Raw genomic sequence first — 288358 nt, 5'->3', positions numbered from 1 at the left:
GAAGAGGCTTTTTTGGGGTTTTTTGAGTCTTTTTTACAGTGAAAGAATATAAAGGTTAGGAAGAAAGAGGCCCTGGAGCAAAGAGAAATATGAGAATGAGTCAGAGCTTTCAGCAGGACCTGACTCTGGCTGGGGTTTTCATCTTTGTGCTCAAAATGAATACAGTGTACAGAACAATTAATGAAATCAAGCTTACATGCAAAGTAACTGAAGTGGGTGAATTTGATACACATGATGTCTTAATTTTTTGATCTGCAAAATGAAATGTGACAAACTTTTAAAGAAATGTAGTCATCCTTGTTTCAGTACTAAGTGCTCTGTGGGAGGTGGAGCACAGATTAAATCATAGTCTGTGGATGTCAAGGGTTCAATTTTGAGTGTGATAGAGGTGATAATGAGGTTAAATTCCAGATGGAAAATGGGTGATTCACAGGAGCTGAGCTCCAATGCTGTTTTCTGCACCATGGTCTGTGCCCTGCTCAAAGGTCAGCTGGAACAGCAGAGCCAGGAGAAAAGCAGCAAGTGAAAGCCAGTTTGTCTTTGCCCTGATACAGAGTAAGAAAGGAAACTTTGCCCTCTTCATCTCAGTTTTTCCATAGTTGCACTGCTTTGGCAAGGAAGATACAGGTATATAGAAATCTGGTGGTTTGGGGTTTTTTTATAACATGTAAAATTTTATTGACAGTTTTTGCTGATGTGGACTCCACGTGCAGTGAGCTCCACATCTTTGCTAAGCTGCAGTGAAGTCAGGAAACTCCACACTAATCTGGAGGTATCCTATGCAGAGATCTGTCACTATAGGGTTTTAAACACTGCATGACAAAGATTATTTGCTGAACAGGAAGCAGTTTTGTGTTTCAACAATAAGACAAAGATTGAAAAAAAATTCTCCCAACTTTAATTGAAGAACTAATTGCTATGCAGAAAAAAATGGAATTACTGCTTTCCTTGTGTTTTACCTTCTTAGTTGGCACATCTCCAAAATCTGCTGATACAAAGATAAATCTGCATTTTTTGAGAAAGCCATAAGTAAATCCAAATCATTTACTTGGCTATGCATTACCACTCCACTCAAATTCCTTTCTGAAGTGATGAATATACAAGGAACTTGAATTGAGTGCGGAGGAATAAATGCTGCAATAATTTAAAAGGGGGAGGAAAACCCACAAGGCATGCTGAGCTGCTATTTTCCAACTTATCAGTTAGTTGTTGGGTTTTTTTGTTTTTTCTGAAGCTGCTGGATTGGTTTCCTCTGTCATTCCTTTCTCTGCCTGCTGGAGGATGAAATGATCCCTGGTGAAAAAAGAAGTCTATGGCTTTAAATCCTATTCTATGGATTGAAGTGGATCTTCATTTGTGCTTAGACTTTGTGCCAACCATCTCCCAAGAGAATTTCATTCATTTAAAAAAATACAGCTTTATTTCTCTGCTTTATGCATATTGGGAAATGTTCAGTCCCAACTACTGTTTTAGCTCAATGAAGGAAAGTTTTGTTCTTCATTAACGCCCACAACTTAATCAGTGTTTGTGGATATAATATCTTTCATTTCCTCTTTAGCTCTATTTTAGCCCACCCATATTGTATGAATGATTTTGCCATTTTCCTTCTTAAGTTCTTAGTTTTCCACCAGGCACTGTGGTGTATGAGTGTGACAGAGCAGAATGGAGTTGCCAGGCACAGTCTCATGGGAAAAAAACCCAATTCCTTGCCTTTTTGTTTACCAGTATGATGTTTTTCAGACAGATCCCTAAGTATTTTTTCTGAATTTCTCCTTCAGTAATTTGTTCATACCAGGATTCATTCTGAGGAACAGAAAATTCCAGGTAGGTGTGGCTCATCTCCCATCAATGAGCCACCCTGCTCAAAAGTACATAACCACACACCAGTCTTCACATACTGTTCCACTTTCTTCCTAATTGTCTAGTCCAGAAAATACTTCCCAACAGCTCAAGGTCAAAAAGTGGAATGCAGTTGATAGCCAAGACCCAAACTGAGAGAAACCTATGGGTCTTTTGTGCAGGAAATGTGAAATGCTGTGTGGTTCCTTCCCTAACTAATTATGTCTGACTCCAGTTTTGTGATCCCTTGTAAGTTATATATTTATATATATATATCTTTTTTTAATATATACATACACACACACACACCCCCATATGTATTACTTTCCAACAGTGATGAGATGTGAACTTTTGGAGGAATGTAGGCAGGCAGTCCTCTAAGACCTACTTGAGTAGTGCAGACAAAAGCTGGCTCTCATAATTCATGTTATCAGCTTTTCCATCTGCAGAAGCTTGATCTTGTTCTGAGGTAGGTTTTGGAAAGTTGTTACATTAAATGTAGGCCTCTAACAGTGGTGCTGAGCTGATAATCACAGAAACCAAAGAATTCAGCTTATCCAAAAAACCTTGCACAGGGCAAACAGCAAAGGTGTATGCTCCCCCACGCCAGACCCCTCCTGGTAGGGGAGGCTGTAGCTGCCTCCCTATTCCCAGCGGGCACTTTGCCTGCAAAGCTGCTAGTAATAGAGTATTGACTCACTGCCACTTGAAATATCTGCATGCTGATGTTGCCCAGAACCCAAAGTGTATTACCTCTGCATTAATTGAAATGTAGCTTTCAGCAGCCCTTACAAACGTGATCAGCTGCAGTGTGAAAGCATTTGTTTCCAGCGGAGATCCTGATAACTGGTGAGATTCAGGAGCGCTGACTGACCTTTGATCATCGGCTTTCAGCTTGGCTTGCTGCCCTGCTGGGAGGAGGAAGGGAAAGTTCTTCCTTATAAAAGCCAACTTCATGTCAGTGTCTCCTGTTAACATTTAGCTTCTTTAGCTAAAAACACAGAGCTTTGAAATTCCTTTTGCACTGAATTGCCTGCCTCCTTTTCCTAGTGATACTCATAGTTCAGAAGTTATGTCTTCATTTTTAATCCATATGTGACTTAAATTTTGATGAATATTGCAGCTGCTGCATTTCCAAGTTTGCCTGTCTCCTAGTTTTCCCCTCATTTCCCCTCAAAAACTGCCTTGAGATTTTCCTCAAGGCTGCCAAAGTCAACTTTACCTCCTCCTTGGAACCTCCTTAGCCCCATGGTTTAGGACAAAACCTCTCGTTGGACGCTGCCCAAGGGCAACCCTGGCTGTGCTCCCCCAAGGACTGGCAGGGTAAGAGCCAGCAGTCTTGCAGGCTGCTGCATGCTTCTGCAGTCCTTGGACTTCTGAGAGAACCAGGGCTCTCATGCCTGCAGCTCCTCAGGATTCATTCCCGTTCATCCTCCCCTGGTGCTTTTTCTGATCGTTCTTCATGGCAGGAGGGTCAACTGACACCTGTTCAAATCTAGGTTTTAGATTGCTGTCTGCTATATGACCTCGTTCCTCCTCTGACTTTGGAGCAATTTGTGCAACCTGAGCTTGACTCCATGCATTTCTCTGAAATCACTCTGATTTATCCTGATTACACAAAACCCCTGTAGCCCATGTCACGGGTAATGTGGCTCAGTACTAGGAACAATAGCAGATAAGTATGTTTGGCTTCCACCACACCCAAAACCAATACAGAAATGAAAAATTGCTAACAATTACTAAGGCAAACTTAAAAAAATGAAATGCAGAAAGGGGAGCAGAGACGTCACAATATTGAAAGTAAATTCAAATTGAATACACAAAATTAACGCATCCCATGATCCCCAAAGGCAGCTGCCCACTTTGAACTTTCAGGGTGCGCTGCACTACTACACTGAAGGTAAATAACCACAACCTCAGGGCAATGGCCCATTCAGAAATATGCTAATTTTACACTAAGCCATTGTTAACAGGAAAGATTGAATGGCAGTGGATTTTGTTGGTATCTAGTCTCCTAAACAAATCTTAAAGCATTTTGATTTGCCTTGTTAGTGGATCTGTGCAGTGTTTCTGGCACATTTCTTGTTGGAAAGTACTTCTTAACTACTAAGAGGGATGCTTGCTGTTGTTGCTGTTGTTCTCCTTCCCTGCTTAAGTTTCATGTTTTCAGGTACTTGACAAGATCCATACCAGTAGATGTGCAGAAATGGGGGAAGGAATGACTGAGTTAGCCCTGGGATGAGTTTAGAAATGTAATAATTTCCCATTTTTGCAGATATTTTTGCCATCAACTTTAATGGTATATATTGAATCTGGTTTGTTGTAACACATCTAAAGACATTTGCATTTTTCCTGAGCCAGGGGTTCTTTGGAAACCTGTGTCTTCAATTAATCAATTATATCCCAATCATACATCGTTTCCTAGAGAGCACCACATTTTGATCTGGTATGAACTGATACAATTCTACTGACTTTATCACTGCTGCTTAATTTTTATAGTAGCACTCCTAATTTGTCATTGTACTTATGAGAAGAGGCCTGCAAAGATCACCTCCTCTGCCTTTGTGGCCCTTCCCTTGGATTTTGCCACCTGCCTTGGGTTATGGATCTGCTGAATGTGCATCAGGAACCATCAGGGCAAGCACCTCCACCACATGCCTGTTATCTCTGAGCACTTATGTGCTGCAGCAATAGTAACCAAACTGTGAAGCCAGAGAGCCTCACTCTGAAAAAAGGAAAATCCAAGGACATCCAAATTCTGGATTTGGAACCATAATAGGTCAGTGAACCTGTCAGAATCTGATATATTGCATATTTGTGTATTCTGGTGACTTCACATTTTAACTGTGGGTTCACAGCAGCTTTGCTCAGTAGCCCACCAGGTTCCTTCACTGGGCTGAAACATGTGCCATGCTTGCCTAAGTGGGGTTTCTGAGCAGAGGCTGGGGTCTGACCCAGATTTTAATGGCTTAAGCTATGGTAAGGCTCTGGACTAAGAACCACTGCTCTTTCAGTTGCCAAGAACATTTTGAAGGTCTGCAGCAAGAGAGCATTTAACAAGCCTCTGCTGAAATGAACACCAACAGATTGTAAATTGCAAAGTGCAGTGTAATTGAATCTGATCTCTGGCTTTTACAGACTCTAGTAATTGGAAATTGCCTTTCTTTTAAATATATGCTATTCCAAGGATGGCTCCTTCTTGAAACTGTGATCTGATCATTTTTAAAAGCATAATGATGTGAAAGTAACAGTAGTATGGAGTCCCCTTGGTACTGGTGGAGAAGGGTGAAGTAGGGACTTTGGGAGCTTCCTGCCATGTCACTGACATTAGAAACTAAGTCCTACACTGTAATTAACAGCTTAGCAAATATGGACTGGGTCCTTGAATAGCCACGGCCTGCAGCCCAAATATCAGTGCCCAGTTTGGGTGCAGGAAGGTGACCTGCAGCAGGGCAGGGTGGAAGCAATCCCAAATATCAGTGCCCAGTTTGGGTGCAGGCAGGTATCCTGCAGCAGGGTGGAAGCAATCCCAAATATCAGTGTCCAGTTTGGGGGCAGGCAGGTATCCTGCAGCAGGGCAGGGCAGAAGCAATCTCAAATATCAGTGTCCAGTTTGGGGGCAGGCAGGTATCCTGCAGCAGGGCAGGGCAGAAGCAATCCCAAATATCAGTGTCCAGTTTGGGGGCAGGCAGGTGTCCTGCAGCAGGGTGGAAGCAATCCCAAATATCAGTGTCCAGTTTGGGTGCAGGCAGGTGTCCTGCAGCAGGGCAGAAGCAATCCCAAATATCAGTGTCCAGTTTGGGGGCAGGCAGGTGACCTGCAGCAGGGTGGAAGCAATCCCAAATATCAGTGTCCAGTTTGGGGGCAGGCAGGTGTCCTGCAGCAGGGCAGAAGCAATCCCAAATATCAGTGCCCAGTTTGGGGGCAGGCAGGTGACCTGCAGCAGGGTGGAAGCAATCCCAAATATCAGTGTCCAGTTTGGGGGCAGGCAGGTGTTCTGCAGCAGGGCAGGGCAGAAGCAATCCCAAATATCAGTGTCCAGTTTGGGGGCAGGCAGGTGTCCTGCAGCAGGGCAGAAGCAATCCCAAATATCAGTGCCCAGTTTGGGGGCAGGCAGGTGACCTGCAGCAGGGTGGAAGCAATCCCAAATATCAGTGTCCAGTTTGGGGGCAGGCAGGTGACCTGCAGCAGGGTGGAAGCAATCCCAAATATCAGTGTCCAGTTTGGGGGCAGGCAGGTGTTCTGCAGCAGGGCAGGGCAGACGCAATCCCAAATATCAGTGTCCAGTTTGGGGGCAGGCAGGTGTCCTGCAGCAGGGCAGAAGCAATCCCAAATATCAGTGTCCAGTTTGGGGGCAGGCAGGTGTTCTGCAGCAGGGCAGGGCAGAAGCAATCCCAAATATCAGTGCCCAGTTTGGGGGCAGGCAGGTGACCTGCAGCAGGGTGGAAGCAGTGCTGGCCAGCCCTTGGCAGGGGGAGGCAGAGCAGCCTCCAGGCAGTGTGGCTGTCCTGGGTAGGCTCTGCACACCTCCTTAATCCCAGCCTCTGGCTGGACACTGCCCTGCACACTGCCTAAGCAGCTCTCTCTACAATGCAGGGGGATCTAACATTTGTCCTCAGACATGAAAATACAATGATTCCCCTAATATTTTGTTCCTGTATGGCTAGGAGATTTAAAGGTAAGGTTGGAACTTAACAAAACAGAGTAAAACAGATGAAGTCTAGATCTGAATGTTGTATTTTGTAATGCTGTAGACTTGCTGTTTGAAGTGAACACTCCTTCTCCTTGTATGCCCCTTTTCTGTCTCAATATCCTTTCTTTTGTGACAGATATTTTAGTTGCCTAGGTATTGATTAAAGATTTCACAGAAAGCCACAAACAGATTTGAGGCCTGGAGTCTTTATTAGGAGAGCCTCAATGGAGAGCTGGTTTAGCTTTATCAGGAAGAGGATTAAAAGCTGACTTGCTCAGTATAAAGTACCCTCACAGAAAGATGGTGCTACCAAAAAATGATTGAATGGCTCAAGAGAATGTGTGGAGACTGGTGAAGTATGTCTCAGACATCTGGAACCTGAAGGTAAGTAACCTCAAATTAGAAATTTGGCTTAATTTTGAAATAATTTTTGTTACTGAAAAAAAATCTCCTAAGGACTGATTGTTCATATACTCATCTTAGGAATCAATATATTTTCAGAAGACACGTTTTAGCCAGATATTTACTTAAATAGATGGTTATGTGGTTCTTTATGGGGTTACTGAATTGAAATTAAATACCTTGGAGATTAGAAAGGGTGGTTACAGTGGTCCATTCTTGCCTTTAACTCTCTCACTTTATAACAGACCAATTTCTCACCTGCAGGTGCCAGGTAAGTGAATACTCAAAACTGGCTTCAGCCAGTGGCCCTGAATTCTAGAAAATTCAGGGCAGAATGGAGGGTAAGAACTTCTGTGACCCTTTCTCCATATTTACCTACTTTTTCCAAGGGGGGAAGAACTACTCACAGTGCTCTTACATGGTGCTGCAGGTAGATGTTGGTTATCACCTTTTCCTTGTCCTTTTGTTGTCCTGCTTGTTGATGAGGCCATACCACTACTTCTGTTGTTGTGCACAGTGAGTAAAAGAAAACATCCTCATTATGAGATGCTTTGGAAGGTCACCATGGAAGAGTCTGACCAGAACATTCGTGTTCTAAGGGCTGAGTCTCTTTTGTAGTTTCCAAGTAGCTCAAAGCTGCCATCCACCAGCTCTGCCTGCCAGTCAGGGTGATTATGTTCTCAGCTTTCCATTTCATGGGCTGGGAAGTGCATGAGTTTGGACTGGAAAGACAATTATTACCTGCAACTGCACACTGTCAGGACACAGTTAACAAGTTGGGTTTCAGATTCCCATTTCTTCTTCGCTGTAACTATTTGGACTGGCTATGGCATTCTGTTCTGTGTTTTTCCTTCATGAAATCCATCTGCTGGTATCTCCTTACTTAAAAAACCATATTTTGCCTGCAAGTCCCCAAATAGCCAATGCTTCCCCAACTCCCACCTTTTTAAGGAAATACAGCTTGAGTAGCCATTTGTGCTGAGTAGTGGTGTTTGAAAAAGTGGGAATGTGTGACTGCAGTCATAGGGAAGGAGATGAGAGCAGGTATTGCCCATTGCTTCCATTATCTCAGATGGAGGTGTGCAAACATCTAGCAGCTGGGTGGTTTTAGTGAGGCACCTGAAATTAGAAACCACTTCTAATAAACACTGCATAAATAACATTAGTATGAGGGATTAAAGGAAGAGCACTGAAGGAATTTAAGGGCAAGGGGTTGATGGGCTCTCCTTACAACACTCCTCCAGACCTGTGACCAAATCCCACCATTTACCCTGCAGTGTCACTTAGTCTGCTGTGCCAAGGCAGTTGTCTCTTTTGGAAGTGGTAACAGTTTCACATATGTACCATATTTTAAGAATGAGTGACTGGCTTCAAGGAATCAGAGTTTTAGTTACACCTAGGTAATTCTGCTAGCTAATAAATATAGTTAGCACTAACTTCTTTATGGATATTCAGAAGTTACTGCACACACAGTCTGAAGGATTCTCCCTGCTTGAAACTATTTTTTTTTTCTGTGCTCACGTCACTGTTGGGATTCTCTGTTCTCTCAGAAAGGTAGAAATAGCATTTGTTCTTCTTTCTAGGACACAACATTCTGCCTGCATATTTCTACCTCTGAATTCACAGCTAGGCTTCACCCAGAAGGCACTGACATAAATAATTTAATTTTACGTTTTGAAGGTTCCCTGTGATCATATACAACATGTTCCATTTGAAAGTGGTTTTTGTAATTAAATTTGCTTTTAGCTTTTAAGGCCATAAAGCTCTGTTGAATGCACTTGGATAGAGCATGTCCTTTTGAGTAACTTTTTTGTTAAGAACCTTAAACCAGATGTGTTTAGCAAATGTTCAATGAACGTGCTCTCTGTGGTAGTGCAGTGTTGTGATATTCTATGGAAAGGCACACTGCAAGCAGTTTGGACCTGAGAGTGGTTAGCAATCTGTGGAACACAAGTCAGGGGCTCTGCTGTGAATTCCTCTACAAAGCTGTTATGTGATCCTGAGGAAGTTGCATTGCCTTTTCATTCCTGCCTCTTGCCCATGTCTCATCTGCTGACAGTACTCTACTTAACATGTTTCCTTTGGGAGGTAGTAAATATAGCATTTTAGGGTCCAAAACTTCAAATTTTGGAACTCATTTTATACCTGTACCTCACCAGTTGATTAGACAAGACTTATAAAGAAGAGTTTGGTCTTCACCTGTTGGTATCATACATTCTGAACCAGACTTACAAAGGAATTATCTTGTGCATAAACAAGCCATAGACATACAACCTTGTGACTGTGTTTGCTCAACAGTGTGGTTTTGAAAATCCAGCTCACTTTCTGCAGGCACTGTGTTATATATGTCTTGCTCAAAATTATCAAGCACATTCAAATGGACAACTACAAATTCCCATGAGAATATAAAATGTTACATCTTAAAAAAATCTCTGCCATAAAATTCCTTCATTTGATACTGATACTACAGACTGAAGGACTTTTTAGTTGTCCACTGACCGATTCTGCTCAGAAAATTAATTTTAAAGTACTGCTTATTTATACCCTCTGCTTGTGTGCATGATAGGAGGTAATTGTTTCATTGTGACTAACTATGCTGTACATCCTTGTGTTGCAAAGCAGTAATTGTGTTGATAGAGTTCCCTAGAAAAAAATCCACTATGTGCAACTTTAAAAATCACATTGAATGATTTTAGAAATGCAAAAGTTTGCTTTTCCTTCAAGTTTAATTACAGAAACCATCTAACTACTTAGACCTCCCCAAAATCAATCTTTCCTTAGTAATGTATAAAGATTCTGCTCAGTACCTATGTTATATATATATATGTGTGTGTGTGAATATTTGCTTACTTAAATTGATCATGGGAAACCTTATGCTCCTTGTGTAATGTGACATGAAATATGGTCACCAACACGTGCCAGTAGGCTGTGCAGTGGAGGCAAGGCATTAATGGCTGCCCTTTCTCTGAAATGAGGTGGTATGCACTGTGTCAGTCTATATCTGCACAACCTGCCACAGAGAACACAAAGAGCTTCATCTACAAAATGTATTTTACAGAGATTTCCGTGGGGAAGGAAGCATCTAAATACCTTAGCAGCTCTGGAATCAGACATATGGCAATTCTGAGATTTTTCAAACAGTGCTGTATTTACTTCCTTTTGAGAGTGTAGCTGGATGATGTCTGCCTGTCTTTCAGACAAACAGCCATTCTGCCGAGCCCTGCTGATCACCCGGGTGTGATCCAACAGCAGTGCTCCCCCTTGGCTCTGCTGTGCCATGCTGCAGCCAGTGATGGACTCTCCTGGCTGTGATATCTTCCCTCTTCCCATCAATGCCGCCCCTCCAAGCCAAGAGAAATACAATATTCATAGGAAGGGAGGGGGAATGCAAGGAGCTATGCCTCTCTTCCTCAATGATGCCTGCATGCAATCAGGAATGCAGACACCAGGATTTTGGTCCCCACTGTCTTTTTCTGTATGCTACACATGACCCAGCATCTAACAGAAAAAAGGAAATCTCTTTTCTGATATCAGATCCTATATTTAGAAATCAGCACCAAGTCCTGTTTCTGTGCCAGGCAGCTCCTGGCTGGCTGAAGAAGCTATCTTGCCACTCCCACCTGTGGATCTTCTGTTATGAAACTAGGTACAGATTTCTTTAATGGTCTCTTTAAATGAAAAAAAACAATTTTCTGGGTCTCCTAGAGAGACTTTGACAGCTCAAATGTCATTTCTGTGTAGGATTTAGCTGAGACACATAATTTACTGTCTGAAAAGTGGTGAAAGCCTTGGGGCCTTAAAATGACCATTAAGTAGTATCTACAAACCTCAATTTTTGTCTCAGATAAACATATCTGTGGATGCTGCAGCTCCTATAATTTAGCAGCATGGTGAAGCACTGTATCAGAAATTTTACTGTTGCATCACCTCAACTGAGCTGCAATTGCAGACTGAACAAGAAGGAAAGCAAAGCTTCCTCTATGTGTTTTGCAGCTCAGACACTATAAGCTTTGCAAGGATAAAATAAATGGTGGTGGTGGGGGGGATGTACGAGGGTGTCAGCAGTTAGTGTAGCTGTAAGCTTGCTTTCTCTGTGCATTTTAATAGAGATCTCCTGCTAACTGAAGCCTCTGTGTGGCTCGGTAATAGCTTCCTCTGTGCTGCCCTAGCCACAGCTCACCCTTTGCTGCACTTCTAGTTCTGAAGGCTGGACCCAGCTTTCTTACACAGAGCCTTAACCTTGCCTTGCCCTTCCAGCACACAACAGCCGCTTTGTTTCCTTTCACTAAGTCAGACATCACAAATTCCTTCCCTCCAAAGCCATTAAAACAGAACCGGCACCACCCCAAGTGGTTTCAGAACTAACTGATTTAGATGCTGGAGTCTGCTGCAAGGCCAAAAATAACTCCCCATTTCTTCCTCCTTCATTGGTGAAAGTAGGAGAGAAAGTGGCCAATGACAGAGACACAAATCCCCCACAGGCATCGGAGACAAATCTATTTTGTGGCAGGAAAAAAAAATAATGCTCCTGAAAAATGTTTCTTTGCTCAGGCCAGTAGATACAGACCTGCTGCATGCAATTTTGCTGAACCGATGGTATCACTTGAATGGCTCACGGACTGCATAAAATGCATTACATAATTATATTTTTAAACACTGTCCCCAGCTGTGCTGATGCACATAAAAGCTGTGTTTACAATGGACTCGGCACATGTAATTATTTTGTGGCACTAGCTCTGTGCATTTCCTTGATGGATGCTCCACGGTGCATAAAATTGTAGCTTTTATCATAGATTCTTGAATATATTCTTTGGCTGTTTCAGCTTTAAATACTCTGTTGTCCTCGCATGGGTGAACAGGACTGATGCCTGCAAGGGCTAAATTATAGCATCTGAGGGAACACCTTTAAGTCCTCTGGGAGCAGCAGAGAGGGAAGCATGATTAGTGTTGGAGTCGAGGCACCTGTGTCACTGCTGCTGCTCCGTGAGAGGGTTCCTGTGCTGCCCCTGGGGACACAGCCAGGGCCCTGCCCCTATTTGGCCTGCACAGATTCATCCCAGCCTGATTAATGCTGCACCAGCCCAGCCTCTGTGGGCAGGGAGGCTCAAGGATGCCTCATGCCTGGTGAATGTGGGAGCAAAGGGGCTCTCAGCCATCGATGCAGAGTCAAACAGAACACAGCCCAGGCTGCTGGGATCAAAGAACAGCTTTGATTTATCTTCCATCTTGGTTGTTTACAGCAAGTGAGCTCCTGGCATTTCACTGTGAGCTCTCCCTTCTCTGTTCTCCATCCAGTTGTGGAACACCAAGCATTGCTTTATCCTAGTGCAGTAGCTGATGCATAGGACCCAGTGAAGAGTACAGTGGGATATTTATTTTAGATCTGTTCCTGTGTTCTTGAGTATTAATAATGCTGTGAAAACCTAGATGCTGGAAGGATTGGTACATAACACGATCCAAAAGTTTTGCCTGCCAAGCAATAGCACTTGGAAATAAATAGAGACAAAAAGTAATACAATATCCTGAAGAACAGCTTCAAAATGATGGAAGAACAGCACCACATGTGCACCTTTCATTTTTTTAACTATTGCTGCAAAGAACTAGCAGACTTTTATTGTCGATAAGCAAAATCGTTTGGCGTCTTACCTCTAATCCCTGGCTAACATTAGATATGAGATTCCACAAAGGAAATGAGGAATTTGTGGGAAACTATTTCTTAATGGCAGGTGTTTGGTTGGAAATCAGGTTTTCCTTCTGGTAGTAGATAACTTGAATTCCTTTGTTATCATTCCTTGCCCTTTTCCTGTGTTTAGTCATGGAATCTGGAAGCCTGTGCCTCCCCAAGCACAGTTGCACCACGTAAACTATTAATTGGTCTAATGCCAACAGTGATCAAATCATTCCAAAGCAAATGGCCTGACTGTTGGTAAACCAAGTTTTACACCCTCACATGAATATAGGTTTCTCCTGTCATGGAAACTCTTCAGCTATGGATGTCCTTAGCATTCCCAATGTTTGGCATGTGAAGTTTACATACCAGTTCTAGCCTGTTGATGCATTTTGCACCAAAATGTCAGGTGATGGAAGAACAATCTTTGGAGCGGAAAAAAAATGTGGAACCACATAAGTTTATTGTATGTTCGTTTGCATAGCCTGCTTTTCAGATAAACCTTATCCCTGCAAGGGTACTGGTACTTGAAAAAGAGTCCTTGAATAACCTGCACAGAAGCTGAGCCACCAGAGAGATGATACTTTGGAAAAGCAAGTAGAGGAAGGTACCAGGGGCAATGCAGAGGAAACACTCCTGAAGTAAGCCCCCCTTGTATTGTTCATATGTGTGTCCATCCTGTTTCTGCAGCACCAGGTGTTGTTATTTCATTAGAGATAACATGGCTTGTGCATATGAAATAAGGGTATATTTCTCACTGGGTAGGACATACTTCTTTCTTTCTCACCTTACCGAAGCATGTGATTATTATCTTCTAAAAGGGCATATTTCCTTCTACTCCCTTACTCTAGTCTATCAACAGCTAGGCCAAAATATGTTTTACAAATATGTGATCATCTTACACAAATCAAGGTTATTCAGTGTGCTGTGATATAGAGCTATGACTTCAGCCAGTGGAGGGTCTAAGTCCTTGGTATTTTATGCAACATAGATGAACCCCAAAATTTGTCATCAAAGAAAAAATAATTCTAGGTATAACATGCTTGCATGGTTACCCTTCCACATTAATTACAGTCCTTTGCTGCAGCCACTTTTGCAAGACTTCTGTGTTTATCTTTATGTACATGGAGATAAGAGTTGCTCATCTTTTGCAAGACATTAGGTGTTGCATACAGATGAGAGCAGGAATCCACACTGAAGTTAGGGCAAGTTTGCAGTTCAACAAGAAAAAAAACAGTCCTCTTAAAAACAGTCCTTCCTGTTTGAACCCTGATCTTTGCCTTTTGTGTCTAAGTCACCAGAATCTTCTGTTTCCAAAAGCAAAATAATGGTTTGAGAAGTCACAGTTCAGTTTAAATGATGTCGTGGCTAGAGGAGTTGAGGGATCATCTGTGTTGCATTAAGTCCCTCTTGGAAATGTCTAATAAAGCCAGAAGGAAAATGGGACTTGTTTTACTGATTTTTGAGTACTTTAATTCCATTCTTGCTATATTATTCTCTGTGAGAAGCTTTTTCTTCTTTTTTTTTTTTTTTATTCTATAAACTTCTATCACTATATTATCTAAGCAGCTAAGTACTCAAATTATGTAAGTTGTACATAATAGGATGTCTGTAAAACTTTGCTCCTTCCAGCTTTGGAAATTTCTATATTGCTCTTCTCTGGTGACTCAGCTAAACATCTCCCATATGATCCAGGAGAATGTGTGGTAGGGTGGGATTTCCACCCTTTGAAGGAATGTATCCTAGTCCTCAGTATGACCACAGCTGCAGCCTTGCTCTCTTCCCACATCCCCTGGACTTTTCTGGGCATTCTTTAACCATTGATCAGTGGAGGCATGCTGTAGTCCCTGCCATGCATTTAAGATCTGTCTATCTAGAAATATTTACCTAATGTTTTCAAAGAAAAAAAAATCCAAATCTTTTGATTTGCACAGCAGGAGCATTTGCCTGTTGTACCAGATAGCAACCTCAATATGTACTTTCACAGTCTGATTCTTCTCGAGGGTATTTTTGGCCCATAAGTGGTGTTTGAAGGATATTTCTACCAGGACTATTTTTATGATATGTCTCTCGTCATGGTGCATTGCTAGCCATATGGCCAAGCACAGTTTATGCAGCTACATGGCAAGGTTTACTGCCCAGCAGGCATGAGAAGCATTAATTTTGAATAGATGTGTATTGAGGGAAAAAAACCATTCCACCTCAAAGGTACAGGGTTAGGACTTTTATTTCTTCTCTTGGTTCTCCCCTGGTTTTAAATGAGGTTCAGCATCTCTCCTTTGGAATCTCACTGCAATAATGTGGGCTCAGAGCAGCTGTTTTTACTTTGCCTTGCTGATGGCTGGCAGGAGATGAAATATGGAGGAGTAAATTCTGCCTGGCTGCCACAGGTTGCATCACAGAATCACTGACTGGTAGGTCTCTGAGAATTGTTACTGATAGCTAGATTTTATCTTGGTAGGGGTAAGAGCTCATGAAACAGGATGACTCAGGGAATGACTAATGAAGGCTTTATGATGAGACTTCTGTCTTAAGGTGTATCAGCTGTGACCAAAAATTAAAATCAGGGTGTTATTTGACAGTCTAGGGTGAGTGAGCAGATGCCCTGAGTCTAGCTTCTTGTAGAATATGTCTTCAATGTAAAATCCACTAGTTCAGCTTCTATCAGTTAATGTCAGTGGGGAAAGGCACAAATGGTGAACTATGTCATTACCCCTCAAGGGGCTTCTCCCCTTTAGGGCTGGGCCCTTTAATGAGCAGATGACATTGCCATTACTTTGTGTTTCTCTCTTTTGAAAATAAATCACTCCAGTCAGGTGTATACACACAGCTTTGTGTGTTCACAAAGAAAAGTAGGCTCCAGGTCTCTCAGAAACAGTTCCAGCTGCCCAACTGGTGCTACATTATCAATACAGGCATCATAATATTTAGGTGGGCCCCCTATGCAAATGTCATGGGGAGTCCCCCTGCCTGACTCTAATTTATGCCTCTACCAAAATATCTTTCTTCAGCTCCTTGATTCCAGGCCCTGGAATGTACAGTGTTTTACAAGTACCTTTGCTTTTCTAGTGACACCAGTAGCTCCTCTACAATCCCAAATCATTAGTCACACACCTAAGTCAATGTGGAGGTATCACCTACTGTTTTGACTTAGCAGTGCTTAGTAAAATTACCTTCTGCCTTCTTGTGCCAATGGTCACTTTTTCTGTACAGCAACATCCAATTTCCCCATTTCTGCCATCATTTTCCCTGGAGAAGAACAAACTCCCCCTTTTGGGCAGGGTAAAAATGAGGCAGGATTTGGTCAAGGTGTGGGGGCGTAGCAAGGGGACATTTGCAAGTTTTACTCCAGGCAGCCAGGAGATGAGATGGGAATCAGAGAAGTCAGGGGTTTAGCCTTGGCTCTGACAATGATTTTCTGTGTGGCCCTTTGTAAGCTCCTTTATGTTTCCACCTCATTTTTCCCAATCCAAAAATGGAGTTGAAAATCATCACTTCTCTAACACCTCCCCCTCCACACACACACACACACACACACACACACACACACACACACACAGAGAGTTGTGAGGAGGTTTAATGTTTATCTCAGAGGCTTTGAACAGTAGCATACATCCAGGCAGTATATACAGGCATTTAGACCCAAGAATGATCTTTAGAAAAACACCAATAAAGAAAACAGCATTTATATTTTAATCGTATTAATCATAAATTTGGGATTGGAATAAGTGATTAACAAACCTGCAAAACAAGGTTTATTTCATTGGCTTGAGCTGCTTTCTAGTTCTGTTTGTGTATGTCAAAGTGATGTTCAGTCTTTTTAAATGAGTCACAGGACTGGAAGAACAAAAATATTTGATGGTAACATATAGCAGCAAAACAATTACCCTTTTTATTCTGACAGGCATCATAACCAGAATAGCAAGTTAGAGCTAGAGGTCTAGGCTAGTAGTTTCTTTGCACATATCAGGGATTTTAGATCTGCTTTCAAGACAGTGAAACAGAACTGAAATGTCAGAAAAATTAAAAGATAACACTAGATTAAACAATAAAAGCAAGCATGCCAGTTAGGATACAACTATTTACATTTATAAAGGTGCTACTGATCACTGAGTCCATGCAGTATTCTCACACAGCACAGCCTTGTCTAGCAGCTTTCTGTACCTTTATCCAGAGGAGACTCCTTTCCACCCTGCTTGCTGCATTGCACCACTGATTTAGTGAAGACATCATCCTCATAAGGATGCTCTTCTAACTCACCTCTGAAATCCGCTTGCTTTTCTCCTCTGACAATTAGGTTTAAATGTGCTGCAGTAAAGTACTCATCCTTAGCAGTCGTATGGCTTTTTAAGTGATAAACTGCATTAGCAAATTTCTTATTAGATAATCTATCAAATGAGGTCATACATAATTTTAGCAGTCTCATCTTGATTTATAGCATGATCACAGCAAATTATGCATACATAAACCAGCATGCTGGCTGTCAAAGTCAGGTATTTTTACTCTGGTAAAGGACCTATTTCCAGGCCAGCCCAGTGGCCTACTGGTAGCACCCTGCATCACCACCTCACCCAGTTTGTGGGACAGCCCTCAGGCTCACCCCTCACCTCTTATTAGGACTGAGGAGAGTTGGAGGCAGTAGGCTAAATCCTTGCTTTGTACTTTACAACAATAATCCTTACTGGTGCTTATTCTGACAGGTTTTCCATACTGCCCTTAAGCAGGGACATAGGCTCACTGGGAAGGGGAAGCTTATGCATGGGGAAAGTGTCTGCAGGGTGCTGATCTGCTCCCTGGCTCCTTTCTGTGTTCCCAAGGGAATGAGAAGCGAGCTGGAGTGAATCATCAGGCAGCATTGCGCACGGCTGTGCACAGTCTGCTTCCAGCCCGGGCTGCTCGCGCCAGCAGAGGCTTGGTCACTGCACCCACTGGCACTGGGGGAGGCAGTGCTCCACTCCTGCCATCTGCACTGGGCAGCCACAGCACCAGCACACCCGAGGGGCAGAGGGAAAGAGGGGAAGAAGCTTCAGGAACAAATCTGAGCAGTATCTGAACAGCCCTTCACCAGTGCTCTTGCACTGTCCCTCCCTGTACCCGGGGTCCAGTCCCACACTGCAAGTAAACTGCTCCTGGGATCCAGAAGGGACATGATTCCTGTCCCCTGGCTTCAAACTTCTGCAGAAAACACTTCATCCATTGAGATCTATCTGTATCTACAATAGGGAGGAGCTGCAATAAATTATCTGATCTTGCCTTTCTCATCACCTCACATTTCTGTTTCTAGGGTTTAAGCTGTGTGAAGTGGCAAGAGTTAGGGTCATCTGCATGGCTCTGAACAACCTACGGCTTTCCCACTGGACTTGTGGCCAAAGCCTGCCTAGGAAGGATCAAGCATGTGTTCCTCAGCATTCCAGGTATCTGCCCCTAAACTGTAGAATATAAACTAAATGAAAATCTGAATAAAAATTTCCCCCGGGAATGTAACACCTTAAAAGGCCTAACTTTCCCTACATGAAAATTTCTTGAAACAATTAGTACATGGATCTCCATGTTGTCTCCACAATAATATTCCTGGAGTGAGAGACTGGAAGAAATTGAAATCATTTATCAAAATGAGCAAGCAAAGGGCATGCTTTCAGCAACTGGCACTGCGTTTTGCACATGCTCTGGTAATTTTGCCTAATCCTACTGAATGAGCTTTTCATGTATATATATGGGTGTGTATGCATATCTGCCATGAGTAAAATCTATTGTATCCTCAGTTGACAAGTTGTGTTTGGCATATTGCAGCACGGTTTGGGAAAAGAAATTCATGAGCCAGGCTTGGGTCATAGGACCTCCCTCTGGAGCTCAACATCCAGAACAGCAGCAGCACTCCCTCCCCGTGCTGGTACCAACACCAGTCCGGGGCCCCTCTTCCCTTCCCCTTTTTACCCCTGCCAGGGTGGCTGGAGATGCAGCAGAGAGGATGATGAGAAGGGGCTTGTTTCTTTGGGTCACAGTTTTACAGTGACAATCTGGCGAGTGATGGAGCTACCCAGGTTGTGCCAGCCCAGCAGCGAGGCTGTGCCACAGGACGGAGAGGGGTGAACGGGCAGGACTAGAGAGCTGGCTGCAGAATGGGTGAATGGAACCCCCCAGCACCTGAAGATAAGTGCTGAGGGAGGGCCAGGGGCTCTGCAGGCACCCGCAGGAGCACGTCCCGCCGAGCAGCGCTGGCTCAAACCAGAGCTGGAAGCGGGCACAGAGTCCCCTTGGGTGCAGCGGGCTCCGGCTGCCCGAGCAGGGACCCTGGGGCAGCCAGGGCAGGGGGCACAGCACCATCTCCCGCCTTTGCCTCTGGGGGAGCAGCTGGGGCACCCCCGGCTCCGTGGGGCGATGGGGCCCCCCCAGCAGCCCGGGATGGCCGCTCCTGCCGTGGCTCTGCCTCTGCAGAGGTGCTCGCAGCCATTGGCACGGCGCTGCAGCGCGGTTGCCTGGCAGCAGGAACGCGTCCTCTTCCCCGCCACCAACAGCATCTCCATCGAGCCAGACCTCCTCCCGCTCCCAATGCCTGCCCAAGCCGGAAAGCTCAGCGAGGGGAAATGCAGCTCGCCGAACCGAGCTGAGGGAGCCCCGTTTCTTTACTCGATAGTGCAGGGACCCTTGCACTGATCAGCTGCCCTACAGGTGAATTCATCCAGCACCACAAGCAAAATTCCGTGGGCTTGGCCATTCAGACCGGATTAGCACTAAGAGAACAAGCTCCCTTAAAGAAACACGTGCTGATTACATGAATATTTAGCTTTATACAAAACTGTCAGAGGAAAAGTAAGTGTAAAGCTAAGCCTTTTTGTGTCTGGGTTTATGGGTCCTGCTGAAAGCACACCAACGTGCTTGATGTGCTGAAAGAAGGCAAAGCGTTGTACCTGAACAGGAGCACAGCGCTGCTCTGGGTCTCAGTGCCTTCCAAAGCATGTGCAGTGTTTATCTGCCTGCTGCTGCATCCAGCTGCTGTGCTCCAGGAACTCTGCTGCTGATACCGCAGCAAGCACAGGATGAGGAATTTGAGAGACAGAAATCACCAACTTCAGAGATATCCATCTTCCTTAAAAGAAAGCAAGCCATTATGAGTCAGGCAGATTATCTGCCAGCAGCCCACTGAAGAGAGCTCTCTTCTGCAGAGGGGTGGAGGACGGGAGCGTTCCCAATGAGTGCAGCAAGGGTGAGGGCACAGGATGGCAATGGAAGGGGAGAACACAGCTGCTGCAACCTCCATGCCAGGGGGCCAGTGCTGTGCATGGAGCACGTGGGAGAGAAAGTTAGTGGACTCTTTGCCCAGGGGACTGTGATGTACTGCAAGGATGTGGATTTGGGCTGCTCAGGCTCTGGGAGAAGCTGGGTTTGATGGAAGTGCCAAGGTGCCCAGCAGTGCTGAGCTCCGCAGCACCACAGCTGACCACTGCATTGTGGGGTGGGGTGCATTCCTCTATACTGGGGTGCAGTTATTTTTATGGACGGAGTACAATGACACTCTCTTCCTGCCTGCAGGAAGTCTAAAATTACTGTGGCCTCAGTTATTTTCTCAGTCGACTTTGAAACAGAAGATTTGTCTTGAGGAGGCTCAAGCTACGTGAAAGCAGTCACACCAGGTGCAGAGGCAGCTCCCTTCTGACTTGACATGATCTGAGAATAAGTGTCCTGCCATAGAGGAGCTGCAGCTTCATCCTCAGGAACATCAGCATCATCCTACCCCACCCAGAGCTGAGGCTCAAGGCCAGGGCCAAATGAGAGGGGCAGAGACCAGTTGCAGGGACCTGGCACAGGAGCACAGCAGCTCATCCATTTTCAGGTGAAAAAGTCATCCTTGGTGGGTGATGCATGAGAGGAGCTGTGGCACAGGGGTAGAACTCTTGAGGTTGGAGGAGGGTAGGGAGGAAGGGCTGCTATTTAATTGCCAGCCCTGGTTCTGTCTGCAAATAGGAGGCCGAGCTGTCACTGGTGTGCAAAGTAGCAGATGGCCTAATTGTGAGATTTCTCCCTTGCAAGAGCAAAATGCTATGCTGTTTTTAACATCTTTGCCTAGAGCTAGCTTCAGATACAACCAAGATATATCGTGCTAGAAATGTGCTCTAGTGATAATCAGGAGAAAGCAGTGCTTGAAGTGAGATTTAAAAAATAATTATTATGGCCTATTGCTGTTAGTCACACATCCCAAAAGCTGATCTGGCTAAAAGAGCTTTCCAAAGCATCTTCTGCTCGACAGATCATCTGGAAATTATTCCATCATTGTGCCACCATGTCTTGCCTTATAACCCCCAGGACACTGTCTATGTATGCACACCAATTCTTCCCCCTTCCTGATGGAAAACAATTCTCTCCAGCTTGTGATTTTTCTCATGCAGCTTCAGCAGGTTGTGTGCAGTTTCTTGTCTTGGCCATTTTGCTGGAGAGCACAGGAGCTCCATGAAGCGTGGCCACTTTGTCTCTCCTTGGGTGCCTGTAAGAGCTCAGTGCTCTGCAGAGCTCCAGGCCAGCAGCAGAGACAGCAGAGCTCACCAGTGTCACACTAACACCAGGTGCTTGAAACTTTATATTGAAGGTGCAGGGCTGTTGCTGGTGAGTCGTTATGGCAGGTGCATTTTGTCAGCTTCAGCTCTCATCTGAAATCAGGGGAGAGGGCAGCACTTTTCCCAGCTGGCTCAGGTTTGCAGAGAAAACTCTGGTAGGGACTTGTGTGGAGAGAAAACTTTGACTAACCTGTAAATCTGCTTAATGTCACTATTCAGTGAGGGCAATACCTAGGGCAAGGATCATCTTGGAATGGAATCAAGCGAATGCTCTCTTTGAGGACAGAAGCCCTTGTTGATTTTTTTTGCAGGGCACTGACCATATTTTTAAGGACTTTTGCCTGCTATGTGCTGCCTCTTTCTGACAGGCCTTTAAACTTTGTGATGTCTGGTGGGGTTTTCTGGCAATAAAAGGGCTTTAATGGGTTATCTGTAAGCTTTGTCTCTTAAGTATGGGGATGTATTAAATCTTCTTTAAATCTACCTTTCCCTTACTGTCCATCTTCAAAAGACTCTTATCCATGCAAAAGATGCCTGTGCTGCAGCAGTCTGTCCTTCCCATCCTTTCCTCTGACTTTCTTCTCCTGTTTGCTCAGAAGTCTCCTGCTAAAAATTCCCCAGCTGTGACACAGCAGCCCATCTCCCAGATCCCACTGATTTCATGTTTCTCTCAGCCTCCATGTAAATCTCCCTATCTTTCCCTTCAAGGTCCTCTGTAAGTTACTTTGCCTTTAATCTCATTCCTCCCACTCCTCCTCCTATTCTCCCAGTCATCTCTCTTTCTGCTCATTTTATCTTGTTCTTGGATGGTTCAATCTTGCTTTTTTCCTTCATAGTCCTCAGACACCTTAATCCATCTCCCATTTTCTGTTAGCCAAACACTTTTCTTCCTCTTCTGTCAACTCTACCTAAATCCCTTTTTCTTTCTTGCTAGCACTAACACACCACATGCCCTCATGCAGTCATCTGAGCTGCTGTCCCAGTGGTTTTCCTGGAGTGCATGTTCTTCACACCAGGAATTTGTGCTTCTCCTACAGTGCACACCCCACAGATACAAACACACAAGGGTCTTTTGAAGAACAGCAGTTGCTGGTAAGTAACCATGCCTTATTAATCCCATTGCTTATATGACACACAGAAAACTTTCTCCAGCTGGCTAATGAGGAATCTTTTCTGTTGATGTGAAGGCACATTTTGAATGCTCCAGCTAGGTAAATGCATAAAAATGAGTGTTATTTAAACTTAGAGTGACTGAAACCTCCTATAGGTAGCAAAGACATAAGAAGCAGCCTATTAAAGAGGTTTAGGGTCTCACTTCTACATCATTTTGCAGGAGCACATCATCAGTGGCTGTATCCAAGTCACCTTTAACATCTTTACATTCCTGCACATGACAAATAATAGGGACTAACTCCCACAGAGCAGAGGAAATACAGCAGCAAATGTCTCACGTCCATTTCTCAACTGTCATCAAATAGCTTTTATTCATGGCATAGCACAAGTGTCAGCCAACTGGCAAAGGCTGCCTGTATTAAAAATGTTGGGGATTATTCATGTCAACAGACACAGGGGAGCTTTTCTCAGTCAGTGGAGCTGCACTAGCTGAGGTATGAAAATGCAGCAGGTTCTCTACAGTAATCTCAAATCTGAATAACTTCAGAAGGAGGCCAGGAGCAGACTGCCATTTCCAGGTACAATTAAAAGTAATCTAGCTCAGTTAGATGAGAGCTTGGATAGGTGAGAGGTTTAACTGGGTGGTTAGATAGAAAAGGCTATACCATAAGGATGTTATCTAGAAAGACTGAGGTGGTGCTTTTTAAAAAAAGCTCTGATTGAAGATGGTCTGGAGCTGATGGTGCCTCTGCAGGTTTGTTTCTGATTACCCAATTAGCTGTTAGGTCCTTAGCCTGTTTGATTGCAGCCATTTCCTGCACTGTTTCGAGCAGAATTTCTGTGGGCCACGTGATTTGTCTTTCATGGACAAGGAGCAATTTGGAAATGGATTAATTCTTTCTCTTTTTAAAAGATTAAAAATTAACAGCCCTGTTTAACTGAAAATAATGTTTATTAAATGTTTGAGACTTTTAATAGGCAAAAATATAGGATGGACACAAGCAGTAAAATTGCTTATCTTTAAAAACATCATGTAAAGCTGGAAAAGAATGGAGGTTTCAGATGTCTCAGGTTAACTATTAAGGACAAATCCCTGACTGGTATTTTGAGTCCCACTGTATTTGCAGAAGACTATTTTATTCTGTCATCTTGCATTTTGAAATGGTTGCTTTTAAAACATATGGCCTGCTTCTTTTCCCCCTCGATTATTTTTGACTGGTTTAATTCTCTGTACTCCATGATGTTATGTGGATATGAAACAGGAGCAGTTTAAGTGGAAAATAAAAAATTAAGGCCTATGCAAGTCATCATGAGTAAGGTGACCTGATCTGCTCTGACACAGATCTATGTTCCACTTATGCTTTGGAAAACTTTGGATACTGTATTTTTGTCAAAACCTAATTTCTGTACGAATGTGTGATGCAGAAGAAACCCAACCAGCAAAACCCTGAGATGAATCCCATGGCATCTCCATGACAACATATAGATGCACAGTCTGCTGTAGGCATCCTTACTGGCAGACTGACTGCTCCTAGCTTTTTCCCACGCTGAGCTGAAAGGCAGACTGACCAACAGGCTGCAGAGGATGTTGCTGGGATTTAAATGTGGAAACTGAAGATCATGTTTCATTCAGGGTAAACCAGAGACAAATGGAGCAGCCTTACAGAAGGAGTGAGCCTTGCACCACAGCTTCCCTTGCTGAGGCTGCTTGGTCAAGAAAAGGAATGGGCACTGGCAGGTTGTCACTGAGTCTGAAAATTCATGGGGAGGACCTTTGCAGGGCTCTGAAAGTCTTGCCAAAAGCTTGTCAGTGTGACTTACAAGCATAATGAGATAAGAATGGAAGGTAATTTGGGTTAATAAGTTATCCTGAGAGGGGTGTTTTTTCCTGCACACGTAGAAGGAGAGAGTGATCCAGTCCTCTCTCCCTGGTGAAGAACTCTGAACTCTGTGGCAAGAGGTCTTCTTTCCACACCCTGGCAATGTGTAGGAGACCAGGGGGCCATCCCAGTGGCATGATTCATGTTAAATCCAACAGTAAATGTGGCCATGTCAGTTACCTGCCTCCCAGCAGTCAGGAGCATGACCATGAGGTCAGGGGCTGCCCTGCAGGGCAGGGAGTGACCCCATGCAGCTGCAAAGCTGTTCTGCATCTGCCCTGGGCACTGCTGCTGCTGCTGCTGCAGGGCCCCAGCTCCAGGCACACGCAGTTCCAGCAGTGCAGGAAGGATGCGGTAGCTGGGATGGCAGAGCAGCATGGATTCAGCAAATCCCCCCTCCTGGCTTCCTTCCTAGCCTGTCCTTCCCCCTGCTCCATGCCCCCATGCCAGAGTGGGAGACAGGACTCGAGCACAGGGTGAGTGGCCTGGCCATGGCGGTGGGGCCGGGCAGGCGAGGCAGCTGCAGTGCTGTAATTTCACACTGCAGCTGACGGTGCAGGAGCTCCTGCCTGCCTGTCCCCTGGCCTAGGGGTGGCCCTGGCTGCCACAGGCACTCCCAGCACTGTTGGTGGAGCTGTATTAGTGTTGGCAGTGTTTGGGAAACATTCCTACTGCAAATGGGGTAGTGTGTGTGTAACCACCTAAGTAAAGCACAGTTGGCCCTTTCATACTTCTGACTTTTGGATGGAGAAGACTTTTGGACTCCTACAGCCTTCTAAGTAAGGCTCCTTAGGCACCTTTACCTCCACTCTGCTGCTCAGCTTTTTGAGGAACAGAGATAACAATATTGACCTTCTTAGCCGAGCGCTTTCCCATTTTTTTATGAGATATGCTACATAAAAACTGATTGTCAGGTTTTGTTCAGCTATAAAAAGTCCTTAACAGTGGGGCATGCTATGTTATCAGCCATAAAAACGCCCTTATGTTGATCTTTAGCATTTAGGGATAGACCTTTGTTCTGTTTAGTTACTTATAATCTTTGGAGTGGTTTGGCCTGGGTTTGGTTGTGGGGGTTTTTGTTGCTGCTTTCTGTGTGCATATATGTTGTGTACATATGGCTGACTTTTGCTTCTGCTAGGGCCAAAGATTGCTTGGTTTGGTTGAATGTACGGATGTCAGCTGGCATCAGTCGAGTGACTGGCCTGTGATCTGCCATTCACCACATTTCCTCTGAATATAAGGAAGTTAGTTTGCCAGCAGACAAGAAACTGGGTAAACACCCCACTGAATAAAGGACTATGATCCCCTAGAAATAATCTGCCTTGGCTTCAGCATCCACTCTATGAACATTTTATGCTGACTGATGGAGCTTGTCCATTCACTGCAAAGAGCCTTCTCCTTTACCATAATAACTCCTATCTCCCTCTGTGTAGCCTCTGAAGAAGAAAAGGAATTCCATTTTTTGTCCATAGGGTAGTTGAAAGCTTTGTCCCCAGCCTGCACAGCACGGTGCAAGGGTGGCAGTGTGGAGGAGTGCTGGACTTCACAAACAATGGCATCTGGGCACACTGGCACCCAGGAGCTTTGGGTAGGTTCCTATTAAACAGAATTTCCAGGGCAATATCTAGCTGAGAATAGCAAGAAGTGGCAGTCAGACAAAACGCCATCATAAATAACATTATTTCAAAGTTATAACCATAGAAGGAGCAGCCAAGCCAAGCCCTAAATAGTTACCAAGGCCTAATACTTCTTGTTCTGAGAAGCTGTGTCTGGAAATGCCAAAGGGGTACAATACAAAATGTGGAGAAGCCCTGGTTCTGGGCTGGGTGATACTGGAGCTCTCTGGCTACAGTCCTGGGAAGTGGCAGTAGTGATGGGGCGGCATTTACAACAGTGATGATTGAGTTTAGGGTGTTAACCATTCTTTGTCTTAACAGATCACTGAAAAAGCTGGAGCTGGGCAGGCTCCCTGGCAGGCTCTTCAGGAATGTGACCCCAGCAGCAGGGTGGTTTTGCTAGGGACTAACCTACCAATTCAGGCAGAGATCAGCTTGAAGGCAGCAATTTCCTTGGAGGGTACAAGAGAGGCAGGAACAGAAGAGCGCCCAGCAGGCTCAGGTGTTGCTGGGGGAGGCCTCAGCAGTGTGACCCCAAACAAAATCTGAGGGAGGGATTTTGGGCACGATGCTTTCAAGAAAGGTGCACAGAATTGCAAACAAAACCCCTTCTTTCTGCTTTGGCCTTGGTTTTAAAAGTTCAAGGACAAAGAACTTTGTGCATTCGGTGTTAATCAAGAGCATTGATATAAGGAATTACCAACTTCATCAGCATTCTTATCCCAATGGAACCAACCCAAAATAACTCTCACCCCAAAATGATCAGGGCTGCATAACTGATATGGGCTGAAAATAATAATGGTTTATATATTTCTTAAGAAAAAGTTCTTATTTTAAAGAGAGTTGAAGGCAGCGAGGAGTTGGATAGGCTATTATTCTCCAATCAATTGAATTTTTAAGTCTTACTTAAAGAATGCTAATTTTAAATGAGATATTCTTCTGATCATTTCTACAACTGAAGGGATGTAAATTCACATTCATAATGAATGCTTTTTTTTTTAATATTTGATTGCAGTAATCCAAATGATCCTATTTAATATCAAGGACAGAGCTGGTATCTATTTTTTGATAAGTACTTTGCATAGCATACTCCATACAGTTAAAATTTTTTGAGAACGGTTTTAGAAGACCCAGTTCTTTGGTAGGACAGTCCTAGTTGGTGGCATGAAGAGACTCCTGCGGAGCACCAGCCATGGTGCTAAAGGTCGCAAATTCCAGGTTCTTTGTCCTAATAATCTTCTACTGCCTTGTTCTAATCTCCAGCATCACCTCCTCAGACTTCAAAGAAAAAGATGTGATCATTAATAGCTGTCTTCTCTTTTTAGCTTTCATTTTACCTTGTTGTCAAGTCTTAGTTTGGTTGCCAAAATTTCTACCCAGTTGTACCCTCTCAAGTCTGAAAACAACTTCCTTCAGTCTTGCAGGGTTCATTTGATTGGCTTCCCATCCTCAGGGTGATGAATTTCAAACACCAGAATCTCTGGAAATGAAATTCCGTTCTCAGGACTGTATGTATAAAGTCTGGGGAAACAGTTTTGGAGGGATTTTAACCAATGCAAGTCAGTCTGATAAAATTCCTTAGAACAATGTAGGTTTTATATGGTAATTACACGCACTTAGAGTCAAGGAAAAAGCGTAAGAAATGCTATTTGTTTCTGTGTCTAATATAAATAATTGTCATTATTAACAGAATAGAGGAAAAGACAAAAAGCAGATGTCATAGATAAATTGGTGATAACAGGCTGTTCATAATAGGAACATTTTTGTGTGTTCTGTGAGGTAATATATAAATATTTTAGTTGAGCAGAGTTTTAGGTCATATATAGCTTTCTTAGGATTTATAAAAGATCAAGAATCAGATTTTCAGAAAAAGCAGCAGTTGAGTGTAGTGCAGATGACAAACAAATCTGTCCCTGTGACACCTTCAGGTTTCCTGAGCTGAAAGTTACAGCTAGACAAGGTCACATGGAGTTACAGGGCCGTGGTGCACCTGCTAGCCACTACGGTGCTTTATCATGAATTATTACTGTTCAGATACTATGTTGCCTGCAGTTTGTAGATACTGAAAGAATTTTAAGAGGGGCATAGTCAGAATTTCTCAGTATAATACCAGAAGCCAAGCAATTCACTTCTAACAGAGATTCATGGCTTCAGACAAAAATACCCACTCCCCCTTCATTCCCCCTTTAAATAAGGGCTAAGATCTGTGTCTCATGGGATGTTGTGAGATTAATTTTTTCTTGTATGCATAAACTGTTTCGAAGGTAGAAAGGTTCAAGTCTCACTTAATAACAGCCTTGCATTTACGGTACAAGTGGAGCAGACCCCCTCTCTCCTCAGAAAGGGACAAACAGCTTGGAACTCGGCAAGTATTCTCTCCAGCTAGAACAAATACAATTTTGCAGTCCATTGATTTCTATTTACAATGCCAGGTTTTATTTGATTTATTTTTTTTAATATCTTTATGCCACAACACCAACTTCCTTTCCCCCTCCACCCTTTTAAAATGAAGTGTGACTGGCACGTGGTCTTCATTAGCTGAGAGAGATTTTGGATAAGTTAAGGATCAGCAGACAGACAAAGCAGGGCCATTTTGGGAAAGCTCCTTGATGATGCAGCCCAAAATAGTTTTCTCCTTATGTGAGAGAGTTTAGGATTTCTGAGTATATTGGCCTACTATATAGTGTATTTCTGAGTATATTGTACTACTATGCAGCTGCATGAACTATGCAGGGGGGCCTCATACATACAGAGACAGGGCAGAGTTACACACCTGCATCCTAGGTGCTGTTTTTATGACTCTTAACAAATAATGGTAGCAAATGCATGGCTGTTACTTGCAGAAAATTCTGTCCTCCTGTGCGACCCTCCCTGCTCTCCACCATGTGCTGCCCAGCACAGCGCTGCAAGGCATCAAGCCAGAGTCCTCCTGGTGTCGAAAGGCACGTGCTGAGAGTGGATAGTGCCTTGGGATCCTCTCCACAGAACCTGCTTTGGGGCCCTTACACCACTGGGGCATGAACCCTCCCAGCTTCCCTTCAGCTGCTGTGTGGGTCACTGTCACTGGGACCGTGACCAAGCAGTGCCTGCCACCACAGAATGAGCAGAGGAGCCCGAGGCGGGAGGGTACAGGTGGTGGTGGTGGTGCCTCACCCAGAGAAAGCAGGCTACTGCTGCTGCCACAGGCACTGGAGAGGTGGGCATGGCTGGGAGGGAGGAGGGAGAGAGAGGGAGTAGCTGCTGTCAATGGGAACCATGCACTGATACTCCCTATACGGTTGGAAGAAGGAAAGTTCTGGCCGATAATAGAAAGTATGCACAATACTTGGGGGTTACAAAGAGAATTTGACCTATCAGTGAATTAAATATGAAGAAACTTGCATTGTCACTGCTCACTCTGACTGGTGCTTATGGGTGAATGGAAGATCAGACTGTCAGGCTGTCAGCTCCTATGAGTCCTAACTTTCCCCTGAAAGGGAGATGGCCATTTTCCCAACAATGGCCCCAGCTCTTTCAGTTACAGCCAGTCAAGTCCCATGACATCAAATGTTAATCTGGCACAGAACTTGGGCTGTCCGAGTACATTTTATAACCAACAGCGTATCAAACCCTTTGGACCTGATGACATTCGCTCCTTTGTTGTCACATCAGTCAGTCACTTTAACCCAGATTCTCAGTCAATTCAAAGGAAAGAGAACAGCACTTCAGAGAACTGACTACTGCAAATGGACTTTAAAAAAATGAACAGAAGCAAGGCAGGGCTGAACCTCGTCACAAAAGATCCCACCATAAAATGGGGAGAGCGCACAAGAAGCCTCAGATGACCTCGCAGCAAGAGGCTATGTTGCTGTTTTGAATCACATTTCTCTGCAGGGGCAGGACTTGGATCATCCCAAATCTCTCTGGGCTCTCAGCTACTTAAGAGTCTTGGTCCTGATCTTTTTGCATAACAGCATTTATATTCATTTTACAACAGAATTTCTGTCTGTATAACAGATATTTCTAATACTGTGAAAGCAAACAAAGCTCAGAAATCAGATTTCCCAGCTGGAGCATGGGAAGACAGGGCCAAGGCACTGGTCTCTTCCCATTTTCCTTGCCTGACCACACCACTGGTGTGGCAGAGAGGCAGCTTCTGCCTATGCTTTCTCTAGCATCCAGAATTGGCACGATGCTTTGATCCACTTCTAGTTTTGCAAGGAAAAAGCTGCTCTTTAAACAGTTATCAGAGGGCTGAGCATACAAGTATAGGACATTCACAAAACCATTCCAGTGAGCTGGGGGAGGGGGCAGGAAATGACAAAAATGAAAAGAATTTTGCTCTTCTCTAGACAAGCCTAGAGACAGTAAGAGAAAATTATAACTTGACCTTCACTTATTGAAAGGAAGCAAAGAAATAAAATTTAAGCTCAAGGAGATTCCTTCCTAATGACTTGAACCAAAAGCCAAAGCACATTAACATATGAGGACTGGAGGGTTCGGAGAAATCGCTGGAAATTGTATGCCTATAGTCTTGGAGGAAAATACAGGAACTCCCTTAATTCAGTAATATACCTGGCCTGCCTCAAGAAAGGGAAGGTATTGGTATTGGTTCTACTCCTGACCTTGTAATGTGCAGAATAGATGGCTCAGGAGACAGGTAAAGAATACAAGGCAGCTTTTTAAATAGTCAGAGGGATTCTGCCGTGGACTTTTTTTCAGAAGGTGTTTCTGACTGAGCTGGAGTGGGAGAAAGGATCAGAGGCCCAACATGATTGTTGTCAATTGCAGAGTCACCTGTTAAATGATGGCTAGAGGCATAAGCTACCCCTGCTATGCACAACAGTGTACTTGAGGGTGTTCTCTGAAAACTGGTAAGAACCTTTGGTATTTCCAAAGTTGGGTACAAGTACCTGAGCCTGAGCTGTTTATACTTAAGAACAAAAAGTTAGCAAATAAAGAAGAAGAGACCTAAACATGTTTTTTAAGGATGTCTGAGAGAACTCAAAGCGTCATGTGAAAAGCTACTTCCATGGCAATGGAGTACAAAATTAAAATTAATTGCTGAGGCTTAAAAATAATTACTGTCTGAAGGATTGATAATCTTGTGTCTGTTCTAGCAAGTGTTTGAACATGCATGTGAACACACACACACATCCACAGCCCATCTTAGTTGCTGGTTCCCTTTGAGGAAGATTCAGCTGCAAGGGCAAAGGCAAAATAAGCCCAGGGATGGGAAGACCTTCTCAGTCCTTGGTATTTCCATGACAGGAGTCGCAGCATAGTAGTCAATGCAGCAGTTATTCTGCAAATGGAGAGCTCTGGTCTAGTGCTGTCAGTCTCACACCCGCCGTTCGGGAACACCTACATTCCATTTAAAAATAGGATCGTAAGACCTGTGAATACAAATGGGCAGAAATTTTACTATTTAAAGGAAAGTTCTGGGGAAACTGTGTCATATATGTAGCTCTTTCTAAAATGCTAAAGGCACCCAGGATTACTTGTTCTGCAACCTCTGCTTTCTGTGTCCAGCCAGTAGATGGATGAAACTCACATCCTGCATGGGACTATCCCTTCCCCCAACTGCCTGCCTCCTGCCATGCTCCACTTCACTACTGCTGAGGCAAAAGCATTTGCCAAAGTTGGGAAAGGACTAGAAATCACATGGATTTGCAGCTGGCAGCCTTAATGGTTGCCTGAGTGATCAAAGTTGGTGGCTTGGGGAGGAGCAGCAAGAAGTGCAGGAGGTGTGCTCACTGCCTCCAAGGGATGCTCCAGCAAGGGAGAAGGAGCTGGAGGGAGAGCACTGAGGGCCAACACCACCCAGCCCAGCAGCACAGCCTTCTCAAGCTCTGGTAGCTTCAGAAAAGTGAGATGCAGAATGTCACATGTTGTGAGGAGTTGTGGGGGTGTGAGGGCAGCAGAGGAAGGGCGGGATGATGGAGGATGACAGTGGAGGCACTAGGCCAGATTTGTGGTGTCCCATTGGGAGGTTCAGGTGCTCCCTTGACCAACCCTTTGCTCAGTGTATCTTGGCCAGTTTTAGTGGGTGTTTGCACAGTTCTCAGCTTTCTGAAGAAGTGAGATGACTTCCACTTATGCATTCCTGTTATTTAAAGGGGAAAGCAGGGTGTTTGAACAGGAATGAAGGCATCAATACCTGATAGCCCTTTTGGCAGGTAAGCCAAGAGCATGAATGGGATGATCTGCCAATCTCAAGGCATTAAATATTTCTGCTTCGACTTACACCAGCTCCAAGCTGTTGTCAGAAAAACGATTAGCTGCTTACATCCAGACACTAAGCCAAATCCTGGCTCCAGTGAGGCCAGTCATAAAACTCAAATTGATTTCAGCAGCAATAGAAATTAGTCTCCTAGGCAATGGTCAAGACAGAGGAGTTGGATGGCAGTTTCCTATCACCTGACAATGTAAGTTTATGTTAAATTCACCCAAGGTTGTGCTATATTGAAAACTGGTGTGTGAGTGTGCATACAGCACCAGGGCATGGCAGTACAGCACTAGGAGACCAAGTCTTGGTAGCTACTGACAGTGATTTCCAAAGTTTCCTGCAAATTCAGATGATTATCTTAGTAATTGAGAGACATGGACATCCTGGCTCCCAGCTGTGCATGACTGACAGTCTATGTCATATCACTTAGTGCTGAAAATTTGTTCATTTAATTACTCAGCCAGACAGAAATATTAAATGCTGTTTCAGAATTCTTTATTACGGTATATGCTTTCCAGTAACTGCCTCACTTGTTCTTCACTAGCAATGGAAGAAAAACTCTCCCCCTGGGTTTTTACTGCCTGTAAGAGTAAATACCTCTTAGAAAGAGATTCTTTTCTTTAGCCATTTTCATTTCTGGCCGCATTTATATTGGTCTCAAGAAAATGTGCAAATTGCTGTCGATGTTCTTCAATGTCCATTTAGATTTTCCCCTTTCTTTTAAGGAAATGCTCATGGACCATATTCTTTTATTTCCTCTTTGCTTTTCATTTCTACATAATTTCCCATCGTGACTTATTTTCAGATTCCATTCTGCACACATATGAAATAAGTTACATTTTATTCTATTCTAGACCTAAATTCTACATTCACCATTAATCTCAACTGTTTCCTCTTAGACTGCATTAAAAAATCTGCAATTCAGAGTCCTGTCTGCTGTCTTGTGATAATTCAAGTCTTAGATTTATTATATTTGCGAACAGTAAATACTGTATCCATTTTTAGAGAATGATCCAATCTGCTTGTATTTCCTGATCTTTCTTCTCATTCCTTTGTTATGATATGCTTTTTGCCTCTTAATTGTTTCCATATGAAATGGCCTCAGTCACAGTGGCTGCGATGAATAACGTCCATTTCAAACTCTCGGGGTTTTGGTCACAGCAGATAACCATGACCTGGTTACTCCCTGCCTTCAGCAGCACTCCTTATGGACAAGTAATAAGTTCTGCAGCATTGGTAAGTGACAAACACCAAAGACCAAACATTGCAGGCAAAAGGCAGCTTGGTTAATGGGATTTCTGCCCTTTTAGCCAATAGTCTTCATCCCACTTTTAAGTTCTGAACAGACATGAAAGTTTTTTTTTCAGTATGGCTGAATAGCATTAGGAACCAACCTAGGTTCTCTACCATGAACTGTGTATAAAATGTCTTTTTTTCTAATAACTGGGGGGTCCCTTTTATGTTTTATATACTGAGGCTGCTTTATTAAAGTATAAATCTGAGCCCCTTCAATGAGGGAGAAAGCTCTGCTGGTTCTTCTGCATTTCATGGCTCAGTACAGGGCTGGATGCACTTAACTGGGAGGTGTGAAGGAGCATCCTGGAAGAGATGGAAGCTAAATATATTCTGCTACAAGATTTCTTCCATTCCACTCTCCACCCCCAGATCCCAGAGACTACAATGGCTTATGCAGGGTTTTACATATGCAGCTAATGGTGGAGGGAGGAGAATTCCCACAGATAAAGAGCTTTAGCCCAGTACCAGCACAGCACACAGCCTGAAGTGGTGCTGGGGTGGATTCTGAGGAAAAGCCTCCCATCGTTGCTTCCAAAGAGAGGTCCTACACAATTATTTATAGGAAAGGATTCCTGGCTAGAAGGACATCCTTTCCTACAGCTTTGATATAGGCCCCTGGACAAGGTGGAGAGGGGATGGGATTTCATCTAGACTCCCTGCACTTAGTGTTTTCTCTTACTTAGCTCCAAGGGGCCTCCTGGTCTGGGGAGTTTATTTTCTTTCAAGGCACCCTCTGACAGCCAGCTGTGTGTGTGCCTCACACAGCTTGCAAGGCTGAAGTGCTGTGGTCCTCCCAAGGCCAGGTGCCTGTTGACACACTTTCCATCTTTTCTGAGAGCATTGCCTTCTGTGTAGGAAGCCCAACTCCACAAAAACACAAAAGAGCAAATAAAAGTTTCCTCTCATTTGCCCCTGATTTTTTGCTTATATAATTCCACTAATTTCATTTGCATGAGAACAAAACCAGACCTCTAGTCTCTTGGTAGAAATTATTTTACAGGGCCGTTATCCAAACCAGAAGGCCAAGCTGGAGTCTACTTCTCATGCACAAACCACGACAGCAGGAGTGACATGCAAAGTGGTTATTTTATTCTCACTCTATGTTTTTTATGCATGTTTATGTATGTTGAGTACAGTGGGATGGGGGCAGAGAACAACAGCCAAGAAGCCTTCCCTCTTCTGCACATGATTGTCTAGCTCACTGGCTTTATCTCCAAGTACACAAAAGGAAACGAAACCATTAAAAAAGATACCTGCAAGCTGTAAACTCTGAGGGGAAGAAATTACTGTTGGTTTGTCAGGTCTGTAGGTGAATTACTTATTTATGTAGTTCAATAGATCTAATATTAATCACAGATGAAAGACACAAGTTAAACATGCTTTGCAAACACACACAGTGCCCTCTCTTTTACTTGAGAATGGGTCAACTTAAGATTGCTCCTGGACAGGCACAGATAATTGAGTGGGGGAGCAGAAATGAGGATCAAATGAAAGCAACTCAAATTGCTTTTAAAAGTTTCAAATGAGTATGCTGCTGGAAGTGCTATAAAAGATAACACAAAAGCTAAAAATCGTGGCTCAAGCTCAATTTTTTGCAAGCAATCATAAATCTTAACTTCAGCAGCTTTGTGTTCGTCTAGGGGCACTGGACAAGCAAAAAAAAGTTGACCTCATCATCATGTGAAGTTTCCTATTCCTGTCCTAAGTTGTCATTGGTAAAAGCCCGCAGCAAAAATTCCAGTTGTAAACAGTGATGTGCTGCCAATGTTTCAGCAAGGGTAGCCCACATTTTTTCCTCTCTGTAGCTGTAGCACGGCTTGTGCATAAGGGGCTCCATGGCTCTGGAGAAGAGGGATGCAGATCAGACCCCCCAGCCCTCCCTTCATCTGCTTCTCTGGTGAAACATAAATGCCCTTTCTCAGGTGTGACTAAAGAGGAAGATGCTGTAATTTGTAATTTGCTGCAAATGAGAGTCACAAGGTCTTGTTTCTGTGGAGCTGCTCACGGAAATAGGAGCAAGAAGCCCTTACCCTCTCTTGCACCCCTCCAATTCCACAGCACAAAGATGCACCTGCAGGTTTTGCACCCTCGCAACTCATTCTCAGAACTTGTGGTATTTTTCCATCCTTCTGGGAAAGAGACACTTGATTTTTAGGTGGCTGACCATATGAGTGATGGTGCAGCCCTTGCAGCAAGCAGATGTTCCTGAAATGTGGGGTGAAATTCAGCTCCCCCAGACAGCTGTGGGTTAGACTTTACTGCAGAGCTGAAGGACGTGATGCAGCAGAACAATGAGTTCCCTTCCAACACATCTGCCAAAGGCAGCAGGCACGTGCCTCAGCAGGCAGCTCCCACTCTCACTTGCAGGATGGCTCCCTCAAATCTAGTTTTAAAAACATGGGGATCAGTGACTATTTATTAGCTGTCTCACTACCTGCCTGGCAGTTTTCCTTGGTACAATTAAATATGTCTCCAGGATGTATAGTAAGAGTCAATTGAATTTTTAAAGCATCATGCAGATAATGTACATGATGTGGAAAAATACACTTGGGATCTGGTAGGCCATGACTGAAACAAACAAAAAGAAAAAAGCTCTGGGTAAAGAAAATCAGATAAAAAGAGCTTTGGAAAGAATTTCAGGGATAGTAACATCCCTTTGAAATGCACTGTCTGTGCAGTCGGCATCTTGGAGAACCTTGAAAATGTTTATTTTTTTTTCCTGCTTTATATCCTTAAAAATACCCCACTCGTGTTTTCTTCCCCTCAGGCCTAGTCAATATTGTCATTAAACAACTGAAGGACCTCTTCTAAACAATTGGAAAAAATGTGCTTGTAAAACTGTGCAAATACCTGTTTCCAAAAATAACTAAAACTGCTGTGGTTTCAGGGACACAAGTGATGCATTTTGAAATAGGACTAAATGTTTATTTACATGAGAGACCATGCTAGCTCTGGTCTACGGAGAAAATAATGGGCATTAAACCCTATACAGCACACAGTCCAGTGAATAAAAAGTAGATTACAGTGATTTAGTCATCTACCTTTTCTTTTTAAGACAAACAACTCACTTTGAGGCTGAGCAAAAGAATAACTATTTTGTTAACAACTCATCTGTTTTGATTTTAAAACTCTTAGGACTTCTTTTATGTAATGGAAGATAATGAGAGGCACAGCAAGAAGCAGGTTTATTGCACCATATAGAAAAGTTTCAATCCAAAGGCGGATTGTCAGCTCCTTAACGTGGTCTTCTCTGTGTCATGGAGTTGATGTGATGAGGCTTTGGGACGGTCCCAGCCAGCCAGTGGTGGATTTCCTTTGAGGCAGAGGATGTCCCCAGAGGTAAGAAAGCTGTCCCATGTCCCCACCTGCCTTCCCTGCCCAGCGAAGGAGATGGTGCGAGAGGCAAGAGGCAGAGAGATGCAGCCTGAGCAGCGGAGGGCTGTGATATTGCCTGCTTGAGCAGCTTGCACTAATTTGAGCAGCCCAAAGGTCAGGACTATTTATGCAGATAAAAGGTCAATGGCAAGCTGGCATGTGGCTGCAGGCTATCTTGGTACGCACTTCACCCGGGGCACTGGTGCAGGCCTCTGATTCACAGTTTGTCTTTCTGCATGAACTTTCAGGCCAAGCTTTGGCTGGGAAAAAAAAATCTCTGCCATGGGAGCTGACACAGTTAGGATCCAGATGCAATTTTTTTTTTTTTGTGGCTCAGGCTCATCTGTAGCTAAATCAAACCTGTGAATCATTATTTATAAAAGCAGACAAATTCTGAACTGTTTCCTCAGTATTTAATCAGCCCTTGTGTTGGATAAACCCCTCTGAAAGCATGCCTGAGTGGAAACAGAGGAAAAAGTGAGTAAGATGCTCAGGATGTGACCTGCTGAAAGAAAGCCAGTGAAAAGCCTACTGAATTTAACAGAGGTGGATTCTTCAGCTGTCAGTGTGTGTGGACATAAATCTCTTTAAACATGCAGGATCTTAGAGCACAAGACTTAATGACAGGGTTTGAATTTCCAGAGCAGTTTCAGCTTAAGTGAAACAATGTATGTTTGGGTGAAAAAGGGAAGTAGATATACTAAGTTAATCTAGTCAGATTCTACACTGTATTTCAAATTTTACAGTCAATAAGTGCTTCACCTTTGCTGTGGTGAAAATTAAGATATATTTTAACTTTCAGTTCCAGCAGTCTGTTTGCCTGCACTGGTTTTAAAGAAAATCCTTTTGACTTCTGCTGTAAATCAGTTCCATATGCCCTGGTCCCCAGTAGGAAGTATGGAAAATATTTTGTGACATTTAATTACTCCAAAAAAAAGGTAATGGGAAAGCATCATTACATCGATTTGTTTTTCATCACAGAGGTATTTGGCACCATGCCCTAATTAAGGCTGCAGCAATAACTCTATTATAAGCAGTGCTTTGCCTCCCCCGGGAATTTTTTAATAGTTACCTATGATTCTGTCCTTTTTGTTTGTTAATAAAGAAAAAATACGTTAGGATGAAAACCTTCCATGTAGAAAGCCACCAAAACTAAGAGTCTTCAGATCCAGAAAAGCCTATTTTTCCTCTTATTTCTTCCTGTCAAAATGGAGAATTACCAAGTACTTCCTTGACCACTGTCTTCCTAGATCTTCACATGAGGGGAAGTTTAAACAGTTGCTTGGATGCATCTTGTCAAGCTGTGATGATAATAACTGGGTGGTGCTTCTCACAGAGAAAGGCTTCTGCCCCATGGGTGGGAGAGCTGCTGACTCCGGATGGCGTCCTCTTACAGCTCATCAAAGGAAAGGAAAAGAAGCCTTTGCTGAATCTGAAAATATTGGAATACATTCTGCAATTTCCTGGACTTTATGCTGCCTCTTGTAAGTGTTACAGTATTATTTCCACTCCTGGGAAAACAGAACTGTACTAAAGATGATGACTGTGGGATTTCTGTTATCTCGGAGTAAATATGGGGTTTATGCTTTCCCTCCTATTAAGGTATTTTAGAAAGTGAAACACAGAAAAAGTAAGATCTTGCTCAGAGTTAGATAGTGAGGACCATCTATTCTTGTACTTCAAGAACACAGTTAAGAAATGGGATCTCTTACTGCCTCTGCCCAGGCAGCATTCTCATCTTCCAGAATGATACACTGGTGAGATGAAGACCTAGAGCTAGGTTATTCTCATAGGAGCACAGAAAATACTGCAGGTTTATGGACAATGTTCCATCAGAAATCCTCATAAAATAGAAGCAGTTGTTTATCTCTTTGAAACTAAGAAAAAAAAGAAAAAGATTGTGAGTCCCACTGGCTTTTTACTCTCAACACTAGTCTAGAGCCTATTATTAGATATTGTCTCTTCCTCCGACCTCCCAGTTTTATGTGAGCGAGTACACCTATCTGCCCTTTTGGACTCTCTTGTCTTGTTTTGTGTTGGTGAGTGGTCACAATATAGTGAAAGAGTCAGTTTTAGGTCACCTGAATCAGCTTTACAACACCTAGCCTCGATGAGGGGAGCAGTGCAATCCCAACAACAGATCTCTGTATCTGCTGGCTGCAAACCTGCCTGGCTTCTCCAGTGGGTCTGGTGCTCCATGGAGGGCACCACACTGCTAGAGCTGCCCTGGTATTCCTATCTGAATTACCTAAAAGTTGGTTGGGATATTCCTGGGCCATCTTCAGCATTGACACAGCCATAGGTATATTCTGAAAGCAGGTAATGCAGTCCCTTCTGCCAGGTACTGCTCTTGTCTGTGCACTTGCCACAGAAAATGAAGTGTGGAGGAATGACCTGTCCATACTCCCTGGGGGGAGAAATGCTATCCCCATGATTTTGGGCACTGTGCAGTGTGAGTGCTCTAGGGACCAGGCACAAAGGACAGGACAAGGCTTTCAACATGCAAGGAGAAAGTGCAGTTATTCCCACAACCATGTTTGTATTTGAGGAGGTGTCTTCCATCCAACACAGTCCATAAGCCTCTGGTTGTTTCTATCCACTGCTGCCATCCAGGTGAGGTGAGGGTAGCCAGTTCTCAGCATTCTGGGTTGTTTCATCAAGAGATGCTCTCAGAATACCAGAAGCTGAGATGTCTCATTTAGCACCTTAAAATTTTGTAGATAACTAAGCTTTTCCTTGCTGAGGGCTGAATGGGCCATCCAAATACATCTGGGTGGATAAATATTGATTTCCACCTTAGTTTTATGCCCATAAAGCTGGAATGGAGGATAAAGGCCTTTCTCAGGGGGGCAGGTTCTGTTACAGAAAAAGTTGGAAAAAATCAGACTCATTATGGGAAAACAGCCATGAGCAATTTTCCTTCTGTATGCAGCAGTGAAATGCTAAGTGTTAGTACTTATGATAAATAGAGAACTGTTTTCTTCTTATCTCAGAAATTCACTTATAAAATTTGCAGTTAATTTCTAATTAGGTTGTTCAAGCTATTACAATAATCTTGAGGAAGCAGCTATAGCATTTTTGTACCATGGCACAGCATTCTGTATACATCAGTCCAAATGATCCACTAAAGTATTATTAAAGCAATAGAATAAATTGCATTTACACAATATTAAATATACCTCAAAGAGTAACTGTGAAAATTGCTAGCATATACAGCTCATCTAACCTTGGAACTCAAATTGCTTTTCTAATTTGCTGCCCTAATCCTTAAACTGGACTTCTATAAAACTGTATTTCTGTGTTGAGGGGAAGAAAAAAAGCACAGATCACAAACATTGACAAATATATTAAATTACATAGCAGAGAGAGAAATTATCATGTTAAAAAGACCAAGCTGGTAGAACTATACCTGACCATTGCAACAGAGAAATCACCATCATTTCCCATTATTGCTCTGTCAGAGGTTCCAGAGTCACAGCCTGCAGCTGGGGCCAGTCATTTGATGTATTTCCCTGCCTCTCGTGGCACATGCAGGCTGCAGAGTGTCAGTTAGGCTGCTGAAAAGCAACTCTGTCTCTCTGGCTACCCCAACATACCTGAGGATTGCTGGTTTACCTACCTGAGGTTGCCAGCAACCCATTTGTGCAAGGGGCAAATTCCCCCCTCTGGCATTAATTTTGCCAGGGTGTTCTCTTTAATGCTTAGTAATGCCACTGGAAGTGTTGGTGTAATTTCACGGGTAGTGTAATTGCAACTTAACTTCGTGGCTGATCTCTTCAACAGATGGAAGCAGGGTGGGGGTGGTGATGAAACCCACAGGAAATGGGTGCTGCTGTAGGAAAATGCAGATGGAAAAAAGGAGACACATAAGAACAGAGAAATGGAAGAGAGGGAGAGAGAGAGAGATCAAGGAACCAGGGGGCCTGAGAAACACACAGCAGAGGGAGGATGCTCTGAATGACCACTTCTTCTGAATGACCACTTCTTTAGAGAAAACTAAATGTAAACTAAAAAGACTATGAATAATTTAATATAAATTACAGATACCAAATCCTTTAAGGGGGACATACACAAAAACATTTAGTATGGTGGTTGGGTTCTCTGGGACCCTTGCATTCAAGTGCCTGCTCCTCAGCAGACCTTTAGGCCATAATTAATGAGCCTTCAACTCATTCATGCTGTGGCCCTCATGTTTCCCAGAGCCTCCATGCTTGTAATGGCCAGTGATAAACTCCAGGAACAGGACTCAGTCAGAATTTGCTATCTCAATACAGGCCTTCCACATATTTCTCATCAAATTCATCAGGACCAGTTTCACAGAAATGCAGATTTACAACATCTCAACAGATTCCTTGAGCCTGGGCAACTGAGCAACCTAGGTATTGCAATGTTTTGCCTCTCTGAGGTAATGTGAGGATAAAAGACAGATGCCAAGGAGAGGTCTTGGCACATCAGGCCCAGCACCATGCACCTGTGGGCATTCTGTTGCCAGGACCCAAGCTAAGGTCTCTACAGGAAATGGTTTTGCTCCACAAATTGCACCAGCACTCTGCTCTGCTCTGCTCCAGATTTGAGGGTGTGACAGGAATGCACCCTGAGCTGCTATGCCACTTTTATCCCAAATCTAGAGCAGGTGATGAATTTTTTGGTCAAGAACTTTTCTGCACAGATTCTCGCCTCTAGAAGTGTAAAGAAGTTGGGAATGTCTGAGCAATCCTTAAAATTGAACCAAAGGGGGCATCAGGGAGGAGTAAAATTCAGCTGAAGCTCAGCTGTCTGCATCCAGCATAGCCAGACCACAGGCAGGGATTTGCTCCTTCTTCCTGTGGCAGCAGTTGGAGGAAGCATGGGTAACAATAACCTTGGCAGTCATTGCCTGCTCTTGGAAGTATTTTATTAATGTAGGTACACATTACACATTGCAAAAATGTTAGCAGAGTTGGAAAAGACAATAGTTCAGATATGCTTGATTTGTGGACTATAAATAAAGGTAAAGGGAAAGGAAGCCTAACAAACCAGTGCATCACAAAACAGTAACTGCAGATGGATTTCAAGGCTGAAGGCAAGCTTTTATGGTGGTGTTTTATGTATTGCCTATGAACACAAAGTGAGGATGAGAGGCACTGTACTTAATAAAGGGGTCCTTGATTATTTTAAGAAACTAGGCCTTCTTCTAGTTTTTTCCCCTCTACTTTGTTTCTGAATTCAGTGGATACAAGATCCTGAAAAGAAAGCAGTCCTGAGAATTTGAATTAATGTTCAGGGGGAAAATCTCACAGAATTTTTGTTTTGAGTTCATTCATGCCAGTCCCATCCCAAGCACATCCTATTTCTGTGGCCTATAAACAAAAGACCGCGAAGAACTGAGATGAGTAAAACCTCTTTCGTGAGAGCCATTGCTCTAGTTTGTGTACTGATAGGTATAAAAACTATTTGTTGACATACTGTGTAAATATCAACTAAATAATTATTTCAATAAATGTGGAAGTAGGTAATTTTTCATTGATTAGTAATTTTTCATGTGATTAGTATTGTGATTTTTGTTCAAACTTGGGTCAGAAAACTTTAACTCAGGCCCCCGAAGTTTAATAATATATTTATGGTCCCAAAAATGAGTGTTGTGGATTCTACAGAGGACAGGTAGATCTGCTGTCACTGGACTCAGCCAATATTGCAGCTCTCTGTTGAATTATCTTTGAAAATACATGTGCAAGTTTGAAAATTGCACTTGGAGCCATTTGTCCGAATGCATCTTACAGAAAACCTTTACAAGACTCCAGATTTTAGCTCAGAATTGCTGGCCACCTGTGCTTAGGCACGGGACCAGGGCATATGCGATTCCTAGCAGGGGAAATGGGGGAGGAAAAGGGAAAATGTCGAATTGGGGGGGTTTAGGTTGGACACGCGGAAGAGTTTCTTCGGAGAAAGGGAGATTAGACATTGGAATGGGCCGCCCAGGGAGGTGATGGTGGAGTCACCGTCCCTGGAGGTGTTTAAGGAAAGCCTGGATGTGGCACTCGGTGCACGGTCTAGTTACACGGCGGTGGTCGGTCACGGCTTGGACTCGATGAGCTCAGCGATCGTTCCCAACCTAATTGATTCTGTGAAATCTATTCTTTTCAATTCTTTTCAACGACGCTACCAAGAGCTGAAGCATCCCTAGCTTGCAGCGCGAGGTGGGAATTTTTCTGGACTGTGCTGGATACAGAGCGAGTCTCATTTGGTAACTCTGTGTGGGTGAGGCTTTCCGGAGCACAGCACGGAGACAGTGGCTCGAAACGCTGTAGCAAAGGCGCTCCGGGGGACCCGGCTGCCGCCCTGGGCCGGGGCCCGGGCACGGCGCGGCAGCAGCGGCGGCTCCGCGGGGCTGCGGGGCCGCTCCGGCCCTCACGCACTGCGGGCGGGGGGAGGGGTACCCGCCTTCCCAGCCCAGAGTGTGCATGTCCGAGTGACGCATTGCAGGTACGAACCCACCAATCAGCGCCCTCCTTACGGAGTCCCCACACTCCTCGGCATTTTTTCCTAAAATCCTCTTCCGCCCAGAGAAATAGTCCCTAGCCCCGGTCCCCGCCCCCCTTCTCTCGGTGCCCCCCTTCCCCGCGCCGTTTCACAAGCGCTGCTTCCCCCAGTTTCCCGCACCTCGCTCCTTCCTGCGCCGGGGCTGTGGGGCAGAAGGAGCGCCACTCGGGGTGCGGGGCGCCCTGCGAGGAGAGCGCGCAGAGCCGGGACTCGTTTCGCAATCCACTTCACTGTCGGGGGAAGGGGAGGGGGAGGGAGCGGCGCGGAGCGATCCGGGCGGTGAGGCGGTTTATGAGGCGCCGCCGGCGGGCGGGCAGGACTCAGTGTGAGGCGAGCCGTGCAACGGGAAGGTCGCGCAGCGTGCGCCCCGTGCAGCCCTCAGCTCCCACCGCACCCCGCAGCCAGGCCGGGCCACCATGGTGAGTCCCTGGGCACGGGGCAGCCGCGGGGTTCGGTGGGCGCTGCTGCGGTGCGGTGCGGAGGGATGGGGGCGGCTGAGTTCGGTGCGGATGGGGGGCGGGGGGGAGGGGGGGGTTGGCTGCTGTGGGGCGAGGTCGCGGGCAGAAGGGTGTGGGGAGGGATGAAGCTGACCCTCGCCGTGGCCGGCGGGCTCAGGCTGGGGCGGAGGGTCCCGCTCGGAGGCGCCGTTTGCGTGGGAGGAAGTGGTGGTGGCGGCGGGTCCCGCCCGGGTCCCTTTCCCGCCCTGGGGCGTTGGTGTGGATTCAAATCCAAACGGCCCCTGGGTCGGCGGGAGCGCCGTGAGGCGGCGCCGGGCGTTGCCGGGGGGAGCGGCGGATAGCGGTCCCTCCTGGGAGGGGACCCGCAGGCTTGGGAGGAGGGGGGAAAGGAGCTTGCCACGATGGCACCAGCTCTGCTTTCTTATCGCTTCCTCCCTCCCTGCTCTCGGCGTGTGCGGCTGAATGAGGCAGCCTAAGCTGTCCGGCTCGCTAGCGAGGTGTGCTGCGCCTGGTCATAATAATGCACTGCGGAGCCCAGCAGCTTCTGAGCAGCATGATGATGAGGGGCAGGCTGTGCCTCACTGCACCATCGCCCTCCTCGCTAGACCTGTTGTCAGTTCGCGTTGGAGCCCCTGTCGATTCCGTGGTAGCGCCATGCTGTTGGTGGCTCTGTTGGATAAGAAACTATTTGTGTTCTTTTTTTTTTTTTTTTTTTTTTTTTTTTTTAAGAAATTTTGCTTCCCGTTTTGGTCATTGCGGAGGACTGCGTTTTTAATATTACTAGCGAATTGTAATCCACTTCGAAATAGAACGCATTTTGTAAAATCGGAGAATAGTTTCAAATTCAGTCTAAAGGATGCGAGTTTAACGTTTGTTGGTTTTTTAAAATTAAAACAAGTGGATGCTGAGAAACGTACTAAAAGGAGCAATTCTGTTGCTAAAGCAGCACCACTGACCACTTAGTGCTATCTCTGCATTAAGAGAAGATGCAGTAGAGTGGAATTGTCTTTTCATTCATTATATTCTTCTGAGGAATCAAATGACTGTCAGCTCATCACGTTTAATGTGAACGATGGCTACTTAAAATTTGGGGGTTTTTGAAATGCTGTCTCCGGGCAAAGAAATTTGGTGAATAGAAGCCTGAATTTATTCTTTAGCTTGAATTGTGAACTTAAACAGCAAACCATGCATAAAGCAGGGGGGAAAAAGGGCAATGAATGTAGTAACAAAAGACTTACTGCATTTAGTCATCATCTGTGCAGAACCAAAAATGGAGTATCTTCAAGCAAGGTCTGTGTAAAAATGGGTGTGTCCAGGAGGCACAGTGACACTTTGAATGTGGTTATAGTTCATCCCGACAGACCAGACTGGCTCAACCTGTGACTGTCCAGCGTTGCCCATACGAGATAAGACAGAATGATTTGCTCCCAAAACAAGCTAACCTACCATAAACCCGATTTTAGTCTATATAGTCTAGTGCGGTTGTCGTTCTTTAGTTAGAACAGAACAGAATTGTCCCTTCAGATGTGATGCCTGCGAAGCACGCCGAGAGCCAGTCTCGGGGGGAAGCGGTGTCACCTGCGCTGCCCTTTGCTGTAGCTCTGCACTGGGCTGCCCTGTGCAGGAAGGAGCTCCCAGCCTGGTGACTGCACCGCAGCCATAGCGGCTCTAATGGAGCTCTACCTCTAGAGGCTGCGTGTGCCACAGAACCGGCCGCGCACACGGCAGGGCAGCTCCCCTGCTTTCCTGGGAGCTCTGGCTCCTTTGTCAGGCCCTCCGCAAGCCTGGGGCTGGGGGGATGGGAGCTATCGCAATGAAAATTCAAGTGCTGCAACGTGAATCGCAGAAAGCCGCGTCAAAGCTGCGATGGCATCAGATGAGGGTTTCGGGTGGCTCCCGGCCGCAGTAAGGGCATGTCAGACCTTCAGCACGGGCACCTGACAGCCGGCGTTTAACGGGCTGCCTTGCACGGGGCAGGCGTGCGCGCTGTCACGCGTGTGCTGCACCCTTGCCGAGAACTCCGGGAGGCCCCTCCAGGAAGGCACGGTGGCCTGTAAGCGGCAGGCATGGTGGTTCCAGGCTGCTAGCCCTCCACCTGGGTGGCACGGGAGGCTGGGAGCTGGCAGGCTCGCTGGCTCCGCCTTTTGCCGCTGTTGCGCAGCAGTGCCTGCAGAGCCCAGCACTGCAGAGTACAGATGGTGTTTGTTCAACCTTGCCCCACCTCCCCGCTTATCTTTCAACTGCTTCATACCTGTGCCTTCTAATAAGCTTTGTGCTCTTCTCAAACACTGCACCTCTTACAGGTATTGTCAGAGCTCATCCAAATTCGTGGTTAGATGTCTTAAATTGCTGGAAGAGTTTATATTTCTAAAGAAGGAAGAGTTTGGGAATGCATAACAAGTTACATACTGCTATGTCATGTCTCCATATAAAATTGTTTATATAAAACAGTATGTGACTCAACTTGGTAACCCGCAAGTATTGACCTAAATAAATAAACTAGGTTCTTACTGCTTAAATCTGATCTACAGTTTTCTGTGGATATAAATATCTTAGGGAAATGTATCACATTCTCTTCACTTAAACAATTAAAATGTAAATGGCATGCAAAGGTATGAGTCTATGTTAATGATAGTCTGCAGACAGGTAAAAATCTGTTAGGCTTCTGTGAAGGGACCAGCAGAGTACTTCCATCCCAAAGCTTAGTTTTGAATTGTTCTCAGCAGTACTGCTGCCATGCCAGTCTTTTTTAACAAAAAGTGGAATCTGCATGGGCATACTTCCTGCAGCAGAGACGAATCTGTGGCTGCCAATACCCATTGTCTGCTGCTCTAGGAGTTCCTCAGCAGCCTGGTCTTCATTCTTAAAGCAGATGAGCCCCAACCCATGTGTGGCCTTTATCTTGGGCTGTTGCTGTACTGTGTGCACAGAGGGTTTTGTAAAAAGTTCAGCGTTTGTACAACTGCTCAAGCAGCCACCTTCGCTTCTGTTACAGGAAGAATAACCAGCAGCTGGGAACGTAAATGTTCCCATGCAGAATAAAAATGTAATTGAAATTGGCAAAGTAAAAATTGACAGGTATTGTAAACACATTTTTCTAAGTCTTTCCCTGACAGATGCTAATGTGGAGTGAGACTTTGGTGGGCATAGTTATGACAGAAAATTTTTCAGTCAATATTGCAGTAATAAAAAAGTTGCTGCTTAAATGGTCACATCAGGAAAGAAGCTGAAAAAACAGTGGTGTACTTCAGCAGTGAATATGTCTTTTCTGTATTTTAGTGGTTTTTATGCTTCAGTAAAGGGTTCAGGAAGTTTCCTTTAGGAGGAGGTGTGTTACCTTGTTGCTGCAACTCCACTCAAGCTATCCAGAATTTGAAGAATCAGCTGATTTGAGCACCTAGGGAGAGTATTTCTACAATCCTCAAACTGGTGTTCTTTCAAGAGCAAAGTTCATTTTGGGTTTGGCCTGAAAGATTGATGCTTTCATTGCTATCAAATCTAATGAATTCAAAACTGGTGAGAGAGAAGAATGAGGTGTACACGGGAGCTTACCCAGCTGACGCAGAAATTGTCTTAGACTGCAGAACCTTTCTCTGTTGTCCATGTTACCTTATGCTGGCCGAGTCAATGGGCTGAAAAAAGCGTAGACAGGCTGTATGCCACTGAAATGATGCATTTGGACTGGAGCTGGTGTCTTGTCTTTCACAGCCAGGTCTTGGACACAAAGTTTCGTGTAAATCACGGGATGATTTAATTCTAGTGAAGAGTATGTTTTTCTGATTTAGCTAGTCTGCCTTAAATTTGGAGGTTACTGTTGCATTACTGAGACCTAAAGTGTTTTATGTTGAAGCTGAAGCTAGTAGTGTGCTGTGTAAATGAGTTTTTAAAACCAGTCTGTGGTTTTAAAGGGACCTGCGTGCCTTGAGCTTGCTAGCACTGCTCGGATTATTGATTGATTGATACACATGGTAATCTACTACTCGAGTGTATGGGATATTGCAGGGTCTGGAGAGGACAAAAGGCTGCCAGTTCTTTCTTAGCAAGCAATCCTGATGACTTTTGAGCTTTATTAGAACTATTCTAGGATGCTACAAATCAGTTCTGAAGAGCAACTACCATACTCAGAGGCCTCTACAAGTCTGTCTTATTTTGCCTTGAACTTTTGCTCCAGCTATAATCATATTCTCTTTTATTGCAGGCTGATCAACTGACAGAAGAGCAGATTGCAGGTGAGGTTTTTGTGTTGTGTTGCTACTCCTACTTGACCTGGCACATCTCCTAATCCAGTGGCAGTCTGTGTTACACAAGATATTTAGCTTTCTTAGATACTAAAGTATTATGGTGGAATGTTTTAATTTGTCACCTAATTTTTAAAAGCTTATCTATTGTAAAAGCACCGTGGATATAATGAATTCTAGTTGTGTAGTTAATATAGTTAAACAATCCTCACAGCTTTTCTGGCTTGTAGACTGGTAATTATTCTCTCATGACTACAAAATGTCCCAAGTGCAGACTGAAAGGGGGAGTGGGGCACAGGGGATGACAACAGATCTGGTGAAGGCTTGGAATCTGCAGTGCTTTTTTAACAGAAGGCAAAAATAATTTACTTTGCTGTCTCCTGTCAGCAGAGATGTTTGAGTGGCTCTTGTTGATGACAGCAGAGACTGGCTTCATGATGACAACTCTTGATATTCCATATTTGGAACTGTATTGTGTACTTGGACACAAGTGTTGTGTGTGTGCTGTTCTGATGGTCTGGCACTTACTCTGAAATGCTTAAATAAATATGCATCTGTTATATCTTGGTATTGGCCCCCTAGAAGCAGGTTATGTGCCCTGGCAGCCGTTTACTAATGGCAACAGCTTAGGTTATTATGTTATTAATTAGGTTATTAGGTCCTACCCATGCAGGCTGCACAAACTTACCTGTCTCATTGCTCTCAGTAGACTGATTGTCAGTAATAGATGGGACTCAAAGCTGGTAATACAGAATTCAGCTTTGCCACAGATGTTCAAGAATGTCATGATTTTGATCTGACAAGTGTATAGTGTTAATACTGGAGAGTCTTGTGTGCATAACTGTCACGTGAAATTGCTTTAGAGGATGTTAGGGTTCTGCTGAGCTAGTAGTGCCAGGTCAAGCATACAAAGAACAGCCTCTGAGATACTACTGTTTAGTTACGGTGTAGCTCTTGAAGACACTGTATTAAACAGAAGTGTTGTTATGAGCTGGTTTGTTTTTGCCATAATTGCCAAATCTGAAGTGTTAAGAACATTCTTCTGTAGCTTTTAGTCTTTAGAGGCTTGTTTTACTCAAAGGAGACTAATTATGGTTTTGTCGAAAGTCCTTAGTCTATTTACTTGTTGCCATGGTAGTGTCTTACAAGTAAGCACAAGCCAAATTTAGTTCAACTTCAGTTTGGTTTTTTTTTTTTTTTTTGGAAACTGGCCTACATAGCATAAGGGTTTTGTGATCAGTTTAGTTAGAGCAGGCTTTATCAGTTGTCACTGCTGTCTTTCCAATAATGGTTCATTGTTCCAGTTGTTAATTGTCAAAGCTTTATTAGTTGATGTAGCTAATTATGGAATATAATCAGGAAGTTTATTAACACTACCTTGGGATTAGTGTAAACTTTAGGTATTCAGTAATGATCATGTACTCCTCTGAGGCAAAAGTAAATATTGATGAGCCTGTCATACAGGAATAGAGGCTCTCAACTGCATGGAAGGATTACAAGTATATCTTAGTAGCCAGTGTAAAAAGGCCTGCCACTTGCTGGGCAGCTGTGATGTTTTGTTAAGCAAATGTATTTGCAAGTAAACCACGAACCTCAGTTGTGAAGATATAAGCCCACTGGTGGTGTGTGAAGGAATTATTCTCAGTACTGCCTAGGAAAGGTTGCATCTGCTTAGTTTTGCTGTTGGAGGCCAGTGGTTTTGCATGGGAAGACTCTTAGAGGTGCAGTTTAAATGTTTTACAGAGACTGGCTACAAGAACTTGAGGCACCACCACTCTGAGCTTCCCTGGGGATCCATAGTGTTTGGTTTGAAGGCAGACAGAGGAAATGGTAGGGCAAGGCAGAGGTGACGTTTACATTGCCATTCCTAAAACAGAAAACCAGAGTACTTAAAGCAGCCACTTCCCCAGGACTTAAATCCTTCCCCCTCTGCTGTGAAGCATCACAGTGCAGTTGTTAAAGGTTCCAGATGGCATGTCCTGTGGAACATGCTGATCGTATCAGACTGAAGCTTCTTGTCATTGTAGGTAGGGATGAAAACCTTTCCAGATTTTGTTTATGTGAGAGACTGATACTGAAAGCCAATTAGCTACAGAATGGTAATAGTGGCTGCAGTTTCATTCAGTAAGAATTGAAGTTGCTAAGTCAAGTGGCTCTCCCTTTGGGTAAGTGTTGTGTTACAAAGGTAATGGGGTCAGGACTACCTGGGTGGTCAGATGGCAGAGCAGCCTGAAGATGCTTTTGTCCCAAAGCCAACTGGTCAAGTGAGCTATCCTTCCCTGGACTCCAGAGTTCTAAATGGGCTCTGTGTGCAAGCAGGCCTGTGTATGGTGTTCACTGTCTTGTTTCTTTAGTGTGCTGTGGTTCTCTGTTGGGGATTTGGCCACAACAGAGATTGAAAATTTGTAGAAGTAGCCATGTTTAAACGTTAAGGTCCTGGTAGCTGTGAAGAGAACAATTGACATTCTCCTATGAAAGTTCCAGACATAGCTGGCTAAACTGTGGAGCAGTGGATATGGCAGTCCTGGTTCACTGAACATATTAGGTCACCAAAGGCTGCCACTTCATTTGGAAAGGTGATGTGGTGCACAGATGCCTCAGAACTTATGGTTGGTTAAAAGAACATTCTGAGCTAGGTTCTTAGAGTTCACATTGTTGGATCAGCATGTCTTTCATGGGGCCTGGAAGCAGTCTTTTTGTCGGGATGCAGGATGCTTTCAGAAGGATGGTGGAAAGGCTGAAACCTTGTAGCCTTAGCAGAGAGTTTTCATTTGCAGTTTGGTGTGGAATAAAGAGGATTTGCTTTACATGCTGTATGGAATCAAGGTGTTTAAGTGTGCATGGTATCTGTTTTATAACCTTATGTTGCAGGATGCCAGAATTGAGTTGCTCACTAAACTTCAGTATTTCATTATCCTTCACTAGCCATGGCTGCAAATCCTCCAAAGCTATGCCAGGTTGTTCTTGTTCTAGTCTAACTGCATCTGTGTATGTTGTCACTCCTTTGTTCTAATTACTGGAGGTGGTTCCTGGAAGTGGTTAGAGAGGTACTTTAATGGTATTCTTAACTTGATTCAGCATTTCAAGCAGGAATATGCTGCTAATCTTCAACTTGCTTTATTTTCTTGATGATTTATAGCCGGTTGCTTCTTAACCTATTGCAACTTTGAGTAAAAGAAGGATAGAGTTGTCCTTGGAATGGTTCCTTCCAAGTGTTGAGAATACACCACTAAAATGCCCATTTTACAGGAAGCAAGTCTTTGAGTTTTGTATATGAATGAAGTGTTGCCCTTTCTAAGCAGAGTCAGTGAAGTACTGTGAAGTGTGCTTTAGGTTAGTGATGGTTGGCTTTCACATGAAGGATGAAGTGGTTAACAGGTGAACGTTTTGAATAACTCTCAAGCACTTGACTCTTCATGAGGATGCAGCTTTCCCCTTTTGAGGTTCTTCCCTGATAGACTGTGAATGTCTCTACTAGGATTGAACCAAAAGCATTTCTTCCCTGGTATAGGAGCTTAGCCCTAAGAAATCTGTTTGTTGCCTCCAAGATAACTGAAACTAGCCCCCCAAGACCCTTTGGAAGGAATTGCAGGTATAGGTTGTATCTACTTGTTTCTGCTTTGTGACTTTTACATATTGTCTTGAAACTGTTTCTACTGGTCCTGTGGTAGCCTTGCTCTGATTCTCATGGGCTAAACGGGGGCGGGGGGGGGTTGGCTGTTGGGACACTGCAGACTTAATGTAGAAGAGTAGTGGGTTTTTTCCCCTCTGTGGGGTTTGACTGTGGAACTCTGGTATTGTAGCTGCATTCATGAACTATAAAAACCTATCTTTATAGTTGAATTTTTAATACTTGCTAGCTTGTACTCACCTCAAGAGTTTCAGAGTATGAAGTAAAGGCTTCATTGAGGTCATGTGAGAACACAACTTTTACTATGACTAATTCTGGTCTGGGAAACCCACCATCTGGAAAGCTGGCTGCATGGAAATATTGAAAAAAACAATGATTGGAAATACTTCTGATGCAGGAGTACCCTTGAGCTGACAGGTTGTCCAGAGCCATGATCTCTCAGGTGGCTCAAAAGCTGTGAAGGGGACTGAAGTCTGCAAGGGAATAGACAAGATGCTCATGCTTAACTGTCATGTGTGTGTGAGCTTCCACAGTCCAGTGAGCTAGTTTAAGGTCTGTGGCCAAAGACAGATGGCATGGATTAAAACCAACTCCATTTTTGGACTGGACAATTAAACATGTTATGCTTGTATTAGTGTTCCTGGCTACAGTACAGCCATTGTAGGGGGTTAAGAGGTAGTGTTGAAACACGGCAAAGGAGTCTTAGAATTAGTCAGAAACATTTCTGTGAAGGCTGTTTCAGGATACAGTAGGGCTGGAGCAGTTTTGTGAGCAGCTTTTCAGAATGAAGACTCCAGTGGCTTTCCTCCTGGAACAATTGTGGTAGCATACAATGTTCAGACATCTGTGTCCAGCGGAAGTGGCTTATATTGAGAAACTTGGGTGTAGTTTGGTCTGATAATACCTTTTTCCGTTGACTCATCTCCTCTATTAGTAATAAAAGTGCTGTTAAGCTGCAGCATATGTACCTTTAAAGTACCATTTTCAATTTTCTCATAGCAATTCCATATTGTTTTATTTTGAGATGCAATTCCTACCAGGGATGTGGATCATTGTAGTTGCATACAGCTATTTCAGCTCCATATTAGGAACCCTTATTCAAGATAGACAGTAACAAACATCTGAGGCTTTTGGAAATGGATGACCTTCCATCCTAATTTAGGTCAACATGTGGTTCATCAGTAGACTGATGGGTGTGTTTTCAGATGCTGATGTTGCCATATTGCCATTGCAATTATAGCAGGCTGAGCAGTATACCAAAATTTTCTTAAAGATTGAAATAAAATTTTGTAACTTGCAGCAATCAGTAGCAGTGAATTTTTTGATTGTTAACATTTCAAAGCTTAAGGGATTAACTTTTTTTTTGGTACAGAATTCAAAGAAGCTTTTTCACTATTTGACAAGGATGGTGATGGTACTATAACTACAAAGGAGTTGGGGACAGTGATGAGATCACTTGGTCAGAACCCTACAGAAGCAGAGCTACAGGATATGATCAATGAAGTAGATGCTGATGGTAAGAACTTTACTGATAAGTAATTTAATAAAGTGCCTAAACCATGTTTTTCTAACAAAGATTTTTCAATCTTTCAGGCAATGGCACAATTGACTTTCCAGAGTTTCTGACAATGATGGCAAGAAAAATGAAAGATACAGATAGTGAAGAAGAAATTAGAGAAGCGTTCCGTGTCTTTGACAAGGTACTGTAACGTCTACCTGGAATATTTCTGTTAAGAAAACTTGGTCTGCTTGTAATGTGCTTTCTCACAGGCCTGAGGGGTATCTGCAGTCCTGTCACAGAGCCTCTAGGCTGGCCAGTCACCCTAAAGCTCAGTCTACTCTGGTAGTATGGGAAAGTCAGATGAGTTGTCAGGATAGTAATAAGTGACACAATTTAAAGTACTGCTTGCTGTGATACTGAAATACTTCCAGATGACTGGCAGGAAATTGTTTCAAGTATTTAAAATGTTAATGTTGTAAGTCTTTTATTTAGCAAAGACTACATAAAATGCTAAAAGAATCTAAAGTTACTCAGCTTACTTAAGATGCACCTTGGAGCTGAAAACATGATGTGAAGTGCCTTGGGGTTTGGGGAGGAACACATCAGTTGAGTTAGTGTACACCAGCACTTCAATATTCAGTGTCCCAACTATACTGGGATATGTACAAGTCATCTCTCAAGTCCTTGTGGCTTTATGCTGGCCTCCCATGAAATAGGCAAATCAGATAAGTAGCTTCTGTTCTAAGAAATCACCACTTGAACCACAGTCACGTGATTTAATAGGCATCCATCACCTAAGAAGTTGCAAAAGGTGCTGATTGCATTGTTCATGGTTTAAAAATGTCAGAATAGGACAGTCAAAGGCTATAAGATAATATTACAATGCCCAAAGACATTGGACAACGCTGGAGATATGCTTACAGCTCTCATGTACCTTGTGCAAATGCTGGTGGTTAAGGCTGTGTTAACTACTTAATGCTCAATTTGCTCTGCAATGTTCTTAAGTTATAGTTAAGTCATTAGGCCTGAGGCGAGTCTATTCCAGTGTTGCTTTTTCTCCTCCCAGGATGGTAATGGTTACATTAGTGCTGCAGAACTCCGTCATGTGATGACAAATCTGGGGGAGAAGCTAACAGATGAAGAAGTTGATGAAATGATTAGGGAAGCAGACATTGATGGTGATGGTCAAGTAAACTATGAAGGTAAGGAGTTGTTAATTGATTCTTTTTGTGTAGCACTTGTCATGCTTGTTCTTGTGCGGGTGCTGTTAGCCACACCAAGTTTAAATAGGGCAGTGTTCAGACAAGTTCATCTGAACACACAGTGTTCCTTTAAGCTAATCTTCAATTAGTATGTACATTGTGTACCTCTCAATGAGTTTAAGTGTTATTGCTGCCTTTGTGCCAAAGGCAAAAAAGGGCTATTTGGTTGTACAGGGTAAGAATTGACTTTGTAAATCTAATGATGTCTAATGACCATTAGAATAAGCAAGTTATCAAGAGATGTTCATGTACTGTTCTGTTAACTAATGCATGTTGACCTGACTGTAGGATGTCACTCATTTGTCATCAATGCTTTTAAAATTACTTGCTGATCAAAAGGGGAAGCCTCTAAAACATGCAGAAATTCCAAGACCTTCAGAAGATACTTTAAATACATTTATTTCATGTAAATCAGCTACAACAGTAATTTCTTTCTATTTCTTCCTGACATTGAACTGTAAATGAAGTCATGAAAGCAGGAGTTCCTTTAGACAGTTGTTTGCAGCTGAGACACACTAAGCTTGTTTTTGACTTTTTGAATATGTTACAGAAAATATCTAGGGTACTTTCAGATAATACTGTACTGTTTCTGAGGTATAGGTATGCCTTCCCTTTGAGGCCTTTTTCATTGTGGCCTAAGGGTACACAGACATCTGTAAGTGAAAAGTAATTTTTATGTACAAGGCTGCTTCATCACTGTTTGAGTAGGCTGTTCAGAGACTGGCACTGGAGAGTGTCTGTGTCCCTGTTGTTTCCAGTTGCTCTTTCAAAACTTGAGCAACCAGTTAACTCCAAACTTTTAGGTTCTGGGTTTCCTGTCATTATTGTACCTGAAACTATGTGTCAGCAAGATGAATGTAGAATCCTATTTTGTGGGTTCTAACTTGAAATGGTTTATGACTAAGCATTGAATCAGTTGGTTAAAGCCAGCCAGGCAAAATAAAATAGTAAGGCTTAACTATTCCGCTCTGGAAAATAAAAGTTCAAACCAACACAAAGTTTGCCTGTACAGTTACTTAGTTGATTGTCACTTCAGTGTGATTTGTAGGGATTTTTTAGTCATTCTTGGGTCTCTTGTCCCCATCTGTAAGTCCAGTGGGTGTAGGACCCTGTAATGTTTTATCTTGGAAGTAAGGCTGTTCTCCAGTTCACTGAGGGACCAACTTTTATGGAAAAATAAAGGCCTTTTGCCATTAAAAATAGGAGGAGTTTAGGTGTGATTACTGGGAAAGAGGACTGTCTTGAAGATGCTTTTTTGAATGTAACTGAAAATGCAGTTTTGAAATAATGTTCAGCACTAGTAAGGCCACTTCTCAGATCTTGCAATTCAGATTTTTTTCCTTCAAATAACCTATGCAACTCTTTCCTTTTACAGAGTTTGTACAAATGATGACAGCGAAGTGAAGACGTTGTACAGAATGTGTTAAATTTCTTGTACAAAATTGTTTATTTGCCTTTTCTCTGTTTGTAACTTATCTGTAAAAGGTTTTTCCCTTACTGTCAAAAGATTATGCATGTATAGTAATTAGAAGGCCATTCCTCCATGTTTTTCTCCTTTATCTTACTGTCATTGTTCTGATTTTTGGAAAATTGATCTAAGTAACAAATGTTGCATGTGGCTTACTCTGGATATTTAAGCCCTTCTGCACATCTAAAGTTAGATGAAGTTGGTTAACTGAGGGAACATCTGGATTGTCTATTAAAAAGTAGCTTTCTCTAGGAAACTTAGGTATGACTAGTGTGACAAGTTACATAAAGTAAGCCAGGGTTTACCGTGCATTAGCTGATCCTTAGTTAAAGCAACATACTGGTTCTAGTTCTCGAGTACATAGGAGTTTTTCCTATAGGAGTTTTTACCCCTTTCTGTGATGGGAGGATAAGGACTCTTGCAGCTTAACTGCAGGATAAAATGATGTGAATAGCATATATCATATGGCTAATGCACTGTAAAAGTCATTCTCCTAGCTTACTTCACAGTAACTTGTTTGTGGCCATACCTGTAACATGTTGTTGAAATGTGGAGTCTTAACGTTGTAGACGATTGACAGTCAACAATATGAAACTTAAGTTGCACTAATGCAAAACGGGTGATTTATCCAGGTACTCGTACACAAGGTTTTTTTGTACTGCTGGTCCTGTGCCAGAAAACATTTTCTCCTCTTGTTACTATGCTTTTTAAACTTTGTTTAGCCACTTATTTTCAAAAAAATCTGCTTATGGCACGATTTGCCTCAAATCCATTCCAAGTTGTATATTTGTTTTCCAATAAAAAATTACAATTTACCCATACTGTTTCAATGTATCCTTGAATTATTTACAGGAATTGTTCAATGCAGTTGCTGCTCTGTGTTTCAGTATGTAGCAGTTTGGTTTGCTTATGCAATGGATTGGCTGTCTTAAAATAGCTTGGAAGGTGAAAACTTAGTCCTTAAACTCTGGCCCTTAATAGTATTGTTGACTTGAAGAAGCTTTCTTACTAGTAGTTTAAAATGTATTTTACAGTCTTGTGTGGAGCTTGGTGCTTCAATAAACTTACCGTAGTGACTGGCTATGCCCACTATCTGTAGACATTGTGAACTGGATGTTGACCTAGTTCAATAGTTGACCTAAAATTAAAATTCCTTGTTCGGACAACTAAACCTGTTTGCTTTCTTTTAATTATTTTGGAGTTTATTCCCTATCAGTTGCTACATTGGGGTAACTTAGTCTCACACTTGGGCTTTTCTGAAACTGCCATGTCTGAGTTGCCATTCAGAATGCAGTCAGCTCAAAGTACAGAAGGAAAACATTCTCTTCCTCATTTGTTATTGAGCATGACTGTGCTTCTAGCACTAGTTTTCTGTCAAGGTTTAATTTTTTTTAAAGTGGAAGACAAACCTGGTTTCTACCAAGGATGAATCCAAGAACTCAAAAGAATGCCAGAGGCTGCTCGTGCCCCTTGCTTCTCTACTCTCCTGGCAACAACTGCCTTGACTGTACATGTGCAGTATGGTTATCTTGTCTGGGGATTCTGCTGGCCTTTAAACAAAGCATTGGCCCCTGCCTCTGGGTACCACTCAGTGCTCCCAGCTGAGCAGTTACCTAATGTTTTAAAACTGTTCCAGTCATCTTTGATGTATTTATAAATGCAGTGAGCATCTAAAATTAGGACAGCTGTTCAATCCAAATTCAGGAGCACTTAATCAAGTGTTTATGGTCACTGATCTTAAAGCTCTGCTCTCTGAGGACTATGAACAGCTCTATTGGCTTTCAGAGAAGGCTTGTCAAAAGTGGTTTGATAGTCAGCATCGGAATTCCTTAGAACTGCTGTTTGTGTGCTGGCAGTCTGATTCAGGAAGCTTATGCAGTCTAAATTTCCTGGCAGTTAGGGTTTGCCTTCTAGAAAATAAGTGATCAAACTGACACTTCCTACCCAGTCTTCATCCTGTGCTTCTAAGAGCTTGGGGCAAGACATCCTTAGGATTGCACAGGTTGAGGGGAGTTTTCCAGAAGCATCAGAACAACCACTTGAGATTCTGAGTTACTGGAGTATTGGATGTCCCATTTTTATAGGTAAGTAATGCAAACGGGGATCTGACAAGAATTTTTGGTTTAGCCAGTCTGGTGCCTTGATTTTCAGTAGGTTGGGAATCACAATGCATTCAGTCTTCTGCTACAGCTCAGCATGCACGTGGAAACATCTAAGGTGAAAAGGGGAAGATCTCCAATGGAATATCACAATTAGAAGGGGGACCCACAAGGATGATGAAAGACTGCCTTAGCCAAGAGAATGGCCTTTGTCAAGATGAATGTGTGAGAAGGCCACTTTTATTTACAGTCATTTTAGCTGTTCCCTGCTTGGAGTATTCTAGTGTCAGGAATCAAAGCTTCTGGTTTTGTTTAGGGTGAGTGTCCATGTTGCTGTTATGTAAATGAAATGCCTGATTTCTAGGTCAGTAACTGAAGTCTTACTGCCCTGTTTACTTAATTCTTTAACTGCAGGATGGGAGTGGTAGATTTCAGTACTTTCTGCTAATGGAAGAATGTTTTCTGACAGTAAGTCAAGTGTGGTAGAAGCTAATGGCATGGGTCACGAACCTTTTGGCTGAGGTGTGCTTGCAGGTGCTTTTGCAATTGTGAAACAGGCCTTTGGTCACTAGGCAGTTTTCTGGATGTTTGTGTAGGAACACTCTGACATTTCAAGTTCAGCTTCTGATAGCTTTACAAGTGACAATCCATCATCCTGTCAAATAGTGTGGAGGTTCTCATGTTCTGTTCCAGCTAAAACAAAAGCATTTGTGGCACAACAGTGCAGTAAAACAGCTGGTGGTGTTTTGGTCCAAGCTGGACATCGAGGTGGGAGATCTTGGGCCCGAAGACTTCTCCCTGTGTAGGCCTAGGGGGATATTCTACTGATCCCTGAAAGGAGGGAATGAAGACAGCCAGATTAATCTTAGTTGCACCACCGGCAAGGGGAGATGGGCATAGATTTGAAAATACTCTCTGAACAGGACAAAACACTTATTTTACAGGAAGTGGTAAAACACAGATGTGGAATCTGTGCAGATTCAAAACCCAGCTGATGCCGTGCTGGGCAAATGTCTTCAGCAGCTCCTGCTTTGAGCAGGGAGTTGGGCTAGGTGATCTCAAGAGATTTGTGCCAAGCTAAATGATTCCCACAAGTGCTCCTGCTAGCTTCCTAGGCTTACTGTTGTGTCCAACCCTACCTTCATCTGGGGACCCTTCCAATGAAAAGAGGATCCACAGTTGCATGCCACAGCCTGGTAAGTTTTAGAGTCAGTCTCTAACACTCCCTAGTAGCGTTAGGAATCACCAGGCAGGAGTAAGACACTACCTCAGGGTTGTAGGTGAGCCATCCTGAAAAAGTTGCTCGTAATCACTTGTGACTGTGGAGTTTTGATGGGGGAAGTGCATGGCTGGATGAGTAATAGTAGTAGCTGGTCAATTTGCAGCCTGTCAGGATAACATTTAATAAATTATTGATAGCTAATGGCTAAAGGAGAAGGTTAGTGAGGATTAAGGGCCTGCTAATAAGATCAGTCTTATTATTTGGGTGATACTATAGCTTAGAAGGTAGACAAGCAGGTAATGCAGGAGTGCAGCTGCTGGCCCTGCTGCAGGCAATGCACCCTGGGTGTTCTGGCCTCTCAGGGCTAAGGCAGCTGTGTGCTGCTCTGGCAGAGTGGGCCGCTCTCAGAAATTGTTCACCAACAACCTGGGCACCACGAGTAATAAATTTACTGCTTTCCTGCATTTGTGTATGTCACTTCTGGGACTATATACTGTGTCTATTGGACTCAGTCCAGTTAAGAGAAAAACTGGTTTGCTAACTGTTGAGTAACTAAGGGGAGTTTCCATAAACTCCTTGCTGGCCATTTCCAGTGGTGGTGGGTGGGAAATACTAGAGACACTTGAAGATTTCTCCTTCAAATGCTGCTCTTAAAAATTGCTTTTCTATGGAAGTCTTCATGCTGTAATAGACAATTAAGGGAGTTTAACTCAGTTTTTTAAATCAGATTTCTCAGTTTAAAACATTCAGCTCTGCAAAACTCCTGTAAAATTGAGTCTTGAAAAGTAATCTTTTTTTACCAACGAGAATAGTAGGTATTTGAGATGGCAATGTATATTGATATTCTGGAGATGCAATGTGAGTATAAAGAAAAAAAATGTCATCTTAACCAAAAGGGACAATTCTGAAATTTGTGTACTACATTTTATACCTATGCTTCACAGAACCTTGGAAAGGAGGTGGAATTGTCTTTGGGACAGAGAAAGAGATGACAGAGAATTTGAGAGTTCTCTTTTCTATTTATAACTCCCTTTAGAATTTAGTACATATTTGTGATTGGAATGAGGAGAACTAGCTTATATCTGCTCCAGTTTCTGGCTTTGGAAAAAAAGTTCTCTCCTACAAGAATAGATGGCTTGTCAGGTTATCTATTTACTCTGTTTTTGAAGTTTTCAGTTGTTGATAGCTGTGTATACACTAAAAAAGAAGGGGTTTTAGGACTTACACTAAGTTTGTGAAGAAAATACAGAAATTACTAGAGTAGCCATGAGGACCTTAGTAGTCCAGTATCCTCTAAGGGCAAGTCTGATGTCCTAGTATCACCTTTGGATGATGTAAAATAGCATATTGAAATGGTTGATTCCCTTCTACCTGCTCCTTAGAAGAATAATTCCTATCTGTTTTCAAATATTAACCATGGAGAAGAGAGCATTTATTTCAGTGTCCTGAACTTGGGAGTCCTGAGATACAGTTCAAGAGATTGTGCAAAGATCAACTGGGACACCTTTCACACCGAAGATTCAGTAAAGATGACTTAAGCAGCAATAGCCTAAAGATGAGGTGTACTCCCTGCACAACTTGGGTGATGTGACACAATAGCTCCTGATGACATTATTGAGAGGTTCAGCTTCAAGCTGTTGAAGAATGGGTCTGCTTTTTACTGGGTGCTCTATGTCTGCAGAGTAGCAGATACTTCCTGCTCCAAGATCCTGCCATTCAAACAGAATATCATGCAGCGTTCTGCAGCGATTGCACACTGATGCTTGGCTTCAGGAGGAGCTGAACAGAAAATTATAGTGAAAAAAAAGTGATGGAAAAGAAAGGGGATGAAAGAATATAAAATTAGGAGAATAGCATGAGAGGAAGACAAAAGTTTGATGCAAATGTCTAATAATTGGTGCAAGATGAATCCACCACTATTTTCTGAATAATAGCAACACTCTAGGGCTGGAACCCCTGCCTTGTTCCTGCAGGGTCTTCTCAAATGGCAAGAGTGGTAGCTGGGTTTATACGTTTCTAATGGGCCCCAAAGTTGGAATTTAGATTGAAATAGAGACTTTAGATTGTTCCAATTGCATAATCTTCATCTTGCAGATCAGACCTTTGGGTAGGCATGTACTTGCTCAGGAGTTAAACTTCCCTATTAGTAAACCAGTACTTTTATCAGCAGTAATTGACACCCTGAGCAGCAAACAATACCAACACTCCATTCAGTACTTCTCCCTTAAGTCATTTAGGTATCACCATCTTGTGCTGGCTGGTTCCTTGTGACAAGGCAACCCCTCAGAGGTCAGACAGATATTTCCCTTCCTTCTAGCTCTGACAGGCTTGAAATTTGGATAGTTGCTGACTGTATCATCACTACAGCACATCCCTGGTCCTGTGGTAGCTTCTTAAAAGGCACATGCTTTTTTGGCAGCCAGAAAAGTGCTACTAATGGCTCTTGAGAAGGAATTTTTGCCAGCTTTTTATGTGTCTGGAATGGCAGAGAAGTCGTCTCTTTCTGGAGTGCCAGCTAATTTATTTTTTTTAACTAAATAGAGAGGTTTTTTCACCCTGCTAAGATACACAGCTCTTGAAATAAAATGGGAAAAAGAGGATCAGCTCTCTCCCATCTTCCCACTCTGTTGTGATTCCTGAACCATTAGACGATTTGCAACCCCAGGAAGGCTGTGGGGTTTCACAGTTTCCTCTATTTTTAAGGTCTTTAAGACTCTGACTACCATAATTTTTTCCTATTAAATAAGCACTGTTTTTCAAAGCCTAATTAAACCTGAGGCCTTTGAAAGACCTGTGAAGCTCCCTGTGAAGTGGAAATGCCGAGTCTTTTATTGCTGCCAAATTAGTCAGACAGACTAGGAAAATCATAATTTAAGGTCTACACTGAAGCTCTCTGGTCAGTGTAGTCTTTACATTGATCTAAAATGTCTTGAGTATGCTTAAAAATAATGCTTCTTAATGAATGGGGATGTGTGACAATTTCCAATAATTTGGAATTGATTCACAAAGCAATGTAATATGTCATTAGAATTTTTCCTTTTTTAAAGATGCTAGAATTAAGACACTGCATAATTGATTTGCATTTTCAACCTTGAGAATGCTAGGCATTTTTCCATGGAGTTAATAATGGCATTTATTTATACATGCATTGCACTTTAAAAGGCTGCCAAGATAAAAAGTATTAGAGGATTGTCTTCTGTTGACTCTCTGAGGAAGTCATCCCCACCAGGCAGATTAAAAGCCAGTTTGGAAGTTCATCTGAAAGCCAAGAGCAAAGGAGCACTTTAGCAATTCTCCTTGTCATTTTAATGGTTCATAATTCTACCAGCAGGACAAGTTCCTTCATTTTTGAAATGGACTGTGATGCCCAGGCTAATCATGAAGTTACACCTCTCTGCTAGCTTTTCCATCCCCTTCCAGCATAGCAGCATAACTGGATTGATGCTGTGGGGATTTCTGCAGGCAGTAGCTTCCCTAAAACCTTTAAAATCCTTTTGTGGTTCTTTGCTGGGCCTTGGAAGGAATGCTACAAAGTAATCTCCTCGGTCAGCTCTTGCTTTCCCTTGAATTTCCCTTGTTTTGCCTTTCCCCAAGGAAGCATTAGCTAAGGAGACCCATGTCCACATACCCTGAAGAAATCTTCATGTGGTCCAAGCTGGAGTACCCTAAATTGCCATGATGTAGATTCATCATTTATCTGGCATAAATTACACTTGAACATGGGTGTTATTGCCAAGATTCTGATAAATTCTCTTTGGCTACTGAAGAGATGTAAAAAATGTTTTTGCTGTTTTTCTCTTCTTAAAAAGTAATCCTCACTACACAAGCAATGAAACTGGGGAAAACAGGGGAAGGGGTTCGTATGCATTGTCCTTGCTTTCTTGGCTGCCTCTTTCTAAAGAGAAGTCTGCTTCCATGTTAGCAGTTGAAAGATTATTAAAATCAGTCATTTACTTGTGAAGCAGATTGGAAGTATTATCAAGCCTGAGACCTTATTTCTCATCTGCATTTGAGAGAAAAGTACCTCCTTGCATTCTGTCTGTGAAGTGTAGGCAAGCAGTTATTGAGGTAATATGTTGAACATTCTTAGGCAAACTGGCAGTTTTCAGAAAACATCTGATGCATTTTCTATCAGAAGCATGGGGAAAATGGATCCCCTATTCAAATGTGTATTTTTATGTCTTCAGCCCTCTCTTCTGCACTGAGCCAAAGCAGCCTGTTTTCACCAAAAATGCTGAGAGTTACATCCATTCACTGTTTGTTTAGCAGGATAAATGGAGTCATGTAAATGGTATCCTCCACTTGAGTTGGGCCTGTTTTCTTCAAAGGTGAAAGGCAGATTCTAACTTGCCAATCGTCCCAAAGGGCAAAATTTCACTTCCAATCTACTACAACTCTGAAGAATACTCTAGCCCGTTCGGACAAGAGGCTTGTGTCAGCTTTTCATAGCTCTGGATTGTTTTGCTGTTTCAATAATTTTTGTAAGAATCTATTTATAATTTCACTGATGAAACAATTAGGATGCCACATTGGTTTGTGCTTTCATCAGCTTCTCACTAATTAAAATAGAGACAAATAGAGAGTTTCCATTTCCAATCTGCCTTTAGAGAATAAACTGCACAAGAAACTCAACTCACCTGCTCCATCCGCCAATGCTAGTAGTAGTTATGCCATGTGCCATTGCCTGCAAGAAGCCCAACTCAACAAGTGAAGCCCACACACAGCTTCAAAGGAGAAGGCAGAGGAAGGCTGTCTATCTATCTGTAAACCACGAATTTTCATCTTGCTACTAAGTGCTTCTGTGTGCTCTCTTCCTATTTCTGGAGGTATGACAGGAACAATGTTAGCAACATACTGGTTTAAAAGCACCCTGAAGAAATCCCAGCACCTTATGTCATAAAGACAAGGTAAGCATTTATGCACAGATGAGAAACAGTAGCTGTGGCTAACTTTCAGAGTGTAAGTGGGTGGAGGTTCTAGGAACTGTTATTTTGTAGCTAAACATGACCTGTAATGTCTGCTGGAGTTGAACTAGATCAGCAATGAAATTTCCCGTATAGGATGATTGTCAAGTTAAAAGCTGCCTTTCCTCTTTGAGGAAAAAAGGCCCAACTCATGTGGAGGATACCATCTGAGATTTAAAATATGTTGCTCAGAATATTTTGCTTTCATGTTTTCACAATTTTCACGTACAGAAGTAGGTTGGTTGGGTTTTTTAATTCCCCCAGGGAGACATTTGAGTGCTGTAGTTAAAAGTTCACTTTTTCACTTTTTTTTTTTCATATTAGTCCTATTTCTTCAGTTCTCACTACCAATCTTCCTTTTGTGGATGCAAGAAATCTCCAAATAAATCTACTTATTTACTTTTTGAGTTTTTGTGAAAATCACAGGCACTGCTGCTCCTCCCTCCTCTTGGTCTTATTTTCTATTCAAAATACAGAGCTGGTGTGTTTAATTGTTTGATAAACTCCAGCTATTCTGACCTCTTTGGGTCCACAGTCATTCTTGTAAGATAACTTCATTTTAACTTCACTGTTCAGAAGGTGTCTATTCTTGTGGGCAGTACTCTGTCCTGAATCTCTGTGCTTGAGATAGCATAGGGAACAGGAGACTGTCTAGTGTGACAGGTACACAGCAAAAAAGCTTTTCACCTCTTGAACAGAGATTTTGTTTACCTATTCAGTGGAGCTTAGAAGACTGTTCAGGGCACCTACAGAAGTGTACAGCCTGCATGAACCTGTGGCCATGCAGAAAACAGCCCCATTTCAGATCCTTACTGCTGCTCATGGTATGTGTGTATTCTAATTCACTCATCACAGAGAGGGTCTATCTCCTCTGCTAACTTGCAGCCTCAAAGTAGGTCCTAGCAAGGAAATTCTTTTCCAGGCTTACTTGTTTGGCACGTTGCAGCAATCTTAGTAATACGGAGATGAAAACAAAAGTGGCATATGAATTTTGAGCCACTCGGTCAAGCTACCCACAGTGATAAATCTGACATTCTCAGCTCAATTTGAATTAACTTACCAAAGAGGTTTTTGGCTATTTGCCATTTATAATTCTTCTATTTTTGTTTGAAGAGGTAAGTCTTAATTTTTATCTTAAAGCTGTTTTTTCCCCAAAAACATTCTCTATTATAGTAGAGCAGTTTTGTGCAATTACTTAATTATAAAAAGTGCTTTAGAAAATCAGTGGAGCCTTAGCTTTATGGAGAGCTGTGCTTAAGCAAGAACAGAACCCTGAAAAATACCTATGCAAGAGGATGGGCCATACCCAGGAGTCAATTTCTACCTTCAGTTCCACCATATTGTTCTTCTCTGTCATGTGGAAGTCTGGGAAGTATTGGTAGCTTGAGGGTCCTGTCATTGTGCTGTCCCTGCTGACTTGCTTCCAAGGTATTAAAAGTATATCAGGGCATTAAACCCTCAGCTCTCTTCCAGCTCTTAGGTTTGCATGCAAGTAAATCAGATGAAAATTATGGGATAGGAAAACTGATTTATGTACTACAACATTGAAGCACACCTGTGACTCCCATTTATCTGCTTCAGCTAAAGGCCATTGAAATCTCCTTGATTTCAGTGGTGTCTGGATCAAGCCCTCAGTTTTGACCATCTGTGGGGTAGGTCCTGATACAGTATGTTCTTGAGAATATGATTAATTTCATCCCCATTTAATAAATCAATTAAGTGTGTGATTAACTTGAGTAAGAGGTGAAGCCTATGCTAAAAATCAAGCATGAACTTTGCTGAACTAGAACATAAATACTAATTTACTTTAGAGGCTGTCCTCACTCAGCATCTGGAAAATAAGGCTTCTGCAGACACACAGCCTGGTAGATATCACTGTGCATGCAGATCTTTTCAGACCAGAGCTATCTAAAATTCAGCCATTTTGAAGAAAAACACTCTGGCTTGTTTGTGCTTGTCATGTACACAGGTCCTTCATTTTACAGTAAATTTGACAACACTGCCTGAGTGTACTCATAATGACAGCCAGTTATTTCAAAGTAAAGACTGGTAGACATTATTGATAAAACAGAAACCATGTCAACAGTGCCTTAACTCACTATAATTGCTTCTTTTTCAGTCCAGGTGGTTTGTTTTGTTCTGCAGTCCCGAGGACCTCAAAAATTTACTTCAGTAAGTACTATGCAAATGAATATTTCCACTAATAAAATATTCATGGACATCTGAAATGCAAAACATGTACATAAATTGCCGTGTGTTTGCTGAGGCATAGGAGCTCTATGTGTGACCTGAGCACATGAGAAGTAATTCAAATCAGCTTAGCACTAGCTGAGCTGGCAATCCAGAGAGCTATGGGGGGCTGCCTTTTTTAAATAAACTCGAACTTGCCAGAGACTAGAGGCACTGCTAAATGAGATCCAGTGGATGGCTCTGTGGTGGCCTATGGAGTTATGTCCCCCACTTCCTGACAGTCTCAGAAGTTGCCCCTTTCCACAGCAAAACCGGCAGAACAGGAGGTGTGCCCCGCCCCAGCTGCTTTACTGCCAGAGCCTGCTTCTTTCTTTAAACTGCAGGTGAAGTGAAATTTTACCTAAACCAACAGACTTGACATTGAAGCTGGTGAGGCACAAAGCTCATTCTCTTGACATCACTGTGAGCATGGCAACCACAAATATGGTGTTAGTAACTCCTTAAATTGTTGTAAAAAAGGTGTGATAAGTTCATCTATTAATACCCTGACAATCAATAACAAGTTCATCTCAGCTGATGTGGGAGGTTCTGTTACCCCCATGACTTAGACCTGTGGCTTTTGTGCTCTGTGGCACACGAGGGCATTGGTCTTTTAAGCACAGCTTGCAAAGAGCCATATTGCAGGAATTGTCTTTTTAATTGCAATGAGATGGCTGCTGAGAAAAGGGCAACTCATCAGCTCATGTTTATGGGATTTACAGCCAAAATATCTTCAGATGGCTACTAAAACACTTTAGTATTTCCTTTTGTGATTATTCAGCCTTGAAGGTTGTTTCTGGTGTGCATAGGGAAAAGCAATATATGTTAACCATCCTCTAAAAAAACAGACAAGATAAACAGTGTTTTACTTCTTCCCTTCTAAGGGTTTAAAAGAACTAAGAGTATCTGCCAGATTTACAAGGAGGTGTGTTTTGGCGGTGTGGCTAAGATGAATTCAGATTGTAGATGAGCCCAAAGGATGAATATTTCTGCTGCTGAAAGAGGAGTGAGTGCATTGGATGTATATCATGTCCATGTGGCAGAAAAAAAAATCTGTAAAATTTCCTTCTTGCTTAAATTACAATTCCATAAAATTAAAATGCCTTCAGCCCTTTCAGTATTGAGGCCAACTCTAATCTCCTCAGTAGGAGCATGACTTCTCTGGCCTCTGTAATACAGTTCCTGATTTACTGTAAGACATCAGGCTCAAGGCCACTGCAGCTCCATTTTACTACTCCATTCAATATATTGTGTATGTTGTTTATTAAATTGTCAACTATCACTGCACAGGCAATATCAACTGTGTAACTATAGTTCCCATCTGTGGGTTTGGCACCCCACTGAATAGCCCTCTAGTCACACTCCTCCCAGTAAAGAAAAAAAAGGAAAAAAATAAAGGGCCCCCAAACCTGCAGCTTGATGTATTCTCACTGAAGAATGATCAAGTTACCCTACCACTGGAGTATTACAGAAGGGGCAGTCACTTCAGACAGAGAGACTGGGATTTAAAAGCTGGTGTCTTCAGTTTACCTGACTGAATTTGCTAGGTTGAAAATGCAGGTGTGACTGCAGTCTCTTCTTCCAGCAGAACTAGATGATGGGCCATGCTGAGCAGCTGGAAAATGGCAAAGTCTCCAGTCATTACTACACTTCACAAAATGGACACCTGTTGTGGGCTGAGCTAGGCATCTAAGGGAATCCCTACATGACCTTCTGCAGGAAGGATTAGGCTTTTCCTGCCCACATCCCAAGCAGGTGAGTGCTGCAGACTGGAGGGAACCTGAGCAGCCATGTTAGGAGGGCAATAAGCATGAGTTAATATTGCCAGCCTCCCAGCAGGATTACTAGGTCAGGTTTGGCCCTTTACTCCTGAGAACTATGCTCCTGGCTCCAAGCAGCTCATGTCTGGGAGACACAGCTCAGCAGCACCTGTGTGTGAAATAGGATTGATGGAAGAGATGAACAAAGTGCCTGAATGAAGCACCTCACCTCCCACACCCCAGAATGCTGTAGATTGTACATCCAATTCCCAGGTGCTTTGTTCCCCTCATTCCCTTCATAGGGATGGTAGGCACGTAGTTCAGCGTCGTGAACAGCAGCATTTCATTTTGCTTTTAGGTATGGCATTATCAGTGTTACAACATCCAAAATGGCACTAAATATCAATGTGTTACTTTGGATCTTCCCCAAGGACCAGAATTTGACTTATTGAAAAATCGTATTTTGTTAGGAAACATGTGTTAGGGGTCTATGAACCTCCCTACAGCTGACACTCAAGGCCGTGTGTGCAGCAATTGGTTACAATGCCACTAAACCTGGAAATTTAATTATGGGATACCAGTCCTTTCTTCTCTGTTGTGAAGTGAACATAGTCATCACTTGTTTCTATTTCTGCATGAAAATGATTCATTATGTAGAATGTACTGTACTACAAAAGGGATGGAAGAAAATAGTTCCATGATACATGTTGGGAGACAGAAGCAATGGCTTACTGCTGTGATTCACGCTTGTACTGCCCAGGCATTCCAAAAATGGTTTTCTTCACAATTAGCCACAAAATCTGTAAACCATAAAAGGAAAACCATCAGTTTAACAGCAAGTGATTCTGGCTGGCTGCTTGAAATAAAGGAAGGTGATAATTCATGGAGCAAGTAAAATATCAAAATTAACTGGACATTTTCTCCTAATTAACTTTACAATCAGGCAGCCCACAGCAGCAGTCTTTGCTCTGAAACTGAAAAGACTTACTGTGCTTCAAAAATCGATACGGTCTGATGAGAACCAATCCCTGATACTTATTATGGTGTGCCTGTGGCACAGTGCCCTCTGTGCAGCCGCCTGTTGAGGACAGGGGCATGTAAGGGATTGGCTGGACTGCAGCCCTGCTCCCCTGCCCACATATTCCCTGTGGAACAAACTTGGCAGAGAGAAGGCAGTGAGTAGGCTGAGCCCTGGCAGATTGCTCTTCCCCCAGCACAACAAAAAAAGTGAAAACAGCACTGCTGAGAGCACTCAGCTGGATGTCAGCTGAAATATGAAAATGTGGGTGTTGCTTCCCTCAACAAGCCTTTTTGCATTTTTGGGACCTCCTCAAGCTTGGCATAACTAGGTATGTCTCAAGGAAACGTGCTCCTTCTGAGGTTTTTTATGAGGTCTGAGATCTGTCATCTTTGATTAAGAGAAGTTTAGAGTTACAAGACAGGGTGAACTGGAGCTATAGCTAGTGATGCCCCTCCTACAATTTATAAGCAGACTATTTATTAACACATGCATCCTGAGAGGTTCCATGTACTTGGGAATGATTCTGGGAAAACATATATACAATGATTACTACAGAAACATGCACAATTTATTACAGCTTCTAGTTTCCTTTTTTAAACCAGAATCAGCAGTGATAATGCTTGTGTATGTTCTGCCTTGTGCCTGCCGTACCTAACTCAGCCATGGTCTTGGCTGTATTTCTTACAGTAGACAGAGAGCCCTTTTACCTTTTTGAGCTAAATCTATTTGCTGATCAACAATCTTAAGGTGCCACTAATTTCTAGATATCTGATAAAAATGAGAAATGGGGTATTTTTATCCTGAGTTATCTATGCCTTGCCATATTTATAATTCTAGATAAAATAGTATTTTTAAGAAATGAAATAAACATCACTACAGTTGCTCAGTGTTTGTTTGAAAGTATAGCAAAGGATTGTATTAATACCAATTATCATGGGATAGATGTTCTCATTTAAGTAAAATCTAACTTTTTTTTTGAAAATCCTTTAGGATCTCATTAACTGCTCCATGCCAGGTAACCTATTTTGGTAGGAAAGCTGTTCTGAGTAAACAGCAACTTCCTAATTGAGTTACAGATACTGCTATTATACAATAACTTGCAGCAAACTATCTCTAACACTTCTAATGTTGTACTTGTAGCCTCGGAATTTCAGCCAGAATCTGGAGTGCTTTATGGACAAACTAGAGCTGCTTGGCTGCTGATTTGGAGAGCGCATTTTCACTTCGTGTTTATTTTGCTGTGTAGCTGTTTTGTGCCAGAAATGTTCTCGTCTGACCTCAAACTAACAACCAGTTATAAATGGCAACGGTGCTGAGGTTTTTCATCGTATACCCTAAGTAATCTCATAAGCAACTGCTCCCCTTCTAAATTTCATCATCATCACCATAATGGCACAAACTGAAGCACTAGTGCAGTGCTACTGTGTGTGGGGGCTAGCTTTTCAATTTCATAAATGCATATCAACATCCTGGGGGTGGGGGGAATGGCTTAAAATACAGTTACGGTCAGTAAAAGGATTTTGTAAAAGCAATGGCTCTGTGTTCTATATTAACTCTGAACTATAAACATAGCAGAATATACACAAGTCCTACTTTCCAGATGTTTTCCTTATCCTGGTATTAACTCTTAGGAGAAAGCTCTGTGCTATTAGCAATCTCAGGTCTATTGCTAAATGTCAGCTGCTCCACATGTAAGAAATTTTCCTTGTCACTTCAACATTTCCAATATTCTTTTAATTAACCCCTCCCTCCAAAACAGTCTTTTGACAGTCATGATCCCAAGGGTCTGTTACTCAGGATTAAGGGCTCCTGGGATTTCTTTCTGGGGTCCTGTGTCTGAAAGGACCTTTCTCACCAATCACCTTTACTTAATCATCCCCAAGTCAAATTTGTTGCATTTAAACATTAAGGGCCCAATCTTCTATTAGCTCTTACTCAAGAAAGTCTCAGCACTCTTGGGTTTATCTCAGTGAGAAGGATCATGGGTCTCTGATTATGCTTTTCCCCTTCCCTCCTGCTCATCGCTGAAGGCATCACCAGGTCTCTGGAGCTGCCATGTAGACCCAGGCCAGCCCTGCAGCTGCTGCTGAGGGTCAGATGGGTGCTGCCCCAGGGGCTCAGGCTGCCACCATGCAGCAGGGACAGCCTGGAGCTTGGACATTCAGCTATGACTGTCATGCTTGTCAGGCTCCTGCCTCAAGCACTCCAGCCCCTTCTGCAAGCCTCTGAAACTTGTTTTTGCAGTGCTTGCTCACTGCAGTGTTTGTTTCACCTCTTGAGTGGCATCGTGGCCTGTGGATTATGTCCATGGCTGTCTTCCCTCAGTAGCTCTGCTGCCTGCTTTCCCCAGCACACCAGAAACTTGAGTTTAGCAGGAAACCTTACTCTTCCTTGTCCCAACAGCCGAAAGTAATCTCCCCCTTGACCTTGCCTGACCATTTGGCCTTTTCTTTGATGAAGGAGAAGACGTATAATTTACAAACCATTCCCATGTGATGTAAAAACATCCTCTAAAAGGATTTGTTCCTATCTCCCTCAGGGGACCAGTATATTTGAATATATCAGATGTATATAGAAATGTCTCTGTGAGTGTTAGAGAACCATGGCAAGCCTTGCCACTTCTCTGGGAGGCTGCTGCAAGCTGGTTGCAATTGGTGGCTATTGGGTGTGGTGTTAAGGTGCTTGTACCTTCTTTCTTGCTCCTCTTTTGAAGCACATATAACAGCTATTACTAACCAGCAGCAATTGAACCCTTGTCCTGGAGTCCCATCAATGAAGCAGTATTTGTAATGGCAGGATGCAACAGATGCTCACTAGCTTGTAGGCTGGCACGTACTCTACCTACTTCCACAGCCATCCAAGGTCAAAATGCTTCAAGAGCCAAGAGAAATCTATTAATATCATTCTAAGTGTCATGGCTAAGGTCCAGGTAAGGAGAGCCTCAAGAAGGTATCTTTAGACAAGCAAAATTCTCTGTTTCCTATCTATATTATGACAACTAATAATCTGCTTTTATAGGTAGTCATTAAATGAATGATGAATCAGTAATCTGTGTGGTTTATATGCCGTGCAAGTAATGGTAATGGTGGATGTGAGATCTGCCAAAACTGTGGTCTGCTTTGGACAGCTGACTTTTCAGAATTCTTTTCATTCATAAACCTGCTTTCTTTAGTCATCTGCAACCTCTGTCATGCTTTTCTCTTGTTGCTCATTCTTTTTCCCTCTTCTCTGTCTTGTCCATAGGATTATACTTGGCATCCTACCTACTTTTCTTTCAAACATGCCAACTTTGATCTATCTTATCTTTTATTCTCGCTGACCAACCCAACAAAAATCAGGGCACAAAACTTAGGGAAAATGCTGCTGAAGTTTAAGAAAGAAATCCAGTAAGCTTCCTTCTTTTATAATTACTTACTGTATTTTGTGTTTACTATTTGTCATAAGGTTGATCTTTAGAATACAGGATTCTAAGCTTCCCATCCTAGATGACAGGAGTATTTGATGGCACATTCATTTATTCAGGATGATGAAGGCTAATTCTTTGTTAGACTGCAAAGGAAAGACATCATGCAGATTTTTTACTGTGCATCTCATGACATTTTATATTTAAATGGGACTTATGTGGTTCTTGAATTGGCCTTAAATCATCTACATGCTGTCACTAAGCATTTTCTTAACAGCTGTTCTTTCCTTTAGTTAATTACTTATCAAATGTCAAAATGTGATGGCTGAGTGAAATGTCCTGTTATCTGAGCAAACCCTAACTTAACAATCATTTTCTGCAGACAAACAAAATTAAGTGCTACATGAAAAATCATGAGACATTGTGACTGCACAAAAGCTTCATTTTTATGCCTGACTAAACCTGACAATCAAAAAATAAGGGAGGGGAGCAGGGAGAATAAATAAATATATATTGCCCTACCTAATGGTTATGAACAGGCTCAGGATGGACCTCAGCTGTTAAAGACCAAGTTGTGGGTTTTTTCTGGAGACAAATATAAAATCCTTTTATGGAAGATTGTAATTCTGAATTGGCTGGTGGAAGTTGTTGGGGTTTTTTTCAGATGAGTATTCAAAAGTCTGCTCATATTCAACAAAATGTATGTTTTCATTCAAGATGGGACTAATTACTGAAACTTCTGGAAAAGCAGACATGACTGTAATAGCTGCCTAGCATTACCTATATCTTCTGTGTCTATAAAATTATTATTTGGGTTTGGTTTGGAATGGGCTTGAGGATTGAATTATCTGTTCAAAAATGCAGGCTTCAGCTCATTTCCCAGTAAAAAAAAACAGCATAGCCATTAGAAAGAAACATTTAAATACAAAGTAAATGTATTGCATAATACGCTAAGGCTATTTTAGTGCACTTTTCCTCTTCACAGAATTGCTATGTATTTTCTTAATGGCAGAGATCAGCTTCCAAGTATAGTTAGGAATGCCTTTTCTGGATTGCTTTTGATTGCTTTGATTGCAACAATTTCAAGTTTGGGCTTAGAATGAGGTAAGAATATGTAGAGGGAAGCTTGAGTTATGGTGTAGTTTGCTGTCAATGTCTACAAACAAGTGATATGGATAGGACTTCAGTTTCATATTAAGAGGAACTTCCCTAAATAATGTTCCTTGTTAATTCTCCTCTAACCCTGATATGACAGGAGATACTAAAATAACATGAGAATTTTATACCAGTGTCTATCAAGTCTAATCTAATCAGAAATAAGCCTATAATGTGTCACTGACAAAAAAAAAAAAAAAAAAAGAAAAAAGTGAGGCCAGAATCTTGTTATATATACCAAAGCACTTTAGCTCAATAGGATGAGTCTACATTTATTTTAAACCTTGCAGTTATTTCTGTGAATGAAGAGGGGGATCAGAGTATGTCAGGAATGAAATCTCTGTTTGCAGCTCTGCTCTGGAAAGTGTAGCTCTCATTTGCACACCTAAAGCCCACTGGTTAAAAAGCTCTAGTGAAAGGAGCAGAAATCTCTGGCTGAGCCCTGCAGCAGCTCGAGCTGTCCAGCAAACAAAGGCAGGAGGACCATGGTAAAAAAAAAAAATATGCCAGGCAGTGTTTGCTGTGAGGACTGGAAAAGAAGGTACCAGGATGTGCTGCCTTAGTCTGGGACTGTGTTAACTCACAAAATGTGAGTGTGACTCCCTGGAGAGAGAAAAGCAAGAAAGTAGCATAAAAAGGGGTTATATCCCTGCCAGGCATTCACACCAGGCAGGGGAAACTGAGGCAAAGGGTTGTTGCCTGCAGCGCTGTCAGCAGCTGCATTTTCCTTTCATTCTATATTAAAAAAGGAGTTTATTTAGCACTCTTCTGTTAGTTCTTTTCCCTCCCTTGTTTGCCCGTTAGGAGCAAAGTACGGCCTATTATGGCATTTCAGGGAAGACATTTTCTCTTCCAATGCCCTGAGCATAAGGAAATCTTTCTCCTTTTTGTTGCTAATTGTACCAAAGAAAAGAGTTACATCTACTGTTTATAAGCAGCAAATTATTCTGTGAAATCTGATGTAGTCTAAACAATGATGAAAAATTTAGAAATTAGTTAGTAGTGATGCACTGGAAGATAATGAAGTTCTCAACTTCTTGTTTATATTACAGCATCCATATGTAATGTTTGATAATGTATTTGCTGTGACATTGACATGATTATCTGCATCAGTTAAAATGAGTGTTATTTATAATCAACCGTGATTGGAATCCTGTTCCATGGCAATGAGTTATTCACAACAAGAAATGTTCCATTAATCAATCCAAGAGACTAAAGGGCAGGGTTTAAAAAAAATAGCTGCCTACAAGTGCTAATGATGTTTTTAAGCATTTTTTTCCTGGTGTTTCTTCAAAATACTCACTTGCTTTGAAACAAGTATTCATAAGAAGTTTCTTCCTTGTGCATTGCTTTCCTTAAAAGTGCTTGCATCAATGAAAATAGAAATATATATATATATATATATATAAATAGTATGGAGGACTCAAAAATTAAGACAGTTTTTAAAGAGCTCTTTGAAAATGGGAAAGACCCCTGAACTGAGAAATAACTGTCTCCTTTTACTCTAGGAACTGATAATTTGGCATATACGCTGCAGAATGTTTTTCCTCAGTTATGCGCTCATTGTATGAGCTGCACCAACAACTTGCAGAATGTGTGGCACACTGTAAAGCCAGGCTGCTAGAAACCACTGTGTAATGTTTCTCATCAGCATCACTGCTCATTCTTCATTGCTTGATTGGGGTGATCTTGTGCTTTCCAAGTGCTATTATGCCTGCTGTTTGTTTAAAAAATCAAAGCACCAACAAAGTTTGAGTGCATCAAGATGATTCACACCACAACTACTGGTGCTCAAAATACTGTGAGCTACATATGGTAAAGAATACACTTTAAAGGCATTTATCTAACACTGGAAGTCTTCTGTTGTTGATGGGCAATGCAAGGTCTGTGAGTCACCCACCACAGCTTCATCACCATGGCTAACAATTGGCGAAAAGGAGCTCCCCATGGAAGCTGTTGTGTAATGTTGATTTTAATAGCTCCTTGCTCAAGCCTACCCTTTTGCATAACGTGAGTGAGGGCACCTAGTAACTCTGCCACATGAATAACCCCAGTGACTTCACTGTGAGTGGAGTGTGGAGCATTGTGAAAGCCTGGCTCCACCAAAGCCAGCGGTAAAACCCGCCCTGCGTGCGGGAGGACAAGATCTCACCTGCAAGGCTCAGCTCTGCTCAGCTCTGCCAGCTGGGAGATGAGAGTCATGGGCCCAGTGTCCTCTCGTGACCTCACTGGGTGAAGAGGGTGAAATGCTTGCCAGCCATGCTGAGTCTTCGACTCAGAGGTACTCTTTTATCTCTTTGAGTCTCAGGTGCTTTGTATTCACTTTTATGTAATCTGTCATTTTTGTGTCTCAGGCTGAATCCTACTTTTAACCAAGTATTTCCACAAATCAGTGTGAGTTCCAATCCCTGCTTCAAATCTATCAATGCAGGAAGCAAATCTTGCAATCACTTTGCTGATGTGCAGAGGTGCCAAGTTTTGCCTAGCTGACTGTGCCCTGGACAGTGAGGGGGCTGTGTGCTCCTCCTGGGAGGGCTGGCATTGATGGGGCAGAGCAACACCAGGGGCAGGACCCCTGCTGCAGCTCACTTGTAAAATGGGCCTCATAGTGTTGTGATTCAGCTGGTTTTATTCCTGGCAGAAATGTAAATGTCTGGGCTACGAGGCAGCTGCTACACAAAAACTTTGTTCAGCAAGCTTAGGAACACAAGGCTGCTGTGCTGTTCAGGTGCATAAGTCCCTGAGTTTAACTCAGGTTTTACTCCTAGCTGGGGTTGTTCATCCCCTCTCTAAATGAAGACATCTTACTTGGGTAGTCAGCATGGTTTTAGAACAGATCCTCAGGTTTTGTGTACCTTGACCTCAAGTTTTATTTACAATGTAGGACTCTCACGCAAATTGCAACACAGAGTGGGGGCGGGGGGGTAGTACAACATCTGGTGGGGTTTTACAGCTTCTACTCTAATGCATCATGGCAAATCCATTTAAGTAAGCTGTACAAAAACATCATCACTTCTGCTTAATTATAAATCTGTTGCATGTAATTTTGGGTTTTGAAAATGAATATGGATAAAGAGACTTACCTCTAATCTATATTGATCTCTATCAAGAGATGAACAGATGATGAACTTAAACCATCCAGTTCTATTCCAGTGCATTTCCTGTCTGTACAGAAATGGAAAAATGTTTACTGTAATTAAGACCTAACACTTCAAGTAAACAATTATGGTGGTGAGAGATTAAAAAAAACAACCGTAAAAAGCAAAATCACATGTGAGGAAATGTCCCTACAATTTGCCAAGGTCAGCTGACACCAGAATACAGAAGGCAGGACATGTGCTCATCAGTTTGAGTAATGGGTGTGTTCTTCCTCTGGGCAAAATGCATAAAGGTGAGCATATTGCTTAACAGCTTTGCCTCCTCCAAAGTGGAGATAATAGCTTTCTAAAATGTGTCTGAGAACACTGGGTTGGTTTTTATGCTGATGCTGTATTAGTCAGAAGAAACAATCACTCATCCTCCAGGTCTATCATTGCATTGGGAAAGACACAGAACTAGAGTGCTGGGGAAGTGATAAAATTCAAACGTATGAGAGGCAAAAAGGCCATCGACACTCATTGTAAAGTGCAAAGGTCAAGAGGGCATTAACCCCTGTTCCTTGTGCGAAGATTTTTGCTGACTTAGGTTTATAAGTATCACAGCATCTTGAAATTTCTGTCTGCCAGGAAAGTATTTACTGCTCTTAATGGATGAAGAATCCCTCAACAGAATGCTGGAATAGGATGTGACCTGGTTGTTACTTGTGAGTCCTGTAATCTGTCACTCTTGTCTGCCTGGATTTGGAGAAAAAAGATCTCTATTTCCTCTACTTTCAACTCCTTCTTTGTGAAGTATCTGAACAAACAACTTGAGTAACATGACGACCACAGGGATGTACATCCAGAGATGGAACTGGATGTATATCCAGATCTCAGTGACTATGGGCTTAGTCTATTTAGCCAGCTGTGAGAAGGAAACATGAACGAGGATGAGACCATTTTCAGTTTGGCCAAGGATGAGCACAACCAAGACTTCATTTCCAGCTGTGACTTGAATTATCACCAGTGTCTGGATGCTCAAGGTAGCCCTGGGACCAATTAGCATGTGCTGTACTCCATCCACACCTCTGAATACTCCTTCCTTTGAGGAATGTATTTAGAAAACTGCAAATCACAACCCAATGATTCTTTCTCCAGAAACAAGAATCATCACAGTACATTTAGTTCTTCTTTGGAGAAGAAAAGATATACACAGCTCTTTTTATTCCTTATTTCTGAAGCAGCAGGAGATAATTATCTTATTTCAATGTCCTATTCCAATTACATCCTACTTTACAATCCTATAAAATTCAAAATAACATGAAAAATCCTTAGATGCCTATATCGTGTTATAAGTAAAACTTTGTGAGTTTAGAGCCAAAAAGTTTAAAAAGAAATCGAGTGTAATTTGTTTGTGCTTGCTTACTTGCATTACTTTTCAGCTTGAATAACACCAATTAGATGGTTTATGATTATTTCACATTGAATTCCACTGTAAGCTCCCTCTGCACCAGCACAGCTCTTCAGTGGTTCACTGGTTGCAGATCCTGTGGGGAGAAAAAATATTTCTTTGTTGAAAGATAAAATTTAGTCTGGAATTTGTTTTAATTGCTGCTGCCTGCTGATCACTCCTGGACTTTATCAGAGACTCATTAACATGTCAGCCCTGATACTTTGGATGGTATGGATGCTGTGGCAAACCTCAGATACAGCTTGGAGATCCCTGTAATGCCAAATAATTAAATCCCCAACCCACCGAGTGCCAGGAGTGAGGAAAAAGTAAAAGAAAGTAAGGTTAAAAAGGTAAGTAATTGAAATAAGAGTTTAGGTGCAGTGACTTAGCCAAGAGCCAGGGAATCCCACACTGGCTCATGTTCAGGGAGTGGCTTGGGTCCCACTGGCACACAGCACACCATGGCCGGGTCACTAGTTCCACTAGGGAGGTAACAAAGGGCTGCTTGCTTTTTAAAATGAGTTCGCTCTCAGCCTGTGTCTCACACTGAGCCTTTTGCAGAGGTTGGTGCCCACGCTTCCCTCTAAGAACGCGAGTCGGTGAACTGAAAACAGGATTGTGTGTGCTTGTCAATGAGCAAAATCCAGAGATCTTCCTGCACAAGTTTTACTGGACTTGCTGTTTGTTGGAGGCAGTGTGGCTCAGCAGTGCACTCGGTGGGGACTGAAGAGCTGTGGAGACCACGGACAAGTAATTTCATCTTTTTGTTGTTTTGACTTCCCTTCACATCAGCAGAGACAATGACCTCTGGCCTCTGGTGGCTGCTTTGGAGGTCACAATGACAATGGCTACTCAAGGCATTAGTCATGGATCTAGACATGGCACAAGAGAGGCTGGGCTCTTATTTTGATCTTTCAGACCCTTTTGCAACACAACATTCTTAAAGGAAGTCCTTTTCTAACAGCCCTAGAAGTTGACCACTCATTATCCCCATCTATATGTGGTGTTTCTTGGTTTCTTGGTATTTGTGTGGGCAACAACAGGGCCCCGGTGCTGTGCACCCACGAGGTGGTTTCCCAAGCAGCATGAACTCTTGCAGGCTGGTTGGGAACATGCCATCTTCATCAGCTTGCAATACAGCATGGGGAATACAAAGGAGGAGGGCAATGCCACCTCTCTCCAGACACGATTTCCCACCTGGGGAAACCCCGGAGGGGGCTCAGAGGAACTGCAAATGAAGAGGGAGTTAGAGAGAGTTGTAGGTCATGCAACTCAGAGGAAGAAAAAATATTCAGGGGTGTGGGAGGAAAGGCAATTGAATAATTTTTCTAAAAAACCTGAACAGCCCTCTGGCAGAACAAGTAGAAATAAACCTGAAAAGAAATTGTAAGAAACTACAATTAGGTAAATCTTAATCAGAAAAGAAGGCTCTGAACTTAAGGTAATGTACTTATTGATGGCAATAGAAGAAGGTGAAAACTCTGCATATTTTATTTTCTGGCCTGATTCTAGGATTGTACTTCAACCTATGTATAATTTAAAGTTTTGACTTCAGTGGGAATAGTTGTGTTCTGAGAGCCCTGCGTGTGTGTTATGTGTCTGTTGGAGCCAAGGGCTCTGGTGGGAGCAGTGCTTTCTGTGCTGGTTAAGGTTGCTAAAGTGTTTTTAATGCTATTTTTGCGCTTTCTCTGGCGCTTGCAGCTTTCTGAAACTTTATGTACTGAGCTGAACTCTTCCAGATGGTTTCCTTTTGAAACTGGTTTCATGCATGTGGGCAAGAGAAAAACCAGTTCAGCCATTTTAAATCAGGAATGGCCTTTATTTCCATGCACTGGTTTTAAATAGTTGAGAAATGCCTTCTAATCCATACAGTTGTTTCCAATTAGAGGTCAGACTTGCAATGTGTAAGAATCTTCTCTCCTAAACCTGAAAAACTGAGCACTTCACAGACGTAAAGTTTACATTTATTTGATTAGCTTTTGTTTGTTTGTTTGTTTTTTGTTTTTAATAATTTTCTTGAAGTAGTCCTAAAAATGCAGAATGTTTTGTTCATAAGCTGATGCAGTGTGCCATGTTCCCAGTGTAGGTGCAGTTTTAGATTTCTGCTCAGGTGAGTGAAATAAATAACTGGGTCCTAAGACTCCAAGTGAAGTTGGACATGGTCGAGGAAAACAGTAGAATAAGCTTTTGAAATTACAAAATGGCACATCAATGTAGTTCTCCTCTATGGGAAGCTGAGCAAAGTCTTGGAAAACTTTGTATTAACAGAGAGGGGTGGGTGAGACAGGGTATGTGTTTGCCAATGACAAGAAAAGCAAGCAAGAACCTTCCTGAAGGTGTTTTATTTATGTGGTTCCTGGTGATCCTCAGGCAGGAAAAGCTTTCTACACAGTGCCGTGGCTCAGACTCACTCAGGAAACACTGAACTGCTTTTAAAAGACAGTAAAATATTCTGCTCTTAATTTGGCAGTGGAATCTGCAAGGTGGCTTTGGTGGCCCATGTGTGACTGCCTCATGTGCTGAGCGGTGTTAGCAGCACCTGTGCCCTGCTCAGGTACTGGGCCAGGAAGGTCCAGCTGCTGAGAGAGGGAAAATCCCTGCTTGTTTCAGCTGATGCTTCACATCCTTCTCTGGTGGCACAGTTTCCCTAGCAGCAGTGAAAAGGGTCACCCTGGCACTCTGGGTGAGATGGAAAAAAAAGAAGAGCAGATGCTGAGGTGTGCCATGTGCTCAGGCCACCATCCAGAGGGTGGTGCTTCCTTAGGTGTCTCCTTAGGTGTTTCCTTAGGCCAGGAGTTGTCACCCTGCACAGGGAACCTCTGTGAACACGTTACAGCAACACAGAAACACCTCCCCCTCACTTCATTTGTCTCTCACAGCTGTCCTAAATCTTCCTCCCTGTGGAGTTTCTCTTGGCTGGTGTGAAGCTTTCCACCTAGCCAGGAGAGGAGATGGGTTCCCCTGGTACACCCAAAGGAAAAATACTGCTGTGTGTCATTGCTTTTCCATATGGAAAGACACAGGAGAAGGAAGGTGGGGCAGATGGGTGGGACCTGCCTCGAAAGAGAGCAAGGCCAAGTGAAGAAATACAGGCGTGGGAGAGCCACCCTTATCAAGCACCATAAATGGCTTTCATTGTGGCACTTCAGAAAGCTTTAATATCTCCTGGTATTTCTTGCTACAGGAAGGCTCCAGAGGAGTTGGGGCAATCCTGAGCAGAGTTCCCCCAGCATGAGGTGGGACTGGTATCTGTTCTTGTCCCTGGGATGAAGGATGCCTTTGCATCCTGTGAAGTATTTGTAGTGATGTAATTGGCTCTGGTAATCAGTAACTAGCTCAGGCTATGAGATAAAATAGTGTGGCTTGCTGCATTTAGCACGTGGGAGCCATTTCAGACTCCGGCTGTAGTGTGGTAGAGCACGAATCAACCACTTCTGCCTGTGCCCTGCTTCCCACTTCCACAGTGTGGTGTTCCTCAAGGGGCAAGGGAAGGGACTTGCTGCTGGGGTCTGTGTGCTGCCCAGCTTGCCTCCAGTTCTGCCTTGGGGTTCAGGAAATGCAACTTGTATTTCAGCCCCCTGTGCCCTGTGCCCTGTGCTGATCTGTGGACAAATTGCATTCCCATTCTCTGTTAGCAAGCCCAGGCATTATCTGCTTAGGCAGTAAACACTGAGAGAAAGATCCTTGTGGCTTTACAGCACCTGGTTCAGGGTGAATCCAACCCTGAATCAGACTTTAGACTGTCTTGAAATTTGAATAATTCTAAAGGTCATTTCTCTTGTGGAGGCTGGGAGAAACTTGCTCCCAAAAGAAGAGGACAGCTTAGGCAGCCATGTGCTGTGTGTGAGCACTTGTAGCAGGGAGACAGCCCCAGACTACTTTTCTGTCAGTCCCTGTAAGTAACAGATGCCTTTGTGCTCCATGTAAATGGCTGGGACAAAGTGTATGTAGAACAGTCTGATTATGCCTACAAACTGTATGCCACTCCTCAGTGTCAGGAAGTGCAAAGGTTTCTTGACTTGCTTTGCTGCCAGGCCTGCCAGCTGCTGTCAGGACACATCTGCCTGGGACATCTTTTGCTCTTCTAGTGCATGGAGAACCTGTGAGATCTTTCAAGAAGCATTCAGAAATGCTAGTCCAGAAAAGGAAATTAAGTGAGGATGCTGCAGACAGCCTGATCCTTTCCCTGTTTGCAGCACTGTTAATTCAGTGTGGCCCCTGTGGTCAGCAGGGTGTTACCACGACAGAGTCAGCAACAGCCCTGCTGCTGCTTGGTGGCACATTCCATGGCCCAGGGAGCTGCTGTCCTTCCTGATGTGTCCTTGGCCTTTGTTTTCTAGGAAAGATCCCAAGATCCCAGTTCTGAAGCCCCCCCCCTCTAACCTGCTTGCCCCAGGGTGGAGAAGTCAATAAGTGAAGTGCTTGAGTGTTGCCACCAACACTTCAGCTATTGTCAGCTGAAGAGAGCTCTTGACTTGTGCCAGGTGAAGGGCTGGCCTTTGCTCTCAGGTTACCTCCATGTGAAGGGATCTGCCGTGCCTGATTTAATGAGTGTCTGTGAGAAGCGGTTACACCGCCCTCTCCTTCCCTGAGTGGAAGGAAAAGACCGATGGATAACTCAAACCTGCAACCTGATCTGCAGCTTTGTTGCCACCAATTATGTTTTCTGCTACTGTAACCCAGGGGTTCCCCTTCGAGTGGGTGAGGTGGTTCTGCTGTTCCCTCTCCAAACAGCCCTCATGGTCTGTGATACTGGTATTCCCACTGTGTAGGGAAAATACATCCTCTGATGGGTTTAAAATAAACAGATACCTCTCTAAAATGGTGTTGAGTAGGAATTGATGGAGATTGATGCCTGTGAGCTTGGTACAATGAACTCCTTGTGTGGCTGTTTGTCTGAAGGTGGCTCCCATTGTACGGACGTGGCTGCTGGGCAGGCAGCAGGGGATGCATGGATGAGTTTTCTTTATGGCTGCTTTCAGATATTTATCTGCAGGAGGATAATGGGAGAGCTGTGTTTCCTCTTGTCGTCAGAATTTCAGAAAGGATTTTAATCCCCTGTGCTCCTGCTGCTCGTGAAGCCCAGACAAAAGTGGCTTGATGCTGCTGGTACAGGGCTACCTCTCCTTCTTGATGGCCCCCAGCAGGGATGCACTTGGACTTGACAGACTGAGCAGCACAGAGGGAAAGTTTTGGGAACTTGACCGAATCTGCTTTTCTGAGCCACAGGGTACAACGAGTGAGCAAATAGGGGCTCCTGTTCTTTCTCCTCTTTTTTTTATCCTGTGTTCCTCCACTTCCTCTTTGAACTGGTGAGAAATTGAAGCTGGAGGGTGCACAAGTCTTGACTCCAGTGTGAGATGTAGGTGTCCAGCACATCCCAGCACTGAGCACCAATTTCCTTCTTGCCAGCATGGCCATTAATGTGAGCTTGTCTTAAGATGATGTGGATCTGACTGCAGCTTTTGTTCCAAATGCTTATGACTTATGAAGGGTTAAAAATGTATTGTTAAAACCTGGTTTAAAACCTCAAAAGCTGCCACAGGTCTGGTGTACTGCTCAGTTTTAAGTCAGCACTGAGATTACACTGCTTGATACTCTTTACAACAGGTCTGTCCACAGGGACTTCCTTAACCTGCTGTCTGCTGAGCACTGTTAAGGGCCTCATATTTCCTTCAGTCTGAAGGTCTTTTCTTCCTTTGCTGTATCTCTGTGTAGGCAATTGAGAGTTTTATTGTGCCTTTGGAAGGAGGGAGCCCTGCAGCAGCTGGAGCATCAGTGTGCCTGGCCTTTGCCTTAATGCTGGCGTTATGGACTGTGAATAACAGAGACAAGGATCATGTAAGGTTGCCTTCTGCCTCCCCAAGCCCTCCGAGTGACAATGTGAGCTCTTATAACACCATAACACGCAGTTCAGCAGTTACTGTGCAGCTGGGGGCAGAGCCTGCACGCAGCCTGCCTCTGCTTGCCAAGCTGCCCCTTTAGTGGGCACAGGCACTCTGTGATGCTGGGCACAGGGAGCAGGGCAGGCAGGGCGGCAGGGAGCAGAGCTCAGTGTGCATTGCTGCCTTGGGATGAGCTGCAGGGGCACCCCCGACTCCACAGAGCGAGCGAGAGGAGGGGCAGCAGCCTCCTCCCACCAGTGCCGGGTTTTTCACAGCTGCTACGCCCCCTTTACTCTCAGCGCATCCCACCCCTGCACTGAGCAGGAAAGGCATTCCTCTCCCCCGAGTCCAGACATGAAGTGAAAGTCTTCTCTCTAACAGCCAAGGAAAGGCTCCTTTAGGTGCAGAAAGCTGCTGTGAGCTCTCTGCAAAGCAGCCACCAGCTGCTGGCGCTCAGGGGTGCAAGGAGGAGAGAAGGGCCCGTGTGCTCACATCTATTTCCAGGCCCAGTTTTCATATAGATGTGTGTTACACTGCACCGTGGCTCACGGTGGCAAAGTACAGCCTGGTGATGGGAAGGGAAATCATTCCTCTGTGAGATAACTGGGGAGTAAAACCTTGGACTGTCAGGTGCAACCCAGTCTGAGGTACAATACTGGGGTTAAGCTTTGCTCTATTAAGTGCTTGATAAAATAGTGGGCTGATAGATACCAAGATGGTATCTAAAATCATGTATAAGACTGTGTGGGGTTTTTTTCCAAAACAGGGCTGTTGATCAGGCAGTGTGTGCACATGTAGCAGTGTGTCAGGGGAACACCTAAGGCTCTCTAGATAAACACATCACTCCTCTCCACGTGGGAGGAGCAGCCACAGAACTGCATCACACCGAGCCCTGCTGGGTGCTCCTCCATCTGCAGCCTACTTGGTATGCAAAGACACCTTTCCTGCAGTGAAAAGGCTTTGATTCACCCAGGGCCAGATCACTTTATCAGCATTGCAAAGGTGCTGAGAGCCTACACAGCAGATTCCCTTCTGCTTGGTTTGATCGTCTGCTACATTTGTGATCCCAGCAGAGATAATCTGGAAAGGTGTGTTTATTGCTTTGCACTTAGCAGCTAGGGATATGCCTCACAGTTGCACAAATATGCCCTTGGCTAAAGTCTGTTGCTAAGCAATAGTTTAAGATAAGGAATATATACAAATTCCCAAATGGTCAAATTTTAGGGCTCTAGGTACTCATAGGTGAGAGGCATAGCAGCATCTTGCCTTTGTCCACAGCCCCAAAAGGAATGTTCATCTTTATTAGCCTGGGAACAGCATTAAATTGTAAGGATCTGCTTTGTGTTCCCCCTCCTGCAGCCAGCTGCAGTGCACAGCAGAATAAACAGCTGTACTTCTCATCTGAGGTGACAAGGTACAGAGAAAGGACAGCTCCTTTTCCCTGTGCCTTTATTTATGGCAGACTTTTGCACATGGAGATCATAGAATCACAGAATAATTTGGGTTGATAGGGACCTTTAAAAGTCTTCTAGTCCAACCCCTCCTGCAGGGAGCAGGGACATCTGCAACTGGATCAGGTTGATCAAAGTCTCTTCAGCCTGACGTTGAGTGGTTCCAGGGATGGGGCATCCACAACCTCTCTGGGCAACCTGTCCAGCCTTTTACCACCCTCGTTGTAAATAACCTTCTTCCTTATATCTAATCTAATCTAACCCTACCTCTCCTTCAGTCTAAAGCCATTCCCTTTGTCCTGTTACTCCATGCCCTTGTAAAGAGTGTCCCCCCAGCTCTCTTGGACCCTGGAAGGGGCTGTAAGGTCTCCCTGCAGCCTTCTCCAGACTCAACAACCCCAGCTCTTTCAGCCTGTTTTCACAGGAGAGGTGCTCCAGCCCTCTGAGCACCTTTGTGGCCCTTCTCTGGACTTGTTCTGCTGGGTCAACATCTTTCTTGTGTTGGGGGTTCCAGGCACTCCAGGTGAGCTCTCACCAGAGCAGAGCAGAGGGGCAGAATCACCTCTCTTGTCCTGCTGCCCACACTGAGTTTGATGCAGCCCAAAATACAACTGGCTTTCTGGACTACCAGTGCACATTGCCAGGTCATGTCCAACCTTTCATCCACCAAATGATGGGGAGGAGCCAGAGCCTTTCACTTCTCTCTCTCTCTCTGCTCCTGTGCATGCTGTGCATGTGGCCCTTGTAGCTACAGGTCCCCTCAGTAGTGCATCTGTCACCCCCATTGCCTTGTTCCCCTCAGCCAGTGAGTCACTTCATCAGCAAAGGGGAACTGCTCCAAGGTGGGTCTCTGCTGCTCACATCTCATGGATTGTGTTGCAAACTTGGGCTGAGTGCATCTGAAATTGAACCTGCTTCTGCATTCTCCACCTGCCCACAGCTTTGAGTCACTCAGTTTTTCCTCATGCCCCCTGAATAATTTTCTCTGCTTTTTGGCCTGCTGTTGGTGGATCCAAGCAGAGCTGTGGGGTAGGAAGTGAGCCCCATCCCTGCCTTTCAGCAGAAGCCTCATGGAAAGCCTTGTTGTGCTGTGCTCTGCCTGTTTCTCCAGTGCATGTGAGGGAAAAGCAAGGAGCTGCAGGAGCTTGGCAGCAGCAGCAGTGGGCATGAGCTGAGCTGACACCCAGGGTGCAAATAGAGTCATAAAGTAAATGTGGCAGTGTGATGCATATTAAAGCAATTTGCAGGGTAATGTTTCCCTGACTATATTCTTAGTAACAGAGAGAAGTGATCTTCCCACCTTCGCTGCAGGCACGTTACCACGCCGGCTCAGAGGCTCTCAGGGGCTCTCAGAGCCTGCCTGCAGGGCTGGCTGCAGAACCCCTCAGAGCCTGGCTGTGCATGAGCCCCATCCCTCACGGCCAGCCTATGCCCTGCAGCTCTGCCCTGTGCCATACAGCCACAAGTGGGCACATGCCATCTCCCGTTCCTGTCTCTCAGCTGCAAATATAAAAACATGCCCAAGAAATGACTGTGCTCCCTCAGGAATAAGGAAGGGCCAGCCTGGCTAAACCGAGAGGAGAAAATTGTATATCCATGCAGTTACTAACTCTTTATTTGGGAAAAAAGAGCTGTTTGTCTGCTGCTTCTTGGACCTTTGGCTTAATATTAAATTGACCTTCGCACAAACTTTCTCCAGCTCCTTCCCAGAGAAGACAGAAGTTCCCATTTCCTTTCACTGGCTCTTGCTTTTGAGCAGAGATTCAAAAGCTGGGCTGCAGCTGCCCTCTCCAGTGAGGCCACAAATGGAGCAATTGCACTTAAGCTCAGGAGATTTTAACCCCTCAGTCTGCAGGGTGGGTCTCTAAAATGCCAGCTGGCAAGAGGTCTAGTGAGCTTCCCTGGAATATGTCCTAAAGCAGGTGAAAGGTTTTCCTCTCATCTGCTCTTTCCAGGTCTGAGACTCTGAAGCCCTGGCCATGGGATTGCCTTTTCATCTCCTCTCTCCCCCTGTGCTGGCACAGGAGGTGTGGATTGCAGCAGGCGTGGACGTGCCAGCTGGAACAAAGGAAAAGGAAGTCTTTTCTTTTGGTATATCCACATGGTTCCTCCAAAAGCTGTTGCCAGACACCACCACCATAATTTTCTGCCCATGGCCTTGCTTGGCAAGCTTTCCTTTCGCAGAATCACAGCATGGTAGATTTTATGTCTGGAAACCACCTAGTCCTACCCCCTTCTCCAACCAGAGCAGGTTGTCTGTTCCCAAGGGTGTATGGCCCACAGCCCACCTGGGGAACCCAATCTTGTGCTTCACCACCCTCACTGAAAGAAGCTTGGTTTCATTTTAAAATGGAATTTCTGGTATTTCACTGCTGCCACCAACACACCCTTGTGTGAGCTGGGCCAGGAGTTCCTGCCTTCACATATCTGCTCAGAAAAGGATTGCCCTCCTTTTTGTGCTGCTTCTGGTTTGCTACATTTGTTCCCTTGTCAACCACCTACCCTCATCTCCCCCAAGCAGAAGGAGATGGCAATATTTCCTCTTGGTTTCCAATGGATTTAAAAGCCTGCTTACATGGTTCTTACAGGTGTGTAAAGTTGTATGTGCAGAACATAATTTAAAACACAAGTTCATCTACTTGGTGTGTGCTTTACAGTCTCTGGCAGTGGTGTTCTGGAGCACCTTCACACTTTGCTGCCAATTTCAAGGCATCTTGAAATCATGCCCTACCTTTCCTGCAAGTAACTCGTTAACCTGCTAAGAATACTATTATTACACAGCCTCTGAAGCCCAACAACACCAGTGTCTGGGTTGCTGTTAACAAACATGGCCAGAGTTTTCTGCATGCTCTCCTGGGAGGGTTGATCATGGAAGTTACTTTTGTTATATCCAATTCCACTTAATATATCTCCAATTTTCCTGTCTCTACATCAAACATTACATGTTAGGGAGCCTCGAATAACAGCTGCTGCCACTCATGTTAACTGAGAGGAGCACAGGACACTGAAGTGTCTGGTTTCTCATCACTTACAGGATGGATAAAAGTATCTGTTGTACTGACTAGTCCATCAAATATGAATGATGCAGATAGAGTGGCTGTTTACACACAGCAATCTATTTTAGTTAAATTGAAAACACACACAGGGGAGAGTTTCAGCTTTGAGGGTAGAAAACACTGGAAACGTCAGGGCTTTTTTTGTCTCATCTTTTCTGTTTGCTGGTAACACTTAACTCTGAGGAGTGCCCAGTCCGTGGCTAGGAGAGGATGAGCTCTGCTCTCCTAGGACAAAGATCCAAATATCATTAGCTATCCAACAAAATCTCACAAAATTCAGGACAAGGTGCTTGCCTTCTTTTGCCACTCTAATTTTACCAGAATACTCAACTCTTTTGTACAGCATTAACATAAGCATTTACAAAGCCAGTCCCTCTGGAAGATGACAGCAATTGTTTTGCTTAATGCTTAATGGCTTCCTCTCCCTCTGGACTCTGTGCCAGGGCATATTGTAATGAACAAGCTCTGGAAGAATATTATGGCCTCACTCGATCTATTAGGACACTTTACATAGAAATTTATTTTGCACTACCATGAATTATATAAACACACAAATTAAAGATACATATGCAGTAACTGCTTGCTGAGAGCATTGTCTGCAGCAAACTCATTAGGAGAATGAGTTACTCTGTACAAAGTCACTTAACCTTTGTGGATTTCCTGGTACTGTGTTTATTAATGCCCTTGCTTTATTTTGAAATAGTATCTCTGTGTTGTCTGAAAACATGCTTCAGATTTGAAAATTGGCATACAGCATAAAAGTTTCCTATAAACATACTAATTGTATTGAAAACAAAAAGTGAGGTCTCATTCTGCACTCCTGTGTCCAAGCACAGAAGAGTATGGATGTGTTCATACACATCCCTGTTCAAAGACTTTTGAAAGCAAAACTAGGCAATACAGGGCTAAACTCCCTCAGAGGAGGAAAAGGAAAATAATAGCAAGGCTTTGGTTTCCATGGGCAAACATTAATTGCGAGCGGAAGGCTTCTCTGAATAGCCTTTATCAGGATTTGTCCACCAGGCTCACTGGCCAACGTTCTGCTGTGGAAAATATTTCTCCAACAGCAAATGGAGATGGAGGAAAATATCAGACTAATTGTTTGGCAAAAGGTCTGCTTCAGTTAGAAAAACAATGCTCAACATGCACATGTTTCTGTCAGGAAGGCAGCTAGCAGGAACATGGCAGTCTAGTAATTTCTCTAGCAAAACCGGGATGTCTCAGGAGCAGCAGGCTGGGTGCAGAGTAACCCACACAGAAGGGCTTGGCTGCAGGAAGCTGGGTGTGCAGAGAGCTGCACCTGGAGATATTTTCAGTGCCAAAGCTTCGCTGAGGCTTTACGTAGTATTTTTGTGACAAAAGAAGCCAACAATTAGTCACTGAGAATTCAAGTGACCTTGGTAACCTGACTGCTGAGTCATTCTGTGGCCCATCTTCTACAGTGGTAGAGTTGCCAGGTAAGTGAGGAGAAGCTGTTGCAGATGCCTATCAGGGTGACTCACTTGCCATCGTGTTTCTGACTGCACAGACATATGGGACTACAGAATGAAGGCAATGGAAAAATTTGGTTCAGTGGGTTTTAAGTCTGTAGTCTTATTTCAGGGACAAACTGTGGAAATGAAAGCAGGTGGGGATGCTGTTGTGTGTTGGAGCAGATCTATTATTCCTTAAATCCTGTTGTGGTTTGGGGTTTGATCCTGCTTCTGTGGCACAAAGCTGCTTCTGCCTTTGCTGTGAGAAGGCCTGGCATTGTGTGCCTGCTGCATCATCCTTGTATCTTGTACAGCTATAATTATAACCCTGCAGGCTAAGTCAGTAGAGAACAAAGATTCCTCACTTCCACTGAGAGCTTCCAGGTGATATTTGTATATAATACAAATAGAATAAAACTTTGGCCTTCAGGGGAAAGCTCCAGCACAAGGCTACTTGGAATAATTACATCTATCACACAAGTCACGGCATTCTGAAATGAGCTGGCAAGCAATATTAACCTGACTGAAACTCCAGCCTCCTTACAGGTTGGAAGCCCTGGAAATGACTGCAAAGGCATTGGGGTGGGCTGCAGGTTGGTCCCAAAGCCATGTATGCTCCAGCTGGCAGCACATCTGAGTCTTGCAGTTAGGTAACTATGGAGAAAGAAATGAGTAAAAAAAAAGTAAAAAAACAAATGTTCTTCTGCCCATCAGCAGCTACTGCTTTACCCTCTGCACATGGTCGATTCAGTAGGGAATGGTTGCTGGCAGGGGAAGGGGAGTGGATGTGGAAGGAGCTGCAGATGCTGCCTGCAAAGTAAGGAGGAGCCCTGGAAGGTGGTGGGGGGAGGAATCGATGGGATGGAAAGGAAGATCCAAACTCCTGCAGCCTCTGTGCTCTGGTGTTCCATGTCCACCTTAGAAAAGGAAGCAGCTTGTAAGGAACTGCTAATGCAAGATAGATTATGGATCAAAAGCCTTCAGTCTCCCAGGAATTACATGAACAGTCTCATTTATTGCTGGAGCTTACAGGAGGTTACCCCTGTGTATTGGGGCTGTAGGCTGTAAGATTTCTCAAGAGCAATACAAAGCATTTCACACAAGGGCTGAACAACTGAAGTGCCAAGTCTATAAAAGGTCCTCATCTAAACACAATAATTTGCAAAGACAAGTGAAGCAAGGTTACATATTTTTGGTGGAGACTTACAAGAGGAACATCCCTTGTAACTATTTAGATTTTTCTACTCTAGGAGCAAAGGGAGAAAGTAATGCTGAAGTCAATGAGAGGTAAGTTGTCCTTTTCTGTAGGAAAAGCCAGTGAATTTTAAAACAGTTCTTTCTAGTGAAACCAAAACTGCTCTGATTTTGAAAGCAACTTCATTGTCCTAGAGCTAGAATACAATGATTTGTAAGTTGAAACAAAACATAACTTTGTTTTAGTTATGTTTTAACTGACATAACTGATAATCTTACTAACATGATCTGATTACAAATGAGTGTTTTCTAACTGTAACAGTCAAATTCAACTCTTGAACAAAAGCACTTGCTGGATATTGGCATTTTTACACATTTTGCCTATTGAAGTTACAGGACCCCTGGATGAGGATGAAAACTTCTGGTTTTGCAGTAGGTTGGTAACATGTTTTTCTCATGTAGGATAATGGAAGCACAGCTCTCAGCATTTTGGTTTTCCTGGTACAGTTATTAACATGAATGAAACTGTGCATACCCAGGTTTGAGAAAATGGACAGACTGTCGAATCCATTGATCCAATGTTCAGAGAGATAAAAGTTGAAGACACTTTTCAATGCAGTAGGACAGACAGCTGTCTCTAAATCAGCAGTGAATGGTGAGTCCTATATGACAAATCCTCTAACTGTTTTATTGCAAATTATTGATGCTAATTTTTAGAAATGTTTGGGGGTTTCTTTTTTCTTCCTTAAAGCTCTTCAACATGCACACATTCCCATCTTCCACCTTGCTTTCCCAAATGCAATCATCTCTGTGCGTGATTGACCTAAGTGATCACCATGGTTTCCAATTCAATTCAGGTCCCCAAAGAGGTCTTTTAATTAAGAAGCTCTAATAGAATCTCAGAGAAAAGTTCTAAGTCCCCAGTCTTCAGGCTGTGAGCTACAGATCCCAGGGGTGTCTGTGACCAAGTAGTACGAGACCCTGAGCATGTCCTTTGTGGAAAGGTCATATTCTGCATAGAACTTTGTGTTAGTGAATCCTACAGATGTAGACATCCCATGGAAAATTCCTGGGGATCACACACAGCAGAACACTTCTATAGCAGGCTGCTGCTGAGCAGTGGGTAGTGACCAAGAGAGAGGTGAGATGGAAGCAGGAGTGCATGGAAATGTCTTTATATGAAATTCCAGCTGCAGTTTGTGCTCAGCCCGTGTGAGGTGCTGAGCCTCACTGCCAGTGCTGCAGCACAGGGGAGCTGCTGGGGCTGCAGCCACAGACCTTGGCTGTGCTTTGCTACATGTAAAAGTGCACTTGTTTTGGTAACAGGATCCAGACTATTTAAGAACCAATTTCTACCCAGAAAAAACCAGCTGCAGATTTTAATCACCGTCACTGGCACTGCAGAGGTGTGTTTTCCAAAACTGCTTGGGACTGGTCTCTGCTTATTTCAGTGGGGCCAATCCCAGCTTGTGTGCACAGGTGTGCAGAGCAGCACATGCTGCTGTTTACTCAGCAGTTGGTACTGTTCTCCAGGAAACCACCTGTGCTTGCTGGACTGTGGATGCAGTGTTTGGTAATGTTGTGCAGAAGCACTTGAGAACATTTTCGCACCAGGAACTTCAGCGTTAGACACGCAGGAGAATAAAAAGTGGAACTGGAAAACACTTCTAAACTCTTGCAAGCATGGCATTGGCTGAAAAGCAAAGTTCCAGAAAACTGAAGCCACATATAGAACTTGAGATAACTTTGATGAATAGTTCTTGGCTGGAAGACAAAAAGAAAAACTTAAATGTTCTGTGTTGATTGTTTCAGGATTAAACATCTTGAAGTTTTGTTTCAAAATGCTCTCCCTTCTGGCAATTCTCTCAAAACTTCTGGTCATATAAATCTCAATTACTGAAGATACTGCTTGAGGAGTCCTGTCAGAACAATATTTTGTTTAATTGGAAGCTTTTTAAAGCTCTTTATTTAGTATAAAATCTCTGAAGTTTTCTTCAGAATGTAGCTTGAAATAATTTTAATTTGTTTCAACTTATTACTTCTCTGTTAGCCAGCTGAACAGAAAGGACTTTGCAAGTACCCAAGAGGGGATGATGGGAGAACAGAGAAAATAAAAAAAAAAAGAGAAAAGGTTTGGCTGTGATAACTCATCCCCTGAGCACAGCACTACTCCAAGGCCAGACCTGGACCACTTGTCCAGAGGAACCTGGTGTCCAAGGCACATTTCTGTACCTTGTAATTGCACCAACCTGTGCCTGAGGTGGGCCACTCTGATGATTTATAGAAGTCATTTATAGTGCATTAATATAACAAGTGAGTGGAAACTTCCATTAACTCCTCCTCCACAGAAGAGACCTTGAAAGAAAAGGGGTTTGAAGGAGGGCTGTGCCATGCTGTGACTCGGGTATGGCAGTCAGGGGTGGGAGGCAGACTGCAGAAAGGAACAGAGCCTGAGTCACAGTGAAGCAACCAGTTCTGCACAGAAAAACACCCCTCTGTCGGCTCCACTCCTGGCAGAGCTGGTCTTTCATCTGGTGAAAAATGGGGATGAAATGCCTCCCTTGCTACCCTTCGGAAAACACTTCAGTATCCTCAAAGGGGATTTAAAAGCAGCATCATTATAAGTGGGAAATGAATTGCTCTCTTGCTGGATTTAGCAGCTTCCTGTTTTGGAAACCCGAGATACCATCTCAAATTTCTGTTTGTTGTCAGGCTGGAAGAAGAGACTCAGAGGCTGCAAAGCCTCTGGTGAGGCAGCGCTTCATTTGCTAATTGTCTCTGCCAGACAATGCCATTTACACTGGGCACAAAATCACCTCTAACCTCCAGTGACCAGAAAAATCACTGTATCCTTAACTCCCATCCTTTTGAAACAGCACCCAGCACTGCAAACCCTGACTGCCACTGTCAGCCCCTCTCCCTGGACAACAAAATACAGGGATAATTATTGCTGATTCATTCATCCTGCTTTCCAGACATAATTACAATATCATAAACAACTGCATTATAAATAGAGATGTTTGACTTGTCATGCATAATGTAATGAAGTGTTTGCTTTGAGGACCGTGCTGTCTGACAGGCACAGGACTGGCATCTGCCCTAAGCACACCATGGAGGGGTCTGGGTCCTGTGCTCTCTGGCTGGACTGGGGTCTCTGCTGCAGGGCAGGGGCAGACCTGAGGTTCAGAGAGGTCTCTGCAGTCAGGAGGCTGCTTGGCATCTGCTCTTACTCTCACAGACTGAGGTTTTTACATGTTTCTGTCAGAAAAGCTGGTGAAGCTGGGCTTTGCCTCTGTGAGAGCTCCTCAGCAAGGAAAACATCTCCTGTTTTACAGTTTTTATTGCTCTTCTGTTTTTTTAGGCCATGATCCAATACTTGCCACTTTTGCTGTATAAAATTCAGTTGTTCTGCCTACCTGCTTCTCCTCCTCCATTAGCCAGATGACCACAGCAGCTACATCAGTTCTAAATGGGATCAGACCTGGAAGTTGCAGCTCTGCCACTCAGGGCAATGACCTGCAAGGATTTTTTCCTCCACTGTTTAACACTTGCTTAAGCTGGAGCACTGAGAAAGCCCTTGAATCTTGCCCTTCAGCTGGTGGATCTGCGGGGATGTTTTGGCTGTGAGATGTTGCTCTTTGTTTTGGAGACAGCACAGCACAGGGAACTGGCCTGACAGCCACAGCTCCCTTCAATGCTCTCGTGGCTGCTAATGGCAACACAATAAGCCAGTGTTGCCCAAGTCTGTTTTCTCTAACACCAGTCTTTAAAGAGCAGGAGGTTATTTTCCCTTTGTTGCAAAGACTGGTTCAGGCACGTCTGACTGGGATGTGACATTTCCTGAGGGATGTGGTTAAAGACAAAGTAAACTCTGGTGCTTTGGTGACTCCACAAAAATCTGATTGCCTGAGACTGTCATGGAAGAGAGCATCTGGGAAGCAGCAATGCTTCTCATTTCTTCCCTTGGGAAGTTTATGGAACTGCTAAATATCTGGAACTAGTAAATATCTGGACCTCACATGAAGCAGGAATATATTATATGTATCTGAACATTCTGGTGCAGAAAGAAGTGGAGGTATGAATCAATTATTAAAAATTAGATAAAATATATAATAAATTATTAAAATTTATTAAATTATTCTTGATGACCTTTCAAGAGTATCATTGAAATGCAACTCAGCTCTCTGCAAGGGAAGAAGTGATTCTTTATTAAAGATGGAGCTCCCAAACTAACTGGAGCTCCTTCCTGCAAAAATGAGGGGCAAAAGGACTTATTTTCTTCCCATTTAAACAGAAAGGGAATATTAAATGTCTGTGTGATGCAGAGCAGGTACCAGGCAATGTACCAGCATTAGGTACCAGCAAAGATGAGTGGTCTCCTCAGACAGCACTGAACAATGAAATTCTTCAGCTTTTGCTGGAGCTCAGTTGCAGGCCTTCAGTTGGGCTCCTGCTTGGAGGGGACATGGAAGCTTTCTCCCTCCTTCCCTCCCTCCCTGCCCCACACCAGCGTTTTGCTCCCTCTCCATATTGAGAGAAAGATGGGAAAAAAGTTAGAGCCAGTATTTTATTCACTTCAATTTTCAATTTTTAAGACTGTATGAGCAGCTGAAGGACTTAAATCTGTTATTGCCACAGAGGAACCTTGTTCTGCTTGATTTATGCTGAGTACACTCATAAACCAAAGCAGCCACAGTTATGAAGAAATGTTCTTCAAAAACCTCATCCTTAATCTCATTGAGTATGAAACGAAGGGATGGACTTTTTAAGCAGGCCCTCTTGAAATCTGCCCAAAAGATTAATGTGTAAATGCACAGAATGCTCTGGAAACTCTTAAATGGAGACATTTTATTTCCAAATAATCACAGGAGTAACTGTTTGTAGCAAAAAAGATGATTAATGGCATTGTGGCCAAAGTAAGGTAAGTCCCTAAACTTGACAGCATAATATTTGCATATTACGTCGATCTTAGAGTTTCTCACACTACCTTTGTTTATTTTTACTGGATGAAGCACAAGAAAAGCATGATGCTCGCTTAAATCTCCACAAATCCAAACATCTGAAGCTACATTGCTCCATTTTCCTGGCTCTGTTCCTCTCTGAAGGCACGCTGCTTGCATGCTCCCTCTCGTTTTTCCCATGAACTACAGGGTGTAGGCCAAAATACCCTTTGCAACTGGTAACTCCTAGGCACACTGGGTTCCAGTTAATATAACAACTGGACATTTCATAATGCTTGAAGCATCCATGGCATGAATAAGATCAGTAGGAAATATAAGGAGCAATTTGTGTTTTCCACAGGGTCAATTTTATTAAATTTGGTGAAAATATCATACAATGACCAAGGAAGTTACATGGAAAACTGATTCTGACCCCCGTGACAATACTATCAGAGTGGCATGTAGGACGTGCTTGGATGTGCAAAGGCTGAGCACCTCTCTGTGCACTGGCTCAGGGAGGTTCTTTACTTGGATCATCATGGGCTGCTACGCAGTGGTTGCAGCATTGCATCCCTATCAGAGGTTTGTGACACTGACTGGCATGTGATTCTGTGAGAAAACCAGCTGGATCTTTTAATACCCAGTCACCTGGGAACCTGCCTTGGTTTCCTGGAGCTGAAGGCACAAGCCAGTTCATTAGAAGCAAAGCTGGAGGACCCATCTTGGCAACTGCTGGGTCAGTGGTTACCTCCCCTCCTGCCAGCATCGCTGACTGATGGACGACTCAGCTTTCCATTTCTGGGAAAACAACCTTCTGTCTGATCATGCACTGACATCCTGCAGCACTGAGCAACAACTCAGCAGCAAGGAAAGCAGGGAGCCAGGCTTAGGGAGCAGTCTGAGGGTCACTGGACCAACACCAGTGATGGGTGCTGGCGAGCAGGACCCGCAGGGCTGGCAGCAGCAGCCACCCTGCAGGTGGCAGGTGCCAGGGCAGCGCTGATGGCACCCAGATGTGTGCCACAGCTGTCCCTGCGGGCACAAAGCAGCTCCCCTGGGCCAAATAAGGAGGGAGAGGCATCTCAGCTCCACATGCCCATTGCATAATTGTAAAATATGCCTGTAATACAATTGAGTCAGAGGGAATTATTGCTGCAGCACAGTTGCTTTGGGAAGCCTTCCTCTTGTAGGCTGAATTGCAACTATCAAATCTCTGTTGGTTTGGCTGAAAAAAGATCATGGCAGTGATGTCTCTTCACTAAAAAGGATTGTTTCCCACTTTGCTGTCATTAAAAAGAAATACAAACTAGCCAAACTCATTCTTTACCAAGACTCTCTGAAAATGGAACATTTTTTGGACAAAATAACTGTAATTCAAACTGCAGCAGCCAGTGCTGTGCCTGCTTTGGTACCCAGCCAGTGAATTTTCCAGTAAACACCCTCCAGGACTGTTCTCCATTTGGATTTATTAGTCATTACCAAGAAAAGATAATTAGCACTTGTGAACCATTGTGATAATCAGGAGCACGAAGTGTTTCCAATAGAAACGGACGGGGTCCGTGCGTGGCGCGGGATCCGCCGTACTCCCTGTACGGAATGAGCGCGGGGTGGGCAGACCTCAGCTGGGAACGCTCGGAACCAACTGCTCCAGTGGCACTAATGACACTTCACAGGGGATAAGGCAGGGAGGGGAGCTGTTCCCTGGCCTGTTGGGCTTCTCCTTCTGTTATCCTGGAGGCAGAGTCACTTTTGTTACAATATGCAATCCTCCTTGTTGGTCAAAGGCAACGGCACATACCACTCCTTTACTGCACAACAGGAAAACAGAAGGTAATTATTTTTTCTTTTTGCATGCACTCTCCCAAAAAATGGAAAAGAACCTTGTGGTGGAACAAGAGGACCGTGATACTTTAGGCAATGATGTGGGCTTTTATCTTCCTCTTTCAAAACTAATGAATGAGAAAACTCTGTTAAGACTCAAGTCAGTGCTAAAACTTGCAGAATTGGTTCCCCAAAGTTATTGCTCCCCAAACTGCCATTACTTATGATCTGTAATATTCATATGAGACAAGGGATGTAAATCTTCCGTTCTTAAATCTCAAACCCTGAGCATTAAGCATGCCAGGCTTCCCTGCCACGCCTATTACTGAGCTCAGGGAAGTAAGTCTATCAGATTTATCAACATTGCTATCTAAATAAATACTACAATACATAGGATTGTCTGAAGCAGTTGTCTTTGTTTTTCTGTATCTGGAAGTGTGAACAAAATCCATGCTGAGTGAGAGAGGTAGCATGTAAGTGTTTGGGAAGACTTCTGTTTTGCTGAGCATGATTAACAAATATAGCTGGAGGATTCACCCCCAAAGTACTTGTAAGTCTGCAACAACCACTCTCTTTCCTGCATTGTACAGAGCATTTCAAGCCAATACAATACCCTTCCAGCCAAGAGGTACTTTGCATCCTCTGGGAAGCAGGCAGGAAATCTCAGGATTGAGTCCAGTATGTATGCAAAGTACTTAGTCTGCAATTGTTGTGAGTGCTGTGGTGTGGTGAGCTGGTAGAGGGGTACATAGCCCTCTCATTCCTGGTGATGATGGCCTTTAGTCAGGCACATCTTCCCTGCCACAGGTAGAACAGAGCAGAGCAGAGGCTCTTAGGACTGAGATTCCAATGCCAGCAACGCTCATTAATGCACACAAGATGGGACCACCCTGGCAACATCTGACTTGTTGATGCACTCAAAGTATTCATTAATGTTTGCCCCTCTTCCAGGAAGATGAGTGCTGTGGCAAGTCTGATTACCATCAGGATGAAGTTTGCCTGATCACAACAAACGTGATGGGCTGCTGGCTGTTCACAAGCTATGCGTGCGGGAGCAAATGGATCTGTGAGTGTTTGCTTTTCAGCTGCTGCTGGGAAACAGGCACCCTCCTCCCAGGTCACAGCCCAGCCACGTTACAGACCTCTTAAAGCAGCTCCTGGGTGGCAGAGGTGGATGCACAGCTTGTACTCCAGTAGCTGCCCAGGGCACAGAAGTTGCTATGGCAGTGCTGTGCAAACACACATGGCACAAGGGAGCGGCGACTCCGGCTCTGTGCCTCACACAGAGGGCTCGCTCCCACCCTGGGAACTGTGGGGCAGAACAAACACCAGAACATAACATCTATCTATACATATATATATATATATATCTGCTTAAGTCTATTCTCAGATTGCATCTGACTGTGAAACTGGGCTTAAAACACCTGGGTAACAATTTACATATTATGTCAACAACAGCATCTCTCCCCCTCCCCTTCCCTCTTTCCCCCCTGCAGTGCAGAGTGAGCCGATTTCAGAGCATCCTTCGCAGCAAAACCTATCTTGCTGCATCTTTTTGTCTTCATGAAACTCCTTTAATTCTGCTACTTTAACACCTACTCCTTCCTCTGCTGCTGGTGCTATTGCAAAAAGGAATGTGGCTGGGGAACACCGTCTCCTAGGAAACCTGCCCCTGGCCTAAAAAAGTCCTTTTGGGTGCCTGTGTGGCACTGCAAAGCCAGAGGACTCATGGGCTGAGCACCTTTCACGGCTGGGCTGCTTTCACCTGGAGTGAAATCAGCCTACATCAGATCTGGAACCCCTCAGTGAACAGATAAATAAGCTGGGCTATTGCATCTGCATCATTAAGGGGAAAAAATAAAAATATTGGCCTGGAGTGCACCAGGCTGCTGCGAGGAACCTGAGAGCAGTGTGCTTCCCTCGGTGCAGGCATCCTGAGGGAAGGCGGGGGGTGGGATGGTGAGGGCTGGGAGCAGCACAAGGGCTCAGCTCTCCATTAGCCTGCAGATTTCCAAATAACTGTAAACAACACTGACTTCAAGTCTGCTGCCAGAGCCTCAGGCTCTGTAAGAAACAACCCCATCTTATTTATTGCCTGAGGATATTATTATTTCCAGAGTGAACTAGTTGTGGATCACAATACTCGGCAGAATTATAGTACAAAATGTGCTTTAGTGCAAACTTACTTAGTAAATAGTCGCAAATCTTTGGACAAAAATGGGCGCAAAGCCCCAACCTTTTTTTATTTTTTGTAGAAAAGTGCAGCAAATTGTTGCATCTTCTTTATCTTGGGACTGGTCTGGTCAGGGCTGGCTCTTATGTGACAGCACAGTCCAGCTCCACCTCACTGCCAAGGCCCTGGGGAGGTCACACAGAGCTGAGCAGCAGCTCAGCAGGGGCTGTGCCAGCTGCGTCCCCTCCCTGGCCGTGCCAGACATGGGGAGGCTGTGTGCATCAGAAGCTCCTCACTATTACACCTGATAGGAGATGCAAAATGATGCCCCTGAAGGCTCAACTCTGTACCTCTACTGTGAAATTTCTATGGACAATCCAAGGATTTCGTTTTAAGGAAGAAGCAGTTCATATACACATATACTGCCTTCAGCACACTTTCCCTTAAAAGACTGCTGCCTTCTTTTGCATCATCAAAAGAAGGATATGAAAATGTTTTGTGCCAGGATTGGTAATGTGGCAGAGCACAGAGTTCAGTCACTATATACTGGTAAACACTCTATTCCTCATTAAACTGATGCAATAGGTGATTAATAAGAATGAAGCTCAGAGCTTATAATTAGTTACATCATGTAAGGCCTTTCAATAAATATGTAAGTGGAGATATTTATGTGTTTTTAATACTAGTTCAAGTGTGAACTGATTTAGTCTTTGGTCTTACTGCTTTTGTGAGTTATACTGCAATAGCAGCTTTATTTTTAAAAAAAGTATTTTTAATTTAAAACTAAAATTTAATTTTAAGTTGATCTAGGCAAGTGCTACACTAAATATAGTGAGCATATACAGTATATAAAAGCAAGGCAGGAAAAAGGATTATCAAAATAGATGAAATAATTTTGTAAACAGCATATATAGTACGTCTATTTGGTGCAAGTGTCATTCTTGTCCTGTCAGATCTGTGGGGAGACAGCCACATACCTAAACACAACTTGCTCAAATTAGTTGGTGAATTTACTCCTATTTAGAACATTTCTAGGCTTTAATTCAGGGCTTGGGGGTTTTATTTTCAACCAACACTGAAAGGTGCAAGTGCTCTGAACAACTGTACCCTAGCATGATCTTTCTACAGTCACCTTGAAGCAGCACTTTGAAATAAGCCTTGCTATTAACTTGAACAGGAGGTTAGCCAGGCACCTGTGAAGAAAAAGGCATTCTCTGTTCTTGCCTGCTGCAATTTCTTCTTCAGTTTGGCTTGTCTAAGCTAAGCCTGTAGACCTGAGCCCCGTCCTGGAATTACTTAGCCCAGTTCCAGGTTACAATGGCACTTTTTGTTGGGCTTCTTTGTTTATCTGCTTGGTTTTGGTGTCTGTCCAGGCAATGCAAGTGCTTAGAGCTGCGGGGAGCAGCTTCAGAGCTCCCTGGGAATGACAGTGAATGGAATGACAGGACTGCTGGATTCAAGGTCCAGGGCAGTGAGGAAACATTCGATGGCTGCTTCGTTTTTCCCCTGAGCCTGCAAGACCTCTCCAAGGCTGTTCCAGGCAGTGTGGCTGGTGGTCTGGATCCGGATGGCGTCTCTGAGGACCTTCTGGGCCAGCTCCCTCCGCCCAAGTCTGCTCAGCACCAGGCCCTGCCAACAAACAAGTGATGGGCAGTTAACAACAGCGCTCAAGAGAGGAAGAAATGGAGCACCCCAAGCTCCCACCAGGCTGCCTTGTGAGAGCAGGCACAGGAGTCCTGTGGAGGGGGCATCTCCACCTATTTCTGAGGAATAATGATAGCGATGCGCTCCTTAAAAAGCAATTGTGAAAATAATTTTTTTAAAAGCAGATTCAGATTCAGCTCTGCAAGTGCTGCTGCTGTGTGTTACTGGGAGAGTGTTTACTGGTGCTATACAGAAGAAAGGCTACAGGCCCTTTAAGCATCCCTCTCTCCTTGCCCAGAAAATATACACAGCTTTGACTACAGCCAGTCTCTGAATTCATTCCTGCACATCTGCAACACCCAGCTGAGGCTGAGGTAAAGTCTCTCATCTCCTACATCCTGATCACACTGAGATCTTTCTTCCCAGCAAACAGGGGGCAGAGGGATGTGGTCTCCTCACAGCCTTCTATAGGCAGGCTGTATCTAACAGCATGGGATGTAACAGCTCTGTCCTCCTGCACTTCAATGTAGATCCTAAAGCAGCGTGGGGGAGGAGAAGGATGGAGGAACCTTGTTTAAAAAGCTGTCCTTAGGGTAAGAAAAGACACAAGTGGGTGTAACCATCTGGAGGGAACGGGAGGGGGAGGATGAAAGAAGTGTTAGGAAGAACATGTTTTCCTATAGGGCTCTCATGGATGTGTCTGAACCCACAAAGGCACCTAATGAGCCAGGCTCCCTGTTAATTACACAGCAGTCAACCACTGAGCCCAGATGGTCACATGGGCTTTGCAGGCCACAACGTATCCGTGGCATTTCTCTGCTTCCTCCTGAAGCTGCACACACCAGGATGAACTTTCCACCAGCTCCATCCTGGTGTGGCCTCTGGAAGAAGCAGCCAGCACTGCCATGTCACCTGCCAAGCTCTGCACGGCCTCTGCCCACGTTCACCTCTGGAAATGCTGGCAAGTGAGATGACTGCCTGACTTCACGCTTTTCCTGGGACAACGCAGTAGGTGGATGCATATGTATAAGGAAAAGCATTAGCTTAATCTTTAATCTGTCTAATTGCCTTTAGGGCATATGAAAAGATGTAATAAACCTGAAATCTCTCACAACTAGAACCCAAGTAAATTTCTGATGAAAGAATGGTGATGCTTTTAGAAATAGTAAAGGTTTTTCCTCTGTTTTGTTTTGTTTGCTTTTACAAAACTACCATTAAACACAGGGTGCATCAGCATCCTTAAGGCCAGTGATAGTACTAATACCTACAGAAACACATTAATTTGCCTGAGAGAAATATTAAGAAACAGCCATTTAATCAAATATTGGCAGTGCTATGAAAAACTTCACTGACTCCTTCTTGCCCATAACCTTGACCTGAAAAATCAACTCAGTATCAAATGTGATCATTTAGAGATGCAGTGGGGGGTGTTTTTTCTTTAGGTTCCTCTCTATGTAGGAAAACTGCAAGGCAACAGGGTGTAATCTTAGGATCCCCTTGAGTGTAGGCATAGGTGGCACAGAGGTTCCCAGTGGGAGAGGCTGGTTCCCCTGGAGGTGGCTGCCTGGAGATGGCTGCAGGCACGTAATGGCAGACTGCAAGGAATTTGTGCAATTATAATTTGAGTCACCCGCTTGACAGGGATAATGAGGCATAGAAAGGGCAAGAAGTGTGGCCGTAGCAAATCTGCTCCTGAGCCAAGAATAGACAGGAGCTATCTCAGCTCAAGTTTGTCCTCGACCACAAACTCATTCTTCCTAAAATCTCTTCCTGTTGTGCTGACTGAGCAGAGCCGATTGTGCTCTCTGGTGGCGGGGGAGCCAGCGCTGTCCTCACCCTGACACCGAGCAGCATCCAGCCTCTCAGTGCTTTCAGAGGGCTGCTGGCCCTGGAGGCACAGGGGCCAGGAGCCCGAGCAGCTGCTGCCTGTCATCCCTCTCCAACAAGGAGGGGAATTCCCTGCCCGGCTGACATCTCGCGCCTCTCAACAATGCTGCAGTGAAATCCACCTCGTTGTAAACTGCTCGTGCAGCTCAGCTCCCTTGCATGCCCCAGCACCCTTGCTGGTCAAGAACCACAGCCTGGTGTGGCTTCCCTGCTGTGCTCCCCAGGGTTTGCTGTGATGTGCTGGAGGCCCAGGAGCAGCACTGTGCTCTGCTGTGCCCACGGGGAGTGGGTGCCCACCAGGAAGCGCAGCTCAGGTAAAAATTTCCTCTTTGGTATTCAGTGCTTTCAAGCTTGCCAATTTGGCTGAGAAAACATCTGTGAACCCTCAGAGAGAGCTGTTCCATGCTCCCCAAAGCCAGGGAAGGCCTCCTGTTGATGCTGCAATATACTGCACAGGTGAAACACTGCTATGTTTTTGGAGGAAACATTTGCTGAAGGAGTTTGAGATTTCCCCTCCTCCTTGCTTGCATGCACAACTGTTGGTTGCGGTGCCAAATGCTGCCCAGGCCCGTGGCCCTTCCCAGGCATGCCACCATTCTGCTTCCCCCTTCTGATGAGGAACAGCCCCATGCCCTTTTCCTGCACGCATGCCTGGACTTCCAGGCAGTGTGGGCACGTGACCCTGGGCTCCAGGCCTCAGCCCAAGTGAGGCTGGGGTTTGGCCAAGCCAGGTCTGCCCAGGCTCCCCAGCCCAGCACAGAGCGCGTCCTGTGCCCAGAGTGAGCTGTGACAGATGGTGCCAGCCTTTTAGCGAGGCTTAACTGAAGCGGCACAAATACGCTGCTGATGTTTAAAGGACAGGTTAAACATCATTAATTCTGTGTGCAGGAGAGTTTCTGGTTTTGCATTTCCTCTCTCCCCTCCTCCCCACACTGCTCCTTGCAAACCACAAGCATTTTGAGCTGAAGGCTGAACAAACCTCAAAGCCTCAGGAAGATGCAGCACTGAGCACTTGAGTTTTTGTTTCTCTGAGGTATTTGCACTTGAGAGCTTCTCCTTGCTACTGAATTTCTCATTTCCCCATGGAGTCTGGCTTGCTATAAACAATGCCTGCATGTTGTTGCTATGTAGGTCCAGCTGGAATCTGCCTACAGTGCAAAAGAAAAAAATTATATCTAAATTCAGAAAGCCACCCACTGACAGGCAATTTGCATTTTTATCTGGAAGATTTTTTTTAAAAAAGATTTTTCTAATGAAAGTTCAGCTCCTGAGTTTCTATGGAAACTCATCTGCTTGGTGTGCATGCATAATTTCATAAAGTCAGATCTCAGGAAGAGGAGCAATTAGTATAAATACAAGCAGGAATGTGATTAAGGGTTTCATCCTCTTATTCCTGAAGATGGAGGGTGGGACCGAGGTTTGTTGTCTTTCCTCAGTTTCTATTTGTCTTTTTGCCAAAACAGTGCAGAAACTGGTGTACAAGGTAGTCTGACTCCTCTGCCACCTCCTGGCTAGCACTGGCACTTCTGGTTTTGCCCAGTGATTTTCCTCCCAGAGATGACAAGTACCTCTAAGTATGGCCCTCTCTGTCAGTGGTGTTGGTACTGAGTCAGACTCTAAGGAGCAATGAGGACAGGCTTATTTTTAAAACTCAAGTGTATTATAAATAGTAAAAAAATCCAAACCAACTCAAAAGGTGAGTGGGAATAATTTTTCCTTCAAACTCCTGTGGGCAACCCAGCCCCCCTGTCAGCCACACAGAGGCATTTCATGTCCTGCTTGCACCAACACAGCTGCACAGTGCTGGGGTGCGAGTTCACTCACTCACTCACTCACTGGAGAAGGTCTGAGGGTAACCTCCACAAATGAATTTGATTTCTTCTGAAGGTCTGAAGATGCACCTTGGCTCTTGTAAACAGAGGCAGAGTGCTGAGGGCAGAGCTCAAGCCAGACTGTAAAAGACAGCGCTGAGAGCTCTGGCAGAAGCTCAGCTGAGGTGAAGGGCTCGGCACAGCCAGCCCAGGACAGTCTAGCAGGGGACTAGGGCTGAGAGGGGACAGCCAATCTGGTCTGCTGATTTAGTGTGCCTTATGCTGACAGCTGGACTCCTGAATTGATGGTTTTTAATTTCAGGGAACAGAGGGTGCCTATGGGAAGCTTTTTCAAAAGTATTTTTGACCTCGTCTGCATGCAAAACAAACAAAACCTAAACCACTTCTATGGTGACACTGCACTGGACTCCCCTGCCTTCAGTGATGTGATACTTAGTAACTGATACTTGAGTGAGGCTATTTTTGTTTTAGAATAGGAGAGCCGTATTTCAATTTAAGTTAGATGAGAAAAAAAGTGACTTATTTTCAATTTTCACTAATAAAGAAAGAGAACATAAGCTACACTTGAAGTCCCACTTCCAGAAGGTCATGAAATTTCTACCTGTGTTTTAATTTCCTTAGGGTTTGACAAAACCTCTTCAAATGTTAGCTCTTAAAATTTCCAGAAAATAGTGCAGGAAAGACATTATGGAAGACTACATGTAAGTAAGCCTCATGTACAAGCTGGAGTTTATTTTTAGTAAAGAAATCAAAACTTCCTTTGCAAATGTTTAGTTCAAACACCTGATGAGCTGCAGGGAGTTGTCTCCTTCCAAATAGGTGGCACAGATTAGCTTGTTCTTTCCTTTAGGGCTTGTATTGGAAAGAGATGTCCAGAAAAACACATCATTTCATTCCTGGAAGGTTGCTTTTTGTTGTATTTGCAAGGTCATCTAATTTTTGGAGAATCTGTATAGGTGGACTAGACTCTATCCTTTACAAATGGATTTTAATAATCACATTAAATGCAAATTCTCACTGTCTCTTTGCCTAAGACTCTAATTCCAAAGTGAGATTGTCTCTGATGCTTGTCTCTATTTAGCACAGCATTTCTGCCTATTATTGTCTGAATACCCCAAGAAGTTTCCAGAATTAATCAGACTTTGCTGCTGGGCTTCCTTAAGTGCATTATTTAATTAATTTCAAGGTAAATGCAGTATCCTTACTGTTTACTCCAATCTGTAATGTGGACATGTCCCTTGTGGTTAGTAGGAGGGTAATCAGCAGCTGGCAAAAGCAGGGCATGCTGCAGAAAAGTGATCATTCAGAAGTGTGCTTATTCAGCAGAACCCTACAAAAAGCCTTTCAAGATGCATTTGGCATTTGGTGATAACAGTCTCATGTAACAGAAAATCCGCACTGCTACAGGGCAGCACATGCTTCTGTAATTATTTAGCAATCAGAGCAAGCTGTAAGCAAATTCTGTTGCATTAACCATGAAATATCAATGTCCTTTTAGAAAATGGTGAAGATTAACCCTGGAAATCCTAGGTCTCCTAGAATAAAGAAAGACATATAAGTAGCCAATTGCTCTGTGATTCTTTCCCCCTACATTCACGACCTTTACATCTCTGAAGAGCCAGGATTTTTTTTAGTTGTGAGCAATGAAGTGAGTTTTTGTGGCACCGTCACTTAGTCATGCAGTGCCTGGCAGTGTGGGGGTAGCTATCACCCTTTTTGCTGATTCAGTCCAGGTTATGGTGAACCTGAGCTATACAGCTGAGCTCTGTTTCTGAAAAGACACTGTAGGAGTACAGGGAGCAATCAGGGTCCTCTCACTGAACTGAGTTAGAGGCCACATCATAATTTGTTGCCCTAACAAAGGATGACTGGGATTCACTTCTGGGAGAAAGCCTGTCTTTCAGTGTTTCTGCTGCCTCCTTTGTTGAGAGCAGCTTTTCCTCCTCTTCCTTCCCCCCCTCCATCTCCTCTGCCCAAGCTGCTGCATCCCCTGTCAGTCAGTGACGCTGAAGTGCTGCATTTGATAAAGCAGAGGAGGGGAAGGAGAAGGGAGGAGAGGGAAGGCAGGCAGGGCCACTGCGAAACAGAATGTGGAGAGGAGAAACGAAGGAACAGCATTGGTGGGGGGGAACTGGCAAGTGCTGGGAAAAGCAAAAACCTGAGACTGCATCATGATTTGTAGCACTTGTACACTGCCTGTGGGTTTTAACTCAGTAGGCTCAGCCTGGAGACTTCAGCTCCAGTACTGCAGGCACCAAAAGGCAGCCTAGCCTTCGATGTTTAAACTTCACTGCAGCCTCTGTGCTACACAGGAGTGAGAGAGAAGGGAAGAAAGGAGAATGCAAGAAGGTATCAGGAGAGACAGACTACCTGAGTGTGAAAACAGTGACAACTAAATCCCACCAGAGACCTGGGCACATGGATATGCTTTATCAATCACAGCGAGCTTGCAGGGAGAGAATAAAAAGCAGAAGAAAGAAAAGACCAAAAGCGGTGAAGTCCTGAAGAGAGAGACATCCCCTCCCTTAGCTTGCCAGAGTGTTTTCCAAGGCAGTGAGTAATTGCAAAGGCAGCATCTTGCCCAGGCCCCCTGTGAGGCCAAGGCACCCCCTGCCCTGCAGAAGGGAAGCATTGTGCCATGCTGCACACTGCCCTGTGCCCAGGCTTGCTGTCTCTACTGAGTTCATCAAATGTTAGCAGGGATGTTTCTACTGTGTTTGAAACTTAAATGTGATAAAACATTTATTGACATAAAAAGCAAACCCTAAGGCAGCATTTCAAACCAGGAGGCTCTGATCTCTTCACAGGGAGGCTCATACAAGCCTAGGGAGAATGAAGAGTTTTTCTGCCTTGTTGGATTGTCCTCACTTAAGCTTCATGCAAAGCAGAATCGTCTGCTGCATGCTGAATACTCTCTAGACAGTTCTTCCTTTGCTGAGACCTACATGGAGATGAAGCAGAAAGCAAGGAAACCTAACAGGATGCCTCAACCACGTATCTGAGAGTAACTAAATCCAGTATTTGCTTCACAGTCTCTTCTCCTAGGGAAGGAAAGATTTCTCCCAGCCCTGATCTTAGCAGTTGTCACAGTAATGTTGCAATAGAGAACACAGGAGACTGAACTACAACTCAGGCTCATGGTGTTGTCTGTGAAAATATGCACCAAAAGAAGGTCCCAAACTAATCAGAAATAACAATTTAGAACATATGGTTTATAACATAAGGTCCCAATTCTGCACTGTACCGGCTTCCCTGGCAGAAAGCCTTAATGAAATTAGTGAGATTCAGCCAGATATATCCAAGTATTTCAAAATCTGTGCTGAATTGAAACTGATAACCATCAGCAAAGAAAGAAAAGTCATGTAACACACATGCAGGGTGTTGAAGAGTGGCAGGTAACCTGCTGGCTAAAGCACTCAACTAGAAAGCAGTAGCTGTGCTCCACTGGCTGCTAATACAACAATAATACAATTATTTCACATTGAATAATTTGTCATTACTCAGGAACTATTCCCACAGCAGGGACAGAGTCAAGGGATAACCTTTGGGAAGCAGAAGTCCTGGGTTTAAGCGTTCTCAGGCTAAGGAGGCTTGAGAACTTGCCTCTCCTGTGCCCAGGGAGTACATGCTAGAAGTACATTTACTTCTAGCAAATGTTTTTAAGACGGTAGGGCAGCTGTTAAGCACCCCCATTGCCCCAGGGGGGTAAAAACTCTGCCTTTATTTTGATAGTAAGGAGGTGCCTATGTTTTGTTGCACCTAACAAGATGTTGCTGCAGATAGCTAGGGAATGTCTAGGCTTAAGAATTGGACACCAAATTGATCTGAGTGTCCACAGTGTGCTGTGGCTGAGGAATAGGGAACTTCTGCTTTCTTAGGTATCCCTCCAGTGCCAGTGCTGGATCTTTCCCCAGTTTTTAATGCACTGCTTTGCAACAAAGGAGGGGTTGATGTGCACATCTCCCATGCATGTTATCTTCCCCTCTGCATACAGAGTACATCTTGTCTGAATGTGTGACTCATGAACAGGTTCTCACAGGCAACAGCTTCAGCTCTGCCGAGGGTCTCTGAGCTTCAGTGCCACAGAACTTACGGCCAGAGCAAGTGTTGCATTTGGTATGGCACTGGGGAGGGGCACAGTGCAGCGAAGACATGCTGACAGAAGCACACAGCATACCAATGTAGATTACAGCAGATGTCTCTGAAAGGAGAGCCGAGGTATTTAAAATATCTTAATTTGCTTAGTTTTCCACTACTGGCAGTCTCTGGGAAAGCATGTGATTAATGATATCCTGCACACAGCTACAGCCAGAGCCCTGTGTGCAGTGTCACAGCTGAGCACTAAGCTTAGCTGAGCTGCTGGGAAACACAGAGAGCTGGGCAGGAACACACTGCTGTGGTCCAGCCAGTGCCTGGAGATTCTGCTCCAGTGCCTCTGATCCCACAAGGAGTGTGTGTCCTGATCGTCTCTCAACACAGAATCTCTCCTAAATCACAAACCTCCGTGCACGAAGAGAGTTTGTGAATTACAGTTTGCATTTTCTGTTACATGCTCAGAAGAGAATTAATGAAGAAACTCCTTGAGAAAGTAAAGACTTGATAAATACTGCACATAACATTAGTGTGAATGGAAGCTCCAGCAACACCAGAGAGCTGTGATGTTTTCATGTTTCCCATTTATTTGGCAAGAAGGGACCTCTGCTTCCTTCTCTTGACTGTGGCCAGCTTGGTGTGTATCAGGACAACTTGCTGAAAACCTGGAAGTCTTGCTAATTCCCACGCCCCTGTTTGTGCAGCTGTGTCTTATGTACCAGGAGGCAGCACACTCTGCTATTGTGCTGCACACTATTTTATTTACTGCATTACCACAGTCTATGACTGGTCCTGTCCTGCGATAACAAGCAGCCGAAATAGCACAGAATTTAAACTAATTATAACCGGTTTCCTTGTTTATGAAAAATAGTTTTTGAAGGTTGAAGTATAAAGGGGATAGTAATTCCATCCCTTCTCCCTTCTGACAGTACCCTGAGCACTCTCTGAAATACCATTTATGAGTTCAGCTGCAGACCAACCTGACTACTACAATTTCTAGGTTTTCATGTGATCTTGGAGAAAAGCACATCAGGAGGACAATACTGCTGACCAAAACTGCAGTGGTAACTCGAGGCCTGTGTATAGGAAATCATAACTAAAGCTAGTAATTACCTGGAAGATCAGGTTGGAGCTCAGTTGAGAAGCATCTGCTGCAGGTTAAGATCAGGCCAAGGATAATGGCTTTAGACCTGCATGCAAGTTTTATTCTCCAGAGATGACTGAACCACCCCAAGATCTCAATGGTTTTAAGAAATGTATTGGGTTCTTCTCTCAGAAGGTGTTACACACACTTTGGAGAAGAGATCAGAGACGAGCTGGGGAGTTCTGTCTTGCAGGATTTTACTGTAGTTTCTAAAGTTATATAAACAGAGCCTGAATGTGATAATGAGCACCTCAGGGACAGGGAGAATAACTTACCATAACAGAAAAGCAAGTGATTGGCACAGATAAACAGGAGCTACAGATTCCCTGGAAACGGGGATAATCCACCTCTGAGAAGCAGAGCGCCAGCCCTCCCGCTAATGGACTGAAATCTCTGCACTGTGCACTGGATCAGATGTGCTCCTTCCAGCGACCCCAAATGCCCCAGCAGGGCTGCCTTTCCTGGTGCAGAACTGCGCAGTTCCCCCGGTGAGGAAATGGCCACTCAGTGTCTAAGTGATGGCTTCGGTGTCAGGGCATCACTTATCACCTCGTTCGTGATGGCTTCGCTGTCTCCCTGGATGGAGGAAGGAAGCCTGGGAAGTGCAGAGGAAGGGGCAACAAAGCAGCAAAACAACTCAGTCAGCTCCTGAGTGGTGCTCGGGAGCCCTGATCCTGCTGCACTGCCAGGGATCCGCTCCGATGGCTGGGCTGCAGGAGCTGCCAGCTAACAAATGGGTTTGCTGCGAGGATGGCAGTGGGGGAGGGTGGTTTCTGCAGCAAACAGAAATGAGGAGAACAAAGTGTTTGCAATTCCTTGGACAGCGAGGGAGCTGACACGCAAACTTATTAACGTGAACATGCAAAATGCTCATTTCTCCTCTGGGAGCCAGTGACTAGAGGCAAAGCCAAGTTCTCTCCCTCATGCTCAGCGACTTCAACACAAAAATTTGAGTTAAAAGGCTGCTCTAAGGATTGCTTTTCCCCAAGGAGAGCTTAGAGCAGTTATTTTGGGATATCTGAAGCACAGGAACATTCCTGGGATTCTGCAATAAGCTTCAGAGTTGGGAAAACAGAATTTGCTAACCAGCCATGGCTTGGAAGGAGACTACCAATCATCTCCAAAAGCAAATGTTGCTCTACTGTTGTCCTTCTTGGTGGAGATGCAAAAGGTATGTGCTGGACAAGCATCATATCCATCAGGTGAGCTCCTCTTTGGATCAGATTAGAATTAGTTTTGGTGGCTCTCTGCAGCCCAGCCCATAACCCACCTGTGTGATTTTGCAGGGTACTGCTGATGCACTGACAGGCAGAGGGCAGCTGTCCTGATTTCCCTCTGCATGACTGGGGATGCTTCCTGCCACCACAGCCTTACATACAACGAGCTGCAATCACCTGCTGGGGAATTCCAGTGGAGAGCACCATCCCACAGGAGACTGTGCTGATGGTCCACCAGCAAGTGCTGCACTGCTGATGTGCCATTTTTGGAAGGAGGTGTAACTAGCTATGTCACCCCGCAGAGCAGGCTGAAAATAGGATTGCACTCACTGTGCCATGTGGCTCAGTGGTATGTCAGGACATGTATTTTTAGGAAATTCCTCCTTTGGGCAGAAAGGGTGAAGAGCTTGGCCTGGTTTGCAGGCTGCTGGCTTTGCCCAGATCTTTCATTCTAGAGTGTGGGAGCATGTCACTCACCAGTCAGTCTGTGGAGGCTCCTAGAGCCTGGACACAGTGCTAGTCCTGGCTACCTGCTGATCAGGGTGGCTCTGAAAGGGTAAAAGATGACTGGTCTGGGGCTGTGCTTTTCTTTGTTTCAATGCATGTGTGCTTGCTGTCTCTTTGCTGGTGCTTTCAGAGAGGGAACTGACCTCCAAGAGAGCAGGGACAAAGAAAAAGGTAAGGAAGATCAATGTCTTGGGAAGACTATGGTCCCTGAGGAGGAACAGTAAAAATGTACCTTTCAGAATCAATGTGTGAGGGGAATAAGGAGCTCAGAGAAGGTATCTCATGCAGAGAAGAAATAGAGACAGAGAGAGAGAGAAGCAGATAGTAAGTAGGGAATTTGCCTCTGGTGAGGTACTTTCTGGGTGCAGCATAATGAAAAAATGCAGAACACCTCCAGGCCAGCCAGTTACTGATGCACAGACAGTGCTGTGAAAAGGACAAGGCAAGGCAGGGCTGGACTCAGAATCAGTGTCTGACAGACACTTGCTGGCTTCCTCTTTTACCCAGAACATCATTCCTATCAGGCAGCATGTGTTCAGCTCCAGCATCTGGGTTGTGGTTTTTTGGCAGCTGCACAAAATCTCTGCTATTAAATCCCACCTGCCAGTCTCATGTCTGCTCCCAGAGACCTTTGCCTGTTAGCAAATGTTTCAAAATCACAGTGCCAGGCACAGCACATCATTCTACAATCCTACCCCAGGCAAAAACCCTCATGCAAGGTCTCCTTTTAACTTCAGTCTGCTGCAGAAGGGAAAGGCCAGAGGACAGGCTTCTAGATAACAAGCAGAAATATTCATTTAGGTCATGGCTTGGACTGCATTCCTTTCAGCACTAATGTGAAACAGCTATTTTCCCCCTGAATTATCTGAATAATACTATTTTGTCTGTGACATTCTAAGAAGCTTTCTTTTGAGAAACATTCTGTGCTACAGCTGCGCAGAGAGAATTTGTGAACTCTGTTCAGTGGAATCTGTTCATGTGAAGTTGTTCTTCCTCTCTTTAAAATTCTTCCCTTCCCTTCTCTTGCATCTTAGTCCCAGATGAGCAATACTACCAGTATGATGTGTGCATACTCTATGTTGCTCCACTGTTCAAACAGTTGCTTAGTACAAAAATGCAGAAATACAGCTTGCTCATGTATCTTGTGTAAGAGATCTACCCAGAGAAATAACTGCAATTTTTAATTCTGCACAGGGAGAAAGGGCAGAATAAACTTCCACATAAATCATCTGCTGTTATATTTCACAATTTGATTTTCCCTGGCATAAGCCTAGGCAATGAGGCTGTGCTTCTGGTGCAAAGGACAACATCTCCTGGAGATGAAATAAGCTACTTGATTATGGTATCTCTAAAATTGCAAACAAAAGAGACAATCAGTGCTTTTTGATGTGGACATCTGTCAGCAGAGAAACAACTGCTAATTGTCATGTAATAAGCACACCAGACACTTCCATAGCAGTCATCTTTTTGGAAGTCAAGCATGAAAAAAAATGTTACTCATCCAAGCACCAAGCATATTTCGTCTGAATCTGGCTGCATTTCTGCAACTGTTTAAAACTCCAAAGTGATACAATGCTTTTTTGTAGACAGATACTTGAGATCAAAATACTTAGCCAAAGTAAAGCAATCAGTAATGGTTTTTGTTGGCATGTGGTTAAGTTATCTAGCTTTATATTCTAATATTTGCATTTTAGTTTTAGAAGCAATGTAGGTGTAGTGAGAAGAGGTGCTGGTATCTCACATAAATACAAGCACGTGGGATTTGTAGAGAATTGGTTCAGCAGCAGAACTATTCAGTTGCACTTCATTCAGAGGAGTCCTTGCTCCCACAGAAGCACCGTAGGAGCTGTCAGTTTGGCAGCTACAGGGCTCTACATGAGCTCTGAGCAATGTTAAAGCAGCACAATGCTGTCTAAAAGCCATGTGAGGGGAGGAATAGCTAATTCTCTTTGTATGAAAGGATTGACTCCAGACAGCCTGCCAACTATAGAATCCATACACGTCATTTCCTAAAGCATCTGCACGCCTCCCTTGCAGGCATGGGCTCATCAGCCCATCACTTCAGTGAAGAGAATGGAAAAAATACCTGAAACCTCTCCAGGAACAACAGGTAAGGGGATGTCTTTAATGACCGAACCAGGTTTGAACCCACCAACAACTTCTTTGGAGTATCTCTTGTTTAGATGGCACCCAAGCTGCGTGCACTACAGACTGGCTGTTTTGGTGTTACATAGTTTGGCAGTAGTCTAATGATGGATACTGTATTTGGAACAAATTTTCCTGAGAGCTGCCAGAGAACTGCTTGATCATCAGTTAAGTGGGTAATACCAATCTCTCAGGATTTTCAGCAAACCAGTAAAAATTCCTGGCTGCCTAAACATAAGCTGCAATCACACAGAACCATACACATAAGATACATTTTAGCACTGCCCAGAGTCCTAAGCAAGAAAAACAAAATAACAAACACCATGAAATCTTTTTTACCAGTACAGAGTGAACAGAACATTTACAGAGCAATAAAACCTCCAGCACAGTATCCATTCCCTAGTCTAGCAAAGCCATTTCATTTTAATGAGCTTGGTTTGCCTTCGTCCCAGGAGGAATAATCATGGGTATATTAAATGAACCAGCCTGCATTTTTGAGGTACCCAGGGAGGCAGCAACGTGGAAAAGACCCATGGTGCCTGGGGAGCACAGGAGACAGAAAATGAGGAAAGGGGCATCTCCAGTTGCTGCTGTGTCAAAGGCTCAACAAAACACAGACTCCAGCAGCAGCAGCCCCTGATGGGGATGATGTACTCGTAAAACATTTACATTTTCAGCAGGATGTTTCTAATTAAATTCAATTGGTTTGCACACCTGCTGGGAGTGACTGCTCTGCACCTCATCTCCTGCTTCTACTTGAGCACAGAGGATGCAACTGCTGAGGCTACCACACAGCACTGTGTTCCTTTTGTGCAGACAGTAATTGAGAAAATGGATGGCAACAGCCTGTTTTGTGTTTGCTACCGTTCTAGGAAGTGCTTTATTTATTTTTTTTCTTTTTCCCTCCAGAGCATCAGAGGTTTTACAGGCCTTTTACAGGAGTGGGTGTCTGACAGGGCTTTGTGCAGTTTCCTGACTGCAGGATATGAGGATTGATGCTTGTATTAAACCCCTCAGGTCGAAGGAAGGTACCCGTACAGATCCTGACTACAATCAGATCTCAAGGCAGAGGAGCAAACCATGATCAGTAGTGCAAGACAGAACAGCCAGTTGTCACTAAACTCCTCTTAACTTGTTTTATGAGCACAGCCTGACTCAAACATTTTAAGAAAGGGTTTTATTGATACTATGTTATATTGTCTGAGGCATTTATGGTTTTGCCCAGAAAGGTCTGAGACAACCAAACCTTCAGAGAAAGCTGCTAAAACTGTGGACAGTCAGCAGGACTTCTGGCTTATCACTGCTGTCCTAGGCTCCCTTTCTGCATGTTTTGGGAGTCAGCAGTTGTCAGTGAGATGTAAGTCATACCTCAAAAGAATACTTGAATGTAATGGCCTTGTTGTATTGCGGCATTGCCCTGCTGTGAAATCTGTGAAATGAGAAAAATGCATTTACTGTGCTGAGGCAGCAGGTCAGCATCCCAAATGTTCTCCCCTCCAACAAGCTCACTGGGTCAGAATAATTCTGTTTTGGATTGTACAGGACAGTCTCCTGGGTAACATGCTTCACAGCAATGCTTGGGGGGAACACGCCCTTGAATGCAAGGCAGTCAATGAGATTTATAATTACTGTGTTTTATAACCTCGTTCATTCAGGCAGGGAAGGATACTGCTGAAGAGAGCTCAAACAAGAGAAATCATCAATCTGCAACTCTGGAAATAACTGTTGTTAATGTGATTTGAATCCCAGATGGCAGAAGGCCCTCTTTTGTCCACTGTGCTGTCCAGAGTCACACAAAAAATGCACACAAAAATGCACACAAAAAATGCACCTGAGTTTTAAACTCAGGTGACTGTAGAGTGTGGAACTGTGACTTCAGCTACCCTCTCCCAGAGAAGGGGATGTAAAATCCACTCTGTATCACTGAAATCTTCTGACTGCATTAAGCAAGGACTTGGCTCAAGGCCAGGTCCCAGCTGTCCCTGCAGTGATAATGACCACTCTCCCCCAGGGCGCTGGGCACAGGCAGAATCCAGCTGCATTTTCACACATGCACACATGTAAATTGTCTGAACATGGTGGTGTTAATGCTTCTGGGATGGCAGACTGAACCTATAGATGTCTCATCATCGGCGAGCCCCACGCAGAATGCATTTTATTTTTGGAAAAGCCTGGAGGTAAAAAAAAATAAAATCTCCTGGTACAGTTTATCTCATGCTTTGTTTTTGAGTGTCCTTGATGCATAACAGCATGCTATCATCTCTAAAGATTAAAAACAATCCCTTCTTATTGCTCTGCTGGGTATTTTCAAAGAAATTCATGCACAGATGAAAACAAATAAAAACAATGCCCAGTGGCTCTGAAGAGATCCTGGGCCTCCAGTTTCAAGTAGTCTGGAGACAATGTTAAACATACACAGAACTACTAAATCCTTAACTACAGCTCCAGTGAGGAGATGCAGGCAAAACTTCAGTAGCTTTAACAGGGTGAGGCTGGTTGAGGATTTTCAACATCATCTCCAATTTGTAGTTTTTAGGGTATAGCTTAACTAAGATCCAGAGTTTATCACATGCAATACTGGATTTTCATTGTTTCTTAAACTGGAGCTTCAAGTTAAATAACACCACCTTTGTTGAGGCTTGGTTTAAACAAAAATTCAGAGTAACCAGGTTGGTTTTCATGATGTCAAAGTCTGAGGGTTTTGATGGACTATGGCAAGGGTGGAGAAAGTCACCCTCTTCACATCAGTGCAGGACTGGGGCCCAAAATGACTGAATTAAATGCAGTGTAAACTGAGAGGGCCTCAGGCACTGATGGAGGAACAGTTCAGCTCGCTTCAGTTAACATGTCTTTTGCTTTTACCCACTTGGCTTCATTGTTCTGAGGATCTGGCCCAGTACAAGAATGAAATCCCACCCCCAGCCCCTGTTCTGCTTCCAGCTTTTGCTGCTGGCTATCTCTGATGGACAGTTTCAGGAATTTCTTAAGGAGAAATCTATGTGGCACTGCTGCACTTAGGAAAGCCTGAAGATAGGCTTTTTTCTTTACTTCTGCTTTTGCACTAGCCTTGCTCAGAGTAGAAAGCACTTTGCCAAGGTATACTTGAGGGTTTGGTTTTTAATGGCTGGGCAAAATCATTCACAAGATCACTGTGAAGCAAAATAACTCCTGATGGAACTAACCTAAGATGCTTGGGCCAAACACACAAAGTTGAGTACATGAATATTGATTTAGGGGTGTTTGTGGTATGGAGGATAACAGAGATAATGCTGAACATAAACCCATGATCTCTTGATGATAAATAGCCCCACAATGCAGTGTATCACAATACACAGAAAGGAGGACACAGCAGGTCATGTTCAAATTATACTTACTGCAGACTTTCATTGCATTTTTAGAAAATCCCTCATTTATTTCTAAATTAACCTTATACCTGCTATGCACTGCCTACCTTCTTTACTGCAGATGAAATTCCTTTGCTTTTAAGTCTGTATGCTGTCTGGGTGTTGAAGCCACCCTCATGTTTTTGGACAGTAATATAAAGAAAGAATCCCCCCATGGCCCTCCCTCACCCTCTTCAAGGCATTAGACTGGCTGTTGGGCTGTGTCTGTTAACCTTGGCCATCCCCTGTGCTTTGCTGTGAGCCCAGTGCTGCTGTTAGTTGGCTGCTTGTGGTGTAAAAGCACTACCAGCAGCATTTTAGATGTACAGCACTGCAGAGAGGCAGGTACTTTCAAGGCTTCTTTACCTCTTCTACTTGGGGATTACTGGGAGCACAGTGGCTTTGGTTTGGCAGAGTTAGTTTTATCTTGTCCCTGGTTTACCTCTTGAAGTTTTCCCAGCATACTGAGAGAGTTGTGGAAGCATCAGATTCTTGTGTTGCACACAGTGAGGGGCAGCAATGTTCAAGTAAGGTTATTTATGCTTGTCAAAGCTCTGTGCAGCAGTCCTAGTCACCTGGGGAAGGGGGTGGCATCCACACCCACAGCTGTTTCTCTAACTCCTGTCCTGGAGAAAAACATCCCAAGCCTAGGTAAGTGTTAAAGCATGCTATAGACTTTTATTCCTTGCCTCAAGCACTGGGATATTCTGCCACAGGTGCCTAAAAGCCATCCTAATTCCTTTTATTTGAAAGGCTTCACCTTTCACCATCTATGGTATCCGAGTAAAGGAAGTCTCTCTAAAAGGGAGCTCTCTTCTAATAGGAGATGGGGAGAAGCAGTCCTGGTTCTTCTCAAACTGTGACAGGCTCTGTGACCACTGAGATGGAAAAAGTTTGCAAATTGTCTAGTTCAAAGTATGCAAAAATAGCAGGGCTTCAATTCCAACAAGGCTGCTCTTCTGTCCCTGTTTGATGACAGCTGGTGAGAGTGAAAATGAGTAGTGCAAGACTATCGAGACTTAATCGATTGTAGAATTTTAGTTGTATTAATTTGATTTGAAAGGATTTGTGCTACATCTATATATCATGACTAGTCATTGCTGCCTGCACTGACACTACATTATGTGAGCATTCTTATTCCAGAGACTAGCTGCATTGATAAAATCACTTAGTACAGCTGACCAAGCTAAAAATAAATACATAAAAAATAGGCTGTCTTTTGGCTCAAGGATCTCACATATACACCATTTTTACTTTGTGATGCAGCTATTTTTGATGCTTCTATTTTATATTTTCTGGCTTGGGAAAGCTAATTTCAAACAATGGGTTACTTGCAAACCACTTCCTTTGATTGTTCTTCCTTCACTATTCAAAGTAAGAGATAAGTTAAAATGATACATGCTTCAAGTTAGTCTGACTTGCTGTGTCAGCCAGCAAATAATATATAATATAGATTTTTTCAGAGAACACTAAAACCTATGAGCTAAGAAAGTTTTCTAATCACTGGTGTCTATGGGGAGGTTAAAAAAAATAATTTCAAGTTGAAGAAATGTGAAATTAACACCTATATCAAATACTTCACTATCATTTATCATTAGTGGAAAGCAGTCTTGAGTTTTCAGGGTTGCTTGGCAAACATATTTGCTGTATTCCAGGAACAGCAAGGAATGCTAAGGTGAGGGTTTCTGCTCCTGAAGCCCAGAATTCTCCAGGGCTTGTGCATTTTACTGGTCTCTCTTCTATGTTTATTTACTTTTCTTGCTCTCAAGGCAAGACAGTTTTCAGGCAAACAAGATACCAAATGGTCCATGAACCTAGGGCTGACAATACTGCAGGCAATTTTGCTCTTAATGTGCATGAAATATGTGTGGCATCTCTTACTCTCACTGAAGTCACATGGAGAACTGGTATTTGCTTGTACTGCAGAAGTACAGATCCTGAACTATCCTCACATAAATAATCTCAGTTCAGAAAAGATTTAAATGCAGTGGGGTCTGGTTGTGTGTTAGCAAATCTATAAGCTCTGCTACAACATCAAGCTTTGAGCCTCACAATGCAGTGAGGGATTATACAGGACTTTAGAAATGCTTCACTGTGGCATTTGTTTCATGTGACCTAGCTTCATTTGTCTGTATTAGTCACTCCTGTGCTCTGCTGAGCTGCAAGCGACAGCCTCAAAGACAAAACACCTCTGCTGGCCAATCTGCCACAAAAATTACTATAAAAAGTAATTACATGAAGTACAGTGACATCTTCAGAAGCTCTATATATTTTGCTAGATGCAAGGGAATAATACTGCTTTCAATCCCATTAGAAGTGCCAAACCTGCTCACCATTAGCTGCTTTGGGAAACACTGGCCAGGGGAGTATTTACATAAGGATGAAGCTAATCTTTCTCCAGGTTTAAAAAAACCTGCCACAATGTCGGAGCAGCTTGAGAATTTATTTTAGATGCAATTCATAGTTTGTCCTTCACTACCAATTAGGTTTAGCCAGGTTGGTATGCTATGCCAAATGCTCTGAACAAGTGCTTTATTTCGCTTTGCAAGGCAAGAGAGGCAGTGGGGGACCTGTACATTAGGGAGAGGTCTGACTGCCTGGAGTTGGATGGTGATGACAGGGTTGAGTGTTTAGGGTGAGAGTCAGGAGGAAGGCCAGTCTTACAATCACTACGTCGTTCTTGTGGGGGACTTCAACTTACCAGATGTCCCCTGGAAATACAACACAGCAGACAGGAAGCAGTCTAGGAGTTCCTGCAGTAAGATTCTGGGGTTATTCAGGCTGGAGAAATGGAGGCTCAGATAAGACTTTATCACTCTCAATAACTACCTGAAAGAAGGATGTAGCCAGGTGTCCTTTCTCCTGAGTAACAAGTGATAGGACAAGAGAGGTGGCATCAAGTTGGGCCAGGGCAGGTTTGGGTCAGATATTAGGAAGAAGTTCTTCAACAAAAGGATTGCCAAGCATTGGAAGAGGCTGCCCAGAGAAGCACTGGAGTCACCATCTCTGGATATTTTTAAAGGATGTCTGGATGTAGCTATTCAGGGACAGGGTTTAGGGATGGACTTGGCAGTGCTGGGATAACAGTTGGACACAGGGATATCAGAGGTCTTTTCCAACCTAAACAATTCCATGGTTCGGCTGTATTCTGCCTCTTTAGTGCTGGTTCATGTCATGTTCAATGCAGGTGTTAAAGTCTGCAAGACAGACACAGACAAACTTGGCAGGTTGTGGAGAAGGACAGGGACCTGTTGCTTTTAACACAAAGAGAGACAGAGATCACAAGAATAAGTTTACCACTGAACAGCAACAGCATGTGCTGCACTAAGATATGGAACAGCAGCTTCTCCTGACCCTCAGGGGTAACAGGCCCAGGTACATGAGAGCCAAAGCAAGGATGGCAGTCTCCCAGTGCCTCTCAGTATTTGGGTTACATAGTGAGGTTTTGGTAGTGTGGGGGCTAAAGGGGTGGCTAAAGTGAACTCACCACACTCCATTTCAGGTACCCAGCACTGCCCTCACTCAGCTGACACTCCACTCACTTCAAGATCACAAACTGTTTACAAACAAAGCTTCACTCTTTCAAGAAATGAGACTCCTCCCTCCTGCCCTCAACTGGCTAGCTCTGCAAGGAAAGTCTTCTTTGGAATCTGGCTCATACTTTCTTACTTTGCACTATCCTGGAGCACAGACCACTTCCCAAACAGCCTTGGGGTCCTGTCCCCTTTTCAAAGCACCAGACCGCAGACTCAAGTTTTTTGAGGTGATGCAGGACCTTCCATTTATGGTTTCATAACCAAATCTGAGCCTGCTAAAAGCAGCTGATATTATGCTTCATGTAGCTGTGATGTACACAAATACATGTGTGTACACAGAGACACACACAGTGACACCACATAAGTTATGGCCCTGCTGTAGGCCACAGAGGATGACAGAACCATTCTAGCAGCTCACCTGTTTATGAACAAACAACAAAAGCATAAAGTCAGGGAGCCTCCTACCAAAGGTGTCTTTGTCCAACAGCTTTACAATAACTGATGAATTCCCAAAAGGCCTAACTTGTAAAAAATCCCAAACCTAAGCACTGTGTGGTTTCTGGTAGGAAGGGCACTGTGAGTTACTGAGAAATTCAGTCGTGATACCACAATCTCAGCATAACTCAGAGATGGCAGCTCTATATCTTATTTAAGCATTGAACAAACTTAATTTTCTACTTATTCTGAGTGTAAAGGTTTTACTTGCTGTAAGTGGTCATTATGTGTGATTTGTCTCTGGCCCTTAAGAACACAGGTCTTGCTTGTCATTTCCATGCCCCAGTCTCCCTGCAGCTTTAGGAGGAACTGCATTTGCTGGACAGTGAAGTTTTGCACATGGGATGTAATAACCTCATGCAATTGTACAGGCTGGACACCACCTGGGGAGAAGTAGCTCTGCAGAAGAAGACTTGGGGATGCTGGCAGACAAGTGAGCATGAGCCAGCATGGCACCCATCCCATGCCCAAGGCTAATGGCTTACTGTTGCTGAATTAGGTAATGCACCACAGCAGACTGAAATTAAGTATTTCTTTCTATTTGGCGCACATCTGGAGTGCTCTCACCAGTTTTGGGTTCCCCAGCGAAGAAAAGAAGATGACAAACTGGAGAAGGATAGGAGAAGGGCCACTGAGATGGCTGGGGAGCCATGATATTATGAAGAATTTGAGAGAGGAACATTTATTCAGCCTTTCCCTATCCAGGCTAAGGAGAGATGCAAATGCCACCTTCAGCTATCTAATGGGTGACTGAAAGAAAGACCAGACTAAACTTTTCTGAGAGGTGCTCAGTTGCAACAGATTAAGGTTATGGAAAGGAAAATTTTGGTTGAGCAGCTATTAAGAAAAGTTCTTCTCGAGGAGTATGCAGCACCAGAACTTGTGCCCAGACAGGTGGTGGAAAAGCCATCCTTGAAAATACTCAAGGCTCACTGGACATAGCCCTTAGCTACCTATATCAAATACAGATATTTGAAGCTGACCCCACTGTGAGCAGGAGGTGGAACCAGATGACCTCCATAGCAAAGGTCCTTTCTCACCTGAATTCTTCTGTGATTCTAACGTGCCTCATGACATGTGTGCTAAGATATTAAGAGCACTTAATATATCATCACTGGTGTCCAGTGTCAGCAACACTTTCATCAGCTGGAACGCTGCCGAGCTGACTCAAATACTGTACATCTTGTCTAAATGCAATTAAAAAAGGCACATGGCACTTTCTGTGTATCTCAATTAGCCTTGTATACCATGCACACTGACATTCAAAATCAGCTGAGCTGGGGGTCTGTTCTCCACTCATATTAACCACAGTTTAGATTATGAGGGATCAGAGCAAAGCTCACACAGTGCAAACTTAACGAATCAAACCCTGAAAGATAAATGCTCCTATATCAAGCAGAAAACCTCACACACAGCTCCACAGACCTGATTCTTTTATTGCTCTGCTCTTAGGATGAAAGAGGAGCAACAGGGCAGTGATGTCTCTCCACTTTGGCATCTATTATTGTAACACTAAGTGCTAGCTCCTATCACTCCTGGGATTTTGTCTGGGAAGTTCTGCTACAGCATTTACATTCTTATCTTTGTTTAATCAATGCTGGCAAATAAAAGCATAAACAAATAATCTCCACTGTACAGCCTGGCAGTACTGAGATGCTGCCACTTCTGTTCCAGTTGATTTTTATTTGCAGTCTCTTATGCTGGTGACAATCTTGGAAAGCAGGTGCAGGCTGGTAAGCAAAGCAACTGCAAATGGATGTTTTTATGAGTCTGCCCTTTTTACTCAAATGCTGAACAGGTGAACACAAGCAAAGGGAGAACTGGGCTTATTATGAAAACATCAAAGCAGTAATTTCTCTGAAACAAGTCCATGTATTTTACCTCATTTCCTGCCTTAGGCCATGCACTAGGAGATACTCAACTGCCTCATATAATTTTTAAAGAGGTATGTGATCTACACAAACCCTCTTTAATTGCACAAATCTCTCTCTCTACCTTCAGGGGAAGAACAGAGGGAGATTTCAACAAGGCAATGCAGAGCAGCAACCTAACAAAAGAGGCTCTGCTCCAATGCTGGAGAATCCCTCTCTGTGGACAACAGGTAGAAAGAGTGACCAACTCATCTATCTGAGCCAAAGGCCGAGGACTAGGCAATATGAATTTTCCCCATATAAATCAAAATTACCACTTCAGACTCTCAGAAGCAAAGAAGTACAAAAGTCTACTGTTTAGTTTATTCCTTACACAGCCATGGCTATTAAGTGAAGCATTACCCATCTCATACATTACTAGCAATGAGGACTGACTTAGGCAAATGCTGTATTTGGCAATGCCAGCGAACTGCAAGACTCCAGAGAGTAACCACAAGGCAGAGATGCTCCAGCCTGCTTCTGATTAAGAAGCTCCCAGTTGGTATGCTGTGCCCAATGACTGTCTCCAGGCCATGCCCTTCCAGATGGAAGAAAGGCTCGGCTAACTGATCATAAATCTCCCCACTGAAAGGTGATTAGCTTGAAAATCCCCTGTTTTTCTGTCAGGAAGCCATAGAGGAGACGTGCAAATCCATTAAATTGCATCTGGCAGACACACATCTAAGAATACATGGCATTTGGTGATACGTGGAAACTACCACGTTATACCTTCAGACAGCTCATACAAGTATCTCTTTCCAAATTACCATTCTTGCCATCTAATTCTCATTAGACTCACTCAACTGTTCCATTAATGTTGTATTTCTCCTCCCAAGGGATTAACATTGATTTTTTTTTTTTGTCTTGAGCACACACAGCAAGGTCATACTGTTTCCTTCGGGGTGGATTCATTCAATAAAGAACTACACTATTAAACCCGACTTGATGTTATTGTCAATAGAGCTTGGCTACCACAATGCTGTTTAAGAGAATTTCCATGCAACTCTCCTGAGTCCAGCTACATCCATCATTCCACTTCACAACACACTAGACACTTGACAACTCATTAAAAATATATATAAAAAATGGAAGTCAGGGCTGCATCCCAGGGAAGCCCTACTAACATTCAAACTCCACCTCTAATATAAAAAATAATCAACAGCAAAATAATTATAAAATGCTTCTGGGAATAGAAGTTCTTCAGCAGAAAACGAAAACAGGAAGGCAGGACAGCAGGTAGGCCTGTAAACCACTTTTAGCTGGATATTCTTCATTTAAGGCCACAGGTACATTAGTAATTCAGTCACTGGTGGGCTGGGCAGCCTGAATCGGCAACCACTAATTTGGGTTTGGTTAAGCCCTACTTTTGGGATGATCCAGTCTCTCCTTCGTATCTTGATCAAGTCCCAGTATCAGAGGGGTGAGACTTAGAGCAGCAACTTAGAGCAGACAAAGCTGCCTCCTCTGATGCAGCTTTCCTCTCCCCACAGCATTCCCTCTTTGTTCCCACATGGATCTGCAGAGAGCAGCAGATGTATCCCTTCCCAGCCTTTGTTTTATTATCCTGACAAGTCAAGCTCTCTCTTGCCCATCCCTGATGATCACAGGCCTTTCATTTCTCTGTGACTTCTCCCCTGCACTCCATCTTTTCCCAGCCAAAGATTCTCTCAACTACCTTGGGGAAAACATAGGCAAAAGTCACATTAGCAATATTAAACAGCAGCTCATTGATAGACCAGAGCTTTATAGAAGCACGAGGAAGGATAAGAGGAAAGAAACAAGAGGAAAAATGTAAAAAACCCATTAAAAATGCACAATTTTACATGTTGCAAAGAGCAAACAGGAAATGTATAGTAAGTTCCTGACTCAGGAATTGAGTTTTCCAAAGGGCTGAGGACTTCCTCCCAATTTCTTGGTCCTGGATTTTCTCTTCTGTTGCTTTCAGATACTCCCTCCACACCACTGGAACAAGCTTCTGACCTAAGTTCACTTAAGATTCTTAGTGAATTTTACCTTTATTTGATAAAATAGCAAATAAATAGCATTGAAAGAGTCATCTGGGGCAAATCAAGATTGGGTTCATATCCTGCAGAGATCTACAAGGTCGAGAGAGATGAAAAAGGAAGAAACATCCTATGGAACAGCTAATGGAAGAAGAAGAAAGTGATTTTAACTGTCTCTGAATGGTCAATGCGTTATCCTGGTATTTTTAAAGTAAGCAGCAGTCTATGCTTTTTTCTGTCTCTTCTGTTCCTTCCAATTCTTTCCCCTCCCCTCCTCTCTTATGCACCTATATATCACCATCTGCCTGCTCTTCAAATGTACTGGAGAAATGCAGTGCATTGAACAGAAATAAAAGCAGTGAGAAAAATTCTTCATGGCATATAGGGACTTAACCACATGGAGGGAAAACTTATGGGGTGGGCTGAAATGTTTAAATGTTCTGTACTATCAGAGCAGTCCAAAAATATCCTGCTGGATATTAGGACTTAGGAAATTCACCCTTGCAGTGTTTTCTTGTGCACTCCATATTAGGTAGACCTAAGAGAGTCCCAGTGTCTGCAGCTCTCAGAGCTGCAGGGCAGAAGACGTCACTGGTCTTCCTCTGGGTGGCTCAAATCTCCTGTTGACTGTCACTATTACTTACTTAAGGAAGGAAAAGGAAAAAAAAAGGCACTTCATTCAAGGTTGCTCCATTTTTGGAATTGCTTGTAATGACTGTTATTCTAATGTTGCTTCTACCTTTAGGTCTGTCATGTCTCCCTTAAAAAATCCAACCCCTTTCTCACCAGGGAAAAACTGCAGACCTGTACTGGTACAAGGATGGTCTGCTTGTACTGAATTTGCAGAGCAGGAAGATACATTCACTGCCAGAGAAAGGAAGTACCGTCCCTCCCCCTGCAAAAAGCTATTTTTTGCAGGCGTTGTCATATCTTATCCCCAGGAAGAGGAGAGGGCTGTGCTAGAAAGTCCTCAGAGTCACATTTGCTTCTGTTTTACTCTGTCCTTCACAGCACCACTCTAACAATGTCAGGCACAGCAGATTCCTCTAATGAAAAAAAAAATCCTTGCCAGAGGAAGAAAGAGTTTGCAGATCTGCCTCCTAAATCCCACTCCCACCACAATGATGTTTTCACCACTACTTTACAGTTAGGGACATAAGGGTGCTCAAGGCTGTAAAGCATATCATTTGTGCTGAACAGTTGCAGTACTTTGTCTAAAATAATTTGTGGTCCAAAATCCCCCATGAATAAAGGCATCTAGACATACAATTAGAATAAATAAGATTTTGCGCTTACAGTGTGTCTGTCATCTGAAAGTATGTGCAGATATTAATTAAGCTCCACAAACCCCAGATGAAGTAGATTAGTAGCTTCATCCCTGTTTTACAGAGGTTTAGAGTAAAGTGTGACACATAATCAGAGCTGAAAGTGCAGCAGGGCTGGCCGTGCCAGCGGTGGTGAGAGCCAGGGCTCCACCTCCTCTCCAGCCTCTCCACTGAATTGCCTTCAATGGAAAATGACGGAGTTGCAGCTCTTTGCTCCCTGCAAGAGAAAGGCACACCCTGTTGCACAACAGTAGCAAACCCCAGCCTGAAGTGCTTTGATAAATACCAGGAAACGGTGCTCAGCTTGGGAAGAGAAACCTGGAGCTCGCCTGCTCTCAAACATTTGCTTTGGGTGCTGTGTGTGTCTCTTTCTGAGACACCAAGAGATGCCCTCTGCAGCAGCACCCCCACACAGCCCCAGCAGCACAGCTCAGGTGTGGAGGATATGCTATAGGGAGTATCTGAGGTACCTTAACATGCAGTATTGGTTGGTATATTTCTGTTTCTATGCATTTTTGCAATAACTCATAAGCCACACCAACCTAGGATCACACAGACAGCATGCAATAAAAAACTGTAGTCAATACATACCTTCAAACCTTAAAATAACTGTCTCTTGAAGCAGGTGTTACATTCTGCTTTACATTTTACATCTGACACCATACAAAAATATTTAAAATAATGAATGTAAAGTATATGTGTATTAAGAAAAAAACCCCAGACCCTTAGAAAGTATTATGAGTAAATCTTCAGTGGTTTTGTATGCTAAAGAATAGCTAAAAATTATTTTACAGGCACTACCTACTGCAATTCAAGTTCTTATGACAGCAGTTTCTCAAGATTCCTCTTAAGTAGTAGCTGTGATAATGAAAACTATTTTTCAGTATCACAAAAGTACTACAACTGTCCAATTCCTCAAAATTGCCGTCCTTAACTCTGCTTACTGCCTTTGCCTAAACAGGAGCAAGGGGAGCAGCAGGAAGAAGCCTCTCCAGAACAGACAAAAACAGGTCATTCACTGTGTCTCTCCAGACACAATTATCCACCTAATTACACTCAGGACAAATGCATAGTTGTCCTAGCGACTGGGGCATGCATTTTAATTGCCGTGTTCAATTCTCTGTACACAAATACAAAAAACTGAGCAAGAAATGTCTCTAGAAAATAGAAACAGACCACAGCATACCTATCTACAAAATAGGCAACAGACTGGGTAAACTACACCCACAAAACAGCTCCTTAGAAGATAAATAACTCAGTTAATGTGACAACTAAGCTCTTTTGTTCTCACATTTAAACATAGAATGCATTCCAATTTCAGTATTCAAGGTAAAAATGGTTTTAATTAGCATCCTAGCTACCTTACAAGACATACAGACCTTGGTATGATGGAGCCATGATAATCTACCCATGCAGAGAATCTGCCCTGTGATTTATACCATTACTGCATGGCAGCATGAAACAAATCCCCAAGGAAGTAACGCATGTCATCCTTGAAAATATTAAGCAATCAAGCCATGTTTTATTACATGAATGGATGCCTTTGAAAACTAGGATGCATGCACCATACTGTGAGGTAAAACGAAATAAATGAACAGAAATAATTCATTTCCATGTACTAATCAGCAGAAACTGTAGTCTTCAAATTACCCTGATGCTACCAAAGGCGAGTCTGGAGACAATAGGTTGACTCTTCTACTAAAATGAACGTGAAATTGCATCCTAAGTACACAATGAAGGCAAATTAAACAGTCCAAGACTTTGTAAAGTCTTTTTCTTTTTATTCAGCCCTTGCACCCCACTGAATAAATAAGAGCAGAAGATTTAAATAAAGCATCATATAGTTTTTAAAGACTCAAATCTAATCAAGAGCCATGCACTTATCTTGGGCAAAAGGAACATAATCTATAAGAAATCTGTTCTCAATCAAGCTCTTCAGCTTCTAGCATTACCAGCAGAGCAAGATTTGTGCTCTGCCAGCTAAAAGGATGTCTCTGGCAAGCAAAATGAATTGTGTGTATATATATCTATCTAGCAAAGACTAGAACTGCACACTTGCTGGCTACATTGTACTCACAGACTGGGACACTGACATCTCTGCAAGGACCTGAGACAGGTGTTACACTGCTTACTGCTATTATTTATAACCACACATTCATCAGAGATGCTGACCACTCAGAAAATAAAATCCAGCCCCTACAGGCATGAGGAGATAGAAACAGAGCTTTGATAAAAGATCGGGTTAATACAAACCAGCTGAAATAGAACACTATTTCTAGTATTTCTATGAAAATGGATATAGATATAATTACATGAGTAAAAGACTAAAGGGTGGAGAAGGTTTTTTTAAACACTGAATCTAAACCACTACCTTTGAAGCTAAGCTATTTTTCTGTAAATCCATTATTTGCTCTAGCCTGCTCATGTTAAAAAGAAAAGAAGTTCAGAGAGAGGTAACAGCAATAATGAAAGGAATGGAACTGGTTCAGTGACAGATACCTGCAAAATCAGTAATGGGAAGGGGATGAATAAGAATCAGGAGTAAGGTATGTCTTCCAAAGTGAGAATAGGGTGCATCAGTGTGGCTAAGAAGAGCTGCATCAAGAACATAGAGAATTTGGCAGTTCTTTGTACAGCAGAAAAGAGACCTGTGGGTCTCCTTGCCAAAGGGTATTGTGGATGATGAAAGCTCTAACACAGGCTCAAGACAAGCTCATGTAGGAAAAAATCCACTGGGAATTACTATGCAAGTACAATCCACCTCTACTTTGGGATGTCCCCAAGCTAAGTCCTAACCTCAGAAGTACCACGTATGCCTGCCCTGGCCTCATTCTTTCCTAGGCACTTTGCTGCTGTGGTGAGAAGGAGTAGTTGAACCTCTGGCTGACCTGATACAGTCATGCCAATTTTATGTTTAGTATGTACTTGCAGAAAAAATTCCTAGTAATAGCTTCAGGTTCACTTTGGGGAGGGGGGGTGATGGCTGGATGAAACACAGCTTTGCAGAAAAGGACTTGGAGAACAAGCAGCTGGCCATGGGCCAGCAATGTGCCCTTGCAGCAAAGGCAGCTCACAGTATCCTGGGCTGCTTTAGGAAGAGTGCTGCCAAAGGTTGAGGGAGTTCATCCTGCACCTCCACTCAGCCCTGGTGAGGCCACACCCAGAGTACTGTGTCCAGTCCTGGGCTCTCCAGTACAAGGAAGACATGGACACACTGGAGAGAGTCCAGGCAAAGGGGCATCGAGATCAGCAAGGAACTGGAGCATCTGTCATACAAGGAGAAGCTGAGAGCTGGCACTGCTCAGCCTTGTAGGAGAGAGGGGAGATCTTATCAGTACAGTTAAATACCTGATGGTAAGGTGCAAAGAAGTGAAACCTCTTAGAACTTCTCAGGGATATCCCATGACTGAAAGGGCACAAACAGAAACACAAGAAATTCCATTTAAACATTACTCAAAGGTTTGTTTACTGTAAGGGTGATTAAACAGTGGAAGAGATTGCACAGAGGTTGCTCCATCCTTGGAGCAACTTGCCCAGCTGGACATGGTCCTGGTACCCTGCTCTGGCTGAACCTGTTAAGGAGGGAGCTGGAGTTGGACTAGAAGATCTCCCAAGATCCCTTCCAACCTCAACCATCCTGTGATTCTGGTATGTGGGTACTATGTCCCCAACTGCATTTACCATAAAGAACTTCTCCCAGACAATAACCATGTCTTCCTGTGGCAAGGCCACAATCTACACTAATCTTGGAAAATGATGGTCACCAAACAGCCTACAGTCAATTTGTTGGCCCAGCTTAGGTGACTTAAATCCAGTTTGTTTTTCCAACTTCAGTTGTGACTCTGTGACTGTGAACCCTTCCTGAATGGCTGCCAACCTTACGTTTCGTGGTGCAGATGACAGCCAAGGAACAACTCTCATGATTAGCACAACCTCTGTTAGCTGTGTATTCTCTTTGATTTCGTTATGGAGCAAATCAAATGTGTTCACCAGATCTTGTTTTCCACCCATTCATGTGATCACAACAGACCAAGGACACATTATGAGCAAAACTCAATATATAGCAGCTTTGTTTTGCTATCAAGGATAGGGATGAGGTAGTACAGACAGCTACACTGCACTCCGATACCAATCTTACTGCCCTTGCCCCAGCCTTCAAGAGAAATAAGAAATCATTACAGTTTTCCATTGCATTCAGTAATATCCAAGTATGAGTCAAGCAATTTTTTGCTTTGTTTTGATGGTATTTTTATTGTTTTCATTAAATCTCGCACAGTGATGGAGATGAGGGTGCCCATTTCCTTCCTTTAAATTTACAACTCTTTCTCTTCCCTGATCTAAAACATGTTGAGAATTGCTGTGACTTGACAAAGTGTTGTGTGAGATGCATGCTGGGCAGGAGTCTTCCAAATATCTCAGTACATGTTTAGTTTAACTTGCAATATCACATACAGAGTTTCGGACTCAAATCCAACGTGCTGGTATTGATTTTCTCCTCCTCCAAATCAAAAGTGAGAATGGTATTGAATGCACAGTGGCTGGGAACTAACAAATTTCAGTGTCTTTCTCTAGCTACATATAGGTAGGTGATTTGTGTATTGCTTTAAAAGGAGGTGTCATCTGCCCCAGCTTATATTTTCTGACTTGGTTGGGCACATGTCAATTTTGTTATCACCATCCCAAAGCTGTGTATTACATGATGTTATATAACCAAATTTGGTACATACTGAAGAAAGCCATAGTTATTTGGTTGTAGAAATGTGCTGTCACAGGTCACAATGTAAGACAAGGAGATATGGACTAAGCCCTTGTTTCCAGAGCAGCAAAGATACCTGCTTAGTAGAAACTCCATCAGCCCAGAAGGGAGAAATGCTCTATGACCCGTGCAAGCAGGCCCCAGAAGGACCCCGTGAAAGGGAAGAAGGAAACAGGGCTTTTCTAATAAAGGAAGGGATGACAGAAATTTTTGAGATGGAATCAGGAGCAATGTGGAAAAAGAACCCTAGCAAGTTGTATTTATTAAAGAAACTATGGTCTCGCAGGATGTACAATTTTTAGGGGCCGACCCAAGCTAACTGTTTCTGGCAGCCAATAGCTATCTAATCAAAGGAGTAGCTGCTCACCTCACCAGGATTATGCTTCAAATAGCCCTGAAAACTGATTCTGTGTGTCTTTTTCAAATGAAAACAAAATTCCTCAACAAATATACTTCCTTAGTTTAGGTATTAGCCAGTAGTACTTAGTCTGAAAAGGCCAATGGTGGATTCCTGATCCAGGCTTAAGGATCCTGTGACATCACTCAGAAACTGCAAGTGTTACAGGAAGCAGCACAGCTGCTGTGTGTGGGATTTTCCAAGTGCCTGTGGTTTCCCAACCACAGCACTGGACACAAAGTGCCAAAGGCCCCTGGGATGAAGCATGGCACCCACCCCCTGGGACACTCTTAGCACTGCAGTGCTGCTGTATGGCGCTGCTCTGCCATGCTGCAGCGTGCTTTGTATGAAAAGCATGCTGATTTGACTGCTATTGTAAACACCCTACAGTCACAGCAAAACACAGCCATTTTCAGCTGTGCAGAGACAGCTTGTGTGTATTATGGTGGTGACTCTACCCTGGGTAAAGGTGAAGTTACTGACACCCAATGGACTCATTCATTGCTAGATCTGTGCCCTTCATTTAAAGCCAGCAACACTCTTCAGGTTGGAATTTTCCAAATATAACTTTGACAGCCCAGTTCCAAGAGCCCAGGGGAAGACACATGACTACTTTGCTAATTGATGCTGATGCACCAGGGAGGCTCGGCACTGTCTACAGCAGAGCTCTCCCTTAAAGTGAACTAGGTCAGTTGGATGGCAATTGTACCAAGTCAAAAAGCAATTCTCACAAGCAGTTCCTCTTTCTCTAAATTATTACATATCCACAACAGTACTACTAGAGTGGGAAAACAATGTATTCAAACTGGGGGGACCAGCACAGAAACATGTGTGAATTCAATTACATCTGCCTGTGGACATGTCTTGCATCATTTCAAACCCTGTGTATCTAGCTCATAATCTAGTTTGCCCTCTTGCATAATCCAAGACATATATTTCTCTCTGGTAGAGGACTGAACATACTGTGCTCAAAAACTTGTATTTTTAATAAAAGTACAGCTAGTACTTGGCTAATACATACATTTCAGAAAGACATTCAGTTTTCTTCTGATGGCCTTGAGGAGATTCAGAATTTACCACTTGTCACATTACATCCTCAATTGCATAAACCCAGTCTTAAGTTCTCCATGGGGACAGTGTCTCATTCAGAACACAGGACAAAATCACTTAGCTAGCAGCCATTCAATATTTTATTTTCGCCCTTTTTATTTGATGTATAGCCCTAAAAGCCTTGTTTACTGCACATTATTCCAGCTCTATTCTGAAGGCAGAATGATTAATTTCTTTACAGACATTTCTATACTGCTCATCAGATGCTTCTAACTTGTTATGTGCAATTTCCTAGCTTTTGGAAAAGCACATAAAGGAATGCCATTATGTGGCACCATATAACTACTGCCATGATTCATGTCAGCAGGGATAGACCAGACCTCTGCTATCTTAGCCAACAGGTGTGAACCACAGTCTGCAGCAGGCCCAAGTTAAAGGAGGTGAGGTACATCTTAAGCAAGTGATTTTCACTGATATTTGCTGGCACCAGGATGGGAAGATTCAGAATCTTAAGGAGACTGAAGGGCATGGAAAGAAAGTACTCTTACAGGTTCCTGCTCCTTTGTCATTCTCCTAAGACTGACCTCTTTAATTCACTCTTTCCAGCATGCCCACCCCTCCATCCATGTGTCTTCTTAGTTATCGAGTCCTATCTGGCATTATCTATCTAACCCTATTTTCTATCTATCTGTATTTCACTCACTTTTTCACTTTCCTCTTCCCTACTTGCTTACAGACTGGGTATCTGCCCCCAAATTTCTCATCTTACTGTCTTTTTCAGCTCTTCTGAATTTTACATCCATCCCTTGACTAAAACATCATCATGGAATACTCTGAACTGGAAGGGACCCACAAGAATCACCAAGACCGTCTCTTGGTCTCAACACAAGGCAGCCCCAAGAGTCACACCATGTGTCTGAGAGCATTGTCCAATTGCTTCCTGAACTCTGGCAGGCTCAGTGCTGTGACCACTTCTCTGGGATGCCATTCCAGGGCCCAGTCATCCTCTGGGTGAATAATCTTTCCCTTATATCCAACCTAACCCTCCCTGACACAACTTCAGGCCATTCCCTCAGGTCCTGTCACTGTCACCACAGAGAGAGATCAGTGCCTGCCCCTCCTCTGGCTCTCATGAGGAAGTTGTAAATGCTGTCCCCAGTCTCCTCTTCTCCAGGCTGAACAGACCAAGTGACCTCAGCTGCTCCTCATATGGCTTCCCTTCAAGACCTTCCCTGTTTTGGCTGCCCTCCTTTGGACACTCTCTAAGAGTTTAATTCCCTTCTAACACTGGGGCACCCCAAACTGCCCCCAGCACTGGAGGTGAGGCTGCCCCAGCCCAGAGCAGAGCAGGACAATCCCCTCCCTTGCCCAGCTGTGATGATGTCCCTGCTGCCCCCCAGGACAGGGTTGGCCCTCCTGGCTGCCAGGGCCCTGGTGGCTCAGGTTCACCTCATCACTGAGCAGGAGCTCAGGTCCCTTTCTGTGAAGCAGCTTTCCAGCCCCTCATGCCCCATGCTGCATGTACACCCAGGGTGGCCCTGGGACAGGGGCCCTCATGAACCCATGCTGGCTGTGCCCAATGATGGCACTGCCTTTCAGGTGTTTTTCAATACCTCCTGGAATAATGTCTATCATTTTACCAGTCACTGAAGTGAGACTGGTAACTACAGACAGGCCTGTAGTTACAAGAGTCATTCTTTTGCCCTTCTTGAAAATTACTGGAGTTTGAGGGGAACAAGCATTCACAGACTCCTTAAAACTTTCAGAAATACTTACCTACTAAGCATATGTGTGTTTTTTAAAGGTTATAACTTGGATAACCTAGGAAAGATTACGGTAAAAAGCATTCATATGTTACCCAATCCTGACAAAACCCAGATATAACATGGCACCATAAAGAAGATATTGCAGAAGCTTTTAAGGCCTCCTCTTTAGCCTCCTTTTCAGAAACAGCAAAGCCATGTTGGAATGACATTTTCTGAAATAAATTGGGCCAGAACATCTAAGATACGCACCTTGGAAACTTTTATTCCACGTTACTATAGTTTCAGAAAATTGCAAGCAACTGAAATGTGAAGACTCAGAATGTGGTTATGTCCATAAAATAAGACAAAAATGAGAGCTATTAGTATCATGTTGGCACCTAATTTGATGGCTTCTCTGGTATCAACAACTTCTCTTAGATTATGACAGAGCAAGGAACATCATTCCATCTAGCTTGGTTTTTACTGAGTGAATTTCTGAAGGCTGTATCACAACAACAAAGTTATATTATTGCCCTGTATAAGCCTGACATGTGTACAGCAGCCTTGTAATGTTCTCCTGACATGCACCAGCTATTCATTTGCTATTTTTGTACTGAACATTTATTATTATCAAATATCTTGCCCTTTGCCTGTAGGTTCTACTATTTTTGTTAATTGTAACTTCACTTAATATTTGATGTCTTGTACACTGATACCCCTTCAGTTTTGGAGTTGTCAGCAAACCTCATCAGGACCAAATTTATGCCAGGAGATACAAATATGCTAGCAAAGACACTAAGCAGTCAAATGGATATAGAATTCCTGTAAAAATTAGGTTAGTCAAGACAAACTTCTAAAATTACTGAGAGAGACCTGGTAAGGGCTACAGTTAACAAGACACAGCATTGATGAAACATGATTAACTGCTCTGATTTCACACGAGAACTGGCTTTTGGTCTTCCACAAAGCTCCCTGTATAATTATTATTGTTATTAAGCTCTAGGCCCAGTGTCTGGAAAACAGTTTTGGGCTTGGTGCCACAGAGAAAAAGAATACTTGCTGGGTAGGAGTGTTACCAAAAAAACCCCCACAAGTGTGGAGTCCCTGCCCCTACACAAGGCTGGAACTAAGCTGCAGCTTATAACAGTAACAGATTCATTTTATTGTAAACTCATAGTTTATCTTGATTTTAACAGACAAAAGAAACCAGCCCAAGTTTTACAAATCCTATATCTATCTATCCATCCATCTATCTCTCTTTAGTGATTTAGTTCTTTTAGATCCTTCTAACATCAGTGTACTGCTTATTTAAAAAGCAAAACAGTTAGTAGGAAAAGCAGCAAAGACAATGTAAGTGAGTTGACTCCCAAAAGTATCAGCCTTTGTCAATTAAAAGATTTACTTTTGACACAAGTCCTAATTAGTTAAAAATTCAATCCAGTCTTAAAATAGAGGTTCAAACTACCCAGTTTATTCTTGGAACGGTCACTTGCTCTCAGGATTAGGAAGACAATGGCATCCAGAGCAAGCATAAGCCCTCTCCCCTTTTATTACAGTTAATCAGGAACATAAATACTATAATGGAGCTGAGCCCCTGCAAACTCACCAGGCTGTGCATAATTTCCACTCCAGCTGGATTCACGGTGAGCGCTTCATCATACAATTGCTTAGCCTCCTCCAAATTGCCTTTCATCTCTGCAAGCCTCCCACGCATGTACAGTACAGCATGAGATGTGGGGAAAAGACTAGCTGCCTCCTGGGTACAAAAGCCTGCTTCTTTGAGATGCTGCTGTTCCAGGAAGAGTTCAGCTGAAGGAAAAACAAAACACCAAGCCATAAAAATAAAGCAAAGAACACCCTGCCATTAGATGAAATGAAGCAGAGACCTTTCTTCATATTAATTATATATCATCTGACTTAAGCATATTAAAACATGAGGCCGTGATCCTGCACAATGCTTAGTACTATGGTTAGTGCTTATTATCATGACTGGATCCACTGAATGTATCTTCTCCTAATGCTAAGGGAACTATACAGATGTTCATGGACACCTTTGGGTGGTGTCCTGACAAAGGCCTTAAGGATTCCTCCACTGGGAAGGTAAATATTGCTGAATTGAGCCCTAAGGAGGCTACTTGGAGTCATCAGAGGTATTTCCAAATAATCTGGTGGAGAAAAAAGAACAGAGTAAGCTATCACTGTCTACTGAGAACTTCAAAAATGTCAGAGTAATAGGACACATCTGAGCTGGACACTAGATAATTTACTTAGGAGATTACATTCCCATTTAAAAAGATGACTGTTTTTCTCTTCTTATTTGGCAAGTTTATGAGACAACTGTCTCAATTTTTCAGACTGTTAAAATCAAAAGACTCTTGTAATATAGACTTATTTATATTGTGTATTCGCCCATTTACATCCTCATACATTACAGAAAAAAAATACAGCTCTTGGAAGAGACTGCTCACTTACTTTCTTGAACTATCAGTAACTATCTTAGTGGTTTGCTTAGAAAAAAAGATGTAACAGGCATATTTCCGTGTTTGAATGTCAACTTGTTAATAAAATAATGTCTCATGATAAATTTCATAACATATCTCGTGGTTGAACTTTAACATTTCTCAGGATTTGGACTAGATAATTGTGGTGTTGGACTGGATAATTGTTGTAGATCCCTTCCAACTGAAATATTCTAATTCTTTCAAAAGGTCAAAAAGTGATACTCAGTTTTCACTGCCACATGTAATTGAAAAGGGAAACTGTTTTTAAATATATATACATATACACACACATGTAAGCATGCATGTAGATAAAATAATTCTCTTCATACAGGCAGACATTGCTCTTTGGCCCATAACCTGTGTTCTACATGCTCTCACTGCAAAAACTCAGCGTCTCTCTCAGTTTTTTTTAACTGATGTCATGCAGTAAGTATTGACAGTTCAAGAGTTCAATTCAAAATTACTAATTCAGGCTCTAAATTTAGAATAACAATTCTGAAATTAGACACAACCTTAAATGTCCTGACTTTTTATGGCAGTGAATATATTTAGGAAGTGTCTGTGAGGGGGGAAATTAGAGTGAAAATTCCTCTTGAATATCTTTGAAACTCTGCAATTTTGAAGCACTGGGAGACCCAGATGACTGTGGGGACTTGGCTTGGTGACGTGGAGCCTGCTAGAGGTGAGCAGGAAAGCATCTCAAAGGCAGTCCCCTGCCTGACCACAGGAAGGCTCCACCTCGGCCTATGAGACTGGGATCATAAGTGCATTTCTACTGGCACACCAAAAATGACTCTGTAGTGAAATGATAGCAAGGCTGAACACCCTTCTGCTTCTGAGGTGACCTTTCCAGAAGAAGGGTGAGACATTGTTGAGAAAATGCTTGAATATTTCTCAGCCATCCCTAGGTTGTGGTACAAGATAAATGTCATTCTCCAAGGCTGTCAACATGAGCAAAATATTAGTTCCTTCAGAAGAGTTATACTCTTTCAGAATGACTCATACACATTTCTTCCTGGTTGATCATAAAATCTCTGCATGCATCCCTTCCCTTGGCTCCAAGAGGCTGCAGCTATCTATAATAACAGAAGGCAAGGCCATGTACCTTGTCAAGCTGAATATGTGCACAGCCTTATGCAAAAATTGGTGGGAGGACAGTATTTTCCTTGCACTTCCAAGGAACAGAGTGTTTTCCTGCCAAGTGCTGCATAGCAGCTGACGCCATGCATGTGGCATTAATGAGCCTGGGGATGTGCAAAGTGACACTTCACAGCCTGAAGATGAACACTCCATCCCCAAAGTTTGCACAAACTTAGCAGCACAAAAGAAGGGCTGAAATCCTGACACTGTTTGAAGTCAGCAGAAGTTCTGGATACTGCCATACTTAAAGCTCTATTAGCAACTCAGAGCATCATGTGACTTGTTTCATTTCAGAAGGGAACTGGGAGCAAGTGGGTTTAGATGTGAAATCATGCACACTGCTTCAATGCATGCAAAATAGAGAGCATTTATTCTTTCTCTGGTGCCTGTAAGTCTTCTTCAGTAATAACAATTATTTAGAGGAAGTACAGCAACACAGAATCTAAATAAGAACTACAAATTGTATTTTATGGTATAGTAATGTAGTGTGTTAAAGTTCAGTCCATTTCTTTGCTGGCTCAATAGTCAATAAAAATGATTTAATGGTGTGGGAGTCCTAATTTGCATAAAAAAGAATGAGAGGGGTGCCTTTCGGTTATGAAAGGAAAGGAGTGCTAAAATTTTTAGCTACCCAGCTAAAAATAGACATTAGAGGACATCATTTAGGTCTGCATTAAAATGTGTTTTCTGTAAACTCATTTTTCACTTCTATTACACACTCATTTTATTTACAGATTAACAAGATATGCTTATGTAACATGGAATAAAAACACAGCTAGAGGCAGAAATCAAACTCAAAAAACAAGGACCTATTAAATTTACCATGGTAAAACCCTCAGTGGTACTCAAAGTACTGAAACACCTGCTTTCATGTTATGTGGGTTAGCAGCTTCCTGTCCATTGGATTAATCAGCCTATCTCCTTATATGAGCTAATTTTGCTGTAAATAACATCTAACCAAATTTGCAGCCCTTGTGAGGAAGTTCTGTTATAGAGACTTGGCATCCAGTTCCACTTCAAAGCAGAGAATACCTTCTCATGCTGACACAGGTATCTAGTATCTATAATTCTTATCCTGTGAAAGGGTCAATGCTTCAGGGAAACCATTTATGAACCTCTCATTATTGTACTAGATTGTTCTTGGTACTGACTTTCTTCAGAGCTTTGAATCTAAAACCAAGCTTCCTTGCTCTCTCTCACTTAACACCATCTCCATAAAAACTTCAATAAATTTACATTCTGTTTTGACCTAAAAGCTCTCTGAATGCTACTGAGCAGAGAGATGATGATCCTGCATGTACCACTCATCTATTATTGTCTCTGGACAAGGATCCAAACTCTGAGTGTGAATGACATTAGGGAGTATTTCAGCACTCTCACCTACAGGAAAGAGACAGTGCACTGCATGGATGGGCCAAGACAGGTTGAATCTCTCCTTGCATTCAGTTTTTGAAGCCTGTGCCTGCCCTGAGACCACAGCTGACTTCAAGGCTCCCCCTAGCACAATTCATTCCTTTCTCAGATCCACTTTTTGTTTCCCATTTGTGCTCTCTTGCAATACTGTCTGAACTATTCTGCTGTTCTTCCAAACAACTGCTGTCTTGTGGCTATGGCCTCTTCTGTCTGGACTTATGCACCAATTTTAATGCTGGGCCCAGTCCCTGAGAGCAGTATGCCTCAGCAGCACTGAGAATATTATTAACTTCTATTACAACCCCCTAGTTCTTTCAGCTATTTCTGCTAGCATTTAAGCTCACCTACAGTGAAGATCCTTAATCAAGTGAAAATTGCCAGAAGCATATCATCTACTTGCTCTCCAAAGACCCCTAACAAATGCACAAACCAAGAGCAATACCCAGAACACTGACAAAGCTGGGTGTCCTACAGTCAGCACCTTTATTTTGTCCAAGATAAAATTTTTTGCAGAGCTCTGTTAGGGAGTCCATCAGGGGTATAACAACAGTATAATCCAGTCATGTCTGCATCACACTGTTGTCTGAGAAACAGAGCTGCTCAACATCACCTTAAACACTGACTCTATTCCCCATTTCAAAGCAGTGTCAAGACTGATAGTGCTTGTCACTGCAGCAACTATTTTAATTCTAGCCTAAAGAAATCAAACAGATTTGAAATGTTTTTTCTGCAATGTGAAAGAGTTAAAATTTTGTTACTTGTGAATCACATTTGGTGTTATCCAAGAGGCAGCACTTCCACAAAGTAGACTGCTCCACATCCCTTGTTGTGTGTGCCTGATGCATCTAGAGCACTCTACTCTTGTCCACCCCAAAAATGTTACTGCAGAGTGACATGGCCAGGGTAACAGCCAAATGCCCAGCAGGATGGTACAGTGCAGAGCAGCCCTTCACACTCAAGAAGGTGAGAGCATCTCTGAGGGTGTTGGAAGGTGATTTCTGTTCCACATCATCTGCCTTCAGGAGTTATTAATGCTTGTTACTGCAGGAGCCCTTAGCCAGCTGGAAAGACCCACTCTGAGACAGCTCTGCCATCAGCAGTGACTGCCGAGCTATTATCATGACAAAGGGTCCCCCCACTGCCTTTCCTTGCTGGCAGGTGAGGTTTAGTCATTGTTCCATGCTCTGACACCACCCTGCATGCAGTAGCTTGACAATTCATGGCAGATTAGACAGAAGATTCCTCCAGGCATATCCTCACTACAATAATTCCATTTGATGCAAACGTTTGATACAGAAATGAAGCACAGAAACTGCTGCATGTTCCCATACACCTGAGCTCAGCCACTTGCTCTTTTGAATGAGGCAACAGATTTACACCCTCTCTTTGCCTGCAAAGTGAACTCCAGGGACTGGCTTTAAATTCCCAAGGTTCAGGTCACAGGGCCTGAAATGACCGCCAAGCTTCTTCATTTACAAATGCAGCATTAGAGTGAAGGTTTTTAGAAGCAGCATGTAAGTGCCACAAGCTACCTTCTACACTAAATGGTGCAATCAAAACATGACTAACAGCCCAGTCAAGTATAAATTCCTATTTTCTGTCTCTGGTATGAACAAATGTCCTGCCTCCTTCTTCAGGACTGTGTACATTTTATCATTGGTCCAAACTTACTGAGCAGCTGAGGAAATGCTACTTTTGGGTACCCTCAGTCATTCTCTGGCAGTGCAACAGGTTTCTCTCCATCTCTTGGCAAATTTTCTACAGAATGCTAAACAAAAGGCATTGGTAGCTGCTGCCTGTTTCCATCACAAGTAAGTGTTCAAGACACATGTGAATGTTTGCATGTCCCAGATTTTGAGAAAAGGTATGTGCTCTTTGAAGATTGTCCATGCCAAAGAGTTACCAGTCCACAAAGTTTCGCATCCTGCTCCAAAAATGAGAAACATCCAGAAGGCTCAGGAATGGAGGAGGCAATCCCAAATGCCCTGTACTGACATAAGGCTGCAAGAATCCTTTTGACTTTTTATATTTATTGTTGACAGAAAATAAATCAAACTGGAAAGTGTAGAACAAAACTTATTAATGCCTCTTGAGAATGTTCAGATGAAGAGAAATGGAGAATTTGGTGATCTTTAGTCTCTACCACAAGTCTAGAACAGACCTTGATGAACCAGGAGGCTCAGCAGAACTACTGCTGGCTTCTTAACTTCATTTTGAAGGGGACAAAACCAGCTCACTTTACCATTTCTATCACCAGCTGAAGTGCTCCTAATCCCTCCTAGTAAGTAAATACTGCAGAGGAGCCATCGTTGCAGGACACCTTTATTCTCAGGACTCTCTCCTGTTCCCCCTCACCAGGTTCCAGCTTTTCACAGTGCTTTGTGTCACTGTAAAGAGACACAAAAATTAGCAGCATTTATGGAGCTCAAGAACTCAAGCAGTGAATGGAGATATTCTAAACTTGAAATTCTAAAATTTGGCAGCACTTAAAAGAAATAAAAATATTAGAATTGGTTCAAAAACCAGTGCTGCATTACAGGACAGTATCTGAGTATCTGACCCAGCTATTCTGGCAATATCAATAAAGATGTCTCCCCCACCTGATTAACATCTTTAATATCAGAGCTAATAACTTGGGGGGGCTAATAACTTGCTAAAAGCTTGGAGCAGGAGAAACACTGAAGTGCCCATGTGCAGGCTGTGCAAACACAAGCTGTGCTAGGTGAGCAGGGGGCAGCAGGGGAGGGCCTGGCTGCACCCCTGGCTGCTGCCAGGATCCAGCTCCATGGCTGCAGACCAGCACTTTGGAGACTTCAGCCCACTGGCTCCAACAACACTTTCTCGTGGAACAAAGCCCATCTCCTCTAACACAGCTTTTTCCCAGGAACTGGCCCATATGGAATAAAATAAATAAATCACAAGTGTTTTGCGAAAGGGAAAAAAAAGTTCCTGCTGTACATAACTCGGGGGAGCAGATGTTTTTCCATTAGCTCACTGTTCTCTGCTGCACTGGCTCTCTTTGCATTTCTTGTTTGTAGCATGTTCAGTATAAACTATTTTTCCTAGGTTAAACTTTAGCATGTTACTGAGACAGCAGGTAGCCCACTGCTGCCCCACTGTGAGTACATGGAATAGTATCCTTGTCATTTTTCTCTAAATCCTCCTTTAAATTAGCCTTAGGGTCTACCTGGTGAGGTTCACAGGCTGAGCTTAGCAGGCATTTAGCCAAACTTAGATCAAATTACCAGACCTACTTTGCTGTGAGTGGCCATATTTGGTAAAGTATTGGGTTAGTCAAGAAGCTAAATTGTCAGATATAAACTACTAGTAAAGACAAACAAAGTGGACCTTGTAGTTAAAAGTAAAGCTTAAAATAATACAGTAACAGGAGCTAGAATATTAGAACTCTTATTAAAACTGGCTTGTAGCATTCTAAAATGCTCTGTATAAATAGAGCATATGGTTATTACTGCCTGGAAGTATAATCACACATACTTCAGATAAAAAATCGTTCCAGTTACCCAAAGAGCCTAGAACTATTAACACTATTTCTTTCCAATATTGACATGCTTTGCTCTCTGGGTCAAAAGTGATCTTATAAAAATGCCAAATGAAGGTAAATTTTGGTCATAAATGTGAACAATTTCAAATATATTTTCTTTAGCCAAACAGCATGACTCTATTTTCTAAACAAAAGGGAGGAGTACTGGCATGACTGTTAGAAGTAGTAGCTCTAGTAATCTCTAGGATTCCCCTTGCAGCTCTTCCTGCAGGAAGAGGGAGGAGTTAACAAGCTTTACCAGTGCCACCAAAGTTCCTTGCCTCTTCTCAAACTTGAATTCAAGCTCTCAGCCATGAAAAGCAGAACAAAGACGAGAAATGAGCATAAGGATTGCATAATGAACACCTCTCCTGGAGCTGCACCACCACAGCATGTGCACTGTAGCACTGTTCCTAAGTACTCCCTGAAATGAGCTGTTTCTCAGACATGGGGCCAAGAATAATGTTTAGGCTCATAAATGTTAAAGTGTTCCGAGATGACTCTTTTTAAGCAGCCATTATATTCAAGAGGACTAGGGGGGTTATAGTTAAAAGGGACCAGACAAGCTGTGTTAACAATCTCTGCTGCAGAACACTTGGAAATAGAATATGCCCGTTAGTATTCCAAGCATGCCTGCTGCAGGGGACGTCTCTAGTCTTTGAGAACAGCACACTGCTCTTCCAAAGCTGTGACTACCTGTGCAGAAAACAGGAAGATATGGAAGCCCACTAAGGCAATGTACCAAGTTCTATGCTGCAGATGACTGTACTCCCAGGTGGTCCTGTAAGAGATGGCTGGATGTGAGATTAACAGTGAGAATTCACAGGTTATTTTGATGCTTGAAAGAGAGAGGACTCTTTCTAGAGACCACAGATCCATCAAGCAGCTCTTTGTTTACAGGAGGCTACAAAAAATTACCTTGCCAAAGATCACTAGGCATTGCTGCAGGGAAAGACAACGTACAGCCTCTGTTATAGTGCAACGCATTTTGATTTAGCAGCTGCACATCCAAAGATGATGCTTTACTGTCTTCCCTACAAAACTATGCTGGTCACAAACCCAGAAAAATGACAGATAAAACCACTAAGTGTGTGCTCTCTTATGGGTGAAATAAGTATCTTTATCACAGCACAAAAGGGATTAACTATTTGCACAGGGTGTACAGCCTTCCCTTCAGCCACTCTTAAGGGAACACACATATTCTCATAAAGCTAATTGTGAAACCCGTTAGAGAACAAGGGGTCTCCAGCTCAGAGGGACTGAGGACACTTCTGCACAAGGCAGGAACTCCTACTGCAGCTGCAGCATGATACACTAAGGATTCCCCTATGTAAGCATCACTGGATAGGTAGCACCCCCTAACAGTCCCTTTTGCAAGTACATGTGCTGGTGCTGTGGCCTGGCCTGGCTGCTGGAAGGCTGTAAGAGCAGCCCCCTATAGTTGTGGGATAGCTGGTTTTGTGTGCCTCTTCCCAACCTCATTGCACAAAGTTCTAACTGGTCCAGCTGGTTGGTACCATTACCTTTCATGCCCTGGGATATGAGAAGGCATGGCAGCTGCAATGGCTCTGATGGCACCCAGACACCACTGCAAGCTGGCACTCTCAATCCCTACCCGTGCACAGAGGCACGGCCAGCTGTGTCCTGCGAGTGTCTGAGAAGGACGGATGCTTCGTTATAAATTCACTGTAGTATGAGGTTAGGAAATTGTAATCACTTTATCTAAGGATTTATGAGTCACACTAAAAAGGTCCAAGTGTTAATGACAACAAAAACAACAACACACGAGTCATTTCCCAAAGGCGCATTAACGTTTTTTCCCTTTGGAGATAGGACACTGAGGTATGAAAAAGTTAGGCAACTTGCCTGGAGTCACAAGATGAGTCACTGATTGAAAAAGGACAAGTCCAAGCTAAACCTGATGAAAATCTACAGCATACTGATGCAGACCTTCCATGAATATCAACTGACTCCATAGGCAGGCATCAGAATGTTGCAGTAATTGCCTGTTGCTTTCCACAGCCATTCATTTTGGTTTGTTGTCTATGAAATACCTGTTTTGGAAGGTACTTCTTACAAGTATGTTTGTTCCTCCTTTCCCCTCCTTTCAGACGGGAAAGATCCCAGTAGTGAAGGTTAGTGACACCCTTTGGATTATTCCATTCACTAATCTCAGCATAAAGCCAACCCACTTCCAAGAAGTCCTCTAATTATTCAGGCACTGTGCCCTTCTCCACAGAGAGTAAAGACTACCCCAAATACCTGCACCTCTCTTCATCCCTCAGGATACCAGAATCCAGCAGCTTCCACACTACCATGAGAAGAGAATGGCCAGTATCTCAGCAGGAGCTCATTAAGCTGCATCCATAACAATAACTGACTTCAGTAATGAAATTACAAAGCAGCCACAGTACATGTTTTCAAAATATCAATCCTGAATCAAGTCCAGCTAAAACTAAGCATGAAACAAAACAAAGGCTTACAAAGTGATAAGAGAAAAAAGTTACAGCTTATAAAAATAAATTCTATCTAAAAGAAATAATTAACACCTTTCAGAAAGGCACTCTATTCACACTGAAAAGCAATCATAGCAATTCACAGCAAGCACTAGGTCTTTATTGCACTAGGTCTTTATTGCTTTTGTCTTTTCAGACAGCAGCAAAAATGTAAACTGCCTAGAGCTAGCTGTAGGATGATGGACAACAGACACCTGACTTCTCATCATAATAAACTCCATTTATTTTGCTCCCCACCAGCCCTCTTTGCAGCCTTAAATCAGGAGTATAAACTGAATAAAGCACGATCTTGCTGGTCATTTTGAAGCCCACAGCACATCACTGAAATTTACATCCACACAAGTCATTAAGGAGAACACATGTGATTAACTTAAAGTATGATGCATTCCATAAGGTGACTTCTTTTGTTAATATTAATCAAATTGTAGCAAAACCAATGTCATATATTTTGTTCTAGAACTAAAGGGTAATTGGTAGGAAATTACCCACAAAAAACAGCTATGAAAATCTTGGCTGCAAAGTAGGGTGAGATTGCCAGGTCTTATGTGAGAGCTGTCAATTGCATAGATTAGTGAAATGAGAATTTGAAAGGTTCCCCTGCACGAAGAATAGAAATCTATCAGCAGCTTTCCAGGGGGTTCTGCTTTTCTTTCTGCATTGCAAATGGTGAGACATCTAATAAAGCAATTACAGCACTCAAAGGTAATTTCAAGTGCGCAACTGTGGGCCCGGTTATGGAAGAAAAACTGTATCTCCTAAAAACAAAATTACAGGGTTGGAACTCTATCAGTTCTGAAACACTGGAATGCAAGCAGCAGAATGTGCTGGGCAACTCTGTTCCTCAACAAATGTCCCTACATAAAACCCCTCCATGGGTTTGGATATTGCTTGTGGATAGAGTCTCTCTTCACTGTTTTCCCTTTATGTGCTCTGTTGCAGCATCTTTGCATTAGTGTCTCAAACTGATACTCAACCTACAAGACCCTGGGGGGTTCAAACAATCAAGGACAGAGTGGAGAACATGCTGTAATAATTTTCACTTAAACTTCAGCAAAGACTGGAATGCTTAAATCACATTTAAGACATGGTTTGCCCAGTCTTATTACAGGGAAGCATTTAGTAAAAGGAGAACGAAAATAATTGTCCTTATGAACTACCATTTGTTAGTGAAGAACTACCTATCCTCTTTTTCAAAAAAGCATATTATAGTGATGACTAAAGTTTTCTGTGTGTTTTGCAAAAACAGAAGTGACCTGAGAAATAACACTACTACAGTATTTTTTTGGCTCAAAATTAAATAAGTGGTGTTTCAAAAACCATCAGGGATAAAATGGCAGATTTTCTGCTGGAATAGAGTGATTTTCAACTCATGACTTCAACTACTCAGTTAATACTTATGTCATTTGATTCATCACTGTGGGGAAAGAGGAACTCCACGTAGCTCAGGACTTACCAGCTTGTAGCCAAATTTGTTCAAGAGTTGTCCAGAGCTTCACAGGTCCCTGCTTCATTGTACTGCTCTGCATAGTTATTTCAGACATGGCCTGTTCCAGTCTTGATGCAGCAAGGGAAGAGGCTCGTTGTGATCCTACAAACCAAATAAACAATTATGTATTTTATACTTATTTGTGATATTTCTTGACTTGTTAAGGCAGCCGGTCTGATCCTCCACTCACTGCATTGGTTTTATGTAATAAGAACTCTGCTGAATTTTGGCATGACAAACTGGAGAAGTATGTTTTATAAAAGGTTAATTTGCTGAAAAAAAACCTCACTAAATTATCCAAGAGCTGCAGCTCAAACAAGCAAATTAAGAGATAGTAATTTTATAAAGGTCTGCTTAGCATTCATCAAGGAAGCAACCATATTATGCTTGTTTGGGAAGCAGAAGTCTAGCATCAAATATTTTCCACAAATACCTATTTTATAAGCACAGTCATCATACAATTACAAAATGTGCCCCACTAAGGTAAAAAATTCATACAGCATTACAAGGCAGCTTAGCCCCATTCACACAGCATACACATTTCAAGTGACATCAACATTGTTCTACTGATTTAGAGGCAGGGGGGGTTTCATTTAACCTTGGGGAGCACAGAGTTCAGAGCTTTGACTATATTAACCTTTAGTATGCACTGTAACATTTACGCGAGAATAAAGTATTTGGCTCCCACACTTCTGGGACAAAACATCACATCAAAAGCTTATCCCAGGAGGGCTGCATGGGCAGAAACCACATTCTCCAGTACAGCAAGTGGGATTATAGTGGTGAGCCAACCTCTCAGAGGGGTATCAACATGGTAGTAACAAAATAAGAAGCTACAAATTGAGATTTCAGAGTTGGCTTTGAGAAATAAATATTTTAGTATACATAGGTTTTAATGTGATTTTATGGTTGATAAGCTCTTTCTCTGGAGAGCTGCTGTGACTGAAGCACTTGTGTTGATTAGCATTACTCTTGAATCTACCCTTACAGGCTGACCTCATAAACCACAAGATCCTCAAGTTAAAATCCCGCTTTTTCTCTCCCGCAGCCACAGGGCACATGCACTTAATGGTCTCTCTGAGAGGGACAGCATGCTTTTCCAGCTGGAGTGTGCTCAAGAGAGAGAGGGCTGCCAAGCCACACCTCCTCACCAGCAGACCAACACATCACCCTGTGATCCCCAGGCACGATCTCCTGGCCATCTCTGGATGCTGAGCAGGGACCCAGCCACCCGGCAGGCACAGGGGGAGACTGCTCACCTGGCAGGACATGGCTGCAGCTTCTACTTAACCCGAGGTGAGCGTGTCAGGGCTTGGGAGAGACCACAAATGCAACCCCAGGCTCAGAACTGCAATGGGAAATATTTGTCCTATTATCTCATCGCTAACTAATGTCATTCATTTAAAGCAGGAGGACTTCAAAACAGCCCTGCAGCAGGCGCCTCCCACGGCTCCCTTGGAAAATGCAAATGTGCTCTTCCCAGATGCATTTCTTAAATTCCTACATAATTGCAAAGACATTCCTGATCTAATGTTCCAAGAGATGACAGTGCAGTAATGTAGCAATTACAGCTTTAAGGGTATAGGCAAAAGCCATTCAGCTTTGCAGGAAGAATTTATTGTATTTACCAGTTTATTTAACTGATCCACCTTCAGCCTGTTTCACTGCATGAGATTCTTCCCCTGCCTTGCCCACTCACACTCCTCTCCCCCATCCCTATCTCCACTAGTGAGAATTTCCCTTAAACTCCCAGAAATTTAAGTCAGACTAGAGCCATTTGACACAGGCAAAACTACCAAGCATTTATCCCCAGCCATCTAAAATACAGAGAGCTTCTGTGCACTGCAGAGACAAGAAAATGGACACATGAACAGCTAGTGATGTTATTAGCAGAGCTTTGAAGCTACGGCAGACTTCTTGCCTTCTAGATTGGCAAACCTGGAAAAAATTACATGAACTTTGTGGATTGTGCAGTCAGCCTAAGGAGATTCTTATATTAGCATGTTTTGAATGCAACTTTCAGTACCACATTTTCCTGCCAAGGCTGCCCTCTCCCAGAGAAGCTTGTGGAGCTGTGTTTCTTGCAAGCATCCAAATGTAATGCTGGGCTGTTTGCACAGGGTGGGCAGATAGGCTGGTGTATTATTCACATCCTCACAGAGCTCAGGGAAATCCTCTTTTCCTTGCAAATCAATCCAAGAAAACTAAATCACCTTTGTGCATTTTGGAGAGGTTCACACACTGCCTAAGTAGATCCCGTTAGAATCTACTTAAGCATCCTTCCCTCACAAAGCAGACTTCCCAGGAATACAACAGCACAGTTGCTCTCAAAGAAACCCAAGTTAGCTGCTCCTCATCTCATCTTCGCTAGCCCAGTAGTTGCCAAGAGGGGAATTTGGGACTGATCCTGCCCAGTGCAGTGGGCATCTGCACAGCTGGACAAATGAGACCCAAGTTACTTAGCAATTTACATGGAGGCTCTTTTCATTTAATATCCCTTGGCATTCCAATCCTTTGATGTTTATTCTCTTTTCCTTCTTTCCCAGCCTACAAGAGGAAGCAGAATATTTTAGGCAGAGACCATGCCATCCCTGCTTGGCCTCTGACACAGATACACTCCTTGCTCTGGACACGTACATGCCAGACGATCAGGCTCTCTCCAAACCAGCCCATCCTCCACTTTTCCCACCTCTGTTCTCGCCCATCTCTGCTGGGATGCTCACAGCAGTTCTCCTTAAAGCTTGTCAAACCAAATAAACTCTGTAAGAGAAAGTTTTAGCCAGCCTGGTCCTTCTGGACTGAAAGGGGCTCAGCCACATCTCTGAATCTCAGGCAAGCAATGTGGTGCCCCTGGGGGTGGGCTGATGGCTACTGCAGCCACAAAAGTTTACCTCTAACACTGTTTACCTCTAACTCTGTCCTGAGAGGGGAGATAAGCATGTGTCACACTGGCAGGACTCTGGCCCCAGGGTGGTGAGGGGAGATGGAAAAACTTGAAGCGACATTAAAAAAATTATCTGAATGTCTCATTATAAGCTATCTCCTCCTAAAGAAACATGCTAAAAAAACCTCCCCACAAAACCTGTCTCACAGAACTTTAATGTCATGCCTCAAAATACATGCAAATTTGGCATATGAAGATATCATATCAATTTGTTATTTTAGTGCAGTCTCTTTCTCTATTTAACAGCTCTACCAGACAGAATATAAACTTCACATTTTACAATAAAACCCTCCGAACATTTTGGAAATAACTCATGAAATAACAAACTGATTTTGTTGTGATGAGCTCTGCACATAAGCCCTACAAAATCTATCCAAATAATTTTAAATCACTGTTCTAGGATGTTTTAAGACCAAAAAGACCAAGTTTAATATTTTGCATTTATGTGAAAATTGCTATCAAAATAGAAATGTAGCTCATTAGATTTACTAAGCTTATAAGAAACACGGAACTCCCAAGCCTAAATCACTTCAGGCAAAAGCATTATAAGATAAGACTGAATCAGAGAAAGAATGAAATGGCAAGGCAGCTGACTGATATCAGTGAATTTAGTTAGGAACACTGCTTCAGTTAGGAGAAGATGAAGAAAATAAAGAGGAATTAACCTTTCTGGCAGCAAACCTAAAATTCTGGCACAGCAAATAATCTAATTGTGGTCTAGCTGAGGGAGAGGCCAGTGTCAAAGCTGGCCACAGTGAGTGCCACTCCTCAGTGATGAGCCCAGAGATGGCAGAGCGCCTGCGCAGCGATGCTGCTGCATGCTCCCGGGGGATTGCACAGCAGACAGCGCTGCCTGCTCCACAGCCATGCAGAAATATCAGACCTCCTCCCTCCTTCCAAGCAGGCAGCCCCAGCCCCAGCTCTGGAGGAGCACAAGGGCAAGAGGGAGTAGAGCTGTACCCTCCAATCTCACCCACTACTCTCTTCAAAGAGGCTCCCAGCAGGGAGAGCAGAGCCAGGTGCTTCCCTCCTGCAGATGGAGAACAGCAGCACTCAGAGCCTGCAGAGAAGGGAGCCACAGAGCCCTGCTGAAACCAGCCAGTGCCAGCCCCACACTTAGGTGGGTGGTGTAATTTCAGTACCAGCTCCTTTCTTGCATTCATTGTGGGGGCAACCACGTTAGCATGGAAACCTGGATTCTCAGAGTGGAGGAGGAATATATTTCTTGGCTAAAACCAAACTGCATTCAGTGCAAATCACTTTAGGTGCATGAAAAGCTGATTCAAATCTTGTACTTTACATTAATTTGCCCTTTCTGGCAGGCAGCACCATGGCATACAGCACAATTAAGACTCAGACAAACCCTAATTCCCTAGAGATCCATGAGATTTATGTGTTAGCTTTTATTTTTTGTCCATTTTTTGAGTTTGAGGTTCACTCTCTTTGCAAGTGTTTCACCTACATCCACAAGCATAGGCATTTGATTCCCTAAAAAACCCTCCAAATCAAAAGGCAAGTTTCTCACATTATCATCTGATTTTGAGCTAGGGTTTTAAAGTAGTACCAAGTATCACGAGACTTACAACAAAAATCACAAGTCAGCAGCGCTCTCTGAAAATTTCTTTTCCCCTTTACTGCCAAGATCAGCTTTGATGTCTCAGTTACTTCCATCTGACTCTTATCTGGTACTGTGAATATGTATTTACCATACAATAAAGCATCACAAGGCTTATGCACAAATCCCAAAGCAAATCACCATCTAATAGGAATTGACACTCTCCCTCGGCTTTCCAAAACCAACAATAGCAGCTGGCTTGATCAGGACATCTACAAAGAATTAAATGAGGAGGCAGGCCGAGGGATGGAAGGAATAAAAAATAGAAAGAAGGAGAGAATTATACATCTCAGAGAGCTTTGTGAAAGAAAGCAGGAACTCCTCTCTGTGTTATGCATGGGGAAGCCAAGGTACAGGCAAACCACAGGGACATATTTTACAGCAGAGCTGGCCATGGAGGCAGACCTGGACCTCCTGACCAGCAACTTGGATGTGCACAGGCCCACCACCCTCTCCAAAGACAATGAAATATTCATTTCTCACAAAAGCATGTGTTTAGAACAGGAAAGCACAAATCTTATTTCCTTACCAGAATCAGTGTCATGAGCATCTGGCAGAGTGAGATGCAGTCCATTATGCTTTTTGATTACTGGTGTTTCAGTCACACTACTTCCTTTCTCAGAGCCACTGTAAAGAAACAAAACTGTGTAACCTGGACATCTCTCAGAGGAGAAACATTCCCCTCAAAGCAGGCAATAGTTTAGCTGCCATGGGAAGTGAAAAATCAAGGTTTTCAGTTGTGAGAAATCAGCTTATTGAATGTATTAACATCTGGCCCACTGCCACTGGACAGGAAGCTCAGAGACTGCCCAGCAGGGGCTCCAGGGCACGCACTGGTATTTAGTTTATTTGGCTATAGGGAGTCTTTACAAACCAATGGACAAGAAACATGTTGGCAGCTAGAAGTCAGAGCAGAGGAGGCCCACTAGCAGACCCAGACCCAGCAAGAACCACCATCTCTTGGGCTTTTCTGCAGAATAATTTGTTCACAGGTCTACTGTGCTGATCCTTTTGAAAAAGACCAATTACCACCTTCCACCTGGGTGCTAATTTCTTCATATTTTCATTTCAAAGGGCTTATTTTCTCCCCTTCCTCCTTTGTTCTGTTCAAAAAGAGGAGGAAGATAAAAACTACCAGATAGCACTGCTTTATGAAACAGGTCTGCTTATGAAACTCTGGTCTGTTCTTCTACTGGACTTCTGTCCTCACAGGAGAGGCCTTACAAAGAAAAACACACCAAAAAAAAAAAATCATGTGGCTAACAAAAAGTCACTTAACACAGATCTCTTGAGCCTTCCTGTCACCACATAGTCTGCCATCCCCCAAGGATCAGTGGTGATGATATCTCCTCTCATCATCCATTAAGGGATGAAATACCAAAAGGAAAAGTGACTGCCCTGACTACTTTTTCTGGCACACTTCCAAGCCTGCAGCTCAGCCTTTGGACAATACTCCTTCCAGGAAGCAAGTTGTCAGAGAGACATGATTGGTGTGGATGCCCCCATCTTTCAGTCTGAGGAGTCTTTTGGTACGGATTGCACAGAATTCCTTTCAATTTGCATTGATCTAGCAGAAGAATCAGCTGGGGACTGCTGTTTGGTTTTAAACACAATTATTCTGTTATCACAGAAAACAGCAGCAAAAGACAAACCAAGTCTAGTCCTTCCCAGCTAACAACCTAAGGCTGAAAGCCACTTACTATCATTCATCATAATAGCAATCATATTTACAGTAGCTAAATAACTTTTTACTTGGGCTTTGGGATCAAGCATAATGGTTTCTGTTAATGCACTCTGAATTCTTGGGCACTGGACTGCACCACTCTGTCCTTGAATGGGCCTCCCTTGTCATCCATACTGGTTTCCACACTGATAATTCATTTGAGCCTATCACATAGTGACAGAGAGAAAGGAAAATTAAATTATCTGTCCTATGCCTCAGCCTTACCTAGACAGGACTGACGTAAATGAAAGTGCCCTGGCCAGAGGCTGCTGGTGGAACTGTATGGAGAGCTCAGTCTTACTCCTGTGTATACAGGAATAAGGCAGCTGCACTTCCATATATTACTGCCATGAGTCAAGTGCTACCTTAATGCAGCAGCACTCCCATGGAATCACTGTTCAGGCACATGCTGAAACACTGATACACTGATAATACACTGTACTCCTACTGTAAGAACAGGGGAAGAGATGGGAAAATCCCAGGGTGAAAACCCAGTGTAATGCATTGTGCAAAACAGCCACTCCCAATGGCTCTGTTATCCCAGAGAAGGGCTGAAAATGAACTACCCTTTAAAAGCTGCAGTACAAAGCCTTCAGCCAGGAAAGCTTTTTGATGCACCATGGAAGGGATAGGAGCCAGATGATTTGCTTTCTACATACAGCACTGGAAAGGTTGCCAGTAGGACAGCAGGACATCTACTGCCCATGTTTTTGAAAAGTAGTTGAGACAATGGACAAATTGGTGACAAAAATGCTGAGTGGGACACTTGGTTGTGAGACTGCAGAGGGACCAGTTTGTCAGAAAGAAGACAGGGGACTTGAACAGGCCATATGAATAGCTGCTGGGGATAAAATACTGGGCCCTGAGAGACTTTTTGGTCTGTCAGTCACAGTAAGATTGCAAAGCCAGCAAACAGGCCAGACAAATGGAACTGAAGTGCCATTTAATTGTGTAGGCAATTATCTATTGATTGAACCAGTAAGGAGTACTGGGTGCAATAGCTCTCAACTTTGTGTAAATGCAACCTTCTCTTTTGCAAGAGGCCCTAAAAATGCCTTTGTCCAAGTCTCACTGATAAGAATTCCCCTTAAGTTCCTCTGCCAGCCCTACCCAGAATACTTTACATATTTGTTAGCTGATACTGCTGCAATTTGCTAAACACAAGGGGCTTCCTGGGTCACTGAATCCAGTCTAAAACTGCAGGTACCAAGTTGATTCTTGTTACCTTTCCAGTAGCATTTTCTAATAAAAATACTTTATTATGTGCTTTTTGAAAAAAGAAAAAAAAAAAGCCCTGCTGGAATAGCAGTGAAATACATACCAGAGTTTTTAAAAGCAAAAGCAATTTGTTTTGTTTAAGATTCTATGGCTAAAGCTTATCAAAAGCCTCTAAAGCTATCACATCTTGGGTTTTTAAGTATAAGAGCCAAAGCACAGCTTGGGATCCAAATGCAGTCCAAATGGCTGAACTAGTTATTTGTCTGTTTTCCAATGTACTCTCTACAGTCTCAGGCTTGCAGCCCCCCCTTGCAAGAGTGAATATTCCTCAGTCATAACTGTTCAGTGTGGATTTGATCAGCTTCATGAGGACTACTCATGGGTAGAAAGATTACTCATGTGAGAGGTACAGGATTGAAACCTTAGCTAAAGATACTAAGGCCTAAGGAAATCAATGATTCAAGTCTGTAAAAGACTACTGCTGCTATGTAAATATCTTGATTTTTTGTGTTTGGTTTGCTGCTCATTAGCTAAACCAACAAGAATTACTAAGAACCCCTCAAGGACAACTTGTACATAGACATGCACCATTCTGTACATATACTTCTGGTGTTTATAAAACTTATGCAATGCATACAGAAACTGGGGAACAACTCAAGCTACATCACCCTGCTGTCTTGATTGCTGCCATCAAGCATGCTGTCCTTCCCATCAAACACAACCCCTGTGGACATTATGGGCAAGGGATCTTGGTATAATATTCCCAAGACACTGTACACTGATACCTTGACTAGGGCAATATCCTAAGGGTGTAGGAAGGAAGAAAACCCAACTCAGTATCTTCCACACTTTTTCAACTTTACCTTTCAGTGGGGCAGCAGATGAAAGGGAGGAAACAGGGAACATAGCATTGGGTGAATGCAGATTTACTAGGACAAGGGAAGGGTGAAAGATGCTACATCCTTCCTTTCTTTCCTTGCCCAGTTAGCACCAGGCTGTGCTACCAGTGTGCAACTACAGCATATGAGTTTGGCACTGTGCCTTTCCTTGGCTTACTCAATTCAGGACTGTGTCACCCCCACACATTCCTGGGTGGTGCCAACTACTGCAGACTGTGAACAATAGCTGATGAAAGCTCAGCACTATTGGGGAGAAAGAAAATCTGGACACCCAAATATGGATAGAGATGTTTAGGCATTTGGTTCAGAAACCTGTGGTTCAAATTGCTTCTTCAGTATTAAAACACTGAGGTTTTGGTTTTGTTGTTTTAAATTTTTTTTTTTAATAATGGCCATTAATATCTTCCCCCCTTTTTTTTTTATCTGCTAGAAATATTACTTATCTTTAAAACAGTACTGTTTATCACCCTTCTTGCAAAATAACTCAAGTATCTAGAAAATTAAAAAGGATAACCACGTTACCAATTACAAATCTGAACTTGCTACAGTGGAGAAAGCCTACCTGTGCTGTAAAACACTGTATACCATCTGCCACATCTGCAACATATGTCTGCATGTCACCAGAGCCTCTTCAGGTCCTTTATGTATCCATTCCAGTTTTACTTTGGTGAAGAGTAAGCTGCAAGATGAAAAAGAATAACTCCTATTTTATTGGCATCTCATAAAAGTAGAGAATCAGTATCACTCTGGCAAGATCCTGGCAGGCAGCATTTTCACTTGCTTTGTACGTGCAGTAATAAAAGAAAACACCGTAGCACAAAACATTTCATTTGGCTCAAGTTTGATTCCCCACAAGGAGATGAGAGGATTAACAATATTCCTCAGCTGCAGTCAAATCTGCGTCACAAAGCTGGCAGGACAGTGTTAAAAGCAAAGCATTGCAAAGCTAACAAGGTGAAACATAAACTAAATCTCATTTTATTTTGGACAGTATTAAAACCAGGAGAAAACAGAATTGCTGTAATACATATGCCCAAGCTGTTTTCTTAATCTGGCATCTCCTTATAGCACTGGCTTATATAATGAATTTCAGACAAAAACCCCAGCACACACTTAACATACACAGATAATTATGTAATGCCTCACAGGAAGGAAACACTTTTTCTTAACCCCAGCTGGCAATCATCTCATGCCCCCAGGCAAGACAGCTGATAGCCTCGTACATTCTTGTTCTAGGTAGTGGAACTGCTGCTACTATTCTTATACCTAGAGAAGACGTACTTGCACAGACCGCTGGAATTCAGCAGAATTGGGTCACACAGAGGTTACAAGACAGATTTGGCAATGACACAAGCTACCACTTGCTGCCAGCATAGCTTTTAATACCATCCTTCACTACACCCATTTTATCTAAATTGTGAAGATGATATAATTTATTTCTTTTATATTAATGAAAAACTTACTTTTCTGCTTTAAATGTTTTTGTGAAGTCTGATACCAACACAATTTTAATTCACTTGATATGGCTAGCAATTAATCCACTGGAAGCACATATGTGTACATACATGTACACAACAGCTGAATGTAAAAAATCCTAAAAACGGGTTTGTGAATGTGACCTGCAAGCTCCTGAGGAATCCAAACTACTTCAGAAAGACACAAGAGCAACTGCAAATACAACGTAAAGAAGAATTCACAGCTGAGTAAGAGATCCTTCACTTGGAATAATTAGAACTCTATTGCCAAGACTGTGTAGTGCATATCTACAGGAATGTGCTAAAATGGCAGTTCCATTTGGTACTAACAAACATCAGGGTGAGCATTTTTGATTTTGGTTTCTCGTTTGATTGGTTGGTTTTTCCTTGGGGGGCGGGGATGGTAGTTACCAAAATGTAGCCCAACTATATCAACTGCTAGAGTGAAGTCTGCTCATGGCTGCTGCTACAATTTGACCTGGTAGAACAAGCATTCCACGATATTCTGCAGGTACAAACTTTGACTAGCAAAGGCAGATCAAGATTCATAATGAAGGGAATTTGTCTTCACCCTTTACTATTTTACATCCCTACTCTATATCTTTGATTTTCTTGTTACTGGTGTGGGCAAAACAAATACTGGTCAGAACATAATCTGCTCTTAGGCATGCTGACCTCCTAACTGGGAGGAAATGCCTTTATGATTCAGGTATTTGAGGCTAAAACACAGACTGATCAAAATTTTGCTGGGACAAAAACGTAACAGTGGATGGATGCACTGTTAAAAAATAAGTCTTAATTCAAAGGAGTGGTTAGCAATGGAATTGGCCAGTGATGCCTGCTGCTCTGTACTTCCTGTGAACAGGCCTCATATGAACAATGCCTGTATCAACACAACAGGATATAGAATCAATCACTTGGGCATAAGGAATACATATCACACTAGCAAGATGGGAAGTTACATCATGGAGTGCAATAGTATTAAAAAAGACATCAAATTCCTGAGCAACAATGCAGTTAAAAGGTCAAACAACCCTTAGCATCCATACACAGAAATGTAATCAGGTAGGAACTGGAAGACATGGCTATTCTTGATCAGAGCATCAGCAAGACATTTGTTACAATCCTGTTTCTAGTTCTTGCTCTTTGATTCCAGAAGATGACTAAAAATGGGATATGGTTCAGAAAATGGTTATGCATGATGAAGTGAAGGCTAGAAAAATGTATTTCATCAGAGGCTTGATAAGCTCAGTTTATTTGCTTTAACCAAGAAGCAGCAAAGAAATTGTTTTGCCCCAGCCTGCAAGCATCTACATGAAGTCTCTCATTGTGAGTCTTTGATGTAAAAGAAAAGATACACAGAATCTAAGAATTCATTGGAAGCTGAAATCAGTCAAATGGAAATTTCTAAGTAAATGTATTCACGTAACTATCAAGGAAAATAATCTTTGCAGCAACTACCTTGTAAGAACAGTAAATTCTGTAGTCATTAAAGCCTTTTCAGCAAGGCAGGATAACATCTGGAAAGCAATGGTAGTGTACAAACAGAAGCTGTGGGTTTGATGCATAGGCTCATGAGTGAGTTTCTTTGGGCTGCAATGTGCAGAGGGGTGAGACTACATCATCTTCCTTCCCGAAGTTACTCTATTAAAAATATTCTTCCAGTCCCGGAAGCAAGCACATTGAACAATCTATGCTATTTTAAACATACAGAATAATTTTTAAATCACTACAAACTTTCAAAATGAAAGACCTTCTAAAGCACTGTACGGCCCCCCTTGCAGCAGAAGAACAGTGGTCAAGAAGACCAAGGCTCAGAGACCAGCTGTATTTCATCCCAGAACAAAGTCACACTTCTCAACATGGTAAGATACCGCTCAGTATTAATTAAACAAGCAAACCTATTAACAGTCAAACTCCACGACAGGATGGCTCTGTTAAAGGCTCCTTCTTCTTACATTAGCAGGGACATAGATGGCTTATCAGCAGGGAAGTAAAATCACTACATAGTATATTTACACATTGCAGTTAAACATTAAAAAGACAAAGCAAGCATTTTATCACTCTGCTGTTTACTGCTTACAGTGAGTATATGTCATCTGCTCTGGATGAAGATGCAATGTTCTGTCTCAGGAGAGAGAACAACTAATGAAACCAAGGAAAAAAACAAGTCTCTCACAAAAACATAATGAAGTCTCAGCACAATACTATTATGAGTTGTAAGGCACAGGCACACTACAGGATCTTGGAGATACCATGCCCTACTAGCTGTTGTGGCACTTCACCTTGGGAATAGTGTTATCCACGTTATTGTGTAGTCTTATAATGAACCAAACCAAAAGACAAATTGGAGGAATGTAAGAAGCAAAAGGAATCAAACCATACCAGTGGCAGTAGCAAACAATGCAATTAAACATGCTAAGTAAAAGGTGGAAATACAAACAAGATATCAGGCTGCATGTGCTATACACTCTTAGTATTTCTCAGTTTCTAATAAGCTTTGTAACAGTGAAACCAGATAAGTAAATACATAGAGAAAACAGTGAGGTAGTATCACTATCTCAAGCTTAAAATTTTATTACTGAGCTAGCACTCTTACTACACATAAATCTAATGAGTATTGTGTCCTATCAGTGTTTGCACACAATTTCAGGGGCATAAATAAAAATTACTTACGCACAGATCTCACCTTATTGTATTTCTTAATATCATTGTGCATTTGTATGATGCTTGTAGTATTAAGCAGTGTAGACTTTTAAAAGGATTCAACATATAAAAATAGCCCCAAGATTATCAATATAGTCATTGGTAATTCTATTAGCCTGTGAATATGAAAACAGATTTGGGCTGAAGCAAGTATATAAATTGCTACTACACAAGCATAGGAAAACAGAGCAAAAAAACTCACAAATCATTCTTGTAATGTGCGTGACTTCAGGGACAATACCAATGGAAAATAACCAATAGAACCAGTGCTTAGTCTTGATACAAGACTCTAAGCTCCCTCTCAGAGGTTTTCTTTTGGGGGGCATGTGGACAGTATGCAAAGGCTTTTTTTCTCCAATGGAACATCAGGTTACTGCCACAAGCAAACACGCCCATCTCTCACTCTATCACATTAACTCTGACAAATTAAAATCCAGATACAGCCGAATTTGGTGAGACCTTAAGTTCTGAAAATTCAAAATGAATCCATAATGAGGTTTCCCAAGCATCAAAACTTCAGCAGTACAAATTACCATATCACTGTAATATGTCACACCTTGACAAAAAAGGTAGACCTACAAAAATTTTCAGAAGCAAGCAAGCTACTTCAGGGGATGTCAGAAGGCATTCAACATTTGTTTTCATAAAGGCTGATTTTAGTTGCTTATACTCATGATATCTCAAGGCCTGGCCAAATACACCTATCTAGCACTTCCAAGAGTCTTCTAATGTTACATGGCTAAATGCTCAGCCTTTAAGTTCTTTAATATTACCACCCATGAAGAAAAGAGGCAATTCTTTCATATCCCTGAAAATTTAATTACTGAGGTTTAATAGCTAATATTTATTATCAGAAGATCTCACAAGTGCATCTGTATACCATAAATGCTTATGAGAACATCTGTGGAAGTTGTAATTTGCTGTGTATAGCAGTAATCAATTGAAGACTTTATGGATGCTCTAGGACTTTAAAAGATTTAATAATCAGTTAATTATTGGGACTTTTAAAACCTGCTATAAAATGGAGCTCTTAGCATCAAATGTAGCCCTTGTAGTACAGATTTATACAGAATCACAGTGGGATCTATGTCTTATCACTTGACAAGCAATAAATAATGCCAGTACTATAACAAACAAGAACACCTTCCACTCATTTCAAGATTGAGAGACTAAATTAGGACTAATGAGTATTATGTAGTCATTTGTCTATATATTTTTGCCATTCACTGTCTGCTTAAAACCCCTCCAGTTTTTGAGAGCTTGTCAGCAGCTTCTCAAAGATCTACATGTCTTTGAGCTTTACCAGATCGGTGCTGTCATTCCCCAAAGTCTTTCATTATTCACCCAGTTTTGTCTCCTACACACACAGCTGCTGGGTTATTTTGGATTCTGAATGCAAAAGAAACAAAACAAACCACCAAAACATGCAGCAGTGTATCTTAATTCACCAGACAACTGTGTACATGGGCATGAAGCTCCTGACCTTCTGCAGCTAATAGGTGTGCTTTGCTCCTCTATTAAAGGCTGGGATGCACATGCCTGCTGGTTTGTACAGACATTTGCTTGGAGATGGAAACCAGTGACAGCTCCAAGAGCAGCAAACACAATTCCAGTGTTCCAGGGTGATGGGGACAGCAAAATGCCATGGAACAGCAAAGACCAGCTCACCCTATCACCTCTCTGAAGTCCAGATACATATTCCACACCAGAGACAATGAAAACAACAATGGCACAACCTGAATGGGCAGAGAGCCCAAGTATGCCCTCTGACAAACTGCGAGGTATGGATTCAAACCCCTGACACTAGGATCTTCTTGAACCAGTTTCTCCTCTGTTAAGGTAATGGATGCAAGGGGAGGATATAGGTGAATACAGGACACAAACTGATCTAACAGAGCTGGAAAGAGGATGAAAGAGACAAGAAAAATGATCAAAGTTTTGGAACGCTTTTGATATACAGAGATAGTAAACAGACTTCTCAGCCTGAAAAAGAGACTGAAATAAGAGATGACAGATTTATAAAATCATTAATAGCATGAAGAAGATCAGGACGTCAAAGCAATCTGTGTTGTTTCAATGAAAGAAAGAATATCCAATAAAGCAATCAAACAGTGGATTTAAAATGGGCAAACAAAGTGCTCTTTCATACAACACAAAACTAAAGTGCAAAACCCATTGCTGCAGGATGTTCTGGAGGAGACACAAATATGTTCAAAAAGGGATTAGAGGAATTCACAGATGACAGGGCCATCAGGGGCATTAAAGACAATCTAATGCAACCTCTGGCTCCAAAAGCCTCTGAGCCAATCTGCTGACAGAAGCAGGGATCAGATATGAGGGGTAGGATCATCCTACTGCTAGGTTTCTATTTGCTTTTCCCTGTGCATTCACCACATGTCCTGCTGAAGCCAGACAAGCCCTTAGTTTGATCAAGAATGGCCACTCTTACATTTTGATATGGCAGGAACATGATTGCAAGCCCATATTCTTCTTATAACCCAGATTGTCTAGTCTCATTTTATCTGCCAGTAGAACTGTAGTATCTTCACAGAAAATGAGTTACTCAGTTTCCCAGTTATTCAGTTTAGCTTCAGTGGTGAGTCACCCAAACAACTCAATTAGATAATGGATACTCCTTCACCATAACTGTTATGGTTTCATTAACCTTTTTACAATACCTGCTAATACCCTAGTCAAATTATGAGTAAGAAAAAAAGGAAGCAAAATTGGGGAGCTGCTTTTAATCTCCTGTATTTTTGTTGATAAAAATCAACATCAAAGTTGCTGTCTTCTCAAATAACTCTGTGCTTCTTGCAGTCTCCTGACATTTAAGGGCACATTCTCTAGTTAAATTAATGCCAGCAACTCTGACTGCAACCTCCTTTTATAACTTCATGCTGTGCCATGTTATCTATCACTTTCCCAACAAAAATAAATTGATCATATACTTTTACAGACATACGGTCCTAATTTTTATGGCTCCCTGCCCAGTTAGCCCCCAATATGAACAAAAAAATAAAAACAAGAAATCTGTCACCATGCCCAAAGAATTACTGACTTCATCTTCCTAAGCCAGGGAAACTAGCAAACTCAGAGCTGCCATCTCCTCCTTTATAAGAACGCCCTGCTCTGACACCAGTCCTGCATGACAGAGACGATTCAGCTAATTCAGTGTTGTTGCTCCACAAACAATGACAGCTACAGTATACAGGGTGAAAACAACTTCCAGGGTGGTAGATTCTAGGCTATTTAAAAGTTAACACAATGGAGACAATTTGCTATATTCAGCCTCTTGGCACAAGGCACCTAGAAGGTTCTTGCTTATAGAGAAGGAGGGAAACACAAAAAGAGGTGATCAGGAAAGCCAAGATGGCAGCTCAAACTGTAGGAGGAGACTGCAAAGCAAAAGCAAGGGAGCAGCCACTGGCATGGCTCAAGCTCTGGATGTTTTTTCTTGGACAGCCTTCTCCTGCAAGCTGCAGCTTGCACCTGATGGCAGAAGGGCCTCACGTCTGCCAGGTGAAGGTCCTGCCCATGGACTGTGCTGCTTAACCCTGCACAGACCCAAATGCCTCTTCCCAAGACAAACATGGGTGTAGCCAGTCCAGCAGCCTCATGTCCTTATTTCAGCATTCAGGACCACCAGATTCACTTCTGATACAGAGACCAAATATGATACCATGAATATTTATGTGGTCCATTCAGAAAGTGCCCCTTACATCAAAAGGGCATCTTGTAGCAAACCTCCTTTATCTACTAAACCCAGGCTGGTTGTCACTTAAAGGAAAAGCAACAATTAACTAATGGTCTGTAAAAAGCAAGCTGATTTGCTTGGAAAGAAAAAAAAAACCCAAAAGACACTGAAATTCTTCTTTATCTTCACTTGTCTTCAGTATCAAACCATATCTAGTCATACCCGAGAAAAGAAGACAAAAAAAAAGGTTGATAAGAATTATTGTCTGCGTTCCTTTTACTTAAATCATTACTTTTGAATGCCAGACTTGTGGTTATTTTGCTTTTTATTAAGAATGTAGGAAGCAAATTGTTTATAGAGCTGGTAAAAACGCTTGTCTAACTCGGCTCATCGAATCCTTTGAGTGATACACCTGAAAAGAGTTTTTATCTTCTTCTCATCCTGATGAGGAATTGCCAACAAAACAATTTTGTATTATCACAAATCATCTGTATTTCAGTCCATATCTTGCCTGAATAAAAACACAAAAAAAATTTTCACAGTTTAAAAGTTTTACAGCAAAACTTGGGGAAAAAGTTCCCAGTTTTTCTATGAAGTGTGTTTTCATCAAGTTTTTATTTGCAGTATAAAAACAGGTATCCTTTGTACGAAGAGTGAATTAAATTTTACGTTGTAACACTTCAGAAGATGTTAGGCTAAGGTCTATTCTGCAAGTCTCCCCCAGCATTGTTTTGTGAATTTTTTCTTCTCTGACAGTCTCCACTGGAATAGTCCCCATTGTGCTGGACACTGTTATGAACACATTTGAAAACCAGAGCCAGATCTTGGGCATTCAAGGCTAGGAGCTTAGAGGTCCACCTCCTATTTAATTTCAACCGTGAATTCAGTAGGAGCTCAATGCACAGCTTCTCCATCCAGAGACCCAAGCCCTCACACTTGAACTCAGGTGACTCTGTGGTGCAGAATCTCATTTTCTGGGTGGAAATAGACCCCTGTGTGGCAACACCAAATGCCAGTGTGATCTCAGAGGTGTTCTGGGAACACAGTCTACTGTACTCCACCCATGGGGCAGTGTGGCTAATATCCTATGGCTTGGGCTGAGGGCCTGGGAGAGCCACACTCCATGCCTTGCTGTCTCTCATGGCTTCTTGGCCAGTTTCGGGCACGTCGATCCAGGCCGCTGTGCTTTAACTCTTCCAAAGGCAGAGCAGATAAGGGGAATGATCTTTGCAAAGGATTCAGAGAACTAGGGCCTTCACCACTGCCTGCCCCATATCCTTTACATTTAATCTCTTAATACCGGTGCCTCTCAGCTTCACAGTTATTTGTGGACAGGAAGGAAAGCAGGTTGAGTTCCTCTGTAACTGACATCACTTGTAAAACATTTTCTCATCAGCTGGGCCTGATTCTTCAGAATTTCATTAGATGTGCCTCCTGAATAAATTCAGCCAGCCCTGATTAAACTGGAATTCATTTGGAATGGCAGAGCTGAGAACCATCAGGCTGCCACAACCACTGGATCAACTCCTGATTTACAGAAATGAAAAAGGAAACCAAGACTAGGGTCTTTGATTGCTGAGCAGAGATCCTTCCAGATGAGAGAAGAGCATTAACAGACCAAGCTGAATATTTAACATGCTGCCAATACTTCCTGTCCCCAAAGACTGCAGAACGGTATGCTTCACTTACTCTTCTAAACTGTTGCATTTTCATAAAAGCTTCTATTATGTGTAGTTTAGGCTGCTTTTAGAGGAAAGGATACCAGGACTCTGGCTAGTAAAATAACACTCAACATCAACCTCTAAGTCACCTCAGTACAACCAATAACATAGCTTCCTTTTGGAAATGTATGTCTGAATCCTGATCCATGTATTTAAAACAGAGTGAAATACCTCCTAATTAACCTAGTGTCAAGGTAATAAAAAGTGACAGTATACTCTTACCGTGGATCTATAAGTTGTGCAACAAAATACAGTAAAGCAGAACCCCATAACGGATTAATAAAACATTTCTACCCAACTTGACATATTTATGAAATCTTGAATGTTACTGATACTTGGAGCCAGCACTCTGAAACTGCATCATGCCCCCACTGTATTAGTAAATTAGAACCACACAAAATTTGGCTTTGCTATATAGACAATAGGCATAAAATAAGCTTTTCTTTTTGAAACTGCATTATGTAATGTTGGTAAGCAGGCCTCACTCTTTTCATTATTTTGACCTGGAGCAATATAATTTATGCCACCTTGGCACTACTACGTAACACACATATAAGAGGTCTTCTTTAAGCACAAGTCCTGCTGAAGTCAACAAGAAACTAATTATTCCTCTCTTTAAAATTTAGTGTGTGCTTAAGAACCTTGGTACATCCAGGTCTTTATGAGGAGAACGATCTATGAGATTCTCTCCTAAGTGCTTCACTTTGCAGAGGACAAAGTATTAACATGAGTAACACAAGAAGGGCCCGAGTTTGCTGATATTTAGCACGCACTGACTGCACATCTCAGCAGAGCTGAAAAGGTGGAAATCAATCAGTCAAACACCCCTGAATTTCACTACAGAATACTGGTTCTGGCTAAGACAATCTAGTTTCTGGCTAAGACAACCCACTATACACTTAAGACAGTTCAGAGGCAGTGCTTTTTACAAGATGAGCTTGTTCTGCAAGATATGAAGGAGCAGGTTTATATGCCAGCCTGAAAAAATATAGGGAAACACATGGTTAAAAGGTGGAAGAAGTGACAGAAATGAAGACAGACAAAAGCTCCTTCATATCTGAAAAAAACCTTAACAAACACAACCCCAAAACCAACCTCCAAGAAAACCCAAAAACCCAAACAAACCCACAGTATCTAGAACAAATCTGCATTTTGGTAAGTAGACAGAAAACTGCTGGCTTCACCAAAGAAAATTCCAGAGAAAGAAATGGCTATTTTGCTACTGCTACCATCAGGAATTCTATTTGTCTAGGCCTGCAAAGCAAATCCACGATGTAACTGCAGCCTATGTCAGCACCAGCTGAACATGGTTAGTGCAGGAATAGCAGCAGGGAATCACAGGAGCACAACCTTTAATGCAGTGCTAGGGACCAGCATACAGACCCAGGTCTGCACTTCAACAGATGTGCTCAAGATGAGCTACTGCAGTTTCACTCAGTCCTTCACTGGCACAATTGAGCTAACCTAGCAAAACTTGTGTTACCATCCAACTCGACAGCACACTGACTTAGAAAAATCAGGCAGACAAAACTGTATTCATGGTAGTGCTGGGCTGCATTTTCACCACAGAGAGTGTTTTGAAGATGCATTAAATTTCCTTATAAAGTTCTTACTTTATAGTTCCTTTTCACTTTGTACAAGGCTAATTGCAGAGTCAGGACTGCAGCCCCTAATCCCAGTCATGTTTGAGGCCATGCAGATTGGCATTGGCAATGGTAGCACATTTTGTCACGTTGTTGCCTCCCCACCAGTAAAGATTCCCCAGAGTCAGTCCAGACAGCTCAACTGATACTGTGATAGCACTCCTTGACCATTACTCTAGATAAAAACTCAGACTATAGCTGTGAACAGCTAGGTTTGTTCCCAGCCATTTTCTTCCTAATAATTCCCCAACTACATACATCAACCCAAGGACATTGCTGACTTACAGAGCCCAGTTCCACAGCTTGTATCCCTGACTACTATTCCAGTGTCAGATTTTCCCAGCAGAAAGCTGTGCACAGTTCAGCTGAACATGAACATAATTCAGGATCTTGCAGGCTGTATATTAAATGTGAGGCTTTATTCCTTAGCTTTGCTGTAAATTTGAACTGCACTGTTGCACACATGACTGCAGCAGGTACACCTTACACTGTGTAAGTAAGCTGAGTCACTGCTCACGTGTAAGAATCAGCAGTCTCAACCTGTCAGAGATACCTAACAGATTTCAATTAGAGCTGCCAACAAAAAATAAAAGCCTTGAGAAAAAGGTGAGAAATATATATGCATATTAAAGAAAAAAAAATCCAAAACAAATCAAAAGTAAAAAGAGAATCCACAGCACATTGAACCTAAAATCAGATTAATGGATTATTTTTCTGCAATATAGTACACCCCAGTGTGACAGATCTTCCAGATGTGCTGAGAGAAGATGACACAATATTATACATCTAAAGCACTGCATATGTGATTAGAGAAAATCCTTTGAGAAAACATGCATAGTAATTACATTTTAAACATTCAAAAATATTTGGCCTTCTTTCAATAACAGCCTGAGAAAAACACCTCAGTGTAAAACTGCAAATACAATTTAAAGGCTGGCTGGAATTAACCCGGTCTGACTGCTGAAAAACAGGTTTCATTTTACAGCACAGTCCAGGTGACAGGATTACTGGTTTTTGGTTTACTTTTGTGTTCTTCACCCACTCACAGAAGGCGGGGGTTTTTTTTGAGACACAGTCCAGCACTTAGCAACCACTGACCTTTACAAATTTTTACACAACAGTGCTTTTAAAACTGAACTCTGTTCCAGAATTTAGAGCTAACAGCTGTAATGAAACAGGTAAAAAGAACTAAACATTCAGGGTCTGACAGTCAGCTGAAGGTAATCAGCTCTGTTCAACTGAAATGAATGGATTTTTGTCTTTTTAAACGAGCTGAGGATCTGGCACTCAAGCTTCAAGTCAGAGAAGCTCAGGCAGCTTTAACTGCCCAGAAATGAGCATGCATCAGATAAACACAGAAATGAAGTGCAGGGTTAGTGCAGTTTGATCAGCTTGTATCAGCTGACTCCCTACTTTATGCCCTTAAATAAATGGCTCATTTGCAGAATTCTAGCCTCCCATACATCCACAAGGATTCTGCAACTGAAAAAAAGAAAGGAACAGAAGTGATGATGCATAGCAAGCTCCAGCCTTTCAAAGAGAAGAGTCCTATGCTTTCCTTTCTCCTGTGTGGGGAGAAAGCCCACACAAAATGGGCAAAATGGGCTTGCAGGAGCTGCCAGTGCTGACCATGGAGAGCACAGCAGCCTGAGGCCAAACCCTGCACCTCAACATCTCAGCCAAGGAGAGGGACAGAAAGAGGCTGCACAGAACTCATTGAAATCTGAACACAATGAAAGCTCCATGTTTATCCAGCATTACATATTCTGTTAACTCAGTGCAGAGCTCTCTGCAGAATTGCAGCACTCTAGGATAAATCAGAAGAGCATATTTATAATCTGTGCCTTCTGATAAGTTAGCAGCATGTACCAGTTTTTTATTGAAGTACATCAGAAGGGAAAGAACAGATATCAACCTAAAAGCATTAAGAATATTATAACTGTCCTGTTTACCATTTACCACTAAGCATAAAAACTGTTATGCATTTATGTATGCTTTTTTTTCCCCCCTCTTAAAAGGCCACCATGCAAACCAGCTGCAATTCAGAACTCACAGTCTAATTTCTGTATCTTTTCTTTTCTAAGCCAATATATCCAAAACACAGGTAGAGTGCTCTTCTCCATTCACACCACACTGAGGGCATCGTATATTTTCATTAATATGTCCACACCCTTCCTTAAGTACCTCACTGAAAGGGTATCCAAAAGCCACTGCGCAGAACTCAGTACTCCAAGGCAACTCAAAGTGCTCAGGCTCTCTGCTGACCTGACTGACGTTTTTTTTTTCCAGAAAGCTTAACAGAACCTGTCATTATGTATGTGATATATCCCACCATAATTAATTCCCTCAGGGAATGACATCCAGAGGAAGCATGGTTCAAATACATAGCACGCACCAGAAATTTGACATTTTGAAACAGACTACCAGCACCAAGATGCACCCATGGAAGAGCCAATATTTTTATTTTCTTTGGCTGTAGATATATGGCATAAACTAAATCTTGTCATAAAAACACTGGCTAAAAACTGTTGAACAATACAGGTAAAAATTGGTGTTCTTTGCTCTTGAACAGATTTGATTTAATTCCTTAGAAATACAGAAGGTGTTTAAAATCACCATGTGCCATTTAATATACAATGAAGTAACAGCTTCCTTCAGCCTTAGTCAAAAAGCTTCAGAGCTGTAATCCTTTTTCAAATAATTACCCTATTCATCAGGCTTCAGCACAAGATGACTCCAAGAAGAAGTAAAATGGCAAGACTGACTATGAAAGCCTCAGTATATACACATACCAAGCTGAATGGCAACGAGAGCACTTTCCAAGTGTTTGTCAAGTCACAGGTCCAAATTGGGCTAAAATCAGTACTGGGAGGGAAGAGCATATGAAAGTATCAAGCCCATCTGCCATATAAAAGCGTCTTTGAAGAAGAAAATGTAGGAAGGGTGGATAGGTATGCCAAATGAATGAGGCAGCTATAGTGAATTACTGCTTTCACACACAAAACCTGTGGTTTTGGCTCAGACAAGAGCTGTGCTGTGTGGCTACCCAGGAAAGTGAAGCCACATGCAGAAAAGGGAGAGTTAGTGGCTGACACCAAGAGCTAGGATAGCTTGCTGCTACCCTGCCTCAGGAGGCACACGCGAGTATCCCACTTGTGCAATTCCAGACACTGCAACTGGATCCTTCCTCAGGATAACGGCAGCACTTCCTACCCACAGCTCAAGGATATCCTGCACCACCTTGCATCAATGGTTCTTTCCAACAGAAACGGCAACATAAAACCCAACATGCTGACGAAATAGTACTGCAAATGACATCCTTAAGGCCAATTCCTGTATAGAGTATTCAGAACAACACTCAAACTTCTTGGATATCTTTTTCCTGGAGGCCCTAGAGACATTAGTAAAAGTAGAGACATGTGAGTTGCAGCGCACTTTTAGCATAGATGAGACACAGAGGGAATTACTTTAGAGAAACATCAGCTCTGTTGGAAGCTGACAGATTCTAACGCATCAGATTTGTGACTTTTTTTTTTCCCCCTGTGTTTTACTTCCATTTTGTTCCTTATTTATAATGAGGTTCTACAGTAGTGACATTTGGCAGATTTGATAGAGATAGTGGCTTTGTCATTAAATTTTCCCCAATCTCTTTCTCCTCCCGTTCTAGGCCAAGATCACAGCTCTATCTATCAGGTCTCTCCAGGTCCAAGTTTATTTTTCATGTAATACCTGCCATCTAATCAGTGTCAATGCAGGGCTTTTCATGTGATTCCAGCTACCCAAATAGTTTCATTTCTCCACTGAAAACTAAATAATAATGTGATGTGCTTGATTGACCCAAATCTGCAGAAGGCTGCTTCAGTAATCCCTGTAGATTTATGTACTTCAAATTGCCATCTCTTCTGAGCAGTTTGCTCTTTCCAAAGGACACAAATTCTGGTATTTATGTTCAGGACTACAACCAATGGACAACTGAAGTCTCAAGTACAAAAATATCACTTTTGCAAAGCTGCTGCATCATAACCACCACAGAGTATATAATGCCCAAGTCCATAAAAGCTGCCATGGAGACACTATTAATGTTGTAAAATACATCATCTACTTGGTTTGCTTCATAACACAGTTCTATAGGAGTTAACCCAGCAAAGACCACCCTGGGAAATGGATTAAACCACTGAAACATTTTGCCTCCATGTAAGCTGTGTGTTCCCTCTTGTTAAAGCTGCTAATTGCACTGACGGGGCAGGCTGATGTGGCTTGGTACAGCTCCATTCCAACTAGAGACACCACATTCCACTGTGGGCAGCATCTGCAGCAGCACACAGAGGCTCTGCTCACATATACAAGCCCTCCCTGGATAAATAACACAACTGTGACACTGCCTGTACAAGTGTGAAAAACCAGCCAGGGCACTGGACTCATCTCTTCCTCTCCTCTCCCACGGGCAGGGCATCAGGACACATCCACTTGTCAAATTTTTCTTCTGCTGCCATAAATAAAAGTTAAACTTACCTTGTCAAATGAGTCATTCCATGGTTTATTATTGCTACTCAGGAAGCAGGCCTAAATTACAAGAGTGGAAGAAATACTATGACTGCTCTAAATTGTGTCTCCGCTTGGATCCCCAGACAATTTTGCTTCAGTTTTACAGCACAGACCAGTCCCCTGTACATGTATGGATGTATGAATACATTTTTTATGAGCATGGTGGACTGTCAGAAGGAGAAAGGAGCAACCCTAAAAGCAGTGATTTCATCATTTCAGGCCCTTGTACCCAGAGAATGGAGCCACACCAACTACTGTATTGCTATCTGTTTTCAACACTACCACCATCCTGCCAGGAACTGTGATCTACAGCTTTGGGAATTTTGTTCTAGAAAAACCCAAGGGATGAACCTGTCCAATCCACAAGCATTAGTTTTTTGACCACTGATCACAAGAACACTTATGCAGAACACACCATGCAGAAACTGCTGTACTTTTAGAGCTATTATACCACAACATAAAGTTAAATGCTCTTGGGAAAACAAAGCAGTAGAATGAAGCCTGAAACTTAGTGCCTGCATGAACTCATCCTATAATTAATTTATTAAAACAGAGAGAAAAGCAAAAGTTCTTCATTAATAACCCTAACCAGAACTGTGCATCAGAGACAGAAAAGTTCTACTAATTTTAGAATATTCTATTATGGGATTTAGTGCTGTAGCTGATTTAAAGGAAGCCAAAATATTTCTTTCCAATTGTCAAATGAAAAAGGTAGATTCATTTATATAAGGCCAGCTTTACTTAACACTTTGAACTAAATTGCTTTTATTTAGAGCTTTTAAGATTACATTTGTACCCTAAATATTCCAACATCTTAATACCCATCCCATCCCTTGTTAGGACATTATTTTAAATGAAATGTAAAACTCGAGTCTTAATTAATTGATGATATTAAGGGACCTAAGTCACATTTCTCACACAGGTGCTAGCTTATATGACATGGTAAAACTCCAGCTCTGTTCTCCATATTCTGCCTCTCTACAACCATCCTGTCAACTTCAATTTACAGATTATTCTTCCTAACTTCACAGTCTAATCAGATACATACTATTGGTCCCTGTTACCCAGCTGTTCCCCAACCACAGCTGCATTTCACTGCTGTACAGATTGATTACAAAATGTTTGCTGCATCACAGGGCTCCTGGGAAATTCAGAGTATCACTGCAAGGAGTCTGGAGCTGAAATGGTTTACTACAGTTATACACCATCCAGGAAATGTGCTTTTGCAAAAGAACAGCTTTTTGCTGTTGGAAAAACAACCTCTCACTATGCAGAAAAGGTGAATTACGCAATTTTCTGAGTTACAGGAACAGCACCAAAAAACTACATAAAGGCTTTAGATGGATTTTTCTACTTTCCCTCAACTCCAAAGAAGAGATTTTTAGCTTTCTTTTACTCCTTTCCCTTCCATTTTTCTCACCTCCATTTCCTTGTCTGGTGCTCCAAATACTCTGCCACCAAATGCCTAAAGAATTGGTAGGAGCTAGTAGCTGTTGCTGGAAGGAGGAAATACAGAGCAGTAACACATTTCATTTTATTGGAGGCTCATAATGTAAATTGGTGTTTCACGAGCCATTTGAACAGAAAGTGACCAAACTTTAGAAAAGACAATTCACAAACAATAGAAGAGAGGGCTGGGATCACTTAAAAAAAAACTCACTCCTTTAATTTATGAAGCCAGCATAAGGAAACCCACAGGCAGACTGTCCAAGCAATCACAGCTTTGGGGCCATTCCTGTGCTTTCAGCTCGCTTCAGCAAATGCCATGCTTTCTTTAAAAACATCTTTCTGCTCCTCATAAAACAACTGTATGGCAACAGAAAAGCTCTCCATTGAAGTTTTACAAGACTTTTTTCTTAATAGAATAATAATTCTTTCTGCTGTTATTTAACCAGACTGCCACTTTCAGGCTAGAGTTTCTGTGAAAACCTAAGAAGTACCATTCCCTGGTTTCCAAGAGAGGTGCATTCCTGCAGGCCTTGCTGAAGCCCAGCCTTTTACCTCACCTCCAACGTGTAGAAGTTTTGTTAGGATGTGCTGATTACCACTTGCAGCATCCCTCCTTTCCTTCCTTACTCATTCTGCTATGATTTGTTACACATGCAAATGAGCAGATTAGACACAGAAACAAACAGTATGCATTTATATAGTCTTCACTTAAATGCCACAAACTGTCCTTTCCCAGGTGGTATGCAACTTCCTACAGATTTGCATCCTCTGCACCTGTCCCCAGTGCAATCTGTCTCTGTTTCCCCCAGCCATGCCTTCTCCCAGAGCCACCAGCCCCTGGCAGTGCTGCTGCCATGTCCCTGTGTGTTGTCCCCACTGCCCTGCTGGCTGCTGCTAACCCTGGTACCACATGGCTCGGCTCTGCCTGCCCCCTCCAGCCTTGACTCAGCAGGCTGCTTTTAGAAAACTTGCAGAAACTTATCTTCAGGACTTCCAACACACTGTCAAAACTTTGTTTTAAATCAGCCAGTATTTCCAAAAGTGTTCAAGGTATAAAAAGCCCAACTGCATAATCCTCATTTCTTTAGGAAAACAAGTTAAAAAAGCAGGCATATAATTAGAACATTTCCATTTGAAGGCAAAAGGAGCAAGTCCCTCCATAGGTTTTAGGAAAAAGAGAGAAAAAAAACCCACACCAAGAGCAAACAAGTGAAAATTTCTAAATATGTTTGAAAATACAGTAGTAGCTATTAAAATAGCATTGCACACAAAACTGATAAATAAGCATATTTCAGGGGCTGGATCAGAAACTGATGTCCTGCTCATTGGAAATGCTTCTTCACTAGCTAGAAACTTTGTTTTGTTACTATAGTTACTGTCACTACAAGTGGCCCTGACTAAGGCATGAAGTATTTGTTATATAAAACCTCGACGCAACTGCAGCCTTAAACTTCAGAAAGTACCATCTCTGTGCTCAGTCCCCTTAGCAAATTCTATTCCAAGCCCAAACTCAAAATGCTTTTGTGCCAAATAGGGCACACTCTTGAGCAGCAGTTTAACAGCACTATTTAAGTGCTGAGAACATAATCAACATTGTTCACGATACACACTACAACTGTGAGGGAATTTAGATGGACTGTGCACTGTGCAAGGGAGCAGTGACTTCCTCCTTGGAAAATTGATGCTCTTAGCAGTGGCTATGAGGTACAAGAGAAACTGGCAATCCACCTTAATAAAATTTGCTGACTGACCATTGAATTGGATGGGAAAAAATGCCTGGAGCCAGGAAGCGCACCATGTAGAAAACACATCCTGCAGCACTGCAATTTTTTTTATCTCATTATATTTTCATCAGCTTACTTTGATGAGGTTTAACATCCATAAGAAAAAAAAATAAATATGCTCTCTTTCTTGGCCTTTAATATATTCAGGTTTCACATAATTTTCTTCTTGTTCTTATGGGGGATATTTTCAGCTAGACAAACCGCTATTATGGATAATCTTGGAAAAGCAGCTTATGAGATCCCCAGTGAAAACAGGGAGATGACAGAACCTCACTTTTTAAGGTAGTCATCTGATGCTGATACTCCAGCACAATGTGCCAGTCTGCTTCAGGCCATCTGCACCATTCTCAGCTGTGCTTTTTTCCCCTACTTGGGTAGGGTAAAACAGCCTGGCTTTCCTTCTCTTCAGCTCAAAATCCAGACACTAAGCATTTTCTTAAAAGGCCAACAGCCCACACAGAACCTGCTTGCCAGTGACTGTAAGCACTAAACGAGTGCCAAGGTCAGAAAATACATCCGCTTGTACGCTTGCTTTCCCGCAGTAAGCATTGCTCAAGGTTTGGGTCAGGCCAATGATCAGGGATATTTCTACTACAGCACTATTTAGTTAACTTCTGAAATGCCAGATGTAGCCATTTATGCTACTTAGCTTAAGCTTTAAGCAATTTAAATGCTACAGAAGACTGGAAGAGAGTATCTTCTCTTTCCCTTCCGCCCTCAGAGCTGACACCCTGTACTATTCTTAGTGTGGTGTTAATTTCAGAGTTCACACATCAGAGGAAGCATTTCAAATTTATTCATTCATTTGTGAGAACCTCTACAGGGCTTTGTCCTTAATGACTGAGCAACGCTTTTTTTTTTTTTCAGCTGTGACATTATTTGCAACCAGTCTTACAGCTTATTACGGCCTCATAAGTGCTTAAGGGCAAATCTGCCCTACCCTGTAAGAAACATTATTTCCTTAAGGTGCTGTTTAGATACAGATACAGAATTGCTTCATTGGTTCTTCCCTGTAATAACTGTGCTTACAGTGACACCGAAAACCATGATTTCTGTCTCTTCTAGGTCTGGCAACTAATCCCAGACTAATGGTCATGTCTATGTAGGCAAATAATGAGTACCTGCTGGAATATATTATTTGTGAGTACTGCTTCTATCTTTTCGTGGCACTGCAACTTTGCACTGTACTGTTGCTTAGACTGTCTTAGAGAAAAAATAAATGATAGTTTAGCTAGATATTTTTTATGCCCAGAATTCCTGGGCTCAGGGTGGAAGTTGCTAAACCATATAAAATGAGACATTTGCTCTGCCATGTGCAGATACTGCCTTAGATACTGCCTTATCTCAAATACAGCTTTTGCACCAGAACTTTGCAGGAGACCTAAGTGGAGAAATGAGTAAAGTCTAAGTTAATAACTGATGAATATAAATTAAAAAAAAAACCTTGCAAGGATTAGGCATGTTTTGAGCCAGTGAGGCATCTGAAGAAGTTATATTTTTCTTTTAAGACTAGACTGACCTCTAGAATATCAAAAATCTGTACTAGAATTCCCTATACACTTTTCAGTGTTGCTATCACAGCTAATGAGCTGAATAAAATCCCATTGCAGCAGCTTATTTAGATACTGTCCTTCACAGTATCATCACAGGGCTTAAATAATAAACTAATATTGCAGAAGTTTAACACGTTTGTTTCTAAATCACCCCAGAAATTAAGTGAAAGGGTAAGCCTTAAGTCAAGCTTGCTTTGCTGTCCTTCTTTCCCTGTGTATCAGTCAAACCTTTTAAAACAATGTCTTGATCCAGATGCATTTTGCTTTTTCTTTTTTTTCCCCAATTGGAAGAAATGTAATGGGGCTTCGCTCAAAAGCAGTCTTACACATAGGGGATAAAATCTGTCTGCCAAAACTAAGAAATACACCCTGTCTAGGGCAGCATGGAGAGGGGAATAACACCAAAGATCACAGGCTTTTAAATGCCAGTTTTCCTGCCCTGCACAACACACATTTGGACATCATTATCCTGCAGGATCTCCCTTCCTCTTCCCCACATAGGGGACCATGCCCCTGCTGTGGAAACCCTGACGTTTGCATAGGACCATGCCCCTGCTGTGGAAACCCTGACGTTTGCAGGTGGCCAGTGAAGCAGCAGGCAATTGCTGGTTGCCACAGAAAAAGAAGCAACATAACTCCAGAGTTGCTAGTAGAGCAGGCTTCAATCCCTATGATGTTTGAAAATCATCTGGTGTGAAGGCTCCAAAGAGACCATATATATTCAATCTTTTTCTTCCTTAAGTGGACTTGAAAAACAAAAACCTTGTTTCAGTTGGCATTTCCAAACTGACAATGTGCAGCCTCTTGATTACAATGGGACATAGTTTGTACCCCTGGCAACAAAGGAGACTCCAGACATTTTCATCTGCTTTAACAGCAGAGCAATGAACAAGAAAATGTACCATCCAGTTTAGTTTCAGAAGAATGTTTATCATGAAAAGATCATTTAGTACATGCATTCTGACTTTCACATATAAATGTATATGAAGTAACACTAATTCATATAAGCACTCTGGATGCAAAGAAAACCAAACAAACCACAAATCCTTCCAAACAATAAACTTCCAATATTACTGTGCACAGCTTTTAACAAATCCTACTACAGAACAGCACTATAGTGGTGGCTCAAAGGCAGCCAAAGTCTCAGCGCTCCCCCTCTCAGGAGCCATTCTTTCTGGAGATGTAGGAAGAGCACAGATTAAAGCAATCCCACATAGATTAAAAATCCTCCAGGGGGGAGATCAGCACAGCTGGATGGCAGCAACATGATCTACCCTAAATGAACACTGGCCCCATGCCACCTACCAGCGGCTTCCTGAGGCACACATTACTGCTGGCTTTATTTTAACACAGTACATGGGGCATCTAAGCCTTGGAGACTGCTTTGTGCAGGCCAGGAAAATCCCTGACACTCCTGCTCTCAGAGTCCTTGGCTGCTATGCAGTGCTATTTACCACTAGTGTTTTGCCTGCTGTGGTGGAGCATCCCCACCTCTTTTCGAGGCTGCACTGTGAAATCTGACTGAAATCAGACTGCATCTGAGAAATCTGAGTTTTACTGATGCCCTTGCTGCTGCTTTTTTAAGCTGCCTCAAGTACTCATTCTTAACACCTGCCTTGCAAAAGCTCCAAGACGCAGGCTACTCAGTGCCCATCTGTCATTTCTGCATCTTTGTCTGGCAGGGAGTCCCAATCCTGGTGGGGCCCCTGGCACCTGGGGGAGGGAGATGCTATATATTCTTCTCCTCAAGTGCCATTCTGCAATGCTGCATCACACTGGCCTCTCAAAGCACTTCTGCTGCAGTGGTCTGTGCAGGGCTGGAGGAGGCCTAAAGCTGCTCCTCACAGCTGTATTGTTGTATCCCTTTGGATCATGCTGGGTTATGTCATTCCTACTGTGCACTGCTGCACACTTAAACACAACTGAAATGCCAAGAGGAAGAGTTTTCCCTTTTTCTTCCCAACACAGAAAGTGCCTACATTTTGAAGATCATACAAAAAGGCCGACTGATGAAACTCATGGGGCAGGAGGCAGGGCTTCCTCTTTCACTCAGCAACACAGCTCCTTACCAACTGGTCATCTCTACCCTCTTGTTCATTACCCACACTGCAGAGACATGTATATTCCCAGCTGGGTTCAGACCTCCACTGCACTACATACCCTACCATCAATGGAAAGACATTTATCTTGTCCTGAGAAAATACAAGAAAAACTACAGGAAAACCTCAAGTCATTACAAGCACCCAGATGGCAGATACAAATGGCCAGACTGCAGAAGGAAAACATAAAAGAAAAAAATAGTATTAAAAATGTCCAGGAGTTTACTCACTATGAATTTCAATTCAACTGCTTACTGGTATGAACTTGACTTGAGGTGCTAGATACCAACCTCATGCCACTTCTCCAGCTGATAGGGACATATGGAATAGAGTGCACTGCATTAATTTCCAACAGTTCACATGTCCAGCCACAGTGCTCAAAACCACAATTCTAAGTCATACTTGCATCATTCTGGTTGAATTTTCTGTTGGCATACGTAGGAAAAAACTCTGCTAATGACTGTGTTGCTTGATTAGGCCATTTAGCACTCCATCCTGATATTCCCTCTTCCTCCTAAAATACAGCCTATAACTAATTTAATGCCAAGCTACATATTTAACAGAAAGCTTCAATTCAAGGTAGAAGTGAATAAGGGAAAGTAAAATTATTCAGATAATCTCTTTCCTGTTGTAAAAATGTTAGCATAATAGGAAATATGTCATGATATCTTCTAAGACGTGTTGGTAACAGAACTTCTAGGTTACAATCTTTCTCTCCATGAGAAGACCTGCATTCTTCACTATCTTTCCTTTACATACAGAGACTAAAACATTAAGTAACATCAATAGTGACTAATATAAAATAGTATGACTGTGCCTGCTTACATATTTGGTTCTGTTCATCAGAAATTAATGACAATAGAAACAGTAGCTGACTTACCATCTAAGATGCAATTACTGCCAATTACTGCAAATACTTCTAAGCCAGTGAAGAGCAAGGGCTTTCCCTGTTTTCAGAAGGTAAAAACCACATCTGTAGCTGAAAAATTACCATACTTAGTTTCTGTTCCCTGGTGAGTTCTTCAGAACATCTGAATAAATCTGCCTCCCTCTTCTTTCTGAAGAAAATACAAATCAAAACATTTTGTGCTCTTCTCATTAGATAAATAAATATTCCTAGGACTTTAGAGCAGAAGTCACTCAAGTCTGAAATTTCCAGCTGGAAATAAAAAAGCCACCCCTTTCACTGAGTGATCAGAGCATTATACTCGACTCATCTCAAGACAACATAGCTTGACCACACTGCAGACTTCTTGGAAAGTCATTTCCTGCACTGAAAAACAATTTGCTAAGCATAACGTCCGTGCCTCTTTGTGTTTCAGGATCTGTTTTTCAGTAATGATTATCAACAGTAATTCGCAGTGAATTCTAATTTTTAATCTCAAAAACCAATTCCCAACAACAACAACAAGAAATCACTCTTGATCATCCTTGCATTTGAGACTTTTTCAGAAAATATTTTCCTATTCTTCCCTGGTAATCAGTTTCTGAGAGCCTCAGGAAACAATTTCAGATTATTGTATCTATGTTTGACAGCAAACTTTTCGAAACCTTCACCTTCACCAGATGCAGTGAAAAAACAAGACAAGCTGGGTATTTTGTTTATTGACAGTGCCTTGAAGGAGTTCAGGAAGGCTCCAAAATCCTGTTTTCTGGCAGAACTGCTGTCTGAATTTGCTAACAAAAGCTGGCACCCCATTCAGCCTCACTGAATACCTGTGTAGCCCCACAGCAGGAGAGGAAAGTTTAGAGCTGGGCTTCCCACACCAACAACACTTTTCTTCTTTGGTTCTCTTTTTTGATTTCCAGGCAGCAAGCATGCCTTAGGTTCTCCTTGGGATCTCCATGAACCAGGTCTACCTTTGGAGGTCACAAAATCACCTGGCAGAAACACAGGGATCTCAATCACTAAGTCTCTTCTTACCTTGGATAACCCCTACATGCACATACTATGGCTAAACTCCATTTCTAAAAGTTCTTACTGACAATGACTCTGCTGCCCAGATAATACACACATGCTATTTTTCAATACACTCTGGTATCCAGGATAGACAGTCAGGGCTCCTAAACACTTCCTTTGAATATAAAGCAGAACATACTGTTCTGCTGTTCAAAACAAAATGGTCCCTAGTAGGGAGCAAAGTGTGTGTTGGGGGAACTAAGTGGTAAGGGAGATATACAGAGCTCTGAAGAACAGAACCCTGTGGCTTCTAGCTCAAATGAACCATGCTAGTCCTGCATTTTTGAATCTATTCTTAAATTCCTTATGTCTGCATTTGCATAACTAGTATTACCTCTGCAATGCCAAAACAAAGATCTAGAAGCACTGCTGCTCACTATAAAGGCTTAAATGCATGGAGGCAGTAGCCATTTACTCAGATACTAGAGAAAAAGTTATTATGAAATAAAATTGACTTTTCATCCAGAGGAAAGATTTTAACCATTACTGTAAAGGCTGGAAAACTGTTTATCTGTTCCTTCCTTTCATACCATACTAAGAAAATTAGTCTGCAGTAGGATTCCTCTCTAAGCTCCACCTAACTCCTTTTATTCATATCCTGAACCCTGTGCTATGAGAGAATGGAATTCTCTCCAGTTACCTTTGAATCCAGCTCTGTAATTTTAAGATGGATTGATATGTACACTAACACAAATCCATTCCTGGCACAGACATTATCTAGGGTGGTATTTCTTTCCACCGCATCAAGCTGGCGAATAAAAGGCTATCATGCTCACCTGATGAATTTTTGTCTTCGATCAGACTATGACCCTTAGAGAAGCACGCACATGCCAACTTGAATCTGCCAAAAGAGGAATTCAATCTTGGATACTCTGTAACTCAAAATTTCATTTTCTTTCTTCATCATGGGGGGTGAGGGGGGCAGTGCCAGAAGTCTGAAAATAAATCCAAACCAGAAAAAAGCGCCCTAGAACTTCCTAAATTTTTTTTTAGCTATCTGTTATCTTGAATAGAAGTCAGGAGACTACCTTAAAGTTCTTCCTTCGTATATTTGCCATAAAAATACTCAATATGATTACTAGTTCTACAGAGTATAGTCCCAATTATTGCAATATATCACCAAGGTTTTTAAAGGTTAACTCTATAAAAAACAGAGAACTGTAACATGCTTGCAGATGCAAACATTCGTGGTTACTACAGCAAAACCCCCAGCTCAACCCTGCCATCTCCACACCTCCTTTAGTGAATCACAGAAGCCTAATACATTTTGTAATCTTGTAGCACAGTACTGTTATATCAAGTACATTCTTCCATTCTTCCATTTTTTCTTCCATTCTTCACTGTCTTAGAAGCATTTGCAGTAATTGGCAGTATTTGTATTATTGTCTGGGGCGCCAATAAAGAAATAAAAACATTTTTGGGTCACTCTTGCCAGCCAGGGTGTGAACACACCACTACAAGAAGTCAGCTTACAAAAGCTCCACCCTTAAGAGTTTTGAATATCCTATTTATAAAAGTTGTCTAGCATGATCAAATGCTACAGCCAAAATATTAATCTGTCCTTGCTTTAGATCTTACACCCTTGAGGAATTCAAACAAAACAGTATTCTGAGAATTTTAGCAAGCTGCTCTCACCAAGATGTACTGACTTCCTTGCCTCCTGCCTAATGATGAACTGGAATCATAAAAATGAGCTGATCTGATTCTCTAAGGCTGAGGCCACCACCACTTCCATGAGAAAAGTGGTAAAACCATTGCAGGGCATGCACAGCTATAATTCCTGGGGGTGAGGTGGGAGGGGTAGGGGGCACAACTATCCTCACTTAACAGTGGCAGTGTGGCAGTGTAGATCAGCCACAACACAAAGGTGGGCAAACCATTGACTGAGGGACAACTGGCTGGCTCTGTGTTCTCCATGAAGATCATAGGCAAGAACACAGATCTACTTTACTGCTGTCAACAGCACTGCTGGACTCTACCACTGCCCAAAAAGATATGACTCAAAGAAAGCATGAGTTGTTTGTTTTCAACACACAAGAAAGAGCTTGACAAGCAATGGAGAGAGAATTCAAACTAGAAATGACATTTTAGTCCTGCATTTTGAGATCTCAACTTTACATCAGGGTTGGAAGGGTTTTTTTGAGGCAAATGGAAGCACCTGGTAAATGGCATTGCTTATATTCCACAGAATAGCTCTCCCCACAGTAAGTCTGCACCAGACTATGACAAATAAATCTTGCCAGACGATTACTTCACATGGCCTTAATGAAATTAATGTAGCAGTGATGAAATCAAGGACATTTTCTGTCAGTAAACCACTTCTAATCTAGAGGAGAACTTTGTATTTTGAGGGCTGGCTGTAACAAATAAACCGTTTCTGCTAAAACAACACCAATACAACATGCACAATTCCCCAAGCAGAATTTACTTCCTTTTTTTATAAACACTTTCCAAGATACACATTTAATATTTATTGGCATTCTGAGCCTTTTTTTCACTCCATTTACAGTAATTACTCTTGTGCTAGCTTTTTGTAGAACAAAAGCACCTGCATTTGACACCTACATTGCTCCAGAATACCAACCCACATGTTTCTTTTTGAGTCTTTATGCGTAGAACAGCAGTGCTTCCCAGAAGTTTTGTTATTTCTCTTTGTAACTAGTTTACAAACTCTGAGAGCAACAGAATAGTGACTTACAGTCTAGAAAGAGAAGGAATATTAACATCTGTTCATTTAAGAGAGTTACAACCCCTGTGCAACAAGCAGAACTGCCACAGAGACATGATAATTTAACAAAATATTCACCATCATATCGGGCAGCAATTAGATGATGTGACATGTTATGCCAGAGGACTGCATTGTTCTAACATAATGGGGAGCCATCCAGGAGACATGAAACTACCCAGTGAACAACAGAATAGGTTTGGATAAGCAGTCTGGGAGCAAAAGAGTATCCATAAAATGGATACGCTATTTCCAACTTTATACTTGGTATAGACATTCATTTTTTTTCCACTGCTGGAAGCTAACCAATTAAAGCTAAAAGACGACCAGAGAGCATAACAGTAGTCTGGAAGAGGGGTTGGATTAGAAAGGCAAAAACACTTTTATACAAGCAAAACTGGAAGGAGGAAATATTACTAGCTGAAAATAAAGGAGCATGTTAAGCTCTGTGGTGGATTCTGCAGGCTGTTAGACCCATGGGACTTCTGCATGCAACATTGTGAGATGGATACAGGATTTAAAAACCAAATTCGTTCTAAATAAACAATGAATTACTTTAGGAAGATCATCTGGAAGGCAAATGAGTGTTCACTAACATTATTTCTTCCCTGAGACAAGCCTGTGAAGGTAATCACTGCCAGACTCAGGTAGAACACTGCCCAAAGGCTGGCCTTTGAGCTGGAAAAAAATTACAGGAACTCATCTTCAGAAAGGCTTATGATTAGCATTACTGACCTGGAGGAGAGACACCTGATGCTAACAGGAGTCTTCTTACCCAAATGTGCTGAAGACAGTCCTTTTGAAAATATATACCACAGCCAACTGTTGGTACAGCATTCATTCATTCTTTATAAAGCATGCCATCATTGACAGGATGTAAAATCATTAAGTTTTATCCTGGGCAGTCTCACCCCATAGAGAGGTGTCAGAAACTTTTCAGATGATACACCTTCCATGTAAAGGTTGCTATTTCTATCTTTTACAGTCATGGCAAGACAGTGTATTTCTTCTGGCTCAGCCCAGCTTGCAATATGTTCAGCATAGTTGGCTCTCATTCTTCTTTTATGAAGTCTTCCTCTGTCATTGCTTGACAGTACATTCAAGTGTTCAAATTCAGTCAGTGATTCAGTGACTGGAATGTAATGGATTTGTTACTACATGCCACCTTTCAAGAAGTCATCTTCCTAAGTTCATTTTGTGCCTTTTGGATATCCAGATCTTCAATAGCTCAGTCCAAACCACTGCATCTTACACTGTATTCAGTGCCTACATTTCACATCCCTCCTCCCTGAGCACCACATCAACCTCTGAAATGTACAGTAAATGTTTAAACACATGAACAAGGGGCACTTTCAGGCATATTTGGGTCAGTATCATGAAGTTCATGCCAAAGGATGTTGTGTGTTAGCTGAGCAATGCAGTGTATTTTTTCCAACTGCTTCAGCCAACAGCCAACTACATGAACTATCCTAAAAATATTTCTTCTTTAAAATTTGTAATAAAAGGATTTAATATAAAACAAAAAAGCAGCAACTAACTCATTTTAATTACATACAGAGACCAGGGAAACAGTATGAGATGGCTGTAGTTTGCGTGAGCTAAGTCCTTAATTTTTTACATCTTACGCTTTCTTTTATTTAGGATATACATCTAGGTAATGTTTCTGGGGTTTTTTTTCTGCCATCTACAGAGCCCTAAGGTCCTTTAATGTAGCTTTCATCATCTTTTCTTGATACATGCCATCAAACTGTGCTTCCAAAGAGAGATGTCATTAGGAAGGGAGCCCCCAGGCACCATATTACACAGTTGCCTGGTTCATATAGATGTGAATTGGGAAAAATAATCAACCACTTTTAAATACAGCTTTAAAATCATGCAGTTGAACTTGCCTACACGATTTACATGAAACATCTTGTAGTTATTCCATACAGTAGTAAAATTAGCATTTTTCTATAAGGCAGTAGCAACTGGAGATACACAATAGCATCAGGTCTTTGTCCCTTCAAAGAGGTTTCACAAAGCAGTAAAGCCCTTCTAGCATAAACTGCACTAGAAAGCCTAAAATGGTTTCAAATTTGGTACAAACTATAGATGTACTCTGTTATTTTTGCTTTCCCCCCTCCTTATTGGACTCTCATTCCTTTTTTTCAGAAACACTTGTTTAATTCTATTTTTCAAGCTTTTATTTTTTTTCTTGCCTTGGAACTCTGACACTCTTTCTCCATTCCCTAACCCATGAGTTATTTGCTGGCTGGTTAAGAAAAAGACCCACATGGAGAGAGGGCAGTCACACAGCAGAGGCAAGAAGCCAGCCCCTACTCCTCCATCCATGTGTACCTGTGAATGAATCTCACTGTCAGCCTTGTTACACTCCCCTGTGCGTGCAAGGAGCAAAGAGGGGCCCTTCCAAGGGCACACACTTTAGCAAGGCTGTGTCTAGGGGCAAGCATGAACCTGGGCCTTCACTACCAATACTAAATTGCTTCTACCAAAACCAACCAATTCTCCAATTCTGCTACTCCTTGGCCGAGGTCTTTGTGCACTCAAAATTCGCACCCACAGAAACATAAGAGATAACAGTCTTATCAGCTTTGGGGAAATCAAATTACCAGACAGCACAAAGGAACCCACCCAGCAGCCCTCCAAGCTACTTCGCATACAATGCTTGCTATGTTTTGTCCTCCCCTGAAACATAAATAATCAGTAACTGCTGGGGGAAAGATCCAGGACATGATGGACCAGTTGGTCAATCGGACAAGGCAAACACTCTTCTCCTGACATAAACAACCTCTTCCTCTGTCTTGTGTATCTTTAGGTGTTTTTGTAGTCTTCAACAAACATCTAATCTCCAACAGTACAATGTGACCTTTCACTGTATGAGGGGTTTTTACTTTGTTTATTACTTTAAAACCCTAAAACACAATTCAACAGCCACTGGGCTATTTCCTGCTTCAGTCATACCTATGTTCACAATCTAAAGAGCAGAGCTGGCTTCATTTTAAGAGTGTTTCCATTACTAGTTTCCACTTCATTCTCAAAGAAGTGCAGTCTTAGCTCCTCACATACACAAAGTAACTAACCTCAAAAACACAGGCAGCAAAGCTATTTTAAATGGCAACATGTAGTTTGCAATAAAAACATTATATGCTGATACAGTGCTGTAATTCTGAAAGATCCTAAAGATTCAAGCTCACAATTACATAGCCTCAATCTTCCTATGACCTGCCTTTGCTCTGTTTAGACAATATTTCACTCAGCTTCTGAACTAAACCTGTGGAGGCTGCTCCTGCTTCTGAGAATGCAAGGCTATCTAAAGGCAATGATGCACAGGTTTAGAACACTATTTAAGCACAGGCAATTCCAAATGAAAGCTAGTTTTCCAGCAATGCAATAGGATTTTCTGCAGTTTGGCTGAAAAACTCAGCTAGTATGAAATCACCAGATAATACTAGAGTAGCTTTAATTTTTGCACAGAACAGACAAATTCATTGTTTTGAAAGGTCATGACAGTAAATTGCATGGAATTCAATTTACCTCCCTCAGATGGATGAGGGTCTGAGTCAAACAGAGAACAATAGAAGCCTTTGGCTCCAAGAAGTCTGTGCTGATTCAAACTTACTCCTAGGCAGGCAAATCGTCCTTCCTCTCAGTTATACATTATCACAGCTTGTGATTTTCAACTGATCTTTTTCCCCAGATGTCATATTGCAGGAAATTCTGTCATAGATGATCATCAAAGCAATGGTCATTGTAAGAAAAAATTTGTTTTTAACCAGGGAGTCACCAAATATAAAATTACTTATGACACAGACACTGTCATAGTTGTCTCACCCTCATTTCTCCACATCTTAAATGAAATACAAAAAACTACAGGAAACAACACCCTCAGCACAATACAGAAAGACAAATACTGGAAAAGAAAGCAAGTGTAAGGATTACAGGAAGACTGTGAAGACAGAAAGTAAAAGAATACCCTCCCCAGGAGGGGAGTGACACACCTGTAACACGTGTGATTTAACAGGCTCCTGTTATAACTGAGAACAACAGCTAGTGAGCAGTTCATTCCTGACTGGATGCTTGGCACCAGGCAACAGCTCTTACCTAAAGCTTTCTGGGTATTCAACAACAGCCATGTTGATAACATCCAGTGCATGCTGATAGTGCTTCTGAGCTGAAAAGAGGAGGGCCAGTAGATGAAGTGAATTCATGTCATCTTTGCACAGTTGCAGGGCTTCTTGAAGATGGTCTATAGCATCTGAAATCTAGAAGGAGATGGGACAGAAATAAAAAGAGAACACATCACCCTTTCAGTCCTACATTGTACCTCAAAAATAAGAACAAATAGAGTAAATAGAAATTCTGAAGAAGTTTTGCTTAGGCACCTTCTACTATCAAAACAGGTTGCCAAAATTAACAGACTGCACTGCTTGAAAAAAACCCACACATTCTAGAGAAAAGAAGTCTGCAGCATTACTAAATCACTGCTTATAAACAAGAGCAGCAGACCTGATCCCATCAACCCCCTCATCCTCTGGCATGGTGATTCTATGATGTAAACATATCCACCACAGATGCCCAACTCTCAGCTCCATTTTCTAGGATGAGTGGCTGGCTCTTCAGCTAGGGGTGAGCACTGCACATCTCTGCTGCATTTTGTCTCTCATAATGGCTCTACAAAGTCTTTCATGATTTGGATCAAGAACATAAAAATTAAGTTTGAATGTTCAAGGGTAAAAGAGTCAAGATTTAAAATGCTGTCAAAAAAAGAAATATATTTGCAAGCAGTGATGTAAAGAGCAGTCCTGACAGTCACAGCAGCAGCATGTTATTAGAACCAAGTCTCACTTGCCAGAAAACTTAACATCTATAATGAATGCAAGTCTATCACATGCTCTTTGTGATCCAGTACACTATTTTAGACTATCTGTTCAAAAGGGAACTTCTTAGCAGATTTTCTTTAGTTTGTTTACTGGTAAGTTTTATGTAGAGGATTTTCTTTAAGATTCTCTAGTGTCTCAAATTACTGTTACATAAATTTGTGCATTTCTGTGGCTCTGGAAGGCTGCAGAAAACAAAGCATTAAAGTGTATAAATTGCTTTTCCTCATGTATGCTTTCCTGCTCCTTCTCTTAATGGATGGCGAATGTAGTTCCTTCTTTTCTATTATGAGAACTTCCCAGCTAGCACAGCCTTACAGACATTCTCCTACCCTGGCATACCACCAGTGTCAAATTCCCACCGCCTCCACAGACCTCTCACAAAAACAAGAAGCACATAACTAAGGAAAGCAACAATGATACCACCTGCAGCTACTACAGAGGTTGTTGATTACCTAAAGTCCAGCTATCCTTCTGGGAGCAGTGTATATTCTGTTCATAGGACAACTTCATCCAAATGTCCAAGTGACATTTCTCTCTCGCTGTGCACACATGAGCCATGGTACTTCACTCTGTATTACTGGTGACTCCATGCAAGCCTGGAGATCAGTGTGACTGCTCCAGACATAACCCCAAACTGGCACTTGGCCCACAGCATCAAAACTGCTGAATGTCCTGGCTTGGATTCAGACTGGGATACATGACTGACTGCTCAGCTTTAATGAATTACTGCTTGTCAGTGGAGCTACTTTAACTACATGTGTTATTAAAGCCTACTGCAAGGGTAAACATGTTGACCTAATCACTAACCTTCCCTCAGCAGTTTACTAGAACACATTTTCATACAATATAAAAATTCTAGCAATGACAATACAACTTGGAGCCAGGATCAGACAGTGGTGGGCCCAGATCTGCTTGTCCACAAAGTTGTTCATAGATATACCAGAGGTATATAAATTTGACTTGCTAAAACAAAGCTGCTGTCAAGACTTCTTGCAGTCAGGACTAAAAACCTTTCTATTTCTTTCTATTTCTCTGTCTCAGAGCTGCACAAGTACCCATAAAGAAAATACAAGTTTGGGGAAAAGTTAATTAGAAGAAAACCTGCAAATCAAACAACTGGAGAAGACTTGGAGCAACCCGTTCCAGATGATCCTGCTTTGAGCAGGGATTGAACTAGGTGATCTCTAAAGGTCCTCTTCAAACTATTCTATGATTAAGACTTGGGAAGGGGAGCCTAATTTGCTAGGATGAATCAGGCAAAGAATAACACTTGCAACTAATGCCTTTACTGGGGGACTTCAAAACTGTAGGGGCGCTTGACCTTACTCGTGTGAGAATATGCAAACTGAGACTTGCTTTATGTGTTGAAAATGCCTCAGGATCAAACTGCAGGTAGGTCCACACCCCTACCAGAGGCTGGCCATCCAAGGAGCTCTCTGACTCTGTTGCAACATCCATGAAATAGAGCTGCAAAAAAGTGAGTTGTGGTCACTCCTGCAAATCTGTGTCTGCTGGAGAGGCAGCCACATACTGCTGGAAGGAATGTCATCTAAAATAATTCTGTTCTCTAGCATGGGGCCTGCAATGGTTACATCTCATTTCAGTGCTTCCCTCTAGTATCATCAGAGTCACAAGCAATGGCTGGCTTTAAAAATTAATCATGCTTCCCTGGCACCTAATTTATTAACTTGAGTCCAAAAAGACTCCTTAGTGCTGTAACACCATTACTAGCCTACACACTACTGCTGCATAATTAGAAACAGTGGACAAAAATAATATGAACTCTCTGCCTTTACAGAAAGCATTATGTGAAACAACAACCTGCAACAGACTAGATGCAATGAAATACAAACTAAATTTCTAGACCAACAAAAGCAAGATATTTGGCAGCAGTCAACACAAAACTTCTTTTGAAAGATGTATTTTTATTTAAGTAACTATATAATTTGAGAAAGATGGAAGCTGGTGTCACCCCAGATAGCACCCTGAAATGTCAGGGCTTTATCAGAGGCAGGCTGCCAGTTTAAAATTCCCTACAAGTACAGCACTTTAAAATAATCTTATTTCAGCTGGACTGCAAGTCTAAGTAGGGCCTACAATTAGAAGAAGCTGCAGTTCCCTGATTTATCATTCTGTTAATAAATATACCACATGCTTTGCATGGCACACAGGTATCTTCACATCACACTGATTAGGAAGCAAAGATGCTGCAGTAGGCCAGAAATAGCATCTTGCAGCATTACCAAAATAATGCCACAATATGGATTGTTTAGGCTATAGTAGGATTTATTTCAATAATGCTATGTGTCTCCTTAAAAACAATGCTGGTATGTCACAATTACAAGTATAAAAAGGAAAACAGAGTAAGTGTAAAAAATACTTCCTAACAGTAGAATGAACTTGGGTATTTTAAATGGTAAATGAAACAGGAACCCTTAAGAGGAATTTTCAGGCCATATAATTTCACATCAGTTGACAGTTACACTTAATTAACCATTACAACTACCCACTCCAACTCTTTTTATAGCATGGAAAGGGGAAAGCTTTACTGATTGGCAAGAGTTTCCATTGAAAACAGACTTGCTACAGTTCACTAGAACCTCAGGAAAGTAGGTATACACCTATGGGTTATTACTTAGTTCTTCCTACAAGCCATTCTTGATCACCAGAACAATCTAGGCTAGGATGTAGGCAGAAAAGCAGCATATTGCTTTTCAGCAGAGGAGGCAGTTGGTAATCTGGGAAAAAGACAGAACAGAACTACCTACATGCAAGCAGTCACTGAAAGAACCACCTCTTGAATACCTCCTAAAACAGAGCTCCTCTCTTTGGGCAGACAGCAGCCTCTCCTCCTTGAAACCAAACAAAAAATGGGCAAAACAGGTGAAATATTTTCTCTGGTCTCTTAACTGATGTTTATCTTAGCTGTACATCCAGACACTTGGGAAGGAAGCAGGTGTCTTCTGGATAGTGCCATTTGAAACTTGAGGTCTCTTGGAAGTGCACAGGAAACTGGTGAGACTTACAGTGCTCAGCTGCTGACCCTTAGCCATCTTTCCCTTCCCATTTTCATGAAAAGAAAGGTTAGATCTAATCAAGTATTAAAATGGCATGATGCCTATGTAAGTTGTTTTTACATATTCAATACTGATTTACACGGCAGTCAAGGTCACAAACACCACCACCCCCAAAAAACCAGATTCAACACTTAAAATTAACAAGAGTGCTGCTGACTCTAGAGAGTAATTTCCATAGAAACCAATCTGCTTTTTAAAAAACAAGGCAATGCATTAAAATCAGTGAGCTTTAAAATGTTCATTCTACCTTGTTTTTGCTGATCCAAGTGCTGTTACCACAGAAACAGGAGAAGCAGCCGAACCAGCCACTGGGAGTGGGGAGCTACAAATCTCATTTGTCACTGGGCTCTGCCAGCCAGGCACTGCAGGTGGAGATATCCACTGCAGCAGGTACAGACCGCGGCCTCCAGGCACTTCAGCTCAGGGGGAAAACCAGACTGAGAGACCCTCCTTACAGAACAGGTTATTCTACACTGTGTTCGGCTGAAAAATCCCCTAAAACACTCTGGGGCTGATGTAGACCCCCCCAGTCTTCCCAGTGACTCCAGTGGTCCTTAAGACATGAGCACATACAATGCTCATTATCATTTTTTATCTTGGTTGCTGGTGGTTTCAAATGCCAACTCTGCATGAACCTTTTATAACCATTCCTCCTCTGTCACATCCTCATCTCATGTCAGAGGGATGCCTATGTTTTTCCATTTCCCCTTTGCCTTGCCCAGTGGTGACAGAGACAAGTGCTATTGGAAACATTTTACAGGCTTCCAAGGAAGATGAATTGCTCCAGCTTTGCTTGGCACTCTACTGGTCAGCTGCCTCTCTTGCTTTGTTCCATGAAAACACTCTCTTATCTATGCAAGCTGATACCCATATTTTTCAATGCTGGGTACAGTTACCTTATTTTTTGACTCTGACTATGGAAACAAAAAGGTCTATTTGTTGAGAAAAACTTTGAGGTATTATATTATATTATAACCTACTATGTAGAAAAGGCCTGATTTATTGGTATTATAGCAGTGCCTGACGAAAGCCCTAACTGTGATGTTCAATAGTTAATGCAATCTATCAAAAAAGGTATCATTTATCTTTCAGTTAATCAGAAAGAGAATATATTAGATACTTTAAATAATTAAGGATATTAAAAATGCATTACCAAATGTTTATCATTAAGTAAACTGGCAAAAGAAGAGTAGGGTATTTTACAGCAGTCTAAAAATAAAGAAGTCTCAGGTATCTCCTCTCTGTCCAAGCATGCATTAAAGATTTATATCTCACTTGATGGGAGAAGAGCAGGAGCATCATGGCAGGGGTCAGGCTGACACTACACAATACACTGAGATCACACAGCTGTGGGAGCAGAGGCGACTGGCACAACATCAGGGATGAAAACACACAGGTGAACTAGACAAAAGAGGAAAGTGAACACGGGGGCAAGAGACTGAATGGAAAGAACAGGAGGGAAGGGAAATGAAGCAACAAGAGAGATGAAACAACATGGCAAAGACAGGCTACAACGAGAAAAAAAAAAGTAATAGTTAAAATGCCAGTAACAGTGAAAACAAAAAATCAATGACCACAAAAATCTTCATTTTATGTTTCAGGACATTTCAGCTGAAAAGCTGTAATTCTTTACTCATGGCAAGCAGAAGAGGTAGCAAATCAGACCATCTCCCTATGAGGCAAAAGCTGTGAGAGAAAAAAGGGTAGCTGGGTGTTTTTAAATAAAAGACCCTGAGCAAACTGCATCATAAAGCAGCCAGTAGGCAGACGAGAAAGTTAAATAAGCCATTTTAATTATCCTTCTTATTGCAGGCTCACAGCACACTGCTCTCATTATGAAAGGGTTACAAAAGTGACATTATCAAGAGGGCGCTCTCTTGGAACAATTAGTTTAACCTAATGAACACACAGCTCCCCTAATTAGCTCAGGAAAGTAAGAAATACCCAACTGTTAAACTCTGTAGTGTAGACTAGGGAGAGAAAACTGCAGCAAGCAGAAGGTCTGCCAAAGAAAGAAACTACAATGATGAAATTTCAAATCTAGCTAGAGAGGTATTTAAAAAACAGAAGCTGCTCCAATAAAGACTTTAGCTTTTAAACAGAAAGGACAGAGAAATACAACACCCCAGTTTTAAGAAAAAGGGACAGAAAAATAAAGCACAGCCCAAGAGGTTGGGGTTTTTTTTTTTTGAAAGGCAGTGCAGAGCATTTTCTGATCAGCTTCATTTTTATGAGTTAACACCTGCAGCAGCATTCAAATGCCAACTAATCCCACTCTCTGCAGAGCTCCAGCACGCGTCAGAGCCTGGCGTCAAACGTGCCCAAGTTTGGAATAAAGCGATCCCAGTGCGAGATCTGGCACCGCACGGAGCTGGGCACAACGGGACAGCCTCTGGAGCGGCCTGCAGCAGGACACAGTGACACCAGGGAGCAGCAACAAACACACCTCCTCATCCTACACACACAAGGCTGCTCCAAGACTGCTCAGGAGCTAGAGCTGAACACATTCCCCAGGGAAGGCCATTCCATGGGCTACAGAATTATTATTTTTAGAGTAAGAATTAAAAAATATTTTACATAAACATATTCTGACTGCTTGTCACCGGTTACAATGCAGGAAGGAAGGGACCCTGTTTAGCAAGCCTGGGTCTTATTCAACTGGACTGTCCTTCCATCCTCCCATGACTCAGTGATTTCCAAATATTTCACATACCTGTCTGACAAGAGCCAGCTGCAGTGACAGGTAGAGGATGATCTGGTGATCTTCGGGGGCCAGGTCACGTGCTCTTTAAGGACAAGCACATAAGACAAAAAGAAAAGTGACTGTTAGATTGCACTTTGCAGAACTCCTTCACCATGAGTCACATTAGCACAGAACAAAACCCAGTCTTCCCCCACAGAAAACTAGTCCAGTAATGGGAGAGCACACTGAAACTAGACAAAAAGCAGAACAGTGCTGGTCTGGCTAAGCCAGAATCCCAGGAAAAAGTATGAGAAACACAGCTGCCAGGATGTTATACAACTTATGTGCTCCTTTATTAAATGCCACTTAATATTTTGGAACTTGGATAACTAATATGGAAAAAGTAGCTCTGAGTGCATAACAAACCTATCAAAGCATTATTTTAAGTAATTCAGGTGATAGACATAGTTGTCTAAGTTGTTCCTATACTGCCACTTTTCAAACATTAAGAGAGGGTTGGATTAGCACTGAAAAAGTAATCACTATGAGCATGTAGAGGACTAAGGATCAGAAGCCTGTGACATAAGCTGGTGCTCAAACATACAAAACATTCTCCACCCTGCAGCTTCTAGTTTAATTTTTGACAGCAGACTCCTAATTTGGAAAGGGAAGACACTGAGGGAGGAATGATTTGATGACAGGAGCTGTGCCTGGACCAACACCAAGGCCCTTACTTGTCAAGGGCCTGAAATATCCCTTCCAGCCCACAGCAGGCACTACACTGAAGTGAAGCCTTGGCTAGAGAAAGAAGGCTGCAGTGTCTCCAGAACCAGATGTGCAGGCCTTTAACAAAGTCTTGTACAAGGCAGGGAAGAGGGATGGACAGCCTAGGCAGAACTGTCCCCTCTCAGACTATGCTAGGCACGAAACTGCAGTGTGAATTTGCTAGCCTGTGGAGAAGCCATTAACCAAGGCAATGCTGGGATAGTGTCTTGGGGAACCCAGTCTAGGAGGAAAGGTGGGGCAGCAGCTGATGCCACCTGGCAGCCCACTCCAGGAGCCAGTGCATTTTCCCCTTGTGACTCACAGAGCTCACTCACAGCTCTGCAGCACAGGGAGGTCATTTCACATGGGAGAAATGGGGAAGAGGAAGGTCCCTCATAGCCAATTAACATTTCCTGACCTCTTTCTGGGCTGCATTCCAGGACACCAGGGAAACCTGCACCTGCACTGCCAGGCCCAAAGTGAGCACAATTAATGTCCTTATGAGGGAGGAACGACAGGCTGACAATACTGGTGGTTAAAACCCATGCCAAAACTATTGATTTGCTAATAATAAACAAGTAGCAATAAAATAATTCCTTCAGGAAACAAACCACACACCGTTTTAATGGCAGCCACTTTTCAAATACCATCTTGGCCTGTGAGCAAGAAGATTTTGAAGCTGATTTTTATAACTAAAAGCTCTAGAACAAATTAATTTAGTATGGACTGAATATGTCCTGTAACTCTCTAAGTCAAGGTGGCACTCAAGTGTTCTGAAGGAATGCCAAAGACATCAACATGCAATTAGTACAGGTGAGTCACTAATTTCTCCTTCCACTTCAAAAAACACAAAAAAACTCCCAAACCCAAATAGTCACAACCCCCCCAACCAAAAAAATCCCCAACTTCCCCCAAAATTGCAACAAACAACAAAACTCCACAAGGTAGAACCCAGCTTTGCCCTAAGGTGTTAGACAGGGCGAGTCACCTCTTTATAAAGTGTCTCTTGTGAAACCTTCAGTAGCCTCTCCAGCAATAAATAACGGGCAAGTTCACAAGAGTATAGCAAATGAAATTAATGGTGCTTTTGGAGAGAAACAAAGGATTGTTACTTTACTGCTCATTTTCCTCATAAGGAATTAGAAAAACATTTAGTGCAATCTTCCAACTGAAAAGGTCCCTTACTGAGATGACTACAGGCCAAACTATGGCCTGAGAGATCATACAGGCTCCTCAAAAAAAGGCAAAAACCAAGGAACGTACAAAAAGGAAGGAAACCAAACTTAGGCATTTAGAAGTCACTAGTAATCAGCTCACTGTCACATTCCTGTTGGCTGATATTTGAGTAACTAATGTTTGGCTAGAAGCTTGTCTGCCTCCTAGGTAGAGTTAAGATACCATGAAAACAAGTCACGGCCAATGAGAAAGGTCACAGGATAAAAAACAAGGAAGTTGAAAAGCAGTGCAGCACCACAATTCCTTAGAATTGGTCAGCAGTTTATGTACGACGCTGGAGTCCACAAACTAGTGTGACTTAAAAGTACACTCCTCATCCAAACAATGAATGAATAAATGGCTTTTAGAAGTTTTCTCTCTCAGATCTCCATAAGGTAAATACCCAGAATTGTATCTGTGGTTTCAGTTTTTGCACTCACTACAAAGCCAGTGTAAGACAAACATGCTGGGGTCCTTCTTGGTCAGCATCAGCAAAACAGCTAAGACCTTTTAACATTGTTCAAATTGTTAAATCTGTACTTTGAGATACCAGAGATCTCAAGTTTTCTTCACTTATGTAATTATGACAACAATAAACTCAGAATTAGATCCTTCAGCCCAAGACTTAGACCACATAAGCTTCCATTTAATTGCTATCTGTAGTCTGTAGGCATCTACATTTACAGTAGGTTGTAAATTGTGAATGTAATTGCACCAATGTAAATAACTGCCTGAACACTACCTAGTGTATTTTGGGTGGTGTAACTTAATCATAACAGAGTCAGGAAGCTCACATCTTAATGCTCTACCCCACAGAATGGACAAAAAAGGGTTTTAAATCAAGCAGTTGTACTTGAGGTCTCAAGTGTAGTTGCACAAGAGTGCACAGTTCCTTCCAGAGTGGAGCCATTGTATCAGTTTTCCCCAAAAATATAGGGATGAAGGAGAGGTGAGTGGTGCCTGCTTTGTACCACTAGCTCTAGAACCTCCTCTTCCAACAACAGCTGATTTAAACACTCATTAGGACAGCAATTATTCTCTCCCCTAGCTGCCCTGGTGCCAGGTCACCCCATAGCTGCTTACACCCTGATGGTGGAGGTACTTTCCCACCATGATGGAAATAGGATTTTAAGCCTGCTTCACACAGGAATTGAGACAAAATTAGCTTTCCATGTCTGCCAGCTGGCATCATGTGAGGAAGCTGCATCTCCCAGCACTGTAGATCTCACTGCAGCTAATTTGGGGCTAAGGTTTTTTTCTGTAAGGTGGCAGAACAGTACTCTTCCCTTGGATAGTCAATCAAATAATCACTGCATTTAGCCATCACAAAAATGGTTTTGACACACTACTGCTGAAATCTAATGAACTGTTCTCAAACTTTCCAGTATGGAAGCCTTACACAGAGGAAAAAGAAACATAAAAAGAAAAATTTTTCTGAATTAATGAAAAAAATGCACAAAGCAAGTATCTGCAAAATTCCTACTCACCTCTCCAAAGACTGAAGTGCTTTCTTGTTTAATTCATCCTGAGTGCTCTTTAGAGTAGCTGTAGGACAAGATACAATGCCATTTAAGCGTTAATTCAATGTTTCAGATCAAATAAATGTATAGAGTATTCAAAGTGGGAGCATAAACACTATGGAAATCTCTGTGTCTTTGTGCATGTGCTCATTTTGACATGAATTCTCAAATTCATTTTTATTAAAGATTATTTTAAGTCCTTTGTTTGAAATACTGAAGCATTTTTTATTTATATATGCTACTGAAGGGGCTGGGAGAAGGGGTCAAACACTAACTAGATACCAAGAAGATAACAGGTCCTGAGCCAGACTGCTGCAAATGCTACAAGCAGTAACCTGCATCACATTCTGATTCAGGTACAGTATGTGTACAGAATGTACACATCCACCACCATCTTCATAGGAGGGTGCTGCAGGTGTAACAGGGAACACCAGCAGCCAAACTTACAGCTCTGTGACAAACACCACCATCTTTGAGACCATAACAGACTTTAGGTTACTCCAGATGTGGCATTAGCCACTAATGCCCTTCTTCCATGTCTCTAATTGCTTGATTAATGGATCCTGCCCAGTACACACATGTATCAATGTATAAATTAATTCCTACCTAAAACCAGAAAAGGAAGAGAAGAATCAAGCTCTTGTTATACCTGGGTATCGTAAGATATCATCATCAACAGGAACAGAGGAAGAGCTTAAAGGAACGTGGCTTTCTCAGATGCAAAACATCTGGAAACCTAGTGATGATTTTCAGAAATGCATTGGCTGTCTTGTTCTGGTTCTTGTATAGCAGTTGTTTCTTGTTCTGCCTACCCTGAAATTGAGAGCTATTGATCAACAGCATAAGGAAGTGATGAGTAGTTAATCCATTAGCAAACATCACCTGTGAATGTATCTGATTTGATACATCAAGTCAGTGTATGCTCCAAAATAGCAAGTTACTAAGTAGTACATAATAATGCAACAAACCCAGTGAAATTCAAGTATTCTTATAAGTTATTAAGAAGAAAAGAGATGTGTTCTTCTGCAAGACCTGCAAAGGTAACCAGTTTCTTTGTATTCTGCAATATGCCAGTGAGTGAAATTTTGTAAGTAAATTATTTGTTGCAGTAGCTATAGTGATCAGACCTTTTGTACTTCTACATCTTCCAACAGTTCTTCAGAATACCAGGTTCATTTGGGAGGAACAGCAATCTTCAGGATTTCCTAATCATAAAGATCAGAACTTGCTTAAGCCACAAAACCTATTCTAAGATAAAAAACTTATCCAAAAATTTGTATTTTAAATAATAAATTTTAAGACATGGACTTTCATGTAAAATGCAGCATCTATTAAAAATACATCACTCTAGCCTTAAATCAGGCTGCAAAATACTGAATAAAGGTAACAAAGAAAGGAAATTTGGAAAAAAAATTAAAGAACCAAGATTGATGTAAACAAAAATGCTTGAGGAGACATTGGAAAGGATTTGATCATATCTATAAACATCCCTACAGAAAAAAATCTAACATTCTGTTTCTCATGGAAACTACCATTCTTTAAGTTATAGAGCAATTCTGAAGATGTCACACAATAAAAAAGTCTGAAAGAAATGTTACCATTTGTCCCTCAAATTAAACACCAAATGGAAAAGCTAGAACTTCGAGCTTCCACCTGTTAGGACATTTGACTAATGTTCAGTTTGTAGTTAGAAAGAACACAAAATATGTTGTGGAAATGATGTGATTACTCTACAACTAGTCAGCTTTGCCTCTGCATTACTGGGAAACAGCATGTGACTCCCACCTCCCACAATATGGACTGCATCTTCAGCTACCACAAAGTTGGAATGCTGTGTGCAGCTTGGCATCCACAACAGAAGACATGGTTCCATTGGAACAAATCCAAAAAAGGGCCATGAAAATGGTTGGAGGGCTGGAAGATGTCTCCTATACAGAAAAGTTGAGAGAGTTGTCATTTTTCAGTCTGGAGAAGGGTCAAGGGAGGCCCTCTTAATACTTCAAGGGGGTTTTTAAGAAAGACAAAGTTATTTTTTTACCAGGTCCTATAAAGACAGGACAAGGGGCAATGGTTTTAAACTAGAAGAGGGAAGATTTAGACTATATACAGGAAGAAATTCTTTACTATGAGGGTGGCAAGACTCTGAAACAGGCTACCCCAAGATGTTGCAGATACCCTATCCCTGAATTATTCAAAGAAATCTGCAATCCACTTGTATCACTGAGAAGCTCTCACTTCAGACAAAGAAAAGTTTGCACTAAGGAAACAGAACCTGGCAGGTCTGATTAAACTTTTAAAATTTGTGCTCCATTCTCCCAGGTCAATGGTACCAAAGAATTCTTCAGTCCCTACCCAACTATACTTCCTGTGAGCATGGCTGCTGCAGTTCCATCAACTAAAACAAAATATTACTTATTACTAAAATTAAAATAAGCTCCAAAAGCAGTCTGACCAATGGGAGAGTGGCACAGGGGGGTTTCTGAAACCCGTAAGACTTTTGCAAATGCCACTTGAGCAGCCCAAGATTTATTTTCTGAAGCAATCTGGGTTTTTAAAGCAGCTTCAGCCTTACTAAAATTCAATAGGCTCTTCAGCAGCATTTTGTACCTAAACACAAAGCTCTGGATCACATTTAGAAACACAGGAGGACAAGCTCTGTCTTAATAAAAGCAGTTAGAGCACAGCAGGAGTAGTGAATGCATGGAATGAAACACAGTGCCAAGGATCAGAATCAACTCTACAAACATGGGGACAGGAATCTAGTTCTAATCTTGTCCAATGGACTGAGCACCCATTAGCAGCTGAAGCACAGTCAGATCTATTTATGTAAAACATTTGTTTTGTGGGAAAGGATTCAGTTTGTAATATGCAAAACTGTTCCTGTATGTGACTCACAATGTAAGAAGTGGAGATGACAGATAAATGGACTTCATAAATAAATTTCTGATCCAAACTAAAACAATGACATATATGCACCCTCTTGCAAATATGACTGAGTTTCAGAAATTATTCCCTTGTGTTAAGACATCTAATATGGCACAACATACATTTTAAGCACCCAGAATTATAATTAAAAATTGCATGCACTGTTATTTCCAAAAGCAAAGACCAAGTTTGTTCACTAATAATTTATAGACTTTGGGGGGGGGGGGAGGGCGGGGCTTAACATTAACCAGTGCTGTCAGTACTCTGACTGTGAAATCCACAAAGACTGATAGAATGAGTTTCTAATTCAGTCCCTGATCCATGACCTTCTACCAATATTCTAAATGAAAACAGAGGTACAGCACACTCATCTCTGAAAAAAGAATGAGGGACTGTTATATATAAAAAGATGTCACAATTTGTGAGGTAAGAAGAGCACTTGTATTTCACAATGCATTCTCAACCTAGTCTTTCCTCTTCAGCCTTTGGTAAATTCATGTCACCTTTCCCTGTCTTCAGTGAATTCTTCACCAGACCTAAGGGGAGGAAAAGTTGACAATACAGCTTATGTCAAAACTGGAAGTATGGGAAGAAGAGGAATGGTTTGCTGCTGGCATTGACAACTGACATTGGAAAGTGATCTGCAGAAAATTAACATGAACTATGCACAGGAGGCTTGGGCTTCTAAGACTGAGGCAAAAGTGTAAAAGTGTCAATCATGTCCTCTGAGGACACAACATTCAGCTACTTCAGTGAGACTTATTTCAAGAAACATGTAATTAAACATTAAGAATAAGGAAGCTTTCCAGCATAAGTTTCTGGAAATCTTACTTCCTACAGGAGCTTTTTGCAAATCACAAAAAAAAGGCTTTAATACAACTCCTCAGTGCCTTTGTCACACAGGAGGAGAAATAATTACTAGAAGGTTATATTAAATAAGAAAGTCTAACTTGGATGGAAGGCTGAAAGGTTTAGAAGGCAATTGGTCAAATGTCTCTGAAACACTTAGCTACTATTGAAAATACTGATTGACTGAAAGTCATCTCAACTAGAAAGTTACAGGAATCTCATATATACACACACATAGATGTTTGACTTGTCTGCATATGTCAGTAAGAACTGGTTTAAATACAATGATAAACAAGATTGACAACATGAGACAGGATTACATCACAGAACTGCTGTCTTTCAGCATGTTCTTGCTTTGCTTCCTCACTGTCATATGCTATTTTTTTAACAATGCTAATGAAAAATGTCTTGCTAGTGCAAATTTGACATTTTCTAGTGAAACACAGTTCCATATTCATGACCATCATATGTATGCTTTTGAAGGACTTAATCCATTTTATTAAAACATAATCTGCAAAATGGAAATATACTCTTCCTACTTCCCTTCAATAACTGAGTGACTTGTCCTGTTGTCTTAAGGGCTAGAGATACAGTGAGAAGGCAGATATATTCCACTGTTTCAAAACATAAATGAGAGGCTAATCTGAAAATAATCCAAGGCAGCTGTTGTGAAGACTGTTTGTTTTACATTAAAAAGGACACAATATTGAACTAGTCTCTTGAAAACTCAGGAGGTTTCCAGAAAAAGTTTCCAACTCATATTTTGCTGCGCCAAAATATTTTTAGAGCTAGAGTACAGAACATGCCTCTCCATTCTTTAGAAACCACCTTCTTTTCATACTGAAGTTTACAAAGAGATCATAAGGGGCTGACATAGAAAACCTTCTATCCCTGAAAATAGTCTACGGGATCGTGTATAGCTTTACAACAGTTTAAACGACATCTAGGCAAAATGCCTTAAAAACCAGGCTGTTAAGTAGAACTCTATTCCTAGTGGACTTAAAATATATATGTAAGACAAAGTTCAGGCTAGGAAGGACATACTTTTTCACATGAACTTTCTAGGGAGAACTACTCTGAGGCAGAGAAATGGAGAACTGGAGAAAGCTGCAGTGCCTGTAAGCCTCCATGATGAAAAGCAGTTCTCAGAACATCTGATCAGATATGGCTGGCTGAAAAACTACACCAGCTTGTGCTACTGAGGAGCACAAGAACACTTTCTCAGACACATGCCTTGCAGAATTCTGGTGTAAGTTGCAAGGCTTGCATATTCCATGATAGCATGATAGAGTAATTTTAGCTTTGATTCAGGCTTCTTTGCTGAATCAACTTTGAAGAAGTTAGTTTGTTTCTCTGGAACCTCTATGAGAGAAAAGCCATTGCTTGCATGAGGGCACGACTGCCAAAATCATTAGGAAACAAACCAGCTCAGCCATTATTCAAAGAAAATGTGTTAGAACATATCTTCTACCCATGTTAGAAGTCACAGAATAAACAAAGACTGTTCCCACCTGTGAGCTTGATGAAGGTCAGAGCTAGAACTTTCCCAAACACTTCAAGCCCTTCTAACTACAAAGCACCAAATCTGCAGGAGCACCTTGTCCATTCATTTAAGATCCAAGTAAGCAGCATTAAAATAAAATACTTCTTACATTCAGTGGTCTGTTTCTAGTCAACATCCACATGTACCAGTGAGGTAGATATTTTTATCTTGTTTACTTCTAAGTAAAAGAAACTACATCACAGAGAGGTTGAATCTCTGTGGGGAATCAGTATCATGCCAGGAACTGAAGTGAGGCATTTCTGACTCCAGTTCTTGGATTGTATTTCTTTATGATTTATGAGTGGGTGACAAAAATATGAAAACAGATGGAAAGTTTGACTTTTTGTTGTGTAAATTAAGTGAAAAAAATGTATTACAAATATTCAAGTAAAACACACCAAGCATTGTCAGCTACACTCAGATAATCACCCCCTAAGTAATGACCTGCATTTTTCCCTTTACCTAATAACTTTACTTTTATTACCACAGAAGAAGCTCTCTGAGCATGTGAACAATTCCCATTTATCTTGTGATCTGATTGCTTTTCAATGTCTAGTCAGCACTGAAGGCAGATTTTTCTAATAAATTCCAGTTGCTTGCACTGAAGACTTGGAGCAAATGCTCTCCATGTAACACACTTAACAAAGAAGTAACTCACCATCAGTAGCCTGAAGACTGTATGTCAGGCCCAGTGCCAGGTAACCCTTTGCCAGGGACTCTCCAGCATCCTCACCCAGGTCTATCACCATTTTAGCAAAGTGTTCTCCTTCTTCCAGCTGCAAAAGAGGTAGGTTGAGACTTATAGGCATTTCCTCTATATTTGCTCCAATAAAATTCACCATTAGCCTTACCTGCAAGTGATCTGTGAGCCATTCACACAAGGGCTTTCAGTGATCCCAGTGAACACTCATAAAAAGGAGAATGTAGAAGGTCAGATGAGCAGACCTTGGTGCACATGCACAGTTTTAAGAAAAGTTTGGGGTTTGCACCCCAAACTCTTTCCAGATGTTTAAGAATAATCAGAGACATGATCTTATTTTATAGCTTCCTTCAGGCACACTTCAATCATGCAGCCTAAAATGCAAACACTGGATCAGCTGGACTACATATATGATATCCTAGTAGGGCATTGAAAGGTCTAAAAGGTTTCTTCCTTCAAAAGAAAACCATTCAGTTTTGCTGTCTGATTTTTTTAAACCTTAACAAATTTTACTGTCTTTTCAAACATTAGAATAAAACAAGAAACCACTAACATCACTGAAAGCTCTCAGTTGCTGCTTGAAATTCTGTTGCCAAAAGGACGCAGAAATTTCAGAACACAAATTTTAATCTGAACTAACACACTACCTTGGCAGCTCTGGCTGCACTAACCACTTTCTGCATCTTTTGTAAAGACACAATTTCCTTGAAAATGCATTTTATATTATAGAGAGAGATTGGAGGAGAGAGCAGTCACAATCTCTCAGGATCAGCCTCCAAAGTGATGAAAAATGTAAGCTGGTCTCTTCCACCACATCACAGACTGCTCTCCACAGCCTTCCTTTCAACACATTTCTATCAGCATCTGTAAAATCCAAGCTACTGGCAATTTCAAATAAAAAGAATAAGTTAAATATTATTACAGAATGGAGTGTTTCTCATTTCTAACTTTAAACTCTTATTAATATCACTCACCCATTTTAAGTAGAAAAGACAAAGACCTGTACACTGTATATACATTGAAAGGTGTAGGTTGGAGAGACACTGGCAAAACTTGTAAGTAATGCCTGAAAGATAGAGCCTACAGGAAGATTTCATTTCTGTACAAGACAGCATGCAGATCCTGTCACCCATAATCAGAGTCATCCCTAATCAAGAAGCAGACACCATTACACTATCTGACAAATCCTCCCTTTGGAAACTTTAATTACATCACAACTGACTTTATGGGATGGGGTTGTTTAATTTTGAGGAAGTACTTTTTTTGTTGGAAATCCACCTAGTTTAGACACAAGTACTGTGGATGTGTGCCCTCTTTATACTCAGCATTGTCAGACTTCAGCACCTCATGGCTCCTCAACATCTAAAATGACTCACTCATAACAACATGGAATTAAAATGCACCATCAGACAAGAAATTTGCCTTCTGCAGTGATCTGTTAATACACTACCTATGAACAAAATCTACTTGACTTGATGTAGCATCCTGTCAATGAGCCTCCTAATCCCATCACTTGAAAACATTCAGGTGACAACATTAACTAATGGCTTCATAAACAAACCACCTGGATTTATTAGATGATATCAAACATTAGAAGAAAATTACTTTTAACATAAACCTGAAGAAAGGCTGAAAACTGCAAGTGAAGAAGCAAATCTCCACCACTTGAATTTCTTCCCACTGGTGCAACTCCCTGAGGCCACAGGATTCAAACTAGATGTAGACCAATTATTCCCCAATTTCTGAAACCTCAGATCAGTCAGTCCAACAACCAACACATATGCTGCCATCAAATGCTTTCCTGAAAGCATTAGTACTCCTCATTGCCCCATCAGCTGTGACTGTGGAAGCCACTAACTGACACAGGAACACCTCTTGAGGAATATTGGAACTCACCAACTAAACTTGTGCAAGGCCTGTCTTTGAGGGTGCAATCCTAAGCTTACCAAAACCACTGGGAATAGTCCCACCTACTTCAGCAATGTTGAGATAGAACCCTTAAACTCTGATCACATCAGGAAGACTGAGATTTATTTCAGATTTCTTAACCTGTCAGTAGCCCTAGCAGCTTCCCTGCCACATACTGAAATGTGTCCTGGACCAGAGCCTAGGACAATGAAGAAGTGGGCCATGACTTCCCACATAGAAAAAAACCAAAAAAACAAAACCCACAAATGAACAACAAAAACCCCTCCCATATTATAACTGAATTCTTCATCTCTCAGAAACTTTTACGTAAGACATGAAATCTCTGCAGCTTGAAAATTCATTATGCACCTCTTTGCCACCATAAACAGCTATATTCTCACTCTCTTTCTTTATTGTTTCTCCTCTTCTCCCCACACACTCTTTCATCCAAGAAGTGTCCATTAGGTGAAGAAAAGAGCTCTACAAGGTATTCAAATGACTAGTGAACAAGAGAAGGGGTAGAGTGTATGGAAAAAATGAATGAAAAGTTTGAAGTTGAAATGAAGCCATGGAAAATTGGAGAGATTTTGTTCCATTGTTTCTCTGAATGGTCACCTGATGGTAATTCCAGTTTCTGACTGGAAATACCTATACTGCACAAATCAGTAGTGCACCATTCAGCCTTCCTGCCTGCCAGTTACCCAGGGCCACCTGTCAGTATCAGATTAATCTAATGAATGAATAATTAAAACCATAACTTTTCAGAGTGGCTGAAACAGCACTTCTAGCACATTCTTGTGAACATTTATTCACACTAAACACCAATGGCACTTTGACCAGCCACAAAGATTCTTATGAATGCAAACCTGGGTCAGCTGAAGTCTGCTTTGAAAATAAGTGGCCTCACAAACTCCAGCACAGCTGGTTCTGTTTATGAGAACATTTACTTTTCCTTCTTACAGCACTCAGACACTTCTCCCTGCCAGCCCTGCTGTGGCAGCCATCTGCCCCCTCTTCTCCCATTCTCCTACTCTTCAGTCATTCTGGGCAAGTGTGAAAAACCAAACCTTTCACTCACATCAGCCACTGTGATGTTTCAACTCTCCAGTGCATCAATCTTGCAGATGGCCTCGTCAACTGTGAATCTGGAAAGTACTACCTGAAACAGGAACAACCCCCTTGGGACACATTTGGGGTAACCAGCTAAACTGCAAGGACCACCAGACTGCAGTCTGGATAAAAGCTACCTCTCCATGCACCCAGTGAGCCTGAGCTGTGATCTGCCAGTAAAGCTGTGTCTGGGGGGGTCCTTACAGATACGGGGTGCCTTCAGTCTGTACTGTGGAGATGAGAAAGGGAGGAGGGAAGGCCTACCATGTTATTCTCTTAGAAGCAACAAAAAACGAAGTCTCAAAGCCCTCCCTCCAATCTGGTCCTTACTGTTCTAACACTTTTCTACATACTTTGCACTGAAAAGCTGGTGGAGAGAAAGGCAGAATTCCAGGCTGCAGGGAGAAGCTCCCTGCCTCCAAAACTTGCATGGAAGAAAGACAACATGGGGGAAAAACACCTAAGAACTTTCTGCATTTTAAACTCCAGCTATATAAAGTGTCAGGAGGCACCTGGAACCACTAGCTAAGCAACCCCTCTATCACACCAGAAAGCAAACACCTGGCACCTGGAGAGAGACAGGCTGCCAAACTGTGAACTGACACCAATGAGATGGTAATGCTCTGGGGCTGGTTGGGCTTTTTTTCCCCTTTCACTTCCTCCTTCATATTTGAAAGAAAAAGAACAGTTGCTAGCTGTGCTACCCCGAGGGATGTTTCCCCTGGTACAGAGAGTGGCTGTTCCAGCCACCACTGTTATTTGGCCACAGGTTTTGGTGTGTGCTCAAGCCAAGCCTGGAAGCATACTGACAAGGGAGTGGAGAACAGCAGGTGCTGTCCCCTGGCCTAATGCCACCCAGCTGGTGTCCAACTGCCACCCAGATTGTTTTTAGAAAAGCTCAAGCCCTACCCCACTGAATCAACAGCTTGCAGGACTAAGGAAAAATTGCACTTCTCACCAGCACACATTTAGAGTAACTAAGGACAAACAAATCAGTGATGTACAGCAGGATGAAAACAGCATTTTAATGTGCCAAAAAGGAGGAGCACACTAAGGAAGAGGTAGGGAATGCATCAAATGACACTGGACTGAGGACAGCAGACAAGTTTAATGAAGCAGGTGAATTTGGACACCCATGACACTGAACAATACCCAAGCACTTAACAGATCAAAATCCTACAGAATGGGTATGTATACAGAATTACACATGATGTTAACTAGTTAAATTGACCTCTTAGCATTTTAATTCCACTGGGTTGTAGCTATAGAGACTAATTCAAAGAGAAGAATATAAATATAGTGAAATGAGAAAGAAAAGAAGGAAAATGCATAGGAAGAAAGTGCTCCATAAGGCATAGTCTAATGAAAAGGTTTTGTCCCACAGCTGTTTACAGCACACAAAGCCAATCATGTTATGTATGTCAGAAAAAAAAATCCTGTGCTTTCTATTGCTGGTCTAGTCAGCATTTGCTCTCTGTATCACCATTGTTAAGCCCACCAATTTAGTCTGTGTAAACTCAGCCCCAGCACTTAGGAATACTCAGGCCTTTCCTCCACTGTAGCTAAAGTGGTTTGTTCACAAAGGCAATGTATTGAAGACAAAATTATTGGTCATTTTCAATGTCTAAAACCCATGGGATTGCCCCAGAACAGCAGTGGTGATGTAATCAAGAATGTCTTTTAAAAGACAGAAGAAATACTTAGCAGCTCCTTGCCCTTCCCCGCTTTCTCAGCAGCCTCTCACTCTGGTGATGCTGATCCTCTCAGATGTCTGTCAGCAGGCAGAGTAACTCCAGTGATGGGACTAGATTTCATCTTTTAATATTATTCATATTGCACTATGACCTAAGCATTTCCAGGTGACTCCAGGGCTCCTAAGTGACTGAGTACCAGCACATGCATAGCATTTATTATCTATAGTGGCAGGGTCAACAACAGACAGAAGGGGAGAGAAGCACCCTCTGATTAAGTGCTCTGTGAAAGTAATGGATGGTAAGCTGTTACCTCAGGCGTATGCAGCTCTAAATCTACATCCTGCCAACCCCCCTGACACACACACACCATGATGTCCTGACCTCATGGCATGTCCCACTCAGTTTTTATGACTCCATGCGCAGTCTGCCCTGGCCCAACACCACTTCTTCTCCCTTTCCCTGACTGATGGCATGATCTCTGCCTTCCCAGCAAAGTGCTGCAGTAGAGCACTTGGCTGTGCACACTAGTTCAAAGAAATGAGGGAAATATGAGGTACAGCACCATCCTGTACTGCAGCTTTTGCCATGGGACAAAGTCCTTTGAAAAGCTTGTATTAGCTGATAATACAGGCATCATTTGATGCTACACAAGTTTAGCACACCACCACTATTGCTATTATGTCAACTGTGGAGCAATTAAAATGATAGACGTGGCCTCATGTCTTCCTGCTTTTTGTCACAGCAGAGTTCTAGAGGAGTCAAGCCTATCCTAGGACTACAGTCCATTTTGCTCTATTTTCAACATGCCTCCATTGATATCAATTGAGTAAAAGGCAAAAGAAAGCACCAGGGTAACCCTAAACACCTCAAATGTGGCTCCCAAAAATGGAGAAATTCAGTATTTAATGCTTGTCTCTAGGAAGAAGTTCCATTTTTAGTATTTTAACAATACCTGCCATAACAGCATCCTGGAGAACCTAGATTAGTAGTGAAATTAACAGAACTGTACTATTAAAATATTAAAAACAACAACTCATACTGCAACTCAAAGTCATTGCCAAAATAGGCAAGTGAGCATTCAGCTGAGACCATGCCAGAGAAGGCTGAGTGAAAGAGGAAATTGCAGAAAGCCTTTTAGTGAGCAGAACTCTGAATTTATAGGGGAGCAAGGCAAAGCAACCTCAGTATGGACATGTTCCAGTGCAAGCTATCTCAACTCTTCTATGGAAATTTAAAACAATACTCTGACCTACAATAGTCAAAGACTTCACAGTGCATTCTGGAAAGCTAAAAGACAGCTGGCTAAACACAAATGGGCTTTGTGTTTGCTTGATAGAATCATCCATGTGCAAGTCCAGCAAACTGCTGTGCTGAAACCCCAGCAAGCTGGAAGGATTAGCAGCATGTTACCTCAAAAGTAATTCTGAGCCTACTACAAAAACATTTAAAACACCTGTGTAATAGGTTAGATACAGAAGTTCCAACTTTGCTGGACAGGTTTGACTGCATCCTGACCATACAAATGTGGTTTACATACGTGCATTCATTTTGAAGCTTTTCTGGTCCTCCAAGTCTACTGGCTTAAGCTTTAGAATTAACGAAGTACTGATTTATTGTTTACAGTGGATTTTTTTGATTACCTCTAATTCTGAAAAAGGGAGCCAAAACAGTGCTTATGCCACTCAGTTGCTTACTGCAGGCCCAATCCAAGAAGCTAGCAGTTGATGGGGCAGATCATCTGATGTAAGCCAGCAGGGTACCCCTAACATGCCAGCAGAGTACTGCCAACTTAGATCAGTTAATGATCTAGTCATACTGCCACAACAGAAGCTGGGGGAGGCTCAGCTCTTTTCTGCATCAGGCTCTGCTACATATTGATTTGCATGGCACTGTATGAATGCATCCACATTTTCACTTTGATTTGTTCTGCACTGAGAGATTATTTCATAGATGTGACCAGAGCATCCTCAATGTTGTAAATCATTATAATATATTTCAATTAATTTTCTGTTTTCCCTGCTCTTAAAGTGTGCTGAGACACCATGTACAAAGCCAGCAAAATGACTTCAGTGATCACTAGATTAATCATGAAAGAAACTGTTCTGTGCTTCTCATGACATTCTGTAATTATCCATCTGCATAAATGTTGTATTTTGGGTTGTTTTTTTTAATTGCTAGTAGCTGAAAGAAGACTAAAGTACTGCTTGCCCATGGGCTATAAACAAACTGGCTACAATACTGCACCACACAGTAGACAGATGCAGGATATAAATTAGCTGTTTCATTCGGATAAATGGTGATCTGATTTCACCCTTTTCCTGCCTAGCCAGCAATCAAGTACACAGATATATTTCCTAATTGAAAAATTAATCATATTTTATATGTTCTGAAAAAGAAGATGTATTTGAATATTTGTAACTGCTAATATTTGTCCATTAGACTGTTCCTGTCCCATGTCTATCTTCCTTTCTATTTATACTGGCATTGATCAGCCTGTTAACTTCCAGTTTAAATTATTCAATTCTGATTTGATTGCCATGTAATTTAAATGCAAATAATTACTGTAAGGATGACATTTAGAAAAACAGCTCTGCTAAGCAGGAAGGTCTTTATTAGGCACAGGAGTCTGGCAGTAATATCAAAAGCACCCCTTTGACTAAGAGATGTGGGAACCTATCATTTCAGTTCTTTTAAAAGATGATCTGATTTCCCTCAGACTCCCCTTAATTAAAACCCTTCTATACCATCATCAAGTTTGTTATGAGGGTAAAGCATAGGCCACTGACTGAAAGGAATGGGAGAGGGAATATTTTTAATTTGGTTTTAGTTCATAAGGCTGTGCTCTAGATAACTGCACTAAAATTGCCCTCTTGTGAAATCGTGATTTTATTTCATAATACCCCCAGTTTTGAGCCAGGGTCTATTTGAATAACACTGAAAAGCATTTCACACAATAAAAAAGCAGTACATTGAAGAAAAAAAACCCTCTTGCTTTGAAATAATCAAAACCAGCTCATGTTCCCTTCTTCCCTTGCCTTTGCTACTTTTTAGGGTTAGCCAGTCGTTTTATCAGCTCTGTCATGTATGAGAAGTCTGGACATACTGGATTGCCCAAGCTGGAATTGAATTAGTGCCTCACTGTCTTTTCAAAGTAACGAGGTATTTTTATATGCTAGCTGTGCATTGAAATCTTCATCAGACATACTAAGAACAGCATTCAATACAGCTGTAATGCCTCACTTTCACACTGTTTCAACACCTCTGAGAATAAAAAAACCCTTATTTACTTTATTAAAAAATAACATTCACTGTGAATCTTTTTATATATCACTGAATGACTTTCAGCCTTCAAAATTGAGAGACTGAGTGGTGGGTACAAGAGTTAAATTGCTCCAAATGTAGAGCAGAAGTAGGTTGGGCAGTTCAGCAAGGATTCTCTGAAGGTCCTCAGACTTGAAGATTTTTCCTAGAAAAAGATGCTGCCCAGCTTTTTCTGACTCACATATAAGCTTAACCATTATAGTTTGAACAGTGTAGTTCATTCAAAAACTGATGGTGGTGTAAACTGATACACCTCAAGTTTAGCTCAACAGCAGCTTTCATCAGGGATGTAGAAGGTGGGGAGGCAGGGTAAGGGAACAAAACAACAGCAAATTGGCTTCTACAACTTTTCTCCAAGATCTGTGCAGATTATTCTGGTATTTTCTTTCATGTTTTCTTGCATCTTGTTTTACTTCTGTTCAGCAATTGTAATCCTTCACTGACTGCAGGGACACCTCGTGGTGAGGACAGGTGAGGACAGCAGGCTGCCATTCAGTTAATTAAACCAAGTAGAGAAAGAATGACAGATGTTTCTGCTCCTTTGGATAATCAGAATTTCATGGGCACAACTTCCACTCCCACTCTGCTTCTGGGGCATACATTAACACATCCAGAACACAAAACATTGACACAGCAACTTCAAGAACAAAGGACTGAGTTGTCCAGCAGACCTGAACTATCTAACAGTCCACTTATAACTATGAACTTGTGTCCTGCAGGGGCTACAAGAGTGGCTGATTCAATGTGACACACAGTTGAAGCAGCAGTCCTCAGAATGGCTGTTATGGCTTTCTCCCCACCTCCTTTCTTCAATGTGCCAGTAAAATACATTTTAATGACTCACTACAAAATTTCTTGCAGGGATTTTCATTTTTTTTAAAGGGCACACATGTGTGTACGATTTTAGCAGGGATTCCCTTTCTCCCCGCTGCAACTACACTGTGGCACTGTGACTGCAGGACCTAATCCGTTACATAATAGGAATTGCATCAGCTTGCTTACCCAGTGCAGTGACCCAATGCAGACCTTGGCAGCCAGCAGAGGAACGGTGGGATCTGTAGGTCGCAGTTTAGCACACTCCTTGAGCACCGACACGGCATATGCCGACTGGGGGAGTGGGAGAGAGGAGGAGGAAATAAAAAAGGCTGATTAGACAATGCTGTTGAGAGTCCATGCAGAACATTGCAGTGACATGTACAAAGAAGTGCTGGAGAGAAAAGAATCCCATGTCAGCAACAAGTCAGCAACTTTATTCCCACCTCCACATGCAGACATCTGTACACACACGCACACAAACACACTCTTCCCACGCTCAGAGGAAACATGCCAAAGAGGCAGCCCTGTCTGTGCACTTCACAAGAAACAGTTTTCTTAGCTATCAATGCACTGGTTATTTTAACTCTGCCCTCCCAATACACAAGAATTCTGCTGTAGTTTTCCTTGCATATAATCATCTTCCAGTAAACCAGAAGAGATCATAAAGAGCTTATCCTCCAGTACGTTGATATTTTAGGCCAGTTTCACTCAGAGAGGTTTGTTCAGCTAAAGTAATCTGCTCAGTAGGTTGTTTTGTGTCTTCTCCAGTTCCAGAACATACAAGAAAGCAACTGGGACCCCACCATACAAAGGGTGGATGCAAATCAATACACTGTTCACTGGGTGGCCCAAGCAAATGTTAGAAAGAAAGCCCATAAAGCTCTTGCTGTCTTTCTGATGTTAGGTTACCATTAATGAGGATGTTTTCCAAGATTAGCACTTGCAAAGCCCTTTGGATCTGATGTGCTCCGAAAACATTGTGTTTTACAGCACACATTCAAGGCTGCCACATTTCAGATGCTTTAAAGGGGAATGAAGAAAGCTCTGGTCTGAGGCAGTGATTAGAAGGCCACCTCAGACAGTAAAAAGATGACAGGAGTTGCCCTACCAGAGACTCCCAGCCCATTTCACCCAAACCACAGTTTAAACCTTTCCCACTACTCACCCTAATCCAAATTTTCTCATGCTTAAGCTCAAGGGGTATCTTGGAATTTCTCCTTGCACGCCTGTTTCCTCCCTAAGTCTTCCACACAGTCCCAAGACACAATGTTCCTGCTCAGAAGCATGTTAAATAGTCACGGCCTTTCTATATTACAGAAGAGCAGCAACAGAAGCTTGCAAAGCCCAACAATCTGCTATTCCCATCAGGTCCTGGGCATCTCCTCCTGACTCCCAGGGGTCTCCCTACCAGAACTCTGATCCACACATAGTCTGCTGGTGGCTGCAATCCCCTGTAGTAACACCACAGCTTCACATTCCCACTGTCCATCAGCACTTTCCCCCCTGCCACCACATCAAAGTGGGCTGCACCTGCCAGCTCCTTCCTCCACAGATTAAAGGTCCACTTCTTGCTACTGAATTAAAAAGCTTGATTAGGAATTTGCTTGGAAGGGAACCTGGAAAAATGGAAAGCCAGATGTACACCAGCATACCCACCTTAAGGCAAAGAGGGGTTCCATAACGAATGCAGCAGGGAGCAAATCCTCCTGCTTGAAAAGCTTGGGTTCCCAACTTGTGGTCTGAACAAGAGCAGCAGCACACCCTATATTCTTTAGGTTGCTCCCACTTATGTAGAGCATCAGGCATGATCACTAAAAGTGAGGAAGCATTTGCTAATTTAAAATTCAAAACGCACAATTTGCCTAAAGCCAGAAGGAAGCTTGTCTCAGACCAAGGATGGAAATCAATAAACTTTGTCCTAGAGCTTGAACCATTACTTCATCCCTCTGAGAAACAAAGATGTGTAATTCAACCCTGAGGTACAGGAACAGACACACTGCTGTGCTCTGTTGCCATGAGGTGACTAGCATCCCTCAGAATGAACCTCCCTGACACCTATTTGTTCAGAACAAGTGGTGTCCCAGGTTTTGGTGGCATCTTATTCCTCTCTCACACAAAATGCACTGAAAGCACCTGGTATTCCCAGCAGCATGATGGATGTGCTGGAAATCCAAGCATAACCCCATAAGGGACCTAGGCCAGATATCATCTTCTTGCCCTCCTACCGGTATTCCAGCCCCACAGGTGTTTCCAGAAAATAAATAAATGTGACAGCAAGACAATATGCACTGTGACAGCCAGTGTATCTGCAGCTGAACCCCACCAACCCTTGTCATCTCACCATGCAAAAGTGAACTGCAAAGGCCAGGTATGTAAAAGGCCATACACTGTCCAGAGCCAATGCTTGCAAAAACAGACACAAGCTCAACCCAGTGGTCATTTCTCAGCTCCCCACCAGCACTGCAGCTGCAGGGAAAGCAGGAGGCACCTGAGAGCTGGTGGCTGCTCTCCTGTGGATCAGCACAACCAGCACTAACACAAACCAAAGCAGTGACAGGCCTGTCCTTATTTGGGCCACAGCTGCAGGACCTACACCAGAAGAGAAGTGACACAACGCGTTCCTTGCCAGTTCCTCTTGAACTCTGCTCCTTCCCTGTCTGCAGGACAAGGCAACACCACAGCTTCCAACACCTCACACCAAAGAGCCCTTGCCATGTCTGTCCTGCCCCAGGCCTGTTCAGGAGGCCACTCCAAAGCAGTGACTACTGAGTGCTGCACAGGAGAAGGTCCCACCTTGTGCCTGTACCCAAACACCCCAGGTGTCAAGTCACTTCATTACATATGCACTCGAGAGCTTCTGAACATGGATTTACAGAGCAAGAGGCACAGTTTCTGCACTGCTCCTAAAACATTTACAAAGTTATGTCATTTTAAAGAAGTTTATAAAATTTGCAGCTAAACATATGGAGCAAAGTGGTTTTGGAAACAGGGTGACATGACGCCTTTCTCCCCAGCTGCATTTTAAAAATTCAAGAGATATTATATAATTTCACCTTGAAAAATTTACTCTACTCAGCAGATATTTTATACAGATGATGAAAACATTAGTCAAGGAATGACAGGAGAAATAATATCCCACTCCCACAGTGACCTTACTTAGAGGAGACTGGCATGACATGTAATATCAAGGTTTCTTAAAGATACTAATTACAGACATTAATAGCCAGGGAAAAAATATCAAACATTCATTATTGAATATCATTGGTTTGTAAAAATATTTAATATGAAACAGTGCTTGTGCAACATTGAAATAATCTGGTAATTAAAATGTACATATTCTTTCACTTAGTGTGGGTGGACCAGGCAGCGAAGTGCATTGTTTGTGAGATTCACTGCAAGGCAATAATAATTTGATTTATTGGTGAGGCAAGTTTTGAGAAGAGCAGAAATTGAATTCCAAGTGAGCACATGCTTCCCACTCATGATTCTGAGCTTCAGAGGGGCTCACATAATGATTCAAGCCAAGATTTATGGCGTTTCTATTTAACTTGCTAACTGCTGGCTTATAATGACTGCACTAGAATCAGTTCCCTAGGACTTGAGAAAGCTAGGTCTCATTTGGCCTCTCATCTAGAGCAAGGAATCACAAGGAAGCTGTTGGAGAATGAGAAGGATGGAGAGGACACCTCTCCCCTTGCATAATTATGGCAGCCATGGTTTTCAATCCTATAAGGGAGTAAAATGTAAAGAAAAATAACTATCCAAACACAGAACACAACTCCCACTCCCTATTTACTAATTCAATAATGAAGCATGGAGGCATACTCCTCAAAGATGGTTGCACATGAGCAGAAGTGAACCAAGAGCATCCTACAGTTCATCTTCCTTCTTTCTTTTCCAAATGGCTTGAGAGAATTTGCCATCAGTTATGGTAAACCCATAGATACTGCCCAAATGGTTTTTCTGGGTTACTCCAACACAATTCCCATTCTTTCCCCTCCTTTGCTCTCTCACCATACCAAAGCAACCAGAGAAGGAAATAAGAGAGCCATTTAATATTTAGAAGATAAAGAAAGCACAGATATAAGTAAAAGGAAGAATAATTTCCAGACAGTAAATAATGCCTGACAGACTTGTGACATGCCATGAACAGTTGCTCTTCTCTTGCACAGGTTCCATAAACCTCCCTAGTTTTTTGCTTCTTTGCTACTTTTCAGCCAGAAGAAAAAACGTTCCTCAAGATGGTGGGTTGGTAGACAGCCTCCTTCTCAATTTACCTGGCAGTTTAGTACACAAATGAATTTCCACAACTAGTGCTGCTGTATTTCTTGCATCATCCTGTCTAAAAACTGCACTATTTCAAAGGGATTGTGGGGAAGTGGAGGAAATATTTCATCCCAATGCAAGAATTATTATTCCCTGTGTCCTGGGATTCACAGCCATTTAGATATAAATGACCTTGAACTGACATAGAAAGATGACAGAATGAGCAAGCAATTGAGAACTCTGCAATCAGTAGTTTTGCTGTTAGCTTTCACGGAATTTAGAAATTTCTGTGAATCTCAGCATGAACATTATTCCCCTAAGACATTTACTTCTCTTAACACAGGAACTGATTCCATCCCTTTTCTTTTACCTTGTGTTTATCAAATTAGAGCACTGGAGTTAAGCAGCTTCAAATACTCCCTCTTAAAAGCACCTCTTACATTCTAAGATCTATAAGCACACATTTGTACTTGCTAATGTGACAAACACCTCACTTCACACTTTCTGTCAAGAAAAGAGAGTTAAGCCTGAAGGCAATTATAGAGCCCACCTAGGTATTCTGCTCAACAGTCAGGCATCTTAGGAAATTTCCATTTTTGTACTATCTACAGCACACAGACAAACTCCCTTCTAATCTTTCCTTTGCACCAAAGGAAACCAAACTATTGAATATCCCCAAGATAGCTGACCTTTGTAACAGGATCTTTAACCAATGAATGTTCAATATTTTAACTTTCATTCCCCAGCAATGCTATTTAAGGAGCCATCCGAGGCCTCTGCCGCTCCCAAGGTTCCTGCCTGCAATACAAAGAGAAATGTACTTTTTTTTTTAATGTCAGTTGCCTAGCAACCAGCCTAAGCTTTTGCAAGGATACCAACAGAAGGAACAGCCTAAATCATAAAATTTGTCTGCTGTTGCTGCAGAATTATGTATTAAATATATTTTTAACTTTCCTTCTAACCTTCTGGAAAGCTGTATGTTGGCAATACAGGCATGGCTGAGTCAAACTTGAAGCTCCTTGAAGCACTTAGAGACATCTGCTTTTGCTGCACTGCTTAAATAAGGTGAAGGATTCCTTTTTTTGGGTGCAGCACAGATAGGAGCAGCTCAGACATTAGCTTGTCATTATTTGGCTATGACCAGTGTGTATCAGCAACTTGCTAAGGGCTCCAAAATCAGAATTCATGTCTGTGTAAGACTGGTTTCAAAACCCTAAAAATGCTGCCAGCACAAGCTTTGGGCAAGACTGCAGTATCTCCAATTGCTGAGCAGCCAAAGGGAGCACAGTGACACTGCAAGACTGGCTCTGGGAAGAGCTGGAGTCCCTCAGAAACACAGCTGAATGACAGATGCCAAGATGGATTCAATTACTTCCCTTTGTATAACACCAGATACCTCCTGAAGCATTACATGATTAAGAAAACCATTCAGGTAGACATGCATGATTTTTTCTTCCCTGTTGCCTTAAAGAGGAACAAACATAATGGCTAAAAGCAGAAAGGAGCATTTTGTGTAGCTGAAAGCAGCTTTAGCTGCCTCATTTTGCAAGGTATCATGCTTGGAGCATCCCCTACTGCCAGGTCTATCCATCCACATGGCAGTGCTGACCACTGCTCCTGTGTTGCCCTCAGTATGGGCTTGAGGGGGCTGGGGAGGGTCAGCAACAATGCAGCAGTCTCTGAAGTCACACAATTGCTGTCTTCAAGGCAAGCACTGATCTGGCCATGTTCTGCAGGGCTGGAGAGCTGTGTGGGAGGCACCAGAGGAACACATCAGCAACCCCAGCACAAGGCCTGCTGAGCACAGTCCTTGCCTCCAGCTTCCAGCTCCCCTGAGCTCTCACAGAGGCTTTTCCCCACAGACCCCTCAGTTTTTCCCAAGCTCTTCCTTTACTCACTCTTGAGGCACCTCAGCCTCTCAGTGAGTACACAGCTGAGGGGTGGGAGCAATTATCCTCTCCTAGCAGATACTCCAGCCTTCCATCAGCTGGCCTAAGGCTATATTACTGCTCACTCCTCCTCTCCAGAAACACACATCCTAAAGCTCTTCACTCACCAACCAAGTTGTGTTGTGGGGTTTCTTCAGGCAGAGACATTGAACACAACTGTGAAAATATTCCTATGCATTGCATACACTAACAACAATAAACATCCACTGTACTTTAAAGATTAAGACTCATGAGAGTTGAATGGCTCAACTAGGACACCCAGCACTTTTAGGCTACACAAACTCAGTTCAGTGTTCACAGAATAATTTCACTGCTATCCTTGAAGAATCCCTCCCTCACTACCATTAGGAAAATGGCAAGTTAGTATCATTAAACACAAATCTTATCTCCTTGTATGGTAGGCAAAAGACAGGCATCAGTGTTGCTTCATGCTGTCCAAGGCATGTATTTTAACACTCACGATGCAGACCTAGGAGACTTTCTTAAGTACCATAAACTTAAGCTAGAGCCTACTCACTTATGCATTTCTTCTCTACTCCCAGGGAGCTCCAGCTCTACTTCCAAAGCTCCAGCTTTGGGACACCCAGGCTCTACCCTGTGTGAGGGTAGTAGGTGTGGAAGGGGACCTGAAAAAGGAGCATGTAACTGATCCAACTGGTTCAAGGCCAAGGAAATGCTTGTGAGTGCACAAGGACCCTATTACACATCCCTTGTGCTTGTAATACATCATCTAGACACTGACAATTTTGCCTCCAAGTTCAGAGATGTCGGTAAAGCTACCCTAGTCTGCAGGAGAGCTGTGTGCTGGTAACCTCCACAACCTCCAGGGAAAACTGTTTAGCTGGAAAGCAGCAGCAGAGAACAAATCTACCCCAAGCAGCTCCCTCTCTTCTCTGCAGCGAATGCTACCAAGTCTTTTCCACTCTGTGAAAGCCAGTTTGGTGCTTTCTTTCCCCATGTTGCTCAGTACTGGTCACTTTTTCAAAATCTTGAGACGAGCAGATGCAACTGTCTGCACTGTTTTGACTCTGGCAGCAGGACAGTGGCTTGTCTCACTGCCTGAGGACCCTGCCAGATGGCACCCAGCTATTACACCACTTGCCACTCAGCCTCCAGCCTGGCCATGCACGGCAGCCGAGGCAGGGCGCTGCAATGCCCACTCAGCCTCCAGCTGATATTGCCACACAGCTGAGGTTATAACCAGCAGAAGCAACTCAAAGCATCTGTGAAGAATTCAGCATTCAGCACCACAGGAACAGGGCTACTGCATTAGAATGATTTAAACATCTTTGGCCTATTCAGAACTGCACTTGGTGACACAGGACATCTCCCACCACGTCTTTGCCATTGTCTAGGTTATCCCAGCACTTCCTTCCCTTTCCCATCTATATTTGTCTACAAAAGTATTTCAAATGTAATGGCGAATTTTTGTCATTTAGATATACATGCCTCTCTTGTTCAGTGAATAGAGCTCAATATAAAAGGCATTCCTAAAAATGGGTTAAAAAACAACCAGAGCACACCATCTCTCTTATGATGTAAGTTTCTGAGAAACACAGGAAAGTGAAATTGCTGCCACTCCATTATTTCCACCACTTAAGTGGATAAAAGACAGACAGGAAGGTTATGCTTCCCTGAGTTTTTTCATTTACCGTTTTAGGTAAATGAAGGCCTGTAGGAACTCACTGAAGTGATGTGCCTATTTTTGTTAAGACACGTGCTTTTCAGAATAATGTGTAAACTCAAGCCTACGTGTGGTAATGAGCCAAGGTGGCTGGCCTGACACTCAGACTGATCACTTTTGAAAAATGACAACCACCATTTGGCAATTTTTCGTCTGGCAGAAGAAACTACACTGAAATTTGATTTAATTGACTTAGTCTGAATATACAAATAAAACATATCTCTAGTCAAATTCAGTGTAGAATAGAGGGCAAGATAGGATTTTATGGCACTTTTAAGGTCAGAATTGAAAATCCTAAGAACATATTTCAAAAAAAGAGAAACCAAAGTTTCCAGTATTTACGGGTTGATAAAACTGTTCCTGTCGTGCCCAGGATTTATGAGTGCAATTTGCTGTACTGCAGAACAAGTAATGCTGCAGGATGTGAGGTTTCATTACCAAGAAATGAGATCATGAATTGGCTGTGACTGAGACAGGTGAAAATAGATCTTCACCTATAAAAGCTCAAGTGTACTCTGCATTTTGCAGTCTAGACTGACCATACTGTTTTCTCATCAGCTCTTTCTGCTACACTGGAGCACTTGCTTGTAAATGAACTCTGTCCTGCTATCAAGCTGCAAAGCAATATAAAAATGTATGCCACATCTCCCGTTAGCACGATGACGCATTGCAGAGTATATGACAGGAATCCTCAGGGAATACTTTGGGATTAGAAGTGAAATACAGCACAGATGGGATTGTTGGGTAAGGGAATTCCCTCTGACCCATATAGGGCTCACTCAGAACATTTAGCACTTTTACATCAATAAGCAAGATCAGGACATTTTACCTTGTAAATAGTTAAAGTACAGGCAAAGATACATGATGTACTTGAAAATCTGAAAAGATAGGACAACTATAGAAATAAAAAACATAAAGAGCAACACAAATATCTAAGTAACAAATATTCTGTAACATGTAGGGAAGGTGAAGAGATATACAAACACAGAATGGACAAGAATGGAACTGCCATTCAAGTTGTTAGAAACTAAAGATCAGGCCCCACTTCTCCTAACCTATGCTAACCTAAAACTGAAGCACAATTATTCTCTGCATTCACTCACTCTCAAAATCAGCAGTTAAAATCCTTCATTTGCTCTCTAGCAGACTACTAGAGCTATAGCATTGTCTGCTGTTGAGAACCAGGTTTCACAACCTGTAAAGCCTATAGAACTCCCAGACAAACCCCATGTTCATGGTAGAATTCCATGCCTTTCTGTCATGGCCTGTGTATCATTGTTGTCCTCAGTATCAAGGGTTCAGGTACCTGCAGGATTTGCACAGACACAGAGGGTAGGACTGTGCTAACTCCCCCTGAATTCCAAGGTGAGCTGGACATGACATGTAAGCCCCCACTTGAAATAGGTCAGTGCGAGGTATTAGCATCATGGCACCAAGCTCATTGTTAAAGTATTGCACCAGTACATTCGGGTTTCCTTACACATGACTGAGTCTAGCCATTGTTTTCAAGCTTGGAACTGGATTTTGCAATGCTTGTACTGAACTTCTGTAGCAATCTCTGAGGCTCCTTCTGACTCAAGATCTCTGTTCAGCTCCCTGCTGATCTAATATGCATTGCCAAAGCTTTGGTATCTCATAAATCAGCCAGATCTGTTATATTTAAAAGGAGACAATGATGGAGTCCCAGAACAGAATCAGAGTTTGCAAGGTCCCACAGAAGACACCCCTGGTGCCTCACAGAGGGGTCACTACAGCTTTGCTTAGGGTGTTCCAAAGATCCCCAGTGATTTGGGCTCCACACAATTTCCACAGGGCACTCTTTTTCCAGTGTCCTGCTATCCTTATTTTTTGCCTCTTAATAAGAAACATGAACTTGTGTTGTTGCAATTAGATGCAATCACATCTTGTCCTAACCACCACAGACAAGATCAATCCCTCCTTTTAAAAGCTCTTGCAGACTTCTCTCAGAGTTTTTCCTTCCCTTTAAGGTGAAAAAATCATTTCAGTCTTTCCATAGTACTGCTTACTATACCCTTAGTCACATCTGATGCTCTTTATTAGACTTTCTCTCCTTGTTCTACCATTTCTTGGAAATAGAATGCTTAACAACAGACAGTCTTCCAAGATAAGGCTTTACCTATGCTCACAAAAGTGAAGGTATTCCTTCAGACCACTTCCAAGCTTTGCAGCCACTTATACATCACAAGACAACTTCTTTGCAAAAGCATAGGTTCATCTCTTATTTCCATGCCAAGGCCACTGTTTCCAGCTCAGCCTACAGCCATAAAAGACCAGTAGTAGCTGGAATTTGGCAAATGAGTGCTAGTTGGTGGTCTCCACTCAGGTCCATATGGATTCCTGTACACTGCATGGACACAGAATATAGGACCAAAATTAGTGGCCTACTACTGCACAGCATCAATTTGCTCATACCTCCCAAACGTGTAGGTGGGGACTCCAGAATGAACTGGCTACATTTTGTACCATCTACATTTCCTACAGGAAGTCCACGATTTTAAGACTAATAAAGAAATGCTCCTGTTACCTTTGCCTACTTTTCACAACCACATTTCAGCCATCTCAGTGGTTTACTGTGACTTTCACAAATACCACACTAATTTTAAAAAACCACTTATGCTTAAACACATGACCATGCCAACATTCATATTTTCTTTTTCTAGAGCACATTTTACACCAAGCACTTCAAAAATATTAAACCTTACAAGTTCTCTACGAAAAAGCATTTACATTTCCTTTAACAGATGGAGAAACCACAGCTTAAGTCAACTGCCCAGAGACACAGAGTGAACTGATGGCAGTTTTATACATCAGTCCTTTCTTATACTAAGCCCATTTATGTTGAACCTGCAGACAATGGACAGCTGTATAATGCTTTTCAACCCACAGCTATGAACAAAATCCATTTTTCTCCTTGGTAATGAGAAAAAAAACACTACACAGAAAGAACAGTACTCAATACCAAACACACACTCCTCATCACAAAGTGAAATCAGAGACTAAAAGGAGAGCACTGTCCTTTCACAGACCTGCCTGCTGGCACCTACTCCCACACATGACTCTACACATTCAAGCAAGTAATCCAGATCCACTCTTCCAGAGGAAAATGTGCCCTTTCTGAGCCCTTTGGTTTGAACCTTACCTTTCCACAAGCTACCATGGACAAGGCAAGCTGGTACCAGAGGTGAAATTCATCAAATGCAAACTTCATGGCTCTCTCCAAGCACTGAGAAAGAAACGATGAAAGGAATATCAGACTTTATTTATTTTCTTCCTTACACCTTTTGTCAAGACTGCTGCTTGGGTCAGGAAACAATCTGTTGTGGCCCTGGAGACCCAGGTGATTTTTTTCTTTAATGACACAATTTTGTTCCAGATTGCAAGGCAAGATGTATTCTATTACCATGTGTATGGCAGATGTCTTTTGTCAAGTGGGCAGTTTGCCTTATCTCTCTCTCTGAGTGACCACAATCACTCCTCCCTTGGGAGGGGACATCTGATGATAACAGACTATTGAATGTCACTGCACAACTGATAAGAACTAAAGCATCCCATTGTGAGATGCTCCACCCAGAGGGAGGGGCCAAGCATTGCTACCCAGATATAATCTGGAGGTTTTTTGAGACACCAGCACAGCTTCTCCACTGGATTCCCTAAAGGAACAGCAGCTGCCTCTTCCTCCACTGGATCTTTGGAGGAAGAACACGTCCTTTTCTACAGGACCCCCTGCTCCAGCAGAACCACACCTGACACTTCAGGAGGACTGTAGCCACATTTCCAATTGGACTGCTATCCACACCCCACAGGGTGTCAGGCTGGGTTCTGACTCTGTCAGTGTTGTTCTAGTGTACTGCATTGTTTATTTTATCCTTTTATTTTTCTTCCCTATTAAAGAACTGTTATTTCCTGCTCCCATATTTTTTGCCTGAGAGCCCCTTAATTTAAAATTTATAGCAATTCAGAGGGGTGGGGAGGGTTTACATTCTCCATTTCAGGCTCCTGCCTTCCTTAGCAGACTCCTGTCTTTCCAAACCAAGACACATTTACACTTCTCAGCTAATGGGACTTGCTAGTGTACATCATCGCTTCAAAAGGCAGCCACTTTTTTCAAGTGCCTACATATACATTACATTAATGTCTCAGACAGTTCTGTGTGCCTTTCTGGCCTGTGCAGCCACAGCTCTGCAGCTGTTTCTGCTGAAAGCACACTCCATTTTCACCTTCCCTGACAAACCACCACAAAGAGGGGCAGAGGCCGAGGGAGGTACCTCAGACAGCATCACATACTGCCCTCTTCTGCCCAGCGTGATGCTGAGGAGGTCGTAGACTGCAGAGGCGTCCCGGAGGCTGACGGCTCGGTCATCCTGCTGCTCTGGGGCGCGGCTGATCACTGCGTCCCGGTTCGCCTGCGCACACACAAGAGAGCCATCAGAAACCAGGAGAGAACAACAAAACTGACTCCTCCATAGGAAGCTACACCCACCACTCATTGCATTTTGTTTAAAATCATCTCAAGATTTTTTTTTTAAAGTTTATCCCACCATAACGGAGGTGCTTCCACAGAGCCGCTTTCTACCCACATGAAGGAAACTCGAGAAGATAGCTGTACCTACAGGAAGGAACTGCTACACATATCTCATCTGGATTTGTGTCACAGAATTAGAGCATTATGAAACAGACCTACCAGATCCCATTTCCTCAATAATTAGAAATTCAAGGCCATCCTTAAACCATCTTCCTTATTTTCTCATTAATTAGAAATTCAAGGTCATCCTTAAACCATCTTCCTTATTGCCTCCAACTGTGATAACTGCTTCCGAGGTTGATAATTTATCTTCTGTGTCCACACTAGATTTCTTCACGTAGCATCCATTTTTGTTGTTCTTTTTGGGTACTGACCTTTTATTGCCTAATTTGAGCAGGTTGCCTAAGTAATCAGATTTGCCTGTCATCAGCTTAAAGCAATTAAAGGTTTGGGCAATGCAATAACAAATTTGTTTTGTCAAATATAAAACATGTCTTAATTTTTCTAATCTATCAGTACATTGCTGGGCCTAGATCAGGAAGAAACATTACTTTTGACAGAACCAATCAGTTCAGCAGTTTCTGACTATGTCCCAAAATACCACATGCCACAGACTCAGATTTACCTCCGAATCCCAGCCCTTTCTGCTTTTCTGAGCACAAAGAGGGAGATTACAATTCCAGAGTAAACTGAAAAGTCCTTCTGATTTGCAAACACAGAGGGCCTCACCCAGACTACCCAGCCTCTGGGAGAGGCAGTGCTGGATGCCACTGAGCCTGAGCACCATCTGATAACACAGACACACTGCCCTGGGCTCCTCAGCTGAAAGGGGTGCAACATCAGACACTCGAGTCTAGACATCTAAAACATCAGAAAAATTAAGAAAATTGCCAGCAAATTCACTTTGAGCAAAGGCAAACAAAATGTTCCCTCCTTGAAACAGGAAGGTTATGAGATTTATTTTACAATACAACTATAATCTTACACCTATTTCTTTCTAATTGTGGTGAGATTTTTTTTCTGTAAAAAGGTTAAACATGGGAATTAAGCGCAATAAAAATTTCCAGAATATGCAGCCCTTAAAGCCCACGCGTACTTCATTGTGATTAAGCTACAGCTGTTTCATCATGATTTTATCTGTGTAATGCCCCAGTTCCAAGCACTCTTCATCACAGCCTCCAGCCAAGACTGCAAACAAAATTACTGACAACTAATGCAATCTCAACCAAGAGCTAAATGGTGACTGCAGCTAAAGGCAAGCTGACAGATCAGACCCAGTCCAGTGTTTGCACGAATAAACTTACAGCAACTCCTAGAGCCACAAAGGCATTTTTCTTTTTCATGCTACTGCAAAAGATGCAATTCATGATTAAAAAAATAGTTCAGAAAAACAGAATGCATGACAGAATGAAAACTACTTCAAAAATTCTGCCAAGAGTACAGAGGCATAGCTTGTCTATCTTTATTAGCAGAATTTTAAAAAATTAAAAAATAAGTACATGTTTAAGCTCTGCTTGGATTTAACATAAGACTGCTACTTTAAAAGGAAAAAAAGGAGTTAAGTAAAGCCATATACTGTATGATCCTTATTGCCAAGTGAATCCTCCCACATATATACAATAGCATTAGCAGCTTTTTCTGCACCGGTTACTTGTTATGACAATTGTTTGTAGCAAACAGCTACTGAGACAGCACCTCCATGCTCTGTAATCTCATCAACAACCTCCCATTACAGTCAGCTACAGCCTGATGCTTTTTTGAGTATCCATCAAGTACCAAGCTATGATTTTTAAGTGGATGCATTAGCACAGATACAAAATTAATCAAAACTTATGACTGCCCATCATGTTTTGCCACAGATACCGGTACTAGAATGAAGAACACACCCCAATCCTGCAAAAGCAGGAATATAGGGCATATTGCAAGGATGCAACATTCTAAAACTGCGGTATGATATATTGTATATATCATACTTTACCCAAGCAGACAGCAGTTAAATGCAACATATGCATAGGCATGATGAATATTCTTTCCAAGAAGGTCATAAACCTGCTGATTTTGTTCAAGCTTTTAAATCTAAAAGCCATAGAAGGTCTTTGCAATCTATCACTCTCTATGCTTCAATGCATAAAAGTTGCCACTAGCAAATTCGTTGTTACTTCTATCTCAACAATTTCTTCAATACCGAACCTATTCCCAATTGCTAATTCCAGCTGCTCTAAAAAAATAAATCAAGAGCCCACATTATAGTAGAGACATAAAAACCCCACAAACTCCAAAACCAAAAGGCGCAAATCTGACTGAACAGTAGCAAGAATATGGACTGTTTCTAACACAATAAGGTAAATTACTGTCCTAAGTAAGGCTCAAGGTACTACTGCAGCATACATACAGAGCTCAGAGAAGGGAATGTGAATCACTATTTCCTGAAACCCACTCAGGAAACTGGAATGTCTCTATGCCTGCCTCTCACAGAAGGCAGGCTGCTGTCCCTCAGATCATCATCAACCTTTTTATTTTCTTTGCCTTTGTTTATGTTTTTTGTAAATATTAATCTGTCAGTGAGAAATCCTGACAGTCACTGGCAAGTACAAGGGCAAAACAGTTGCAGAGTTACTGCAATAAAGAATACACCCATTCTGTGGGATGGGGAATTTTACCTATTGAAACATACACAGAGAGATACATAATTTTGCATTTGAGAATGCAAAAAATTCTAAGCTATTAACAGCAACATTTTTTCAACACCCATATTTCTGTTGTTTCAGACCACTAATTTTCCTGAACACCATCAGAAAAAAGGTTATTTGTACAACACTGGTCTCAAGCAGTGTATCCATAACATAAGCAGCAATTTCAATTTGTCCGACTGCATTATTTCCTCCCTCTCCACTATTAGCAGCAGTAAAACACAGCTACAAATACATTTTCACCATTCCCACCATGACTATTCCCTTTAAGCTGTTCCCACTATCACAAAGACATGCTTCACAGCATACAAGCAGGATGGAGAGAGATGACAAGTCACATCTAGAGAAGCTCTGTTCAAGGCTGTTTTATGGGATGGGGAAGGTTACCAGTGCTACCAACACAAGTTTCACCACTGGGAATTAGCATAACTTGCATTATAAAGGCAAAAATATACAGTAAATACCCCTTTTTCTAAGTATTCCAAGGTAGCTGAGCAACCCAGACATGCATCACACTTGGAAATTTTGGGATGCATAAGGCACAATTAGCTGTGCATGTAGGTAGCTCAGACGTGACACCAGTCCTATCTGGGGAGACTGGACACATTGTGCAGCTAGCCCAGACTTAGGCCGTTGAGAATCTTCAGCCCCCCTTTCCGCAGCCCAGTGACACAGCCTGTTTGCAGGCCACACACCCCCAGGGGGCTCCAGCCCAGGCTGGTAGCTCTGAGCTAACCCAGCATTCAGGCCCTGTGGTGTCTCTGAACCTGACAGGGCACAGAACCTGGGGGTCAGCAGGGCTTTTCTGTCTGGCTCCAAACACACAATGCCCCCATAGGGGACTTTCAGACCTGTGCTGGCTCTACCCACAGTGCTGAGCTGCACACAGCTTGGGCCTTCCTACCCACACACACAGGACACTCACCTGCAAACTAGATAAACCCCCCATCCACAGAGGATTTGCTGTACATCAGTGATATTTATTTATGGCTTGTTTATTTCAGGAAGGAAGGAAAAGAGCCACAGCAAATCCAAACAGCCATTACTTCAGCAGTTATTACGCACACAGTTACACTGCAGAAAATTAAATTTACCACGGTACAAAGATGTGTTTCTCAATAAAACGTCAAGTAATCATATGAATTACAATAGAGTATATTCCATGTAGCAGCCCCTTCTCACAGCAATTAGCTATGAAGTATCCTTTAATTGCTCACTTTGAAACATGGCTTCCCCTGCTTTTTTCCAAAGAAGAAAAAGAAAGCAATTAAAATCTTTAATGAGTGCCTGCTGCCTGCCCCCTAATTCATGGGCATTCGAATGTTCAACTTGTGTCTTTTCATAATAGACATAATTGCCAGATCCACTGCAACCCATCTATACAGAACAGCAGCATGTTTTACACAGTGTACTGTAATAATGTAATTGGTGTGATTCAATACTACCATTAAGAGAGAAAAACAAATGCCGTGCGTGTAAGATTGACAACGGCCCTTTGAAATCATGCAATTGATGCCTTTTCTGCTAAGAGCTGGGGAATATTTAGCCTATATCCTTTGGGTCTCCCTTCTGGCTGTTTTGCCTGTACTGCCAATAAAATAAATTAATTCTTCACAATGGCAAGAACCTGTCCAATGCAAGAGGCTACAGACTTTTTGCCTAAGTTACTGATCATGTCTACACAGCACCTGAAGGTTTTCCTCACTAACATATGCAAAGAAAATATTAAGGGTTGACTGCACAGCTGCTGTGAAAATGGCATGTGGGTAGAACAGGGAGGACAAACCATGCCCCAGGAACTCACAAAACTCCTCTCAGAGAGATAGTACAACTCATTCCACTTTAGACCAGAAGCACAGCAAATGAAAACTTATCCCCTTGTGAACCACATGGCATCTGTCTCATTTCTGGTAAGCAACAGACCAGAAGTTACTGGGGTCCAATTCAGATGTCAATTCATCAAAACAGCCCCTTATAATTGCCAATTAAATATGACCACATAGATATATTTTACATGTTTCAGGTGCATTCTAACACCTTGTATTGTAGCAGAACTAATTCTGGAAACATCACTGAAAGCAAGACAGACATACAGCCCCATCCAAAACAGCCAAACAACCCTACACAAAATGAAGACAGAGAAGCAGAAAGTAAGCAAATTTGTTTATGGATATTATCTTGGGTAACAAAGTCATCCATTTGCTAACAGTTATCTGGATTTAGAAAGCTATCTTCCAAGAATTTACATTCGCCTTGCAAGTCTGGAAACAAGACTTACTTGCAAAGCAGAAGGAAAAAAGCTCTCATATGCTGCTCTCTAGCAACTCACATTAGAACCATTCATTTAAGAGGTAATTAGCAGAGGTAGCGTATTTCCCCCTAGAAACATTCTGCAGTCCATCTTTGCAGGTCCCAAACACATAGCTTTGCCTTGCAAACCAGTTAAGAGACAGCCAAATTTGCTACTGTAAATGCACAAGTGTGATTTGGCAGGAACCAACAGAGCAGGCAACCCTGCCCCCAGTTGTCTCTCTCAGCTGCCACAGTCCAATGGCCCTCAGTAAAATAGTCATGATGGTCATCCAGCTGTTGTATCATCACTGGGCTTGGTGCCATTAAAAAAAAAGGGAAAAAGGAAAAACCAGCCTACAAAAGCAACAAGAGATTCTTCTTCACCAACTCCTTTGTTGGACAGCGTTATTTTATACAACTAGGAACTGAAGAGCTAACAGGTTTTATTTATTTCTGTGTTTAAAAATACACGGGTTTAATATTATTCTGTTAAAGGCGCGCTCTCAGCCATGAGTTTGTTCTCACCAGTAAAAAGAACAGGACAAGTCCCAGTATCTTTCTTCCCCCTCACCATCTGTTTCATGCTCTCAGGCCCTCCAAGGTCAAATCGCCTTTAGGGACTCAAATCAGAGATAAGATGTAGATGACATTTCTAATCTTCATTACACAGGCACAGAATTTATTAGTTTTGGATACAAGGAGCTTTATTTCCAGTATGAATGAATACAGAGCCAAAAAAAAAAAACATGTTACCTGGTTTGTTTGGTGGACCACATCAGCCAAAATCCCCAGTTGTAAGAGCCAACATTGTCAGCACTGAATAAAGGCATTTCAGACTGTATGTTGGACCTCAGACTCAAGAAGGGAAGGTTTCTAAATGCAAACAAAGAACTTTTTCTTTTCTTTTTCAACCTCAAAAGTAAACACAAAAAAGTAATACTAAGTGTTCCATTCCTGGCTCTGAGAAGCTTCTGGCTAACTTTAAGGGTAGTGCAGTCAACTGCACACTCTTGAGAACAGCTATTAAAATAAACAAAACTGCAGCTAAGGGTTAGTCATGCCAAACCTCCTCTGTCTACACCCTGCAGCTCAAAGCACCCAAGTCTCTGATGGCAGAACCAGTCCTGCTCCCTTTGGTAGGTGAAGCAGAAAAATCACACTGCATCAAGTGACAATATGTCCTCAGTTCTCCTCACAATCAGTGTCACTGGTTTAGATGGGCTAAATACAGTAAAAGAGAGGACTAGTGGTTTAAAAAGGCAGGGTCATGTTTCTCCAACACGTGATAGGAGCACATCATTCTGCCACAGCCTGAGCTTGTAAAGGCTGTCACCAACTGGCCTTCTTGGTCTGAAGGAGAGCATTTTTGTCCTCTCAGAAACACAGCCCATCCATACCAAAACTTAGGCTATACAAAAGGAATGATAGAGTAGCCAGGAGGCCATAAACACCCATAAAAACAGCTTTGACTGTGGCAATCTTCAGGCTGCCTGATTTGTTTCACTAGATTCCTTCATGAGAACTCTACGGCCAAAGGCTGTGACTAAGTAACAGCTGGCACAGAGAAGGAACATTTGCCAAGCTCAACAACCAGGATTCTTCTCATTGTTTACTGAGATACCTCAGCTTATGAAAATAGGTTCCCATTTTTAACACAACATAAAGAACACAGGAGGCAATTTGTGAGATGCCAGGACAAAGCAGGCTACAAGCTTTCACTGAAAGTGTTAATATATCCACAGAAGCATCTGCAGAGCCATGAAAGAGGATACCATGTTATTTGGCCATTTGAAAACCTTTCACATTCTTAGGCTCAAAGGCAGAGTGAAATAGTGAAAGAACTGTTAATTGCCTCTTTCGAATATATTCTCATTTCATCCCACCAGCATATGCACACTGAGTCCCTTGCAATGCAAGGGAAAGAGATAAGTAACCACAAGCCAGAACTGTCCACTATTAAGAGCCAGAGAAGGTTTGGTGAGAAATAGGCTCTGGCTTTCAAGAATCTCAAGGCAATTTCTTGCTTTCTCCTTCACAGGAACAATTCTACTCCCCCATAACATCTTCTTGGAAGTCACACAGATTCTGGCAAAGCAGATGTCAGCTTCACCTTAGGAAGGCAAGTCAAACATAAAACAAAGTGGATTTCAACAGCAAAGGTGTTCCAGGTGTATACTTCTTGAGAAAGTATCACATCTCTTTTTCAGCACATATTTACTTAGAGGTTCTCTGATGATTTATGCTCCTCCTCAGTTCATCTCTACTCTGTGTCCCCTCCACAAGCTGAAATTTTTTTCTGTGTCTCCTTCCCCTAATTCTGTCCCTCTTCAAGGTAATTTTAGAGTGGTAGGAGTTAGGAACAGGTATGCGAAGAAGCTGTTTGGCTTTACAGTCCTGCAAGAAAGTTACAATGGCCTTACTGCTTTTGTCTCGTTAAAAATCAGAGAGAAGTACCACCTTTCTGGTCAGTTTTGCTCTGACAGACAGAAGCATCAGAGAAGCCAATGTAATTGCATATTTCTGTTTCATTTTAAGGGATTCACAATTGTAAATACTGGAAGAACACCTAATCCAGTCAAAATCCAACAACGCCAACTATGTTGCTTACCGGCCTACAGAAACACTTGCCATTGACATTGTCTCCAGGAAGCAAAGTATGTTTTATTCAGTTGTTAATATTGTATCATTAGGGAGAGACCTCAATTACAAATTTGCTTCCAGTTAGCTCATTTCATGAGCTTCCATAAATTGCTTTTTAAAGAAAAAAAATACATAAAACTAAAAACCAAAACTTCAAACAAACAACAAACTTGTACATGAGAAAACTCACTAGCCTACAGCAATGCTGTTAGGGAAACATGTCACGTAAGTTAAACAAAACTTCCCCTTCTAAGGTGCCATAATAAAAATGTACAGCAAAATATTTATGGATTACAAACATATGTAAAAATTAGATTGCTCCCTCTGTTCCTTCACTTAGGAAGAACATTCATGTGATTCCTAAGTGTATTTCTATACACTTGTCCTGAATTTTTGTTAGAACAAACTCGTGGCAAGGCTGATGCAAGATGAAGGCTCAGATGTTCCATCTCCCCAAAATCAGAAATACAGTTATGTGGCTCCTACAGCGCTCTGCTAAAAGAGCTTCTCTTGTTTGTTTTGTATGTAGCAAATCAAAGTGCCTTGCATCTTCCTCCAGGAAGTTCCTATATATCAAAAGCAGCATTTAAGCATATACCAAGCTTACTTATTCAACCTAGAACTCACCATAGCATTCCTGTTTCTACCAATACCATTTTCACACTACTCCATCCATAATTTAGTTACAAGACCAGTTAGTTCAACATTTTACGTGCTATTAGATAGGGATAACTTTTTCCTCCTCAGCAGAACAAGATTGTGGAGTTTGAGGTTCCATATGGATCTCTAACAGCAAGTCCAATCCCAGAAAGGCTGGAGCAGCCCGTTCTGTCACTGCTCCAGACCCCAATCCTCCTGCTGCTTGGAGCAGCCCCAACAAGGCCCGCTGACAGGAGTGCTTCTGATTTTAATACAAGTGCACACGATATCCTACAAGCCCTCACTCCTCTAGTCTCCATTTCTAATTATGAAAAGCCCTTCTGACTAAGAAAAACCCTTGAAAACACAAAGCAGATGTGATGAAGAGGTTTAATCTAGAAAGCACTGAAAAGCACATAGCAACACTCAGATGTACATGATTTTGAAGTCAATTTAATATTTTGGGTTGGTTCCACCTCTTCAATTTTTCCCTGAATTTTAAAAGCAGACAATATTAAATTGCCCTCTTCTGAAGGAGTTTGTGGGAAAGGGAAAGAACTTGTGCCAGAAGAACCAGACAAGAAAAACTGAAGGAAGCAAAAACAAAAGTTTCCACAGTATTTTTTTCAATTTGTCTGAAAGTTATTAAAAATTTTCTAAGAAGGTTGTTGATGTTCCAAGGTTTTGAATCTCATTTTGAGGTACAAGTGACCACCCTGTATTTAAAGCAAAATACACACTACTTACATATTTTCAGAAAACATTTCTTCCACATTTTCTGTGCATTTGCATCTTCTCAGAACATGAAAATTACCAAAGGTCACCATGCAATTATTTTTCCTCCAGTTTTCTGCCTGCCTCTTAAATGGATTTTTTAAAGCCACCAACGTTATAAATAGAAGAAATCTAATTATTTCACTGCAGCTTATTATGAATGTTTCTGCATGTCACAAGATTTCCTGTATCACTGCATCAGAAACTGTCAAAAAACAAACGACTGCAGACGAAAGCATGAAAGCAGAGTACTGCATCCTGCAATTCCAAACAGCAGGTACCACCATCATGCCTGGCTTTAGGCAAGGCCTCTTCTTCTCATTCTTGATCCATAAATCCACACAGATGTTACAAATGGAAATGTCTGTCTACTGACAATGTATCTGGATGTCAGAACCTGCATACAGCTATGGTGAATGCAATCAATGTCTCTTATTGACAATTCCCAAAACTCTTCACTGAAATTCCACTTTAAAAAAAGTAGTTCCACTAATAAAAGAATAGATAGCATTTTCCACTCAGCATCTGAAACTTTGCTCCTGTTTATCTAGGGAAGATTCTGTAAACAAAGCCAACCAGGAGACATGGAAATGCTAGATATCCCTTTGCACTATTAATACCACAAACTCATTTTGGCTTACCATGGATTCACTGATTAGGAGGAGGAGAAGAGCCTCTTCTACATTGTCTTGAGGGCAGTACACACTGAAAGACAGAACACATTTTTCTGAGGAAGATCAAGAGTTATCCCGCCAGCCTCTTTCTCATTTCACAAGAGAAGCAGTAACTTGAAACATCTAATGAATAATTCATTTGCTAGGCAATACTGTCTTTGCAAGTTCACACAATTAAAAGCTCTGCAATATATCTTAGATGAGCTATGCTGAACCCTAAATAGATTATTTCAATTTCGTAGCAAAGACAGCCCTTTGGCTGGACTTGCTTCTTCCTGGGGTGAGGGGGAAACACTCAAAGTTTAATGTTTTATTTTTTTAGCAGACTTTTTAGTGGAGAGTTGAAAACAAGAAGGCACAAAACTACTACATGAATCAGTGACATAATTAGTAGTACTGAAGAGTGTTCAAATACATTCCTTCCTCCTTCCAATGAACTGAAATAAAAATGAACACTTACTTCTCTTCTGAGTACAGCTCAGGCCTCCGACAAAGAAGATTGCTAACATAAGACTGATATTCCTTGTTCATGAACTCAGGAAGTGGATCAGATAAAGGGCTCCAGTAACAGTCTTCACTGAGGGAATGCAGAAGCACTTGAGCTAACTGTTTGGCTGCAGTCTAGAGATCAGTACAGAAAAAGACATAAATCAGTGAAACCTTCTCCAACACAAAAGATTCACTCCTCACCATGTTCCACCTTGGGAAGGAGATGTACCAGTGTGACAGCACCACTCTTCAGAAAGCTGAAGTAGCAAAATCAGCTGCTAAGGTAGACAAAAGGATCAGTTTCTTCCTTCCTGAGAAAAGACCAAACTTCTGCATTTACATGGTCTTGTTGCAATGCTCTAGGAAAAAAGTTATCAAAAAGGCCTGACATCAAGGGATGCTTTGGTGAACAAGGACAACTGATTGCCACATGGACTGCTGAGACAATCTCACAATAGTTACTATATAAGAGTGTGATGACACAACATTGTGTTCTCAGCCTTGCAATTTTGTATGCAAGTCTCAAGACCAGAGGCAACTTTTGTGTTAGCTTTAAAAGATCAACCTTTTATCTGTTAATGTCACTCTCCCTTATAGACTCAGAGTTTCGTCTTGGTACTGCTCCTCTCTTCTTCTTGCAGCAAAGGAGAGAGGAGTGAAGATGCTTAGGAACTTTATAGTGGGACAGCAACATCCCATGCACTTTTTTTACCATCAAGCAGCCAAAGACCCTTCAATAGCTGCTTTCCACTTCATAAGCACAGCTGGCAAGCTGGGCCCAAAAGGAGGCAAGTTAATTCACTTCCCAAAGTATCTTTGGCATTTACCCTTGCCTGATACCCATCAAATCTCTAATTTCTTGCACTGTACATAGATGAACCTGCAAACAAGCTCAGAGACATCACAATGGGTGGTGTCCTCTGTGAATTCTAAGCAGCACACCACTCTATGCTGTAAGTAAATCCTGCACAAAACAGAGGGCAGGCTGAAACTTCAGCCCTTTTGTCCTAATACTTGCAAATAGTATTTTGCAACTTCTCTGACTACTGGATATGCATTCATATACATATGAAATGTACACTTAGAGATGTATTATGAGCCCACCAACAGTAATCGTCTTTTAAATATCAGGACAGTTATGTTATAGATGTCATACCTCAAAGTCTATGGGATCAAATAAACCACACTTAAAGTTCCTATTCCCAATTACATCAAAATAATTTGCTTTGATGCAAGACTCCTGATTTTCACCCCCCTCAACACAGATGAATTCACTGAATTAGTCTAAAATGCAACTACAGTACCACCTCTTAAACATCACAAAGGAAGGCTTCATTGATGGCAGTGGGCTGAGTGTACAATAGTGTCTCAAAGAAATGTCACCATGTGCAACTCCCTGGAAACCCCAAGACCTTCCCTGCCCTGTTACAAGTTACAGAAAGCTGTCTGTTTCTAACTAAGCTTTTCTATGCTTTTTATAGCAAGTAACTATGAGCAAAATGGCCTAGGGCCCTGCAACATTAGCCAGTATCATTTTATCATCTCAGTGTGTAATCATTTAGTCAGTTTTACCCTAAGGAGTCAACTCTCCTATATTTTTTTTCCTATAGTCTTAGAGGGGAGGGAAAATAATTTGCCAGCAATACAAATATCTCTACTGGTTCACACAGAAGTAGGAGTACAGTTTGTGGTAAGCCATTCAGAAGGCAAGCAACAAATACTTCTAGTGTCTTTAATTTTAACATACAGTACAGTAGCTGTGTAAATTAGCTTCACTCTTGTTTTGAATAAGACCAAACAAACCAGAAAAGGCCAAGACTCTGATTTATGTTATTACTGCCTTTGGCTAAAAAAAGCATCATTATGCTTGAAGAACACTGTGATCCCACAAATTAGGAGAAAAAAATAATCATGTGTTTTACTTTCATGCTTGAAAAACTTGTTTAATTAAGCACAATTCTCCCTTTGCCCTCTTGATGGCTCTTTAAAAATAAATAAGAAAATGAAAATGCAATTTCTAAATCTCAGGAAAAGCTATTGAATGAACACCTTGAGAGTTCCCCTAAGGGACAAATCCCCCAGGGGTGTTGTACAGCTGTCCCAAGTTGCACAGGGACAGGAGCAATTGAGCCACGTTCTGTCACAGTCTAGGAGCAGCAGATGGTCAGACTCATTTCAGCAAAGTGATAAAACAGGCAAGCACAAAAATTCTGCTGAACTCTGATCTCAGTTTGGAAAAGATGCAACCATTTGAGTGGACAATTATTTAAGTCATCTCTTCTAATTTGCTGGACAAGCTTCCACATGCATCTGTAGTCTCAAAAACACTACACAAACCCATGCCCACCTCCCCTGCCCAAGTTCTCTGGAATGACACAAAACACAAAGCAAAATCAAGTACAAGTTTAGCTGTAAGAGTATCAATGCCTTTAGGGCTGCAAAGTTTTCACTCCCAAGACTGCTGTTCTGCAAGCTGTTGACATTGTCACCTCCTGAGTAACTTCAGGACAAGATCTCTCCAAGGGGAGACAGGGAAGAACCCATTAAAGGTCCAAGAAGTTAAACAGGCACAGAAGTATTTCTTTACCTGAGACATTCAGGATAAAAGGATATGAAGATGCAGAATGCCAACACAAAGAAAAAATTAAAACAATTAAAATCACTCTGTACTGTATTGAAGAGGGTTTTTACAGAAAGAACACTGAAAGATGTCAGTCTAAAAAAGCACTGCTTGTTGCAAGAGACAGAAGTACTTAATGCTTTACATGAAAATGCAGAAAGGTGTGCATACACACTGAAACTGAGAAAGAAAGTAAGACAGCTTCACCTGAGCACAGCACTGTCAAACTAATAACATCTCTGTTTCTACTAGGGCTAGAAAATGCACTGAAACCAAGAAAGCAAAACAATCAAACAAAAAAAAAAACCCAAAAACCACAAACCAAACAAAAGTAACCTACACACCTAGGTCTGAAAGCCTGGAGGTTTCAATTGGGCAGGTCTTTGAATTAAGGCGATCACTTGACATACCACTTCCAAAAGTTAAAAAAAGAAAAAAAAAAAAGAAAAAAATAAAGCCATCAATCATGTGAGGACAAATACACTTTTGTGCTACTCATTGGTCAATGAAGAGAATTCCTGCATACCAGACTGTCCCACCCTCACATTTCCCATTCCCTTACCATTTTGAAGGTCTGAGTAGCTTTTGTTTCTACAGTCCGTAGTATTTCTCGCAGACTCCTCATTCCTTTCACAATATTTCTATGAGGAAGACAGAAAAAAGATAAAAATGAAAAACCCCCAAAATCAGCACACTGGAGACAGAATATTTTTATGATGTGCCAAAGCTCAACAACACACCTGAAGTTCAAGCAACCCCTGAAAAAAATCACTGAGTGAGCAGTAGCGAGACAAGTCACTCTGAGGCACAGCCAGGACAATGGCACAGAGCAAGGCAGTGACTGCAGCATTGCCTACTCCAGATGGCTTCCTAAGAGAAGATCACATTCACATTTGATGAACAGAGGGGACATTTGGAAGCCTTTCATAGCTCATATTTATAAAGCAGATGCTGCTCCTTAAAAGCATCCACATCTCTTCTTCATACACACAGATTGTACTTGTTTGAATTATATTGAGCTTACGTGATGCTTTTAAATGACGATTTCTTTTAGGTGGTGCTTAAATGCTTTGTGTCTGATGGTGCAGGCACATGATGAAATTACAGTGGTTTAAACAGTTAATTATCAGGGAGCTAAGTTGCAGTAACCATCTGCAAGCACAGCCTAACTTGCAGTAAAAGGGTTAGACTAAAAAACCCAAATTTTAAAAAAAATCATTATTTTGCATACACCATGAGCAATTAAAGCTGACTAGTTGCCAAATGCTATCTTAATTGTGCCTGTGCACTCTGAGAGATGCAGAGAGGAAAGATTAAACACTGTACATATCAGTTAACACACTGGCAGCCTATCAGCTGTTGAAGGCTAAGGACATGGCCCCTCCACTACAGTAACTGCAAAATGGTTCAATGCACATTCATTGCAGGGTCAAAGCTACCCAAAGACATACAAGCTAGCAGAAAAGAAGCAATGTTGGACAAGACAACAAAATAAGCAGTTGTACTGGTACATTAACTGTCACTTCAGCTTATCCAGGAGAATTTTCTGTGCAGACGAAAACTAAATTTCATTTACAAACAAAGCCATAAAAACCTTTTCTGTCAAACTGATTAAATTTTGAAGGTAAGCCGTACAAACTGCACGTGTGCCTGCTGTCATGCACTGCAAACCTTCTTGCACTCCAGAATCAACAGCAAACATTTCATGACAACAAAAAAAAGAGGCAATTATTTTGGAGGGGCATAGATAAAAATGTCATCCTGTTTACCATGAATACTGGCTACATAAAATGCCACCCTAAAGCTTGTAGTTACCATGACACAGACTGCAAATGCATATGGCCTTACTTCCAAGCAATACTTATCTCAGTTCCAAATTGTGAGGTAATCTGTAGACTGTCTAATCATGGGCAGTGTACAGGCACACAAGAAAGTAAGACAAGAGCAAAAAAGCTGAAGACTTGTAGAGAAAAGTCAGATGCTGTCTTTTTTCTTTCCAATTTCTCCCAAGTAAAAAATGTGCTTGGGAGTTTATCAAGAGGAAAAAAGGTCAAGAATGTTTTTTAAAGTTGGACTTAAATACTTCAGCAAGCACTCCAATGACAGGGCCAAGACACCAGGAGCTTTTTTGTGCTTCTAGAATAGAATATACGCACGAAGACGCAGTTCTGGACTTTATACACAAGTAGTGACCAAATCCAACAGACCTGCTTACATGGCATTTACTATCAGATAGAAAAAAATTAATAAATTCCCCCATCAAAACACAATTCAGCTGCCTGACTGCTCTTCCTGATTATGGAAAACTACCAGCATTTTCTGTTCTTCCATGGGCACCTTAGGAGGCTGGACAGAAGAGTTATGGAGTATAACAGTTCTACAGCATTTTCAAAAATGCATTTATTTAGGTCTCTTGTAAGCATAATGATATTTGTCTTAAAAAAGTGCCAATGAATTGCATTAACCAACATCAGGAAGAAGACAAGTGACCACTTGCAAAGCCAATTAATTTCACATTTGGCACATACTTCCAAGAAGAAAAACCTACCAAAGGTGATAAAATGAGACAGTTTTGTTCCTAGAAAACTAAGGCACCATTACAGTTCAACATTTTAGACAAGGTCATAAAACAAGTTAAGCCTCCTGGCAGAAACACCTTGCTCTGGGGTGGGAAGAAGGGGAGAAGAAAAACAAGGAACGGACACACCGAAGTGAATGAAAGACTAAATGGCAAATTGCTGCCCATCTCTCAGTAGTCAGGGCTGGAACCGTGCAGCACATGACAAATGCTTAGGAACACCTTTAACAGAAGGCAGGAGTGCAAAACGGGCAGCACAGGAGGAGCACCCAGCACTTACCACCTCCCAGACAGCTGCCCATGTGGTCAGGATCTATCAAAGAGCACCCACTCCATCCCCTGAGCTCTCAACAATACCAGTTCTACAGGACTGAGGATTTGGTTTGGCAGCTTTTGTATTTTGACCTTTATCAAACATGACTGAGCTGTGACAGGAGACAGAGCACACCTGCCTGCAAACACAGGAGTTTGTCTTTCCACTCTACTGTTCCAAGCCAGGAGAGCATCTGAGCACATTTCATTTTGAGCATATGAATTGCTCTGCTCATAACAATAATGAACTCACTGTTCCATTGATATATGCCCTTTATATACTAAATGTGCAACTGAAGGGACTTTTTTTTTAATTAGGACCTTAAGAAATTAACAAAAAGAAAAGTATGTATTTGGAACAGAAATACATGCTATGTAGGTGACTGGATGAGGATGCAGTCATAAAGCCTCTGGCAATCCATGGTGCAAACACTTGATCTTACTTAGATTAGAAACTAAACAATCTTGAGCCTCTGCAGGACTTGGATAGAGGACTACCTGGAAATCCCAGGTAATGTTGCCTCAAGCCATGAGTGAACATTAGATCATGGAAATTAAATTAGTTGGAAGAGTCCATAGGCCCCTATTGTATTGCTAAGAGGCCAGAAAAAGAAATGAGGAAAAACAGGAAGGGAAAAGGACATGATCGTTAAACTGCCTTGGTTTTAGTTTTAGCCACAGTAGTGGTTAGAGCACCCATTTGAAAAAAAAACATGAAGAGCAGTCTAGGATTCAGTTACAGCTAATCTAATAAAAATGAACACAGGCAATCATGGGCACAAACTGTGACAAAGAGCAACTTTGGAGTCCAGTTCAGGCCAGCTTGGCATAAAAACTTGTTTTGTGCATGTACCATGTCAATATAGATTAATTACCAGTCCATGAATCAAAGTAGTCAAGCAGTCATATCAGAGTTATGTCACACAGTTTGGTTAACATTACATAAAATGTTAATATACTAGAAAATAAAGAAATACACTATTTTCTATGCAAATTGCTGGAAAAAAGTACTGACAATAAAGGAGTGGACTGCGGACACAGAGGTTTGCAAAGACAGTCCCCCAACAACATGGTCACCAGCAGATCATGTTCTTATCCCTACTCATTTACTGTTAAAACAATCAGTTGCTGACAGATAGAAAAGAACATCTTGAGATAATTACTCGGTAGTTTGCCGCATCACCCCTCCAGAGTAAAGCAGTACCCAGAGCACAGAAACATCAACTACATCGCTGCCTTTGCCCATCTCCTTTTGCATCTTTGCACCTCACCCAGGTTTCTAACAAACCATATCCTCACCTTAAACAGCTGCTCATACATAGACACAAGAAGAAAGGGCAAAAAGAAATCAGCCTAATATTCACACATCTGCATCAGAGAAAAACCAAACCAAACAATTCAACCAAAACCCAAAACCTGGTGGAGATGATAACCTTAAGACAACTGGCTGCCTCTTACAGTATGACAGCATCTGCCTTCCTATGTTCTGCATCCACAGCATCATTCCTCACTGGAGGACCAAAAGAAAGCTTTCTTGGGCTCCAGCATGGCAAACAACTGCAGGAAATGCATCTTCAGCAACACAATGTTTTTACGTGGCATCTTATTAAAAGCATCTGTGACTTCTACAGCTGCAAGACTTGCTGTTCCTTACAGCTGGCAGTTCAACACCTGAAGGGGAGACTGGACCTTTCTTTTATATTGGTGTCTTCTTTTCACTGCACACTGCAAGAAAAAAGGGCATCCCTCACCACCCTCTGAGAAGAGCATATCTGATCCTGCCAGCAGGAACAAAAGCATAACAACAGCACTTGTATCCCTGAGTTCTTCTGCCTGTCGAGAGAAAAATAAAACACTTACTATTCCTTTTATACACATGTAGCACTGGGGAAGGACATCCCACCTGATAGGACCTACCCCCTGAGAGCTTGAGCAGTGATCATCCAAGGCTTATTTCCTATGTGAACACGCTGGAAGCAATAAGGGGAACACAAGCATTTATTTGAGCTGTTCAGTATTAGGTGGAGTAACCTACTATACTCATGAAGCATCCTAAAAAGCTTCTTCCCATATCCCTCCCCTTTCCATAACATATCCCAATGCTGCTTATGCCCTCTGGTGGCAGAAACCACACATTAGTATCAGCTGCGGGGGCAGACAAGTTGCCACGTCCCACCAGGCTCCTGTTATCCCAGCGGACTTTGCAATCCTGGATGATGTTTCTCACTTGCTCTGCAGGAGGTCAGGAGCCCGTGGGCTTCCACTGCCATCCCAGCTGCAGGAGCTTCATTGCTCTTTCATCAGGAGACAGCTACAGAGAACATGTTGCTGCTATTGCAGCAATTCAGCTTATAATCAAAGCATGGCTTAATTCACACATGTATTTTGTTTCAAATTGTGTTTCTGTAGAGTTTTTTGTGGTTCGTTTTTGTTTGGGATTTGGTTTTTGGTTTTAAGGCTATCATTAAAATAATATGGGAAGGGAGCACACAAGGCCCACAGTAATGGCCAAAATATCCTGCTGGATATAATGAACTCATCATTGATAAAGACTGAATTTACAATGTTGCTGAATAAAATGAACATGAGTTTGATATTCAAAAGCTGCCTGGAGGACATCAGCACCATATGTTCTAAATGGGATTTTATTTTACTACATAGTTAATGAGCTGACTGGCAAGACCTGAGCTTTTTGTTTGCCCTGAGAAGGGCAGAAGGTTAGGAAAGCACATACTGTGCCACAGCTGGCCAACCCTCAGCTCACCTGGGAAAACCACATACCAAGCAGATACTGAGACTATGCTTTACAAGTTCAGACTTTGCTTTATGCATAAACTTGTACTTGCCTGACTAAACGGGTCATTTTACAACATCTGAGCTTTGTGTTTTTGTAACCAATGACCTTTGGAAGCGTGCATTCACAAAGTCTTTTCTGCTGATCTTGTGAAGGTTTTTCACTGAAGGCTCATAAAATTCATTGTAGGCTTGTAGATATTAACTACTCCTTCCCTTTTGAAGTTCACTAGGAGCTGTGTTTCAGAGGCATAACAAATACCATGGAGTAGCACTGTTCCTGCCTACATTCTCCAGAGTAAAAACACACAGATTTGGGGCATGATTGGCATATTTAAGACCTTACACAAACAAACAAACAAATAAATGAAAGAAACTACCTGTAAGATTTTACTGAGCTCTAAACCAGGTGCTGAATATTTTAAGGGCACACAGCAGTGTAAATTCCACTCTCTCTCTCTACAGTCAAACTCCCCTTGTCTCCACAGGGAGCAAAGCTGAGTCAAGACAAGAATATTGTTCTACCCCAGCCTACCTGTAGGTCTGGAAAAATGAAGCTTAAGTCTCCTAAGACAGAGAGACACAAACAGAAGAAAGGGAAGGACACCGAGGAGACTTGAGGTGAACCAGCAGCCAAAAGTCATAACAGAACATAAGAAAAAAATTAAGTCTTCATCTGAGACAAAACAAGCAACATTATCTAATTTTATTAATACCTGCATCCACCTACCCTTTTTTTAACTGAGTCACATAGGCACTCTGTAGAGCTGCTTCCACAAAGTAGGAAAGTTCAAACTCAGAGTAAGTCACATTGCTGCCCTTGATACTCCTTGAATGTGTGTTGTTTAAGGTCTGTAAGGGGAAAAAAAAGAAATATCTTGGAATACAGGTAACTGTTGGAACTAGCCAGGTTCTCGTGAGCCAGTAACATCTTCAACAATTAAACGTTACACTTATCAGCTATTCAAAAATGTTATAAAATCAATTTTAAAATATACAATGACTTCCATGGGATATTCTGCATGCAATATGAGTTTTGAAACCTTTCCAACCTTTAATAACGTAAGTAGAAAGCTGCATATTAACACCAACAGCTTGGGAAATACCACACAAATTACAAAGATCCAGTATGTTGCACAGAAATAACAATACAATGTTTGAGTAGCTTTATCTAGTTCAATATAACATAAATATTTGTTAAGAATTAGCAAGCCATCAGGAGTCCTGATGAAAGAATCTTAATCTTTCCTCTATTTGTCCTATCAAATCTTCCTTGGTTGTGCTTCCTTGCTGGTAACAAACTGCTTCCATAGCTGAAAGTTGCCTCTCCAAAGCAGGGTTTTTCATCTAGCACTGGAGAAGGACTATGAACTTCTACTGTGTCTGTCATCAACCCTGCATTTTCATGTCCAGAGACAACTATGTGAAAGAAGGTTGTAGGGAGGTGGGGGGGGTCAGTCTCCTTCCAAGTAACAAGTGATAGGACAAGGGGAAATGGCCTCAAGTTGCGATATAAGGAAAAATTTCTTCACTGAGAGAGTGGTCCAGCATTGGAACAAGCTCTCCAGGGAAGTGGTGGAATCATCATCCTTGGAAGGGTTCAAAAAGCATGTGGTGCTGGCACCTGGCAACATGGTTTAGTGGCAAACATGGTAGTGCTGAATTAATAGCTGGCCTCAGTAAATTCAGAGGTCCTTTCCAACCTTACTGATTCTATGATTCTAAGTGAATTACAGGTCAGACTCTTCCTTCTTCGCAGACCCAAGCTGTCAGCAAAAGAAATTTACAGTGTCCAGCACTGGCAGGAACTCATCCTTCCACAAAGGAAGGACAGTAACAATTTCAATTTAAAGACTATTCCATTTTTTTTTTCTGCAGAGAAACAGAGCAGGTCTCTTCTGAGTTGTCTTTTTAAATGAATTTTTATACATGCACTAAGCTTACTTTTTCTTGTTCCAATGCAATTAAAAACAAAACCTGACACAAAAACACACCTTTGTTACTGAGAAGAGCAGAAGTATCTGGTCAGAAGGTCAAAGGCCTTTCAGTTACAGGACAGATAACAATGCTGTTAACAATCAGTACTGCTGATGTCAAACATAATGTGTGGCATAGGAAGGGCATGGAAGCATGTGATATGTCCTCAGCTAGGCAAGGTTTGCATGTGCCCAGCAAATCAGCAGCACCTATTATCTGCATGGCTCAGTGGAAGGCTCCCAGTGTCCATCCTACCAACCACTGGCTAAGCAGCTACTTGCTACTAATCACAAATGGTTTGGTTTGAAAGGGACCTTAAAAGATCATCTAGCTTCAATCTCCCTACCATGGGCAGGGACACCTTCCATTATACCTGGCAGCTCCAAGCCCCACCCAGCCTGGCTTTGAATACTTCCAGGGATGGAGGACCTAGGTTCTAATGATCTGGATTCCTCAAGGTTCACTTGGAGAAGGTGAAGCACTGGTAATTAAACTGCTATGGCTGACCCAAAAAGGTTTCTTTCAGCTCATTAGGGATCTCAATAGCCACTGCTGTGCATCATTTACACAGCAGGTATGTAAAATGCCTTGAGTTCCTTCACACCAGCACCTGCCATGCAAAGTTCATAGTTCCTCTTAAGTAAGGCTAAACTTGAGATGCAACTTGTGCATCTCAAAGTATTTGGTGCTTTACCCCAGACAGAACTTATTTCTAGACCTCATTCTCAGAAGAAATAGGTAGAGACCAGCTAAACTGCTGTTTTGCAAATGATTTTACTGAGACACCTCACTTCTTCCGATTTGTTCTCAGACTCCTTGCTATGATCACTTGACATTTCTCCATTTTTTCTGACAAACCCCTAGAAATTTCACCCACGCCATACACTAAGCACATTTCTTCTTACCTTCTCAAGTTCCTGCAAGTATACCTGGGCAATAACACAGGCTCTCTCAAAACAAGCCATGACTTCCTCCTCCCTTTCACACAGTCGAGCACGTGAGGCAATTGAGTTGGTTGAGCGCTCCAGTGACAAACCTGCAAAATGGCAACATCATCTTTAACTGAAATCTACCAACAGCAGTATGGCCATATTATTCTTAATTTACCAGCTGACAGAAAGGCTTTTCCACATGTGGTTTCCCTCTTGATTTGATGACTTTCAGGACACTACCCCCATGAAAATACAATTCCTACACATGCAAGGCATCTTTGTCATGCTGCTCTAACACACAGTACCACTGCACACTCCTACTGTGCCTTTCAAACACTTTATGAAGGCAGGACACACAATCCCTCTGGCAGGAATCAGCAATCAGAGAAATTAAGGCCTATATTTCCAGAGACAGCTACAGATCTTGGGTGCCAGTATGGCACTGAATTTGGTCATTTCTAGGCATCTGCTACTTCAAGTGAAGCTTTTAATAAGCAGCAGTGTTGAGGCGAAAAAACAAACAAAAAAATTCCTAACTGGAAAATTACACAGAAACAAAGTTGGAAATTCTGAGGCCTCTCTTGGAAAATCTGAGCACATGCCGATTGCTCATGGACACACAGCAAGCTCTTGGCAAGGCACAAGAGACTCTTAACCACAAGATCATTCCCTTTCCAAAGGAAGGAAAAAACCCTCGGTTTTGTACTACTGAACTTCTTTCTTGTATCATTATCCAACACCACCAAGAAACACAGAGTATGCTAATTGAAGATGCACAGCTACTGGTCCCTACATTAAAAATTTCTACTATCAGACCCTTGTCTGGCATCATACTATGACATCCTTTACACCCTTAAATCTAATTGGATGGGCTACACATCCATATCCCTGTTTTACTCTGATTGGTACAGGTTCTTATGCCACACTGGATCTCTACAAGACACCACTGCTTGAAAACTTGGATCTTCACCAATCACAACTGCACCGACACCTCATAGCCCAACACATGTTGCCAAAAGTTCAGCACGTGCTTTCCAGTGGATTTTTTATATAACAGCATTCTCTAATAACAGTGACAAACATGTAAGATGCAATACAAAATTCTACTGTTCCTGACACAGATCCACAGAGGTGACAAAAGAAGAAAAGAATTCAGCTGTCCGGACAGTTCTCCAATGAAGTAATTTCAACTGCTGCAGCACGTAGCAAGGGATTTGGGAGGACCCACCACAGGCACCAGCCATGCTTTCCTGGACTTTCACAGTTTGAGAGGCACAGCACCTCAGTCTGCCCATTCCAGGAGTCTTGGCAATAACCTGCTGTGAGGCAGAATGGGCAGCCAGGCTTCCCCATGATGTATGATACAGTCTGGGCACTCATGCTGGAGAAGCCTGAGGTTCCTAGGCAGTCTAAGCTTTGTTTACTTCTAATATTCAACATTTGTTCTGTCCCCTTGGTTACTCCACGAGGAGTTTCCCTATCTCATGTCTTACATTTGAGCCAGACATAAGTTAGTTCAGTGGGTTGGGAAAAGGCCTCCCTAATTCAAGCTCAGGAGGTGGCCCCCCATTCCTTCTGTCCTCTCACAAGTCAGAAGTACACAGTGTGTTCCCTCAAAGATCTGTATCTTGAAGGAACACACGTTCATACCTTTCACCTCTGAAAATACAGACCAGAGTAGAACAGGAGGACTGAATTTATTTCAGACTGACAGGGTGTGTGGGACAGGGATGACAATCATTTTGCTGCTTGTAACTAATGCCCAATCTGTGTTTTCTTCTTCCTTCTGGAAAGCACCTTGTACAACATCCAGATATAACACATTTTGTCTCTAGTTCATCTATGAAGTCTCTGTCTTTATATCATGGGTTGTTTTCCTATTATTTTGATGGTTCCATTCTCCAACCCTGTAATTTTGTAATGAGTGAATGAAAAAAATGCTCATTAGCTCTCTCTACAGGAAAAGAACAAACCAAAAGTATCCAGCACTAGAGTCAGAACAAATAACCTACAAATATTCTTCTTACACCTGTCTCAGTTTTATCTACCTCTGAATTCCTAGTCATGTCCCTTAAGTGAAAAGAAATTTTAAGAAATCTGCATTTCAGAGCCATTTCCCTTAAGTGCAAAGTAGGGTTGAGGGCCCTGCAAAAAAAAAAATCCAGTACAATCCACTGACATTCATATACAAGCAGCATTTAATCAAACTGCAAGAGCTTTCCTAACACAGTCTGTATGGGGGTGTTTACCGTGGGAGATGTCACACAGATAGAAGAGGCTGATAAAAAGCCATTTACATACATGCTACAGCCCACTGCAAGGAGTTACTACCTCTAAGCTCCGACATGGGGGAGGAAAGCAAGCAGCCTCTGCCTGCATCAGGTACTGACAACAAACATGCCCATCCATGCAAGGCAGAAAAACAGAGCTGGGGCTGATCAGAGACAGGGGAAGGAACATCTCCTGAAGGATTCTTGCCATACTAAGTATCCAGCAATACACAGTGTGTTAAAACAGATACTGTGCTACACTGCACTACTTGTAAAGGGCTAGAGGGAAAAATGACCCACATGATGCGACATTAGTCATGGTTCTCTCTCTGTTACTGTATGTACTGACCTGATGTCATTTGAGTACAAAATCTTCTACAGAATCCAAACAAGGCTATTCTTCCCTACCACAGAAATGCAATGAAAAGAAAAATTAGAGCAAGCAGACTGCAAATCCAGTATACAAGGGGAAGAACAGAAGAAAAACAACGTAAGTTCCCTACTCTTGCAGCCACCAATTCAGTTCCCACAGTACAAAGCCCCAACAAAAAGATTGGCTTAGGATGCAGTTGGGTAAGACTTGACAAGCCCACCAGCACAAAGAGCACAAATTCCACTAACTCTTGTCCATCCTCCAGTTAGCAGCACAGAAAAGACTCTGCAGCACAACACACAATTTAAATTCAACTCAGTTTCCACAATGTGTCAGAAAGCCACTAAAGTGCATGTTACTTCCACACTGGGTTTAGCAAGAAAAGTAGAGCTATTGCCAAGACAGAATTAGCTTCCAAGGCAACATGCTTTCTTGTTAGCTGGTTTAGGTAAAGGGACTCAGGTATTTTTCACAATCAGCTGTGGTAAGAGAATACCAACTTAAAGCTTACCTATCCTAAAATTTTTCTTATATGAATCAGGTGCCCAAATTTAAAAAGATACCTACCTATATACTGTAGTAGTTTATCATACAGTGCAGACAGTTTTCTAATAGAGTATGGCCCAGACTCAAGGTTTTGAGACCTGTTTCAAGATTATCCTTCTTTAAAAGAACAAATTCTACCCACTTCAGAGGAAGTAACTTTTTATGTATAAAAATTCTGCTTTTCTCTCCTGCATAAAGGCAAAGCTTCCATTCAACTCTTCTAGTTCTCCCAATGATTCACCTCTGGCTCTTCAACTTCCTATAATCTTTGACGCTTCTTCCCTGCCCCCAAATCTAAGCTGCATTTATGTAAGAAAAATCCCAAATCCATAAGGTTTGTAAGAGGTACCACTGAAGTAATCTCTTCCTTGAGCTGAAATGCACTGCTCTCATATATGGAAATCTGAAAGGGGAAATTTTATGAAGGTGTATTTCCACTTTCATCTCAGTCATGCCTGGCTAAGGGAAGACATTGATATTATATAGCTCCAATGCTCTAAGGTGATATTATTACCAGAACTGGAACATCTATGTGCACATGGACATGTGATATCAGAGTCTCAGCAACATAAATGGGATGAAAAGTCATGCTGGAAAGAATCCTTGAAGGTACATGGTCTGACTTGCTACACAAAGAAGGGTCAGCTCAGGGCGTTACCCAGCTTGGTCTTGAAAGCCTCAGTGCACAGATGGAGACTGCACATGGACTAGGGAGGAGACTACGGTGGCTTTACATTTCTATGGTTCATAAACTAGCTCACCAAACAGCAGCACTCCTCCTTCTAAGTACTAACAATGTACCAATCCTTTCCTTTTTACACAGATTTCAAGCTTCCTATACTTGGATGAATTTAGACAACCAGGGAATAGGTGCCAGAATTCACGGTCATCACTTTCACCATCAGTGCTAGCCTGCAGCTGCTAAAATCCCATGGCCCAGGAGCATCAGGGCTACCTGGCAAGCTGAAGAAGAGATCAAAGAAAAGCAACAGCATGAAGAGCATGAACCCAAACTCATGTGTTGCATCCCAGTGCTACGTGTTAAACACACCCATGGCAACCTGAAGCAAAAGACATCTTAGTGTGGAACTTACAGCCCTGCCAACAGCACCAGCCTCAGTCTGCAGAGCAAGGTTCCACTGTCTGTGCCCCTGGGCCACACAGACAGGCCAGCCTCTCCAGAAGACAGTGTGATGCTAAGGTAAGTGCAATAGTTTTACTCTATGTACAGGAAGGTAAGTCATTTGTCTTGAGGTAAGCCATGCATGATGATATTGCATGGCAACAGCAAGGAAACTGGTTGTGTGCACATTACCATCCTGGAGAATGCCAGGTCATTCTGGGTCAATGTCCCCAAGCAGAGGATGCACTTCACTTCTACCACGTGGCCTTCAGGCTAGTTCAGAAATGTGGCTCTAGGAAATTAATTAGCATTGAAACAAGACTATTTTTAAGACTTCAAACATATCCACGTGCATGCTGACTAATCAACATTCATCAGAATACCAAACACTTTTCAGAGACAAAATTCAAAGGCACAGCCACACCACTCTAGAGATGGTATTACAACCAGTTTGCCCTGCCAGCTAAGGTTTGAACTTAAGAGCACAGTCCTCAACTAACCTATTCCATTACAGAGTCTTGGAAAGCAAAACAGCCCAAACCCCAAGAAGCAGCAGTTGGGATTAGTTAGACACAGGCAAGACCCAGCACCATGCATTATTTCTGCCACAATCCACAGCAGTTTAAATAATTCACAACCTAGTCTAGACACTTTTCTCCCCAGCAACTAAGCCATGATTTTTTTCAGCAGGACTTATTTGCAGTGGAAATAGAAGAGGGGGAAGAAAGGCCTAGAAGCCCTTGATTTTGAACACATTGATTCATACTGCAGCCCATGAAAGGTGGGGACAAAGAGACAAGTTTTGCTGTTCAAGAAAGCTGCATACTTCTTTGATTGCTGCTTCCTATTATTCAGGATTATTGTACATTTCTGGCAAACTGTTACAATCTTGAAGTATCTTTCATGTAAAAGTCTCAAAGGTAGAAAGGCAGAAAATTCCAGTAACCCCATGTACAATTATCTGAAGACCTAACTATAAGCTGGGAATGAAGTTTAAAATTTAAGCAACCTGTGAAGGCTGCTCAATGCACAACTCAAGACCTCCTTCTCCCCACTTGCCTACGAGATGCAATAAACCAATGCTAACAATGTTACTCCAATTATTTTCAGAGCAAGAACTCTATCTGGTTAGACCTGTAATTACAGCTCAAGTTTATTGCTAAAATTAGGACAGCTTTTTGATCAAGCGGCTGTGAAGCCAGAAGGCAGCAAGCACTCCCCTGAGATGCAACCTCAGTGCCCTGCCCCCAGTCAATACTGCACAGTCTCTGCATCACAGCACATACCCTATGCATAGCAGAAATCAGCAACTTTAATCCACTGACACTAATTCTTTGGAGCATATCCAGACCTGCTCAGCTGGCTGTTCTTAACCTCCATGGCATGTCTTTTAATCCTTGCTTTAACCTATAATACGGTGGTCTCCAAAATTCCTTGACCATATTAAGAAAAAAAAAATTGAGCATGCATACTCAAGATACACATATAGCTATATAAAGACATTGCTTAACAAACTATTATATATTTATTTTTTAAAAAATACCTTCTAGATAACATGCTACTGACAGCTACCTGTCAGCAGAGAAAAGCCCTGCAAATCCAGAACACTTGACTTTTTGAAAAAGTAAAAAGGCAGTAATTCACCTTTAAGTTTGACAACTATTTTAACCATTTTGCCATGAAATAACCACTGAGTTGCAGTGTGTACAGATTTTCATGGTCATTCCCCATCTCATTACAAACTAGATTCTATTTAAGGCATGTGTTTATAAAGTCAACCTCATTCACACCATCCTAGAGCACTTTGTGCATTTCTGGGCCAAACTGTGCTCCTAAGCAGCTCTTAATGTATTTCATAATTGAACCAGAATGTGGCAACTTCCTTAAGATGAGATATGCTAGAAACACACATAATCCTTGCTACTACATACCAAGCCTCCCACACTGCCCAATTTCTTCAATACCTATTTTTTCAAGTCTGTGGCAATGTCTTCTGTGTCTCTTTGAAAGGAAAGCATTTTAGTTTGCTGCCATATAGGTTATTTTCACATTATTTCAGCCATTTTTCCACAGCAGGAAGAACAAGTGTTTCCCCAATGGTATACTTTTTTCATATTTTGCTTTTACATAAGAAAGCTCAAGAGAGGCTTCTAAAAATGAAAGTACTTAATTGAGTGTCATCAGACTTCATTGATTAGATCCAATGCAACTGTCACTGCTTTTACCCGACTGAAGAGCTTGTGCTAATAATGTAAGCTCTGACATTCTTACCATTCACTTGTGCTCCTATTTCTAGTATTACCTGAAACCCACAGGTTTGTAAGAGAATCTTTAAGCTACATATCTCTTTCATAAGGATTAGTTTAATTAAAACTAGACAATATACTACATAAATCCACTTAAGTAGGCACAAGTGAGCTGCAACATATGTAAGTGAATTAAATAGTGAGGATGCCCTTCTGCAGTGTGAAACATCCTGTTTTGTAAGACACTTTTGTAGGCTGTACGGGACACAAGACTCTCTGACATACAGACTAAGTCAGGAAACCACTTTCAATAAAGTACTAAAGATTTATTTCAACGTGAGGTGCTTTTTTTTTTTTGCTGGTGGATTTTTAAAGAAAAAAATAAATATAAGTTATAGTACTCTTCTTCTGCACCACAGTAGATTATCTTGCTCAACCCCTGGGGCACAAGCACCACTTTGGGGACCACTGCTATAACATATTGATTGTTCAGGTATAAGAGGCCACCTCCATTCTGTGACATCAAGATACATCTACAGAGCAATGCTCTGAAGCACAGCAAACACAGGGGTGATCAGCAGTCTCTTACAGCCCCACATCTAAAGACTTTGTCAACACCATCCACATCTATAAACTGTAATGGCATACTGCAGAAATTACTCTTTTTCCCTGGTCTAACTACAACAGGAAGAAGCAGAAGAGAAAAAATGCTAAGTTGAAGGGGCACAAGGGAGAGGAGATGCCACTGATGACCAGCTACTGGAATTTATTCAGCTTGAATTCATCTGCACTGCAGTTAAACAGCATCACCAGCAAGAAAGTTCTCTTCTAGCTGCAGAGTCACTGAATCAGACTAGCCCTAGAATCCTGTTTTCAATTTTTCTGGCACCTCACTACAAGAAAGACCCTGAGGTGCTGGAGCATGTCGAGAGAAGGGCAACAGCGTGGGTGAAGGGTCTGGAGTACAAGAGCTATGAGGAGCAGCTGAGGGAGCTGGGGGTGCTTAGGCTGCAGAAAAGGAACCTCTCTACAATTACCTGAAAGAAGGGTACAACGAGATGGGGGTCACTCTCTTCTGCAAGTACGTACCAAGTAACAGGACAAGAGAAAATGGCCTCAAGTTGCACCAGGACAGGTCTCAATAGGCTATCAGGAAAAATTTATTCACTGAAAGAGCAGTCAGGCACTGGAACAGGCTGCCCAGGAGTCACCATCTCTGGAGGTATTTCAAAGATGTGTAGACATAGTTGGGACATGATTTATTACTGGATTTGGCAGTGCTTGATTAATGGTTGCACAGGTCTTTTCCAGTCTAAATGATTCTATGTGTATTTGGGGAGCAGAAGGGAGAGAAAGGAAGGGAAATTTGTATTTTACTATGCTGATTTGTATCAAGCACTCAACACAATTCTACTTAAAGTTCCTAGAATGGACAGAGCCTGCAAGGACTAACAGGCTTGTTGCCTGGTCATATGAAAGACAGTCAGACATTTGAAGCTTACTCCAGGGCAAACCACCACATGGAAATCTTCCCTAGCCACTGGACACATATCATGCTACACAACACAGCCATCTAAAAGCTACCTCTAGCTCTGGCCATCTGTGAGTATTTGTTTGTATTCATTCTCTTCAAGTGAAAGTAAGTGTAGCATGTTGTTTCATTTAACCCTATAAATATTGCTCCATTTCCTCAGAAAAGCATGGGCAAATACTCTTCCACCTCCTGATGCTGCTAACCCCACAGCTTTAGAGAACTAAGTCATAGTGCTGAAGGTGGAGAAGATTTTATGCATGCGTGCAATCACCATCGTCAACTGTGTGTAGGGAAGGGAGTAGAATAACTAAACTTTACCACTGTAGAAACCAAGTCACATTAACAAAAGGAACCAGAAGTTATTCCCTTTTTTCACTTCCCAAATTTCAGTAATCTGCATTTAGTGGCCTGCATCTAACTCCTCAAAAGTCTGACGTAACATCCATGCTGCATTTGTGCATAGCTGACTGTGCTAGAGGTGCAAACTACCTCTGGAACAGTAAGCCATCAGATCCAACAGCAGAGAAAAGCTCATGCAGCACAAAGGAAAAGCCTTTGTGCATCAAAGGCTTAGAAAAGCCTAAGTGCATCAAGAACACCAAGGCTGGGCTTGGCAGCTCTTTCACATCTAAGCAGGAAAGCAGTGGCACAAAGGCACACAATTCACCAACACTCAATAGGTTCAAAGGCATTGTCACAATATAAGGGCGACTCCAGACTCCTAAAAATGGTTTTCTGAAACCCCAAATAAAACATACTAACACTAGGTCCTTTTATCAAGACATCAACATCTACAAAGTGGGGCTTTTGCCTATCAGACAGCTACTGTGATGCCAGCATGAATTAACAGCATGCTTCCTGTCTTGCTGTCAGAATTGTGAAAGCCAGCACTTTGAGGTGCATACCAGGTATAGAAAAAAGTATTTCTCTTTCCCTCTGATGTGGATTAACATTTAAAAGATGCATCTTTTGCCAAGCAAAAGTAAAAACAAGTTCTGCCAACAAAATGTCTTATTTAAATTATAATGTCCTGTTGTATCATACATCCTTTTGGCTGGGACTCAATTTTTCTAATGGCCAGGCAAAGAAACTAATTTTATTATTTAGGTTCTGTTTAAAGGAACCCATCTCCCACAGATCTCAGTTCTCAGAGAGACAAATCTCAATCTTTTGTAGTCATGAGAGGATTCCAACAAAGGAATTCATGCCCTGCCCTTGCCAGACCCTTTAAAAAACAACAAAAACAAAACAACACATACAAAAAAACAAAAAAAAAAAAACCAACCCATACATACACACAAAAAAAAACACCCACAAAAAACCCACCAAAAAACCTACCCCAAAACAAAAAACCCAACACAAATTCTACTCTTCTACTGTGTCCCACTAAGTTCTATTAGTCACATCAGCAGCTGAAATTACTGACAACAGTAACCTCACCAAGGAGCTGCTAGTTCAGGAAACAGCAGTAAAGTAACAGAGAGAACTGCAAGCAAATATATCATCTTAAAAGGAGCATGTAGGTTAACAGTTGCATACTGGCAAGTGTTCATCATCCTCATGAAGCCCATTATCACTGAAAAGCTACATCTGTGTATGAAAAAGTGAAATCAAAGTTTTAGGTAACTTTCCCCTGAACTATCACCCAAACCTATGCTCTTCTCATCTCAGCTTTGTGCCCAGTATAATGCTGGCTCTTCATGATCAACAAACTTCCCTAAAGCCAATGAAAAACAGTGGTGCTGTCCTTAGGAAGGGTCTAGATACCCTTCCCAACACTTCAATGAACTCAAGTACCTCAGTCAGCATCATCACTTCCAAGGTGGGCAGGTTCCAGGCAGTAGTGGATTGGGACCCCTGGGAAGTCAGAACACATCAAGGTAACAACCCTTCTGGTTTAAATGGGATTATTAAAGTATAGAAGATTTAGACTTTCAAGTACAAGCCTATGGCACACATGCCATAACGTCACCAGTGCCTAAACAACACAACACTTGACACTGAAATTAATGGACAGAGACAGGGAGGAAATTCAGGCTCAGGATTTTTCCCCTGTACCTTACAACCTGCTGCCCATTTCTGCTAAAGGGGTACATCACAGCACACTGCCCTCAGGTCAGACAGGAACAGCAATGCAGGCAGGATGAAAACTCAGCTTCTGGGGAGGGTGGGGCCAGCTGTGCTGCAAGGAGGCGAAGATCTGAGTTCCCTCTGCTTTTACCACTCACAAATTTGAGTACTTTCCTTGTAGCCATGTGGCTCCTAAACAACAATACAGAAATGGATCATTTTTATCTTGACGTGAGAAATTGCTTTTACTTTTCTCCATTAATGCCTAGAGAGAATGTAAGGCAAACTACTTAGTTGAACATGGAAAAAATGTCTTCAACCTTCCATTAATCCATTTTCTGCACTTGTCTCAGTGGACTAGACAAGGTATTTTCTTACTTAGTAAGATATACACACACACCATCTCTTTTTAGGTATTACAACAAATCTTTCTTAAGGAACTTCAAAAGCTCCTAAAAATTATCCTGTAGTAAAAATCTCAAGCACAAGAGTATGTACAACCACTGGGAGGGGGTTTTTGGCATACAAGAAGTGGAACAGTATTCCAAACACTGTCTGCAAAAAGAAGACATCCTGAAAAGTGCTATACCTTCTGAAATGAGGGACAGACTCAGAAAGTACAGGTACTGTCCACTAAGAGGTTTATAAAACATTACCTGAATTAAAAATGCTTTTGGGAAAAAGAAGCTAGAAGTGTAAACTCATTTTTAAAATAAGCTTATGAATTAAATTACTACAAACTATATGATGTTTCTGAACTCAACTGATCTACACTTGAAATTGTTCCAACTACTGGTACTCAAAATCATTCCACACAGTCTGTATTCCAGAACCCTCCACAGTTTTGATACTATGATCTCACTTACCAAAAACTAAGTGGACAAAAATATCATTCCAGAGAAGCTAACAGGAAACTCTAATTAAAAGTAAGGCTGCATAAGTTAAGAAGATAACACACAATAACCCATTAATGTTACTTGAGTGGAATAAATCTTTGCACCATTGGATTGGTAGCATTTAGTAAAAAACTGAACTAGAAGTTAGTAGCTTAGGATCTGAAATAAGAGTTTGATGAAGTACTGGAATAGTCTTTAAAATAGAGGTATTCTCTTGTGAAGAGCACAAAAAAAAAAAACAACAAAACCAAAACAACAAAACAACCAAACAAACAAAAAAAAAATTTTTAAAACCCCAAATCCACAAACCTTACCTTCCTCCTTTCAATTCTCTATATTATTTAGTTCAAGTAACCAACAATGAATGAAATAAAACCAAACAGGAAAGCTTATTTTTCCCATTTTAATCTCTGAATTTTTAAAAATGTACACACGACAAGAAATTTATCAGCTTATCAGAAACACTGAGTTAAATAAATTCATTTAGTTAACTGAAAATCTTAACCAAATTCTTTAGAGAGGAGGGAAAAGTAGATTTACCAGAACATAGCTTTGCAATAAAGCTGTCTTTAACTCTACATTTTATTCTCATTTTCAAACCAAAAATTAGCAACTCAATACAAATCTCACCTAGGAAATTATTCATCATGTAGAAAAGCATATTAGAAAAATGGATGACACACAAGCAAATGTCAAAATTAATGACTCCAATTAAGTATATAAACAAGTGCGTGATAGATCCTCTGATTAGCTAGAGTGAACAACTTTAATACCAAGCTTGCATTTACTGTATGCAAACCTACTGTTTCTAACAGTAGTACAAGCCAACAAAATGAGAAACTAATTAAGAGAAGAATGACTAAGAAATTTAAAACAATTTATTCAAATTTTGAGGCTTCACTTGGTCAATTTAAAACCATGATTAAAACCAAGCAAACAGTTTTCAAACCTGCTGAGTAAAAGGTCAGGTTTTCTGTTTATCTCTGTGTGATATCACCATTCTCCTTTCAGAACACCACCAGAATCTCCAAACAACCACTTCCAGTACTGGAAACCCAAGACAATCATTTCACATGGGCAGAAAGCAGAACAATATAATTCAAAGTATACAGACCTCATTACCACTGAATTCTTAAAAGATACAACCACAAGAGAAACAGGAACACACATAAACTCAGCAATTTATTCTAAGACCAAACAAAAAATAATCCAAAACAAGATGTGCTGAACTCAGGATGCTGGAAGCAGGTTCCAGTCTGTTTATCATTATCAAACTCAGGAAAAACCCCTACGTGGTAGCTTTGAGGTTTTACTTTGAAAAATATCACTCACGGATCTTAGCAGAGCTCTAAAGCTCAGTGGCTCAATCCAGCAATGTTTGTTTCAAGATTTTATCTTTGGTTTCTCAAATGTGTCACACCACAGATCTTAAGCATGTTTAAATGACTAAAATGGGTCCAAGGATAAAATACAAATAGCTCTGAACCACTAACAGAGTCTCATTTCCTTGTAGATATGACTTGTGGTTGGATTTGTTACAATAAAATGCAGACTACACCAAGGCTCCTTACAGGCACAGTATCACATTGTTCTCTTCCACACTTTTCCAAAGATCTAAAAAGACAAGCTCACATTGCAGCCTTTTGATAAAATGAATGTCTTTTCTAAAGTTAAAAAACCCTTAAGCTAAAGAACAAAACCACTTAGAAACAAAATTACAAGGAATAAATCTCGATTTGGTCTGCAGTCTTCTCTCACAGCCACCAGAGAAGAGGCTCTATGTACACCACCATTCACATCAACTGTGTCAGATGCCATTTGAAGAAGTGATGAATCACCCCAAAACAGCCAACTTCTGACTCTACAGAGAGTTCAGACTGAAACTGCACAAATTAAACCCACCCTGAGATGCCAAATGGCCAATAACACAAAAATGACTAAATTACAAAAATTACAGGATGGACTGGCAGAAAAGGAGAAAAACAGGCAGTGGGACTTCTAAAGCTTGAACTCCCTAGAAATCCATTTAGAAACTAGATACCATGTGCAATCCTATGGCATTGCTGCACAAATACAGACAGGTAGCTTTCTCCAGGCTACCCCACTCAGGTGGAAGAAGTCCAGTGCCTGGCCTGACAGACACAGGGAGCCCCTCAGCACAGGGCTAACTGCAGCAGCTCTGACACATCCCTGAGCAGTAGCTAAAGCCCCTCTCAGTCATTACAAAACAGGACCCACACAACACATGAGCCCTGCCTGACTCTCCACCACCCAGGCTGGCAATAGCCTGCCTCAGGTGAAGCAGCTCTCCTGCTCTCAGCAGCACAGCAAACATTGCCACATCACAGAAGCTTCTTTCTTGGAGCTCAGGTATGCTGAAGCCCTGGCTAGAGCTACACAGTGCTTTGTAGGGGTTAGGAAGTAGCCTAACCTAGTACCAGGAAGATTTACTCCTTTCAAAGGGAGAGATATCTGCAGAGTTTCTGCAGCAAGCACAAACAGAGGGAAACCAGTGGGCTCTAACAGCTACACAGTTTGTTCTGAAGTCTTTTTTGCTTGCTATTTCAAATGGACACCACCGGGTAACAAAGCCACAGTATATCCCAACTGAATTAGAAGAAAAGTTTGCTTACTCAATACTGTTTTATGCAACACAGAGCTGCTTGCATCAGAGATTACCACCAGTAATATGAGCTGAGCAGAAGTAAAATTTTAAGGAGGGATTGACTTCATGGAGGATGGGAAGGAAGGAGACAAGTACAAACCAACCACCTATTAACTAACCAGAGAGGTTAAAATTAGTCATAATGAAAAATATCAAACAATTGTCAGAGCTCCACTCACAGCGCCCACAAAACTTGCCTCCTCACAATGCAGGGATTTAGAAACAGAACAGGAAGCAGCAGTCAGATGAGACACTGGAGAATCTTGCTCTTTCCCATTTCTCCTGTGACTTGTCAATTGCACAGGCCCTCATACTGATAAAGAACTTGAAGTTTACTTCTTGAAACTTGCCTTGTGTGGAAGTTCAGTGAGAAGGCAAGCAAGAAATCTTTTCCCTGCTCAACTTCTTCAATCCAAACATAAGGGTACAAATCAATACTGCCTCTTACCATCATATGAAGAGCCCACTACATGCTGTAGGCCTCCAGAGATTCAGTTCAACATCCACCTTCAGTGTTGCAGAGGTTAGAAGTTGCTCTAAGGAAGGAAACTTGCTTTTGCTGGATTTCTACAATTGGTTTTATCTGTGCAAGTCCTCCCACTGTACCCCACGTTTCTTGTTACATTTTTGTTAATTCCCAACATTAAAAGGATAGGTGTTAACATTAGAAAAAATAAGCCTTTTATATGACTGTTCTTTGTTCCATGACCTTTCCAGCCTAATCCTGAGTGCTTGAGAACCTATGCTGCCATTCCGCATACAGGTATTACTCAGCAGTATTACCTACACAAAACTGAGGCAGTTGCAATTTCATGCTATGAGGTGATACAAAGTGCTGCTGCTTTTAACTAATGCTGGATGAACAGGGGTATTCTAGTAAACCAACAGCTTTCTCCCCTTTCTGAAAATGTGAACAAGAAATTGTCTGAGGAACCTAACTCCTGCCTTGAAATAGACAGGACTGTGGCTTTTTTGGATATTAGCCTAAATGGCCCCTGCAAAAATTTTACTACCAGCAACATTCAAGGCTTCAGATTGCATAAACAACCAGTAGTTCAACCAAAGACAGTAATCTAGTATGAATGAACATAATTTCTGGAGAGAAACCAAATTAAAAAGGGGAATAAGAAAAATCTGTGGCATAAAGTATCAATAAACTTTAAATAATTCAACTCCATATTGTTACTTGCCCTGCAGAAGCAGCCTGGACACACGTTTTAAAATGAAAATTTAAATCTACACTGCTATTGCCATAGCTACCTGCACAAAGTGCTAACCTAAGAGTGGCTGAGGGAACATGGCATAAGGGAACAGTGATCCTAGCAGCGAGTGCCTTCTCCAAACTCAGCTGGACAAGATCCACTCTGCTGGACTGCTTTATGTCACCAACTTTGGTAGAACACTGAGTGATTTACTACACTCTTGATATCTTAGCTAATATGAGAATAATCATCATGGAGTATAAAGACTGTGCAACCATAACAGCACAGAGGTTTCTCTGCAATGACAGAGACTCCATATGGTTTACACGGCAACACAGTATTTACATTCCACGTTAAACCACACGGGAAAAGACACCAAAAAACATTGCCTGACACTCTGAGGCAAATGCCTCCAACATCTTCAGATATAAGTTAGTAGTCAACACAATAGAAAGGGTCTTATAACAACAGGCTTATTCCATCAGTTTCCACACACACATTATCATTACACTCACACCTCACCAAGGGTCATACCTGGTTCCCAATAAGGACAGTGCATCTCCTTCACACTCTGGAGTGCACCAGGAGTTGCTCTCAAATACACTGCTGAGAATGTACTGGCAAGTACCCGCTCCTCTGAGCCATGCAAGTGTCAGTGTGAGGCACAAGTAAATTAGTCCTGCTCCACAAAAGCTCATTAATGAAGCAGATTTGATCAGTACCACAGGAAACAAAAATCAAAGCAAGCAAAGCAGCACAAATAGGGTTTCAAAAAAAGCAGAATGACTCAAATTATTATCAGTAATACTAGCAGCCCAGTCAAACAGTATTTTGGGTTGATTTGGTTTCACTCTTTTACATACCAGTTGAAGGTATCTGATCATCAGAGTTCTCATTCACCTAATTAGCTGGTGGACATGCTGAAAAGAGTAGAAAGCAGTAGATAGGTAGCAGTACTTGAGCAACATTTATAAAGGAACCGAAAGCAAATGAAGGAGAAGATTACTGATCTTTTTCTCCACCCAAGTCAAAAACTGACAAGGGTCTTTCCCCCACTCAAAAAGGAAATGCAATTTCACTACCCACAGAGGTAGTTTTAATTAGAATCTCTCAAACAGTGCAATGTCTACAGAGTTACAAGGGGGAGGAGAGATTCCTGTTTGTACATAAGATCTGATACTGTGTGACATGCATTGCAAAAATATACTACCTGCTTTGAAAGCACATATTCTGTTAGTCCAAAGTTTAAAACTTGGAGACATTGTTGTTGTTAAATTCACAGAAATCACTGAAATGTACAAGTAGATGAACTCTTTCTAACCCAAAGCATAGGTCCCAATTCAGCCAAGAGCTTGATTCTTGATTTAGATTTTCCCAAAATGGACACACAAGTTCAAGCATGTCGCTGACTTACAGCCAAGAGTTACCACAAGATTTCCAATTTCAAGCTTTTCTTTACAAGCCAGCCAAGTTTAAAAACCATGGACTAAGACTCCATAACTGAAACTACACAGACCATACCATGTAGGATCTTCTACCGCGTACATCTTTGCCCTAATCCTGCTCCAACCAAACCACTTGGAGAAATAGCTTCAACCTAAAACCAGCATATTTCAAATATACACACATGGTCCTTTACCTTTAATAACAAAGGCTTCGGTTATCAAACGCAGCATGTACAGAGGTTCCTCTTTGGTTGAAAGGTCATCAATTCCTGCTTTTGCATACATGCTGATGGCATCTCTGTAGCATCCCTCCACATAATGCAGCTTTCCTAGGATCAGCATAGCTTCTGTCATGTACTTCGGCTGAAATGGAGGAGAGAGAGAAAAAGTGTTCGCAGAGTGAAACACCAGATCGGAAGAATGAAGTTCCACAGCAAATTAGGTAGGTTCAGAATGCTTTCCTCTCACAACTGCAAAGGCTAACCTCATGAGAGCAGGAGCCAATGAAGGTCAGGCAACCACTTTGGAGCTCAGATTTGAAATACAGTTTGTAAGCCAACTTTTTGGTCTCAGCTGACCTGCTCTATCGATTCACCAGCCACAAAGAGCACATAAAATGCTGGCACTATCAGAATTACCTACACACACTAAGAAAACCCCCTGCATTTAAACTGGGCAGTAAACATCACTTTTTAGATAAATGCTCCCCTTGCCTCTGTATATTTAAATAAAGAGTCAGAAAATTCACAAATTTTCTGTAGTCATCAAAGAATTTTCATACAACAGTGAAAAAACAGAAGGCACACCTGCTATTTCTAAGATTCATTTTGTTTAAGGACTGAAAACAAATGTAACAGAACCTCAGTAAAACACATCTGTTCAGGCCCTCTGGAAATCATGAAAAGGTTCCTAAGCCTTCATATCCATTTTTTAATACATGCAATCAACACAGGGTCAATACTGCATCAGTAGCTAAGTCACCACTAGCTAAGAAACAGTAATGCCAATTCATGCAGCCAAACTAAACACAAGGAACTGGAAGAATTCAGTAGTTCTGACTGTTAATGGGGTTAAACTATAAAGAGGGTTGGACAGATTCCCCCCCCCTTACTCTCTCCATCTTGCTCATTGGAAATTATCATGGTGAAAGTATAATATACATTTCCAACTTAACTAAACTAGCCTGGCAATTTCAGCCCATAAGTAATAGGAGTCTAGAGCAGACTGTTGTAATTCACTTACATCTAAACACAGTTATGCAACTGTGTGTCAAAGGACACCAATGCAGCAGCAACCATCAAAGCAGAGTATTAAAACCCTCCTGAAGCTCTGCAACTGAGCAGACAAGCAGCTACTGGCCATACATCCAGATCAAAAAACAAAATAAAAGCATTACTTCGCTAATAGACACCAAAGGCAGTGCAAGGCTGCAGTCCTCCCAACACAACCCTAAGTTCCTGACAGCAGCTTGTGTCACATTTTTCTCCAATCAGGAGCTACCAGTTGTGCAAACTTCCCTCAGATCTGGAGCAGCAGGAGGTCACTCTACTGTGCTGGCCTGACAGCACCCTTATGTGCCACAACCCAGCACTCGAGAGCAATTTAAGTATTTATCCTGCTTCCTTCCAATTAAAAAAAAAGAATAAAGAGGATATGTCCTTGTAGCACATAATTTCTTTGCATATGGAAAAGCAAGTCTCGCAACATAAAACCCTGCCTAGGGGAATTACCAGTCTCTCAGTATCACCTACAATACAGCACTGTATATCCATGGACATGAGCAGGCAACACCTACACCTTGTATCAGACTAATAATCATAGCAAACAAGTATCCAGTTGGCAGGAATTATGATGATAGAGCCCACTTACTCTTAGTTTCCCTCTGCTTAAGATATTGGTCAGATACTGTTTAGCTTCACTCAGTTTGGGCTCACTCTTCTCGGACAGTGGAATGGAGTCCTTCAGTTTGGCAAAATTTTCTTTCAAACATTCCTCCAGCAGAGCCTCTGCAAGCAGCAAACTCCCATGGTCCTCTGAAAGCACACACCAACCAATAAGAAACATTGCTTACTGCTATACTGATGATAAACAGAATTACAAAAACAAAACAACACACGTTTGAGACAGACAATAAACTCAAATGAGGGGATAAGGAAGAACTCATTGACAAAAAAAAAGTTCCATTAACTTTTATCTAGTGGAAACAGTACGTTTTGTATGGAAAAATGAAACAACACTGTTGTAACTTGAAGATTTTCCCTCCTTAATCCCTTAATTTTGGCAGCACCATTCCTTCTTACATTGTCACTAATGTAATAGTTAAGAATTTTCATCACAAAACTCACTTTCAAAAGCATAAGAACAAAAAGTCTGCAAACATTTCAAAGGATGCTTTTTATTTACAAAGGTACTAGCATGATATGAATGTTTAAGACTACAGAGAAGTGATAGCAGCAACTGCATCAAAACCTTTAACAATTTTCAATAAAGTATACAGAAAAAAAATTAAAAGATAAATTATATAGATTCTACACATCTATTACTAAAGAGACACAAGGACTGACCCCCTGCCGTAATTAAAATGCCATGTAAAACTCTTTCTACATTAAAATCCATCCCTGTTCACAGTTCCACAGAAGAGACACTCAAACACAGGTAGCAGCAGTGGATACAGCATGAAGCATCATGGAATGTGGCAATCATGCTAAAAAAAAGTTTAATCAGCCAGAGTACTCAGAGTTCTCACATGACAGGCCCATTTCTGCAGTTCCTTCATTCATAACAACAGCACCTCCATCAGCAGACTAGTGGGTCAAGCCAGGTAAGGAAATCTTTGAATACCAAAAAGCCCAGCCCTACATTTCATATATATTCCATGTTTCAAAGTCTGAAATTTGAGAATGATAGATACACAGTAGTGTATCTATTTTTGTATTTTCAGTCCGGGAGACACCTTATGCCCACTTTCTACCTATACACCATATAATAACTGTGTGGTGGTTTAGACTTTTTTGTTGTTGTGGCCTAAGTGTTCAGCTACATACCAAATTCTAATCATAGCTCTTCCTGCTTGTTTGCAGGTCTGCAACTAAACAAAGTACAGGTACATAAAAAGAGAAGTGTAAGAGTTCAAGTATATTCCCCCTCGAACTTGCATGCAGTCATTTCTACATACCAAAGTGCTTTCAGGTAGTCATTAATCCCTTAATCAAACTTAAGGAATTAGGTAAGATCATAGACAATTAAGAAATAAATATACACAACCTCACAATGCAAATACGACTGTTATAAAAATCCCATCCAAGCACACAATCATTTTTAGAAGCACAAAACCTGCTGACAGAGGTTCCATAGCAGTAACAAAGCATTACTCTTTTGTAACTACCAAGTTATGATGACATGGCAGCAAATTAACAAATCATGTTTTTACAGCAATCATACTGTTGTTATACCTCTTAATTACAAGGGAAGAAACTACTGTGAACTCTTCAACTACTAATGCCCCCAAAGCTCATGGTGATCTCTGCACCTGGGAAAACACAGCTGAAACCTGACTAAAGTTCAAAGGTTGGCTGTATGATTCTCAGCACAGGGTTCAACCTGTATCATGTAAACACTAGGAAAGCCTCAAAAATAAACATGTATTAAGCTACGAACATCTCCCCCATCATGGCTCCCATTGTGAAGTTTAAGGCACCCCAAAAAGCTTCAACGCTAGGGCCATATTCTGGTCACGATCCCCTAAAGAAGGGGTTCATTCCCAGAGGCAGCTCTTCTGACTTCAGTGGCAGAAACCTTCGTACCACTACCGCGGGTAGAATCAGGTCCTGTTCACAACTTGCTTGCTGACCTCAGACTGAGTTATGCTGCCTCCCTCGTTACAAAAGATTTTATTAAAAAAAAAAAAAAAGGCAGCAAATCAGTGTGTTGTAACAGGGGAAAAAATACTAATATACTTGCTATTTACGAAACCTGCTTTACATGTGAAAGCCTTTCAGTAAGGCAGTGCCCCTCGGAAACAGAAAGAGGTAACAGAAGGGCACCCACCCAAGAAGATCGCTGGGCAGGGGGCAAGAGGGAAGCAGCATGGCACGTATCGAGAAGCTGATTTGAACCTTTCCAAGCGGGGGCGGCCCGGCCGCAGCCCAAACGCGTCGGCGGCACCCGGGGCGGGCTCGGAACCGGCAGCCGCCACCTGCGTCCGGCGCTGATCCCGAGCGCTCGGCAGCCGCCCCTCGCTGCCCCGCGGGCTCGGCAGCGCTGACACGGAAAGGAAGCGCAGAGTGATCCTTCCGAGCGCCGCTTCCTGAGCTCCCGCCGCCTCTCCCAGGCATCCCTCCTTCCCGAGCGCTGCGGAGCCGGGATGCCGGCACGGGACGGCAAACGACGCCCCGCAAGCCGAGGCGGCCGCAGCTCCCGCCGACGCCAGCCCACCGGCGCGGGGCTGCCGAGACCGGGCGGCGGCAGGGAGCGAGCAGCCGGCCCCGCCACCGCCCCACGCCCGGGCGGGTCGGTACCGGCGGCCGCCCCGCCCGCCCCCCGCCGCCGCTTACCCGCGTCCTGCGCGCCCCTCGCCGCCTTCGCCTTGCGCGGGGGCCGCGGCGGCAGCAGCTGCTGTGCGAGGTGGCGGAGCCGCCCCCAGTGCCCCTCCGCCCGGCACCGCTCGATCTCCGCCTCCAGCTTCACGTGCGAGTGCGAGGCCTTGGCCGCCATCTTAGCGCCGGGAGAGACCCGCCCCGCCCCGGCCCGCGGGGAGTCCCCGGCGGCGCCTCCCGAGCTCGGCGGCCGGGGCTGTGGATCCGCCAGGTGCTGGGGGTCGGGCGCGGCCGGGACGTCCTGCCCGAGGGCTGCGGTCGGGGACGGGGTATCCGCCATGGCCGCCACTCCCTGACGCCTCTCGCCTGACTCCCGGGCACGGAGCCGCGTCCTGCACCAGCGGCCGCTGTCCCGGCACCGCGGGTGTGGCCCCTCGTTCCCTTCCTGGGCGAGACCGGCCGGGAGTGCCGTTCCCCCACCGCCGCCCTCAGAAGTCACCCGAAGCCCGGGGCTCTCCACCGGTTGATCCCCACGGCCACCGGCCCCCTCCAGCAGCAGCCTCCGCACGAGACCCGCGGGCGATGCGTGAGGAACAGGCCAAAAGCCGCCCCGGGCCCGGGTTTGCGCGAGGGCTGTGACCTCGAGAGGGCGAAGCTGTGGTTTGTAGGTGTCGAGTATGGAAACAGCGGGACCCGTGGTGTGAGGGGAAGCACAGAGCACGGTCAGCAGTGGGCACTGGGGAGAGGGTACGGCAGTTCCTACTCGAGCAGTAGGGCAGGAACCATGGTGGTCCTTCATGGATGGGGTTGGAGGGAAGCACCCAGAGCCGAGGCAGCCAGGGACTGCCCTAGGAGTGGGATGCGTGCTGGCATCCCACCATTGCCGTCCTAGGTTCTGCCCAGGGTATCACCAGTGGGATCCCTCCAATGCATCCTCTGGGAAGGAACTCTCTGCATCAAAGGCTGGGGTTGTGGAGACCCCACAGTGCCCAGAATGGGCCAGGTTGCAAGTGGGTTATCTGGTCTAAGCTCCCCTACTCAAGCAGGGTCATCCTAGAGCACATGGCACAGGATGGTGTCTAGGCAGTTTCTGAATATCTTCATTGATGGAGACTCCACAATGTCTCTGGACAATCTGCTCCTGTGCTCAGTCACCCACGCAGCAAAGTTGTTCTTGGTCATGTTCAGGTTGAATTTTCTGTGCATTAGTTTCTGCCTATTGCTTCTTCTCATTTTCCTCAGCACCACTGAGTAGAGCCTGTCTTTATCCTCTTGCCCCCCCCCCTTGTGTACACTATATATAGGTATATATAAACTTGTATACAAAGTTTGTATACAGAGATGAGCTCCCCTCTCAGTTGTCTCTTCTCGAAGCTGAGCAGGCCCAACTCCCTCAGCCTTCCCTGGTAAGAGAGATGTTCTAGTCCCTTAATCATCTTTGTTACCCTCCCCCGGACCCACTCAGGAGATCTACGTGTCTCTTGTACTGAGGAGCCCAGAACTGGACACAGCACTCCAGATGTGCCTCACCAGGGCTGAGTAGAAGGGCAGGATCACCTCCCCGACCTGCTGGCAGTGCTGTTCCTAAAGCCCCGCAGGACACGCTGCTGGCTCACGGACGGCTGATCACCCACCTGGGCTGGGCCGGGCCCCGCCCCGCCCCGCCCCGCGGTGGGCGCGGCCTCACCGCACCTGCGCCGCCGCGAGGGCTCCACGTGGAGCTCCGGGAGCGATGACGTCGCCCGCGGGGCGGGGCAGAGCGGAGCGGCCAATGGGCGGTGGAGCGGGCGGGGCAGTGCTGGGTCAGGGGTGATCCCGGGATGGTGTCCCGGGAATGGTGTCCAGCCCGCGCCCAGCCCGGAGCCCGCGGCACGGCGGAGACCCGCCCGAGGGTACGTAGTGTGGCGGCGGCGGGGCCTCTCCGCCCGCCCCGACAGCCGCTGCTGGAATGGAGGTGCTGGGGCCTGGGCGGCGGGCCCAGCCCCATCCCGCTGCGGAGGCGCTTTCTCGGGGATCCAGCCGGGGCTGGGAGCCTGGTGGGTGGGCAGCGCCGGGCTGGTGCAGCCGGGGGTAGCTGCAGCTGGGGCCGGGAGAAGAACGCGAGTGGAAGCCGCCGGCCCGCGCCGTGGCTGCCCTCGGGAGCGCGGCCGGCCCCTGTGAAGCTGCGTGCCCTGTCACCTGCCCGTGAAGTGCGCACATGCCCGGCTGCGTGACGGCTTCCCAGCTGTGCGCCCCTCAGGGAATCCAACCTAACAGAGCTGCTCATTAGATGGAGCCGCTTCCATGCCGTGAGCGACCTTTGCTCCCATAGCTGTGGGGCAGGTCTGTCGGCCTGAGGCAGAGGGCATGGTTGCTTGTTTGTCTGGAAGGTATATGAACACTCAGGCATGGCTAAGGTGTGCACATTAGCTACGAGGAAAAAAAAATATCTGAAAATTACTGCATAATTCCGTAAAATAGGGACCCTCATAAAAACTCCTAATTGGAACTCTCTGGTTCTCTGCTTGCCAAGAGTTTCCAATGCAACAAGTTTTCCTATTCTGAAACTTAATGGGGTTGTTTAGCACTGTCTAAATCCGCTGAAAGTAGATCATATTTTCACATTTTTCATCTGTTTTTCTGGGGGGCGTTTTCCTTTTTACAGGAGATCACAATGCCCCAAAGGATGTTTAGAACACATTTGCTGTTCTGCTTTGCTATGGCTGCATTCTTCATCTCTGCCCTAGCTGAGGAACACGCAGGAGAGAGTCAACATCCAAATATTCGCCTTGATAAGAATTTGGTACAAGATAAAGAGTACGTTTTCCATGTTCTAAAAGTGTAAACTTTACTTCTTAATTATTTTCTTATCTCTAAAGTGTTATGCGAGTTGGACTTAAGCCTAGAGCACCCTGTTTTCTCAGAATGTTGTACGATTAGCTAAAGCCAGATATGAGACATGCTTGCTTGATAAATTTGTAGAGATATGAGACCTAGAAAGGCTCTCTCTGGAGCCTTTAGCCCAACTTATGCTATAAAATATTTCTTACAGAAATCCTGCTTACCCATATCAGCATACTTTAGACAAAATCATATTCCTAACAGATAGAATTTATTTTCTCATTTGCTTCTTCTTAAATGCAGAGCAGTTCTAGCAGCAAATAAAACTTCTTAGAACACTTCATGGTTGACTGGGAAAGATCTTCCTCCAATTCCTGTGCTTGGAAGACAGCCAAAAAGAGATTTTGGGCTCTGCTTCGGTTGTTTTGATAGCCTTAAGTAGGCCAGAAGAAATAGAAATAGTTATCTAAGGCATTAGAGGCCTCTAAGGCCCCTCTAACAAACAGCCTTTGTGTCCCCTTTATCTTGATATCAGACTGCAGCTTTTAGTTGTCCAGGGTGCTTTTATACCTACAATATTTGATCAAAGACTAAATTTGCTGTAAACAGAGCATTAAATATTAACTGATGGAAATGTTGTGGGTTTTATTTTTCTTAGACACATCATGGAACACCTGGAAGGTGTTATCGAGAAACCAGAATCTGAGATGTCTCCACAAGAGTTGCAGCTCCATTACTTCAAAATGCATGATTATGATGGCAATAATTTGCTAGATGGGTTAGAACTTGCTACTGCTATCTCACATGTCCACAAAGAGGTTGGTGTAGTTTTGTAAGGGCATATGTGCTTGGAAACAGTTCTGACTCTACAAGCAGCAGAGCAGTTGCAACACATCCTCAGTGCAGTTACAGTTTTTCCTGAACATGAGAGTATTTTTCTCTTGATAGTTCTGGTTGAATTTATAAATGATCACTATTTTTCATGTCATATTGCAGTTTTTAGGAATTTTCCATTTTGGTGTAAACTCTAGAATCAGGAAGGGCTCCAGAGTGAAAATCATTTTACAGAGGGCTTACTTTGGCAGGTAGGGATGGCAGAAAGGGAAATCATCCAAAATGAGGCACGAGAATTTGTAGAAATATCGTGATACAACACTCTTTTCAGCTTCAGGGTGTTACTGCTGTGTATACACAAACTATAAAAAACCTCTTGCACAAAATTTGTATTAGAAGAACCTGCTATGGTCTGCCTCTTCCTACACTCAATTTCTCTTTCCAGTCATTAGGAACACAATATAAACACATTATCTCATATTGACCTTCTGGAAGTTACAATTCAGAATAGCATAACTTCCTGCTAATAACCTGTGGCAAAAAATAGTGAGCCAAGAACAGAATATGAGTGGCTGTTTCTTGTGCAAAGGCACCTCTTTGTGTTCCCATAAGGAGTGTTACTAAGTATTTTACTGACTTTAAGCTACAGTGCTGAATTTTTTCACTTCTGTGTTACTCTAAGATGTTTCTGTAGTGTATAGAAACTACAGTGTCTATACTACATCAAGTTCCTAATTAAGAATACATTTATTAGATGATTGCCCATCATTATACATTGTGGTATTCAGCTTTTGGAACTTCTGACCAAGAATGTTGACTGCAGAATGCTTGTTCTGAATCCAAGAACTTTGACTTCAAACCTTCCATCTGATGAAATTTGCTTACATTATTATAAATGATTACATAAAACTTAGTGCCAAATTAGGCACCAAACATGAGCAGCTTTGTAAAAAATTAGTTGTCAGTAATCTGTCACACATGCTACTAGATGAGAGAGACTGCTAAACTGTTCACTGTGGTTTTGTTTTTGTAGGAAGGTGGTGAACATACCCAAGCAATGAAGGAAGAAGAGCTGATTAGTCTAATTGATGATGTCTTGAGAGATGATGACAAGAACAATGACGGATACATTGACTATGCAGAATTTGCAAAATCACTGGAATAAGGGTTTGTTTCTCCTCCTAACCACATGAAAATGTGAACCAGTATAATGTGATTCATTACTGTCATGTATCAACCCCTGTGCTGTGAGAAGTAGAGGTGTACCAGTTCCACCTAAATTTATTTGAAAGTTGTATGAGTCAAGAGTTTTGCTAACTTGGAGTGAGAGCCATGTTTGACTAAACATAATACACATTTGAATCGTGAAGCATGGAAGTGCCAACAGTACTCACACAGGATACAGCTGGCAAACTCCTAAGTAGCTCTGTATGAATACTAAATAGAGTCATTAGCATCTAAATTTCAGGTTTTCAGTCATTGGGTTTTATAGTTCTTATTTGCTAACATCTTCTATTTAAAATTATACCTAGAAAGCAAGAAATGATTACTGCATATAGTTCTATTCCAAGGGGAAATGCCTTTACCTTCTCTCTAATTTACAAGAAAATCTGTAGATAAGTACAGGTGCTTGAAACAGCAGTTGTAGAGGGAAAGCATTTGAGTGTGAGTTATGTTTGAGTTCCACATGACACCATATGAACTTAAACAGCCTTTGAATAAATTGAGTATTTTTAAATATATGTACTTCCTAGCATACCATTACATATAAAGATATATATACATGTGTTTTTCAATTTTTTGTCCTCTACAAATTTACTTTTTATATCTTAATTTACTGGGGTTTTTTTATCTACCTTCCATTTTTTAAAGAAAATTGAAGTATTTTTATTACATGTTGTGTTAATGCTGTTTAGCATTTACTAGAATAGCTTCTGCTATCTGGTTTTGAACCATAGAATGGCCTTGGTTGGAAGGGACCTTACAGATCATTCAGTTCCAACACCCCTGCCACGGTCAGGGACACATTTCCACTAGACCACGTTGCTCAGGTGTTCCCTCTCTAGGGTTAGGGCATCTACAACTTCTCTGTGCAGCCTGTTCCGGTGCCTTTCCACCCACACAGTAAAGAATTTCTTCCTAACATCTAATCTAAACCTAGCCTTTGTCACTACATATTCTTGTAAAGAGTCCCACTCCATCTTTTTTGTGGGCTCCCTTCAGGTACTGGATGGCTGCAGTTAAGTCACCCCTGATTTTACTGCAGCCATCCAGTTAAGAAAAGAAAAGCCTTTTCTTTTCCAGACTGAACAATTCCAATTCTCTCAGCCTTTCCTCACAGGAGAGGTGCTCCAGCCCTCTGAGGATCTTGGTGGCCTCCTCTGGGCTCTCTCCAGCAGGTCCATGTCTCTCCTGTGCTGGGCCCCCAGAGCTGGATGCAGGGTTCCAGGTGGGTCTCAGCAGAGCAGAGGGGCAGAATCCCCTCCCTGGCCCTGCTGCCCACACTGCTCTGGCTGCAGCCCAGGACAGGTTTGGCTTTCTGGGCTGTGAGTGCACATTTCCAGCTCATGTCCAGCCTCTCACCCAGCGGCACCCCCAGGTCCTTCTCCCTGGGGCTGCTCTTAATCCATTCATCCCCCAGCCTGTGTTGATACCAGGGCTGCTCCATCCAGGTGCAGCAACTTGTACTTGGTCTTGTTAAACCTCATGAGATTCCTGTGGGCCCACTTCTCAAGCTTGTCCAGCTTCTGGATAACATCTTATCCTTCAGGAGTGTTTTGAAGGTCACATTAACAGTAAACCAGTTTTAATATTAAAGCTTTTGTTCATTTTGGGTTTTGCAGTATTAGCCAGCAGGAATGAGCAAGTAATGCTGCCTTGTTAAGGTTTAAGTTCATATTCCTTGACACTTAAATTATGGTATTACTTTCAGGAAGTATTTCATAATTTAACAGTTTCAAGCTACTTGAGTGTTTTCAAATTATGGCTCTAGGAATGTTTTCACTGTCTTGACTCAATACGTGACAAGTCAAGCAGTTTAAGAATATTAGAGCTGTGATGTATTGCTGTGTTATTGATGTTTGGTGACTGAAACATAATTGAAATCTTAAATTGCATTCAATGATTTTTCATTAATAAAGAATCTAAATGTTAGCCTATTTCTGTAAAATGTATAAAGAGCTATTTTCTATACAAAATTATTCTTATACAGGAGAAACACATTGTAAAAGAAATTATTTCCTCTCTTTAAATGTTTGTGCAATGAAGCCTGAGTGTTGGATTTTTTTTTTCTTGTACTAACTACTTATTTTGAAACCTTTGTGGCCAGATTTGTGCTGGTTGTACAAACAATAAAATTAAGCTGGGGTTTGTGCATGCTGATAGGATACACAAGGCTGGAAGTGCTAGTAAGAAATGCACCTCATTTGCTGATGTGTTTTTAAGCTTGTCTCTCTTACTCACAGTCATCTTAAAAGAAAATTCTTTCAGTTACAGTTAGAGGGTTTTTTCACGTTTTTTGGTTGTTTGTTTTTTTTTAATCTCTTCTGAGGCTCTCTCTGGAGCAAATGTTGAATTGGAAGAAAGTGTAGGAAATGCTAGTGGCTCAGAGGGCAGAAGAGGTTAAGCTGCTCAGCTAGAGCACTTAAAGCAGGTTGCCTGTAGCCCTGTCAACTCTTATATGCTTATTGCTCTTGTGGTTTAACCCCAGCTGGCAGGAAGGGACCACAGAGCTGCTCACTCCCCCTGATCTGATGGCAGAGAATCAGAAGGGCAAAAGTGAGAAAATTTGAGGGTTGAAATGAAGATAGTTTAAAGCAAAAGCCCTGAGTGCAAGCAAAACAAAATAGGGAATTTCTTCACTCCTGTCCATGGGCAGGTGATTGTCAGGAGAGCAAGGCTCCATCACATATAATGATTGCTTGGGAAGACAAATCCATCACTCCAAACAGACCCCGCCTTCTCTTCCTTCATCCCCCTTAGCTTTATATGCTGAGCATGATGCCATGTGCTCAGGAACATCCCTTTGGTCATTGGGGGTCAGCTATCCTGGCTCTGTCCTCTCTCAGCTCCTTGTGCACCTCTCACTGGTGTGGTGGGATGAGAGGCAGAAAAAAAGATCTGTGCAAGCTCTGCTCAGCAATAATGAAAAATCCCTGTGTCACCAACTCTATTTTCAGCACAAATCCAAACCACAGCTCCATACTAGCCAGTGTGAAGAAAATTAATTCTTTGCCAGCCAAAATTAGCACAATACTTAAGGCTCTGAGTTTTGGGTTTATTTGAGATGAAAGGGCATGAATCTTACACAGGGTTTTCTCATCACATGCAACCACCTGTAAGTCCATTTATGTACTTCTGTTGTATTCATGTGAATATTTATTAACTGCTATTATTGTATGTGGCAAAAAACATACACCATAGAAGCTTCATATTGGAAATCATAAATGCTGGTAATATGAACATTATTTGCCAGCTATTTTAAATTTGTTTTAAGGGTTCAGAAGTATAAATAGAAAAATTATTTACTGAAAGGGGAAAACAAAATTGGGACCTTTGATATGTGTGAAGAACAAAATAAAATTTCTGCTTTCCTATAAAGAACAGTTCAAGAAAAGTTACCCAAACTGAAATCTGCATTGTCATGTCTTTACTCAGCCTCCTAAAATAAATACACATATGTAATTAGTAAAAGTAAAGGTAAGTGTTTTAAGAGCTGTCTTGGGAGCTTTCTCAATTATTAAGTAGAAAAGTGCAAAAATGCTGAGAGTGATGGTGAATCAGACTTCTTTTTTTTTTCAAATATAACTGATTTGAGTGCTAGTTGTAGCTCAGATAATACCCCTAAATGTGCTGGCACAGGCTGTATATAAATACAGTATTTTCTGATTCATATATATAAGCTATAGAAAATAGGGCCTTTACAACAGTAGTACTCATCTATAAAGCAGTTCTAGCTTCCATAGAACAGTTCAATCTCCATTTCACTGGTAAATAACAAAACAGAAGGGCTATTTGTTTTGCTGAAGATCAATCACATACCCTGGCAGAAACAGAAGATCAGGAGAATGCTGTTGTGTGTGATCTTCACGTCTTCCTAGTCCATGATCTCAAGGGATAAAGATTAGCATTCCCCATTGGAGAGAACACATCTAGCATTGCATTACTATGTATTATGTGCTCAGATTAAAATGTTTGGATTATCTGCTTTTACCTCACAAAATATTGCAGAATCTAGCAACTAAAGAAGATACATAAACTTTTTCTTGAAGTACTCCTAAACTGACTGGGTTTTTTAGTAGTAAGTCTAGAACAAAGTCTGTACAGAAAAGAGAAAGATTTTAGCAGCTTGACTAGTGCTTGTCAGGCTTCTGTCTATGACAGGACTGACACCCTAGAAGCCCTCCCATCAAGAGTTTTGCCTGCACATTCACACAAGCTTTATGACCTTTTTGGTTTTCTTCATTAATCACTTATGACCTCAAAATGTCTTAGATTCATTAGGGAATGGTTACAGACTCACAAATTCCAGTTTTGTCTAAAGTATTTTTTAATCCTGCAATTCACAGGTGAAAGAAGAGTAATTCAGGGGCAATGTCATAATCGACAGAGCCACTAGATAGCGTATGGACACTGCACATCAGTTCCCTGCAGTATGGAACAGAGATCAACAACCTGCCTTTCCCTAAAGCATCACCACTACTCTGACTACAGGCACAGCTTGCTGCTCTATCTTACACCACCACATTGACTGCATGATGCCTGCATTTTTATTGGTTTATAAATTTTATTGGTTTTTAACTTTTATTGTCATAAAAGTTGACTACAGATGGGACTGGTTACTGGTAATTAATTTTCATTATTTACGGAATCCAAATGAAGTGATAGTAAAGGATCTCTCGTAATTTTGTCAGTAAAAATATTTGTGTAATAGGAAGGCTTTCTAATATAAACATCAAGCTTGGTCTGACTTCTTGACCATCTCTTGTTTACATGTGACAGGAGCCATGATGTGTCTACAGTGGTCTCAACCAATGTTAAAGAATATTGGAAGGTTTTAGTAGCACCTGAAGTTTTACTGCTTTTGCATTAGTCATAAGAGCTTTTGTCACTGTTCTTACAAGGCAGAGGTCCAGTATGGTCTGATCAGCCATTTCTGCTTAAGGTGAAGTTTATTGCCTTTTTTCCTCCTCTCCCCCATTACATGTAAGTTTCACTGTCTGTTCATTGCAACATGAAATCACCACATAATAGTCTAAGCTTTTTTTAAACTAGATAGGGTGAGCATCCTGCATACCTTAGTCTGGAGTATTTATTACCACAAGGAATTTGTGTTCTAAACACTTCATTAGCACAGATCCTCTGTCCACATTGAGATTCATTACAAGGGATGTAGGGATGTTACTAATACCTTACAGAAAGTTTCTCTGAAGTTACATTTTTCTGCTCATTCTGTCTTATAAATTCTGAAGAGCAGCCTAAATCTTAAGGCCTAATACACACTATAATTGTCACAATCTTCCTCAGCTGCACTGCAGCTTTGCACGTAGATAGAGGGCAGTGTAACATACAACTCAAAGTCTGCTGCCACATAGGACACTTTACAAGAAATCAGCACTGCAGCAAACCTAGTGTCACCTTCTGCCATCTCATCCAAGTGACCAACAGCACTGGATTTCAAGAAGGCTGATGTCAATAAACTCAGAGAATGGGCAGGGAAGATCTAATAAGAAGCAAATCTAAAGGAAAAGCAGATTATGGACAGCTTCAATTCATTCAAGAAATGCTAGTAATAAACCAAGTGCAACTATGGCATTTTAGAGGAAAGTAATGAAATGCAGCAGAAGTCAGCTAATTCACAACCTTTTAATAGACCTCAGTTGTAAGAGAGATATCTGTAAAATAGACACTAGTACAGCTGGTTGAGAACCCAGCACAACACTCCATTCATGGGAAAGTGTAGAGGGGTGTAAACAGTTACTAAAGATAAACTAGATACAACTAGCTAAACTTATCAAAGGTAAAATAAATTTTACAGGTAAGAAGAGAAAAACAAAGGGAAATTTGGACCAGTACTCTATGACAGGTAAGTGCAGAGGATGTTAAGGAAGTGGAAGAGTTTAATGCCATTTTTTTCTCCCTTTTTCATCAATTTTACTTAAAAGATCAAAAGCAACTAGAGAGTGCAATTATTTAGGGGGCAAAATTTCAGCCTAAAATATGCAAAACTTGCCTTAGAGAATAACATATCACATTACATGTCTTCCAGTTCCCTAAGCAATTTCACTTTAGCAGTCTTAAATGAAAGTTGAAGTACCTAGCTACAGATGTCACACAGCCTGAATTTATTTTATGTGATTTTTTGCAAGGCCTTTAGTGATATATCCAATAATATCCTCATGGACATGCTAGTGAATGGTGTTCTAAATGAAACTGCTGTGGGAAGGGGTAGGAGGTCAAGTCTAGTTGGATAATTGTATCCACAGAGTAATTCCATCCTAACATCAAAATGTGTAGGTTTTGTAAGGAATTCTGTGGGCCTTGGTCCTGTATAAGGTTTTATGTTTTCAATGAAGGCATGAAAGATTGAATATGAAGTATGAATATGAATCCTGCAGATGGAACAAGGAAGGACTGCAGATATTATAGATACTAAAAAAATCAGAATTTAAAATGTTCTTGATATGACTTAGACAGATCATCTAAAATGGATGGAATACAATAGTGCAAAATGCTTACACAGAAATACTCGTCTGTTCTTGCAAAACTGTGTAGGTTCACAAGAGAAAATACCAGGGTCTATGTTGGAACAAGCTGAGCATGAAGGGCAAAGCCCTCACATCAGAATGTTTAAAGGGTCTTAAAGACTACTGAAAGAGCTCATGTGGGCTGATTCCCATAGGAAAAGATTCACCTGGAAGACCACAACCTGTTCAGTGCACCGTACTTCAAGTAAGAGATGAAACAGTTGGCAGGGGAGATCAGCAGAAATTGACAGGGGTCCAGAAAACATGAGGAAAGACTGCAAGAAATGTGGCTTTTTTTCTCTGAAGTAACAACAGAGACAGAAGGTTGATATTCTTCAACTAAAAAGCTGTTACAAAGAATAAGGAACTAACATGTTCCTGATTGTAAGATCAGGAAGAATAAACCATGAAGAAGCATAAACCAAACAGCTTGGGAGATTTAGATTAGACATTGGACACAACTTCTGTACCAACAAAAGATACTGCAGCTTGGGGTGACATGATTGCAACTTGGTTGTGGGATAGAAAGGTGTAGTTAATTTTTCCAGATTTCCTCTAGTGAAAGCCTATCTCTGAGTGAGTCAATGACTCAATATCTGTGTGGACTTAATTTGGGAGGAGAAATCCCTTATGATGGGATCTACAGCTAAGACCTGAACAAAGGACCTGAACAGAGGGAGCCTCTGCTCAGCTCCAGGTCTCAGAGAAATCTTCCCCAAGATCACACAGACTGTCCCACTCTCTCTCTGCTGTAAGGCCTACCTCTTCTGTCTACATCTCTGCAGACTATCATGGAGCCAGCCACACTCCAGTTTTCTACTAATCCATCTGGATACCAGTTTTGCATCTCTTCTCCTTACCATCATAAGCCATTTTCCTTCTTGAAAAGTTTCTCCTGTAAACTTACTCAGCACTTCTGCCTTCCAGTCAGGCCACTTTTCAGTCCCAGAAGACAATGGCCAGTGAGACAATCCTGCTGCAGTCAGTTCCTGTGCTGCATGGCAGAGCAGTCTGCAACCAGCAGCCCCCTGGTCAGTTCTATCAGGGTATAATCACTGTCACTGGCATCGAGGTGCAGAACCCTTCCCAGTTTCTACTGAGCACATTCAAAATGTGACTGTCAAGAGCCAGAAGTGAACACATTGACTACAAGGAATGCTTCATTTGGGATTCAAGTCCTAGCTCCAGAGCACAGAGAGAAAAACCAGAAACCCCCAAACAAAACAGTAAAGACTGTTAAGTCTTTAAAATGACAAGGTAAATTCCTAGACCTATTTTCAACAAATAGTCAACTCTTTTTGTTGACACTGAGAATATAGTGTAAGAACATCCATACTGAGTCAAAATCAAGTTCCATCTAGCCCTAGAGCTTGCTTCAAATAGTGGTCAATAATAGATGCTGATGGAATAATAAATAGAGAAAGAATGATGTCATACTTCTCCAAAATACATACAAGGCTCCAGCAATTTGTAGATTTGGAACTTGGCTTCAACAACAGTGAAACCAACTGAGGTCCAGAGCTCAGAACGATCAAGGCTTAAATGTCAAAGTCTGGGGTCATTATTAAGCAAAGCCAAGGTCTCAGGGAACATGTTCCATGTCCCATTGTCAATGGTATGTACTGGGCAGACCTTACTGTTCACATTGCTCTGCTCTAACTTCCAGTGCAAGCTAAGGAAATCATCCAGGGAGACCACATCAGTGCAGTGGTATAGCAGAGCTGTACTGTTTGCAGATGTCACATTCTTCCTAACGTGAGGGATGCTGAAAATAGTCTAATGAATGTTTGCCTATGGTTTTGGTCATACTTCAAGAACCATATTTAAAAATTTCCCAATTATGAGAAAGTTCTAAGCGCATATTTTGCAATGAATTCTCTTGAAGAATAGAATATTATGCCTCAGAACTTACTTTGTCATAAAACCACAAATAAGTCCAAAAACACTTATGCTAAAAAATAATATTGGCCTAAAGTCTCATCATGTGTGGCTTGCAGCCATATTGGCACAAATAATTGTAGGTATGAATTTTTTGACCCAGTGAAAACCACAAAGATGAGTAGACCGAACTTTGAATTCTGTTCCCTTTCAAAAAGGCCTCCAGGGAGTGTGCAGAAGGGCCTGTAAAACCATGCTGTCAGTTTCAGCCTGGATTGCAGTGGGAATCAGAAACATACACCTGAGGATTTTAGACCACAGTACTTGCAGACAGGAGCAGCCTCAGATAAAGAATGTGTCTGTTCAGGATAGATGCAGAGTTGTTTATAAACCTTATATTGCCACCATGAATTTATAAGCATATTGGTACTGACTAGTTGAATTAAGATCTCCAAAGAGCACATAACACATGGAGGCAGGAACCACTTTCAGTAACCAAATAATTCTGTCACCAGACAGCCTAAAACTATTCAAAGGCACCATTTTTAGCCAAGACCAACAGATCTGAAATATTTTTTGAATCTCTAGGCAAATGAATTTTCAGGATGTTACAAGCCAAAAAGTCTTTAGGAAAATCTCCAAGCAGATGAACTCATTTTTTTAGCCATCATCTCTCTTAAACACCTTGACCAGTTTCCTTCAACTCTTCCAAAAAATCTGTCCCATAATAAGATTATTCCTGTGAAGCTGTAGGTGGATAGGGCTAATTTTGGCAAAGGGAGGAATAGGAATAAAGTCAAGTTTATAATGGAAACTTAAAGACATTTGCAGCATGCTGAATACTGTTCAGTGGGATCTATATAATACATGATCTTTCCATTGCAGCAAAAATATAAAGGGCTTTTATTGTCACTAAGGGAAAAGACCACTTCCTCCATATGAAGTCCTACCTAGGAGACAAAAAGACCTGTCAGGTCATGCAAATACTTTTGCTTCCGCCCATTAAAATGTTTATAGGATCCAGATTAATTTTCTAAAATTTTGGCTTGAGGATCTGTGCAGTGCATTACACCATGCTGGCAGTGCAGAATGATGACAATTTCTGACTGCAGATGTGCCTCTACCACAGACCTTATTTAAACTGCAGCATGGCATTGATACACCAAACTAAAGCATTAAATTAGCCAAGGTACTGCCATTACAGATCACAGCATGCTGCAAAACCCACTCTGAAAGCAGAGCTCAGTCAATGGCCAGCTGCTGTTGGCAGGCCACCCTGAACAGTCTTCCTGGAATAATGGACCCAAGCTATCTAGTTTGATGGGAGTTCAGGTTTGTCAGAGCTCTAAATCATATGATGGTCCAGTAGTGCAGGTAGTTAAATGGAAATATTCTGTGTGTTATAAAGTCTGTCTCTAGATAGTTCCTAGGCAATAGCTTCTGCAATTCAAATTGCCCAGTTTGGGAAAACATAGCCCACACAGTTTTTACGAAGATCTGGAAATTTTCTGGTTTGTGTAATGTTTAAGGGAAAACTCCCCTTGGGGACCTTACATTGTCTTTTTCAGATTTCTGTGACAGGTAGGGGCCGTTTCTAGGTCCTTGTAAAGCTCACTTAATAAAACTCTCTGTGGGGAATGGGAAAGGGTTATATAGGCTGCAGGCCAGACAGCACATTTCCACCCAGTGTGCAATTGAGCTGTCACGTGCAGATATTACAGAAATTATATTATACACAATTCTCAAAGATATTTTAGGTCCTCTAACCCCATCCCACCCCTGACCCACATCCATACAACTTATTTCTGGGGACCAACTGTCCTCCCAACACAGCCACCTCACTAGGCACTGTTCAGCCTGAAAGCTCTTCCTGTTGACCTTCACTGTTTGGAAATGCAGAGGAAAATGTACCAACATGGATTCAGTGGGCCAAATAAAAGTCATTCTAAAAACTGCTGAGCTAAGTCATGTCTAGTAACTTGCAACTTCAGCCTGGTACTCAGAGCAGCATGGAGATTTGAAAATCTGTTCTTAATCCTATATGACAGGGATTGCTGGTCAGAAATACAACAACTGGACAGCAGTAAAGAACAAAAAGGTTGAGCAGAGGGGAGCTATAAAGCCATCACACATACACAAACCCGAGATCTGCTCCAACTTAAACCATTAGATGTGCTCCCTGGTAGCATAACCTCCTGTCAAAAACATGGGTACAATATGGAACTAAGTATGTCAGTGGACAAAGTACAACCTCAAAAGACATTGCAAAAGGTTAAAAGAGTCAACAATATCTAGCAAGTTGACAGCCTTTGACATGGAACTTCTTACATTCAGGCTGTTTAGCAGCAGCTCCAACTTCAGCCTGAACACAAACCACTGGGGAGCATATAACTCCAGATGTTTTTCCTTCTCCCTCAAGAGAGGAGAAATGTACAGCTACTCCCTAAAAATTTGTGTTCAAGTGACTTTTCAGTGATACATGAGCTTGGCAACGCCATGACTATTCATCTAGGCCTTCCACACACAAACCTTCAGTTTCTGGTGACATATGGCATGGGAAAATCCAGCTCAAGCAGCTGAAGTCTGGCAAAATTATAAACAATCAGAAACAAGGTCTTCTAATGGAGGCTGTTAGACAGCATTAGCTATTGGGCCACTGTCATCTTCACAGCCAGAGAGTGATTTAATCTGTCAGTTATGTGAGCACTAGGAGTGATGAATAGGCCTTTGTATTCATTCCCATCAAGTATGTACCCAGACTGGCATACAATTCTTTTGTCTGATAGTCTACTGGATCTCTAAAGAGCTGGGAATTTGCACAAAACAGTAAAGCAGTGCCACAAAAGATACCACCCATGTTCGGAAAGAAGGATTCCCAAGGTGGCTGACTAGTGCCCTTCGTCCATGACTTAACTTGTCCATCATTACCTACACAACTTAAAAGTCACATGTCAAAAAGTAGTCCAGTTTTTCACCTCAGTTTTAGCCATCCCAGGTGGCCAAATTTAAAATCAGGGTGGCATAGGGGCACAAGTGCAGCTTGTCCTAAACTGCCAGCAGCTGGTAAGACAGCAGCCACAGGCTCCTCTGCAGAGCCAAGCCACTTAGCCCTGCCAGCAGCCCAGACAGAGTGTTTGGGTGACCACACTCAGAGGCACTCAGCTATGCTGTCAGCATGAGGAGCAGAGCAGGGGCCTGGGGCTGCCCAAGCCGAGCTGCTCCTTTACAGAATGACTTCTTCAGACATTATTGGTGAGAGCATTTCCTGACACCTTTCTTTTGCTGCAGCAGCACAAAAGGACAAGAACTGGGCTAAAAACTCATATCATGTTTTTGCCTGGTATAAATGAGAGCAGAGTGTGCTCTGTCACAAGCCTTTATAAATAAAGCTGGTCACAGCTCTGCCAATTGGACATGGCAGTTCACTCTGCCCCAGCAGTTGCTTGGGCAGGAAACTAACTGGAACAGGACCACAGGGGGACAAGAGTGAGGTGTGCCATCTGATCAAGGTCATTTATTAGCTTGGCTTTATAATTCTTGGGAAGCCAGTGGCAGCTAGTCTTAAGCCAAACTCCTTCTGCATTGCCATAAAAAAAAATGTTAACGCATACAAATTCCAATAAAATTAAGTCATTATAAAGCTTCCAAAGATATTTCCATATTCCAGCTAAAAACTCTCTGAAAAGTCTCAGTTTGATACTGATTATTACATACTACCTCACAACCCTTTACAACCCCTCCTCCCAGGACAGGTACAGCTTCTGAACTTCCCTCTGTTGTAACCAGAGTGAAAATCTGGAATCTATCACTGGCCACACTTCAACACATCCCATTACATTTTGGCATCACCCACAAAGATTATTTCTACTATTCAGATGAATATGGCCTATTTATTTTTCTCTTATCCTTGTGATCAGTTATTTCTTATGACCTTATCACAGTGTGGACAAGGTGCTCAGACTTTGTTAGCTCAGTCACATCATAAACAAGATGAATTATGCCTTCCCTCTCTTTTCCCTTTCTGAGCTGCCCTTAAACATACTTTTAAGGGTGAGCTGATCCTGGGAGGAGACACAGCAGAGAAGAGTGGGTGTGGATGACTAGAGAGAGATGATGGTATAGGATTTGGAAGGGATGTGCTGGCAGATTTATATATTATGACCAGAGCATAAAGGCTTGACGCCTACTGTGCTGCTGGGGTGACCTGCTCTAGCAGAGAGCATGATGCTACCAGTAGCCACAACTAGAGAAAGTAGGGGGATCTTTCCCTCTCCTATTTCCCTGTAGGTCAGACCTAGGTTTCTGGAGAGCACCTTTCCTTAATCCTCAGTGAGCAGCTGGACCTAAGGCCCCATCAATCTCTATGTGGGATTATCATGAAAGGCTTGAATGGCATTGTCCATCACTATGAGAAAGCAAACCATACCCCTAGGCATAGGACTGTCAGGGCTGGCTCCTCACTTTTATCTGGCCACTGCAAAAGAAACTGTTGAAGTGCTGGCAAGCCATAGACTATGAGTAGGCACTGAAATCCATCCCTGTACCATGAATCTGTAGGAATTAAGTGCTTAGAGCTAAGTGTGTGTTTAAGTGCTCCACTGAAAGGCATAAACCTTGAACTGAGACAGTTTTCAGAGAATGTGAGATAAGGGGAAGATGAAACATTCCTACAGCCATTACTTCTGCAGGCACATGAAGGGTCTACTGTCCAATGAGAACAAAGCCAGCTGCACTTGGAACCACCAGGCCAGAGATAAAGTTTAAACCAGCACACTACACAGGGGTAGCATTTGCCATTTAAGTACAGCAAAGAAAGACAATACAGTCCCATACCTGTAAAGATGCAAGTCACTCCAGGCACTTAATAGGTTCACTGAACAGCCATCAACCCAGATAACTAGAGAGAAGGTACCAACTTCTCAGAGGGTTGTGCTCTCTCCTTTTGATAAATGAGTCCCACAAGTCATGCATAATTTTCAGAAGGTGACATAAGCTGACAGTTGTAGGAAGCCTAGAGTTAACCACACAGAAAATCAACAGTCTGAAAACAAGAAACATGTCAAACTGCGAAACAGATTCTTTCTTTAAAATAAAATAAAGGAGTGATTTAAACATGAAAGATTTTGCTTAGAAGTAATATTCTAGCCATCAAGAAAATGGGAATAAAGGAGTAAATTTTTGTGATTCCTGAGTGATTTGACATAAAACATGCTGAAATTAACTCCTGATATGGATTTGCCTGTCATTCCTTGCTTTACAAGCTGCCTCACTTCACCCCCAGCTTCTCTTCTTCCCTGCAGACACCAAACTAGAGGAGAAAGGGAGATTGCAGGACAGGGAGGCAACCTTAAAGTAACAATATATAATACTTTTATGTGCTTTATCCCATATTTCATACACATGGCTTGACTCTCAATAAGTATACTTACTCACATGTGTACTTATGCAAGTGACAGAGAAGACTTAGATGGTCATGGAAACCTGTGAGCAAAGGACATCATCTTGAACAGAAAACATGTGGGAAACTCCTGTAACCCATGGCCATTGCCAGGGCACCACATGGGCTGTGGTGACAGGATGAGATGTGGGTCTGGCTCTGTGGGGCCCTGACCAGGCAGGGCTGTGGGCAGCTGGAGCCTGGCCCTGCTGCAGCATCTCTGAGGTAGGTGGGCTCAGGGAGCTGACATGGCTAGCAGGTCCTTGGGCAGGTTGAGCAGGGGGCTGGGTGGGACATTAGAACTCCTTTATGCCTCTGAGGCGCTGGCAGCCATGGATAAATGCCAAAGATATCCCAAGGCCTATCTAAGGACACATGAGTTAGAGGCAGGTTGTGCAGATACAGCTACCTCCAGCTGTTTTGGGTCAAATTCAATAATGCCAGCAAAAGGAAGACATAAAACTCCATTATTCTGATTTACGTGGCAGAGCAGCTCCAAGCACCTCCATTCCTATCGATGGTGAAGGATGGGTTTTGCATGGCCAAGAATACCAACAGAAGAAAGGACCAACCTGAGGCAAGTGTGGTCACCCTCCCCTGCCCACCCTGGGTCTGCCCATGACAGCACTTCAGAAAGGTGTAGAGGAGGCGGAGGCTGGAAAAGCGAGGCTGTTGCTGCCTTCTCACACCTTATTTGCATTGAGGAGGACCTAAACAGACACCCAGATTTATTCAGGTGGAATAATTTGTTTGAGGCCTTCATATTTTTTTTAATTTTTTGAGACTAAAAAACTTGTCAGCACGTGACAGTTTGGGCTGCTGGGTTTTAGTGGTTTTTAATTTTCTCCTTTTGGTAATTTGTGCCAACTGTTACTTCATGCATATGGAATATACAACTTCCAGCCTTTTCTCACTGGTGTGAAGTAAGAGTTTGGCACGTGCTGAAAACAACAAGCAGAAATGAACTTGCTCTCTCTCACCTTTAATGTCAATACACACCAGTAATTATTTGGAGAATTAAACATGTAGTCGTCTTGCTGTCACCTTAATTCTCCATAATTAAAAGGGATTATATAACAAATTGGCCTGATTTAGTCTATCTTCTATGGACTTACCCACTGGTTCACTCTTCTTTATTAAATTAGCAAAGAAGCTTTTGGCTTTCAGACATATTAGGAAACCCTTCCCAAACTGAGACCACCAGTGCTAGGAATTGCTGAAGTACTTGAACTGCTCTGGAACCACCTCCTTGGAATGTACAGAGCGTGAACTCCAGATGACCCACCACACGGTGAAAACACACAGGTAGACACTTGTAACCTGATCTTCTGACATTTGCCCTCCAGTTTAGAAAAACCAATCCCCCAATTCACAAGGGGTCACAGAGTCTTCAGTCTCTTTCCTGTGGTCGTTTAAATATAACCCAGGGTTCAGATTTGAGGTATGTGACAATGGAATCTCTGCTAATTCTTTCTCTGGAGATGGCTTGGCAGGAAGCAGCAGTTGCAAAGCAGAGCTAGATGTCTATCCACCAGCTGAGCAAGAACATCCACATGGCCTGCAGTGACAGGGATGTCTGCTGGCCAGAAGACACAGCATGTCTTATTCCTCCTCAGCTGACTGTATGTTGGAGAACTAGTGCTTCTTTCATACAGAATTACACAGTATGAAGTCTGCTGATTGCCAGTCATCTGAAGGCCTGATGCAATGCCCACTAGAGCCAAAGGCTTTTTTTCTTCTGACTTTATAGGCTTTGGATTATCGCCTTACTCAAAACACTGAACCTTTGAGTATTTCAAGCTGTAGGGTCAAACCCCCTCACTTTCTGCATTCTTTGCTCTTAGCTGTAACAGCCCATGTCACCACCACAATGACAGCATTGATGGCAAACAGATCTGTGAATCAATACAGAAACAATCATGTACTCCTGGTTTTTCCCTCAACTTTCTCCAGCCTCTCCCTTGAGGATATAAACCCAGCTGCTCCAGACTGGCCATTCTCATAGGAATTGTAGCTTATTGATTTTAGGCATTAGTTTTCAGGTTTCTTATTAAAAATAAAAAAGATTCTTATCTATTTTAAAGAAAAAAATTCTGATGAAAATAGAAAAAAAATTATTCTGATTTTTCCAAGACTAGATAGTAAATCTGATCTCCTGTACCCACCTTCTCATTAGTTTGAGCTACATGCCTTTGAAGCCTCAATAATCATCAAAGTAATTAGGTCACCCAAATCTGAGACTGAAATCTGAGATCAAAACTGTACTTCTTAAGGAGTGATGGCTTACAAGCAGATAGGCTAGATAAACAAAATTTTAAAATCCCAACCCTCAAGTGACAAAACACATGGGTAACAATAGTGATTCCTGCTGC

At 42.4% G+C, this 288358-nt stretch overlaps 3 protein-coding genes across 5 annotated transcripts; 2 read left to right on the top strand and 1 right to left on the bottom strand.

Moving 5' to 3' along the window:
- Positions 1-43450: 43450 nt before the first annotated feature.
- CALM2 (calmodulin 2) lies at positions 43451-56537 on the top strand. Its single transcript, XM_066546529.1, has 6 exons — positions 43451-43577; positions 47815-47845; positions 52858-53001; positions 53079-53185; positions 54053-54188; positions 55624-56537. The coding sequence occupies exons 1-6, from the start codon at positions 43575-43577 to the stop codon at positions 55650-55652; spliced, it is 450 nt and encodes a 149-aa protein (XP_066402626.1). The 5' UTR covers positions 43451-43574; the 3' UTR covers positions 55653-56537.
- Positions 56538-95990: 39453 nt separating this feature from the next.
- TTC7A (tetratricopeptide repeat domain 7A) lies at positions 95991-267465 on the bottom strand. Its single transcript, XM_066546525.1, has 20 exons — positions 267291-267465; positions 264607-264770; positions 262932-263100; positions 246341-246471; positions 244189-244310; positions 238338-238416; positions 235127-235287; positions 234634-234697; positions 224701-224838; positions 223575-223658; positions 212702-212806; positions 203625-203742; positions 197617-197674; positions 194180-194252; positions 187611-187771; positions 156718-156834; positions 152845-152942; positions 147724-147858; positions 136766-136968; positions 95991-101720 (listed from the first exon to the last, which is right to left on the bottom strand). Exons 1-20 carry the CDS (start codon positions 267448-267450, stop codon positions 101499-101501), a joined length of 2562 nt encoding a protein of 853 aa, XP_066402622.1. The 5' UTR covers positions 267451-267465; the 3' UTR covers positions 95991-101498.
- Positions 266727-276894, top strand: MCFD2 (multiple coagulation factor deficiency 2, ER cargo receptor complex subunit). Of its 3 annotated transcripts, XM_066546527.1 has the most exons (5): positions 269032-269164; positions 269917-270068; positions 270751-270910; positions 271960-272093; positions 276494-276894. In XM_066546527.1, exons 1-4 carry the CDS (start codon positions 269093-269095, stop codon positions 272089-272091), a joined length of 516 nt encoding a protein of 171 aa, XP_066402624.1. In that variant the 5' UTR covers positions 269032-269092; the 3' UTR covers positions 272092-272093; positions 276494-276894. The 3 variants fall into 3 exon arrangements, with proteins under 3 accessions (XP_066402625.1, XP_066402624.1, XP_066402623.1); XM_066546528.1 differs by lacking the exons at positions 269032-269164; positions 276494-276894 and adding an exon at positions 266727-266826 and having other exon boundaries at positions 271960-274192; XM_066546526.1 differs by lacking the exon at positions 276494-276894 and having other exon boundaries at positions 271960-274192.
- The last annotated feature ends 11464 nt before the right edge of the window (positions 276895-288358 follow it).

Source organism: Molothrus aeneus, chromosome 3 (assembly GCF_037042795.1).
Source record: "Molothrus aeneus isolate 106 chromosome 3, BPBGC_Maene_1.0, whole genome shotgun sequence".
Taxonomy (NCBI): Eukaryota; Metazoa; Chordata; class Aves; order Passeriformes; family Icteridae; genus Molothrus; species Molothrus aeneus.
The sequence above is the reverse complement of the archived record's forward strand: the minus strand, read 5'-3'. Positions and strand labels throughout refer to the sequence as shown.

Excerpts from the sequence above, each read along its gene's own strand:
- TTC7A (XM_066546525.1), bottom strand. The coding sequence starts at position 267,450 with ATGGCGGCCAAGGCCTCGCACTCGCACGTGAAGCTGGAGGCGGAGATC. Across the intron at positions 147,859-152,844 it reads TGCTCATGACACTGATTCTG|GATCACAACGAGCCTCTTCC; the intron begins GTAAGGAAATAA and ends TTTGGTTTGTAG. Across the intron at positions 136,969-147,723 it reads ACAAATTTGGCTACAAGCTG|CTGAACTCTTCCTGGAACAG; the intron begins GTAAGTCCTGAG and ends TTTTTCCTTCAG.
- MCFD2 (XM_066546527.1), top strand. The coding sequence starts at position 269,093 with ATGGTGTCCCGGGAATGGTGTCCAGCCCGCGCCCAGCCCGGAGCCCGC. Across the intron at positions 269,165-269,916 it reads CGGCGGAGACCCGCCCGAGG|GAGATCACAATGCCCCAAAG; the intron begins GTACGTAGTGTG and ends TCCTTTTTACAG. Across the intron at positions 270,911-271,959 it reads TCTCACATGTCCACAAAGAG|GAAGGTGGTGAACATACCCA; the intron begins GTTGGTGTAGTT and ends TTGTTTTTGTAG.
- CALM2 (XM_066546529.1), top strand. Across the intron at positions 47,846-52,857 it reads GACAGAAGAGCAGATTGCAG|AATTCAAAGAAGCTTTTTCA; the intron begins GTGAGGTTTTTG and ends TTTTTGGTACAG. Across the intron at positions 53,186-54,052 it reads CGTTCCGTGTCTTTGACAAG|GATGGTAATGGTTACATTAG; the intron begins GTACTGTAACGT and ends TTCTCCTCCCAG.